This window comes from Barbus barbus (assembly GCF_936440315.1).
Source record: "Barbus barbus genome assembly, chromosome: 48".
NCBI lineage: Eukaryota > Metazoa > Chordata > Actinopteri > Cypriniformes > Cyprinidae > Barbus > Barbus barbus.
The window spans coordinates 19,216,818-19,505,175 of NC_136726.1; the positions used below are offsets into that span (position 1 = coordinate 19,216,818).

The following is a 288,358-nucleotide window of genomic DNA, read 5'->3' on the forward strand; positions in this document are numbered from 1 at the left end:
CCCTCTGGTGACGTTTATTTTAGCATATTAAGCCATGAGAAACCAGGAGCAGTCATTTTTCAGATGCAGTCTGAGAAGCTTCGAGAGCCTGTACTGACGCCGCACGCTGAGCTTTTCTTCTTGAAGATGGACACAAATAAACTCCACAACCTCTTAAATGCTAACTGGTTTCCAAAAGGCACATTAAAGGGTTTCTTAGTACAATACATCTTGAGACAAACAACTTCATCTCGTTTCATTCTGAGAAACCGAACGAGGGAAAAGGAAGAGGTGTTTTGCTGAGAAAATGGACTGGTCTGCATGAGCACAGAAACATGATAAAATTAAGCACTAATTACAGCTAAACCCTGATGGTGAATTTAGTTGAGTGTCTTTACTGAGTTAAAGGTCAAGATGAGTCAAAAGCAATTAAAAGCGGAGAGAAAAAAAGGAAAATGCACACAGACCCACATTAAACCCTCCATGCAAATGGAAAACAGATGATTGAGTTTGAGGACTTAATGGTACTCTAAAGTAAAACAAGTCATTTTATTTTAACTAAAATATTTTGTGGTTGAGGTAATACAGGTGCATCTCAAAAAATTAGAATATAGTGAAAAAGTTCATTTTTTCTTGTAACTTATTTCAAAAAGTGAAACTTTCAGATATTTTAGATTCATTGCATGTAAAACATTTCAAAAGTTTTTTTGTTTTAATTTTGATGATTAGAGCTTACAGCTCATGAAAGTCAAAAATCAGTATCTTAAAATATTAGAATAGTTACATTTGAGTTTCATTAAATGACCATCCCTACAGCATAAATTCAGGGTATCTCTTGTTCTTTGAAACCACAATAATGGGGAAGACTGCTGACTTGGCAATGATCCAGAAGATGAACATTGATGCCCTCCACAAAGAGGGTAAGTCACAGAGGGTCATTACTGAAAGGTGTGGCTGTTTACAGAGTGCTGTATCAAAGCATATTAAATGCAAAGTTGACTGGAAGGAAGAATTTGGGTAGGAAACGGTGCACAAACAACAGGGATGACGCAAGCTTGAGAATACTGTCAAGCAAAGCTGATTCAAACACTTGGGAGAGCTTCACAAGGAGTGGACTGAAGCTGGAGTCAGTGCATCAAGAGTCACCACGCTCAGATGTCTTCAGGAAAAGGGCTACCAAGCCACTTCTGAACCAGAGACAATGTCAGAAGCGTCTTACCTGGACTAAAGAGAAAAAGATCTGGACTGTTGTTCAGTGGTCCAAAGTCCTCTTTTCAGATAAAAGTCAATTTTTCTTTTCATTGGAAATCAAGGTCTGAAGTAAGACTGGAGAGGCACAGAATCCAAGCTGCTTTAAGTCCAGTGTGAAGTTTCCGAAGTCAGTGATGATTTGGGCTGCCGTGACGTCTGCTGGTGTTGGTCCATTGTGTTTTATCAAGTCCAAAGTCAATGCAGCCGTCTACCAAGAATTTTGGAGCACTTTATGCTTCCATCTGCTGACAAGCTTTATGGAGATGCTGATTTGCTTTTCCAGTAGGACTTTAGCACCTGCCCACAGTGCCAAAACCACTTCCAAGTGGTTTGCTGACCATGATATTACTGTGCTTGATTGGCCAGCCAACATGCCTGACCCGAACCCCATATGGAATTTATGGGATATTTTCAAGAGAAAGATGAGAAACCGTCAATCCACCAATACAGACGAACTGAAGTCTCAATAGTGCCTCAGCAGAGCCACAGGCTGATCGCTTCCATGCCATTCCTCACTGATGCTGGAGTTTGTGCTGAAGCAGCCCCGACCAAGTATTGAGTGCATAAATGAACATACTTTAAAGAACTTGAACTTTTCTGTTTTGCAAATCCTGTTTTTGATTGATCTTAGGAAATATTCTAATATTTTAAGATTGTTGACTTTCATGAGCTGTAAGCTCTAATCATCAAAATTAAAACAAAACAACTTTTGAAGTGTTTTACTTTACATGTAAAGAATCTAAAATATATGAAAGTTTCACTTTTTGAAATAAGTTACAAGAAAAAAATGAACTTTTTCAGGATATTCTAATTTTTTGAGATGCACCTGTATATGCCTAACATTTGAGAAATTCTTCTGCGTTTTGGTGCCCTCAAAATCAACTACATGTGACTCAAATGTCAGTCGATATGTAAGATGTTTCATTTTGCTGTACATCAACTGTACATTTTACACACACATTAATACTCCCATATTAATTTTACATTTACATTTATTCATTTAGCTGACGCTTTTATCCAAAGCGACTTACAATTGCTATATATGTCAGAGGTCGCACGCCTCTGGAGCAACTAGGGGTTAAGTGTCTTGCTCAGGGACACATTGGTGTCTCACAGTGGATTCGAACCCGGGTCTCTCACACCAAAGGCATGTGTCGTATCCACTGCGCCATCACCACCCCCTTAATAATACTCACCATATAAAAAAAAAAACAACAACAAAAAACATGGATATAAAATATAATTTTGTAGCCAGTAATCTTAAAGCCTCCACTAAGAAAAATAGTCCATTAAGATCTTCCGAACAACAAGACATGAACACTACAACAATATTAACACTGAAGTCCTCTAGGGTTGTTTTCACTACAAATCGTAACTGTGAGACTAAATGGCAGCAGTTGCATTTTTGTGAAACAAGACACATGCCGGTTTCTGTAAGGATGAGCGGATTGATACAGAAACCCAAATTCATGAGAAAACGCAACTAGTTTTCAAGGTCGCAATTGTGTATGAATTTGCAGTGTTGGGGAAAGACACTTTTAAAAGTAGTGCATTACAGTATTGTGTTACTCCGTAAAAAAGTAACTAATTGTGTACTTTTGCGTTACTTTTTGTTACCTGGGCTGGGCTTGCTTATAACCCAAAGTTATATTTTTGGCAACTGTAAAGGCTTTTTCACACCAAAAGTGACGTGAATAAGCCTCAGGCTGAAGGAAGTGCCTCTGTACCTACTGGACTCCCAGTTTCTCTCAACATGGGGACAGGAGAGGTGTAGTGAATAAATTGGAAAACAAAGTAACTTGCGTTAATTATTTGAAAAAGTAACTCCGATATTTTCTTGTAAATTTAAAAGTAATGCATTACTTTACAAGTTACTTGGAAAAGTAAACTGAAATATGCAACTTGCATTATTTGTAATGCGTTACCCCCAACACTGGTGATTTGTATGAAAACATACGATACAAATCCATGCAAATTAACCATCATTTCACCAAAACATAAAATAGGCTACTTATGAATTGCCATGAGAGTGTTGCATATACAGCTTAATGGATGGCATGAGTATCTGAATGCCACAATTGACCAATCAGAATCTAGAATGATTTTATGGTATACTTAAGGTATATTGAACTACTATATATCATAGTATGTGAATATGGTAATCCAGTAACACTGTAATCACTGTACCGTATACAGTACTCTTTTGTAAGGGGGTCGGGTAGTTTTAATAATATTTTTAAACATCATGGGTTAAAGTCATTCTTGACAAGTGCTGCTGTCTTGTTAAGAGCCATAAAATAGACCATATGTCATTCATCTAAACCATAAAGCAGCACATTCTCTCTCGCTCTCTCTCTCTGGCGTTGTCAGATCTAGGTCAGTCGATGCTGAATTCCCTCTGAGAGGCACATTGCACCTCAAAGGGCATCAGCTTTGAAACTGCTCAAGACATAAAAGGAATAAAATCCCACATAGCATATGGACTTCCTCCTGTACGACTCTCAAACACAGGGGAGAGGTCTTTGATTGGACTTTTCTGTAATCTTAATGTTGCAGTATGGAGAGAAATCTCATCTGACAGAGATTTAGTCTGTTTAACTGTCTTCTGCTTTTCTGTTCTGACTCACTTCAAGTGCCTCAACACTGTAGCTGCAGAAAGGAATTATTTTTAAATTGGCATAAAAATAGAACAAATATCCATTTTAAAATATCTTATTTTAGAAACTCTGACAATAACCACCAAATACAAAGCAATAAAAGAGGTCACTCCAATTAAACAAGCCATGCCAATAACACAAACTAAATAATTGTAATATTTAAATGCATTATAGTTAGCATTTAATTAATCTGTCTAATAAAAATGTATTATTATTATATTTCATGTATTATTATATATTTATTTTAAATTTATTATGCATATATTTTTTATTATATACATCATTTATTATTATATTATAATTTATGTGTTTTATTGGTACTGTTATTACATTACTATCACTAGTACCAGTTATTTGTATGGATGCTTTGATAATATTGTTTTGTTTTGTTTTGATTTAAAAAATTATAAATACATTTATTATATTATTATCACTCATTTTGCTTTGTTTTTTATATTTTATTTTAAATACTGGTACTATCACTGTACTGATTATTTATAATATTGTGTAGATTTATCATACTTAGCATTTATTTCTTATATTTGTTTATATTTAAATTATTTTTTTAATTGATTATACCAACCATTTTTCATTTATTTATAATTTAATTTATTATTATTATTATTACTACTACTACTTTTTGATTACTATCAGTGGCATCTATCATGTATCAATGCTTTGGTACTTTTTGAAAGCCAGTGCAGGGAGGGCGGAGTCAGGCGATTGTTCCCATGGTACTTTGCGCGCAGGTGTCATGGCGGCTCTCTAGGCAGCATCAGTGCGGGTGTTTATTATTGTTCAGAAAGCGCTTTGATTCTTTATCGCATGTATGTAACAAATCTTAAGGATTATCTGACTTTACCGTGAACGCGCTAGAACCTCTTCAGGACGCGTCGAAGCCTTACAGAGGCAGTATATTTAGTCATAAGCTAAGCTACGCTAGCTGTTTTGTTTATAAACTCATAATCCAGCTCACACACGCGCTTAGAAACTCAAAACTGATTTTGATACGGAGACTATGAGCACACAGGTAAGTTCAGCTCAAATATGAACAAACCCTTGCATGTTTTCTGTCTTACTGTATAAATGGTGGTCAGAATTATGACTTGAGTGTGATATAAATATGTTCATTGTTCTGTTTTTAGTACAGTATACTATTCAAGCAGGAGCATGGTGAGTCCACAAACACACACTTAGTCATCTGTTCTGATTTAGATCCCAAAATGTAGTGAGCTGTCTATCTAGGCAGCATATTTGGGCACAGCCAATAGATCTCTGTGTTTCCGCAGCTCATGAAGATGCTATCTGGACGGCAGCATGGGGTCGCAGCGAGAAGGACGGGTCCGAAACCATTGTGACCGGCTCTTTGGACGACCTGGTGAAAGTGTGGAAATGGTAAATCAATGAATGAAGTGCAAGTGCATTGATTACAAAAGTGAATGTGTCTGAACGTACGCCACTTGTTCTGATGGCTCGCAGGTCGGATGAGAAGCTGGAGCTGCAGTGGACGCTGGAGGGTCACCAGCTGGGTGTGGTGTCGGTGGACATCAGTCAAAACGGAGCGATCGCCGCCTCCAGCTCTCTAGACGCTCACATCCGGCTCTGGGATCTGGAGACTGGCAAACAGATCAAGTCCATGGACGCAGGCCCTGGTGAGCTGCTTATTTATTTTTTAAAGATAGCTTTAAATGTGTGAGAGTGATGCAAGGTTATTGTCATTAACTAAAACCATATCAGACCATTTTTGATATTTGAAGTAAAATAAACATTAACAGAAATATTAAGACAAACAGAAACAAATTGCTAAAACTTAAAAATATATATTTTTTATTTGAAGTAAACTCTAGTATCTAAATATACTAAAATAACACTGATAAACTCTTTTTATACCATCCACAGTTGACGCCTGGGCGGTCGCCTTTTCTCCTGACTCCAAATACATCGCCACCGGCAGCCATCTAGGGAAGGTCAACATCTTCGGCGTGGAAAGTGGGAAAAAGGAGCACTCGCTGGACACCAGAGGGAAATTCATTCTGAGTATCGCCTATGTAAGAGTCTCTGAGTGTCTGGAATAATGCTGCATGGGCAACATTAATCTCATCTAAAGCCAGTATCACTGATGTTTTATTTTTGTCAAACCAAAAACAGAATATTCAGTGTACTGGGCTGGAATCATTTCATGCTCTTTTACTGAATTGTATCAAAAATATTTTTCTATTTTTAATTCCATATAAACAAAGTTTGGAGTTGGTAAGGTTTTACAGTAATATTATTACAATTTGAAATAACTGTTCTATTTAAAAATGTAATTTATTAAGTCTTCAGTGTCACACGATCTTTCAGAAATCACTCTAATACGCTGATTTGCTGCTCAAGAAACATTTCTGATTATTATCATTGTTGAAAATAGTTGAGCTGCTTAATATTTTTGTGCAAACTGATTTTTTTGATTAATAGAAAGTTCAGAAGAACTTTTGTAACATTATAATTGTATTTACTGTCATTTTAGATCAATTTAATGTATCCTTGCAGAATAAAAAAAATCTTACAAACTCCAAATCTTTAAACTGTAGTGTTTCAGTTCTAAAATATTTTGTCAGCAAGAAATGGCTTTTTGAGTGTAATTGCTAATCCAGTAATCAAAGCACATATGAAGTATTGAAAAGAAAATCATAAATATGTATTGGTTAAAAATTGTGGGTAGCATGTAAATAAATAACAGTGTGAGCTTGTTTAAAAAGGAACTGATTTCACAAATGACTTTCACATTAGAATGAATATTTGAGAAAACGCTGATTTTCCATACAATATAAAGTTTTCCAGACCCTAATAATTGTCTCTCTCTCTCTCTCTCTCTCTAGAGTCCAGATGGAAAGTACTTAGCCAGTGGTGCTATAGACGGAATCATTAATATCTTTGATATCGCGACTGGGAAACTCCTGCACACGCTGGAAGGTGAAAATCATCTCCCACATGATTCAAGCCGTCTTTAGAGGCGTTTCCTTTATTAAAAAGCTCTGTAAACGTTCTGTCCATTAGTCTGCTAGATGCATTTAGGGTGATTATGGGTTATGTGAATGCGGTGGAAAAACCTGTTTGCGTCTCAGGCCATCCCTCAAGGGTCATAAACCTCGGCTCCTGTCACCGAGCGACTCTATTTGTCTTCCTGCGTCCCTCCATCGCTCACTCATCCCTTTCATTTGCTCCAGCAAGTACAGCTGGAAATAATGTTGAATGAAGTTTGGAATAATTGATTTTTAAAAAATATTATTACACTTTAAAAGAACTGTTTTCGATTTCAATATATTTTAAAATGTAATTTATTCCCGTGATGGCAAAAAAAATAATTTTTCAGGATTCTTTGATGAATAGAAAGTTCAAAATAATTGCATTTATTCGAAATCTAAATCTTTTGTAACATCTAGTAAGTCTTTACTGTCACTTTTGATCAATTTAATTTATCCTGGCTAAATAAAATTGTTTTTTTTTTAAATCTTACTCACCCCAAAAATTTGAGTGGTATGTGTATCACAGCTTTCACAAAAAAATTAATAATAATAATCAATGTTTCTTGAGCAGCAAATCAGCATATTAGAATGATTTCTGAAGGATCATGTGACACTGAAGACTGGAGTAAAGATGCTGAAAACTCAGCTTTGCCATCACAGGAATAAATAACATTTTAAAGAGAAAACAGCTATTTTAAATTGTAGTATTTTTCAGTTTTACTGTATCTTTGATCAAACAAATGCAGCCTTGATGAGCACAAGAGACTTCTTTCAAAAGCATAATTATTCCAAACTTTTGATCAGTAATGTACATTGTACTGCTTTGTTACGGCTTATGCTACACTATTTACATACAGACATCTTAAAGGTACAGTCGCCAAATTGTGGGATTAATGTAAGACATGCTCTTTTTTTTTTTCCCAGGTCATGCAATGCCTATCCGGTCTTTGACTTTCTCTCCAGACTCTCAGCTGCTGGTAACCGCATCAGACGATGGCTACATCAAGATTTATGACGTGTAAGTTGCAAATTTGTGTGCATCTTTGGCCTCCTAACACATTTGAATCTCACGGTCTGGTTGTTTGTGTGTCTCACAGGCAGCACGCTAACCTGGCCGGCACTCTCAGCGGTCACGGATCCTGGGTGCTGAACGTGGCCTTTTCACCCGACAACACACACTTTGTGTCCAGGCAAGAGTTTATACACTTCAGATGAACGGGAATTTAAAATGTAGTTTGTGTTCTTAACTGTTGTTTGTTTCTTTTTTAGTTCGTCTGATAAGAGTGTAAAAGTGTGGGACACGAGCAGCAGATCGTGTGTGAACACATTCTTTGATCATCAGGACCAGGTGAGAGACGTATCATGGTTTCCACGAAAATATATTAAAGGGATAGTTCACCCAAAAATTAGTGTCATTAATTACTCATGCGTAAACAGTATATCCATGTATGGTGCTGCTGACACAGAACAGCATATGTTGTTTACGCTTTGATATGAACGTAAACAACGTATCCTCATACATACGTTACATATGTCGTTTACGTATGTGATACGCTCCAAAATGGCCCTATAAGGTGACGAATTGTTGAATAAAGTCGTTATTTTTGTTTTCTGTGCACACAAAAAGTATTCTCGTAGCTTCGTAAAAGTACGGTTGAACCACTGATGTCACATGGATTATTTTAACGATCTCCTTGCTGTGTTTCGATCCTTGCTGTATATGGGAGGGTCAGAGAGCTCTCGGAATTCATCAAAAATATCTTAATTTGTGTTCCGAAGATGAACGAAGGTCTTACAGGTTTGGAACAACATGAGCGGGAGTAATTAATGACAGAATTTTCCTTTTTGGGTGAACTATCCCTTTAAGCAGCACAACCGTTTTCAACATTGATGGTAAGAAATGTTATTTGAGCAGCAAATATTAGAAAGACTGGAGTACTGATGCTGAAAATTCAGTTTTGCATCACAGGAATAAATTACATTTTAAAATTTAGTTATAAGTTTTAAATCGTAATATTTCACACTATTGCTGTTTTCACTGTATTTTTTAGGGCATGCTTATGTTCAAATGTGTGTGCATTTGCAGGTTTGGAGTGTGAAGTACAACCCTACAGGCTCTAAAATCGTGTCTGCGGGTGATGACAGAGCCATCCATATTTACGACTGTCCCATGTGAATCGCCACAAAACTACAGCCTCCTGATGAAGCTCTGTAAGAGTCACAGCCTCTCAAGACCACAGCATGCATGCAAATGATTTTTTTTTATTATTTCATTGCCAACTTCAACATCTGTATATGGTTATACAAATAAATGTCTTTTTTTCTAGTTTTCTTTTTTAGTGTTGCTGTTTGTCTTGTTCAGGATTCACACATTCATTTTGATCAATGTTACATGACATTTTTAGTAGGATACGTATTTTATAAAATGTTTTATTCATTATAGAGTTTATTACTTAAAATCAAAATGTTAAATTCCCTGATCTTTCCCAGTGTTGCCAATTTAGCGACTTCCCCACCCATTTTGAGACTTTTTTTCAAAAGTTTAGGCACAAATATAGCAACTTCTTGGACAAACCTTATCTAAGTTCTCATCTTGCCCACTGATCTATATTCATCTTTATATAGATCAGTGAATTTGCCATTATGATGTCATCTAGTGACATTTAGCCACCAGTTTTAGCTAGTTTTAACAGAGCAGTTGGCAACACTGATCTTTCCAGCTTTTTCACAAAACTGATGGCTGTGTGCCCTCTACAGGACACTAAATGTTATGAATTATGATGCATAAAAGATCCAAATCAGAATTTGTTTGAATGTTGAACCCTTACATGTGAGCAGCACTAGCAAAAAAAATCAAAGTGTTTCATTCTCCATTGTGACAGTTGGAAACATCCTTATAGACAAAAACGACTACGGCAGTTATGTTTAAAATATTAATCACATTTATAAAACATTTAAACTGTAAAAGCTTTGGCCCCAAAACACTGTTTGCTGACGGTTAAAGACAAGGCATAATACAATCAGACTGAAATATCATTCAAGAGAACATGATTCTTTCTAATTTTTCTCACAAGGCTTTTCACATAACGTTTAACCCTGGGTAAAGGCCTCTTTTAAAATTAATTTACATGTTTTTACAGTTGTTTTCGATCAATGGATAAAGATTTTAACAGTAATTTTAATAATAACTACACTTGAAGAGCATTTTAGGCCTATTTAAATACTTAAGACATGAGCTTAGTATAGAATTAGTACATTTGTATTTACCATAAACCTTTTTAAACGTTTTCCAATCTGAATTTCAAAATTAATTGCCTTATTACTTTTAATACGCACTGATATTTCCAGATTTTCATGACCATGTAAATGCTAGTTACATGTTTAGTCAATTATTGCCTAATTAAATATTCATGAGCACAGTGACATGAGGTTTAATATTCATGTGAACAGTTACAAAACTCTTACACATTATTCAAGCGTTTGAGATCAACACTTAAAAATATTAAACTAGACAATATTTAGAAGACTGAGAGCACTTATCCAAACAATATTAATAACCTTGTAAATAAGACAAAACTGACTATTTGCTAGATTTAAAAACGACCCAGGGTTTCAAGTGTGAAAAGCCATACATGTTCTCATTCTTCCTACCATATAACAGATGTGATGGTCTCACTTCCTGTCAGATGAAGTGAAGAGCACTGCACGAGATTCACAAGAAAGTGTCAAAGTCACCATTTCAAAATGATTTTCACTTCAAAACCTCTGATAAACAAACATATTCCAGGCAAAAACCACAAATAAGGAGTTCCAAGACGTCTCATTACAAAACACTAGTTTGGGCCGGATGCGCTCAACTGAGTTCACAGGTTACAAAATATACAAAAAAGGGAGAGAGGAAATATAACTTCACATTTGAGTGCCAATTATTGCCTGGTCCTCATAAAACGTGAAAATAATAAAAAGGCAACTGTTTAAAAGGCTGAGGTATGTGCGTTTTCACCAGTGTCTGCTGTCCACCAGTTCAGGCCGCAGACTGAGTCTCTTTAGCGTCTCGTACCCGATGACGATCATGACCGATGTGGGCATGGAGGAAATGATGCGTGCAGACAGACCCTTGGTGAGACCCCACATGCCCTCTTCAGCCAGGAGCTGCTTAAAAGTCTCCATCACAGACGAACGACCTTCGACCTGCAAACACACACACACACACACACACACACACAGTGCATTAACTCACAAAGCTTAAATCTATAGTAATGACAAATCATTTTAATGAGCCATATCAACACAAGAACCGTTTTGCTCTTTTGAAATATAAGTGTGATGTATTGCAAGTATAGCAAAAATGTCTCATTCAGAAATTATGAGCACATTAACATGCAATTACTATTAAACAGCGTCTTATCTACTATATAAGTTAAACTCATCAGTACATGGAGGTTGGGCATGAGGTTATTTACATATAGAAGCTATTTAAAGTAGTCTGTTAAAATGAATAAAAATAATGCATATATATTAATATATCTATTAAAACAAATCTGTTATTTTGCATTAATGATATAGTGAAATTTTTTTTTTATTAAAAAAAATTGATTTTTTTCTGTTTTCTCTTAATTAACGTTTTAGTCATTTAATGTTTTTGTCATTTTCACTAGTTTTTCTTTTAATATGTCAATAATAGTTACATTTTTATTTAATAGCTTTAGTTTATATTGTTTTAGTTATTTTAGTACTTTCAAGTTAAACTAAATATAACTTAGAAGAAAATAGTAGAAGAAATAGAAAATACTAAATGAAAAATGTTGCAATTTTTATACATTTAATTTCAAATAATATTTAAAGTATAGTATAACTAATAACAATAAATATATTTTAAACATTTTAAAATGATGTAAAATAAATGAAAATAAAGAATATGACCTTTTTATATACTATTATTCAGAGGTTTAGTGTGAGTAAGACTTTTTGGGAAAGAAATAAGTACTTTTATTTAGTAAGGATTGTACATTATAATTTTACAAAATATTCCTGTTTCTCTTTTGAACTTTCTATTCATCAAAAAAAAAAAATCCTGAAATAATAAATGTTTCTTGAGCAGCAAATCAGCATTAGAATGATTTCTAAATGATCATGTGACACTGAAGAAGAAAAAGATCATTCAGCTTTGCCATCACAGGAATAACTTTATTATATTTAAAAACTACATTTTAAATCGTGATAACATTTCACAACATTAGTGTTTTTACTGTACATTTGATCAAATAAAGCAGTATTGGACAGCATAAGTAACTTCTTTCAAAACCATTAAAAAAAAAAACATCTTACTGCCTTAAACTTTTAAAAGATATACTTAAATAATAACAAAATGAATTCCAGCAGGATATGGGTGAGTTCGTACCTGTACTCGGGCTCGGACCACATCCATGGGGTTGGTGAGGGTGGAGGCTGTAGCTGCAGCCATCGGTCCCGCCACGGCCTGCAGGAGGAGGTGCGGACAGTCCGCTGGAGCCAGTCTGGAAAGCTGCTCTGGAAAGAGAGAGAGCGGGAGAGGACTTTATTGTTACTGTACATGTATAAGGAAACTCTGGTGGAGGCGCCTTCTTGATACATACAAATAGTGGTGTACCATGTACAAATCTGCACACACACACATATTACACACTAAACACTCCACTATTATGCAATATAATATACATAATACACTATACACACTGCAATATACATACTGTACACAATATGCTATACAACAGTACACGGAGGACACATAACACAAGACAACAGATGTGCATAAATGTAAACATTACGTGTGCGAAAAATAAACATTGTGTAATTAAAGGGATAGTTCACCCAAAAATGAAAATTTGATGTTCATCTGCTTACCCCAAGGGCATCCAAGATGTAGATGACTTTGTTTCTTCAGTAGAACACAAACGAAGATTTTTAACTCAAACCGTTGCAGTCTGTCAGTCATATAATGGCAGTCAATGAAAAAAAAAAAAAAAAACATACACAGACAAAACCAAATTAAACCCTGCGGCTCGTGACGATACATTGTGGTCTAAAGACACGAAACGATTGGTCTGTGCAAGAAACTGAACAGCATTTATATCGTTTTTTACCTCCACCGCACTGTCCAACCATAAATACTGTTCAGTTTCTTGCACTGACCAATCGTTTCGTGTCTTTAGACCACAATGTATCGTCACGAGCCGCAGGGTTTAATTTGGTTTTGTCTGTGTATGTTTTTTTTTCTCTCAAAGCCGTGAGTCCCATTGACTGCCATTATATGACTGACAGACTGCAATGTTTTGAGTTAAAAATCTTTGTTTGTGTTCTACTGAAGAAACAAAGTCACCTACATCTTGTATGCCCTGGGGGTTAGCAGATAACATCAAATTTTTTATTTTTGGGTGAACTATCCCTTTAAGCAGGAAGTGACAAGTGCTGAGGTAGTGTAGTTGACATCTTGACCATGATAAATAAGACTTTACACAATGAAATACTGCACAGTACGGTGACTAAAGGCAGTATGTGGGGAAGTGATTGAGGTCTCCAGGTCCATGTGGAAGGTGGGGTGTTCAATAGAGCAATCGCTCTGTGGTAAAACTGTGGAAACACCCCCCAATTAATGTTACACAGTAAGAGCATTTATCAAGTAAAATTTCTGTTCACCGAAAATATATTGGAGAACCGAAATCACTGGTCGAAACTGTGACGTTTAATTAGCACTTCTCCACAGGTGTGCTTTGACTGTTGTGCTTTGTTACTGTTAATATGAAACAATGTCTGAGTTTTCAAATTCTGTCAGTTTTATCACAAAATTCAAACAATAAATGCTGTTTAGGTGCACTTTAATATGGCGTCACAGACCCGCGGAACGTTTTCCTCTTTTTGATAGTTAAAGGGGTCATATGACATTGCTAAAAATAACATTATTTGGTGTAATACAATGCGTTTATGCGGTTTAAGGTTCAAAAAACACATTTTCCACATACTGTACATTATAGTTGTTCCTCTATGCCCCGCCTTTCTGAAACGCGTTGATTTTTACAAAGCTCATCGTACTGAGAAGCGAGGCGTGCTCTGATTGGCCAGCTATCCAGTGCGTTGTGATTGGTCGAGTACCTCAAGCGTGAGACGGAAATGTTAGCCCCTTACCGTTTTTTAATATACGTTTTACTTATCTTAAAGTCGTCGTTATTTAATGTATGTTTGAATAAGAAATGTCACAATAGATTTTTTCAAAGATACTGATTTTCAATATTAAACATTAAACAAATATGAATATTACATATTCAGGATATATTTTACATAACCTGTTGTCAGAGTTTGAATAAATCTGTTATGAAAACACGTTATGACGGCCATTTAAATGTTTATATTTCAACAATGAACTGGACGATTTTATCATTAAAAAGTTCATATAAAAACTTAATGTCAAAAAGCAACATTTCTTTTAAGTATAATATTCGTTTTAGTAGTAAAACTGTGTTGTTATTTTTTAAATGGTTGGTTATTTTTTAAATGTTTATATGCAACTCTTATTTGAGTGTTGATTATTAAATGAATTGTATTAATTAATTGATTATTAATTACACTTTCTTTCAATTAGGTTTTCAGCTTTAATATCAGTTATGGTGTTGGTATCCAATTTTTTCTGCATCACTAAATATTTTCTTTACCTCCATAAAAGTGATAAAACGGCCACCAGACAGCGCTGTTGGGTATGTAGGTGAGGAGCGACGCCACATATCCACGATAAAAGCCCCGGAATCCATCCGCGTGAAAAATCTGCACCGCAATGTCTCTGGTCTGGCCAAACGTTACTTTGTGTTTGGACGTGGCCATCGCCATCTTGGGCTTGAGTTTGAAGCGTGTGAGCTGACACCCCTGACCCTGCACCATCAGCTGCTGGGACACCACGTCTATGGGCACCGTGATGCTTTGGGCCACGAGCGAGGCTGCACCGCCCGCCACCAAAGACTTGACCGTGTTATTGGACGAGTAACCGGACACGTATTTCCTCACTAGCTCGTAGGTAGTGATGTAGGCCTGACCTGAGATCAGCGTGAACGAGTTGACCATGAACCCTCGGTAAAGGCCACGTGCCCCCTCGGCCTTCAGAATCTTCCAGAAGGCGTCGAAAGTGCCGTTATAGAGCGACTTCCCCTTCTGGACCTGCAGTCTGGTGCGGATCAGGGTGAACGGGTAGACGGTGGCCCGTGTGGTCATGGTCATGAAGACGCCCAGAGAGTAGAACTTCCTCTTGTCCAGATCCTCCCATTCGATAATCTGAATGGTGCGCTTCTGTTGCATCATTGCGGCCGATGACCTCACACACAAAGTCGCGCACACATACACTTGCTCTGCTCCCGCTCGACCTGAAGAAATGACAAAATCACAACATTTCAAATAAGACTGCAGCTCTGAAGGTACAGAGTTCAAAGGTCATGTGACTGCAGGGTTATGCCATAATCATATGCTCTGCAGAGATAACTTCTTGACACGTGTAAACAAAAAAAGCATATATTGAACATCTGATATCTATGAAATATGCACATTTTTACATCCCAGCAGTTTTTTATTAAAATCTTTATTTGATTTATTTTTGTTATATGAAGGTTTGTTACATGAATGAACCCTTCAAATGCATTTTTTGTACAGATGTATTGTTTTACACTTATCAATGAACAAGATTTTCAATTTTAAACATTAAACTTTAATGGGATTAAAATATTTTTATTTTATATTTATATTTTATTAATATTAATATTTTATTAATATTTATATTTATTTTTAAATTATACCTCGGTTGTGCCAAAGTAAACATTAAAGAGGAGACAATTATTATTTTATTAATATTATATTATACAATTATTACAAGCATTAGAGTAGAAATCCAATAGGAAAAAAACTACTTTTTTATTCCTAAAAATAATAATTTAATCTTTATGTTATTGAATTTTGAGGGACCACGCTACCTTGATGCAGCTCTTTTCATATGACATGCATGACTATAAATAGCCAATGACAGATCTAACAGACACTATATCTTCTGTCCTCCATCAGTTATTTATCAGAGTCAACGTGACCTTTTCATGGTGAAGCATGGTATCTACTGCACATGCGCATTACACAAAACAATATAACACCAGACACCCGTCAGAAGTACAGGACGCTTCATTTGACCTCTCAGACACACGCTAATAATAACTCACCCGGTTAGCTCGCCATATTTGCTATTTCTCCATCCAGCGGCCTCAAGCCGAGCTGCGCGGTCTTGTCATGAGATAAATCCGCTATTATGCCTCTAAAAACCGCATTTTACCTGATGGATTCGCGGCCTGCAGCTCCTGACAGAAAGTCATGCCGAGCCTGAGCGCTCCGCTACACTTCCGGCGCATGCTCAAACGTCACAGACCGCTGCTGCCTGGTGATTGGTCAGTGACACAGGAGGAGCTGTTTGATGATTGGTCAGTGATGTGTGCCATTCAAGTTATGTATGTTTTATATCAAGATTATCATAAACAAAATCAAGAGAAATGTTGCATTTTTTTTATTATTACAATGAACAACATACACAAGTTTACATGATTTAATTATGATCCAGAACATTTATTTTATTTATTATCATTTTTTTAACATTTGTTTATTGTATGTTGTATAATATACATATTATGTAATAAATACAATATAGATAAATGTTACACATAAACTTTAACAATATTATCTAATATTACTTTAAATGTAATATTTAAAGTAACGTAATAAACATATAATGTTATGTAAAATATTATATTATATAATACCATATTATATTACATAACTAATAATGTGTGTGTGACCCTGGACCACAAAACCAGTCATAAGTAGCACAGGTATATTTGTAGCAATTGCCAACAATACATTGTATGGGTCAAAATTCATTCATTTTGTGAATAATGTTTTTTTTTTAAAAGGTTGATGTTATTTAATTTGTAATCTTATGCAATTTTGCCAAGCCCTATTATTCTGGTTACTTAATTCCAAAAGTGATGCTATAAATGTGACCCTGGAGCACAAAACCAGTCTTAAGTCGCTGGGGTATATTTGTAGCAATAGCCAAAAATATGGGTCAAAATTATCGATTTTTCTTTTATGCCAAAAATCATTAGGATATTAAGTAAAGATCATGTTCCATGAAGATATTTTGTAAATTTCCTACTGTAAATATATTAAAACTTAATTTTTGATTTGTAATATGCATTGCTAAGAACTTCATTTAGTCAACTTTAAAGGAGACTTTCTCAATATTTTGATATTTTTGCACCCTCAGATTCTAGATTTTCAAATAGTTGTATCTTGACCAGATTTAAAAAAACATTGACTCTTGTGACTGGTTTTGTGGTCCAAGGTCACACACACACACACACACACACAACACACACACGTTGGTTTTTGTGGTTTATGGGGACTCTCCATAGGCGTAATGGTTTTTATACTGAACAAACTGTGTGTGTTATTGCCCTACACCAACCCTACACCTAAACTTGGCCCTCACAGGAGACTTTGTGCATTTTTAGATTTTCAAAAAAACACCATTTAGTATGTTTTTCAAGCCTTTTGAATTACGGGGACATAGGCAGTGTCCTCATAAACCACCTTCATATTGTAATACCTCTGTCATACCCATGTCATTATACAAATTTGTGTTCTCATAAACCACATAAACATGCACACACACAGACACACACACATACTTGGCCAAACACCACTTCCCTTTCCCCTTTCCTTTTTTAAAATATTGCTCAAAACAATTTATGAAATGTACAAAAATGTAGACAGGCATTTCTGTGAACTTCTTTTTTTATTTTTTTTAATGCGTACATGAACAACAAGCGAAATGGTGCATTTTTGTTGCATTTAACAATATGAAGAAGTTTACATTGTTTTAACAGTAAAATAAGATCAATTAAAAACAAAACGGTTCAACAAAAAAGTAAGATAAATTTAAAAATTAAAAATATTAATAAAACAACACAAAAGAAGAAAAATCGCTACTTTCCTGTTTAAATAATTTCTGAAATTAAATAGACTAAATGGTTTGCATTTATAGTAATGCATGAATATTAATGTTTACACACACAGAGACACTTATATATGATAAATAAAAATAAATTTGATGTCTACTCTTGTAAATATTGTCGATATAAAGTATTTAACATTATTAATATACATAGGATAATTTAAAAAAATAGGTAATCTCTATATCCGCTTTCATATCCATTATATTAAGATTTGTTGATAAACCAAAGTGATGAAGAGTAGTCCCATAAAGAGACTTTGGTAGTGTTGGAGATACTGTTTGTTGATTGGCGGCGCCGTGCGAGATCCTGTACTCTGATTGGACAGTCCTCCAGGGACGAACTGTTTGCTGATTGGCTAGCTGTTGTGGCTCGAGCGAGTGGAGTCGTGTTAATATTAGGAGTCATCATGGCGCTCGGTTCACCTCAGCACGGTAAGGGCTGAATTTACTGACAAAAATAACAATATTGATCTCATTTTGCTCTGACAGAGATATATATAACAGGTTATACGCGAAGTCACAATTGTGTGTTAAAACAGCCCTTAAATATTCACTTTAAGAAGGATGAAGAAGGCGGTTTTGTCGTTAGCAGTGCGGCTAGCGGCGAGAGATGCTAACCTGCAGCTCACGCGATCACAAACAAACTGATGTGTATCGAAACCTAGTGAAATGCCCACCTTGACAGCATCTGTTTTATGCGTATAGGATGCCATTAAGCATTGAAACACCGCCTATTATGTACAATGCTCGATTATTATGCATTGTTAGCAATAACACATATGTACCATGGTACTGCCATGCTTTCTGAACACGTACCGTGAGTTTCCGTAGTGGTCTTACTTTGCTGTACTATATAAATACTATAGTATGTGAGTATGGTAATCAGTATGGTAATCAGCATTCTTTTATGTGCATATTTGATTTGTAGTATTACTGTCGTTTATTGTCACTATACTATGGTAAGAGCAAAGCATAGTCTTTCTCTGTATTTATTAATTAATTATTTCTTCATTATACAAATAACAATTGTTATACATTATACAACAAAACCTCTTTATCTTAATATGAGTTTGTTCTAACTGCTGTAAAACGTTCATAAATGGCCCAAATAGGCTTAGAATGAACTTGAAAATTGCATGCATTGTGTGAACCAAATGTCCCCAAAACTGTAAAACCTACATTGTGGGAAACTTTGGGAGATAATTGTCCTCAAAAATGTTCTATATATTATCCTAATTAAGGTCTACAATGTCTAAAGCTTTCTTTTAGAAGTAAAAAGTGTGTAATTATAATGAACTGTGTGTATGTCAGTGGACTGATCCTTCTGTAAGCTGATTGTCTGTTAGCGAGAGTGTTTTTTACTTTTCCCACCCAGTGTCTTTATCTTCCGTGTCATTAATATAGATCAAGTATTTGTGTGTTCGGAGGTGGTGATGCAAGTTTGTGTTCTTTGCTGCAGTTTCTGTTTAATCTGAACTCACAGCCTAATCTAACGCAGGCAGCAGACGCAGTCTGTGAGTGATAAGCGTGTGTCTGTGCATTTTCATCCAGCACACATGCAGTCACATTGTGTCTTAATATACTGCAGTACACTGCTGTTCAGCAGCACTGGTGTGTTTATATCATGCACAGTAATGAGGATTTTGTTTTGTTGATCTCTTTTTTTTAGCAAACTGTCAAACCTTCTGCATGGATAGTTTAAATTATCATCTCTTTTTTTGTCAGAATTTGTGACAGCATGCAGATCTGACTGCAGCAGTGCTAGTGTTACTTTAACACCGCCTGTTTCTCTTGTGTGGGTGTGTGTGTGTGTGTGTATTAGGGTTTTTAGTCTGTGAAAGACTATTTGATCAAACTGATTCGATCTCCTTTGAATGCAATGTCTTGAGAGCCAACCAAATTAATGAGTAATTGTTACATGTATGTTGACATTACTTAATTTATTTCCAACAACTACTTGTATATAAAGTTTGTTCAAAAGGTAGTTTTTTCTGTTTTTGAAAGAAGTCTCATATGCTCGCGTGAGCCTACAATTATTTGATTTGTTTGAAATCTAAATTGAAACATAATAAATGGCTTTACTGTCACTTTTGCTCATTTGAATGTGTCCTTCGCTGATTAAAAGTGTTTATTTTAATAAAAGTGCATATAGATAGTGTGAGAGAGAGAGAAGTAGATAGCAGTACTATTATGGATCTGTTTTTCAATGTATTGTTGACTCTAAACAACGTCTACTCCCAAAAACATGATAAATGTTGTTTTTTGACACAATTAAGATAAAAATAGTAACTGTGATCTTAAAACTCTGAATTTAAATAATAATAGTTAGTGTATTTTAACAATAGACTGCTTGGTGTAACACACAACAGTGGGCAAAATGCCTATTTTTTTTAGTTTTGTATAGAAAATAGACAGGTTCTTTAGTAACAGAAGCTTCTCTACCTTCTCCCATGAGAAAACGTGAATATAGTTTATTATTGTCCTCATTGTCCAAAAGGAGTTTTGCTTCTAGGCACAGCTAGGAAATGCAAATGCTTAATTTGCAATTGTGTTTGAATTTTGGTCATATGTTTCTATAAATGACAATATCTGGCTTTGTACCTGGATTATATCACTTTTTTGTTGCTAAATTGAATGTTCACATGTTTTTTAATGCTTGTGTATCTGCTCTAAACGGCTGTGAACTGGGCTTGTAAGCTCTCAGTACTCACTGCCAACACAAGTCCCACAGCTGTACACTTAATGTGCCTTCTAAAGGGGACTTTAGGAGGGAAGAGGTGAAGGCCTGCGACAGAGGCGGTTTAAGAGAAGATACTCTCTCTTTGAGTTATATGAGCCTTGCAGGTGTTGGTCTACTGTAATCTGGGCCAGTTTTTGATTCTGTTTGGCCGTTGCAGGTGCACATTACACAGTCACAGCCAAACCCAAATCCAGATCAGATTAATGACTTTGAAACACACAAGCCATTCTTTGCCTGTCACAGTTATACAAATTATATTCATTTGTCAGCTCAAAAATTCTCAATGAAGTCTTTTATTCTGTACAGAACATCCATTCAGCCATTTGATCGACACACTGCGGAGCGAACAATATGAAGAGCGGCAATATTTCAACCCACAGAAGCTGAGTGATGTCAGATACGGTAAGTTGCTCAATGCTTTAATGGAATGAAATCATGCACAGATGCAAGTGACATCAAAAAATGTGTAATTAAACTCAATAGATTTCAGATGTAAAAATAAAGTCTTGCAAAAATACTAACAGGCTCTTTCTCTTGTAGAGAAACTGCCGTTCTGTATGCGGGTTCTCCTGGAGTCTGCCATCCGGAAGTGTGACGGGTTCTACATAAAGACGGACGATGTCTCCAGTATTTTGGATTGGCAGATGCAGCAGAACCAGGCCGAGGTTGCTTTCTCACCCGCCAGGGTTCTGCTACAGGATTTTACGTGAGTAGTCGACTCGGGCTGCATGATTTGGGGATTTTTTTTTTTTTTTGCCCTGATAAAAACTGATTGCTATTTAAAATTCCAAGTTTGCTGTGCTTGTTTTTAGGGCTGCCCTCGACTAAAGATTTCTCTGGTTGACTAGTAGTCTGTTCATTTGAAGAATTAATTGATCTAATCGCACATTTATTAATAAATAATTGAAATCATTAAAATGAGTCGGCAGAATTAATGATTATGAATGTGTCTGGGAAAAACAGGAAGGAGGCTGCATTAACATTTTAATAATTTATTGATAAACTAGTGCTTTCTTTGTTTTCGGCTGAAGAGATGAACTTGGCGACACTGACCCTGTAGTGGACGCGCCTGTATGCACTTTACATTAGTGCATAATCTGAGAATATTTGTTTTCCATTTGAAAGTAGACATTTTGCTGTCTATAGAATATTTTTCATATCTGTAAGGCAATTATACACAGAGTTTCGCATTCAAGATCACAAAGAATGAGACCGCAGGAACCGCATCCTATTTGCTTTCATTATTTTACAAATTGATGTTGAGTCTTTACAGATTTGAAGGATGTATCACTCTTATCTGTATGACCAAAAATGAGGGAGTATTTTAAGAGCAAGTGAGTGCACCGGTGCCTCCATCTGTCCTGCAGTGAGCGCTACTGTTAGCTCCACACTCCGCACAGACACTTTAGTAGCGCACATTTAGATTGAGTGGCCATGTAAAGTTGCCAATACTTACATATTTCAGATGATAAGCCATATTTGAGGTCGATGAATGATAGGTTGAGCGTTTAGATGTCCTGCCGATGTACTTTATTACCACATAGACCAGCAGCTAACGATCTGTCCGTCACGGACTGCATGACTTCGTCTGTGGATTTTTTATTAAAACAATTCTGCAACTAATACAATTTTGGTCGACTATTAGGGGGCAGCCCTACTTGTTTGTTATTATATATCAAATATGGTTAGTTATTAATATTACTAAATACAAATTTCTAAATAAAAACATGAAAAATATTACTATTGTAATATTAATATTTGTAAATAAAAATATAGTATTTAAGAGAAATCATATAATAATAATAATAATAATTTTATTTGTATTTAATTTAAAATGGCAATACTATTAAGGTTGTCTTAATTTTTTCATTTTCAAACAAACAAACTTCTATTTTGACAGAGGGAGCCTTTAAAGCTTCTATTGTGTTGATAAGCGTTTCTTGTCAAGTATGGGAAGATTGCTTAGATCGCAATAAATCATACCACAGTGTTTTATTTGGATGAACAGCCCTATCTTCAGTCGCACACTAACTGGGCCTGTTCATAAGGTTGGAAAAATCCTGATAGCTCCATTGTGTTCACAGGGGAATTCCTGCTATGGTGGATCTGGCAGCCATGAGAGATGCTTTAGCTAAACAGGGGGTCGATCCGAACCTGATGAACCCCAGATGCCCCACAGACCTCATCGTAGATCATTCTCTGCAGATCGACTACAGCAAATGGTGAGAGTGAACGCAAAGGCTAAAGGATGGATTAAGGCAGTGTTTATGTTTTAAAACCCAATAATTACAACATTAACATAAACAATGATTATGGCTAGAACTCCTAACACAGTACACAGTAATTAGGGCAATAATGTATTGTGCTACTGTTTTTGTGAAAACAGTCCCTTTTTATGAGCTTAACCAGGCACGATGCAACACGTTGTTACCATCAAGCTACAAAATCGCTCAAGCATTTACCTCATTTCTCAGTGCTATCCAGAGCCCTCCAACCCCCACGGACGAGAGTCACGGTGCTGCTGTTAGATCTCCTGCCGGCCGACCATCTCCACGAGGGAGCAGCAGCGGTCACTGTGCAGGTCAACGACCAGGTCATCGGGGTGGCTGCAGTAAAGCCTCCTGCTCCGACGCTCCCAGTGGCAGAAGCGCAGCAGTGCAGATAGAGAACACACCCCTCCTGTGCCCCTTCCACCTGCAGCCCGTGTCAGAGTACGTCTCACCTCACACACACTAACACACGCTCTCACATGAATCTGTCTGCATTCTCTGATGCCCTGATGTCTGTCTGACCCACACAGGCCTGAAACGATGATCAGAAACCAAGAGATGGAGCTACTCCGAAACAAAGAGAGGCTGGAGTTCTTTAAGGTGAGCTTTCAGAGCTTTCTGTGATATATATTTACACATGCAATTTATATCACATTGAAGTTATGAAAAGTGAGAAAATCGAAGATTTCTCAGGAAGTAAATTTAACTGGATCTTGAAAATTATTTATTATTTCCTGCCTACTTGTTATTTTTTTAAGTAACATTAACAGTCATGCGCAATAAAACTTTGAGTATTTATTACGTAAGTGAAAATCCCATAATAAACAGTCCAGTAAAGCTGAGGGTAAGAAAAAGAAATAATACTTTTATTCTTATACAGTTACATCTCAAAAAATTAGAATATCTTGAAAAAGGTCAATATTTTTTGTTAGATTATATAGATTTATTACACAGAGAAAAATATTTCAAGCCTTTATTTCTTGACATTTTGATGATTATGGCTTACAGATAATGAAAACCCAAAATTCAGTGTCTCAGAAAATTTGAATATTACATAAGATCAATAAAAAAGGATACTTTAAACAGAAATGTCAGGCTTCTGAAAATTATGTTCATTTCTATGCACTCAATACTTGGTTGGGTCTCCTTTTGCATGAATTACTGCATCAATGCGGCGTGGCATGGAGCCAATCAGCCTGTGGCACTGCTCAGGTGTAATGGAAACCCAGATTGCTTTGATAGCGGCCTTCAGGTTATCTGCATTGTTGGTTCTGGTGTCTCTCATCTTCCTCTTCACAATACCCCATAGATTCTCTATGGGGTTCAGGTCAGGCGAGTTTGCTGGCCAATCAAGCACAGTAACACCATGGTCATTGAACCAGCTTTTGGTACCTTTGGCAGTGTGGGCAGGTGCCAAGTCCTGCTGGAAAATGAAATCAGCATCTCCATAAAGCTTGTCAGCAGAAGGAAGCATGAAGTGCTCTAAAATTTCCTGCTAGATGGCTGCGTTGACTGTGGACTTCAGAAAACACAGTGGACCAACACCAGCAGATGACATGGCAGCCCAAATCATCACTGACTGTGGAAACTTCACACTGGACTTCAAGTAACATGGATTCTGTGCCTCTCCAGTCTGCCTCCAGACTCTGGGACCTTGATTTCCAAATGAAATGCAAAATTTACTTTCATCTGAAAAGAGGACTTTGCACCACTGAGCAACAGTTCAGTTGTTTTTCTCCACAGCCCAGGTAAGATGCTTCTGATGTTGTCTCTGATTCAGAAGTGGCTTGGTAGCCCTTTTCCTGAAGACGTCTGAGCGTGGTGACTCTTGATGCACTGACTCCAGCTTCAGTCCACTCCTTGTGAAGCTCTCCCAAGTGTTTGAATCAGCTTTGCTTGACAGTATTCTCAAGCTTGCGGTCATCCCTGTTGCTTGTGCACCTTTTCCTACCCAAATTCTTCCTTCCAGTCAACTTTGCATTTAATATGCTTTGATACAGCACTCTGTAAACAGCCACACCTTTCAGTAATGACCCTCTGTGACTTACCCTCTTTGTGGAGGGTGTCAATGTTCGTCTTCTGGATCATTGCCAAGTCAGCAGTCTTCCCCATTATTGTGGTTTCAAAGAACAATAGATACCCAGAATTTATACTGTAGAGATGGTTAATTAATGAAACTCAAATGTAAATATTCTAATATTTTGAGATACTGATTTTTGACTTTCATGAGCTATAAGCTCTAATCATCAAAATTAAAACTTTTGAAATGTTTTACTTTACATGTAAAAAATCTAAAATATATGAAAGTTTCACTTTTTGAAATAAGTTAGAAGAAAAAATTTACTTTTTCACGATATTCAAATTTTTTTAGATGTACCTGTACATATTGTTACCAAAATATTTCATTCAAATAAATACTGTTTTTTTTTTTTTTCTTTCTATTCATCAAAGAAAAGAAATGTAACAGTTTCCACAAAAATATTAAGCACCACAACTATTTTCCACAGCTTTTATAAATGGATAATAATATTTTACAATTGAAGAAAAATCTTACAGACAACAAACTTTTAAACAGTACTTTAATGCTTGTTTTTCACTATTTTTTCTCTAGTGGTGTTCAAAAGCCTTTAAAAACATCAATGTAGTTCCACCAGACATCAACACAGTGCATCAGTTGAATCTAGAGTACCTGTGTCAGGTGGTACAGGAAGGGGAGGGCTTTATTTATCCTGACAGTGTGGTGGGAACGGACTCCCACACCACCATGATCAACGGCCTTGGGATCCTAGGCTGGGGTAAGCATCATGTTAGTTATTGTGTTATATTTGTGCACTATTCTGTCTCGTTTATCTCACATTGTCCTCTCATGCTCTCTTTCAGGAGTTGGAGGCATTGAATCAGAGGCGGTCATGTTAGGTCAGCCAGTGTCTTTGACTCTGCCACAGGTCGTCGGCTGTAAACTCGTGGGGACCATCAATCCTCTTGCCACATCCATTGATATCGTACTGGGCATTACTAAGGTACAGCGAGGTCCTTGTTTCCTTAATGTATAACATCATCAGTGAATATGCAAATCTCGAGAAATGACGTATTATGCACTGATCTCATCTTTGTGTCTCAGCATCTGCGTCAGGCCGGAATTGGCGGGAAGTTTGTGGAGTTCTTTGGGCCTGGTGTACAGCAGCTCTCGGCTCCCGATCGGACCACCATCGCTAACATGTGCCCTGAGTACAACGCCACTGTGAGCTTCTTTCCTGTGGATGACATCACCCTTCAGCACTTTAAACACACCAGTACGGACCATCCTATGTACTTTAGATTATAAAGCTATAAAGTGTTTGTAAGGTGTTTCTAAAGTGTTTGTAAGGATGTAACTTGATGCAAAAATGTTTTTCTTATCAGTTTGCAGTGAGGAGAAACTTGTGGTTTTAGAAGACTATCTGAAGGCTATCAAAATCTTCAGAAGCTACGGCGACCAATCAGAAGAGCCACAGTATTCAGAGGTTGGCTAACTTAGTATTTAATGAACGTTTTGAGAATTAAACAGACTGTTTTTGTTACTGTACCCCCTATAAAATTTCCAAGTTGAGTGAAATCATGTGATGCGGTTGGTGTTGTAGGTCATCGAGATGAACCTGAGCTTAATTGTGCCTCATGTCAGTGGACCCAAACGTCCGCAGGACAGAGTCGCTGTGACATGCATGAAGGGAGACTTTATGAACTGCCTGAATGAGAAGGTGAAGGCACATATTAACATATTAAAATTGAAAATAATATTGGTAGCAAAGTACCTTTGACATCACTAATACCAGTGTATGTTTTTTGTGCCATCCATTTCTGTGTAGGTGGGTTTTAAGGGCTTCCACATATCCAAAGAGAAGCAGGCAACTCAGGTCCCCTTCCAGCACGAGGGGGCCGAGTACAACCTTGCGCACGGATCTGTCGTCATCGCTGCTGTCATCAGCTGCACCAACAACTGCAACCCGTCCGTCATGCTGGCCGCAGGTCAGACGTCAACACGCCTCTAGATCTGATATGAGCTGTTTGCACAGTGTTTAATGCATCTCACATGTATGTCTGTGTTTTGTTCAGGTCTGCTAGCGAAGAAAGCCGTTGAGGCTGGTCTGACAGTAAAACCGTACATCAGGACCAGTCTGGTGCCCGGCAGTGGAACCGTCACACATTACCTGAACACCAGTGGAGTCCTGCCCTATCTCGGGAAACTCGGGTACACGCACCATGTATACACACTCACTCACTCACTCACTCACTCACACACAGCAAGGTTATTGTTAGCGAAAGCTATCATTAAAACCAAAACTCTACTAAAGTGATATAACATTTATAAATTTATAAGATGTATGTAATGGTAAAATGTATGTTTTGAACATCACCAGTAATTAATTGTTGTTATTTTGTATTTTTAAATATATTTTATTTCTAAGCAATATACAGACTACATTTTATTATTTAATCTGCTTTTTTAATAGTTTTTTTATTTGTAATTTGGTGTTCAATTTCTCTAATAAATATAACACTTTGTTATTATTATATACCATTATAGTATCTCTCTCTCTCTCTCTCTCTCTCTCTATATATATATATATATATATATATATATATATATATATATATATATATATATATATATAATATATGGAACAGAAAAATACAAATTTATATATAAAATGATATAAAGCAAATTAAATAATAAATCATATTCAATATATATAAATATATAAATTAAAAATGCCAATTAAAAACAATAGCTCCAAATGCCATATATATATGCACCCACATAGGTTATTATAATTAATGACAGCTATCACTAAATATATGTAAACACACATATTCAAATAATAAATATTTTATGTAATCAAAAAACTCATCAGTCCAAGGCACTCCAAAATATTGTGAAAAATTAAAAAGCCTTTATTCACATGGCTGTGATGTGAATAAAGGCTTTTTTACTTCTTCACAATATATGTTTTGAGTAATTTGGATTGATGAGTTTTTTTTGATGACATAAAAGAATCCCGCATCCAAAGAGCACCGATTCATAGAGTTCACCCCCCTGCAGCATTTTGTGCATATTTTTGGATGAATACAATTTTTATATTTATTACAAATAAAATAAGAAAACTAAGTGGATGTAACAATAAATATAAATGTGTAAATAGTAGATTATTTAGTTTTGTTGCACATAAACACATTCATAGTTGTCTGAATAAGCCTTCATTTTGATGATGTGTTTCAGCTTCGAGGTGGTGGGTTATGGATGTGCCACTTGTGTGGGCAATACTGCACCTTTACCTGAGAGTGTGGTGGACGCCATTAAACAGGTGAGACAGTTTAATCTTATTTCTGTCTCACTTCCTCTCTCCGATCTGCTGTGTATTAAACTGTCTGCTTGTGGGCAGGGTGATTTGGTTGCTTGTGGCGTGCTGTCTGGAAACAGGCATTTAGAAGGACGCCTGTGTGACTGCGTTCGGGCGAATTATTTGGCTTCACCTCCACTCGTGGTGGCGTATGCGATCGCAGGCACAGTCAGCATCAACCTGGAGACAGAACCGCTGGGGGTGAACTCAGAGGGGAAGGACGTGTATCTGCGGGATATCTGGCCATCCAAAGAGGAGGTGAACCACACGGAGGAGAACATCGTCATTGCCTCCATGTTCAAAGAGCTGAGGAGCCGGATAGAGGTGAGAGATTATAATAGCACATGTTCCTCAGAAAATATAACAATATTGGCTATTTGACTTGATTGATTCAATGAATCAGTTGACTCAGTAGAGTTGTCTGTTAATAATGACTGCAGAAAGGAAGTACGTTCTGGAACAGATTAGAGTCTGCCGAATCTGCCCTCTTCCCGTGGGATCCCAAATCCACCTACATTCGATGTCCGTCCTTCTTCAGCAAACTGGTGAGTGTCATGCAGTATTATTTATATATTATTATAGTATTTGTTAATGTTTTGAATTAGCTTCTGTTTTTATATTTTCAGTGTTCATTTTAATAGTTTAGTCATTTAATCTCATTTTGTAATTGTTATTAGTTTTTACTTTTAAATATTTCTGTTTAGCTTTATATTTATTTCAGTTTAAGTTTTAGTAATTTTGTCATGTACTTTTTAAAAAATATATATATAATTTAATTGTTTTCATTTATTTTTATCTCTTAATATTTCTGTTTAGCTTTAATTTTTTTTTTTCAATTTCAGTTTTAGTAGTTGAATTTTATTTCAGTTAATTGCTAAATGCAAGATTTTTCATTTCATATTTTATTTCAACTTGATTTCAGTTAATGAAAAGAATTTGTAATAGTTTTAGTTAACAGTAACAGCACTGGTGTTATGTAGATGCGGATCTCCCCGTGCATCACGGTCACAGTATTTTGACATTAGCACAGCCCCGTTTCTGTCTCTGTCTTTTTTTTAATGGTTTATCTGAGTTCTTATTATAATTTTCATTATAATAAAGTATATCTATAATGCAATGCTAATCGACATAGCCTTTATCACTGCTTTTTTGTCTGTCTCAGTCTAAAGAGGTGTGCACTCCTCAGTCCATTGAGGGTGCGTACCCGCTCCTCTTTCTGGGTGATAAAGTAACAACCGATCACATTTCTCCAGCGGGAAGCATCGCGAGGGTCAGTGCTGCCGCCAAATACCTTCAGAGCAAACGGTGAGATGATTTGGAAGGGTTTTTGTACTGTTTCTTATCAGTATGTTCATATATTTGTCCTTAAAATCATTCATTATAATTTTCATTGCATTTAGCAGTAAAAATAATTTTTCATTCATATGTTTATAAAGATTATTAGAAACTAAGTTCAGTTCCTTTATACATTTGATTCAGTTTGACCCCTCGTGAGTTCAATTCCTATGGTGCACGGAGAGGAAACGATGCTGTAATGACTCGAGGAACATTTGCCAGCATAAAGCTTCAAAACCGCCTCATTGGGAAGACCGGACCCAAAACACTGCACATTCCATCAGGACAGATGGTCAGTGACTAGACTGAACCGGATTGAATTTGATTCCTTCTGAGTCTGTACTTATGGTTTGATGTATGTTTTTGTTTTCTCATCACAGCTGGATGTGTTTGAAGCTGCTGAACGCTATCAGAGGGATGGAGTTCCTCTCATCATCCTGGCAGGAAAAGAGTATGGCTCCGGCAGCTCACGCGACTGGGCCGCCAAAGGACCTTATTTAATGGTACTGGTCCCATAATCCTTTTTCTGAGGAACTACTTTTTGTTCTACTACACAGTTTCCTGTGATTAATTCTGAGCAAACACTTAACATACGGACTTGTCTTGACTGGGTTATTTAGGGTGTCCGTGCAGTGATAGCGGAGAGCTTTGAGAAGATTCATAGGAATCATTTGGTGGGGATGGGAATCGCTCCGCTGCAGTTCCTGCCAGGACAGAATGCCGACTCGCTGGAGCTGTGTGGAAAAGAGCGATTCACCATCAGCATCCCACAGGAGCTCACGCCCAGACAACAGCTAACAGTACAGGTAGAGAGACTCACAGTGGATAAAACATTAGTGAGATGTGCTCATAAGTGGCACACAGTAACAGCACAACCAGTGTTGTCTGATTGACAAACAAACAACTCTTAAGAACTGTGTTTTTGTCCATGCAACATCTAATGTTCATGTATGCTTTTGTTTCCAGACGAGCACAGGGAAGAGTTTCAGTGTAACGGCTCTTTTCGAGAACGACATGGATTTGGCATTTTTCAGACACGGAGGCATCCTGAAGTACGTAGCTCGTTCTCTGCTGCCGTAGAACAATCATATTCATAGCCACAGAGACGCCCATGGACCTCTGATCAGTACAGCGCCACCCAGAGGCCTTATGAACTCTGAACGCTGTGCCTCTTGTCTGCCGAATCCTCCCGCCACAGAGGACGTCATTGTTTTGTACTTAAAAACAACAAATGTCCAAGGTTTCTTTCCAAATTATTCTCTCAACACCCAGATGCGCCACAGTGTGTATTTCCACGGTCTGGATGTGGAGCGTGAACTTTGGTAGGTTTGATTTGGGCATTTCGTATTGCAGTGCCTGCAACGCGTGTCAAGAATCTGTTCTTCTGAACTGAGCTCTTTGGTGCTGGACGCGAAGACTGCACGACGACCTTACAGCCAATGGAGGCTTTGTTCTTCTTTCATGGTGCTGATTTTAACACGGCCAACTTGATGGAGCGAAAATTTCCACACATTCAAAGCTTTTTAGCTCACCGTTGTTTCTTTATTTCCTAGCTCTCGTTTCTGTATGAACGTCCACATATTGCCGTCACGACATAAAAAGCACTCTTCGATTTCATCCGATCCAGTAGAATATCGATTTATTTATTATGATTGTCCATTTAGTGTTTTCTGTTACTGGGGAGTGACAGTAATGACTAAGTATGTATGTTCAACCGTAAACATAATATATTACTCTGAGCTCACATTAGAGAGTGAACGATGGCTGGTTTTGGTACTATCAGTGCTGTTTGCCTTGTTGCGATGTTTGGCTTCAGTCCTTGTGTTTTGTATCAGTATGCAACTCCTCAGCACAGGAGTGAACAATGCAGTAGGGAAAAAAAAAATCATCATTCTTTTTTTTTTTTTTTTTGATTATTGTAAATAATTTTTTAATAAATAATGAGATCAGCATGCTGAGCTTGTCCTTTCTGTATTTATAATGCCACAGGCTGTCAATACAGCAAAATCAGTGTAGTCCAAATCACAAACAGATGACTCTCATGAACCAGTTCTTTGTAGTGAATCAAAACCATGCAGCACGATCAATGTAATCCAAATTACAAATGACTCTTGTGAACCAATTCTTTTATTTCATTTCATTCATCTTTGTATTTTTGGTATTTAATATTCAATTGTAAAATTTGATTTAATTATCTGAAATGATTTGAAGTATTTTAATATTGATTTTTGGTTTAAAATATGCTCTGAAACATTCATAGTTGGTACTTTATGATAAAATGTATGGCATTGTAGCTTCCCTTACACTGGGGGCGCTGTGGAACTGAACGAGTCATTTCTTTAGGATGTACAATCTAGCTCACCCACTCTCATCAGCACAAAGAACCTGTAAGCAGACAGCAGTCTGATTAAGAAACTAAATATTCTTCTGAACCAGTTCGTTCTAGTGAACCAACAAACTTACCGTTCAATCACTGTAGTCTGATTTCCCAAGTACACTACTCTTATGAACCAGTTCTTTTTTTAGCGTATCTAAAACACAGCACACATCAGTGCATCTGGTAAAGTCCTCAGAAAAACTGATGTAGGCCTACATAATTTGTGAACACATGCTGAAATTGATTGGTTTTCTCTACACTTAGATTATCTTAGTTTTTTCAAATATTGCTTAATTGACGAATTTTCCTGTTAAACAATAATTCTATGCATAAAAGGCATTTTTAAAATTGTGGGACAGTATTTAAAAGTAGTGCAATTAGTACATTTGGCAAGTTACAGTTTTTAGTTGTATAACAAAATTAAAAATATAAAATAACATAAAAAGCTAAATTGCGAGCGCTACCGCTAACTTTAGAGAGGAAACCAATCACAGAGCTTCACGTAACACACGTGACCGCCCATGGAAGTGAATGCAGAGTGGACGCGCTTCTCGCTGCAGAGAGATTCTTTAGCAGAGCCGCAACAGTGAACAGGCAGAGCGAACTCAGGCTTTAGGTATGAAAATAATAATACTTTGCTTTATTTTAAACACTATATATGATGCCCATTACAAAGTAAAGCCTTCTGTGCGTGTGTGAAGAGCTAAACTGATGTAGAATTAATTGAGCGTAGGATACATTTAAATGAAATGAAAAGTTGCTGCTTCATGCTGTTATGCAGATGCTAATGCTAAAGCTAAACACATTCATACAGCAGCTTTAAAATTCACATTTATGCTTCAGTCTCTCATTTATATTAATTTAAGACTGTAAAATAAATGTATTTAGTTGGCTGGATGTGTGTTTGAGTTGTTTTCTGCTACTTTCTGTTTCATTTTGTTGCTCTATGAGTGTGTAAGTTCGTTAGATTCTGACAGCAGCACAAATCAACAAATTATTAAATATAATAATTATAAATAATAATGTATGTGCAATTTGTTACTGGTAAATTAAGCATATTTTCTCCTGTTTGCAGGATTCATTTTATTTAAGGGCATAATGGTAAGTGTTCCTGCATTTGTGGATTTTATAAAATCTATTTTTAATGCAGTTTAATATTGATTTGCTATATGTTTTTATCACAATTTGTTTCTGTTTTGTTTAACAGTCTCGGAGATATGACTCAAGGACGACTATCTTCTCTCCAGAGGGTGAGAGACCCTATATCCACTATTTTATTGTGTGTTCTTATTGTAAATGTTGATTTCTTGTCATTTGGAGGAGGTCTCAGTTTGTGAGTGTTGTGTTGTTGGCAGGTCGCCTGTATCAGGTAGAATATGCCATGGAGGCCATCGGTCACGCTGGCACCTGTCTGGGCGTCCTGGCCAATGACGGCGTGCTGCTGGCGGCGGAGAGGAGGAACATCCACAAACTTCTGGACGAGGTGTTCTTCTCTGAGAAGATTTACAAACTCAATGAGTGAGTCCAATAATTCAGATTCAAATCATTTCCGTGGCCTTAAAATCATTCTCAAGATTACTTGAACACATTTGAGGTTTCCCAAGAGAAGTTGAAGTTCTAATATGGAAGGAATTAATATTTAGAATGCTAAAAATTAAATTATAGTGTCTGTTCATATTTTGATTTTCTATTTTATTTCTGTAGATAATGCTTAGCTCTGATATAGGAGAAAATGCATACATTTTTAATATTTCATATAAATATTAATACATTTTTTAATATTAGAATTAATATTTAACTACATTTCCATCCTTGGCAAATCTTGGTATGGCAGTGTTATTGTAGTATTATTTTATGGTTATTTAATATTTTGAATTAGCTTTAATTTTTCTGTTTCCAGTTTATTTTATTTTTAGTTTAAGTTTTTATAATTTTGGTACATGTTTTTTTAATAACAGTTTTATTTAGTTTAATATTTAGAATTAATTTACGAGTACATTTAACTGCATACACACTTTTTGTAAGTGTGTGTATGGCTGTAATATTTTGAATAAGCTGTTATTTTATATTTCCAGTTTATTTTAACTTTTAGTTTAATATTTAAGTGTGTGTTATGTGCTTTTTGTCTTTTTTTTAAAGGAAGCGTTGTTTAGCTCTGATATGGGAGGAATTGCATTAATATTTAACTAATTTTTTATCAAAATAAATGATAACAGCATTGATGTATGGTGATTCTGTAATGCAGAGACATGGCATGCAGTGTAGCGGGAATTACATCAGATGCCAACGTCCTCACAAACGAGCTGAGACTCATCGCACAGAGGTGAGTGAAGCATCACTTTGACTCCTGCTGAAGACTGCATTGTGTTATTGTAAGACCAAATTGGTTTCTGATGCATATGAAAGTCTCAGGATTGATGTAGTATGTGATGGTGTGTGTGCAGGTACCTGCTGCAGTATCAGGAGCCCATTCCCTGCGAGCAGCTGGTTACTGCGCTGTGTGACATCAAACAGGCTTACACACAGTTTGGAGGTACATTTTAATCTATTTCTAACATGAGCCTGGGGAAGTTTTGGGCTGTGGAATATAAACCGTACGTGTGTTTTGTCAGGTAAAAGGCCCTTTGGTGTGTCTCTGCTGTATATGGGATGGGACAAACACTACGGCTTCCAGCTCTATCAGAGTGACCCCAGCGGAAACTATGGAGGCTGGAAAGCCACGTGCATCGGCAACAACAGCGCAGTGAGTGAAGCGCACACATTCAGATTATGCTGGAAACAGAGTAAACGAACTCTTCATCGTCCTGTTTGAACTTATGATGCACTGAATCTGTCCTAGTGCTAGAAAGTCAAATATATTTTGGACTGTTCATTTGAACCAAATCATTTCGTATGAATCATTTGTTTAATGAATCGGTTCAAAAATAGAAAAGTCATTACAAGGCTTTGTTTTTTTTTTTTTTGTAGAAGAATAAGAAATTTATACTTTCATTCAGCAAGGCTGAATTAAGTTAATCGACAGTGACAGTAAAGACATTTATAATGTTACAAAAGATTTCCATTTCAAATAAATGCTGTTCTTTTGAACTTTCTATTGATAAAGCTGTTCTGGGGAAAAGTATCTCCGTTTTCACAAAAATATTAAACCGCACAACTGTTTTCAATGTTAATAATAATAGTAAATGCAAATCAGCATAATAGAATGTTATCTGAAGGGTCATGTGACACTGAAGACCGGAGTAATGATGCTGCAAATTCAGCTTTGCATCACAGAAATAAATTACATTTTAAAATATAATAAAATAAAAAGCAGTTATTTTAAATTGAAAAAAAAAAACATTTTACAATACTGTTTTGCTTTGGTCAAATTAATGCAACCCTGGTATTTAAAAAAAACCTTGGTGTATAATACAGGTACATCTCAAAAAATTAGAATATCATGAAAAAGTTTTTCTTGTAACTTATTTAAAAAAGTGAAACTTTCATATATTCTAGATTCATTGCATGTAAAGTAAACATTTCAAAAGTTTTTTGTTTGAATTTTTATGATTAGAGCTTACAGCTCATGAAAGTCAAAAATCAGTATCTCAAAATATTAGAATATTTACATTTGAGTTTCAATTAATGACCATCTCTACAGTATAAATTCAGGGTATCTCTTGTTCTTTGAAACCACAATAATGGGGAAGACTGCTGACTTGGCAATGATCCAGAAGACTAACCCTAACATTGACGCCCTCCACAAAGAGGGTAAGTCACAGAGGGTCATTACTGAAAGGTGTGGCTGTTTACAGAGTGCTGTATCAAAGCATATTAAATGCAAAGTTAACTGGAAGGAAGAATTTGGGTAGGAAAAGGTGCACAAGCAACAGGGATGACGCAAGCTTGAGAATACTGTCAAGCAAAGCTGATTCAAACACTTGGGAGAGCTTCACAAGGAGTGGACTGAAGCTGGAGTCAGTGCATCAAGAGTCACCACGCTCAGACGTCTTCAGGAAAAGGGCTACCAAGCCACTTCTGAACCAGAAACAACGACAGAAGCGTCTTACCTGGGCTGTGGAGAAAAAGAACTGGACTGTTGCTGAGTGGTCCAAAGTCCTCTTTTCAGATAAGAGTAAATTTTACATTTTATTTGGAAATCAAGGTCCCAGAGTCTGGAGGAAGACTGGAGAGGCACAGAATCCAAGCTGATTGAAGTACAGTGTGAAGTTTCCACAGTCAGTGATGATTTGGGCTGCCATGTCATCTGCTGGTGTTGGTCCACTGTGTTTTCTGAAGTCCACAGTCAACGCAGCCATCTACCAGGAGATTTTAGAGCACTTCATGCTTCCTTCTGCTGACAAGCTTTATGGAGATGCTGATTTCATTTTCCAGCAGGACTTGGCACCTGCCCACACTGCCAAAGGTACCAAAAGCTGGTTCAGTGACCATGGTGTTACTGTGCTTGATTGGCCAGCAAACTCGCCTGACCTGAACCCCATAGAGAATCTATGAGGTATTGTCAAGAGGAAGATGAGACACACCAGACCCAACAATGCAGATGACCTGAAGGCCGCTATCAAAGCAACCTGGGCTTCCATTACACCTGAGCAGTGCCACAGGCTGATTGCCTCCATGCCACGCCGCATTGATGCAGTAATTCATGCAAAAGGAGCCCCTACCAAGTATTGAGTGCATAGAAATGAACATACTTTTCAGAAGCCTGACATTTCTGTTTAAAATATCTTTTTATTGATCTTATGTAATATTCTAATTTTCTGAGACACTGAATTTAGGGTTTTCATTATCTGTAAGCCATAATCATCAAAATTTCAAGAAATAAAGGCTTGAAATATTTCACTCTGTGTAATGAATCTATATAATATATGGGTTTCACTTTCTGAAATGAGTGACAAAAAATATTGACCTTTTTCATGGTATTCTAATTTTTTGAGATGTACCTGTATTTTGAGTTTATTTATTGAAAGTTTTGGCTAATTTGATTCTTTCAGAAACCAATAAAAGTGTAGTATTCTCTGCTCTATTTAACATTTGTCTATATTAAAATGTATCAGATTTCCCCCTCAAAATCAACACAGATTTTGCCAGAAAAAAATACTAGTTATATCCTCAAAAAGCATTTGACATGTTATACCGCCTTTTGTCTCTGATTAATCATGTAGATTGAGTCGAATATTACTTTCTTTGTAAAACTGTGGGGTTGCATGTTGGAATCGATGTTTCTTCTTAAAGTTGAGTGTTTTGTTCATGCTGCTTAAAAAAGAAACTGAAAAAAAATCACAATGTCCATCTGCTAGTGCACTGTAATGTCATGATTTGGCCAGTAGATGGCGACAAGGCACCTGCCCTTAATTCATGACTTCTGTTCTGAACTCTGACAAAAAAAAAAAAAAAAAGAGATCAAAACACCTCAGTTCAGAAACGTAAAGTGTGTGTCTGTGTGTTTCAGGCTGCTGTGTCAATGCTGAAGCAGGACTATAAAGAGGGGGAGATGACTCTGTCGTCTGCCCTTGCTCTCGCCGTCAAAGTGCTGAACAAGACCATGGACGTCAGCAAGCTCTCAGCAGAGAAAGGTGTGTGTTTGGAAAGACGGAGATGGAATAAATGTTTTAGCATGCAGACGAGGCTGGTAGATTGAGGCAGTCTTGCGGAGAGCAGACTTCTGTATTATGAATGATCATGACACCATGTACAGACCCACAATCCATCTGAGCTCTCAGCTTAATGCAGCTGATCACGTGCTGAATTGAGGTAACAAACACACTGCAGTCAAAATGGTCATGCAGCAACAAACCCTTTTAAAGACATTCTGTAAAATGTATGCTGTATTGTCTTGGTCGCAACATTGGTTTGGCAATTGCAACAAAATAAGACAGTTCTTACATGAAATCACAACAATCTATTAACAATTTTTGGTGCATTAGTGACTCTGTTATATATTTGTGTGGGTGTATATATTTATTTAAAATCAGCTTTTTTATTTTCTTTACCAGGAAACTTCTAAATGCAGAAAGATGTTGCATGTCGCAGATGATGTTGTTTCAGTAGATTCAATATGAAGTGTTTAAAATGTTCAATTTTATGGGCAGATATCTAATTGTTCCCTTTTTCTGTCCATCTTCAAAGTGGAGATCGCCACACTGACACGAGAGAACGGCAAGACCAGAATCAAAGTCCTCAAGCAGAAGGAAGTAGAAGAACTCATCAAGAAACATGATGCAGAAGAGGCCAAAGCAGAGAAAGACAAGAAAGAGAAAGAACAGAAGGAGAAAGACAAATAAAACACATGCACTTGTTTTCTATTAAAATGCAAACCGCCGCTGGGATTCCCAGAGAAATTCATATTGCTGTCTGTCAATCTGTCGTTTCTTTATTAAACACAAATCGAAAAGATAAACATGTCTAGTAGTTTTGTTTCTTCAAATCCAGTGCATATTCTGAGAAAATTTGAGAAGGTTCCTCAGTGTCCACAGCTGGTGGTATTATGTTGAATAATAGATCAAATGTAAAAGCGTTCATCTGGAAATCTCTGCCCCTAAGAATTTACAGGTTGGTGTGGAGACTGGATTTCTGTGGCCAGAAAGCCTTTACAAAAAAAACTACTATAGGAACCATGAAATGCCATTGATACTGGTCGATTGTACTACATACTATATATATATATAATTTATAGACATTAATCAAGTTAGACACCATATTGAATTTAACACATAGTGAAATTTCCAAATAGAAAAACATGCGAGTGGAGTAAGAGTTAAGACTCTCATATCAAAGGGTGAGTCTTTTATGGGGGATTAATCAAATCTCTGACTGACTCAATGTATTTTGCAGGCTTTCTAAGAAGCGCGGGAAAATTCGGCACGTGTTGCATAAGCGCGGGAATGGATTACGGTCTCAGAGGTCAGACCTGAACACAAGGATGATCTCGCACAGTAACCCGGCAGCAGTGTTCCAGTCATTTTAATGGACGGGATTACTGTGATGTAACCCAGCACGGATCTTTAAGTGCATATGGCCTTCAGGTCTGCTTACAGCGACAGACGCTTTCCTGTTAACGGGAGTCAGTCAGTTTCTGAATGAAGGTACCTCAAAAATAAACTGGTTTCAGTTTTTTTTTTTTTTTTTTTTTTAAGACGCCATTAAGTCATGTCTACATAAATTTAAGTGAGCTTTAGAAATAAGCACACAATGTCTTTTTGTGTTAGCTTTGAGATCAACATAGCTAGTGTATTTCGAAATGCTAACTCAATTTAAAGCTTAGATTTGATATTTACAGACTTCATCTTCTGGTAAAAAGCAATAAATTGTAAATATGCCAACACAGGAAAAAACTGCAGTCGTTAAGCAATTGATTACGATTGTTTCTTGTAGAATACAGTTACTTGATAAACATGGACATTTTACAAATGAGTGTAATTTATGTTATTCATGCTCTATGTATTGTATTATTGTGCTGCCACAGAGACTGATAGGAAATGTAGTTTGGTTGTAGCTGTCAGCTTATAAACACTAAATGAGGAATTTTTATTCTTATTAACATTACACAAAATGTGTACAAATTGAATTGTATTATCCTTATTAGCAACTAAATCTTAATTATGATAGCTATGTTTAATAGATTCCTTGTCATTGATTGGCTTTAAACAAGACCATTTTCTGTTTTAATGTGAATGACATTTGAGAGCTAAATAGCGATCATTTTATAAGGACCATTTTTCCATAGAAGACCCCCCAAAAAAGGTAAGTATAAAAAAATAACTTTAGTTGCAATAGTTTAGTCTTAAAGTTAACTTTTTTCCCCTTTTGCAATTGTGATTGCACATTATTCAACTTCCATAACATTTTATTTCTCTTTTCAGCTCATTTCTGACAAAGAATTCATCTGGAATAATTCAATTGATTTAATTTGTGAAAGAAAAACAGGTAAGTTGTGGAGTTTTGTTTTTTCATGTGTTTTATTTGGACATAAGGAAAAAGTTCAAGGTATACAAGTGTAGATTGTCATTAAATGATATCTGATTTACTCTAAATTTTACACTACAAAAAAATCAATCGGTATAGACAAAATAAATCATAGATAAAAATAAAATTTAAGTGGATGAACAAAAAAACATTCTCTAAAAGCTTATTGTCACAGCCCATGAGGAAAGGTAAGATCTATATTTACACATGCAAAACCTAAAGGCCACCCTGCTGAGAAGTATACAGAACTGGATTCATTGCACCTAATTTCCACAGAGATGACCAAGAATCAAAGAAACAGAAGCCTCCGTTTCAGGGAATGTTTTTTGCATGTTATACCTGACTGTGCTGGGACCAAGCCTGCTATCTGAAGGTGCTGCTACGGTATGTTCACCAGTCTTATCTGAATGAAACTTCAGGCATTCTCTTTGAATGGAGACCATTATCTTTGGCAAGTATGTCAAGTTCACTAAACACTGCAAGACATCTTAACGGCTCAGTGCACATCTCGCTGTAACGGATGTACAATGCACCGTGGGCTGAATTGCTTGTTTTCCTAAAGTGCTTGTGTTAAAGCCCCTGAGGGGCAAAGGGTGGGGTTGGTTTGCTCTCATGTTTCCTTTTGGTTTGGGATGACGAAGACAAAAAGTGTGATGGACTACAGTAAGACTCACGCAGAGGACCTCTGCATCTGCCTAAATAAAAATAAGGACCTTCAGGATTTTTAAAACCAGAATGATTTCATCACAAACATGCTCATGCATCTAGAAGTTTTCAGGTCTGGCTTTCTTTTAAAGAGTAAAAGCAACAGGCCTGATTGAACAACTTTTACTCAAAGAATTCTTGAAAAGCAAACCTCACGACCAGACTCAGAAAAAATCCAACTAAACTCAATCTAAACTTACTCCGGTGCCTTGTTGGGGTCTGGAATGATGCACTGTTTTGATGAACGTATGCTAGAGTGCTGCGTTCCATCCAGTATTGAATTTTTTATACTTAAACATTTATTGCATGATGTTTGGGTGATGTATATAAAATGATAATGTGCAGATGGGTGATCGTCAACAGTGAGCTGTGCACATCTCCCCAGTTCCTGTGACTGAAATAGCAGTTTTCATAAAAGTCTGAAGTCCAACTTCAAGTGCATTCTATTGCACTTTTCTATATAGGAGGTTAGAAATTCGAACATTCTCAGTTGAATGGAACACAGCATGAATCCTAATGAGTGTTCGAAGGGCAAACTATGCTGTTGAAGTGAGTCGAGTCTTGGTTACCAAGAGCTATTCAGCTTGTTTCCTCTGAGAACATTGAATGATTAACAAGTGAAAGTTTTAGCTGAAACGTCTACAGAAGAGAGAAGACTGTCAATCTGGAATAAACAAACAAAAAAATTCTGTTTCACCATTATCAGCCACTGGAAAAAGTCTACAACTGGTTACAAATGCCTTCCCTTCTGTAAAAGCTATCACTACTATGTCTGCGATCTGTATCCTGTTCTGAATGTTCTATAGATAGTGTACACAACAGTATAGACAGTTTGATATTTGGTGTGAATTAACAGAGGATATGCTAGATTTCTGCTTTAGCACCAACCCACCACCCGCTGATGGAACGACCAATCAGAAGCGATCGGTGGGATAATAATGGAAACTGAGCCAAACAGAGTGTTAGTTGGCCCAGCTTCGCCCCTCCCCTGTCTTAAAAGTCACTGATGCAGAGGTATAGAGGGGGAGGAAGAGGGGGCATTTTAAGAGTGAGTGCGAGTGTGATGGTCAATCTTCATCAGAACTGCTGCTGTCTATGGAATAGACCATAAAGAGAAGATCAGGCCGGGGCGGCACCAGTGGATGACCTGGTTTTACCACTTCAAACCCCATGTAGTGGAAGGTCTTCATGATGGACACTGCACAAGTAGAGACAAAGACAGTTCCTTGTTTAGTGAATTATGGTATCAGACTCATTATTCAATTTAAAAGATTAGATAACCCAAATGAAATTTCTATTATCATTTACTCACTCTCATACTGAAAATGTATGTTTTTAGAAGGAATATCAATTCAGGTTCAGGTTCCTTGCCACTGTCAGAATTGAACTTGTTTTATAAATGATTAACATTGAACTGAACTGAATGAATACTAAACTGACTTGAGCTGAATGATGTCGCTATTGTTTTTTTATAGAGCTGCATTACAGCAGAATTTAAATTCATATTTGAATAAGTTTGCATTGTTGATTGTTATTTTCCTGTTTATTCCTGTGAAGCTGATTTGAAACAATCTCTTTTATTGCAGTCATAAGGCTGTCAAGCTCCAAAAATTACAAAAAGCATCATAAATTCATAAAGTCAAATGAATGAGCCATATTTTTGGAATCCAACTACCTATAATGGATGAAAGAAATTGCAAAATATCTCTGGTTTTGTTGCACAGAAGAAAATAAAGTCCAGTTCACACCAAGATGATAACATTAACAGTAACTATAAAAAATTAATAACTGCTCTAGTTGTATGAGCATAGTAAGTCCACACCACAAATATATCGATAATGACAGAAAAACAATTTAGTTAGAATCAGGTTCAGAATGATTCATTCCAGCTGATGAGCAATTAAAGACATTTACAGCCAATCAGAATCCATCCTTCTTTAACGTGCACAAGCATTTAAAGTGACAAGATGACAAATCTACAGGGCATGTTTATAAAAAACAGAATCTTATCAAACATTGGGGCAGATGCTATTATAGTTAAATTCATTGTTATAGTTTTTGGTGCAAACCGGGCTTTAAATCGTATTGGTTTGGTACAACATGAGTCAATGATGACAGGATTAGTTATTTTTTTGGTAGAATACTTCTTTAACGTGTTTAAATGTATCTTACATTGATCGTCTCTGTTTTTCTGGAGACACAGGAACACGTAGCTGACTTTCAACTGCTCCTCTGCAAACTCCAGCAGCCTGGTGAAACTGCAGCATAATGAGAGAGACAGAGATGGTGACGCACTGCTGCTTTTACATAATGTCTATCTTATGTAATAATGCAGATGTACTAGCCACAGAACAACACACACACATATTTAATGCTTTCTGACAGCCCACCACCTGCTTGTTGAAGGTAAAACACTCTGTTCTGATGCCTGCAGTGACCTCACAGACAGCACATGCCTGGACGTGACGGATTAAATGAGAAATGACTGGAAGAACTTTCATCAAAATCGGCTGCATATTTTACAGCTTCATACCAGTGATGAAACGTCACATGGAAAACCAACTCGAGCTGCTTTTGACTAAAATTAAACCACCCGTTCGTTCTACTGTAACCTAAAACTGTCTGTTAAAGAGAGACAGATGGATATGGTTCTAATGTCATCTTCAATATAGAGCTGCATGATGACAGACTATTAACCCGACATACCCTTCTCTGCTGCCACTGTGAAGAGCTCCAGCGGGGATTTCCAGGTAGAGTGCGTTGTCCGACAGAACCGTGTCCCAGCAGGAGAACCGTCGCTCGCTTAACTGGTACTGGAAGTGCAGGACAGGGGGCGCGCCGCTTACCGACCCAACCTGGGTCACTGTCAACTTTTCGTCCTGGAGGAGACATACACGCATGGTGTTTACACTCAAGCTTGTTTTCAAAATGTCCCTAGAAATATGTAAATAGCAATAGTTTTTTTTTATGATACACATATAATTTCCAACAGGTAACGGACAGTTCACCCAAAAATTCAAATTCTGTCATTAATTATTCACCCTCATGTCATTTCAAACCCATAACACCTTTGTTCATCTTCGGAACACAATATATTTTTGATGAAGCCCGAGAGCTTTCTGACCCTGCATAGACAGCAATGCAACTACCACATTTAAGGCCCAGAAAGGTAGTGTATGTGGTGTTGCATTGCTGTCTATGCAGGGTCAGAAAGCTCTCGATTTCATCAAAAATATCTTAATTTGTGTTCCAAAGGTGAACGAAAATCTTAAAATGTAGACTTTACAAAGCGGCCTTGAACCCAGTTCTCAGATGTGAGAGCTACTGAATTGTAACATCTGTATTGCAACATGCATCACATTGTGAGTTGGAAATACCCTCGGCAATGTGGGAGTAGTTTTGGTAATGAACCCAGTGTTATCTTATACCTTTTCAATTGATTTTGTCTAGATATTACCAGAGTGGCATATTTAAACTAAATCAATTGATATAAAAAAATAAGCTCAAGAGCAGCCAAAAGTCACTTCCACAATAGACCGTTTCACAGGAGTTAGTGATCCAAAACCTCAACCTTTTTGAGACGGTCACATGTTTGCACACAGACAGTGCTGACATCTATAGTCTCACTCACATGGTCAGCTGTATTCAGAGCTCGAGTACCAAGTGCCAACACCGTGCGTATGTAGGCCAGATGGAAACTCTAGCTGTAAATATGGCACAGAGCTACGTGACAAATAACAAGCTCTAGAGATCTCTTCACACCCGTCTCCTCCCTTGGGCTGGTTGTCTGTGTGTGTTTTTTGGAAATGGCAAGGTTTGCCGCCCCAGTGTCTTATTGACTAAAGTATTCATTTACTGTTTAGGGTTTTTAATTTAGGATCATGCTGTGGTAGTAAAGTAGTAAAATGAGATGGACTGCATCCCATTTTGTCTACTGTAAAGTATTGATTGACTAATAAATCTACTGATATTCCAAAATGTTGAGATAGTGTTGTCAAGGTTTAAGTAAATATTGTGTTAAAAACAGTGTATTTCATTACTAGGTCTATATTTTAATTGCATGACTTCACATCACATGCACACTTCACCAGTGGATCTGCAGTGAATGGGTGCTGTCAAAATGAGAATCTAAACAGCTGATAAAAACACCACAATAATCCACAAGTAAACCACACCACTCAAGTCCATCAGTTAATGCCTTGTGAAGTATAAAGTTTGTAATAAACAAATCCATCAAGATGTTTTTAACTTTGAGCCATAATTTAGCTTTCTTCAATGAAAAACTCAACATGTTAGAAATATGCACAGATCAAGCACCATTTACAAGCAGCCCAAAACAGCTCTAAACGAGTATGTCATGGGAGGAAGCATTATTATGAATTAGGGACTAATATGTTGGCCAGAAGCTACGATTTAAAATTAAAGTGTCTTAATGATGGATTTGTTTATTACACAGCATTTCACTTAACAAGACTTTAACTGATGGATTGGAGTTGTGTGGATTACTTGTGGATATTTCTGGTGTTTTTATCAGCTGTTTGGTCTCTCATTCTGACGGCACCCATTCACTGCAGAGCATCCGTTGGTGAGCAAGTGATGTAATGCTAAATTTCTCCAAATCTCCAAAACAAACTCATCTACATCTTGGATAGCCTGAGGGGGTGAGTACATTTTCAGTAATTTTTTCATTTTTGGGTGAACTAAGCTTAATGTTAAAATGTGAAAATTGTACAAATCTGTGTTCTTACCTTGTGCAGTATGCTGTGAGGGAGATCCCTGCCTGTCCCTCGCCCACCCGGGATCTTCGTTAGTGGGAGAGGGGCATCAGGAGCACCACAGAGGCCCTGGAGCCTGCTGCCTCGAGCCCAGAACGGCAAAACTACAAGACAGAGAGAGACGGATCATTTTAAAGCTGTGTAAGATTATCCTCAAGTGCATTAACAAAAATTGGCATGTGCTTCTAAAAGCTTCCTTCACTCTGTTTGTCTACAGAATCATGAGTCAAGTGCATGACGCAGCTTGGCACAAGCCTCAGGGTGCCAACAGCATAACAACAGTCTTGACTGTCTGCTTCACAAAAATGTTGGCACTTTTAAAGACTCACGCTCTCTATATTTCTTTTTATGCCTTATCAGATACTGTCACCTTGTAATATTTTTTGCAACACTGTTTTCACATTAACACTCAGTGTTTACTGGAGTAAAACAAATAGTGTACTAATATCACGCCCCTTCAAACTAATTCCAGAAAGGTATGCAGCTTTTTGTTAGCCCAACACTAACGTTCTAACATCAAACTGTTGAATTATATCAGTATTCCGAACTAGATCAAATTTGTCAAGACAAACTTTGATGTTGGCTTGAAAAAGCCTTGCATTTTTGGAGTTTCAGGAGGCCAACATCTAAGACTTTATGGAAAACAAGTAGCCTATTTGCACATCAGGTCTACAGTGGACAAGCGTAAACTGACCCGATGTCACATTTACATTAAAGGTAAGCAGCGACATTTATGTTTCACTCTCCACTCGACAGAAGGGAGGCAGTTCGCGCAGATCACAAACAAGCACATGATGTGAAAACAAGTCTGTAATTAGCAGCTTGGCTGAGAACATTTCACATCCCAGAGGGCTTGAGTTACAGCACTGGCTTTTAGAGATGGTAATAACAGACATTTACATCCCCATGACACGCTGGGAGATCTCTGGATCTGACATCTCATCTGAAGCCAGGCTGCACACTGTCAGCATAAATCTCTCATTATGATTGAAAGCATTCCCACTTTTCAAAACAGCCCTGTTTACAGAGATCTCATGATCACTTATTGCCAGCATGCTGATCGGGAAACAGAACATTGATGTTTTATGCCATTATCAGCTGACAGCCATCAATGACACGGTTACAGCACGCTGGCACAAATGAAATGGCTGTTCAAAGCAAGGGTGCTTTTCCGCGTCTCATGAGCCAGATTACCCAGCAGGCAAAATGAAAGGAGGGAGGCGTAGTGTTTTCTATGCCCTGGTAACTGAACGTAACCCAGGTGACAAAATCTGCATGGTGACCACATGAAAACAGGTGAAGCTGTTACCGAGGATGTTTACTTTCTGTATTTGGTTACTCTACAGATATTGTTCCTTAAGCACAAAGAATTAGTATGACTGATTTTTCAATATACTTTTGAGATGTTCTTTATTTATTCCTTCTCCTCCCCTGGTCTCTATATAGAAGCGGAGCGTATCTGCGAGTGAAATGTCAGCTTGTTTTGAAAGCCGACACTTTCACCCTTTGACATTCAAGCACCTTCCCCCCCTTCACCGTCTCTGATTATACGCTCTGGATCAAAAGAGATTCAGGACAACTTTAAAGAAAAAAAGAAAAGAAAACTGACTTTCTTGGATTCATTTAACATTCAAAGAACTCGATTGTTGCACTTTCTTTGCATGCCTTTGCGTGTCCTCCATGTTTGCATGAGATGAGGATATTTTGAGAGGTTGATTTTTTTTAATTGTTTGGTCATTTGGCATTGATCATTTGAAAAATTATTAGCAAACTTTCCTCAAAAAGCCATAGCAATCAAGTCTGTTGCACAGGGCATGATGATTGGCATCATGATGATTGGTTCCACCTTTAACATTCATGAAACCAATAAAATGTTCTTCACACTAAGAAAAAAAAATGGTTCTTTTAAAAACTGATTTGGGAACCCAAAGTTATTTATTTTCAAGAGTGTAAATTGGCCTTTTCAAATCCCAATAATGAACAACAGTAATATAAGATAGGAATAATGTTTGATTCCTAAAATACAAAAGCAGAATCCATCTCCAAAACGATCCGATATCATTGAACTCCTTTTCTGACTCCAGCTGACCTCAGGACCCGCACAGGGTGATAGTCCGGATCTGTTCAAAGACTGAGATTCAGGTTCATCTTTAGAGCAGTAATTACTGGCTCTGGTGAGTGTTTGGACAAAGACCAGGAAACAGTCAAAACCAAAACAGGATACTGCGAGTCTTCCAGGAAAACTGGAATCATTTGGTTACAGAGGGACTCGAAGGGTGACGTCCGGCCTTCAACTCGCAGTGAATGTGTTTTGGACCAATCGCTGACCAGGAGAAATAGCAGGTTTGTGTTTTTCACGTTTCAGATTACAAAGCCACAAGCAAACGGCCTTCTTTGACAACAAGTCTGACATGTTTCTATTTTGTCAGAGACTTAAAGCTGCTGCAATCTTCAGTAAAGTGTTTTTCTTTTGAGTGTTGCAGGTCTGGATGGAGTCCAAGTAAAACAACAAAAACAAACAGAACATGAGGTTAAGAAACAGGACTTTGCATGAAATGTAAGTGGATGGATTTGGGGGAAATATGAATGTATATGCAATGAATTCACAGTGATGTTTTGAATTGTGAATGGTTCTATAAACAGGGCCACTGCAGTGATGTTGCAGCTGAACAACAGAACTTTCTAGGAACTATAGCTTATGTAATGTTTATCTAATGTTCTGTCCCAGTATTCCTCGCTCAGAATACCTTAAATCTCAGGTTAAATGTGGTTTATCAGCTTCTCACATGCACTTGTGCTAATCTTGTTACAGAAACGAACACAACTGCTGATGGTGTCCAGAGTTTCACAACAGGATGCTTGCAGGTGATCTGTGCTGGGTTTTCCATCCTCAATCCAGATTAAGAAATTGCAAAGGAGGAAATTAGATTGTTTAGGAAAACTAATGAACTTTGGGGCAAGGCGAGTGATTTGGTCCTGTTACGAGCTCATGAATCCTAATTGAGTTGATGGGGTTATGGATGAAATATTTATAGCATCAGTTCTCTCTCTCACGCACACTCATCTGTCTGCTTGACATTAAATCCGCTTTGACAACTGTCTGTGAGTCTGATCCTTCAGAACATCACAATAAATCCTGCCCATCCATGATTTACATGCATGACATTTCTATGTCCAAACAAAGCATAAAATAGATTTCAATGTGAAATATTACTGAAAATATAATTATACAATTATGTAAGGGAAAATTATATTGCAGAACGTTTAAATATATTTAAATATTTTATATTATATAATAAATAATAATATATTTATATGTGTGTGTTCTGAATTATTTAATAAATCAAGTTTAAGTGCATTTATTTAAATACATTTATGATATTAATGGCATATCAAAAGACTGAACAGATATGTCAAATAATCATAATCATCAGAGGCAAAAACTTGCACGAAATTAAAATGACTGTGAAAAATAAAACATAATAGTGTATTTTCTCACCTCTCCTCTGTGTTGCACATGTTTTCCTCGTAGACCGCTTTACTTTGATAACCCAAAGAGTGACTGTTGTGCAGAAAGTCCACGGAGATATGCACCATCTATGTAATAATTCTCACCGACGCGTTCTGCAATAAGCGCTTCGTGCTTTGACACTGAACACTGGCTGCGCGCTGACGTTGAGGAACTGCTGCTGAATATTAATGAGCCTACGTAACGTCTGCCAATCGAACGTCGCGTGAGGTTGTCGACCGACGCGCAGCTTTATTAATATTCATCGACGTGCAACGTAGAGAATCATGGGAGACAGAGGCAGAACAGGGAAGTGACAGTGTATCTATTTGTATTATTGCATTTTTAAATATCAGTGTGGTCAGCATAGCGAATTTGCAATGTGTGATTCCAAAATATATAGTATTTCAATGGTATTTACGAGAGATTACGGGAGAGGTGAGAAAATACACTATTATATTTTATTTTTCACAGTAGTGCAACATTTTAATTTCGTGCAAGTTTTTGCCTCTGATGATTATGATTATTTGACATAACTGTTCCGTCTTTTGATATGCCATTAATATCATAAATGTATTTAAGTAAATGCACTTAAACTTGATTTATTAAAAAGCAAGAGCTGATAAAATGTAAAAAAAAAAACATTTTTTTTTACATTTTGTAAAAATTTTGTAATTTAATTTTGTAATTTAGGTAGGTTATTTTCTACCTAAAATTTTTTTAATTTTGTAATTTAGGTAGGTTATTTTCACCTGTGAGGCCCCCCCCCCCCCCCCCCCCCCCCCATTTGGGGCCTCACAGGTGAAAATAACCTACCTAAATTACAAAATTAAATTAGAGGGTTTCTGGGAAATGAAGTTTTCAGCTTTGAACATGCCAGTAGAGTTTCAGAATAACCTAATTCATGTGTAATGTACCTGTAATGTAAACTGAACAATACAAATGCTGAAAAATCAACAGAAAAATCATGTTGTTCTCAATTATCATATGAAATCGTATGAAAATATGCTTAGAAATGAAACTGATGAATCATCCGAAAATACTCTTATGCTTCCTTTATTATTTATCTTTTAAGACCTCTACAGGACTTTTGGAGCAGGACTTATGTAAGAGCTGATAATGGAAACAACCCTGGGCCAAGAGATTAAAGGATCAGGAACCAGACACCAGGCGATGTGATCGTTACACGGCGGTGGGTGAAGATCAGTCTCAGTGAGTGAAGTGTATGACCTCCAGAGAGAACCCACAACACAACGCAATCGATATCTTATAGGGTTTAACTCTACAGGGCACTAGGTTTGAATTTTCAGTAGTAGTGGAAACCCAACAGGGTCCTAAATCAAACTAAATCCAATGATAGCGTGCATCTCGGGGTCCTGGTGCTGTAGGGTCAAGGTGTTCTCTGGTCTAGGGTTTATCACAGTCCAAATGTTTACATCCAAAAAGTCAAAAAAATTCTTCAGGCATGTGCCGAAACACGTTGGAGAGTTTTTAGACTTTTTGGATGTAGCCATTTGATAATAAAGGCTTTTTAATTCACAAGAGTGCCATGGTCATTCTTTAGTATCCTTTGAGGGTCCTAAATCATTCTAGATAGCATAGGGCAGGGGTTTTCAGCTGGTTTTGCTCCAAGATCCAGCTCATTCTATCCTAAATATGCATTATAATTTATTATTTGCATTTGCTGAGGTTGAGAACTACTACGGTATGGGAACTTAATCAAGCTGGGCTGTGGACTTCTTTAAAATTGAATCTCATTATGAGAACAGAAACCACAAAAATGAGAGGCAACACTTGCAGTTTGGTTCAGTATTAGATTTCATTGCTCATTTGTTCTTGTTGACGTGATTACATTCACTGTGTGTTTGATTATATTTGCTTATGGGCTACAGTAGGTGTGGCGTTAGCAACCATCTGATTTGGTGGTATCTGAAACTAGTTGGATGACCTAAACTAGTTATATCATCTGAGATCTCGCCGCAGTTTCTGTCACACATCCCTCTGTGTTTTCTCTCAAACCGAGGCATTGTGAACCCTCCAGGGTTAAACAAACAACAAAAATATAGACCTCAGACCTGCTACAAATACATGTAGGACAGGCAGTTCTGATGGTCCAGTAGGAACAGAGTGTGTTTTATTCCATGGACAGCATCGGCCTGCAGATCTATTAAAAGCTCCATTGTATCTTTTCCTCTCTGGCGCTCTTGTACATCCAGGAAATGCTTGTTTATTGTGTCAGGTAATCGGCTGAATGGAGAGAATCTCTCCATCACAGCAGGCAACGCCTGTAAACTGCTTCTGATTTCTGCTTCATTCAAACCCTGTTTAGTGATACTTTATTAAAAAGAGTGTGATTTGTTGAGAAGACCCAAAATACCCCTAGCGATGTCCTAACACCCTAGCTATCACCCACAACTTCCTAGTAACATCCTGGAATTCCCTAACAACCACCCAGAAAACCCAAGCAAGCCAGAAAACCTTAGCAATCAAAGACACAGAAGAGAAGAAACTGTTAAATAAAGTCATTATTTTTGTTTTCTTTGCGCGCAAAAAGTATTCTTGTAGCTTCATAAAATTAAGGTTGAACCACTGATGTCACATGGACTATTTTAATGATGTCCTTGCTACCTTTCTGGGCCTTGAACACGTCAGTTGCGTTGCTGTCTATGCAGGGTCAGAAAGCTCTTGGATTTGATCAAAAATATCTTAATTAGAGTTCCGAAGATCTTACGGGTTTGGAAGAACATGAGTGTGAGTAATTAATGACAGAATTTTCATTTTTGGTTGAACTATCCCTTTAAGAATGTGTTTGTGATGTGAAAGTGCCCCATCTCAATCCTGACCTGAGCTGTGATGCTCTCTCACAGTGAGCTCTGTCCTAGTCTCTGTGAGACGGGCTGCTAAGCAACAGTGAAATGTCCCAATCCAGCCCAATGAACTTTCAGTTGAGTTCAGACTGTTCCTCATGCACATTCACCTGAGTATATTCTGTCCTTGCTGACGTAGATAGAGGCGTATCAGTTGCTACACACTTCAATAAAAGACATTCTGTTCCCTTTTGACCCCTGACCCCTGATGGATGGTTAGGGAGGCTGGCGTGTGTCTGGCACCGAGCAGAGGTTCTGTGTACACGCGTCAGAGTTTTTTTTGGTGTAAGGCATTAAGCTGATTGGCACTAATACTTTGTGTTCTGGCTTTGAGTTTCCATCGCAGTGTTCCCCACAGGACAGCTGATTACTCACGCTTGTGTGGCATCTGATTAACCTCCAAGAGCACAGCACGCCACTTCATCTTACTGTCAGTTCATCCATACTGTCATACCTTACAGAACTTGCATTTAAAGAGAAAGTTCACCCAAAAATGAAAATTCTGTCATTAATTACTCATCCTCATGTTGTTCCAAACCCGTAAGGCCTCAGTTCATCTTTGGAACACAAATTAAGATATTTTTGATGATTTCCGAGAGCTTTCTGACCCTGCATAGACAGCAACGCAACTGATATGTCATTAAAATAATCAATGTGACATCAGTGCTTCAACTGTAATTTTACAAAGCTACGAGAAAACTTTTTGTGTGCATGAGAGTAAGTAATTAATGACAGGATTTTCATTTTTGGGTGAACTATCCCTTTAAATTTAGACAGGATAAGATGTCATCTAGACTTTTTAGACACTAGATTTTAAATTCCATTCATAGCAGATGTTATAAAAAAAAAAAAAGAAAGCTTAAAGATACAGCAGCACAAACCTAAGGGTTTGAGAGGGAGGAAAATGTTCAAAAAGACGCCTTAAAAGCTGCAAAAAATAAATCCAAGATGGCGGATGTAGAAAAATTATTATTGATATTAATTCAATATTTAATAGTGTCTGCACACACACAGAGAGAAAACAATGTATATATGTTATGCATATATATATATATATATATATATATATATTAGGGCCGGGACTCGATTAAAAAAATTAATCTAATTAATTAGAGGCTTTGTAATTAATTAATCGAAATTAATCGCATTTTAATCGCATATAAATATTTGACCTGAGAACAGTGAGAAGTAAGTTTTTTTTAATATGGATTTTTAAATTTCCCATCCACAGGGCCAACCAAAGCAGTCTCATCAGCTTCTTTGTCCATGTTCACTATGGTTTGTTTTTGGCTGTTTCTCAATATGCGTTCTTCAGCGATCTTGCGTCCTTGTGTTCTCGTTCTACGTCATCATTAACCGTCGAAGTTCAGTTCCAATTCTCAAGAACGCAAGTACAGAGGATGCATGAAAGTGCCCGGATATGTTCTTGAAACTGAGGATGCATCGAGTGCAGACTTGAGAGAATCAAGCCGTTAGAAATCCCAGAAAACGCTGTGGGTGGCCGGTGTACGGAAGCCTGTAAGCTTTAAAGTCGCTCTCACAAATACTTAACGGCTCTTCAAGTTGAAAGTAAACATTTATCGTTTTGTTTTGGTTAATTTTAATAAAGTTAAAAGACCCGGAGAAAGTCTGCATTTTTATTGGCATATTAAAATGAATCTTAACAGTAAAACATATAACGCTGTAAAATAAAACAATACAATTATATGAAAGTAATATCTATAATAGTATGAAATGTTTTAATAAGTTATGACATTTTGTAATATTTATTGTTCATTGGCCGTTTCTTATGCTGAGACTATGCGGTCAGTTAAGCAAGAACGCAGTAAGTTACATCTCAATTCTCATAAGTGTGCGTTCTGTGTTCTCGCGTCCTTCCGAGTTCGTTCTTCCAAGGAAGCTTGGCAAGACCGGTCTCCACGAGAACGCAAGTCCGTTCTTTGCGTTCTTGGAATTCTGAACGCTAGTTGGTGCTCCAGTATAATCGGTCCGCCGAAACTCATCCAGTGAGAAACGTTCCGTGGTGCAAAAATAAGTGCGATTAAAATGCGTTAAAAAAATTTAACGCGTTATTTTTGTGTAATTAATTAATCTAAATTAACGCGTTAAAGTCCCGGCCCTAATATATATATTTACACACAAAAGATTAGTCATGTATATTGTTGTATAATATGTGAGATGTATATAATATATTTATAATCTAAATATATTATTGTTCTATATTATTTATAGAATATATTTATGCTTATTAGAGTATTGCACCCTTCATTTCTGTCCTGAGATCCCTGACTTTTCACAGTTCCCATCTGAGTCTATTTTTGCACACCATGCTTTGAGAAAAAAATGGGACAATCTTTAAGTGAACTGTGTGAGTGTGCGAGTAGGAAGGGCAGCAGGTCGTGGGAATGGGTTCAGCCACCAGCCTGGGCCGTCAGCAGAGACTCACTTCCACCAAAAGCATCAGAAGTGCAGTAAAAGAACAACCGAGGAAGTGGAGAAACAATGTACGAGTCTGAACAAGCACACACACAAAGCGCTGGATCAGGGTGTGGGACTGCAGCACAGCGACAGCCGTTTCTCTGGATCCAGAAACCCATAGAGAAAAGAAAATGATGTTTCCCATAATTCTGTTTACTTTTCTGCTGATCACGTTCCCACGGTGACTGCTCTTCTTGTTTATTCTGTTTCCTCCTAAACTAATTTTAAAACTGGTTATGGGATAGTGCGTATACATTTCTGAGTGTGTGTGTGTGTGTGTGTGTGTAACTTCAAAGGTCTCCAGGCTGGAAATGAACCATGCTGACCGGTAATGTCTGTTTTAGGGTGTTGTTTATTGAAATGACTCCTGGTAGGAAGCTAGAACGTGACCAATACAGCAGCTTGAGAAATGAAAACGTGAATAATTATGAATACATGCTGTTCCTGTCTTACATAATGTCCGGTAACATTATATTCAGTCTTTTATCAAATAGACAGCGATCAAGCACTTCTGGTAACTGAGGCCCACTTCTCTCACATTATTATTGTTCTGGTTTAGGCTAGTTTATGCCGGTCTGGCGGGTGGATTAGTGTAACTATAATTTCATTTGAGGCCTTATTATGTCTGTAGAACCTTATTCTTGATGACTATCTTAGCAAGCATCATCATTCTTATGCCATCTCTCCTGGTTTTGGGTGAGTTGTGTAGTACGTTCTCTGAAATAGAACCAAAACATAAATGTAACCTCTAGGACTCAGGGTTCCTCAAATCTTTCCCTGGAGGGCCAATCTGCTGCAGAGTTTAGCTCCAACCCTGATCAATCTCTCCTATACCTGTGATTTTCTAATGATCTTGAAGACTCTGATGAGCAGCTCAGGTGTGTTTGATTAGGGTTAGAGCTAAACTCTGCAGGAGTGGGCCAGATTTGAAGATGCCTGCTAGGTCATTCTCAAATATAGTGAGAAACCAACCTAATATTACAGGAAAACTATTTTACAAGATTCAACGTTATAACATTTGAAAAAAAAACAACAACTCCTAATTCTATATGTAGACTCTACAAGAACGAGGTTGTAAGATTTCATATTCATAAGCCACAAATTCACCAAAATGTAAAATAGTTACAAATTGCCATGAGATTTTGTTTTTAATTTTTAGTAATGATAATGATTTCACTTAATCAAGAAACTCATTAAAAAGGCATCATTTTGTAACTTAACAATTTTTTTTTAATTAAATGGTTATGCTATTTTGTTCTACACATTTTTTATTTGAATTTGTCTCATGCCTGAAAAACAAACATGGTCCCCGTCAATGACATTTATTAAATAATTAATTCATTTATTTATTTTATTAAAAGTACTTCCAAGGTCAAAATTTAAAGAAAAGTCTGTTCAGTTCTACACATTTCCCAGAATATAGAAGTTATTGATTTTCACTTAAATTGATTTATTATTGATTATTGTTATTTTGTTCATTTAAATGTGTCAATGTTGAATTATTTAATGTTCATGTGAATGATTTTTATAAAAAAAAAAAAAAGAATCTGAGATCTGAGGTTGTCTGTTTTTTTATTTACTGATTCCATAAATTTTCCATGAAAATGAATTTTTGTGTGAATTTGTCATCAATGTTTTAAATAAATAATATAAAGTTGTCTTTTAACAACGTCAACATTAATCCTGAATAATGTAAGCCTGAAAAATACATTTTTGGAGAATGACCCTTCTAAAACCATAGGGAAAACATAATCTTAACTGTAGGAATACCATGATACTGAAAGGGCTCTTGTTTTGTGGTATTAGATATACGAACAAACTGAGCTGCTGAGTAGAACTTGTAGTAAACACGGACCGATGCATGACGTTCTGACACTAAAACATCGTTGAGCACTTAATCGGCGTGTTGTTACTGCCCTGCTTTCCTTAATCTCTGTGTTTAAACACAGAGCGCTTGGAGAGGACAGATATTCCGGGTATGTCCGGGCCTCTGTGCTCTTCCCAGCAAGCCTGTAAACATGTGTAGAATAACACGGGTTTCAGCATTCTGGCCCTGCTCTGTCCACACGGCCTGAAGTAGGCCAAACTGCACAGCAGGGCTTTAGAGGGGCAGATTTGTGCCGAGTCGAGGGAATTCCTCCCATACTTCCCCTCGCTGAGTCTATTTCTGCATGACTGAATCGCTGCAAAACAAGAAACGGGAAGAGTCTGACTCATACTTGGGGTCAAGTATATGAACAAAAAATCACAAAAACCACAGAGCACATGCTTTTCTCTTTCAACTGACACAACAACAGCAAAGGAATAGTTCATCCAAAAAATAAAAATGGAAATTTACTCTCCCTCAGGCCATCCAAGATGTAGATAAGTTTGTTTTGGAGATTTGGAGACATGTAGCATTACATCACTCGCTCACCAATGAATCCTCTGCAGTGAATGGGTGCCGTCAGAATGAGAGTCAAACAGCTGATAAAAACATCACAAAAATCCACAAGTTACCCACACCACTCCAGTCCATCAGTTAACATCTTTTGAAGGGAAAAGATGTGTGTTTGTAAGAAACAAATCAATGACTGAGATGTTTTGAACTTCAAACCATTGCTTCTGGCTAAAATATGAGTTCTCCTTCCATAATATAGCTTTCTCTAGTGGCAAAGCCATTTTGTCTGCAAAAGGAGAGAAATAAGCACAGATCAAGCACTGTTTACAAGCGAAAACAGTCTAAAACAGTTTTATATATGTGGGTGGGTTTTAATGTGAGAGGACAACATTTTTATCGCATTATTATTGATTATAGACTCATATTTTGGCCAGAAACAACAGTTTAGAGTTAGATGCCTTAATGATGGATTTGTTTCTTACAAATATGCAGCTTTTTGTTTCACACGATGGAAGTGGTGTGGAATTTTGTTAAGTGTTTATCTGTTTGGACTCTCATTCTGACGGCACCCATTCACTGCAGAGGATCCATTTGTGAGCAAGTGATGTAAATTCATCTACATCTTGGATGGTCTGAGGGCAAGTACATTTTCAGCAAGTTTTCATTTTTGGGTGAACTAAACATTTAATGTAGAAGTTTGCTGTTGTTGTGTTAATTGTACAGCACTGCAGAGAGAGAGACAGGAAAAGCATGTGCTCTGTGGTTTATAATGTGATTTTTATCACTCAGTGTTTGGTCAGAGTGTCTTTGACCTCAAAGCGCAGCAGCACTGTGTGCTGGGAAACATGTATTCTGGAAACTTCTTGCATGAAGAGGAAACCTTAGATCAGTGCCATGAACATAAAGACAGAGAGAGAAAGTTGAACATGATCTAAACTTGTCTTTGTTCCTGCTGAGCTTAAAAAAGACACACTGAAATCTGAAATATCTGTATTAAATCTGAAGTAGTGAAAAATGGGCACTTTTGACTTTAGCCAGTAAGCAATCACACAGCAATGCCTTGAACTGACCATAACACTCTAGTTTTGTGGGTGCCAACTTTTGCATGAGCAAACAGCATTTGTATTTTCCTCAGAACTCACTTTGTATGTTTTTCAGTGGGTTTGTTTGCAATGTTGTGGAGAACTTGGCCTATATTCATCACATGACTCGAAGTGCCTACAAATAAAGCCTTCAAAATACAGCAGCTGATGTGAGACTGTCCTTGAATTATCAAACATCTCTTTGTAATAAAAAAGGGATATTTGTTAAAATGTCTGTTTGTGATGAAGTTTTGTATTTTTTGCATAAACCTATTTCGAACTATTCATGCCCAAGACAATAAACTATGAAGTTAATTCAAGATCTATTATCCAAAAATACATATCTTTCACAATTTTGCTTCTCATGTAAATGGATCTTATTTTAACAATGTTTAGACATTTTGTTCTGGGAAAAACGTCAAAAAAACTTGTGATTTTGGGTGGATTTTGCACATTTGTTTTCTTTTGTATTGCACAAAAAATGAAATCATGAGGTCAACAATTCTTTAGAGAAAATATCTGATGATTACTCTCACATAAAACTTTTAACACTTTAATAAAGATCTTCAGCAGCACACATGTGGGGTAAAGGGGAAACAGAACTGCAGTCAGTGTGTCGGGATGAACTGACTCACATAAAAACCTGCAGCTGAACTCTAGACAAGCACATCTTTTGCTAGATATCGGTATGCACTAGACTCATACTGACATAATGCTGTTATGAGGATCATCTCACACTCTTAAATAAGCACACACACACACACACACGTCTCAGCAGCATGTGTTAGTGATTTAGAGAAAATCTCTAAAAATTCAAAACTTCTGAAAAAGGTGTGTGTGTGCAAAATCATTTCTCTGTGCTGAAAACAGCAGAAAGCCACTGCTTGGGTTTATATTCCCAAAAACCAAACCTTGACCTAAATACATATAAACACACATGGTTCAAACTCACAACTGACCAGTGATGAGATATTGATTTTGCCAGACAGACGTACACACACTGAGAAACTGTGTTACTGAACATAATGCTGTCACTGAATTTGACTGACATAAATTGATTTAAATGTAACTGAGTCTAAATTCAATCCGCTACATAAGAGGTCAGGGGTCAGGGACAGTAGGGTAGAGTGGGGGAAAACGCCCCCCTTAAGGATTGTGTTTTTTTTTTTTCAGTGAAACAAAGTGTTCGGAAAAGTTATAGTTTTAGTGACAATGACATACATTATAAACCAAATATGAAAAATGTCCATTAGATTTTTTACAAAAATTAAATATGTGCCAAGGGGGGCATTTTACAATTTACATTTTAAAATGCCCCCCCCAGTCTGACAAAGCAATTTGCTTTAAACATTTACAGCAAATTCTGAGTACAGGCAGTTTTAGCTTAAAGTTAAAAAAAAGAATATAATCAATAATTATGAATTACAAACTTATAATAGCCTATTTGAAAAAAAAAAGTTAGCTGATGATAACTGATGCTAACTTGAGGTAATTTTTAAATATAAATATTTTTTATTCAACCAACTAGTTAGAATACATTTGATGGAAAAACAAAGGATTTGATGTTCAGAACAGAATAACTACAGTAATTGCCCATAGCCCCTGGGGGCATTTTACCCCACAGACTATGTTTGAGAAACAAATGATGTCATTCTGAAAATATAATAATATTTTTATTAAATAACACGTCTCCCTATCTACAGGCCCAACTGGTCTCATATCATATATAACTGTGATGTTCTACAAAACAACAAGATTTAAACTAGTTACTGTTTTTCTTACGGCTGAAAATGAGATCATTTACTGTTTTCTCTCCGGTATAAAGTGTAAACTTCATGGTTAAACTTCTACATCACTCTTGTCAACGTAGTCCATAATTACAAAAAAAAAAATTATCTTGACTTTATCTTGTGGTTATTTTGGGAAAAACAGTAAGGGCGGCTCTACCCTCACTGTCTGGAAAACAAGAGCTGATGTGCCACTGTTTAGTTGTTCTAGCAGACAGCGCCATCTGTTGTTTGTGGTTGAAAATGAGCTTTTATCCAGTATTTTTCAAGGCAGCAGGACTCCAGAAATCAGAATTCTTGCACATTTATAAAAATAGGTTACTCCTGCAGTATTTTGTCTCCTGCATACATCAATTCTGATTCATTATAGTGGCTTTAGGTGAAGAAAGTGTAGTAAACAGTAAAACTATTTGCGCAACAAACAGTGTGTTTAGAATTATGATAATACATTAATAAACTGATAAGAAATACCACTTTGCAATATAGCTTGCACAGCTTAAAATAACTGGAAGCGGATGACACCGGAAGCCTCGCACATACACGAACAATAAAAGACAAAAATGGTCCAAATATATAATAAGTACTGCTGTCAAACGATTATTTGCATACAAAATAAAAGTTTGGTTTATATTTATTATGTATACATAAATACACACACATACAGTATATATTATTTTGAAAATATTTATGTCTATATTTATATTCATATAATTTATATGATAAATAAATATAAACATAACCTATTTTTCTGAAATACATGTATGTGTGTGTATTTATTTACACATAATAAATAGCCATACACAGCACACATACATGTATTATCTAAACAAAAACTTTTATTTTGGATGCGATTAATCGTAAAAAAAATCATCATAATAAACATTTCCCCACATACAGGAAGTAAAAACGGAGTAAATGAGTCAAGTGTGCGAATTTCACTTTTTATGTATTTTTTATTTTCATATTTTTTTGTTCAATTTTATTTATTTATTTTTTTCCTCATTGATTTTCGGGACACTGTCAGTTGAAGGTCATTATATTTAGTTAGATAACCGCGGCAACTAACTTTTTAAAAACACCAATGATTTGTATGATATTTCTGATACAAGTGAAGCTATAATAACGTGAAAAATAATGACAGTTTCATGTTTGTAGATTTAGGGATTGAGGGGAAGTTGCTAATATGGTTAGCAACTGTCCTCACGCGATTTCTATTCGCGAACATACACACAGCTGAAGCGTATATTACATTTAAAGGGCATAAATAATTTAGGACCTTTTCTGGAGCTACTTTTGCGCGAAATAATATTAAAAGAACCATATTTCTTGATGATAACTCAACGCCACTTGCTAACTGCATCGTTATAAGGTCACGAATAACAAGGTAAAGTGAAGTGAAGTGACATATGGCCAAGTTTGGTGACCCATACTCGGAATTCGTGCATTTAACGTGCATTTAATCTGCATTTAACCCATCCAAGGTGCACACACACAGCATGAACACACACCCGGAGCAGTGGGCAGTCATTTATGCTGCGGCGCCCGGGGAACAGTTGGGGGTTCGGTGTCTTGCTCAAGGGCACCTCAGTCGTGGTATTGAGGGTGGAGAGAGCGCTGGACATTCACTCCCCCCACCTACAATCCCAATCCGAGACCTTTGGATTATGAGTCCGACTCTCTAACCATTAGGTCACGACTTCACGAGGTAGTGTACTGTAGGCCAACTGTTTGAAATGTTTATCTTTTTATTGTATACTAAAACTATGTCCTCAAGGGGACGCTATTGTTTAACAAGTACTACAGTAATCAACAATAAATTCTTATCTTTCACCAGGTTCCTTGCCAGTTTGATGAAAAGTCTGTTGTGGTGCCATATTACTCCTTCCTAATATGAGCTGCAGAGGTCAGTACCAGTAAACTACAGCTGAGATGTGTATTGTATGCTATGTGCAAATAATATAAGAGGAAATACTGTATTTATGGCTGTATATGCTGTAAAAGTTGTCAAAATGATCATAATGAAAAATCATCTTTTGCCTCACACATACACACGCCTCCAGAGCTAACAGCTGGACACAAAAAAAAGCGAAATCTCCTTCTGTCCTTCTTTCGACTGTTTTTCCACAGTATTGTGTTTCACCAAGCTCGCCGATCATGTGAAACCTATTTGGATGTATTAGCAGATCTGCAAAACAGAAAACCAGGAATATTAGGGCTTCGTGACAGAACTTCACCTGCGCCAGAAATACGCAAAATCCTCTGAATTCTTCCATTACGTGAGAGAGAGTTTCAAATCTGCACTGATTCAGAGAGAAAGACCAAACACACACACATTTCCATTACATATTCATGAATCTGACAAAACAAAGGAAGCTCTAATGATTACTCAACCATTCTGCATGACCTCATGGCAAAGTATCATATTTGAGAGAATGACCCATATTTTAGTAGGCTAGCTATTTTTGCCATTATCGTTGACAATGACGTTTGTTGTATTAGTATGTTCATTTTCTGACTGCTGTGATGTTTTTATAGTTTGAATGCCAGTTCAGATGGCACAAACCTGTGCATTGCATAATATTAGAGGTTTTGCATGTAATCTCATGCATGCATTCCTCCTTCTCCTTTCTCTCTCTCTATGGACATACCTGCACTGATCAGAGGAAAGGATAGATTATGCCACAGGGATCTGATTTATAGAGGAGAGTCTTTCATTGTAATGTCACTGCACTGGAATGTGGCGTGGTTGATGAATAACGAGTGGAATTCCAACCAGGAAAGCGCTCGTCATCCCAGTGTGGAGGAGTTTTCTTTTCTTTAAGGATTGCATCATGGTATAAGCACGAAATCTGTCCAGCATCCTCCAACTGAAGGCCACAGCAAAACCGAAAGAACTCATTTACTCAAATTTATGATCCGCTGTGCGTCGAAAATGAATCACATTTACTTTTCTTATTTTTGCACAATTCAATAACAAGAACAAGCACTGATTTAAGAGAACAATATGTACAAAGTCCGTCAAACCTTGTGTTGTTTCTGGCTGTGTGTAGAACCTGCCACTCTGCAGATTTAACAAATTTCCTTTAATGCAATATTAATAGTTTCAGTGCAAATTGTTTTATGATTGTCACAATATGATGCAGCTTTGCAAAGAGGCTGTTATTAAAGAACGAGGCAGTTAAAAACTATATAAACACAACTGCAAATAACTATGAAAACTCTTTTCCGCCACAGGATATAAGAATAAAACGGTAATTGCAACTTTTTATCTCATACAATTCTGAGAAAAAAAAACAAACTCAAAATGACTACATATAAACTAGTTCGATCTTCTCAGAACTGAGCTTTTATCTTGCAATTCTACTTTTTTTGTTGTTTCTACCACTAAATAAAAAAAATGACTTTTTCTGAAAATGTCAGAACTGTGAGATGGAAAGTTGCCACTACCAGATACCAGATTTTTTTTTATCCTGTGGCAGAAACAAGCTTCCATAAATAACAGGTTGTTTAGTTGTAAGGGTCAAAAGGTTTGGTAAAAAGTAGTTGTGAAAAACTAAATTATGATCAAACCAGCAACCTTCCACTTCTGAGCTTTTTATTTTTTTTTTAAAAAGAGGGAAATAGAGTTGTTGAATGATGCAGGCTCTGTGGAGTATAGGGAGCTGCAATTGACTGGCGCTCATCTGTTTTTCTGAACTCAAAGTGGCAGTTCGGTGCAAGCATGAAATATTTAACCTGTTAAGTGGAGCTCAACGGGATGGCTGTGATGCGAAAGGAAGTCTGGGGAGACCTGCGGGATTACCGCACACACACGGCTCCATCTCTGTGATCTGCATAGAGACACAATAGGGATATAAAATGAATTGTGATGGAAGAGTTTTCACAGTTTAAGCCAAGGTTACTGCTGTTTCAAAAAGTACTGCAAAGTTACCATGTTGTTTTGGACTCTTTGGGATTTTTTTTGAAGGACACTGAAGTATCAAATTGTATTGCTATCCTACAGTGGCGGTCAAAAATTGGGAATAATTAAGATTTTAAAATATTTTTTTAATTAAATTTACATTTGGAAGTATATTGAAATAGAAAAAATATATAATAAAAAACAATGTATCTATTTGTACTGTATTTTTTAATCAAATAAATGCAGTCTATAACATAGTATTTCCACTTGATGCATGGCCAGCAACTCACAAACTGTTTCATTTCTGTTTGTTCTTGTGCTGTAATTTAACTGTAAACAGTGAGTCAAACATCAGCACAAGGAGCTCCAGAGATCAAACAAATCTGCTTGTAAAGGTGAAAAGTCAGATTTTGGAGTTCTGAATGTTTCAGAGTAATCGACAGACTGATGGTAAACTAAACACTACAGTCACTAGCCTCTCTCTCTCTCTCTGCATTCCTCTGGTGTTAGGTAAGAACCTCTCTTGCCAACCCAAGTAAAATGATGTATTCAAATTTCCATGATTCAACTTCCTCATCCTGGTCATCGAGTCCATATACGGCTAATTTCCATTTCCCTGATGTAATCTGCCTCTGCTTGTTGTAATTGGTTCACAGTGCTTTCAGATTCATATCACGCGAATAAATAACTGCACTTCTGTAATAATTGTGGAATTTGTGGTGTTCTGATGTGTTTGTTTGAGTGATACGAGATTATGTTGGTTGATTTGGTCAGAATACACTATAGCAATGTTGTGTTTTTTTAATTTAAGTGGATTAAGATGTTCTTTAACTTGATTGATTGTTGTTTTGTGTGTGGATGGAGACATATTCTACACTTCCTGGAAGTCCTCTCATAATCTTAGTCATTGTTTTGTTCAACCAAAACAGCATGATTTACTTTTACAATTATATATATATATTTTTTTTTTTTTTTTATTAATCTTTTGGGTTGGTAAGAATTTTTTATATTTTTTGGGGGAAAAAAACAAAAAACTTTTGCTTACCAATGCTGCATTTATTTCACTAAAACAGTACAATTAGGAGAAATTATTACAATATAAATAAATGGTTTTGTATTATAATCGGTTTTAAAATTTTATGTATTCCTGTGATGCAAGGCTGAATTTTCAGCATCATTACTCCAGTCTTAAGTTTCACATGACCCTTCAGAAATCATTAGGATATGCTGATTTGTGATTTATCTGATAATAAATGTTCCCAAGAAGAAAAGCTGCTCAGGAAATGTTTCTTGAGAAGCGTCTTCTTGGGAACGTTTATTATCAATCTTGATCAACAGTTGTGCGGCTTAATTATTATAATTGTTTTTGAAAAAGACATGTTTTGCAACATTACAAATGCCTTTAATGTCACTTTTCATCCATTTAATGCATCCTTGAATAAAATGAATGAATGAATGAATAAAATAATTGATTTCTTAAAAAATTAAAAAATCTAACTGACCCCAAACTTTAGAACGATAGTGTACTTGTTCCTGCTCTAAATGTGCAAGAATCAAAGAGCACACTGAGAGCATTTTGGAAATATAAAGTTATTAGAAATCATCCATTTTCAATGAAAGTTAGCAATTTGAAATGCCATGAGCCACCATTTGGCGCAAAGTTGACTTTTTAATCAAAGTTAGCAGCAACATCTACTAACACAAAACAGTCCAGCAGTTTGATGACATCCAGCAGTTTATTTAGTGTCAGTTTGAGTAGATATACATGGTACATTTCAAATGTTTTTCATGATATGACCCCAAGTTCACCTGATTATGTCTTTAGATTTATTTTCTCTGAGCTTTAAATCACAGACCCTAGATGTTCTTTTCATGGTAGACTGCTGAGACTCTCCATCAACACACCAGACAGAATCAGCAGGTTTTTGCTGTTCATTGGAAAGATCGATCCGATCTCAAGTTGCTATTTGTCCAGTGGAATGTCTGTCATTTGAGTCCCGCCTCCTCTGTCTATCCAAACAGGAAACACAGTGCGACACGATTACATCAAACTTACTCAAAGTTCTCGCAACTCTCTGGGGAAACTTGTTGAGATTTATGAGCTGCATAACCATTTGCACACACACACACACACACACACCGACCTTCAGTAACCTCTCCTCTCCTCTTTTTCTCACTCCCTCTTTCTTTTCTCAATTCATTGGAGGTTCTTTCATATTTAATGAGATTAGTTCCACCCACTGCCTGTGCTGCAGCGTTCCTGTAGCTGAGAGAAACACAAAGAGATGGACAGAAAAACACAGACCACATGATGAAAGAGAGAGAGAGAGAGAATGTTTCATTCTCATGAGTCAGTCATTAGTGTATGACGGGCAAACTTGACCCCAGATCAGATCTCCTGCCCCGTCTGCTGCTTTAGTCCCATAGATGGTGCTATTTCAGAGCTGAGGTCGTGTGTGTGTGGACTTTTTATGAACCCAGCAAGAAATTTGATGAAAAAAATAATTTTATTAGTGGTGCTTCCTAAGGTAAACATTACTAGTATTATTTCACAATATCTTAGTTATTTGAACAAACTTCTACAACAAAATATCAAAATTTGGTATGTAACTCACTCATCATCCTTTGTGTTATGAACATGAATGAAACATTTAATTGTGTAGCTTGTAGAGGAGTATGCTATAAATTTTATGGGCTTTTTACCCAATAAGCAGCCACTTAGCAGTTACCCCAAATACCCTAGCAACTGCACATCAACTTGCTAAAGCCGCTTAGAGCAACTTAGCAACTGCATTGCAACGCCGTGGCAACTACCAACCACTTAGCGTTGTGGCAGTAGATACATTCCAATTTGCGTCTTTATGCTCTATTCTATGTTGTTTAGTAGTGTACCGTTCTGACATAGAACCCAGATGCACTGCGACTTGTTTACAAGCAGAGGAATGCAGACACATGTGTTTTGGTACTCTCGTCAGCATGCGTCGAAGTCTGACACAAAGGTATTCTCGTAGCGTCATAATATTACAGTTGAACCACTGATGTCACATGGATTATTTAAACGAAGTCCGTACTACCTTTCTGGGCCTTGAACATGGTAGTTGCCTTGCTGTCTGTGCAGGGTCAGAAAGCCCTTGGATTTCATCAAAAAATCTTAATTTGTGTTTTGAAGATGAACGAATGTCTTATACGTTTGGAACGACATGAGGGTGAGTAATTGATGACAGAATTTTCATTTTTGGGTGAACTATCTCAAAGTGGAATCCTGGACACTTCATGCACTCAACTGTCGCAGCTTTAATAACGTAGTGGAGGAGGCGGGGCTTTCAGATTCCAATTATGAATGACAAAATAACCTTATAAAATTCATACACTACACAGTACAAAATTGCATAGTGTATAGTGCATCATTTGGGACACAAGTAGTGAGTTTTGCACAAACAAGCACTGCTAACATTTTTTATTTTTTTTTACCAGTATTTTTGATTGGTTTATAATTAAAGGTCCGTCATTCTTGCTGGCACATGAACAGCTTGAAAACCTGATTCTAATGCTTGCCACATTGGAGATCATTTGATCAAAACCTTCTGCATGAGTTTGTTTTTGAGTTGCATCAGATATTGTAGCAATTATATAGTTTCATTGTGTTTTTGTTGCAATTTTACACACACTGAATAGTTTGGAAACTTAGACCGGAGGTTATCTAAACATGCCGAGAGCAGAGGAGAGATTTTCAGGTGGGCCTGTGGTTTATCACTGACAGCTCATAGACGTAATCCAGATGACAGCAGAAAGAGCGCAAGAGAGACGGTGAGATATAAACAGAGATGGCATGTGTTATGGTTTCACATCTCTGATTGATGATCTTTAGCGCAAGGATGGTGCTTGCAAATGACCTCTTGCGTCGATCTGGAGAGCAGGAAGTTTTAACGTCTCCTGATGTCCAATCCAACTGTACCTGATGAAAGAGTCAGGTAATATTACCTCACATGAGCACGTTAATGAGGAGAGAGAGCAAGTATGTCCATTTTTCTGCCCTGTTAAGAGTTTATAAATACTTAACGGCAGCTCATGATTGGGAGAGGACGCCCTACACTGAGATATCTTATCTTAAAGAGACTCTTCAAAGCTCCAAAAGGAAACACACAGCCTGAGAAACAGAGACTGTAATCTGAGGATGTTAGTGGTGCTGTACGTTTGTATTAATAAAAGGGGAAGATGAAACAGTTTTTCCCGAAATCAAGCTCAAACTAACTTGATCAACAAACCCGCCCCTCCTATGCCACTTTCATAGATTCAGCAGTATAAACCTTGCAAGCTTTGACAAATCCACTCACTTTTGTTCTTCAGAAATGCTTGTTATTGCAGCCCTGCAACTATACTAAAGACCCTAGCAAATGCAGAACAATGGCATTAAACCATTCAGAGCACTTTAGCAAAAATGAAGCAAAACCATTTAGAAACCCTTAGCAACCACCTAGCAACACCCCAGAAAGCACCAAAGATACACTAGCAACTGTATAGCAATACACTAAAAGCCATTTGGAAAACACTAGCAACAACCCCAAACACCCGCATAGCAAGGGCCTAAATCCACTCAGAACACTTTAGCAAACACAAAGCAATGTCTTGGCAACTGCATAACACTAAACCCCACTTAGAATACCTTAACAACCACCTAGCAACAACCAAAACAACCTTGCAACTGCATAGTAAAAGACCTAAATCCACTCAGAACACTTTAGCAAACACAAAGCAATGTCTTGGCAACTGCATAACACTAAACCCCACTTAGAATACCTTAACAACCATCTAGCAACAACCAAAAAACACACTAGCAACTGCACAGCAAATACCTAAATCTTTAGCACGCACAAAGCAACGCCCTGGCAACTGCATAGCACTAAACCCCATTTGGAACACCTTAGCAGAAACCCAAAACACCCTAGCAACTGCATAGCAAAGGCCTAAATCTACTCAGAATACTTTAGAAAACACAAAGCAATGCCCTGGCAACTGCATAGCACTAAACCCAATTTAGAACACCTTAGCAACAACCTAGCAACGCCTAAGCAACAGCAACTCCATAGCAAAAACCTAAATCCACTCAGAACACTTTAGCAAACAGAAAGCATTGCCATGGCAACTGCATAGCACACAATCACCTAGCAACAACCCAAAACACCCTAGTAACTGCATAGCAAATTAACAAAATTAGTACTCGGAATGTCTTTCCAACCACATAGCAACACCTTGGAAACCACCCTAGCCACTGCAAACTTTGTCAAATCCAGTGCATTTTCTTCTTCAGAAGTGCTTGTTGTAGCAGTCCTGGGAACTTTCAAAGATAACTTTGCTTCTTGTGATTGATTCAGTGATGTTGTGTAGAAGCCAGCTAATCTGATCGGAGCTAGTGCTTTGAGACCGCTTTAAGCTGTTTTGAGAAAGCTCTTAATGTTTTTTTATGCTTGTAGATGGTCAGTGAATGGTCTGAGACACATGGAATCGTGTGACTTTTCGACCCCTAGGAGGAGGTGATGTGATCATGTCCCATAAAGGTTAAAGGCCATTAGTTCTGCTCTCCATTTCACTTCTACATCAACAAGGTTTAAATCTGGATTTATGACTAAACTTTTAGAGGCAGGTAAATCAGAATATAACCTTGAGAACAAAGCGGAACACAGAAGTGTGGTCAAGGATATCTTGGTTACTTCCTACTGATTTGAGACCAAACACATCTAGAAGATTCAAAATTAATGGACATGAATCCAGCAACTAGTTCTTCATTGAACGCATGTAATCCACACTGTCTGGAACATTTGAACTGGTGGAAAGCATGCTTTAGGAGTGTTTTAGATTAATGTCTGAACCTAAATATATCCTGAGATGTTGTATGAGGGTCCTGGGATTCCCACGCTGTGTGTGTGAATCAGTTGACTGTAAACGGGGATAATGGGTCACAGAGGAAGGCAGAATATTTGTGGGTAGAACCCCAGCAGCGCCTCCTGTCCCGGCTCTGTGGGCTCAACCTCACTGGGGATTTGTGGAGGTCGGGGAGCTGTCAGTCATGTGGTCATGTGTTCATGGGAAAGCTGGAGCAGGAACAGAGATGAATCTGACATCTGTTACAGCAGAAAACTGGCCTCAGAACAGGGCTCTTGCACAAAACCCATGGAGAGAAAACTCTTCACTGTTCTTGAATTTGGTTACGTTTACTTTAATTTTGTTGAGCACTGCTTTGGCAATGCAAAGTCATATTTTATTATGCACTTTTGTTTAGTTTAGTTTAGTTTAGCACTGTTTTGGCAATACAGGTTGATATTTTATACCACACTGTTGTTAAGTTAAGTTAATTTAAGTTAAATTAAGTTGCATCACATTAAAGGGGACCTATTATGCAAAAATCACTTTTATAAGGTATTTTAACACAGTTGTGTGGCCGCAATGTGTGAAAACAACCAGCCTATAATGTTAAAAATCCACCAACTAAATTTTTATAAAACCAATAAATCATGAAGAGACTCTCCAAACGAGCTGTTTCAGATTCTCCCTCTGTTCACGTCACCGAGGGGAAAAAGTTCAGCCCATTTGTGACGCTCTCTGCTCTATTAGCATAAACACAGCCCTGAGTGAGAAGCTGCGGTCTGCCATTAGTGGAGATATATACAATGTCAGCGCCAAAGAGGCTTTAAAAGTGTTGTGTTTTGGGATTCACTAACGAACATAAGAGTCACCATAATCTCCCCACCTATCTGAGCTGAGGACACTGTGGTTAAATGTCATTTTGGAAGGAAATATCCCGGAAAAAATCGGTAACATCCCCTATAGGTTTAGGAATTAATACCAACGCTTCGTGCGCGAACGTCAGCTCCAGACAAAGTAAGTATCATGCATTTGTTTTCCAAATTGCTTTTCTGAAAGAAAGAGGTTCTTGGCATTCTGTAAGGCTTATTGCTAAAGCTATCATTGTCTCTGTGTTTCCACTGATGCTGCCTTCATGTGCTGCCAGAATGATTGTGAATAGGAATGTGGTAGTTAAAAGTTGCATATGAAAGCAATGTGAGTCAATCGCTTGAAGTTGGGGGCAGTCGTGGCCTAATGGATAGAGAGTTAGACTTGTAACCTGAAGGTCGTAGGTTCGAGTCTCAGGTCCGGCAGGGATTGTAGGTGGGGGGAGTGAATAACCAACACTCTCTCCATCCTCAATACCACAACTGAGGTGAGACCCTCGAGCAAGGCATCAAAACCCCCAACTGCTCCCCGGGCGCCGCAGCATTGGCTGCCCACTGTTCTGGGTGTATGTGTACACCTGGATGTGTTAAATGCAGAGCACAAATTCCGAGTATGGGTCCCCATACACCACTTCCCTTTCCCTTGTCGAGTTCATAATCCGAAGTGGGACTTATAAAGTTTGTGATAGCATGGGACCAGCTATGTTGTTATTTTTTTCCCGCAGACTTTGAAACCTAGTAGTTTCTGTAAAGATAACGGACTTGTATTAATAGTGGAATGTTGATTTGCAAAGGCTAGCACTGCTAATGCGGAGCTGGAGCTCTTGAAGCTCCGCCCTCTTCTCCGGGAGCAACAGCTCACTCGCATTTAAAGCAGCGCGTTTTGGCTCATACCCTAAAAGTGGCAATTTTAACAAGCTGTAAAAATTTATCTGTGGGATATATTGAGCTAAAACTTCAAATATAAGCTCCGGGGACATCAGAGACTTATTTTGCATCTTGTAAAAAGGGGCATAATAGGTCCCCTTTAAGTTTAGCACTGCTTTTTTTTTTTTTTGTATAGCGCTTTTTACAATACAAATCGTTGCAAAGCAGCTCTACAGGAAATTAAGTTTCCACAATATATTTATATATTGCAGAACCTTAATATATTTAACTTATGGCAAAATTTGGTAATTCTGTATGTTGTCTGAGGGTTTGGCATCCTCTGAGGTCCTCTGAGGGGTTGGCATTATCTTTTCTCAGGTGTTCGGTCATCTCAGATCATTTAAGGGTTGGATCCAGACTGAAGCTTCTGTAATTCCTAGTTACCACGGGATGTTAATCCCGTGACAGAAACAGAGAAACAAATAGAGACATAATTAGTGTAGCTGCTTTTCCATCTAAGCAAAAATTATTTGTTCAACCCAAGCTAAAGAATAATAATAATGTACATTTGATCAGATATAACGGCAGTACAAGATTATAAGATGCATTATGTGAATGCTTGGCTAAAGAGATGTGTCTTTAATCTAGATTTAAACAGAGAGAGTGTGTCTGAACCCCGAACGTTATCAGGAAGGCTATTCCAGAGTTTGGGAGCCAAATGTGAAAAAGCTCTACCTCCTTTAGTGGACTTTGCCATCCTAGGTACTACCAAAAGTCCAGAGTTTTGCGACCTTAGGGAGCGGGTTGGATTGTAGCGTGGTAGAAGACAAGTTAGGTACGCAGGAGCTAAACCATTTAGGGCCTTATAGGCAAGTAATAATAATTTGTAAATGATACGGAACTTAATTGGTAGCCAGTGCAGAGACTGTAAAATTGGGGTAATATGATCATATTTTCTTGACCTGGTAAGAACTCTAGCTGCTGCATTTTGGACTATCTGTAGCTTGTTTATTGAAGATGCAGGACAACCAGCTAGCAGTGCATTACAATTGTCCAGTCTAGAGGTCATGAATGCATGAACTAGCTTTTCTGCATCAGAAACAGGTAGCATGTTTCGAAGCTTGGCAATGTTTCTAAGATGGAAAAATGCTGTTTTTGTAACATGGGAAATATGATTTTCAAAGGACAAGTTGCTGTTTAATATAACACCCAGATTTTTGACTTTAGAGGATGTAACAGTACATCCGTTTAGTTGCAAATTGTAATCCAAGAGATTCTGTGTACGGTTTCTTGGTCCAATAAGTAATATCTCTGTCTTATCTGAAATAGGAAGGAATAGGAGGAAATGATTGGTCATCCAATCTTTAAAATTTTTTACACAATCTATTATCTTAGATAGTTGAGAAGTTTCATCTGGTCTTGTTGAGATATATAGTTGAGTATCATCAGCATAACAATTAAAACTAATCCCGTATTTTCTAATAATATTACCAAGGGGCAACATGTATATTGAAAATAGCAGAGGACCTAGGACAGATCCTTGTGGTACTCCATACTTTATTGGTGATATTTGAGATGACTCCCCATTTAAATGAACAAAGTGGTAGCGATCGCACAGGTAGGATCTAAACCATCTTAAAGCCTGCCCTTGAATACCAGTATAGTTTTGTAATCAATCTATGAGCGTGTCATGATCTATAGTGTCGAACGCAGCACTAAGATCAAGTAATACTAGCAATGAGATGCAGCCTTGGTCTGAAGCAAGTCATTTGTAATTTTAACAAGTGCAGTTTCTGTGCTATGGTGAGGCCTGAAACCTGACTGACATTCTTTGGCTATAATAATTAATATTTTTATACCACACTTGTATAGTTTAGTTTAGTTAAATTTAGTTTAGCACTACTTTGTTTGAAACTGAATTGAGAGAGACAGAGAGAAAGGGGAAAGAATGGAATTTCCCATGTTTTTCTTTTCTCTCTCAAAAACTTCTCAGAGAACTAAATTTAGGAGCATTGGAGATGCTCTCAGTGACACTGTGAAGAAGAAGGTCATTTTCCTGCTATTTTTGTTCTCTAGAGACCCCCTCAGCTCCCTCCATATTTCTCCCCTGCTGTGAAAGTCCTGTTAATCGTTTTCTTTCTATGTTTGTTGGGAACATATTGTCCTTGACCCCCTGTTTGCAGAGAGAGAGACCTTCACTCTTGTGCGTCTGACGTCATGTGAGAGCCACCGCTCAAACAAACTCCCTCTGTCTCCACCAGGTGTGTTCATGATAAGTTGCTGCCTTATTTATCCGTCAGTTTTTTTCATTCTGCTGTTCATGTGACCTCTTTTGTTCTACACATGCAGGCAGTCAGACTTCATGCTACAGTATTTCTCTCTTTCTGCTCTGGTTTGCGGCCAAGTCCCTTGTTCCTTCCAGTGGATTGTCCTCCTCCACAGAGCGAGGGAGGGTCGGCTGGGGGAGGTGGAGAGAGGGAGGCAGGAAAAAGAAAGAGAGAGGAGAACCCAATATAATGTAAACACCTCGTGTCGAGGACAGGCTGTTCTTTTGTTTGGCATCTCGAAAGAAGTGATTTATAAAGCTTAAGATGTAGAAAGACTTTTTTTCTGAGCAGCAGCAGATCTCTCTGAGCTCATGTGATCGATCAAAAAACCACATCTCTGTGTCATTCTTTCATCACAGACTCTAGCTGTAATGAACACAAGCAGCATTTCCTGTATCATTAACTGACAGGAACATTGTGTTGAGCTACCTTAAAACTTAGTAATATTTTTATATTACTAATGCATTTTGTTAGAACATGGATAAAAAAAAAGAATAGAATGTAAAAAATAAAAGTATTTATTTATTTGTTTATTTCTGAATGTTAACTTGCATACTTTATATTGTTGATACCTTAAGCACTATTAGATACACTATATTGCCAAAAGTATTGGGTCACCAATACACCAATACACCAGCGTGTAGTCTTGTGACCGTGACGTGGCTATTGGAGATGATCTCTGCTGATTATTCAAACGCTGATAAGACTTAAAGACCAGAACATGACCATAATGTCCAACAGATCCACAAGCTAATTACAGAATCACTGGAGTAATTTTCTGTCATTATTGGCATTATGTTGTCTTGAGCGTTATCAAACACAAACCCAGCGCAGGAAGTGAGGCCCGTGGTCTTTCCTTGTCTGAGAGATTTTCAAAGTGTTTCTGTTTGGTGGAAATGAGGGCGGCAACAGCGCAGAGGACAGGGGGGCACAGAGAGAGCGTTTTAGCACTGCGATGAGGCTAACGCGATCGGACGGCTTCAGTGAGGCGAGAGAGAAAGGAGGAGGGAAGAGAAAAGAGACATGCGGGGGATGTTGAGGGACCTCTGGGACGCTCTTTCTGCTTTTAGGTGAAACCGCTTGTACCTGTAGCACCTCCTCTCTGAGGTAAACAAAACGGCAAAATGCTGAAAATAAAAATGCAAAGACAAAAATGTATGTTCAAATGGTTATAAAACCCTGCTGAGTTATAAAATAAAGTTTTAATTTTAACTATTTATTTTATATGATTATATTTAATTTGATTAAATATGTATATAAATATTATAAATGGAAGTTTATAATATTTGGGGGAAGTCGTGGCCTAATGGTTAGAGAGTCTGACTCGTAATCCAAAGGTTGCGGGTTCGAGTCTCGGGCCGGCAGGGATTGTAGGTGGGGGGAGTGAATGTCCAGCGCTCTCTCCACCCTCAATACCACGACTGAGGTGCCCTTGAGCAAGACACCGAAGCCCCAACTGCTCCCCGGGCGCTGCAGCATAAATGGCTGCCCATTGCTCCGGGTGTGTGTTCACGGTGTGTGTGTGTGTTCACTGCTGTGTGTGTGCACTTTGGTTAAATGCAGAGCACAAATTCCGAGTATGGGTCACCATACTTGGCCACATATCACGTCACTTTCACTTTTAAATATAAAATATACAAATATTATAAATATAATAGAAGTGCAGGCAGCTAGCAATAGATTTAGGACCAAAATACTGGAAATTAAATAAAAAAATCTGTAAATTAATTAAGGCCATAAAAAAATTATGATTATGAATAAAAATGACTTTGGGAAATAATATAAAATAATGTATTTTATCATAGGAAGAATTAACGATTTATTATAAAAACTGCAGCTTTTGGAAATATCAAAAAGAAATAATGCTTTGAATTACTTTTTAAAAATAGTATGTTTAATATGGGAAAAAATAACTATAATACTAATTACTAAACTAATAATTTAATTGCAGTAGTACTAGTTTTGTAAAAGAGAATATTATGAAATATTATTGAACAAATTCTGTGTTTTCATGTAATATTGAAAAAGGTAGGTACATTTATTTATTGGTTTATTTATTGACAATTATTTTGGTACATTATTACTAATTATTAATAGATTTAATTATTTCATTCAGTGTATTAAAAAAATATAATTATTTCATTTAAATAGTTTAATTATTTATTGACATAAATATTTTGCCTGATGAAGGTCTTTGACCAAAACGTTGCCACTTTTCACTTTTGCTAAATAAAGGGAGAATAACAGTGTGCAGATCTTTTTCGTATCCTAATTATTTTGGTACATTTAATTGTTATGAATTTTTAATAGATTTAATTATTTAATTTAGAGTATTTTTGTCCATACCTATAAACATGTTTGTTTAACATGCAGTAGAACCCACTTGAAACGCAAAGAATATAATGTGTTCATTTCAGAAAGCAATGTGAAATCAAATTTGCACAGAACATTAAAGTACATTCATAGAATATATTCAGGCCTAAGAAGCTTTCATCCCACAACAGAAGTGTCTCCTGAGCAGCGAAACTAGAACTTTTGGTGACACATACAGTACTGAGTGCAGAGAAACACAACCGATCGCATCCACACAGGCTTTCTCTTCAGCCAAGAGCTGTCACTTTCAGGTAGCAGAGGCTAGATGATGTTAGAGGTGTGACATCATGTCCAGACACCCGCGGCCTCCTGGGAGTCTGACTGCGGTGAATCGTCTGGAAGAGAGAAAGAGAGGTGTGATACACAGCCTGATCAAACAAAACAAGACTAAAAAATACCTAGATATAGGATATTCAGTTGATATTGGATGTGTAACTGTACAAGATCATTGCACATTTTTTTAGCATCATCTAAATGTTTACTTAAGGTTAATTAATAGAAACAATAATTTAATAACACTGTTAAATGTAATATTTTGCAAATCTCAAAATACATATCCATTTTTCATACTGTATTTTACATTGTGATGCCTAAATTCATTTGTAGCAGGGTTATAGTCAACTAAAACAAACTGAAACCAAAATTAAAGGATTAAAAAACATTTTTTATTACCGTTTTAATTTTAATTTTGTTTAACTTGATGTAATGAAATAACTAAAACTGAAATAAAAGTATACATAAATATACACAACATAAATACTAAAACTTTCAAATTAAAAAATAATTTTAGTTTTTAGTATTTCATTTTATTTTTAATTTACGAAAATAGTACAGAATTTTAACATTTATTATATTTACATTTATGTATTTAGGAGACGCCTTTATCCAAAGCGACTTATAGTTAAAAAAATATATTCTTACATTTAATATTTACAACATGAAAATACGTTTTGGGTTTTAAGTATTGGCTGGAATTTAGAAAATCATCTGAAAAAATACTAACATTATCTGACACAATATTGTAGAATTGGTTGAGACATTTAGTGTTGTCCGTCAGTAGGAAAATCCATAAAGTGTTTTTCCTTCTTCTCCAAACAATAGAGTTGTTCTGTCTTTATGCTCAGGTGTATAATTCCTCGGTCTTCTCTTAGTACGATGACCTCACTTCCTGTGTTTCTTCTCTTCATGCTTCCTGTTTGACAATAGGTTTGTTTTTTTCCCCACTTAAATCTAAAGTTAGGTCCGTTTCCATTGGGAATGTCATGAATTCAAGCAGCGGCCTTGAGTTAAGACCAGCTACGACTAATCTAGCCATGCCAACTTCATCTTTTACTTCACCGTAGACCGCAAGCGAGCAGAAACTTTTCTTTCCAAAGCCACAGCGCTGTGAATGATTTAGCGTCCCTGCGGCGGTGCAACTCCGACTTTAGCGCTCATCATTTATGGAAGTTCAGGGGAGAGAGGGGCTTGTTTTAACCCAGCTAGAGCGTCTCGGAGCTGGAGAGCATGAATAAGGCATGCTCAGTCTCCGCTCTGTCTGTATGGTAGGCCTCGGTCAATGTGATGGAGTCCAGGGGGGAACAGGAAAACACACACGAGGCCAGACAGGAGGCATGTTGTGACTGGGAACAATGAGGTTTATTTAGCATGACAGCAGCAGCAGGAGACGCAATGAACACGAGAGCTTCAAGCAGGTGTGTGTCCGGCTGCCCTCAGATCAGCACATAGCAACATGTTTAGACTGCTGATTCTCTTTTTATGATGTATTTTGAAATTTTACTTCATAAGGAAAGTGATCTTAAATGGACAGTTCACTTAAAAACTCATGTCATTCCAAACCTGTTTTAAATGGTTCTTTTTGGAACTCTTTTGCATCCAGTTACAACGATCGTGGACTCAAACTTCAAAATAGGACTCAAAAACAGCATAAAAATAGTCTATATTTCGAGTCATATGATAGCTTTGTGAGAGAAACAGACTGAATTTAAGCTGTTCGATTACCTTTGCCATCATCTACTCACTTAACGTTCATCTATAAAAACACTGATAATTGAATAAATGTGATCTTTAGCCAATCTCAAAATGATTATCATTTTTCCTACAGTACACTTAAGGTATTAGGTTTAGGTTTAGCATTTAAAACAATTGATTTTAGTTTTTAGTGTCATATTATTAATGTATTTAGACAAGCTTCAAAAAGGACTGATTTCAATAATTATTCATTGAAAATCTTGACATCTGCCCCTATTACACTCTTAAAAATAAAGGTGCTTCACGATGCCATAGAAGAACCTTTTTTTGTCTAAATGGTTCTATAAAGAACCTTTAACATCTGAAGAACCTTTCTGTTTCACAAAAGTGGTGAAAGAAGATTCTTCAGATTATAAAAATGTAAGAAAGAGATGGTTCTTTAAAGAACCTTTGACTGAATGGTTCTTTGTAGAACCAAAACTGGTTCTTCTGTGGCATCGCTGTGAAGAACCTTTTAAGCACCTTTATTTTTAATAGTGTTGGGTTAATGAGAAAATAGTGATGCCCAATTTGCCAATGAATCTTTCTTTTGAATCAAATCTTTGAAAAGAATCGGTTCATCTGTGAGCAGTTCATACTTCCGTTTGAGCACCACCAGTGTACATAATTTGTTCATGAATCAAACTGATTCAGTTCACTGATTCAATGATTCAGTCACAGCAGTTGAACATTATTCATTCTGAAAAAAGACTTTTCAATCTATGACTTCGGAAGACTTGAAATACAGTACACAAGTCATATGGATTTAGTTTTTTTTTTTTTTTTGTAATTGAATTTCATGGAAGAAAGTAAATCATTCCTGTTTGGAACAACATGAAGGTGAATAAATGATGACATAGTTTTCATTTTTGAGTTTCACTTTTGAACTGTTCCTTTAAGGGAGCCTGATGGGCATCTCTGGTGGTCTCTGCAAAGGAGGAAACCATATTTCCAAGATTCAAATGCAAAATGTTAGGAATCAGTCTTTGAAAAACCCATATTGATTCATCACTAATCTGATTATAGGGTGGGACGTGTACAGTACCCTTCAGTGTCTATGTCAATTACGGCCCTGCTCTCTGCCTTCACATTTGTGTGCTGTGATTTGCAAGATGAACATTTGATTACACGTGATGAATTAAAAATTGAAAGGGGCGGCTTTCCTCTCCTTCTCCGTTCTCATGTATCTTTGATGTGCATTTCATTTATTTTCTTTGGTTCGCTCTCAGACCTGGCGTAACACACGCACAGGACGTTTTTAGCTCGGGTTGGGTAATGAACTGTAAGATTTGACTGTGTGGAAGAAAAGGCAGTGAGACGGAAGACGGTCCCTCTTGAGGGCTGCTAAAAGCCTGCTGTCGTATAGCCTTTCTACCGCCACACCCCACCAGGACAAAGATCTCTGAATCCCACGCAAATGCAGTACAACCAACCCACATTGACAGGATTTGTTGTTATCAATGCAGTTTAGATTTTGTTTATATGTCCTCTTTTTCCCAGACAAGTCCTGGCCAAGATTTCTAAATTACCTGAAATGTCTGGGTTTTGGTTTTGTTTTTCTGTTGACATGATTTCCTCAAACATATGTATGATTTTGCATTGCTTTGGCCGTACTCTGTAGATCCCACCTTCTCACATGATTGGTTGATTATGTACAATGCCTGCATGCTATTGGTCAAACTACTTTTTTGTCATTACCTTCATCAAGTATAAAAACAATACGAAAACAAAGCCAAAGCCTAAACATTTTATGCAATTTAGAAATCCCAGCCAGGATATGTCTGGAAAAAAAAGAGGACTTATGGTCAACTTATTTTATGAAGACCAGCACAACCAATACGAGTATGTACTTCTATGCTGGCTTTGTGCTGGTCTATCTGGTTAACTATTTGGTGAAGCCGAGTGTGTCTCACTCGTCCTTGAAAGTGAAGCTGCAGGCTCTTTGATCGCCCCCCTGGTGGCTGGCTGCAGTACAGGTCATAAACCCTGCCCTCTCCATAGCCCCTTTCGCACCGCTTTAGTTCCAGAACTAAAAGTACAGTACTAAAGCACTGGGACGATTTTGCGCGAACTATATCCCAGTACCATTTAAAGGGTTGCGTTCGCACCGACAATGGGTACTAGGAAGTGACGTAAACAATGCCGTTAACAATAGGAGGATGGAGGACGCTATGATCAGAGCTGTGTTTTTGTTGCGTCTCGCGGGTTTCACAATAATGGACATGGAATGTTTACACAGTATGTGTTTACATGGCGTTTTAAATCATGGCGGGTGAGGGCGTTTTCGTACGCATTTAGCCAATCAGCGTATACTTACGTCACGGATAGTTCCTAGTTCCTGTTTTAGACCCTACTCTGAAGTAGGAGCTAATTTAGTTCCTCCAAACGGAGTTCCGGGAACTAAAACAGTTCCTAGTTCCCGCGGTGCAAACACGCCAAAAAGTGGGTAGTCCCACAATTAGTTCAGGTACTATGAAAAGGTTCCTGCGGTGCGAAAGGGCCTCATGTAAACGAATGGGACTTCAGTAAAAATAAAAAAATAAATTACACTTCCAATACAAGTTTTCGAAATATGGTTTTGGTCATTTAAGGTCGTTGTTATCACGCTGATATAGGTTCAATTGTTCGTTTTTGTGATAAGTTTGATTTTAGATAGTAATTTGATGCTATAAAAATGGGGCGTGTTGTTATGGTTGATTGGGTCTGCGGGAGTTTGGGCGGGAGTTTGATTCCGTGGCTCCACCTCACGACTCTACCGCACAGACTCTGGCTCCAAACGAATCTCTACCGCGCAGACTCGGGCTCCAAATGACGTCATTTACTCAAGATGGCAGCGGCCATACTGAGATGTATTTGCTTCACTTTTCTATAGTGGAAGGAACCGGAGACGCGTCGTCCATCTTTTTTTAAAGTCTATGGTTGAAGCTTGTTGACCAAGTAACTAGCTTAAAGGGATAGTTCACCCAAAAATGAAACTTACCCCATGATTTACTCACCCTCAAGCCATCCTGGGTATATATGACTTTCTTCTTTCAGACGAATACAATCAGAATTATATTAAAAAAAATGTCCTGGCTCTTCCAAGCTTTATAATGGCAGTGGATAGTGGTCCAGATTTTGAAGCAAAATAAAGTGCATCCATCCATCATAAAAAGCTCTCCATGTGGCTCCGGGGGGTGAATAAAGGCCTTCTGAAGTGAATCAATGGGTTTTGTGTAAGAAAAATATCCATATTTACAACTTTATAAACTGCCATATGAGAGAGTGGCGTTCCAGCAGAAAACGTAGGATGTAGGCATGGTGTAAGCTCCGGTAAGAATATATTAGTCTCGCGAGAACCAAGTTTTGTTTACAGCAAAGGAAAACCAGTCTCCTCTTGGCTTATATCGAAATCCTCATACATTTTTCTTTACAAATCCTTGTTTTTTACTTATAATTCATGACTGGTGATTTGTTTTGCTCTCTCCTCCGTGTTTCTACGTTCCTACGTCCCAGATCATCCGCTGGAATGAAGTGAAGTGAAGTGAAGTGACATTCAGCCAAGTATGGTGACCCATACTCGGAATTCGTGCTCTGCATTTAACCCATCCAACGTGCACACACACACACAGCAGTGAACACAAACACACCGTGAACACACACCCGGAGCAGTGGGCAGCCATTTATGCTGCGGCGCCCGGGGAGCAGTTGGGGGTTCGGTGCCTTGCTCAAGGGCACCTCAGTCGTGGTATTCAGGGTGGAGAGAGCGCTGTACATTCACTCCCCCCACCTACAATCCCTGCCGGCCCGAGACTCGAACCCGCAACCTTTGGATTACGAGTCCAACTCTCTAACCATTAGGCCACGACTTCCCCTATGATGCTGCTCTCTTGTGAACGTCCGTACGACATTTAGCAGAAGCTAGAGATTACAGTTTATAAAGTTGTAAATATGGATATATATATTTTTTTACATACCAATGCATCGATTCACTTCAGAAGGCCTTCATTAACCCCCTGGAACTGAGTGGAGCACTTTTTATGATGGATGGATGCACTTCATTGGACTTCAAAATCTGGACCCCCATTCACTGCCATTATAAAGCTTGGAAGAGCCAGGACATGTTTTAATATAAATCCAATTGTACTTGTCTGAAAGAAGAAAGTCATATACACCTAGGATGGCTTGAGGGTGAGTAAATCATGGGGTAATTTTCATTTTTGGGTGAACTATCCCTTTAAACATTTCTTTGGTCAACCATCTTTACCATGCAGAGCATACTGATCCACCAGCTAGACCAGCACCATTTTAGACTAGCATAGAAATTCATGCTGATTATATAGTTAAAGATAAACTGGTAGAACATGGCACTAGAAATGCAATATGCTTAATTTATGGCTTGACAGGGTTTCTACATTTATGAAACATATGGAAAAATCTGGGAAATTTGACTGTGGTTTTGCAAAAATTAATCAAAATGATTAAAATCTTCAATGGTGTTTATACAAAATGTAATGTTTTCTTATGTTCAGCTAAAATATTTCATTAGATATTTAAATTATTTTCATTGTCACATGATTTTTCAACTATCCTTATACTGAAATCAATAACTAGACATTGAAAAGTTGTGCAAAATTCAGAATTGTCGCCATTGTGATTCATGAGATGGGATTTGAATTGCAATGGCCAAACTCCACAGAAAATGGAATTGGTTTGACAGGAAGAGGAAGTGAAATTCAAAAACATTCAACACAGGTGATCCATTCTGGGAAATGAAGTCCAATTCAATTTTGAATTGGGCAACTTAAAAGGCAGTTCTTCGGAATACCACAAAACCCTGCTGGGAACTTTATTTGAACTTACTGTTGGTTTGGAAATTATACATGCTGGTCTTTTCAGCAGGAACATCCATCAAAATCTGCTTAGTACAGTTATCTTAAGTTTGGACCAGGCGGAAAGTCCATGTCTGTGATCTTTTGCTGCTATATCAGGTGGACACTTCAGGGGGCCAGTGTCACTCCGGCCCCTAGTCAACAATACGACTGACAGCCAGCCTTTTTAAGGCAGAAAAAAAGACAAAGCACCAGTAACACACACAAATGAACTCACCACTGTACGGACACACAGTCCTCGATGCGTAACAATAGCTGGGACTGATATTGCTCTTCATGCTTTGATGTACATGAGCGCTTCTCCTCCCTAAAAGGACAGAGAGGATCTATTAGCTCAGAAATAGACCTTTAAAATCCTCAAGCTAATAAAAGACTCAAGCTTCTTGACCACACGGGTTTACGAGACCCAGATCTTCCACTTCGATAACGCAGGATTATGTAGTAAACTTCTGCTTCCATCTTTTTTCAGTTTATCCTTTTAAGTCAGGGTTTTCTCGTCTTTATATTAGTTCAATTTTGTCTCTTGCCCTCCGTCAGTGTGTTTTATCAGCTGACGAAGGGCTGGAGTGCTGATTTGTTGGAAAATAAACACTGACAGTTTAATTTATCTCAGCTGCTTCGGACTCCATAAAAGGCCTCGGTCTTCTGAAAGTCATTTGTTTACATTTGAGCTCTTGGACGTTAGATATAAAACAAAATACTCTTAAACAATGGGAATAGAAAGCCAATGGGTGTCGTAAAGAATGTTTAAGCTTTGCTAATCAGCAAATCTGTGCTGTTCTATCTGGGTGAGGAATCGCTCAGCGGGCTGGTTTATTTAGTTGATGTGTGTCCACAGCTATGAACTTCTGTGTCCAGTCGTGCTGAAAAGCAGAGGAAAGAGATATTTATGAATGTTTTGGGAGGAAATGAGGAGAGAGCACTTAGTTTTGTTCCAGTTCAGCATCAACTTTGTCTCTGATGGTGCCAAAATCATACAAATAAAAACAAATCAGCCAGTAGATACAGTAAGTTATGAAATTCATTCTTGCATTGTAGATTTCTTAAGCATCTCAACTGTTTTTCCTATACAGCAATGAAATCAAATGGAGAGCAAAAGGAGATTTGCTTCTGGTTCTCAGATTCTCAGATCTCACATGTGTCTCCTTTACAGTTTCAAAAGAAATCTTAAGATTTGCTCAGATTTGCCAAAATACCAAAGTCTGCGATCAAAAGTCAGATATCTCAATATGAGCTTAAAATATTCCTCATCAAATTCTTAGACATAGCTATTTTATTTTATCTCTCTGTACTATACAGTGCCCTCCATAAGTATTGGAACAGTAAAGACAAAATTGCTCTGTTGGCTGTGGAGTCAAGACATTTGCAAATATGATTAAAAGTTGATCATATTTGCGTCTTCATCCTGGTTTGTGTGTCATCATCGAATGCAAGATTCATAATGCAGAAGTAATGGATATAACTGATACGACACATTCCCTGCTTTTAATATCTGAAGAATTAATGCAACAGGACACAGCTGATCACTTAGAAAGAGCTGTGAGGCAACTGCTCCAATACTTATGCTCACATCAGATAGAGGGATGAAACTCTAAAAGTACTGAACTTCTTAGCTGGTAAAACATGTATGTGTTGAAACAGCTAATAATAAAATGTGACATTCTGTAGTTTTGTGTCATATTCATCTTTTAATCATATTTGTAAATGTCTTGACTCCACAGCCAACAGAGCAATTTTGTCTTTACTGCTCCAATACTTATGGAGGCACTGTATATCATTAATGATATATTGTATATCATATAATACTAAATATGTTTTATATAATACTATATATTAATATATATATTTTTATATAATACTATATATTAAATACTAATATAACATTTGTATATTATAATATCAATAATATATCATTAAATTGTGTGTGTGTGTGTATAATTTATTAATATATTATTTTAAAAATATAATACAATACATATACAATAATTATTGTTATAATAATTTATAAAAATAATATGTAAATAAATACTCATATGTGACTATGGACCACAAAAAACAAAAAAAATAAGGGTCAATTTTCCAGATTTGAGATTTATACCTCATCTGAAAGCTGAATAAATGAGCTTTCCATTGATGTATGGTTTGTTAGGATAGGACAATATTTGGCCGAAATACAACTATTTGAAAATCTGGAATCTGAGGGTGCAAAAAAATCTAAATATTGAGAAAATCGCCTTTAAATTTGTTCATATGAAGTTCTTAGCAATGCATATTACTAATCAAAAAATAAGTTTTAATATATTTACGGTAGGAAATTTACAAAATATCTTCATGGAACATGATCGTTACTTAACATCCTAATGATTTTTGGCATAAAAGAAAAATCAATAATTTTGACATATGCAATGTATTTTTGGCTATTGCTACAAATATACCCCAGCGACTTAAGACTGGTTTTGTGGTCCAGGGTCACATTTGAGATTGACTTGATTGGTTCTACAGTTCTCACAAACTCCTGAGAGTTTTATACTTAAATGACATATTGACTTGCATTTAGTAAATTCCTCTGATTTATCTCAGTTTAATCTCATTGATGTCTATAGATGAAACATATATTTATGATTTTACTGAATTTCCTGTTGCCCATAAGGGCTTGTGTCTCTCTTTCACTGGAACGGTCTCCCAACAGCGCTTGGCAGCAGAAGTTCAATGCAGAGAGCAAACAGGGAATTCACCTTAAAAGGAGCCAATCTTGAGTCTCTATAAACCCAAGAGAGCCAAGAGTGTATATACAACTGCATGAAACAGTTTACAATCACTCCAGCACTTCTTAAAAAGATACTTGACGTCTGTTTTTCTTGAGTGTGTGTGAGAGAGAGACTGTATTTGCATGGCTTCACTTTCTTAGAGACCTCTGTGTGTTTTTATTGTCCTGTTTTACAGTCATATATAATAATTATGTCTTTTTTACTGTCTGATGCACTGCTTACACAACAAAACACTCACTGCTGGGCCACCAGACACGCATGTGATGAATAAAACTTTGAACTCTATGTGAAAGATGCAGAAAATGACTTTGGATTTGTTGGTTGAAGATATTCTCTGGGGATCATGGGAGACCAAAGCATCTCAGATGTGATGTTATGTGATTATTACACCTAAATTTGACGTTTGACAGCACTAATTTAAACACAAATTTAGCACCACAAAGGACACACGTTGAAATAAGCTTGAGTTAAAGCACTATGTTTGATACAAATATGCCACAGCAGTTTTTACAGCTAAGTATGCACTTTACTGGTAACCATTGAAGGTAACATTGACCATTCTCCATGAATTTGAATATTTAGTGTTGACATGAACCACGATGACAACAAAAACACAATGACGTTATACTCTTGATTTAACTTCCAGACTAGGTGCATCATCCTGATAAAAATGGAAATGTGGTTTAAAACAGGAACAAATTTAGGCTTTATGAATCTCGAAAACACCTTCAGACAGACATGAAACTGCAATAAGAGGTTCTGAATATTTTACACGCAGCTCTGCGGTGCGTCGAACACAGCTGACAGCACTGAGAGATACAGCGCACATTAAAGTTGGTGTTTTCAGTGACCCCCTGCTGATCTGAGATCAGCCGTCTGTAGTCCGATATGACAGTTTCTGCTGAACTGAGTTAATATTTACTTTGATACATGTAAAATTTTCATATTCCAAGTTAAAGTTCCAAAGAAAGTTTTGCAAGGTGTATTCCCTACATTCACCCAATAAACTCAACACAAACTAAAATTTGAAATGATTCCGTTTTAACCCAGAATATTTCTCTGATGTTGTTGCAAAAGATCCATTTTTTTTTGTATTTTTATTGTGTTTTGTAATGCATCTTCACAATCTGTTTTAAGCACTGATAAACCTCTGCACTATGGAAGCCTGTGTTCGCCACGGAATACAAAAAAAGTGTAATTGCGACTTTTTATTTCACAATTCAGACTTTTTTTCTTGCAATTCCACGTGAGACATAAACTCTCAGTTCTGAGAAAGAATGAATTGCGAGACAAAATCTCTGACTTTTTCTCTAAATTCTAAGTTTTTTGTTTATTTATTTTTTTAATGCTTTTTTTCTGCCACAGAATAAAAAATAAAGAGTTAATTGACACGTTTTCTCACAATTCAGACTTTTTGTCTGTGAGTTTACAGACAAAAAATAATTATAGAGAGTTTATCTCATAATTCTGAAAAAAAAAAATCAAGAATCACAAGATCCTAACTCGCAATTGTCAGTTTATATCTCACAACTATGACTTTATTCAGAATTGTCGGATAAAAAGTTACAATTATAAGAAGAAAAGTCTGAACTGTGAGACAAACTTGCAATTGTGAAGGGAAAAAAGTGGAGATTACCTTTTTTTTTATACCACAGAGGAAACAAGCTTCCATACTCATACACTGAAAAAAAAAATTGTGCAGGAATTTTTACTTAAATTAATTTTTACATAAAAATAGCTGGTAAATTCTAAAAATAACTACAAAGAAGCAGCAAGTAACACTTTGAACATTAAAGATGAAATTTTGAAATAGTTTTGTGTGAAACATACTTTGGAAAATCTTTTTTTTCAGTGTATAACATCAATGTTCTGCCTGTTTATAAGCATTAATGCTGTAATCCTGAGGCCGTGTGAGAGCGAGAACATCTCGCCTGTCTCTGTCAAACAAACGTGTCTGATTTGCTGCTCCTCTCGTGCAGCAGAGAGCTGTACACTGTCATTTTAAGCATAACAGAAGAACAGAGCTATACACAAACACGATTTATAGTGGAGAACACGAGCGCACGGGCCCGGAGTTGACACTCAATTCCTTTCGCCTATTCTCTACTCCTTAAGAAAACCAGAATCCCTGCATTTGTTTATGAACTTTTACATCCTTGGAATTTTATTACTGACCCCCTGAGTGACCCCTGCAGTTCCTCTAAACACTAACGGGGTGGGAGTGCTCTCATTTAGGTCCTCTTGCTGTTATCTTTGTGGTGAGGAAGAATGTTAGAGGTTGTTATTTATTCCTCTGGCGTCTGATAGCGAGGTGACGGTAGCAGACGTGTTTATCTCTGCCAGCGTTTTGTTGATTACGAAGGGGGCAGGGTGGTCTGTAAAAGAGATGCAGACCCCCGCTGGGACACTACAGGGTAAAAGCAACGCCCAAATCACGCCCTCTGCTAATTATTATGTTTATCTGATATCTCAGTTAACCGAGAAAAACATTTGCAGACTGATCTAAAGAGAGATTCGACTTAGACACGAACCAAACTGCTACTCTGAAAAACATTTGAAAAACACTCAGAAATTGCTAATATTTCACAATTACAAAGAAACATCAAGTTACTATGGAAACCCATTACTGCCACAGAATTAAAAAAAATTAAAAAGCAGTTGTGGCTATATATAAACTCTATAAAATCTATATATAAATTCTAAGAAAGTCAAAATGATCAGATCACAAAATCATCTTTTACAATGCACGCTTTTAAGAATTTGTGGCTGAAACATATTCAAATCCATTTAATTTTTGCAAAGCAGCACTGAAATGGCAATAAATGAAGGAGCATTAATAAAATATATAAACAAAAGATTGCTACTATTTTTATAGCATTTTTATTTTATAGCATTCTTTAAGATGTATGAGGTCTTAAATAGACCTTTTCTACATAAACTCTCAATGAAATCCTAAAACATGAGTGTGCATTTGTGAGTCATGGGTTAATAAGTGACTCAAATGCTTTTAGCAATGCTCATGAATATTTAGCACTTGCAAAACTTAAGAATGGAAAAATTAAGCAATAAATAAATACTTTTACAGCTCAAACATTCTGATCTGTGCAATGGTACATGCAAATATTCTGTACAGGGATGGACTGTAAATAAACACACTACAGCTGTTATACCACAACAATTGTCAATATTGTCTACGAACAGTAAAGGAATATGAGAATATCAGTGACTGGAGGTGTAAACCGCAGATATTGTGGCATCTTTTCCTCTTCACATATGAACTAGGAAGGTCAGAGATTGTTTTAGTTAAGCAGTAAGGTAAATGATTGTTAAGGCCTCAGAATCCCGGCAGCAGGTTTCTGCTCTCTGAGTAATTGTGTTCCAGTACAAAGTCAGGAAACCAGTCATTCTTGCACACACAGGCTGAGCATGCATTAACACACACTCCGGCACACTCACAAGCACCGTTACACACACACACTTCAGATGGAAACTGACTTCAGCCTTGCCTGTGTTCATATTAGACCAGCTGAATCACACATTTAAACACTCAAACTGGCATGTGAGCCCTGGATCTCTATAATTATACATCTACTTGAGCAGATATTACAGATCAGAATGTAAAAATGCCTCTGTCATTAATAAAAACACAAATAAAACGATGCTTGAAAACAACCAGCTGACCTTAAAATAGTCTATGGCCAGAAATGATAAAATAACAATGAATATTGTTAAATAATAAAAGTTAAAAATATAATATGATATAATATAATGTAAATATTTGTTATAATTACAATTAAATATATTAATTTTAAATAATATTTAAAAATTAATAAAATAAAAAATAAAATATCACATTATTTAAAATACTAAATTATTTTAAATATATGTAATATATAGTATATGTATAATTATAACAAATATTAACATTATATTATTTTTTATAACATTTATTTGAATGTATAGTTTAAATAATATAATAATGTAAATATTTGTTATAATTACAATTAAATATTTTGAATAAGGATACTTACAATTAATAAAATAATATAAAATAAAATATTATAGATCAGATCATTCGAAAATTCCTCTTTCATTCAGAGAAACACACTGTATAATACTCAAAAACAATAAAAAAGATGGCCAAAAATTATAAAAGAACAATCAAATATCTAAATATAATATAATAGAATTAAAATGAAATTAAATAAAAACTAACATTTACATTAAGAGTCAGATTAAAATTATTATATATTAGCATATACCATATAATTGTTGCTGTCATCTTTATATAACTTAAAACATAATCTATTATTCTTTATTATATTTACAGATGTAAATACAACAATATTTACAGAAGGTTAATACTATATTATTTACAGACAAAATGCATTGTTAAAACTTGAAGTACAAGTTGTAAATGTAAATGAAGGAGCAATAATTAAATATAGAAAATTAAAAAAGTGTAAAAGATGTTTAACCTGATTGTTCCTCTGTTTTTGTTTATCTGCTTTAACACAAGTCAAGAAACTGTCTGGTAAATGCTTTAACAGGATTGTAAATGTTTCACACTCAAGCGCATTTACCATAAAACATGCACGGGAAATCAAGAGTCTGTCACGAGACCGAGCTGAGCACGTCACGCGGGACAGCCGCGAGATCTCACAGATATTTAGATAACAAGCAATGTGGAATATTTAATCAGAAACTACATTTGTGTAACCCATAACCAGTATTTACATCACATGTGGAAAGAACAAATTCAGTTAATTTTGGTAATGTGGGGCCAAAACCCCAGAGCAATAGTTCAGCCAGTTAAAATGCGTGTAAAGTTGATTCTGTCTCACATTACAGACAAGGAAACTGTGGTCTTCCACACATAGGCATACACACAGCTATGAACATTCAAAATAAAACCTACAAAAACTCCCATGAGCCCTGGAGTTAAAGGCATGGAAATAAATCAAATGTACAAGTACAGAATATTAGAAAGGAAAAAGGGCTACGTACAGGGCTGCTGTCGATGTTTTCTCGACCCCAGTATCATCTACCCATTAGGCCCGAGGGAGAGGGGATCCACCCATAAAATACTGGGCCTTATGGGTTTTAGCAATGGCCCTGGTTAGAGTAAAAGACAGAGTTAAATGATCATTAGGCAGGTTTAGATATGTTGTGTTTATGTAAAGATATAAAATCAGAGAAAAAGGCAGCCCTAGTAAAAAAAAAAACACAAAAAAACCTATGCTATAATTTATAAAATACTTTTGTTGTATACTTCAAACCATTAACATATAGACATATCAGTTAAGACTTACTAATATAAAATTATAATTACTGTATATATTTGTAGTATTTCTTTATTGCACAATGCTTAATATTATGGCTAAAATGTGCCACTATTGATGAGGATTGTATGATCTTTGAATAATATCGGTCTTTAAATGCACGATATTTCAAGTGTACCTGAAGTATACTTGCAATAGTTCCACTTCAGCGTACTCGAATGTACTTCAGTGTGTCTTTAGCTGGACTTCAGCACTACTTCCGCACAATTAAAGTGCATTAAAATTAGTGCAATTTAGCAGACTTTAAGTATTCCAGTTTAGTAAACTAAAGGTATTTTTATTACGCACATAAATATGTAAATGAATTTGTAGTATACTTAGGATGAAATAAATGCATTTCAAATGCATTTTAGTATTTATCAGATATAGTGGCATGGGCTGGTGGATAGAAGCAGTATTTAACAGGATCATCATTAATTAAGCTAAAACTGGAAAAAGGCCCCTTGAAATAAAATATTTTAAACTTTCTTTATTTTAGAAAAAGTTCTCATTTAGTTTCATTTGGTCAAAAACTAATAAATAAAAAAATTGTCAAATTGACTAACTAATGACATACTAAAAATTAAACAAATACACAACTAAACTAACAACAACTAGATCTTTCAAGTAAAAGCAGAAAATAGTCAAATATGAACAAAACCTATGACAGATATCAGTAATAGAGGGAATTAATCCATAAAACTTTAATAATTTGAAGAATAAGTGATTATGTAATTTATTATGTAATCACATTTATTTATACTAAATATATTATTTATATACAAACTTAAAAATAAAGGTACTTAAAAGGTTCTTCACAGCAATGCCACAGAAGAACCATTCAGTCAAAGGTTCTTTAAAGAACCATCTCTTTCTTACCTTTTTATAATCTGAAGAACATTCTTTCACCACTTTTGTGAAACAGAAAGGTTCTTCAGATGTTAAAGGTTCTTTATAGAACCATTTAGACAGAAAGGTTCTTCTATGGCATCGTGAAGCACCTTTATTTTTAAGAGAGTGTACCACACTTGATTTTGTTTTACATCATTAGACATGATGTCTTGGAAGCTTAAGGTTTCCTTAGAAGATGCTGTCATACAAAAATGTGAAAAACATCAGTCTCCACTGACAGCATTTTAAAAGCAGCCATATTCAGACTGAAGCAAGAACTGGCAAGAAGAATTGTTTAAATATTTCAGTAACATGTATTTTGATATCGGAAGTTCTGAAACACATGAAATTGTCCGTTCATGATAGGGTTTGGGTCTGTTTTTGTGCCATCAGTCAATCAACTCAAGTCATTTTCCTGCGGCTCCAGTGTGTAATCACATGACATATACGCCTCAAGTGATTGGCTCAAAACAGCCCGGCTTCAGAACTCAACGCCGATGAGCAAAGATGGCAGTTTGGTGTACTTGGGATGAATAATAAGCATTCTCTAGTTAGTACAGACCTCCTAGGTTTCAGACACAGCCATTATGTAGGGGTTAAGGCTAGAAGGGAGACAGCTGTGTCTACTGGGCATGCACACATCAATCACACTGTACAACGATAATTACTATTTTTGCATTATCATCAGGGGTAGGTGTAGACATTAAAGGGTTAGTTCACCCAAAAATGAAAATTCTGCCATTAATTAGGCTACTCACCTTCATATCATTCCAAAAAAAAATATCTTAATTCGTGTTCTGAAGATGAATGAAGGTCTTACAGGTACCTGAGGGTGAGTAATTAATGACACAATTGTCATTTTTGGGTAAGCTAACCCTTTAATAAAAAATTCTAATAGGTAGAAAATGAAATTTCATTGTTAGTTTCCGCTCTGAGCTTTATCCCTTCTACCCACAACCATTATGCAGGCAGGGTTGGATATAGAGGCAGGCATGGATGTTAAGGAGGGGTTAGATATGGTGATGATGGTGGTAAAGTGGGCCGGGCCTCGCGCAGCTGAGTCCCATCTGAAGCTCGGGTGCGCGCATTTAACATGATTGATCCGCTAATAGGACAGAAGAGCAGACGCACAACTTCAGCTTTAAATCTACCCACGGTTCCTCTTTCCTTCTTTCTTTTCACTTCAACTCAAACGAGATTGATGTGAGCGAGGGGGGAAAAACTCCAAAAATCACCTCCTTTCCCTTCTGTCACCCTCACAGAGCACCTCTCACCTTTACTTTCGGATTGTGGCTTTAACTCACGGCTTCACTGGGCACAAACGACACCAGATTCTCTTCTGCAACTTTAACGCACACCAGGGACAAAATCACCGACAGGGAAACTTGAGTTTTTATTTTTCTGGCACAAAGAAGCGTTAAAGTTACACAATGAGTCTGAAGTCAGATTCAGAGACGAACACCAGTGTTTCATTAGAGGAGGAGGTAAGAGAAATCAACTCTTTTGGTAAACAAACTTCATTTAGTGAAGTTCAAGTCTCCGTCGGCGGATGACTGTGGAAAACTGTTTTGGCGTTTGACATGCCGATTAAAACTCCTGTGAAGCGTTTCGGAGGCGTTTGGAGGTTTGAGGAAAAGCTTTGAGAGGAATGTGGATCTGTTGATGATTAATCTTAAAGTTGGCATTGAAATATGAGACTCACCTGATGAGAGACACTCTCGTGTGACTCTGTGGATAAAGTTTAAAGCCAAATTTAACAAGCAAATGTTTCAGTGGGTGTTCTTCTAAAAGTTTTTCTGTTTCTGTCAAGTTCTTATGCGTTAAAGACGCGCGAACAGTGACGCACTGAACGAGACTTAATTTTTTTTTTTTTAGTGCTTTTTTTATTTTCAATGTGGGTCAAAAGTATTGGTGGTTTTTTGTTTTTAACCATATAGGCCCATGCATTAAAAAATATTCCTAAACGTATTAATTTACATAGATGCATAAGTATTTTGTCTAAACCGTAATTTCTGTCCTTTTTCGGTCTGTTTAGAGCGTAGATGTCATTTCTGACTTCAAACTCTAGATTAAAATAATGCCTCCATTAGATTTCATTTTAACTTCAGACGCAAAAAGACAGCAATTTTAATTGTTAATAGAATTCTATTTAAATTGAGTCATTATTATAACTATGCACTTATTTTTTTTGTGCAGCTTTTCTTTAATTTAGCCTTTTAACTTAAAATGTGTCTTTCAGCAGTTGCCGCAAACTGAGTGAAATAAGTGAATCTATATAGAAGCCTGTCTTATTCTATATAGGCCTAAAGCCTTATTTTTGACGATATTCTACACTAGTTTCTATGTTCTTGAGTGTAGAGGTCACCTCTGACCTCTTATAGAGGCATTTCCTGCAGTTCAGTGTATTATTTTACTGGCTTAAGACCTTACAAGGCAGTTTGCAAACACATCAGACTTGTGCAGGTTTTTTACATTAAAGTGAGAAGTTGGTGAGGATCTGTGTGTAAATGGTGCAGTTTGAGTTGGACTCTGGTTGAGGGTTTGGGGTGGGAGTTGTGTCCTGTCATTGTTACCGGGCAGCACTGGGTCAGAGTGTTTGGTGTGGCCTGTTCAGATTGTTCATTGTTCAACCTGCAATAATTAGGACAGGGGTTTCCTCCCTCTGTTCCTCGAACCGGTCGCTTGCATCCCCATACGTGCCCTTTGTTTCTGTCCCGTTTTTCTGACCGCCAACAGAATCGACTGTTTATTTGGGTTATTAAGTGGCACATTGTGCGTAATTTGTTTGTGGAGTGTATTCCTTTTTGATTAAATTCCTGTTGTTTGTTTACTCCCTCAGCTGCTGACAGCGCTTGAGTACTGCACTTGTTTCGTGTTTCAGGAACATTGAGGATAACCAGAGTTTCTGCTGAGGGGTTTTAAACTGACATGAGTCTGAACTCTGTGACTGCTCTCCCCTGCAGCTGTTGTTCCACCACTCGCTCCTCAGAGCCACTCAGGAAATGACTGGTTTCCAGTGGCTGATGCATTGGTGGAAATGTGTAGAAATCTAAGTGATGGACATTTGTCCAGTTATACACTCTGATGACTGGCTGTTTTAGCACTTTAATGACCTGACATTGTTTTTAGTGGTTACCACACATTTTGTGCACAGTGGTGTTCAATCGCTACCATATTCTTGTACCATGGCATTTGGTACTTCAAAGAATACCATGAGACGCAAGCATGTCTGGGTTATATTAAAAAAGTGAAATTTTATAATTGGAAAAAAGTCCATTTAAATTTGTTTGCATTGACATTTTCATAGTTTCATTTATTGCTTTTCTTATGAACTCCAGGAAAAAAGTGCTTTTTTTTTTTTTTTCTTTTTTAAACTTTCATTAACTGTACAAACTTCTATACTTTGAGAATCTGCATTAAAAATATGAATATGAACTTCATAAAGAATGCAGGATAAAACTGTCCAAACAGTGTCTGAGAACATTAATATCGCAATGCAAAAAAAGACTTAATTTAAACCACTTTAAAATCTAGTTTCTTTTAGTTCTGTGGTAATGTGAGCTGGACATGTTGTTTTGTGAGGTTCACCCAAAACCCAGAGTCTTTCAGATTACGGTTGTTCACCTCTGAAGCGTTTGGAGAATGTGATGGGTCAGGCTGAACCGAAGTTCGCTCTCTCTCCCCTCTTTTCCGTAAAAGGTCATTGCACACTGTGTCCTTACTTCCAATCTTTCTCTTCTCCCCGCTAGATCCATATAGAGTTGCTACATCTGTTTTTAAATGCTCGCTGCTTTTTGAGTAACTCTAGAATCTGTTATACTTGGTCTTAATTTGTTGGATAAAACATTTTCTAGGAATTTCAAGGTTGTTCATACTTCAATGATTATTTTTCTTTATTTGATTGGCCTTTGCTCTTTCTGTTCACTGTAATATCATTTGATCCATCCTGTTAATTTGTAAGTTAAATTAGATTTTCTACCTTCCACTCACATTTGGAGCAATAATGCTGTTCCGCGCCCTGCAGAAGTTCCTGCATCCATGCTTAGGGTCACACACACCTGATCACCACGCACACACTTCTGCTCACTAAACTAACACGATCTCATGATTTTGATCTGAACACATTCAGTCTCTGATAGCAAATTCTGCAGACAAATGGGGAGACTCTGACACAATAGGAAGGGACCGAGACAATCCAAGGTAGTCCTAAACGGTTCCTGTTTTTCTCCTTTTCAGGTGCACGTTTATAAGACCATACATGGCACCCATAGGTCAGAGGTCACTGCATTTTGTCACTTGTTTGCTGATGTCATTTAGGCATTTCCCTGTTCTAGGTACGAACACTATTTGTCAGTGGGCTGCCTGTCGACATCAAACCACGTGAGCTTTACCTGCTGTTCAGACCCTTCAAGGTAAGAGACATTGGCCGAAATGGGGGGGGGGGGCTGGGAGTTGTTAGTCCACCTTTTTCTGGATGTGGTGATATAAGAAAATTGATTGGATTCAATTTCTCCAGATTAGTTTAATTTGTCCTTTTTTATTAAACAGGGATATGAAGGATCCCTCATAAAACTGACCTCAAAACAGGTAAAGTGGAATTATTTCTTTTTTAGTGTGATGATGATTACTCCCAATTTAAAGACCACACAGATGGATTAATCTAACAAACGTCCAGTTCATATTGAACCACCTCAAAAATGGACTTAAATGTAAACACCCAAATTACTACTTTATTATAAATTTATATAAAGTATATTAGTGTAATATGAAACCATTTTAATGTATATGCAAAAAAGACTAACTTTCATATGAATAAATAAAATGAGACCGTTAAAAGCTATTTTTACTACACGTAATGTGACAGAAATTTGAACCTATATATAAAGAGATCAACTAATAATAAACTAATTTCCTTATCTATAGGTTCAAGGTTCTTTATTTGTCATATTACATGATATATTTAGCATATGTATGTAATATGTACTTATAAATTATCTTATGAAATTGGTCTAAATTAGTTAATTTTAATATTGAAGCTAATATTTATTATAATTACAAAGTTTTGATTTTGGGGTGCAATGGTACGTTCTAGTGTTGTCAAAAATATCGATATTTCGATAAATATCGATACTGAAATATCTGAACGGTACCAATATTAATTTCCCGAAGTATCGATACACAGATACTAGCCGAGCTGTCACTTTCACTTCTCTCCAAAGGCGCGTGGACAAGCACCACACGTGACCGCACTCGTCTCCTTCGCTCTGGTTAAATGGCAAAAGTGAAGTGAATAGAAAGATGACTGTTCTGGTTGTTAAAGAACACAGCAGGAGCGCTATCTGTAGGGATCTATGATCTCCGCGATGCAGAGAACGCCACGGAATCCAGTCATAAACACTGAATTTACAGTTTAACGCGGAATGTCACGGAATTTGTCAAAGTTTGGATGACTTAATCAAAAGTAGGTCGTTACACTTAAATCAAATCGCGATATGGACTAGGATCTGTAAATATTAAGCTGCAAAAGTGGATTTAAATATGAATCCTGCATGTTCTGCGCGTCTCTGTGTGAATGTGCTGCACGTGCGGTTGTTTACTAACGTGGCGCTCGCGGTGATTTCAGCGTCTGCCGTGTCAATGAGGACATAAATACATCAACAATATCTCCAGAACTGATCTGAAAGGCACTTTACGAGCATTTTACCATTTAATTTGAGTAAAACTAGCATCATATCATACACACACAGAACTTTAGAAGTATTCACGGCAACCCGTCAAAATAAAAGTTCGGTTTAACCTATTAAAGACCGTGTGCCAGAAATAGGCTATATTACTATTATTTAGTAGAATGTACATAATACTGCTACTTACTACTACTACTACTGTTAATTTTTTAAAAAGAAATAATCACAAAATATTTTAATTTTAATAGTAAATCCCCTTCATTTGCCAAAAATGTAAATGTTTAATTTTCATTAATTCAAATATAAATGAATTCAAATAGTTTTATGCCTTCATCTGATATCCAGTAAAATTTAAATACACAACACAGAATTTGAGGGGGAAAACACATTTCATAAGGCTACTGTAAGAATAAATAAAAATTGTATGCATTCAAATAGCCTAATAGACATGCTAAAACACAGAATTTGGTAACAATAAAACGGGTGAGGAAAAAAATAAGACATTTGATACGGCCCTAAACGTGTCCTTTTTGTTACATTTTTTATAAATTAAATGTTAAATTGTATAATTTTCATGATTTTAATGAATTATACATGCTTTTAGATTAATAGCATTTAATTTGACCATTAAAAAAAAAAAGAGTCCAGAAAAATTCAAACGGAAAAAAACGGAATCCAGAAAAATAAAAAATTGAATGTAGAAAAAAATAAAATGGAATTTGGGGAAAAATAAAACTGATTTCATAGGGCCCTATATCTGGAAATATTTTGGTTATGAAGCAAATGAGAATATCAACAAATAGAACTTTTGGATTTTAATTAGTACATGTATTAGTAAACGTTAGTTTCAATTAACATTTAACTAAGATTAATAAATAAATCAACAAATGCAATACCTCAAGACATTTTTTTGTTCATGTAAAATATACCGCATGTTCTCGACTTGTTACATTTATCTTTAAATTAAAAAAATGCCCCCTTAATATTGTGGCAGTTTTTTTCACCGTGATATCGATATTTTTCAAGGTATCGTATCGAAGTTAGAAGTTCCAGTATCGTGACAACACTAGTACGTTCTTAACAGATTTTATTTTTAGGGATTTTTCTGCTTTTTAGTTGCTCTTCTGTCTGTGTATTTGTCCATCTGATGTGTTTCTTTCCATTCTCTCTAGCCTGTGGGGTTTGTCACGTTTGACAGCCGGTCTGGGGCTGAAGCAGCCAAGAATGCGCTGAACGTAAGTAACCACTGGTCCGTCAGTAAGCTGAAGTGATGGCAACTTTTAATTATTAATAAGACTCTGTATTTATGTCCTCCAAACTTCGCTCTTAAAAGTCTGACTCCGATGCTGCTCTCCTCTCTACGGGGGGGGAAGTTTCACTTTGTTCCTAAGAAAAGTTCCATGATGTCATGCGTTTCGTGCGCATATTTTGGGAATCCGTGCACTTATGCTGCTGTTCTGTTTATGGAGCTGTTGATTGATTTGTGCATTGTATGAAGAATTAGACTCAATTCAGTTGAAAGTCATCCCCATCTCATTTTTCTCAGGGTATCCGCTTTGACCCAGAGAGCCCTCAAACGCTGCGTCTGGAGTTTGCTAAAGCCAACACGAAGATGGCGAAGAGTAAACTGATGGCCACGCCAAACCCTTCCAACCTGCACCCAGCTCTAGGTGCGCACTTCATCGCTAGAGACCCATGTGAGTAAAACGGTGGGCTTAAGCTCCACCCACAACGCAGAACATGATGCTGGTTCCGGCCATCTGAGTTAATTTGCAAAAAGCCACTAGAAAACTACCAAATGCAATTTAGGGTACATTTACACAACATTGTTTTCAACTAAAAACAAACTATGCGTTTTGGTCTAGGGGTATGCGAAATACCTGTAGACATGATTAACTGGCAGAAATTTGTCAACCGGTAGAGATTTTCGACTATTGTTTCTATTGCCGTTACACGCTCGCATGACGTTGTGCTACATGGTCACAAGTGTTTAGTTTTCATGTGTTTTTTAGCATTGCGGTTTAATAACGAGTGACTTTAAGCCATTAAAAGACAGTTCTCAGATTGTGGGAGTATTGAACGGAGTTATTTTTGCCACTTTATAGGCCTTGAACAGTTAAATACACACATGTATGTGTCAAAATGCCCATCTTTGCAAGTATCCTCTCCAACATGGTAACTTTAAGTGAAAGCAAACAACCAAGAAAGAACGCGTGCAACGTTATATATTGGATCCGGGCAGCTCTTAAAGTGGCAGCAGTCTAGTGTTCCTGCTATCTGTCATTTGGTAAACAACAGAGAATCTCTCATCTGATCTTGAGTAAATGCATTTCTTCTTAATGTTTCAAAACTGATTTAATTTACACCGTGAAGAATATGCAGTTTTATTTACATTTTTACACGTACTTTTATACAACGTAGCATTTCTTGTTATACTGTTTATTTTTTGTTCTATTTGTAATTTGGTTTCATATTCCTTTTGTAATTGCTGACTGTTCTTGTTTGACTTGTTTGTTTGCTAGTTTTATTTATTTATCTAGGCTAGTATTAGTTTATTGACGTGAATTATGCAATTTCTGTGGAATCAAATTTTGATGTCAAAGACCTTAAAGCAAAAATAACTAAATTGTGATATACAACATTACTGTGGAATAAAATTACTCCTCGTTTAACTGGCACTTTTAATGCATCCTTACTAGTGTTGTCAAAAATATCGATATTTCGATAAATATCGATACTGAAATATCTGAACGGTACCAATATTAATTTCCCGAAGTATCGATACACAGATACTAGCCGAGCTGTCACTTTCACTTCTCTCCAAAGGCGCGTGGACAAGCACCACACGTGACCGCACTCGTCTCCTTCGCTCTGGTTAAATAGCAGAAGTGAATAGAAAGATGACTGCTCTGGTTGTTAAAGAACACAGCAGGAGCGCTATCTGTAGGGATCTATGATCTCCGCGATGCAGAGAACGCGCACGGAATCCAGTCATAAACACTGAATTTACAGTTTAACGCGGAATGTCACGGAATTTGTCAAAGTTTGGATGAATTAATCAAAAGTAGGTCATTACACTTAAATCAAATCGCGATATGGACTAGTATCTGTAAATATTAAGCTGCAAAAGTGGATTTAAATATAAATCCTGCATGTTCTGCGCGTCTCTGTGTGAATGTGCTGCACGTGCGGTTGTGTTTACTAATGTGGCGCTCGCGGTGATTTCAGCGTCTGCCGTCTCGATGAGGACATAAATACATCAACAATATCTCCAGAACTGATCAGAAAGGCACTTTACGAGCATTTTACCATTTAATTTGAGTAAAACTAGCATCATATCATACACACACAGAACTGTAGAAGTACTCACGGCAACCCGTCAAAATAAAAGTTCAGTTTAACAGCCTATTAAAGACCGTGTGCCAGAAATAGGCTATATTACTATTATTTAGTAGAATGTACATAATACTGCTACTTACTACTACTGTTAATTTTTTTTTAAATAAATAATCACAAAATATTTTAATTTTAATAGTAAATCCCCTTCATTTGCCAAAAATGTAAATGTTTAATTTGCATTAATTCAAATATAAATGAATTAAAATTGTTTTATGCCTTCATCTGATATCCAGTAAAATTTAAATACACAACACAGAATTTCTGAGGGGGAAAACACATTTCATAAGGCTACTGTAAGAATAAATAAAAATTGTTTGTATGCATTCAAATAGCCTAATAGACATGCTAAAACACAGAATTTGGTAACAATAAAACATAAGGTTCAAACATTTGATACGGCCCTAAACGTGTCATTTTTGTTACACTTTTAATAAATTAAATGTTAAATTGTATAATTTTCATGATTTTAATGTATTAGACATGCTCTTAGATTAATAGCATTTAATTTGACCATTTAAAAAAAAGAATCCAGAAAAATTCAAATGGGAAAAAACGGAATCCAGAAAAATTCAAATGGTTTGAATGTAGAAAAAAATAAAACGGAATTTGGGGAAAAATAAAACGGATTTCATAGGGCCCTATATCTGGAAATATTTTGGTTATGAAGCAAATGAGAATATCAACAAATAGAACTTTGGATTTTAATTAGTACATGTATTAGTAAACGTTAGTTTCAATTAACATTTAACTAAGATTAACAAAAGATTAATAAATAAATCAACAAATGCAGTACCTCAAGACATTTTTTTTTTGTTAGTGTAAAATATACCGCATGTTCTCGACTTGTTACATTTATCTTTAAATTAAAAAAATTACCCCCTTAATATTGTGGCAGTTTTTTTTCACCGTGGTATCGAAAATGGTATCGAAGTTAGAAATTCCAGTATCGTGACAACACTAATCCTTACTGATTTTTAATTTTTTTTTATTTTCAAAAAACAATCTTAACCCCAATGACGCTGAACTGTAACTGAACTGTTACAGTATTTTGGATGCGGTTTCCTTTTGGCTTGCTCCTTTTAGTTGGGGGGTTAAAATACACTAAATATTCAGGAATATCAATTTGATGACCCCCTCAGGTGAGAACAAAACGTACACTAGTATCATTAATCAGCTCACTTCAGTTTATTTTGTAGCTGCTTTAGAGCTGAATCAAATTTGTTCCCATTTGATGAATTTGTGACTATTTTTATTGAACAGAATTGAATCAACATTGAACTGAATAAGTGTTTCCATCTTTATAGCTGCTTGTTAAGTTTATCTTATTTCACAATTGATAAACTGCAGTTCTTCATCTGATCCAATATTGACCTCACTTGAGCTGAATTGACGTTCGTCTTAGAGCTGCTTTATAGCAGATTTTGGGTTTGTCTCTCATTTGAATGTTTGCATTGATTGTTACTTTCCTGTTTATTACTGAGGAAGCTGCTTTGAAACTATCTCTGTTGTATAAAGCGCTATATAAAAATAAAGTTGACTTGCTGGAAGTAGTGATTCTGCTTCCTAGCGTTTGGTTCCCTATGTGACGCTCAGATGTGTGTGACTCTGTAGATGATCTAACGGGAGCAGCACTGATCCCTGCGTCTCCTGAGGCATGGGCTCCGTATCCTCTCTACACCACTGAACTGACCCCAGGCCTGCCTCACGCCGCCTTCACCTACCCTGCTGCTGCTGCCGCCGCAGCTGCCCTGCATGCCCAGGTGAGGGACCAACCGGTGTGTGCCTTCTCTTCCTTCACTCTCACTGTCTCTGCTTTTTCTGTCCAGTGTGACGTCGCCACAGCTTGTTGATCCTTACTTCCATTAGTTTGTACAGGAAGTACATTCGGTGGTTGCGAATTTGTAACATCCATAATTCTAACTGAGTCACTAAGTCCATATCAATGTAAATGGTGAAAGACAAGGATTGTGGGTGAAGCCCAAGTTAAGGACTTACGATTTTTTTATTTATTTGGATTTTGATCTAAAAAAAAAAAAAAAAAACTTTAGAATTTAATTTGGCTTTGTAGATTAAGTCTTATTTCGAATCTATTGAATTGTATATTTTAAACTTGTGTATATTGTTTGTTTTTTTTGAATCTCTTTTGTTGGATTTTTTTTTTTTAAATCATCATTGTTTAAGATTCAAAACAATCTAAATGCAAAGTAAAAAATTGAGAGATTCAAAGTAAAAATGTATCAATACAAAAAATACACTTAAATGTTTTTGTGCATATTTATACATTATTATACATACAAAATTATTTGGAGTCTTATGAATTTGATCTTGTATTTTAGATTAATGCAATCTCTTGAATCTTTAACTCATTTGGAAAATATTAACTTAAAATATTTATTTGCATTGTTCAACATGCAATGCAAGTTGATTACTGCACTATTTGACAAAAATAACAAGTCGTCTTTTCAGTGGCTTGTAGTTCAGTATGCTAACTTTCCCCATACTGCCACTGACTCGCGCTCTGGTTAAAACTGACCCTGGGTCAACATGATGCAGCTAAACCAGAGGAGGTGTCAGGGGTCAACTCTGAATATGACAGGTCTGATTACCCAGAATCCCTCAGAACAGCATTCCTTGGCCTGCTAGCGTTGCTACGAGATCACATCAGAGAAAAGCTGTTTTTAATTGCATCTCCGGTTGGATTATGACTGAGTCGTTGAGTGAATCTGTGCCCAGGGAGGTGCCGGTTAAAGTTTAGCCAAAAAACCGTGTGCGTTTTCATGATCCATTAAAAGCAGCACGTGTTAAAATTCTCCCCCACAAATGCTTTGCCTTGTAGGTTTAAATGAGTTTTAAAGTGTTTTAAGCTCCTCCGATGACAATGTCATGGTTTGTCAATCTTGCATTGTTCGCTTGAGTTTAATGAAATGTGATTTGGTTTTGAAGACTGTGCTGACAGATCAAGTTTATTGATTGGATGGCTAGACTTTGTAGTTGTCATAGCAACACAGTGACAGCTAAAGGTCATGGATGAAGAGGTTTTACTTTGGTCTCTTGAGCCGTACTGTATGTTCACAGGTTCATCAAGTCTTAAATCCAGCTTGTTTGCTATTAGTGTAAGAATAAGACGTTATCCAAACAAATGAGAGCGAGAGAGAACTGATCCAAACAAATGTTTTCCAATGCTGTTTGGAATGACTGGTTAAGGTTGTGGTGTTTTGTCAGCTTCTCAAGAAGCTGTAAAAGGTTTCATCCTCTGGGTGAGAGAGCGAGTGCTAATGGATCCACACGCTAACACATTCTCTGCCCAGTGTCACTCTGAGGGGCTTCATGATCATTTTGAATTTTCCAAAGAATAAATTGATTTTTCATTTTTAGTATTTATTTTTTGATAATATATTGTAGTAAAAGTAGTTGTTGCTATTTTTTATTATTATTATTATTATTAGAGCATATTAAGTTTAGAGCATAAGAAAAACAAAGCAAATAATTTAAATGTTAAACTGTGACATGTAAGGTCACAGAGAAATTTGTTAATGTAATGTCCTCTACAGAGGACAAAACGCCATAGCTGGGAGTCGGGAGAATAATAAAATGTTCTGTATAAAGCTTTTAAACAAACATGAAGAACTTTTAGCCATCCTGCATGATTTGGCTCAAGGAAATAGAAGTGGAATTCCTCTGGCATGTTTGCATGTAGCTGGGATGATGCAACGAAGTCTGCAGTCAAACTGCTGGAAGAACAGAGCTCTTGGCTTTCTCTTACCACCTTATCCAGAGCTTTCCAACACACACCTGCAGAGTGAGATTACACGGCCTGCGCTCTGCTGGTCAGACCACTCGGCACTGCGTGAACAACGTGGGAAGCTCGGAGTGAAGGGCTGAAACGGACGTGCCAGGCTGATTGTTGTCGTTCTCTTGCCCTTGGCTGGGGAAGTGGTTGTTTTGCCGTGGTTTGGGAAGGCAGGACGGGAAAGGAGTTAATGTCATCTTGCTGAAAGATGTTTATAGATTCGCTGATAAGAGTTTCCTGCTCAGTCGGGGAGTTCATGCTTGCGTCAGGTCAATAGCACCGCTCAAACCAGAGCCTGTTGTAGAAATTGCTCAAATGTTTTGTCTGTTGCCCCCTACAGTTAAGACATTACACGGACTTAAAGGTTTTGTGAGTGGTTCTTAAATGCCTCTTGGCAGCAACTTTGGTTTAGAAAAGAAGTTTTTTGGCTATATGGTTCTTTTGGGATATTTAATTTGTTCTGAATGTTAAGCTCGTTTGTTTGCTTTTTCTTTATACAGAATACAAGTGTTAACTTATTGCTATTTATAAATATAATGTACTTTACTGTCAAACATTTGAGAAACTGTAAATGTAAGGCATAAATTAGTTTTTTTGTATTAATATAGAATAAAACGTGTATATATTGTCTTTTTTTTTTTTTTATATAAATGTTGCAATGCACTAGTGTTAGATTATGTACGTCAATTTCATTTTATTAATACAATTGAAGTGTTTCTTTATATAAATCATGCAAGTGATACTTTTAACGAGACTTTTAGAAATGTAAATTATTTATTATTAATTAAAAAATTCACTTTAAAACTATGCAAATAAAATGTGGTGCAGTATTAATGTTAGATAAAAATATGAACTAGTTTAATATTATAGAATATATTACTTTTTATTATTATTTGTGGTCCATTTACATGTCATTTTGGTGCAGGAGAAGCCTTTGAAAGATCAAAGATATGACTTTCTCTTGTTCATGTTGTCTGCAGATGCGCTGGTACCCGTCTCCCTCTGAAAGTTCTCAACCAGGGTGGAAATCACGCCAGTTCTGTTGAATAATCAGTGAGTATTGCTTGCTTCAGCTCCTGCATATGCTCATTAATCTTGATTGTACTCTGATTGTAGATGACCGTAAGCTGATGCGCTGTTCTCGTCTCCACAGATGCCATTCCTTACCAGACGTTTTGTTTTAGTTTCTCCCTTCTGTTTAAATGAAGGACAACTGGGCTCAGCATTTAATTTAATCCGGTTTATTTAATGGAAAATCTAAGCATGAAGGATTGTTTTCCTGGAGGAAGTCTTCTACAAAGCACTCTGAGATGCTGAGGACTCTGACAAACCTCACGGTACTGTCTCTGTTTCCAGAGCTGCGCTTGATGAGCCAATCAGGCGCAGGCGTTCAACGTGTCTAGCTGCTCTGATAGATGTTTGTTGAGGTCGTCATTCTGCATGCGATTTAATGCGAGTTTTAGAATTCAAACCTTTTCTTTTCCATCCCATCCTAAATGTTTTCAGCCTCTTGGTTTGCTTTTTTTTTTTTTTTTTTTTTTTTTTTTTTTTTTTTTTTTTTTTTTTTTTTTTTTTGCAATCCAGTCTGTGTACTTTGTTTTCTATTTTTAAGAACTGATGACATATGCACTGGGTATTTGTTTGTGATCCTGACGTGAACCGAGCAGATTCGAGTTCTTGTCTCCTCCAGACCTTTTGAGGCATCTTCCTCTTGCCCTGAAATCACCAAACCCCTGCTATCTGTGTCTGCTTGGAGAATATTTGAACAAAAAGAAATGTACAAGTATTTTTGTACATGTGTAATGAATATTTATGCATTTGTTTTGTGCAATTAAATAAGTATATATGTTTGAGCAGTTTAGTGTTCCTGTGTTATTTTTGATGTTTTAGTTGGTTGTTAATTCAGTCTATAACCTGTTTGAAGTAAATGAGTGCAATTCTTGAGTCGTTTTTTTTTTTTTGTTTGTTTTTTTTGCTTTGTTACATAATGAAGTTTCTAGACTGTGGCAGTACTGCGAGTTTAAACTGACTGCTAACATGAGATTGCTGTATTATAATATATTAAAAAAAAAAAGTGAAAATGCTGGTTTTTCTTTCAGAATGTGAAACTGGAGAATAAAAGGGAATCTGAGGATCTTGAGTGTTCTGAGTGTCTTTTTCTAATCCGTCTTTGAATCTTCAGTTAAAGGAACAGATTGACTTTTTTTTTTTTTTTTTTTTTTCCTGAAAATGTGCTCCCAATCAGGCCATTCAAGATGTAAGTGTCTGTTTCTTCATCAGATTTGGAGAAATGTAGCATTACGTCACTTGCTCACCAATGGATCCTCTGCAGTGAATGGGTGCCGTCAGAATGGGAGTCCAAACGGCTGATTAAAAATATCACAATCCAGTCCATCAATTAACGTCCTGTGAAAAAGTTCTATGAAAAAATTACTTCAGTAAAAAGAAAAAGTTGCCTGAAATATGCACCGATCAAGCAAAAAGTCCAGAACTGTTATAAACCAATATGTAGAGGAAACGTTTTAAAGTTAAAACGTCTCGATGGATTTGTTTTATCAAAACAGCTTTTTGCTCCACAAGATGTAAATTGGTGGACTGGAGCAGTGTGGATTATTGTTTTTATCAGCCGTTGGACTCTCATTCTGACGGCACCCATTCACTGCAGATCCACTGGTGAACAAGTGATGTAATGTGAGTTTATATTAGCAAATTTTCATTTTTGGGGGGTGAACTATTCCTTAAATGGAATTTTCTTGTATGGATTTTACACCGTTCTACACCCCTCATATTACGGCTGCAGATATAGGTTTATGGGTTATTTTAGTGCGTTTATCTGCTTTCTCGTTCCACGTTTTCCTTTTAAGGCATCAGTTCCTAAGCAGCTGTTACAAGCTGAAGAACAGAACTTCATCCAATCACAACACCACTGCAGATCTGGCCTGTGAAAAGCTGGTGTTTATTTGAACGGCGCTATTGTTTTCAAACTATGTCTGAAAGAATATTGGTGGGTAATTCAATTTCACAATACATTGTTCCAAGTCAACTTTACCAAAAATAGTATCATAACTCCCAAGTGAGCAAGCAGAGGCGAACGGCAAAGGAAAACCCCCTCAGATGTATAAGGAAGGGAACCAATACCCCACAAGGGAAGTCCTCCTCATCTGGCACACATTTAAAGTCCATTTTCAAAAGTTTGAATAAGATTTTAAAATATTCTTATTCGGCAAGGATTTTTTTTTTTTAATCTGGGAAAATGCATTCGTTTCCACAAAATTAAGAAGCAGCTGTTGATAAATGTTTCTTGAGCAGTACATCAGATTGATCTGCGTTGCAAAATAAGGCAGATAAACACGTGTTCCTGACATGAAAGCACAGTCGTATGTTGACACAGAGCAGAAAGAATGTTTCTCCGCCTCCCACTTAAGAGGGATTTCCTGCATCCAAGAAAAGATCTCAAATGCTCCTTCAGGGAACTGAAAGAAAGAGACAAGTATCTGTTTGTCTATCGTGGGCTCTTTCAAACCTATAATGGCATGTTGCTATTTACATTAAAGTAATGGCATAAATGTCTTTAAAGTATTTTAGTGGATGAATGAAGTTTTATGTTTACTTAGGCAGGCTTATGTCATCTTTTGGCCTGAGAACTGAAAACCAGAACACCCCTTTCAAGGTTATTTGCTATGACTTTCTTTTTGGAATGATGTCATTGCTATTTTTAGTCTTTGGCTCTTCATTTCACATTAGTTAAATAAATAGACATGAAATGTATTTTATAAATATAATCTAGACAATAAATACATGCACTGTGAGTCATTCAATGTAGATCAGGTGTGACTGCCAACAGGAGCATCTGCGTGATGGAGCACTGCCGCCATCTGCTGGTTAGAAACTAAACCTGACAAATTAAAACCTTAATAAACTTGTATTGTATAAAATGAAACATGAAATCCTTCTCAAAAAGGGAATTATTCTGTATTGTGTGTATGTGAGTTTAGGTATGGAGGGCCAAATTAGTCAAAATTAAATAAATGTTGAAATAAATAAATCATTAAATACATTATTTATTCATTTTATTTATTACATACTCTGATGCGATGCGACGTGTGCCCCTCCATACCTGCCATTTTCCCCGGACGTGTCCTGGCCAGGATTTCTATATTGTTTGTTTGCTTTGTTTGCGTGTGCAGACCGATCGGTGTTTGACATCAAAGGAATATGGTTCCTTATGCTTTCGAAACGCTCTCGAGGTACTTTGATGTCAAACATCGATCGGTCTGAGCCGCGCCGCTTTAAGTCAAACACACTTTAATATGAACGCGTATTTGCCGTAGATGCACCTTCTCACTCACACCATGGTTGGTCCATTATGTACAATGCTTGCATGCTATTGGTCAAAATACTTTTCTATCATTACCTTCAGCAAGCATGAAAACAGGCGTCTAAAGTAGAAAGACCAAAGAAATCGAGTTTGAAAGGTGACACCGCCGACAACCATAACCCTGAAAATGAAATGAGGGAGGAAATAAATAAATGAATTAATAAATAAACGAACAAATAAATAAAATGAATAAATTAATTAATATTTATATATTTATTTCTGTATTTATTAATGTATTTCGTTATTTCATTATGTATTTAACGGTTTATTGATATATTTCAACATTTATTTAATTTTGATTAATTTGGCCCTCCATACAAGAAAACAAAAATAGATGCTAAAATAAATTATTTTCCATTATAATTTCATTTGTTTTGGATACCTGATCAAATAAAATAAAACTATAAAATTGAAATAAAACATTAAAATTAAAAATTAAAAAGTCTGTTTATTTCCCGTTTTTGCATACCTCATCCGAAATTGAGCATATAAATTAAATGCAACTAAAAATACATTATATGCTAAGAATTAGATGCTAAATTATTATTATTATTTGTTTATATATATAAATATCTCACTTCAGTAGTAGCCTACTGATTAAATAAAATATAAAATAAAAACTTATGTTTATATCATGCGTTTGTATACTTCACGGAAATGAGGACATAAAATTAAATACAATTAATTTTGTATTTTAATTAAAATTATATTTTAATTATTTAAAATTTCGTTATTATTTCTGTTGTTTCGCATACCTCACTACAGTATGGAGGAATTAAATGAAATTAAATATAATTATATTAAATTAAATTAAATTAAATTTTAAATTCAATTATTAAATTAAAGTAAATTAAAGTAAATGTTTTCACCGCAACTTGAACAGATGTGAACAGGGATGACGCATGCGCGCGCCTTCGGCCCTGTCCGCTTCAGCACCGCGTAACGGCTCACGTGACTCAGTCTCAGGCGCTCTCCGCCGCTCCGCATCATCATCATCAGCAGCAGCAGCAGCAGAGATGTCCGCGAGCTCCGCGTTCAGCGACGAGAAAGGCGGCTCCGCCAGCGAGCCCGAGTACGGCCACGACCCGGCCAGCGGCGGCATCTTCTCCTCAGACTACAAGAGGTGAGACACCGCGTCTGTGCCACCGGAGCGATTACCGTATAGAAAATCTCAGACAGGGCGAGGTGCGCATGCGCGGATGAACGAATGAATCCTGTGGAAAAACAAAGAGATGATAAACAGTGAGATGAACTGGCGTGAATGGAGTGTGTGTGTGTGTGTGTGTGTGTGTGTGTGTGTATGCTTCAGCACCGGTCGGTGGACAGCGCTCAGGTCCCATATGATGACTTCTGTGCTGTTTCACACCTCAGTTTGGCTGTTTTAGTCGTTTATTTGGTTAAATTGTTGGTTTAAGTACTTAGTATTTGTATGGCAGTGATTTCTCGTAGTTTTTACAGTGCAAATATAGCCCTGCTATCCTATAGACTTAGCGTCGCTAGCATCATGCTGACTAGCACAGCGTCCTCTTCATCTACATCCGCCTCTTTTGATTATAGCCCGAGGTTAGCATCTCAACAAACACAGAACGGTGGTTATTTTTGGGGAACGATAAACAACTTATTTAAGTTAATCAAAAAGTAACATTCCCAGACTCTCTCAGATGTTTTTGTTGTTGTGGTAATAATCTAAAAAGAACTTATACAGAACGTTCTCGTACGATATTTTTACGTTTTATTTTTATTACCATTAGTTAACCTTCCCTGAACATTATGAGAAACAAAAAAAGCTGGGAGTCCATGTTTCACACAATTATGCTTTATTTTGTTTTATTCACACTATTTATCTTTAGCAGCACAATTGAAAAAAAAAATTCTATTTAGCAATAAATTAAAGCGAAATATATAACTAAAAAGTATTTAAAAATATAAACCTAAAACTAACAAATGACAATGGCACACAAAATGATTTAAACATACAAAATTAAATACAAAAATATACAAGCATATTCGGCATATTAATAAAACATATATATGTGTGTATGTATGTGTATGTATATATATATATATATATATACAGTATCTCACAGAAGTGAGTACACCCCTCACATTTTTGTAAATATTTTATTATATCTTTTCATGTGACAACACTGAAGAAATTACACTTTGCTTCAATGTAAAATAGTGAGTGTACAGCTTGTATAACAGTGTAAATTTGCTGTCCCCTCAAAATAACTCAACACACAGCCATTAATGTCTAAACCGCTGGCCACAAAAGTGAGTACACACCTAAGTGAAAATGTCCAAATTGGGCCCAAAGTGTCAATATTTTGTGTGGCCACCATTATTTCCCAGCACTTGCCTTAACCCTCTTGGGTATGGAGTTCACCAGAGATTCACAGGATGCCCCACAGATGCTCAATAGGGTTTAGGTCTGGAGACATGCTTGGCCAGTCCATCACCTTTACCCTCAGCGTCTTTAGCAAGGCAGTGGTCGTCTTGGAGGTGTTTGGGGTCGTTATCATGTTGGAATACTGCCCTGCGGCCCAGTCTCTGCTTCAGTATGTCACAGTACATGTTGGCATTCATGCTTCCCTCAATGAGCTGTAGCTCCCCAGTGCCGGCAGCACTCATGCAGCCCCAGACCATGACACTCCCACCACCATGCTTGACTGTAGGCAAGACACACTTGTCTTTGTACTCCTCACTTGGTTGCCGCCACACACGCTTGACACCATCTGAACCAAATAAGTTTATCTTGGTCTCATCAGACCACAGGACATGGTTCCAGTAATCCATGTCCTTAGTCTGCTTGTCTTCAGCAAACTGCTTGCGGGCTTTCTTGTGCATCATCTTTAGAAGAGGCTTCCTTCTGGGACGACAGCCATGCAGACCAATTTGATGCAGTGTGCGGCGATATATATATATATATATATGTATACACACACACACATAAACTAACCTTCTTAGAACGTCTGGGAACCAAAATCGGATAATCTTGGTATTGTCCATGTTTCACACTTTACTCTAGGTTTTTAACTCACACTCTTAACCTTTGCCACCACAATTGGAAGCAAAAAATTACAAATGTGAAAATATGTCAGTTTAGCAAAGAAGCTAAATTAAACTATTTATAATAATAATAATAATAATAATAATGGCGACAAAAGCACATTGCAAAATTAAAAAAAAGAAAAAATTAACATGAAAACCATATAATAAAAGCTAATTTAAAATATTATTAAATACTATAGTATAAAAAATAATACTAAAATAAGTAAAGTAATATTAGTAAGTTTTTTCTTTTCTTTTTCTAGGTAACAAAAAGTATAAATGTGAAAATGTTGCTTAACACAGGATTTAATGTGACCTTAAGCCAGTATTATGTTTTCATTGAAGCTGGCATCTACATCTTCCTCTTCCTCCACCTCTATTCTGCTTCTGTGTCTTGTAAAGATGTGAAGATTATGAAGATGAGATCTTTAACTGAGATTGATAATCAATGTTGGCAGACTCTCTTTCTCTGTCTGTGGCTATATTTGGAGGCAGGTTCTTCAGATCAGTGTGATGTGTGGAGAACGTCAAGGCTCTGGTCTGCTTCTGCTGAGGTCATCCTGTAGCTGATGGCTTCAGTGTTTATTTACTAATATTATTCTCTGGAAATGTCTGTTTTTATCATTTACCTGTTGTGTTTTTGATGCTTGTTGAATCCAGTGTTATTATAATTAACTAAGACTAAGATTAAAATGATAAAAACTTGTTTTTGGTAATTGAAATAAAGCTGAAATTATTAGATAAAAAAAGTAAACACATTAGAAATTAACTGAAATAAACTAAAGTACTTAAATTATTAAAACTGTAACAGAAACACAGAAATAAAAAACGAATGATAAATTAAATACATTAAAAATTCAATATATTTAAATCGAAGTGTTTAAAGAAAACTAATGTAAATGACAAAAGCACTTCTCAAAATGACTAAAACTTAACTGAAATTGAAATGAAAACTGATATCGAAATATAAAAGCTAATAAGATATATAAGATTGAAATTACACTGCTTGGATAAATCTGGCCTTTCACTGGGCATCTTGTCATTTCTCTCTCAGACAGTAGAAGGAGCCAGACGCACACTCTTAAATATAAAGGCGCTTCAAGATGCCATAGAACCTTTTTTTCGGTTCTTCAGATTATAAAAAGGTAAGAAAGAGATGGTTCTTTATAGAACCTTTGACTGAATGGTTGTTTGTGGAACCAAAAATGGTTCTTCTATGGCATTGTTAAGCACCTTTATTTTTAAGAATGCACACATTTTCACATCATTGCTTTTGTCCGACTGTTAGTTATATTCATTTAAATATAAAGACGATTCACAAACCTGATTTTACCACACCCTTACTTCTCGATGCAGCTTAAAATAGTGTTTTGGAATTGACTGAAGTTTGAAGTATATGTTCATTTATTATCTAATGTTGAGGGGAATGCTGTGATATAGATACTGTAATGTGGTCTGAAATACAGGGAGCTTCTGTGGTGGTGGGTTATCTGTGTACAGTAACTACGCTTCCATTCAGAAGTTTGGGGTTTCATTTGCTCACCAAGGCTGTATTTATTTAAAACAAAAATATATTAATATTGTGAAATGTTATTGCAATTTAAAATAGCTGTTTTATATTTTAATATATTTTAAAATGTAGTTTATTCCTGTGATGTAAAGTTGAATTTTCAGCATCATTACTCTAGTCTTCAGTGTCACACGATCCTTCAGAAATCACGCTAAGATGCGGATTTGCTGCTGTTGTGTTGCTTCATATTTTTGTGGAAACATTGATGCTTTTTCAGGATTCTGAGAGAATAGAAAATTCAAAATAACAGCATTTATGTGAAATAGAGATATTTTGTAACATTGTAAATGCCTTTACTGTCACTTCTGATCAATTTAATGCATCCCTTTTGAATAAAAGTTAACAAAAAACGACCCCAAGCTTTATTTAGATGGATTCCAGCAGAGGACGCTGTAATACTAGGATTCATGCAAGAACACAAACCAGTCACTGGAAGTTGGGGATTTTAGTTTGAGATGATTGTTCATCTGTCCACGTTATTATAAAGAAAAATCTTTAATCAGAATAACTTCTGTTCTAATAAAATAATAACCAATTATATAATAGTCTAACATATTTTACACTCCCTGTCCTCAGTTATTTCCCACTTAATATTCTGTTTCTCTCAGAAATATGTCTCTGTTTGAACATGAGATGAACTGTGAATGCGTTTAATGCTGTTGTTGTGTTGTTAATGAGGCATAAATGTGACATAAATATGTTTTCTCTCTGCATAATCATCACTTTTGGATTTCTGCTCTGCCATCACAGAGCTCTGACACTGTTGCGCTGCAGGATGCCTGTGTGTGTGTGTGTGTGTGTGTGTGTGTGTAAAGGCAGTTCGACTGGTTCCACAGTAAACATGAAGACGAGTGATCCTCACATGCTGTTGCCTTGGCAACACCCCCCTCTGATCTGCTACTGTACAGCTCTCCATCTCTGCTCCGTTAACAGCTAAATAAACAGAGAAGCAGGGACGCTAATCTATAGAGAATTCATGAGGTTGCTGGAGATCTGACAGAGAGACAGACTCTGTATGTGAGTGTAGAGAGATTTGGGTCTTTCTGACGCTGGAGAATGTCTCTTTAGAGGTCAGTGGCTTTGAGCACTGCAGTGTGAATTCTGCTTCTGTCTGTGAATTCGGCTGTTCCCAATCCCTTCTCCATGTTATTCTGGGCTCAGAAACGCCACGTCACTGACAATAAGAATCGGACTCATTCAAAAGAATCAAACTGTTTTGAACGAAATGACAGTGAATCGTTTTGATCAAACTGTGTCAAACATAAAGTATCAGACAGACTGACTGAAATGTAACCAAAGTGTATCTGACAAAATAGCAGTAAACTGAGTCATAATGATTCAAATGAAACAAACTGTATCAGACAGAATAAAACTAAATGTGACTGAAATGTAACTGAATCTGAAGGATTCAAATGAAACCGTACTGGAAAGAATTAACATGAATCAAATTGAATTATACTGATTCAATTTGAATAAAAAATGTTATACAGAATGAAACCGAAGCATTTTATTCAAACTGAATTGAACAGGATGAAATTGAATCAAACTAAATCAGATGAATTCAAATGATTCAGACTGTACTAAATAGAAAGAAAGTGAATCAAAATAAATTAAAATTGAATCAAACTGTGTTGGACAGAATGACAGTGAATCAAACTAAATGGTACTTATTCAAATAAATGAAACTGTATTTGAATTAAACCTTTTTTAAGTGAATTGGAAAGAAAAAAACTGAATTGAGCTAAATCAGATTGAACTGGACAGAATGGAACTTGATTGATTCTTATCTAACTTTTTGGGACAGAAAGAAAGTGAATCGAATCGAAGCAGAATGATTCAAATTTATTCAAACTGGATCAGACAGAATGACAGTAAATGGAACTGAATCATACTGATTTAAATGAATCAAACTGCATGGACAGAATAAAAAACAAATCATTTTAATCGAACTGAATTGAACTGTATCAGTCAGAATGAAAGTGAATCAAATCAGTGAATCAGTCTGATTTAGTTTATAATTTAGATTCAGTTGCTTTCACTCAGATTCAGTTTGACTCAGTTTTAAAACCAATTTTAGCTGTAAAAAATTTTATATTATCTAATAAACCACAGTTATGGCCAAAAATATCGGCACCCTTGGTAAATATTATAAATAAATCTGCATTGTTAATCCTTTTGATCTTTTATTAAAAAAAAATCACAAAAATCTTACATGTCATTGGATAATAAGAATTTAAAATGGGGGGAAATATCATTATGAAATAAATGTTTTTCTCAAATACACATTGGCCACAATTATTGGCCCCCTTAGAAATTCTTATGAGTAAAATATCTCTGAAGTATATTCCTATTCATATTCACAATTTTGAGCACTCCAGGGTGATTATGAACATGAAATTATTCAGCCATGGCTTCCTGTTTCACAGAAATAGAAATAGGAGGGAAAACAAAGCCCAAATTCCCTTAATCATCCATCACAATGAGAAAAACCAAAGAATATATTTCTGATGTGCAGCAAAAGATAATTGAGCTTCACAAATTAGTGAAGTGGCTTTAAGAAAAGAGCTAGAGCAGTGAAAATCCCCATTTCCACCATCAGGGCAATAATTAAGAATTTCCAATCAACATAAAATGTTATGAAACTGCCTGGAAGAAGACGTGTGTCTATATCGTCCTAATGCACGGTGAGAAGGAGAGTTTGAGTGGCTAAAGACTCTCCAAGGACCACAGCTGGAGAATTACAGAAAATAGTTGAGTCTCGGGGTCCGAAAACCTTAAAAAACCTACATCACCACATGTTGTTTGTAGCTCATCCAAAAACAATCTCCAGCATATTCAGTTATCAGACACGACTGGAACTTCAAATGGGACTGGCTTCTATGGTCAAATGAAACTAAAAAATTAGCTTTTTAGCAGCAAACACTCAAGATGGGTTTGGTGAACACAGGGATAAAAAGTACCCCATGTGTACAATGAAATATACTGCTGTATTTTTGATGTTGTGGGCCTATATTTCTGTTGGAGGTCCTGGACATCTTGTTTAGACACATGGCATCATGGATTCCAGGGCTTGACACTTACCTTTTCCCCAAGGAGCACATGTGCTCCTAAGTCAAAAAATTTAGGAGCGCATTAAAAAAATTTAGGGGCGCAATGCAAATTTTTCAAATGAGGTGTTTTAGCTTAATAAGGGGATACAAAGAGACATTTACAAGCACAATTATTTAATTTATCAGAATACAGAAAGTACACAAGGTTTTTAAATAATTTTACTTCAGACACTATTTAATAGGCTAATTATGTAATTAGTTATAATCCTATTAAACTGTGTCGGTATAAATTTTTTACAATAATCATTGAAGCTTTTGTCACGGTATATGTTTTTAAATCACAATATATCATTTCTAAGTGAAAAAAGTGTTGTCCTCCTAACAGGTTAAATAACTTTATTAAAGATAATTTACTAAAAGACTTTTATAAAAAATACATAAAAATATAAAGTAAATAAACAAGTGTTTCAAGATTAGAGTGCAAAAGATTGTTCAAATGAACGAAAGCACAATAGGTAAGTAAGGTCCCATTTGTTAACATTAGTTAAAGCAGGTTAACATTAACTAAAAATGTGCAATAGCTAATTGTTGCAGTAGTTAATATTCTTTGTTAATGTTGATTAATAAAAAATACAACTATGTTAGTTAATGTTAGCTCCACTGAATTATATTAAGACAACTTTTGATTTTATAATGTATTATTAAAAGTTGAAATTAAGATAGCATTATTAATAAATGCAGTCATTGTTTTTTTTCATGTTAACTAATTTACACAATCATGTAAACTATTTACACAGTTTTAGGAAAGTAGCGCAGCTGATTTGTTTACTGGGTTACCGGGGTAACGGCAGCGCCCTCTAGTGGCGAATGTGCGTCATTCAGCGCGTCTTCACTTTAAGTCGCTCCGCTTTTCTTCTCATCTGTGCTCATTTAAATTAAACCGTTGCCTTTTTAAAGTTCTAAAGTAATCATATGAGGCTGCATCGCAATTTTTCCATAAATAAACAGAATAAATTAATACGTTTGTTATAGGCTACTGTATAAGTTAGGCTGTTTTGTATTTTGTTTTGTATTCGCACTTGTGCTCCTAAATACATTTTCCAGTTCGCACACATCTATTTTTAGTCGCAAATGCGAGTGAAATGCTCGCACTGTCGAGCCCTGGATTCTATCAAATGCCAACAGATAAAAAATCAATAAGTGACTGACTCTGTTGGAAATCTTATAAAGCGCCAAGTTTGGATCTTCCAACCGTACAATAATCCAAACACAAACCTCAAAAACAAGACAAAAATGGGTCACTGAGCACAAAACCAAGCTTCTGCTGGCCATTCCAGTCCTCTGACCTGAACCCTGTAGAAAATGAGTGAGGTGAACTGAAGAAAAGAAGCACCGTCATGGAGCTGTGAATCTGAAGGATCTGGAGTGATTCTGGATGAAGGAATGGTCTCTGATCTCTTGTCAGGTGTTCTCTAACCTCATCAGGCATTATAGGAGAAAATTTAGAGCTGTTAAACTGGCAAATGGAGGTTTCAAAAAGTATTGAATAAAAGGGTGCCGTTAATTGTGTCCAATGTGTATTAGAGAAAAACATTTATTTCATAATGATATTTCCTCCCATTTTAAATTCTTACTATCCAATGAAAGCTTAGATTTTTGTGATTTAAAAAAATAAAAAGGATTAACAATGCAGATTAATTTTCACAGCCTTCTTTGATCATATTTACCAAGGGTGCCGATATTTTTGTCCATGACTGTATTTCCACAGACTTTTTTGCATTCACTCAATTTCTCTCTTCAGAGTGTTAACTGAATTGTTATTTTTTAGTTGGCTCAACCTTTACTGAACTAGTTTTATAGTCTATTCAACTAAATTGTTATAGTTGGTCCAACATTTACAAAACTACAGCAAATTATGTCAATTAAAATTTAACCATTTACTCCATGTGTTTATTTGTTACCTAAATTAAGATTTATTATTTGGGCATCATAAGAAATTGCTGTGGAACTAGTTATTGCATTTTATACTGATCTTAACAAAATTATGAACTGGTGTCTAACAATCACTAAAAACACGTAGACAAATGCTATGTTTTCCATGCAATTATAGTGTACTGCTTCCTGACTCTTTATACACTACACAATTAACAATAGTATGCAACACTGATGTCACATGATCACATTTTATGCATGTTTTACATTAAGCAAGTAACATCCAGTAAAAAAAAACAAAAAAAAAACATCCAGTTTTAATCTTTGATGCAAAAAACTGTTATTTCACATTTTAAAGCCAATAAATATTTGAACCTTTTTCGAATTAATCAAATAATGAGTCAAAAAACAGAAACCGAACATGAATGGTGCAGAATGTGGACACACACTCAAAATAACATGAATATCTGGACTGTGGTTTTTCATCTTTATTTAGCATTCAAAGCGAATAATAATACAGTGCTTGTGCGTGTCGACATCCCAACAAAGGGGTTTTCCTGTGAAAAGCCTTTTTTCAGAGCAGCGTTTCTAGCTGAGTCATATCAGAGAGAGGGAGAGGCAATCTACCGTTGCAGAAAATACGATGGAAAAGAGGATGAGGGACAGAAAAATGTACTAGAGAGCATGGGAAAGAGCGATGGTGTGAATGAAAGGAGAGGGAGAGACAGAGCGTGTGTTTCATGAGGGGCGGGCTTTGCTGCTGGTGGGCGGGGTTTAGCTCTGCTCAGCGATCAGAGCAGTGTGTTCACCATCAGTCGGCTCTGAGCAGGATGAGAACAGCTTTTGCCGTCACCTCCCTTCTCGTCTCCTCACCTCTCAGGGCCGCTTCACGAGAAAGACGCTTTGAAGCCTCCGTATCTGCATCGAGTTGAAGACCAGACCTGAGAATTGCGCTTGTGCTTTGGAGTTTACGGTCTACTGTTGCTTTTGAGCCGGATTCTACAGGTGTGTGAGTGTTTGACTCTTCAAGGATCATCTACAGGTGTGTTTACCTGCCTCAGGGGATCTAAACAGTTACGAAAGTTTTGGGACTAGCTTGACGATGACCACCATGCAGAAGTTGCTCCAGCTGCCGGTAAACGCTGTGAACATGGTGAAGAGTGTGCAGGGAGTCGCTCAGGGCCAGGAGGAGGCTCTCAGCCCGGTGCTGACGCCCGACAGCAGCCCGCAGAACTGGTACAGCGCCGTCCAGCCAGAAGAACTCCGACACCTGAGATCTGGGGGGACAGGTGGAGGGGGTGGGAGCGGAGGGGGCGAGTGGTCAGAGGATCGACCTGGGCTGGAGGAGGGGCTTACCAGCATTCAGTCGCAACCTTTACGGTACGCTAACACTCATGTAAAGTCATGAATGGCTGTGTGAGTGATCTCTTTCAAAGCGTAATTTAAGCCGCAATTCTGTTGTTTCTCTGAAAAAAAATTGTCACAAATGAGAAAATTTACGTAATCATCATTCGAAAAATAAAATGTTTAATTAAAAAGAATAAAAATGAGTACACATTAATCAGAACTATCTATAAATGTATAATGTTATAAATAAAAAATAAATAAATTTCTAAACAATATAAACAATTTTTATTTTTATACTAATAAAATTTATAATTTATCTATAAAGCTGTAATGTTATAAATTAAAAAATATACATTTCTAAACTATATAAAATTATTTTATTTTTATACTAATATAATTTTATAAATGATCATTTAAAAAAATGTAAATTTCTAAACTATATAAACAAATTTGATCTTATAGTGATTATATATATATATATATATATATATATATATATAATCTATACGTAATGTATACTCTTTCTCTCTCTCTCTCTAGATTTATACATATAATTTATACTGTATATAATAAGTAAAAATTGTAAAGTAAATAGGATGTGCTTATGTGTGTGTGTATTTTATGTCATTTGGTCTTGAAAGAATTTGATTGTAAAACTAGTGTAAAATTAAATAGTTCATTTTGCTGATAATTTTTTTTTTAAATTACAATCATTAAAAAAATGATCTCATTGCTTGTCTTATATAATAATAATAATAATTATTATTATTATTATTATTAAGTCATTTAGCAGACGTTTACAAATGATGACAACAGAAGCAATCAATTGTAGTATTAAAACAACTAAAAACAGATCCAAAACTAAAAGCTAAAACGTTATAAATACTATATATACACATTTAAATTTTTTTTAAATAATAATAATTAAATAAAAATGACAAATGCATTCAACAAAATATCAAAACTTAACATTTAAATGAAAACAAAAAATAAAGCTAAAAACAATTCAAAATATTAAAGAACAAAAGGTATACGAGTATAATAATGATTCTAACATAACACTAAGCCAAACACCAAAAAAATAACTATGTGTATGTACAATCACACACATATATACACATTTATAAATTCAATATTCTTTCATTTCCATGTAGTTTGTTGAAGTACTAAAATAACTCAAATTAAATAAAAACTAAAATGTAATAAAAAACCTATACATACATAATAAAAAATAAAAAACTAATAAAATGACAAACATTACTCCAACTTTAACTAAAATTAAAATAGATAACACATAAAAATAAAACTAACTAAACATGCTAAAAGAACAACTTACACATAGTTATAAAAAAAACTGAAACAGAAGTGAAACAAGTAATTGTATGTAAAAACCATACACATATATAATGTAATATATATAATTTGCATATAAAATAGATATGTTTTACACATATACATTACAATCAATGTACACACACACACACACATATATATATATATAATATATATGTGTGTGTGTGTGCGCGCGTTTTTATGACAAATGAGGACACAAATTTGTATAATGACATGGGTATGACATAGGTATTACAAGGAGAAGGTGACTTATGAGGACATTGCCCCATGTCCCCACTTTTCAAAACGCTTATAAATCAAACAGAGTGAGGTTTTTGGGGGAAAGTAGAAATACACAGTCTCCTGTGAGGGCTAAGTTTAGGTGTAGGGTAGGTGTAGGGCAATAGCACATACAGTTTGTACAGTATAAAAACCATTACTATGGGATGGCCCCACTCTCACATTCTCAAAAACAAATGTGTGTGTGTGTGTGACCCTGCAAGAGTCAATTTATACATAATCTGAAAGCTGAATAAATAAACTTTCCATATGGTTTGTTAGGATAGGACAATATTTGGCTGAGATATTTGAAAATCTGGAATCTGAGGGTGCAAAAAAAAAAATCTAAATATTGAGAAAATCACCTTTAAAGTTCTCCAAATGAAGTTCTTAGCAATGCATATTACTATGGTTTTGTGGTCCAGGGTCACATATATATAATGGTACACTCTAAAAAATGCTGGGTAAAATACAACCCAGTGCTGGGTAAATATTGGACAGAACACATGCTGGGTTGTTTTCAACCAACAGTTGGGTTAAATATTTAACCCAACCGCTGGGTCTAAACGACCCAATCGCTGGATTTGTCCATATTTTACCCAGCGCTGGGTTGTATTTAACCCAGCATTTTTTAGAGTGTATAACTCTTATAATCTGGTCTCTTCTGAAACTCTTTAAGACACATTGCTGTCTTGGACAAACTCTCTCATTAGTGCTTTTTCTTTCCTACTGGATCTTCTCTTCTTGTTGTTAAACCTCTTGAGCAGAGGGTTTATTAATTGTCAGCTCTGGTTAGTGTAATAGTCACCTGCTCATACAGTGACACCTGAGTCATGCAGCTCTTCCTCTACACATAGTCCAGAACTGTTGGCAGAGACTCGAGGAGTATCATTGTCACAGAGTTTGTGTCCAGAGAGGATAGCTGTGCTCCTTAACAGGCTGCAAGAGAGAGAGAAACCCTGTGGAGCCTTGAATTATGAATAACTTTAATAATATAGAACTCAAAGTGTCTCATGCATGATGAAGAAGACGATAGGAGATATATTGCAAATCAGATTCTCTGCAGGGAGCTTATATTTCATTACATATGGTCATTACAATATGCTATGAAATGGCTTTACTTGTACATTAGTTAAATGTTCCTCTCATGCAAAGGCAGATGTGAATTCTGGGTCAATGCATTGCTAATGCTTTGTGCTGTTGAACATGTTCTTGTGTTTTAACTGTGACTGTAACAAGCGCTCTAGTCTAGAGGACAGTAGAGTTTCCTTCAAATGTCTGCACATTAAACTAGATGTTTTACAACTATAAACATCAACAACAGTAATAATTTTATTATCAGCTTTATGAACAACTATTTTGAACTTAAAATTTTTATTTTTTTTACTTCAAACTTACATTATTTTAAATAAGTTTAAAGTTTTTGAAATTAAGCTATTAATATATATATATATATATATATATATATATATGCAAGCTTGATGCTTATATATATTTCATTAATTTATATATATATATATAGAGACTATATATATATTTCATTAATTCATAAATATATACAGTATCTATCTATCTATCTATCTATATATATATACACAGTGGGCCAATATTAGTGTGTGTGTGTGTATATATATATATATATATATATACTGTATATATATACATACACTAATATTGGCACCCTTGATAAATATGAGCAAAGGCGGCTGTGAAAATAAATTTGCATTGTTTATCCTTTTTTATCTTTTATTTAAAAAATTCACAAAATTCCAACCTATCATTGAAGTAAAACAATTGAAAGTGGGGGGAAAATCTCATTGTGAAATAAAAGCTTTCTTTAGTTCATGTTGGCCACAATTATTGGCACCCAATTACTGCAACGTCCTTTTCCCAGGGTAACAGCTCTGAGTTGTCTCCTATAATGCCTGAAGAGTTTGGAGAACACCTGATAAGAGATCAGAGACCATTCCTTCATCCAGAATCTCTCCAGATCTTTCAGATTCACAGCTCCATGTTAGTACTTCTTCTCTTCAGTTCACCTCACTCATTTTCTACAGGGTTCAGGTCAGAGGACAGGGACATCCAAGGTAAAAGATTAATTTTGTGCTCAGTGACCCATTTTTGTGTTTATTTTGATATTTGTTGTGGATTGTTGTCCTGGTGGAAGATCCAAACATGGCCCATTATAAGATTTCTAACAGAGGCAGTCAGGTTTTGATTTTTTATCAGGCCCACAACATTAAAGATCCAGTAGTGTATTTAACCGTGGACATGGGGTACTTTTTTATCCCTGTTTGTACTAAACTCATCTGGTGGGTTTGCTGCCAAAAAGCTCTTTTTTCAGTTTCATCTAACCATAGAAGCCAGTGACATTTGAAGTTCCAGTCGTGTCTGACAACTGAATTTGCTGGAGTATGCTTTTGGATGAGAATTCTCCTTGAAACCCTCCCGAACAACATGTGGTGATGTAGGGGATGCTTGATATATAATCATTACGGCCAACATTCATTGGAGAAAAACATTTATTTCATCATGAGATTTTCTCTCCACTTTCAATTGTTTTACTTCAATGAAAGGTTAGATTTTTGTGAATTTTTTGAGTGAAAGATCAAAAGGATAAACAATGCAGATTTATTTTCACAGCCGCCTTTGCTCATATTTATCAAGGGTGCCAATATTAGTGGAGGGCACTGTATATATATACACATACATAAAATGCAAGCCTGATTGTAATGAAATATCTATTTTATATGTAAATTATATATATATATTACATTGTATATGTGAATGGTTTTTACATATAAAACGAGCAATACGATTATTTTTTTAATTATTGTAATTTAAAATTAAAATTTAATTTATCAGCTAAATTAACTATTTAATTTTACACTAGTTTTACAGTCAAATTCTTCCAAAACCAAATGACATAATTTAGCTTCAAGCTTGCAATTTCTTTTTAAAGAAAGTTCTTTTCTAAATGCATATTTGTGACCCTGGACCACAAAACCAGTCTTAAGTCACTGGGGTATATTTGTAGCAATAGCCAAAAATCGACCTGGTCTCATGGCATTTATGTACCTGGGTGCACTTTTTAGCGAGACGCAAAATACGTACCAATAAGTACATATCACTGCAGTTTCCAAAATAAATGAACACAGGTAGTAAATCTCCGACACCTTTTATTCCTTTTCACGCAAAGGTTTGATAAAAAAAAAGCTTAATTTTCGCTCAATTACTTGAAGAATATCATGCTATGACTTCAAAACAATATTAATATGCTGGGAGATTTGAAAAATGATGCTTTTGAATGTTAGAATCGCATATATCCAGCTTCATATCTATGGGTTTTCAGACACAGTAGGTTTGTTCGGTAGCTCATGGAGTACGGAGACGAACTTGAGAGGCGAGGAGCTCCGGTTCGAATCACGTGTATCCACGGGTTGACAAAGCAGTTCAAATCTGTATAATAAGGAAGTTCAATTGGCACGGTTGCATCGACAAATATGTTTTTATATCAGTTTTGCATTTGTTAACACTATCGGGTAGATTTAGGGTTGGGTTTGGTGTAGGGCATATTTCCAACACGATAGAGCATTAATTTTTAGCGCGGTCCCCAGATATTTGAATTCTGAAACGCCGTAATATGTTCCTCAAGCAACATAATAAAAACACAGCAATAAGTACCTATATCAACATAATAAAAACGTGCCAGGGTTTACGTATTGAACCCGTGTTTTAGCGCCACTCAGTGGACATTTCTCTTTGAAATGGCAGTGAGACGTGCAGTAAGGTACGTAAAAATGGTGTCGCACAAAAAGTGCACAGAGGTACATATTTTTATGAGACCAGGTTACCAAAAATACATTGTATGGGTCAAAATTTTCCATTTTTCTTTTATACCAAAAATTATTAGGATATTAAGTAAAGATATTTTGTAAAATTCCCTTTAAATATATTAAAAATAAATTTTTGATTAGTAATATGCATTGCTAAAAACTTAATTTGGACAGCTTTAAAGGCAATTTTCTCAGCATTTTGATTTATTTGTGCCCTCAAATTTTCAGATAGTTGTATCTCTGCAAAATATTGTCCTATCCTAACAAACCATACATCAATTGACTCTTATGACTGGTTTTGTGGTCCAATGCCACATTTATGTAACAGCTTAGACTGCACCTAAGAGTTTTCCATTAGTGTAAATATATTTGTTGTAAACATTGTTGTAAATTTCCCAGCATCTGATCTATCGTCAGACTAATTAATTTGCTAAAAGCTCCCGTATGTAAATCAAAACACTGGTGCTCAGTCACTGCAGGTCAGGAGGGAAAGTGATTACAGGTTTGTATTCCCTCTGCATGCAGCAGTTCATACTGTGATACAGAGACTTCCCGCAGCAACACTGTTTAGCCACTACATTTATTATCCATAACAACTTACTCTAGAATATGACATATGATAATCTGCTGTAATGTGGAGGTGATGTATTTGACTGTAACACATCTGCTGAATCACCGAGTTTGTGTTCATCCTCTTACGTCGCTCTGATCACGACCCACCGTTTGTGTGTGTGAGGTAACTGGAGCTGACGGAGCGCATCCACACACACAACTAGCACAGCCATCACGACAGGACACACACACTGATGCGTGAAAGGAAACACCGCCCACACCTTCTCACACACACTAATATTTGACAGTGTTTATACGGCATGAATCTCCGCAGACCCTTCCAGCTAATGAAAGCTACCGAGGGAGTCTTTTCTTTAGAGCGATAGATAGTTGTGCTGGGTGGGAGACTCTGGCAGCAAATCTGTTCACTGGAGTTTATTGCTCTCTTTGTTGCTGTGGAAACCAGAGAGCGGGACCTGGGTGTGTTGCGAGATATCATAGCCATGGGAAATGTTTTTAATTAGTGAATTGTGCTATCTCGGCCAGTTCGTAATATTTTCATGCAAAAGCTTTGGTTTGGTCTCTGATTGGCTCACTCTGAGCTCGCTGGGACATGATTAGGCCTGTAGTGACGTCCGTGGAAATCCAATGCTGCATCACTGTAGATATTAAACATCATGTTTTAGTTATTTTGCATATTATCATACTACATTTGCCCATAACCAGTCTGCAATTTGCATAAATTTGAATATATTCAATGATTTGCTTTTGACTACATTACAGCACCTTTTTACACTAACATTCTGCGTTTAAATAAATCTGTTTATTTAATCAAAAATACAGTAAAATTGTGAAATATTATTACAATTTAATATAACTGGGTTCTGTTTGTATATTTTTTAAAACATAATTAATTTCTGTGATCCAAAGGTGAATTTTCAGCATCATTACTCATTCGTTAATCATTGTAATCTGCTGATTTGCTGCTCAAGAAACACTTTTCTTATTATTATTATCAATGTTGAAAACAGTGGTGCTGCTTAATATTTTTCTGAAAACTGTCATACATATATTTTTAGGATTTGTTGTTTTAATTTTGATGAATAGAAAGTTCAAAAGAACAGCATTTTTATATGTAATAAAAATGTATTGTAACATAAATATTTTTACTGCCACTTTGGATCAGTTTCTTGCATTGTTGCTCAATAAAAAAATATGTTCTTTAAAATAATAATAATTATTAATAATAATTCTAATATTAAAATCTTGCTAACCCCAAACTCGTAAAGCAACAAAACCTTCATTTTGATGTTATGGGTCATTTACGTCCAGGAGTGAGAAGGTTTAATACACAAATTATCTGGTTTTAGATTCTGTGAACTCAATTACTATTTCTTGTTGTGTATGAATCATCATCATCATCTATAACTTAATTATTAAACTTAACTATTATTTAAAAAACGTAATTATTATTTAAAAAACACATTAAGTTCTCTTTGAATCTGAGCATAGTTGAGCCAATTTTAATATTTGATATTTGATATTAGGTGTGTTCATTCAATTAGTTTGTGTGTGAATGTGTCTGTATGTGTGAACAGATGTCAGTTTGTTGATTTAAACCCAAGCAGTGTGATTAATGGTGTGAGAGAGATAAAACGAGAGACTCTATATATCTCTCCTTCTCAACTTCTTTCTAAAAGGAGATTGCTAACATTAGGATGTGGTTGCTATAGTAATGTGTATCTATGGACAGAAGGGTTATGGGCTTTCTTGCACGCAGGATGCCAGACGGTCTCGCCACTATCGGATTGACGAGTCGACTGACCCAGGATCAGATGTGGGTCTTAGTGTCTCAGCCAATCAGAATTAGTTTGGCTTGTCATTTGACTGATTTGCAGATCCTCAAATAAACCCCTCCTGACTCATTGTGGTTCAAATTGAGGATCTCTTACATTTAGATACATGCAGAAAGTGTTTAATATTTATATCTTTTCTCATCTGAGCTAATATTAAAAGGATTTCCCAGACGTCTGAAGGATCATTGGTTTTATTAATTATCGTGCTTCTGGGTTCGTTTGGAGTCACAGACATCAGCTCGAGGACATGAAGTCAGTTTAGATCAACAAGTACCTAAATCCATATTCAGTCTTTAAAAGCCAGTTTTCTATAATGTGTTGACATATTGTGTGAAACCGAGACATATTTTCTGCATTTTGAAGGCCTGATTCCTTTTTTAAAATAGCTAATAGCTTGTTTAAGTCAAAGGATGTGCAAAATCACACTTGACTGCTTGTGCTATGGATAAAAAGACACTTTAAAGTGAATAAATCTACACCACTTCCTTTGCAACCAATATGTCAAAGGAAAACCTGAATTTACTAATTGCTAATGCTTGCAGGCATACTTCTAAAATACAGCAAAAGGATATTCTTATCTTTTTTACTTATATGACTTATACAGCTGAAAAACTGTGTTTTTTAATCTAAATTCATCTAAAAAAGCTAATTTTATTATGAATACTGTACTGCAATAATCTACTGAGAGATGAGGAGCTTTCATTTTTCAATTTTCACAAGACTTTTCTTTATTACAGTAGCTATTGCAGGAATATATATACATGTAAACATACATACATAATATATGTGGGTGTACCGTTTATTTTTATTATGTATACATAAATACACACACATACACCTATATATTTTGAAAAAAATTACAGATTTTAATATATTTATATTCATAGAATTCATATTATATATAAATATATTTCATTTATAAACATAACATATTTTTCTTAAATATACAGTGCCCTCCAGAAGTATTGGCCATTTCCTTTATTCTTGCTGTAGACTGTAAACATTTGGGTTTGACATTCTGCCGTTGATGACAGAAACATTGTGACAGCTGTAAAGAAAGACCCTAAAACAACTGTTAGTGACATCAGCAACAACCTCCAGAGGGCAGGAGGTATGTATATATAGCAATTTATAACATTTATTACATTAATTGCTCTACATTTCTGCAAGAAGGTTAGAACAAAACATCATATATAATGCTTTGGTTCATGGACAGCCAATAAAAACTATTTGCACAGCAATGCTGGGATGCTACAATACCAGTTTGTAAGACTTTATTTAATTATAGGACTATATATTATTAAGCATAAACTTGGCAAACTGTTTTTCTCAATTAATAAGAAACTATTGCATAAGTAGAAAATGGCTGCCAAGATGGCCACCAAGTGAACTGACTTGCTTGAAGGGGATTTTTCCAGGGGAAAAATATTCTTCGCCAAAAAACGGAAGAAGAAGAAAAAACAAATGTTCAGAAGTTGCTCTTTCAGAGGAGACTTAATGGAGATCTTGTTTATGTCTGAGTATCAACTTTTCCCAGAAATTTCTTCTATAATTCATCATAAAGCAGTTTTTGGCATCTATAGAGATGAATGTGGATGGTATGGCTCAAGTAATTTGAGTTTGGAAAATCTTCTAGTATCACAGTTTGAGACTTTGTTGTAAAAGATAAGCATTTGAGAGTTTCTGCATGCCAGAACAACAATTTACTGCCGTTGATTTCTCGGAGAAACAATTGTCAGCAAAACCAAATCATGCTGTTGATGGTATTTCTGGGTGTGTTTGTCTGTTTTGATTCTCTGTGGGTCAAATTTGTGTGAATCCTTTGAAGGAAGGCTTGATTTAATTTTCTCTGGTTGGTTCTTCTGAACTCGTGAATGTCCGCAGGGCTCTTAAAGAGCTGAGATGAGTCTGGATGATATATCTTATAATGGACACCTTTCTGAGATATTTAAAAGAGAGAAAACCAGAACAGTTGATCAAAATTATTTATTTGTTTTACATCTTCAGACACGATGACCTGAAGGAGATGCTGGACAGTAATAAAGACTCCTTGAAGCTGGAGGCCATGAAGCGCATCGTAGCGGTGAGTAAACCACGCACATTCAGTATGTTTGTCTTGTTTTCCAGTCTTAAATCATCATGCATATACTTTTGATGCATAATGACATAATATTAAGTCTTTTTTCTGAAACAATAACCAAAACGAAGCAAGCTTTTGCTTAAAACAAGAAAATGTCTGCCAATGAGGTAAGAAAGAAAAATTTGTATTCCCTTTGAATTAAGTTGAACATTTTCTCATCCCATTGGCAGATATTTTTTCTTGTTTTAAGCAAATACTCACTTCATTTTGATAATATTTTGAGAAAACAAGACTTATCAAGTACGTGGTTCTTAAAGGGATAGTTTTGGGAACTGATCTGTTTCCCACATTCTTCAGAATATCTAAAGGATGAGTAAATGATGACACAATTTTCATTTTTGGGTGAACTATCCCTTTAATTGCTCACCGTCATGTCGTTCCAAACCCATAAGACCTTATCTTCGGAACACAAATTAAGATATTTTTGATGAATTCCGAGAGCTTTCTGACCCTCCCAAAAGACAGCAAGGATCCTTACACAACCGACGCGGAGAAACGCAGCAAGGACATTGTTAAAATAATCCATGTGACATCAGTGGTTCAACCATAATTTTATGACGCTATGAGAATACTTTTTGCGCGCAAAGAAAACAAAAATAACGACTTTATTCAACAATTCGTCTTCTCCGTGTCACCCTATAGCGCCATTTTGGAGAGTATCACATACGTAAACCACGTATGCAACATATGTACGCGGATACGTTGTTTATGTTAAGATCAAAGCGTAAACAACGTAAACAGCGTCTCCTCATACATACATTGTTTACGTATGTGCAGAGCCTAAAATTAACACTCGCCAAGCGCCAAATGCGAGTAAAAATCTGCGTTGGCGAGTAAATGTAACAGTGTCAGTCGCTAGTTGGCGGGTAAACTTTTACGAAATATAACAATGCAATGTAGTGAAAACAACAGCCAGTTTTTATAGAGATTCGCTGTTTCTGACGTAAGCGAATAAAATAATATTTTCCGAAGACCAGATCATCGTGATTAGCTGTTCTGTCATAAGCGACAAGAGTGAATCAAATCATAGGATACAAATGGGCTGATAAAGTCAGAGCAGTGTGATGGCTTGTCCCAAGACACGGTTCTAATAACTTTTGCCTGAGAAGATATTACTGCTTCATTTCGGAAGATTAACTTTTCTCTTCTTTATTCTTCATAACCCGAGAATGTGGCGACACATACCTGGGGTACGCCGCCTAAACGGTGCAGTGAAGTAGGCTTTAGTTTGAAAGGTTGCGCTTTCGGCTGAACACATACACCAAGCCGCTTTAGACAGCGCACCAGTAGCGCTTCAACCGACGAAAACACACACAATTATTTCAAAATGCATGGTTTTAGCGAGTTGCCTCATAAACGTAGTCTTAAATGAGTTATAAAGTCTTTAATGACTGTAAAGAGTTTGCAGAAAATAGGACGTGTGTCAGATGCGCATCACGTGTATCGGGTTTTAAAGAGACAGCACTGCTTTTATAGTGAAACCTGCTGAAGTCTGTCATTGATGTAAATCAAAGAACAAAAGAAAAAGAGAAATCACTCGACTGCTCTAGTCGCTGATCAACTTTTGTAGCTGAATAAAGATGAGATGAATCTGTATAGTTTATCCATATACAATTTATAGTTTATGTGAAGATTGTTTTAAAATCACTTAATATTTCAGAGCCTATTAAATGTTAAAAATAATGGCTTTCAATTATACTGTAATGTTGAATAGCTATAATTAATAGGGAAAATTGAGGGAAAAACTGAGTATGTGTGAAACGGGAGTAACACAATGGACTGCTCCGTTTGCCGAAAAACATGCAAAGGACAAGAATCTCAATGTTTTTAGGACAAAAAAAAAAGATAAATCAATAAATCTGTTTGTTGTTTTGTTCTTGTAAGTAAAGTAAAGGACAAATTAAAACATTGTAAATATGTTTAGTCATTGTCGTAGTAATAACTGCCTGTTTTTGGCGGGTACATTTTTTATCAGGTGACCGGCCTTTGGCAGGTGTGGCAAAAAGTTAGTTTTAGGCCCTGCGTATGTGATAATCTCCAAAATGGCGCTATAGGGTGACGTGGAGGAAACGAATTGTAGAATAAAGTCATTATTTTAGTTTTTTTGCGCACAAAAAATATTCTCGTAGCTTCGTAAAATTACGGTTGAACCACTGATGTCACATGGATTATATTAATGATCTCCTTGCTGCGTTTCTGAGCCTTGATCATGGTTAGTAATTAATGATAGAATTTTCATTTTTGGCTGAACGATCCCTTTAAATAAATGTATGCTGATTTATGAATGTTTAGATATTTGTACTAGAAAAACAAGACAAAAATACCAAGTAAGAAAATACATATATATTTTTTGCATACTATTTCACTTGCATTTTCTATACGCATTAAATGACATGGTAATGTACATTATAAAACAGAACACTGGGTAATGTGTCCCACAATGCAGTTCTCTCAAGCGTCAATTGTATTGTCTCATTGTGTGATGCACAGCTGGGCTGTGAAATTTGAGTTTTCATGGATCATTGGTAATAAAGTTTATAGCTGTATTGATGAACAGAACCAGATATATACACGTAAATCTAAGTCAGATACCTGATTGTTTAGTGTTTCAGGAAGAGATATTTTGGATTCATGTTGGTAATTATGCGACTGTGTAAATAGACAGAAGGCTGTAATTGAGGGCAGTAAATGCCGCTGTCACTGTGTGTTTTGTGAAGTCTTGGCTCTCGCCGGTTTGTAACTGTTGCATCAGATCTGATTCTATAGCGCGACGAGCGATTTCAGCGAGCGCTTTGGAAATGGGACAGATATGCAAAATGCGTTTAATATTCATGAGCGGTTTTAGTGTCTCTGTATTGTGAAAGATCAGATCAGGACTGAAATATTTATCACTCGGAGCTCAGAAGCCACAAACAGCCACCTGATACTGTTTCCATTCACGGAGCACAGGTGGCACCGGCAGCAGGTACACGAATCCTTCAGGACCGAGCCAAAATTCACCCTATTTGTTGTTTATAATTTCCTGTGAATGATTCATCAGTGCATGTAATAAAAAAAATATGTTCTTCTAGTAGCAAGCAAATATTTCTAGTGATAATATAGTGCAACAAATTTATTTTGGTGGTTGTAATGTTATTGCAAACTGATGCAATAATTAAACACTCTTAATATGTCCTTTTTTAAATGAAATGTAATGCTATCCTTAGTGTTTCTGTGCTAGATAACACTGAACTGGTTGCATGTTATGTAAGCTAGACTGCGTGATAGTAAAATGTTTGGATTCAATATTTACACTTAAACTAAATTTAGGCTGTTCAGTGTAGTTAGCAACCTTTTCAAATAGGAAACTTTAACCATTCAACCAAGTAGCTTTTCAAGCTAGTTACTAGTTACTGTTAAAATAGGTCCCCAACACTTAATTTAGTTTATAATAAATATAAAAATATATTAAATAATATATTATATTATATAATCACAATATATATATATATATATATATATATAATTTTTTCATATCAATGCTGAAGATTTATATTTTTGTGGAAACCATAATGCATTTTTCCAGGATTAATTTATGAATAGAATTTATGCAACAGAACAGCATTTATTTGAAATATAAATTTTTGTAACATTATAAATGGCTTTACTGTATTTTTTTATTAATTTAATGCATCTTTCTTGAATCAAAGTATTAATAAAAAAAAGAAAATCAAATCAACCTTTGACTAGCTTAAAATGTCTGAATACTTGTATGAATGTCGTAGCTTTGAACCTCTTTATCATCTAAACACACTTCTTTTTGTTGTTTTGCTTTAAGAAAAAATAAGTGTAAAAAACTAAGTAATAAAAATATATTTTTAAAATGTATATAAAAAGTTCGTAACAAGCATGATTCAACCAAAAAAAATAAATAAAATGAATTTGTTATATAGGTTTTTTCAGTTAAACCATACTGTACTTCAGTATCTAAATGTTACCCTGTTTGTGTGTGTTTTCCCTCAGATGATCGCCCGGGGGAAGAACGCCTCAGATCTCTTCCCTGCCGTGGTGAAGAACGTGGCCTGTAAGAACATCGAGGTGAGTGATACACAGAGGAGCAGCAGGAGACAGGAAGTGGTTCAGAGCTTACAGGATGTCAGCTTTTCTGGCTGTTATTAAACTTTAATCTTGTGTTAATATGCAATGGCAATGTGGTTCTGCTCATGAGTCACCATACTCTCAAGTGCTGAGTCACAAAAATGCATTAAACACCAGCTCAGAGCTCTATTCACCCCTCTGTGAGTGTGTGTGTGTGTGTGTGTGTGTGTGTGTGTGTGGTTTGTGAGTTCACAGTGACGTGTGTTTTCTCTCTCAGGTGAAGAAGCTGGTGTACGTGTATCTTGTCCGCTACGCTGAAGAACAGCAGGATCTCGCTCTGTTGTCCATTTCCACCTTCCAGAGAGGATTGAAGGTCCTAAAACACACACAAACACATTATTCAGGGTCTAAACATGCTGCTTCATCCTGACAAAATCTCTTCATCTTCTCTAATCTCTTTCACAACATCCAAAACATAAGAAAAGGCTACACTCCTGTTTGCATACTTTGTATTAAAAGTGCATAATGTACTTTTGAGTATGTAGTAAGACTACGGCTTATTTAGTTAAAGCTGCTGTTTATCATATAATATAATATGTATATATAAAATAAAATATATAAATAATAGAAAAATAATATTTTATACCATATAATATATAATTGTATATATTATATTAGTTATTATAAAATTATTTTAATATTTAAATACCTATATATTATATTTATGCTTGTTGAATGCTGTTATGTAAAAGATAATATATTGTCAGTTTTTAGGCCAGTTTTATTTTAAATTTTTTTAAATAAACCCTAAGATCAAGTTTGTACTTTCTATGTGTTATTTTAGTATTTATTTACTAATATAATTTGTATTTATCATTTGAATTAAATTACATTTTTTATTATTTTAGTAAGTTTGCTTTGTGTTTAAATAGGTTTAGTTTTAGTAATAATTTCAATAATACTGTACTTTGTACTTTGATGGTGATGTAAAGTGCTACTGTATTTTTGAGTATGTAGTAAGATTATTATATCATAAAGTTGTATTTTGAGACCACAGACCTTGCATACGGTTTGCTTTTTTCCCTCACCTTACCATTCATGATTACTTTTAGATTCATATATTTAAAGCTTCTGTGGTTTTCAAATCATTTTTGTTCTCAAAAGGGCAATGTAGAACTGTTACAGACCTCTTCCACATTGCAAGAGGATTTGGGAAAAACTAGACCATAAATGAAATGCATATCGCCTGGAAATGGTATTCCATTCATGTTCCCAGTGTACTTTGACTGGAGAGGCACTCTCAAATATAAACTTACACCACATAGTATGGAGAATATGCTAATAGTGATGCAGCTAAATACTCGGTAAACACCCAAAATGGTGCAAAAGTGTCATATGGGACCAAAAATGCCCTCTAGTGTTCATATAAAGGAAATACCTCTCACACCCTTTAATTCTGCTGTGTGAAGTCACATTATTGAAGCATCGGTTTCTAAATAAATAATTATCTGTAAATCATTGTAACCCCTGATTCAGGACCCCAACCAGCTGATCCGTGCGAGCGCCCTGCGAGTGCTGTCCAGCATCAGAGTGACCATCATCGTGCCCATCATGATGTTAGCCATCAAAGAGGCGGCATCTGACATGTCTCCATACGTCCGCAAGACCGCAGCTCATGCCATACCCAAACTACACAGGTCTGGTCTGAACACAAATCCACTATTGGGAGTAATTAACTCATTTAGATAATACTGCTGTTTATTACCACGATTTTAATTTAAAGGCAGGGTAGGTGTTTTTTTATTATGCTGGTTGAAAGTCTCTTCACATCCCGACAGCAATCACTAAGTTTTTGTGGAGGTGTGGCTTTGGAGAGTGATTATGCAGCGAGGGTGGGAATCTTGCTTTTAAAGCTAACTTGTTATTGCTAGCCTTTCCGAAATCGCCTGAATTTTCAGCAGCCATTACTCCAGTCTTCAGTGTCAAATGATCCTTTTGAAAACAGTTGTTTTGTCAGGATTGGCTGATGAAAAAAGGATTATTTAAAAAAATTAAATCTAAAAATATTATTATTAAAAATATCATTAAAAAACAAATGTTTATTATATAAATAATATAAAAAAATAAATTTTGTGTAATATAAGATAATATATAAATCTGTATTTTATATAAATATACATTTTTACAATTTTAGTTTAAAGCTTTATTATTTTATATATATATTTTGAAAAAAAATGTTAATCTTAAATATATAGTTAAGAATGTAAAAATGTCTAGCACTCAGTCTCAAGAGGATGATAAAGAACTTTGTGTATCCTTAAATATTCCACTAGCAAAACAATAAATAAATAAATAGACATTTAATATTAATTTGGAATGAAATATTTTATGTATGAAAAAAGCATGGAGTTTTGTGAGTGATATGAATCTAGGAAATATGGTGACTAAGTGCTCATTATGTAACAATGTTTGACCACAAAAATGCAATTGACCAATTACAATGAAGTATGTCAGACATCTGTATGGTAAGTTTTCTTAGCATTGTAGCTTTTAGTTTGACTACTTAAATATTCAATAAAAGTAAAACGAATTCACAGGTTGCAGGGGCTGATGGTCATCTCTCTCTCTCTCTTTTATTCAGTCTGGATCCAGAACAGAAAGATCAGTTGATTGAAGTCATCGAGAAGTTGCTGGCTGATAAAACCACAGTGAGTGACAGAATCATTTCAGGTCAGTCCTGAGATATGATCATCATTCCTGACGTGTGTGTGTGTGTGTGTGTGTGTGTGTAGCTGGTAGCAGGCAGTGTGGTGATGGCGTTTGAGGAAGTGTGTCCGGACCGCATCGATCTGATCCATAAGAACTACCGTAAGCTGTGTAACCTGTTGATTGACGTGGAGGAGTGGGGTCAGGTGGTCATCATCAATATGCTCACGCGCTACGCTAGGACGCAGTTCCTCAACCCCAACATCAACGTGAGTATCACACGTGTGTGTGTGTGTGTGTATCCCAGGAGGACATTTCCACTCTTAACGTGTGTGTTTGTGCAGGAATCTCTGTTGGAGGAGAGCAGCGAGAAGGCCTTCTACGCCTCTGATGATGAGGAAGATGAAGATAAGAAAGCCGAGGCGGCCGCTCCAGCGAAGAGGAGGCCGTATGTGATGGACCCCGATCACAGACTCCTACTGAGGAACACCAAACCTCTGCTACAGAGCCGCAACGCTGCTGTGAGTTTCACACACACACACACACACACACACAAACACTCAATTCTGCTTTTGCTTGACTACAAATTAATTAGCATTTAGAAACAGAATTATTTATTTTGTATATTTTAAATAATCCAATCTAGAATATTTCAATAATTATATTTTGGAAAAATTATGAATGTAAGAATGAACTGAATTTGAATTGAATTGACATTAGTCCAGTCATTCATTTTGACTTATTACATCTTAATTTATTCCCTGATATGTAGAATTTATTATTATTATTATTATTATTATTATTAAGTATTGCTAATGCTTTTTTCAATTCAATTACAATTACAATTCTGCATTCTGTTTGCCTCCTCAATTTAAATTGAATTCAAATTCAAGAGGCATTGTCAATTCAGTTGTAAATTATGCACAACCCTGTTTAAAACAGCTGTTATTCTTTATTTAATATCCACTTGTGTACATAATGTGAATGAACAAAAAATTAATGTGCATCAAAAACTGAAACTTCAGATTTTAAAAGCAATTTTCCAATGTACATAAAATTGCTTTGGATAAAGGTGTATTCCAGATGCATAAATGTTAAAGGGGTCATCGGATGCCCATTTTCCACAAGTTGATATGATTCTTTAGGGTCTTAGGGTCAATAACATACTTTTGTTAAAATTTCTCAATGGTAGTGTAAAACAACACCCTTTTTACCCTGTCAAAATCATCTCTGTTATCAAGTCGTTTTTTTAGTCCATGTTGCTTTAAATGCTCGTGAGCTCTGCTGACCCCGCCCCTCTCTTCCGTGGAGTGACGAGCAGACTGTAAACTTCGGCTGCGAAACTGGCTAACTAACACATATTAGGAAAGGCGATTTGCAAAGATTCATAAAAAAACCTTATACTCACTTCTTCTGTAGACGAAGCTGGATCACGAATGATTCGCGTGAACATAGACGCATTTAGGAAGATTGGGATCGCCGCATTCACTTCAAAGCGAAAGTAACGTTAATCCTCTGCGTCTTCAGCGGCTCAGATGTCGGGAGTAAATGACGACTGCTGTATTCATTATTACATCCAACAACAAAACACCTCAATCACTCAATCACTTAATCGGAGACATCTTGTCTTCCCCTGCACCGGTGCTGACACAATGGTGGACAGCTCTCAGCTCACTCAGGGCGGGTCTAAGGTAAAAGAGTCTTGTCAATCAACTATCGTGGGAGGGGTCTGTACAGAACTACGTCATTCTGACAGGAACCTCAGAACAGCCTGATTTGAGGAAGGGGATTTTAAAACAGGGATTTTAAAAAAACCACTGGATGGATTTTTATCATTATAGGATGGATGTGTACACACACTTCCAACACACATTCATGTTCAACAACTTGTAAAGTGAATTTTGCATCCAATGAACCCTTTAAGATTTGAATTAGTTTTAGAGTCTGAAAATGTATTTTTGTTCAGGTTTTTTCCAATTATTTAATTAGTGTTTTTATTATTGTTGTTTTTATGTTTGTTATCATTCAATTCATGGGTTATTTATTTTAATTTGTTTTGGAATTATTAATGTATTTTAGTTTAGTGTTAGTTTTTTCCCATTATTTGGTTGTTTAAAAAAAAAAAAAAATTATAAATTCATTTATTGTTATAATTTTTATTAAATGCATGGTTGTTTTGATTTTATTTATTTTTTGACTTATTAAAATATATTTTAGTTTAATGTCCTTTTTCCGGTTATTTTGAGAGCTTTTGCTATTACTATTTAACATTTTTTCATTATTTTTTTTTTTTATTTTAGTTTAGTTCTTATCATTATTAGGTTAGTTTTTAATTTTTTTAAACCCTTGTTCACACATACCATCAGTATTTACGTTGACAAAGTGCTGAAGCTGATTTGCCAGCATTATGACAATGGGACCTGTTCACACTTGAACAGAAAAATGGTGTTCATTTAGCCATAACCATCTCCTAATGAAGCTCTCTCTCTCTGTCTCTGTAGGTGGTGATGGCAGTAGCTCAGCTGTACTTCCATTTGGCTCCTAAAGCAGAGGTGGGCATCATTGCTAAGGCTTTGGTCAGGTTAATGCGCAGCCACAGGTGAGCAATCAGTCACTTACTAATGAAACATAAACGCACTCATACACACTCACAGACAAACACGCTTCCTGAGGTTTTCCTTCAAGCATTCCCGAAAGTGTGACACAGCGTGAAGTCTCTGTTTAATGATGCAAGGCTGGTCATTGGCTGAGGACATCATTAGTCAATACTGGCGAAACAGCGCTGGGTGATAACACTGCAATTCTCACACAGAATTTGGCATTAGCTGCAGATAGAGAGATACACAGACAATAAACATCATCCATTATTCACATGCATTTCTCCATTTAGCCTCTAAATGAAAATTTTAGTTTTGAATGATAAACATTTTCATGATGTTGTGTCACTGTTGTTGTGTGTTTTGTGTCTCTGTAGTGAAGTGCAGTATGTCGTGCTTCAAAACGTGGCCACGATGACCATCAAGAGACGAGTGAGTGATTCACATAAAAGTGTAAAAGCACATGCGTCACTTTGACTTCCACTTGAAAAACGCTGCTGATCGCAGTCATCGAAGGGCAATTGTACCATTTAATCACATAATGTGATGATTATGTATTATGTACATACTTCTGACATTGTGTTAGACAAATTTGATGTTTTACTCCATATCGTTCAGTGCATTGAGCAGCTTTGCTCCTTTTAATATTTTATGATGCAGTATTTAAACTGAAATCTTTCTTGTGGTTTTGCCTTTTATACATTTAATGGTTTGTCCTTGAGAGATTTCTGTTTTTATAGAACAGAAAAATTCAATCAGTGTTAAAAATGTTTTTATGCAGAAGGTATTCTGTTTAGATGAACGCTCTTGTGTTTTAATGTGTTTTTGTCTTTTAGGGGATGTTTGAGCCGTATCTGAAGAGTTTTTATATTCGATCCACGGACCCAACGCAGATCAAAATCCTCAAGGTGAACAAACATGCTTAACTGTTATTAAATGTTTTCACCAAAGAATGCTGATTCAGTTAGTTTTGAGTGTTTTAAAGTTGGACTGATGATTTTATCCTCTCTTATTAACACAGCTGGAGGTTTTGACTAATTTGGCTAATGAGGCGAACATCTCCACCATCCTGAGAGAATTTCAGGTACTATTTTACATAGGCTGTTCTTACACTGTTAATAGAATAGAATGGAATACATTTTAATATAATATAATATAATGTAGTTTACTGTAATATATCATTCAGAAGTTTGGGGTCAGTAAGATTTTTTTTAATGTTTTTGAAAGAAGTCTCTTATACTCTTAGGTTGCATTTATTTGACCAAAAATTTCCTTTAAAACAATTTCCTTTAAAGGTGCCATAGAATGAAAAACTGTCTTTACCCTGGCATATTTAAATAATAACAGTTCTGTACATGGAAATGACATACAGTGAGCCTCAAACACCATAGTTTTCTCCTTCATATGTAAATCTCGTGATTAAAAAAGACCACTGAAAAACAGGCGAATCAGAACATAACACCGACTGTGACGCAACAGTCGGGATCACTACGCCCCCAACAACCGCCCATATTAAGAGTATAAGTAACAGTATAATTCTCTGCTTGTGTTATAGTATTTTCCAGTGCATTTTGAATAGCGATATTGATACATTTTCTGTATTTGTGTTCTAGACATATATTAAGAGCATGGATAAGGATTTTGTGGCGGCCAGCATTCAGGCCATTGGTCGCTGTGCTACAAACATCGGTGAGGTCAGAGACACCTGTCTGAATGGACTCGTACAGCTGCTGTCCAATAGAGATGGTGAGACTGTGTGGATTGCTAGATGGAACCAAGGAAATGCAACAGAGCTATTTTAAATGCCCACACTGACATTAATTATCCATAAAGTGAGAACCACGTAGGCAGACATCAAAAGTAGTTTGCTCCGATGTCAGATGAGGTTCTTATCATGCAAAAGAAGAAAAATATGAGCCTCTGACTTTGTAACATGCCAATGTTACTGTAAATACTTTTGAAATGCACTTGAAATTGGTCTATCGCATGCTGTAAAAAACAGCAAGGTGCAATGCAATGGCCAAAGACATCTGTCAGATAATGTCGAGTAATATTCGGTGTGTATTGGTTTGTTTGTTTGTGTGTGTTTTCAGAGTTGGTTGTGGCTGAATCAGTGGTTGTGATCAAAAAGCTTCTGCAGATGCAGCCTGAACAGCACAGCGACATCATCAAACATATGGCCAAACTTATCGACAACATCCAGGTAGAGTTGTGATCTAAACCACCCATTTTCATGTTTCAAACAGACTCTGTAGTCCTGATTATGTGTGTGTGCATCAGGTGCCCATGGCCCGAGCGAGCATCCTGTGGCTGATCGGAGAATACTGTGAACACGTCCCCAAAATCGCCCCCGACGTCCTGAGAAAGATGGCCAAAACCTTCAATAACGAGGAAGACATTGTCAAGCTGCAGATTATCAATCTGGCTGCCAAACTGTACCTTACTAACTCAAAACAGGTGAGGGGACAAACGTGGTTATGGCCAGTTTTACAAAAAAGCAGTGTTACTTAATATTATTTATTATTCAAATAATATATTTTTTATTAATGTTTTGAATTAGCTTTTATTTTTATATTTTCTGTTTTAATTTTAGTAATTTTTCTTTTGTCATATTTATAATTTTAGTGCTTTAATCTTATTTCAGTTACTCCCCAAGGCAAGTTTCACTTAGTTTTTCCGTCTAATATTTGTATTTGATTTTAGCTTTATTTCAATTAACGGAAATGTTTTTAATAGTTTTAGTTATTGATAATCCTGTGTTGAAGTGACTGTATTCATCACATTAGCTTGTTTGTATGCTGTTAACTGGTGTTCAACATATTAGGATAAATGATGCAAAGCACATTAGCAGTAAGCAAGCTGCTTTGCATTATGCAACATGACGAAACTCATAAATGAAAGCAAGCAAGAAACTAAATGGGTAGAACACCCTGAAATCTGAGGTTTTCGCATTAAAATGCATGAAAAGCTAGTTTTAAGATGTTTAACGTAATCTGATTTTATGCAGTACTTTCCTTAAGAAGCTTTATGAAAACCTCTGAAATCAGGTTAAAACAGCTGAAAGACATTGTTGTGGTGGACAGGACAATATAGAATAAACTTGGGGACGCAACTGAAATGTATAATAAATGTGAGTTCATTTTCATGCATACTTATGCATATAATTTCTTTTCATTTTTATCATAATTTTTTTATATTTTAGTTGTAATTATTTTAGTACATCAAGTTAAACTAAATGGAAATGAGAAATGTTGCTTTGGCAAGTAAATAAAATAAAATAAGTTTATCTTTTTTCAGTTAAATTTTTCTTTCATGTAACAAGTTTTTTATTAACTATTATGGATGAAAGCCGGAGAAACCCAACATGAGTCATTGTTAATCAATCAATAATTGTTAATCAATCAATAATCAAGCGAGACAATCTCTGTATGCATGACATATTATTTAGATGCATACAAGTATATTGCCTATCAGGCATGAAACTCTTCAGACTCCTAAGAATTAAATTCCTTTGTGTTTTTCTTTTCTTTTCTTTTCTGTCTTTTAGACTAAACTGTTGACGCAGTATGTACTGAACCTGGCGAAATATGATCAAAACTATGACATTAGAGATCGTGCCCGCTTTATCCGCCAACTCATTGTGCCCACTGATAAGAGCGGTGCTCTTAACAAATACGCCAAGAAGCTTTTCCTTGCTCTCAAGCCTGCCCCCATCCTGGAGTCTCCATTTAAAGGTAAAGGTTTTCATTTTAGTTTGTTTTAATTTTAGCTAACTATAAAAATCCTGATTTGCATGCAAATCTGACCACATTTGTACTCTTTAGATTACTGGGACCTTCAGGAAAAAATCTGAGGAGCAGGAGACATTTAGAGATCTCATTTGTGATTTTCTTAATTTCTTTGCAGACAGAGATCACTTCCAGCTGGGGTCACTGTCTCATCTGCTGAACGCTAAAGCCGGCGGATACCAGGAGCTGCCTGACTGGCCCGAATCGGTGCCCGACCCGTCCGTGCGCAACGTGGAGGTGAAGGATTCTGTGTGTGCAGGGCGAACAGTTCTGACAGGGCCAGAGGGCGCAGGGGTGCTTCTCCTACAGACCACCAGAGGGAGCTCCAACATGCAAGACCTCCCAAAGAAACGCCCCAAAGCACTGACAAAAAAAAAAACATGCTACTCTCAATCACTTTTATATCGCTCACTTTACTCGTTCATTAGCATAACTCCACCCTCATAACGCATAAATCACACAGTCTGCATTTCAACGGGGTGGTAGCTACTCATCCCGCAGCCCGATTGGTTGAGGTGTCAGAATTATTTCCTTTGGTAATAGAGTGCAACAGTCCAGGTTCCAGAAGTAAAAACTGTATATGCTGGTATATGCTTTTGTTAAAGTAACTTTAAAATAATCATGTTTAACTGTGAAATTCTGATGAAAAACTACATTTCCCATAATTCAGCAAATAATTTCCACCAATCAGAGAATCACAATAAGGAAATCTCACCAAAAGAAGTATTGTGCACCCACACTCATGAAACACTGCGAGTAACGTAGAATAAATATTTTTATGCACAATACGCATAGTTTGCAATAAATGTGTAAAATATATTTAGTTTATATATGAAAAAATTCATCCAGAACCAACACAGATGAAAATTGCACTGTTGCACTCTATTAACAGCATGTCAAAAACAGTCGTTATAGGGTTTAACTTGAACACTGAACATTCCTTCAAACTGAAATTTATTAAAAAACGAATTCTATAATTCTTTGTCGGAATGCAAGAGCTGAATGCTTTATTTGTGGTTCTAGAATTATTTTGAAATCACTGAGAGTTCTAGAACTGACTAGACAGACACGCCCACGCACATTTACATATGCCACTCCTTCCTGATTAATATTCCATTATCAAATCTGCCTATGCATGAGGTCTGTACCACACACTGATCGGTCAGGGTCTTGATTCCAGCTTCAGGTTTTTGTCTGCATAATCATGTTTGTTATTTCATAAAGCACTCATCAATCACAGCAGATTTCTTGTCTCTTAGACGGGTGTGTTATCAGTTTTATCCCCTCCAATGTTCATCCACATCCCCTTTCTGACAGCCTGTCTGTCTCTTTATGTTCCCACCCACTATATTATGCAGCAAGAGGAGGTCATAGACACCAGTGAGGGCCGAATGGGTCTCTTGGGAGACTGGAGAGAGGTGCCGGCAAGAGTGCAGTGGCTTCTCTCTCTGTCCTCTATCTGTGTAGTCGGATCATCTGGCTCGACCTTTCTGCACTAAAGTGTGTGTTTTTGTGTCTCCGTCTGAAATCTGCTGACCTCATTTCCTGCCAAGCAAACCATCACATCGCTACACCTTCATATTAATGTTGCACTTCCATTATTGTGACACCAAATGCTCAGCAAAGCATTAAAACATCATCCTAATACAGATTTGTTATTGACATATTGAGCATATGATTAGAGACCTTCTGAAAGCTCTAAACTAAGGGGTGAATTCACTAACCAGACGGTTTTGCATACGATATTTCAACGCAAACTAAACACATGCTAATTTAATTAGCCGCAGTCTCTAATGTATTTCCAAGACAGCTGGTGGTAAACAGAATTAGAGAGATGTTGGTGTGAATTTTAATCAAAGGAAAAGAGGAATATAACCGACCCTAATAACAGCTTTAGCAATTTTGTACCGTCCCAGTAAAGTATGTCAAATTATGCGGTTGGCGGTTGCATTTATACCCAGCTAACAAATGTATGTAATGTAAAACAATTTACTTATGAAAACGCTATTTCTGATGTTCTGTGAACATTCAAAACATCCACTTTTTCAAATATAATTTTTTTTTTTGGATTATACGAACGTTGTCAAATGTAGCCAATTTTAAAACGTAATTTAAAAAAAACGTTAGACGAACATCTAACTGAAACATTGTTCCATGAATGATGCATAAATAACATTTTTGTGCTAACGTTTTGAGAACATTAATGAAGACCAGATAACTTTAAACGAACGTTCTATTAATGTTACTGGAAAAGTACTTATTTGTTTTAACTTCAATAGAACCTTGTAGAATGTCAGCTAAAAGTTACCTGTTAGCTGGGTAACCACATAGTACTTAATAATGACCCAAAAGATCGTGAGTAGTGCTGTGCAGATTGATTTCAGCATTAAATTTGTGGGCGTGTTTATGCAGTTACCTAATTTGCATAATTCACATTGAAAATAATGACAGCTAAATTGAACGAATTTAGTAAATTGAACACTAAAATAACACTGACAGATGTGAATAATACTATTCATTCTGAGTGAATTCCCCCTTAATGGCCCATTCACACCAAGAACGATAACTATATTAGCGCCCACACCAACGCTTTATTAAAAGTGTGCACTGCAGTTTTGTTGTCTGCCACTTTAAATGCTCACGTTCTTTAAATTCAGATGCATTCTGATTGGCTGTCAATGTTTTTATTGTTCAGCAGCTCCAAAAAAAATTGTCCAATGATATTGTTCTTTTATGTCAGGGGTGTCAAACTCCTGGAAGGCCACAGTCCTGCACAGTTTAAATTTAACCCTAATTAAACACACCTGATCCAGCTAATCAAGGCCCGGTTTCACAGACAGAGCTTAGACTAAACCAGGGTTAGGCCATTGTTCAATTGGGAAATTTAAGTAATTTTTATTAACATGCCTTAGAAAAAAACATTACCGGTGTGCATCTTCAGACAAAACAAAGGCACTGATATATTTTAAGATCAGTCAGTGCAAGCTTCTTTCGTTTAAAACAGCTCAAACTTACACTTTAGTCTGGGACTAGGTTTAAGCCTTGTCTGTGAAACCGGGGGCAAGTAATTTAGGCTTATTTGAAAACTACATGGTATATGTGTTGGAGCAGGATTGTAACTAAACTCTGCAGAACTGCGGCCCTCCAGGAATTGAGTTGAACACCTGTATTCTATGTAGTTATCGTTATACCTGTGGTGTGGAAGTCACTACTGTCATATAGTTAAATTTATCTCTCATGTAGTAACAATTTATTCTCTTTATAAAGTTTTCGTTCTTGGTATGAACATAACACTTTCAGTTGCTTTGACTGAAGCTGTTAGCGAATTATGGACGTAAAACGCATCCAAATACGTGGTAATCTGTTGACAAGTGCAACCTGAATCCTTGTGTGTACTTTTAAAATCTTTTTCTTTCTTTTCTGTTCTGTTCTTTTCTTTCCTCTTCTTCTGGCCATCTCACAGCATCATTCTTGCGTTTCTTTTTATTCTTTCCTGTTTGCCAGGTTATTAGGCTGCTCGAAAGAGTCACCACTTTAACCAGCGTGAGTCTGTCAGTCACCCTTAGCGTCAGATCCAAAGAGCTTTTGCCACCAGCCTAGCGTAGCGTCTGTACTGTGCTAGATCAGCCTTTCCCTTTCCTCAGCCCTTGCTCTAGGATTAAAAACCAGAATCCTCAAAAACACCCCAGAAATGGCCTACAGTACTGGTGCTAGTTGCTAATCGCTAATTTACATTCTAAACACCATGCTGATTCTAGCTTAAAGTCAAATGAATCTTGGGTAATTCAGTGCTGGTGGTCTTTGGGGTCTTTTTTAGGATGTGATTTCTTTAATTAAATGTTTAAGCGTACAAAACAAGAATGAAAGTGGCCATGAATGCACAACCTTCCCTGCTGTAGACATCAAACGCTGAACAAAGCGAGACGCAGATCTCTAGGACTGTAATTTATATACAGTGCCCTCCATAAGTATTGGAAGAGTAAAGACAAAATTGCTCTGTTGGATGTGGAATCAAGACATTTGCAAATATGATTAAAAGATGAATATGAGACAAAACTACAGAATGTCACATTTTATTATTAGCTGTTTCAACACATATATGTTTTACCAAATAAAAAGAACAGCTCTTTTAGAGTTCATCCCACTCATTGATGTGAGCATAAGTATTGGGACAGTTGAACATAAGGCAGATATAAAAGATTAAAAGCTATTATTTAGTTGCAGATCCCTTGCACACAATCACAGCAGTGAGTCTGTGACCCATAGACATCACCAGACTCTTGCTCTCATCTTTGAAATACTTTCCCAGCCTTTAATGCAGCCAATTCCAATTGTTGCTTGTTTTGGGGAGTTTCTGCCTTTATTCTCCTCTTCAGCTGGTGAAATTCATGTTCAATCGGATTTAAATCTGGAGATTGACTTGGGCAATCGAAGTCTTTCCATTTCTTTGCCCTTATAAACTCCTTGACTGGACTGGCAGGATGTTTTGGGTCATTGTTCTGATGCAATATGAAGCACTTCACAATGAATCTGGTGGCATTTTCTTGAATATTGGTAGGGAAGATGGTTTTGTACCCTTCCAAATTCATTCTGCTACTGTCATCATATATTAAGTCATCAGTAAAGTTGAGAGGGCCTGTTCCAGAGGCAGCCATGCATGCCCATGCCATGACACCACCTCCACCATGCTTTACAGATGAGGCTGTATGCTTGGGATCTTTGCAGTTCCCTTTTTTTCTCCACATTTTTGTTTTCCCATCATTTAGATAAAGGTTCATCTTTGTCTCATCGGCCCATAAACACAGTTCCAAAACTCTTCTGGCTCACCTTTGTGCTTTTTTTGCAAACACTAATCTTGTCTTTCTATTTTTGGTGCTGGTCAGAGGTTTGCATCTTGCTGTGTAGCATCTGTAATTCTGTGTCAAAGTCTCCTGAGGACAGTAAATTGTCAGAGCATCACCCCAGCTTTCTGGAAGTTGTTGGTGATTTTACAGACATGTCTTTTAGGATTCATTTTCACAGCTTTTATGATTTGTCTGTCATCAACTACTGTTGTTTTCTCAGCCGATCAGGTCGTTGTTGGTTGCTGGTGTCGCTGGTGGTTTCCAAACTCTTGATTTCTCCATGCCCTTTGTTTTTGCTAGAGCTCAAACTGGCTTCCTCTTTTCTTTTAGCATCCAAATTGTTTGCTTTTCTCTCAAAGTCAGCTCCCTCGTCTTCATCCTGGTTTGTGTGTGTCATAATTGAATGCAGGATTCAGAATGCAGAAGTAATGGATATAACTGATACGACACATTCCCTGCTTTTAATATCTGAAGAATTAATGCAACAGGACACAGCTGATCACTTAGAAAGTCCTGAGAGGCAACTGCTCCAATACTTATGCTCACATCAGATAGAGGGATGAAACTCTAAAAGTGCTGAACTTCTTAGCTGGTAAAACATCTATATGTTGAATCACCCAATAATAAAATGTGACATTCTGTAGTTTTGTCTCATATTCATCTTTTAATCATATTTGTAAATGTCTTGACTCCACAGCCAACAGAGCAATTTTGTCTTTACTGTTCCAATACTTTTGGAGGGCACTGCATGAGTGTAAACAAAGATGTTTGCTGCTTGTAAAGAGGCATTCATGGCCGTTATATGAACCTCTTTCTCTGATTAGGTCCTCCAGATGTACTTGAGCCTGTTTTGATGGTGTTTTTGCGATCCTTTGCAGATTCCAGATTGGAGTAAATGCACAAGCCGGAAGGATCGTAAGGAGAAGAAAGTAGAGAAACCGTTCTACTCAGACTCCGATGGAGAATCTGGTCCAACCGAATCAGCAGATAGCGGTAATTTAGCGAACACTACATCTTGTCTATGGGAAAATGTAGTTATTAGCCATATAAGAAGCTATCATATTAGACAGCATGCCATGGTTATTATCGTAACCTAAAACAATTAAAAACATTTTTGTTAATTTAAACAAAAGTAAATTAATATGTATGTATGTATGTATGTATATATATATATATATATATATATATATATATATATATATACTCACCGGCCACTTTATTTGTTACACCTATTCAATTGCTTGGTAGCACAAATTGCTAATCAGCCAATCACATGGCAGCAGCTCAATGCATTTAGGCATCTAGATGTGATTGAAGACGACTTGTTGAAGTTCAAACCGAGCATCAGAATGGGGAAGAAAGGGGATTTAAGTGACTTTGAACGTGGAATGGTTGTTGGTGCTAGACGGGCTGGTCTGAGTATTTCAAAAACTGCTGATCTACTGGGATTTTCACGCACAACCATCTCTAGGGTTTACAGAGAATGGTCTGAAAAAGAGAAAATATCCAGTGAGCGGCAGTTGTGTGGACGAAAATGCCTTGTTGATGTCAGAGGTCAGAGGAGAATGGGCAGACTGGTTAGAGATGAAGGCAACAGTAACTCAAATAACCACTCGTTACAAACAAGGTATGCAGAATACCATCTCTGAACGCACAACACGTCAAACCCTGAAGCAGATGGGCTACAGCAGCAGAAGACCACACCGGGTGCCGCTCCTGTCAGCTAAGAACAGGAAACGGAGGCTACAATTCACACAGGCTCACCAAAATTGGACAATAGAAGATTGGAAAAACGTTGCCTGGTCTGATGAGTCTTGACTTCTGCAGCAACATTCATATGGTAGGGTCAGAATTTGGCGTAAAGAACATGAAAGCATGGATCCATCCTGCCTTGTCTCAACGGTTCAGGCTGGTGGTGGTGGTGGTGGTGTAATGGTGTGGGGAAACTTTCTTGGCACACTTTGGGCTCCTTAGTACCAATTGAGCATCGTTTAAACGCCACAGCTTACCTGAGTATTTTTGCTGACCATGTCCATCGCTTTATGACTACAGTGTACCCATCTTCTGATGGCTACTTCCAGCAGGATAATGCACCATGTCACAAAGCTCAAATCATCTCAGACCGGTTTCTTGAACATGACAAGGAGTTCACTTTACTCAAATGGCCTCCACAGTCACCAGATCTCAATCCAATAGAGCACCTTTGGGATGTGTTGGAACGGGAGATTCGCATCATGGATGTGTAGCCGACAAATCTGCAGCAACTGCGTGATGCTGTCAAGTCAATATGGACCAGAATCTCTGATTCAACACCTTGTTGAATCTATGCCACAAAGAATTAAGGCCGTTCTGAAGGCAAAAGGGGGTCCAACCCGGTACTAGCAAGGTGTACCTAATAAAGTACATATAGTGTATATATATATATATATATATATATATAATACACACACACACACACACACACACACACACATATTAGCATGTTTCTAAGCTAACGTCTTTAAACGTTTATTACAAAAATATGTAGTACATGCATTTATTGAAAAAAATGTTTTATTTACATGAGATTCAACATTGATTCCTGTTTGACATTAGCATGTTGCTAAGCTAATGACTCTATATGCTAAGAAGCATAAGAAATGCAAATAGAGAATACTATTTATTTAATTGGATTCCCTATCTGTTCTCTTCATTCGTGAATAAAAAATTGTTTAAAATTATTTATAAGTATTCATCACCATTTTGAAAGAACATTTTCTCTGAGCTCATTACAATGCTAAGCTTCAGGGTTAGTTAATATAAGTCTGATGTTAGCATGTTGCTAATGTCTTTAAATGTTTATTACAAAAATTTACAGTAAATGCAAATACTAGGAAAATAGTTCATTAACATTATATTCAACAGTGATTCCTGTTTGTCTGATGGTAGCATGTTGCTAAGCTAATGTCTTTAAATGTTTAATACAAAAATACATAGTATGTGCAAATATTGGGGGGGAAAAAGTAATTTACATGAGCTTCAACACTGATTCCTGTTTGACAGTAACATGTTGCTAAGTTAACGACTCTATATGCTAAGAATCACAAGAAATACAAATAAATAGCTCATTACAATGCTAATCTTAGTCAGTGGTAGTGAATACGATTTTGCTTGCTTACCTAACAGAATCAGATTCAGGCAGCGTTTCAGAAAGCGCTAGCGCCAGTGATGAAAGCGGTTCCGGTTCAGAGAGTCAAGAGAGCGGAGAAGAGACTGAGTCTGAGGAGGAAGATGAGGAGAAGGAAAAGAAAAGAAAGAAGCGTCTGAACAAGACCAAAGCAAAGAAACCAGCAGAGGAGAGCGCAGAGAGGTGCACCATCCACACATCACACCAAATCAATGCCAATTATAAGTTCTGATCAGCTTGTTTCGCCAAACGTCTCATGTTCTGCTCCATCATTCCCACAGCGAGCAGAGCAGCGGCACCGAGGACAGAAAACGAGGCAGGAAGGCAGTGAAGAATCAGAAAAGTGCCTCAGAATCAGAGAGCGAATCAGAAAGCAGCGAATCAGAGGACGAGTCAGAGGAGGAGTCAGAGGAGGAGTCTGAGTCCGACATCAGGAAAAAGAAGGTTGGGCTAGATTGAAACAGAATACTAGCTTACTACTTAGTTAATACTGTGAATTATATACAGTATACTGCCTGCTGTTTTTTTACATGAGTTGCATAGGAGATAAAACAATGCAGACAGTGTGTTAATAAACAGTGCTATTATGCTATTTTAATGTTAATCACATGGATAAGAGTTAACGCAATACAGTTTTTCTCATTTCGCTCAGACACCCATATCAAAACAACCTCCCAAACAATCCAAAAAAGAGAGCAAGAAGGAGACGCAGGAAATGTCTTTGCTGGATCTGGATGACTGTGAGTAAAACCTCTAACTCATAAGATAAGATGAAAGACAAATGCTTGAATGTAAAAGCACAATTTGTCTTTCTCTCTCCCAGTTGAACTGGCTCCAGCATCGGCTCCAGTGACTCCGGTAAACTTCCTGTCCAGTAGTTTGGTGTCTGATCTGGAGGGTTTGTCACTGACCGACTCTATTCTGGCACCTACAGTGAGTTTTGGGCCAAAGTACAATTGTAAATTACAATTAATACAGCAGGTATTGTCACGGTGTACACACGAGGAGGACACAGGAACACGCAGACGAGGATATAACTTCAAATAATAGTCTTTACTGATGACATCAAGGTAGGGCAAGACAAGGCAGGGCAAGACACAGACAGGAACACCGGGGAGTAACGAGTAGACCAGACGAAATCTAACTGAACAGACAGGACTAATATACAAGGGATAATCATAGACAATTAGACAAACACGGCTGGACAAGAATTAAACTAATGATTACATTTAACAAGGACAGAAAACAAACCAAATATAGACACAAGAGGCGGGAACACATGACACATACGACAGAGGACTGACAGGTATTTTGTCACAATCTAGGGTTTTCATTTTAGATCTGAGTCTGCAGAAAAAAGTAGTTTTCACTTTAAAATTATTCTTTTTTGTTTATTTTTTAAGCACATCTTTTTATTGTTTTCAGAATCAGAATCAGAATGAGCTTTATTGGCCAAGTATGTTTACACATACAAGGAATTTGTTTTAGTGACAGAAGCTCCACAGTGCAACAGAGAGACAGCAACAGGACAGGACACAGATAATAAAGAATAATACAAATATCCAAATAGGCAATGTACAAAACAGCAAAAACACAATATGTAATAATATAGACAGTTATGTGTGTACAGGTCTGATATGTGCAAATTTGAAATGAAAAAATTAGATAAATAAAAAAGTAAGCAAGTGTGGTGAATAAATAAATAATAGAGTTGTGTGTTCCACGTTTTATTGTCAAGTGTTCATGAGATGGATTGCCTGAGGGAAGAAACTGTTCCTGTGTCTGGTCGTTCTGGTTCTGAGCTCTGTAGCGTCGACCAGACGGTAACAGTTCAAAGAGGGAGTGTGCTGGATGTGAGGGGTCCAGAGTGATTTTACCAGCCCCTTTGCTCACTCTGGATAAGTACAGTTCTTGGAGAGTGGGGAGGGTTGTACCAATGATTCGCTCAGCAGTCCGGACTATCCTCCGTAGTCTTCTGAGGTCAGATTTGGTAGCTGAGCTGAACCAGACAGTTATTGAAGTGCAGAGGATGGATGGCGGAGTAGAACTGTTTCAGCAGCTCCTGTGGCAGGTTGAACTTCCTCTGCTGGCGAAGGAAGTACAACCTCTGCTGGGCCTTTTTGACAATAGAGTCAATGTGATTGTCCCACTTCAGGTCCTGAGAGATGGTGGTGCCCAGGAATCTGAATGACTCCACTGTTGTTACAGTGCTGTTCATGATGGTGAGTGGGGGGAGTGCAGGGGGGTTTCTCCTGAAGTCCACTATCATCTTCACTGTTTTGAGCGTGTTGAGCTCCAGGTTGTTAAGACTGCACCATACAGCCAGCTCCTTAACCTCCTGTCTGTAAGCAGACTCGTCACCATCCTGAATGAGGCCGATCAGTGTGGTGTAATCTGCAAACTTCAGGAGCTTGACAGAGGGGTCTTTAGATGTGCAGTCGTTGGTGTAGAGGGAGAAGAGCAGTGGGGAGAGAACGCAGCCCTGAGGAGCTCCAGTGCTGATGGGTCGAGTGCTGGATGTGAATTTACCAAGCTTTACTAACTGCTGTCTGCCTCTCAGGAAGCTGTTGATCCACTGACAGACAGAGGTGGGGACGGAGAGCTGTGTCAGTTTATTCTGAAGGGTGTCAGTTTATTCTCCGCTGTGTTAAAAGTGGAGCTAAAGTCCACAAACAGGATCCTCACATAAGTCCCTGGTCTGTCCAGATGCTGCAGGATGAAGTGCAGTCCCATATCGACAGCATCATCCACAGACCTGTTTGCTCTGTAGGCAAACTGCAGGGGGTCCAGTAAGGGTCCAGTGATGTCCTTCAGATAAGCCAAAACCAGTCTTTCAAATGATTTCATGGCCACAGACATTAGAGCCACGGGTCTGTAGTCATTAAGTCCAGTAATTTTGGGTTTCTTTGGGACGGGGATGATGGTGGAGCGTTTGAAGCACGAGGGGACTTCACACAGATCTTCAACTGGTGGGACATGTAACATGCTGTCTGTATTTTGGCAGTTCGCGGGAGAGATTTGCTTTATTAAAGTCCCCGAGAATGATTAAAACAGAGTCCGGGTGTTTCTGTTTCGTTTTGTTGGGTAGAGAGCGGAGATTTGCCAGGTGGATGCTAGACAACGGCATTCGAAATTCAAAATACACAAAAGAAAATCATATGCAATGCCAGATTTAAAAACAAAAAAGTTTTTTCCTTACTGGCAATTTTAAGCATAAACATTTTGTTAGATTTCTCTGAAATTTAATATTTTATTTATTTTTTTCATTTTAAATATTGTATTTCAGAACTTTTTCCTCAGAATAGCAAAATAAAGACTCATAATTGCAAGGAAAAAAAGACAGAAATGTGAGGAAAATTCACAGTTAAATTTTTTACATTTGGAATAGAAACAAATGTCAAAACAACAGTAGTTACTTTAAGTACAAATTTTTTGTAACATTATAAATGTCTTTACTGCCACTTTTGATCAATTGAATTTATCCTTGCTGAATTAAAGGTTTTATTTCTTTCCAAGAAAAAAAAAATTACTGACCCCAAACTTTTGAACGGTACTGTATAATATGATTGATTTGATATAAATAAAATCTCTTCTGTTTTCTCACAGACAATTGCTCCTTCTGGTTTGATAAAGATGTATGAGCTCCTACATCGTATAACAGGTGAGGGTCTTGCGGTTGAGTATTGCTTCAGCCGGCAGCCCTTCAGTCCAGACCCTAACATGGTGGCCGTCCAGATCCAATTCACCAACAACACCAACTCCGAGACCAAAAACCTGCACATAGAGGAGCCCAAGATGCAGTCAGGGATGAGGATCCGAGAGTTCGCTGAGATAGGTCTGCAACCCAACGCAGTATCAGATTTCCTACAGAAGCTTTTTATACGACTACTTCAGGTTTATTTTTGTTCTTTTTGCATTGTTCTTTCAGATGTGTTAACAGCAGGTGAATCGGTTACTGTGGTGATGGGCATAGATTTCTGTGATTCTACACAAGCAGCAAACTTCCAGCTGTGGTGAGTGTTTAAAAAGAGCTAAATTATAAACTTCTATTTCCTAATGTCCACTTGTTACCCATTTCAATTAACACCAGTAAAATATGGAGTGCCACAAGGATATGTTTTAGGCCCTTTGCTATTTTCAATATACAGAACTTTCACAGAAGATTCCAAAGTAACAATCCCATAATGTTTGCAAAATGATAAAATATTGGTTCTTTAATGTTCTTTACATTTGCGTAACAAGAAAGTTCTAAAATCATTTAAAAAAACTGGACATTTGGAAGGATCTGAGAAAATTCAGAAATAACAGTTTCATAATGTAATGGTTAACATTCTTAGAACATATTTTTCTTAGCTGGTTAGTCACCTTGACATTAAATAAAACTACAATGGTCCATTTATGGTCGTAATTTAGATTTTCATGACCATTCTACGCCTTTAGAATTAAACGGGCTGCATATTTCTTCATGTATATCACTTCCATTCATATAAATCATATAACAGTTTCTTGATCCAATTCCAATTATCCTTGTTAACTTTTTTCAGTTCTCACACCCGCAAGTTCTTCGTTTCCATCCAGCCGCCCGTCGGGGAGCTAATGACACCTGCGTTTCTGACAGAAAACGACTTCAAGAAGGAGCAAGGTAAGAGAACGTCAGCCCATCCTCTTTTTAGCACTCCCAGTTGCTCCATTGACTGCTCCTTTTCCTCAAAACGCCTGTAATTTTTCTCTTCCTGTGCAGCAGTGTCTCTCTGAAATTCATTTTCAACAGTTGATATGTGAGAGAGAGAGAAGTTATGTCTCTCTTTCATTATTCATGAAATATGAATTTCATGTTTCATGGCTTTTTCTAATCTGAATTCTTCTATTGTGCACTAAAACTACATATTTTCGTAACCAGAATTTTGGCTCTTGATACCACAGACGCCTTTCTCGTGTACTGTTATCATTTGCATGCAAGCATTAGCTTCTAGCTAAACTCGTTAGCTTACAATTCAATATTCACCACAGCACAAAGTGTTGTGTAATATTTGCTTCAAAAGCATGTATACTTAGAAAATCCACAGGAAGTGGAAGTAGTACCATAGTAGTACCATTTTTAACATATCTGACAAATCTGAATCTAGCATACATTATAGACTGTAGTTAGCATGCTGCTAACAGCTCGGCATAAACGTCTGTCAGCATTTTAGTGTGTTTTAACATATTAGTTTAACAAACTCATGTTTTCCTCTTCCGTGGGCTCGTTTTGCCGCTGTTCGTTAGAGAATCTTTTGAATGGTAAGTTTATCTGATGTAGCCGATTAGCATAGCTCCTCCTCTTCCCCTATTGTTCCTGATTTGTTTACACAGACAAACACAACCAGCTAATAGAGAACTTTGGCTAATGTTCTGGCAAAATGTTCTTGTAATAACGTTAATAGAAAATTTGTTAAAAGTTATCTTTAATAATGTTCTCAAAAAGTTAGCACAAAAACGTTATTTATATATTGTTCATAGAATACTTTTTTTGTGAAACAGTATGTCTAACATTTGTTACTACCTGTTTGAGAACATTCAGAGAACATTCATAAGTAACATTATCATAATGCTAAAATGGAACGTTCGCATAACAAAGAATTTTTTTTATTTCAAAACATTTGAAAAACTGGATATTTTCAAAATTCAGAGAACATTGAAATTTTTTGGAACATTGAGATGTTTTCGCAAGTTAATGGGAATGTTAGCCAAATGTTCTTGGAACATATTTTTGTTAGCTGCACACCCCTTCCTGTTATTCTAGAAATGCTTTTGCTTCCAGCTGCTCCTCCCTCTTACCGCAGTCTCCATCCTTGGCGACTGTTACCATGACTATGCATTTCCTCACGGCATGTCAAGGTAACATTATGCTGCATCTAGGAATGTGCCTTAGAAACACTGAATCTGTCCGATTGACCCTGAACCATCACGACACTCGTGAGGCCAGCACGCTCAGCACAGCTCACAAAACCTGTTGTTAACACTGTTGTTGTCCTGTTCAGCACATAATAAATATATTTCGAATTTTTCCTACACTATTCATAATGGTTGACAAATCTCAAGATGCTGGTTTGTTGCAATGCTTTCTGGGTAGGGTTTTTATTGTTATCTAAAACTACAAAAAAAAAAATTTGGTACGTGAAATAAAGCGTAAATAACATATAAATGTTAGATGGGAAAAAAAAAAATATATATATATATATATATATATATATATATATATATATATATATATATATATATATATAATACAGATATTTATAATTATCTGCTTAACTGGTTATAAATTCTTTAAATAGACATGAAAGAATCATAGAAACGTAAACAAAATATAATCCATATAAAAGCAATATCGGTAGGTTGGAATGAATAAAATTTGTAAAACTGAAATGAAAATGAATTAAAGCTAAATAGAAATAAAAGCAAAAGCTCATAAAAATGACAAACAAATTTACTAAAACTAAAATTGAAAACATAAAAGCTAATTCAAAATATTAATAAATACCTTACACAAATATGTGTTTTACATAATATGTGACCCTGGAGCACAAAACCAGTCTTAAGTCGCTGGGGTATATTTGTAGCAATAGCCAAAAATACATTGTATGGGTCAAAATTATACATTTTTGTTTTATGCCAAAAATCATTAGGATATTAAGTAAAAATCATGTTCCATGAAGATATTGTGTAAATTTCTTACCGTAAATATATTAAAACTTAATTTTTGATTAGTAATATGCATTGCTAAGAACTCTATTTGGACAACTTTAAAGGCGATTTTCTCAATATTTTAATTTTTTTGCACCCTCAGATTCCAGATTTTCAAATAGTTGTATTTCAGCCAAATATTGTCCTATCCTAACAAACCATACATCAATGGAAAGATTATTTATTCAGCTTTCAGACGATGTATAAATCTCAATTTCGAAAAATTGACACTTAAGACTGGTTTTGTGGTCCTGGTCACATATGTATCATATTAACAGATATTTATTAATATATTGGTTATAGACTCTTTAATTTAGTGTGTCTGTTTTTTGGTTCTGGATATTGGTTGTTTAAACAATAATAATCTGTATAAAAGATTTTACAGCACTGTTCTGACCAAGACATGCTTTCTGTCTCTTTTCACAGGTAAACTGATGGGAATGAATGAAATCTCAGAGAAGTTGACGCTGGGAGAGAAATGTGTGAACGAACACGTCATCGTTGAGAGAGTCACGGCCACCGCCAACTTAAGCAGAGTACCATGCGGTTCAGATAAAGAGTGCAGGTAACACACGCACACGTGAAGACAGTGGCCCTGTCCCAAATGAAGACTTTTGGAGTCCACAAAATCTTGCATAAACGGCTTGATATGAGAAAGGGGTTTGGATTTATCGAGATTTAAAAAAAAAAACAAGCATACACACACTGCCAACACACATTTCAGCTCAAACAACATGTTAAAGTGAATTTTGCATCCGACGACCCCTTTAAAGTTATAGTTCACCCAAAACTGAAAATTCTCTATTGAATTACTCACCCTCATGTCGTTCCAAACCCGTAAGACCTTCATTCATCTTTGGAACACAAATTAAGATATTTTGATGAAATCCGGGAGCTTTCTGACCCTGCACAGACAGCAACACAACTACCACGATCAAGGCCCAGAAAGGTAGTAAGGACATCGTTAAAATAATCCATGTGACATCAGTGCTTCAACCATAATTTTATGAAGCTATGAGAATATTTTCTGTGCGCAAAGAAAACAAAAATAACAGCGTTATTCAACAATTTATTCTCTTCCATGTCAGTTTTTAACGCTCGTTCATGACAGTACCGATGTCACATGGACTATTTTATCAGTGTCCATACTACCTTTCTGGGCCTTGAACGTGGTAGTTCCCTTGCTCTCTATGCAGGGTCAGAAAGCTCTCGGATTTCATCAAAAATATCTTAATTTGTGTTCCGAATATGAACGATGGACTTACTGGTTTGGAACGACATGAGGGTGGTCATTCCTTCTCAACAGGGTAAATAATGACAGAATTTTTATTTTTTGGTGAACTATCCCTTTAAGTAGTTCCAGTAAGAGTATTAGTTGTATTTTAGAGGAATTAGTATGTTAATGTATGTAGGTTTGAGTAAAGGGTCCATTATTTGAGTATATGTTAAACTCTTTCAACTTTCTTTGTTTTGCTGTCTGTTTTTCTGGCCTGTGATCTTTTGAAATGTCAGTACACCTCCTCCTCCTCCTCCTGCTCCTGTTTACAGATTCGCAGGGAAAACGGTCAGCAGCGGTTGTCTCGTGCTGGTCACCGTCGCTACGAAGGAAGGTGGCGGAGCTCAGCTGACGGTGAACTGTGAGAAGATGTTGATCGGCACGATGCTGGTTAAAGACATCATGCAGGCCCTGTCGCAGTGATGGCGCCCCCTACAGTCAACACCCTCCTACTGCTGCTTACCGCATTGATTTGCATCTCTGTGTAGATATTACCCCAATGTGGACTCGCTTGTAGCATCAAAAATACACTTAGAACTGATGTCAGAACAGCAACAGTAACATTCACGGCCCCGTAATCAGGATGTTCCTTCCTTTGATGTTCCTCTGTTGAATGTTGCATGACATCAAAGACAGTTAGTAAAGACAGTCTTTAAACTCGCCACAATTAATTCACAACTCTGTACGGTTTATTTTTAAGTGTTTATCTTTCACACTTTCTGAATGTAATGTCTTACTTCTGATGCCAGACCGCATCCCAATGACGACAGCAGATTTGTTTCCAGAAACCACCTCAATCTGGTTTTGAAAACATGAACTTTGTTGAACTCTCTGAAACATGTTCATATTGGTTTCATGTTAGTTTAGCAAAATCAAAAGCTCCAAAACACATCAGTATGAATTTACTGTCTTCATGTTGTAGCAACATCTCTTTCGACAGGAAATGTATGTCTTATCTGTATTTGCGAATGTTTAACTGCTGAATTTAGGACTATGGACTGGTGTATCACTCGACATTCATCAGCTTCTTGTTCTCGTGAAGCTCTCAGAAGAATACAGTATCTCACAATCTGGTTATTTTAGATAATTTAATGCAATCTGGAGCTGTTTATCCTGGTGAAGACACTGTTAGTAATTAGTTTTGAGATGTGCTTGTTGGCATAAACCAGATCTTCCTTCTCCCCTAGGTTGAAAATGAAATCCAGCTTTACTGACTCATCTCAGTGTGACTGTGGGAAATCATGTGTTGTTTGAATATTATATCTCTATTTATTATAAAGAGTTTTAAATGTCAATAAAAGAGAACGCACACTCAAATTTAAATGTCTTCTATTTTTTTTTATTAACTTTGTGTTTATGGTTTGATATTTATGCAGTATTGTCACACTTTATTCCAGTTGGTTTATTTATAAATTGCATAACTTAAAGGAGCCTAGGTCTAATTGAACGTGTTCGTCGTTACTAACAAAGAATACAATTCACGTTGTTTTAGTATCAAAATATTTTTTCCTCATTTTCTAATCAAAAAATGATATACAGACATTATTGTAATTAATACATTGTTCATTTAATTTTTTTTTCTTATAGGCTATTTAACTTCCCGTGTGACAACTAGCCCCGGTCTGCACTGTATTGTATTTGGTCAGTGCGCGTGATTTGCTCGTGCTGGAGTCATGCACCTGTTTAATCCGATAATGACAACCGTGTTCTGGTGTGAGTCCTGATGTGTGGTGGAGCAGCAGCGTTACACTTGTTTTGAGTTTAGCGGCCCGAACTGTTTTATAAAGTCAAAGTTAGCGTCTTTTTTGAGCCGCTCTAATGGATTTCTACAGGGTAAGAGACCGTCTATGTGTGTAAAAGAGGGTCTTACACACACTTTCAGTTTCAGCTTAGCTGTGTGTGATGAACATAATGCAAACACAATGTACACAATTTGAGACAAACCACAAAAGGCAATTTACTAAAGAATAAACAAGATAAAGAGCATTAAGGCATACAAATTTAAATATTTAGCTGTCTAAATAGGGAGCTCACTAGGTTTAAGACACACCATAATGTTCCCTTAACAATGAGTTTCATAGTTTGTCTCAAATTTGTTTATTTGTAATAATGTGGTGGAGACAGACATCCTAGCAAGCTAGGCCTTCTCAAAAAGTCAAGTACTAGTCATATTGCTCTTTAGTTTACTAGTTGCAAGTCGACTTAAAGGAAATGTTCAGCTAATATGACAACTCTGGCACCTATTTGTGCATGTACTATATCTTACTTTTAAAAGAGAGAGAAAACACACAGCGATGCTGCATATGAAGATCCTGGAGCTCACAGGGCCTTTGGGCTGTTCACAGGGGCCAGTCTGCAAAACGTTTGGAAACACATCACAGGTGAGATCCATAAACACACAAACAAACACACACAGGTTGTGAATCTGACATTGAAATAGACCGTAATTACCTGCTTAATACATGTTTCTGGCCTTATTGTGAACAGTTCATCACTGCCTGTTTTTCCTTCATCATCTTTCATCAAAATGTTAGGTCATATTAAGGTCAAAATAAACTAACAATGAGCAAAACATTTGGTACTATCTATCTATCTATCTATCTATCTATCTATCTATCTATCTATCTATCTATCTATCTATCTATCTATCTATCTATCTATCTATCTATCTATCTATCTATCTATCTATCTATTCCTTTAAATTAATAAATTATTAGTATATATTATAATGAATCAATTATTAATGTATTACAATAATCTGACTTTAATATAAGCTAAAATGCTAAATAAATAAAAAATACCTTTTTTTAAATGAAGAACATAAATGTCTGGAATCACAACATAAATCATAGTTATTTAATAAAGTATATAAATATATCAACACCCAAAAAGTTTGAAAACAAGCAGTTTTGTCATAATTACTGAAAATATTGTACTCTATATGGAAGGGGGCACATTACCTTTCCTTGGAGAATATATGTTTTTAATATGTGGAATATGTTTTGTCAGAGAAATGTTGACTATCTTTTACTGGATATTTAGATGTGGGCTTGTCCAAAGTACGAGTAAAACAAATTTCACTCAGAATTTGCTAGTAAATTTTACAAATCATTACAAAGAAACAGCAAGTAACACATGAAATTTTGAAGTGGAAAGACTAAAACCGTATTTTCAAAATTACTTAAAGCTTTGGATTTTTTTTTTTTTTTTTACCACAATAATAGTTTAACATGAAAAAAGTCTGAAATTCGGCTGTTTGTTTTCTGATTTTCTGTCACATGGTATGTCAGGTGATCAGTTTAAAATAAATCCGGCTGCAAAATGCCAATGAACAAACACGGCAGATTTGACAATGCATACATCTGGACATCATGTTTCATCATGTTTCATACTTTTTGACACACCTATCGTGGTGCCAGTGTTGGGGAAAGTGACTTTTGAAAGTAATGCATTACAATATTGCGTTTCTCCCTAAAAAAAAGCAACTCATTGAGTTAGTTACTTTTTATGGAAAGTAATGCATTACATTACTTCTGCATTACATTTTCTGCTCTGACCTGGCCTGTTTATTTTTAATATAAAAATGGTACTTTTGGACACACCCCCATAGCATCCCATATTTTTGTACACGTCCCAATAATGTTGCATACTTATGGACACACCCCATCACCTCACTGTGAATATGAACGCCCCTTTAGTCGGACATTAGGGTGCGTCTGGTACAGCCTGGGTTCAGCAGAGAGAGACGAGTGTGTGTGAAATCAAATGAGCTGAATCATAGTGATCACTGGAGCCCTGCCCCCTTCCGTCTGTCTCTCTGCTGAGTCAGGCCATGAACAGGAGACGGGCCAGAGAGACAGACAGTACACGTGATTCACACACACACACACACACAGGGACGGGAGGTGGTGAGGCTGTTCTGGCAGACCGAGTGTGTGTGTGATGGAGTGAGCATGGCTTTAGCACTAGCAGCAGTGTGTGAGGTTTGAGCGGGCCGGTCACATGTTTAACAGGTCAGTGATGAACACACAGCGGTATGATGACCTCCACTGGACCCACAGCAGGTTGGTATGGGAAACCAGGTTCGGTTGTGTGTCTTTGTGCCTCTGAAACTCTCTCTCTCTCTCTCTCTCTCAGATGGTTCAGGCACAGACTGCTCTCCGCTGGTTAGCAGCATGCTGTTCGCTCCAGAGCAGCAGGATCCTCTGGCTGCCGTGCCCAGTGTTGATGAGCTCAGCCTGGGCCTGCTGTCTCTGAGCTTCCCCTGCTGGAACCAGCAGCCCTGGAGCCGCCCCGAATCCCAGCGGCCGACCCAACCCTGCTCCCAAATGCCCGGTGAGTGAACCTGTATGTCGGGCGTAATGCTTAAATGACGAATGGCCGCTCCTAGCTGTCTGTTCAAGCTAGTTTCAGACTGTTTCTCAGTGCTCAGTGTTATCTGGGAATATACAGTAATATATTAATAAAATATATAAGTAATTTGAATATAAAAACATAAATAATAAAACATTTTATAATACAAATAAGATAAACTATATAGACACCCCTTTAAATAAGATACATTTACTTGAGTAGCAAAATTTTGAAAAGAATATAAATAAGAATTGACTTCAGAGACTGTCTTGAATGTTGTTTATGTTGTTAATTTATATGCACTGCACAATCAATGAGTTTTTTATATAATTTATAAATTTATAAAAAATATATATATAATATACATACTTTTATATTGTTTATGATAACTATATTTACTGTAAAGTGCATCATTAATTGAATTTTTATTGAATGTATATGATTTTTTGTTTATTTAAATATATAAACATATAGGTAAAATATAGAGATTTTATACTTAAATATAGGTTTCATATATTGAAATATAGTAAAATTGTATATTGTTTTACAGAATATGTATATTAACTGTATATTTTTATACTGTATATTTTACTTTATATATATATATATATATATATATAATCTTTTATTTATTATTATTTTGTTCTTGTATATAAACACACACAAACACACACATATATATATATATATATATATATATATATATATATATATATATATATATATATATATAAAATGTTTTTTTTATATAAAAATCTAACAACACTGATTGAGGTTAATTTTATATTTATTATATATACATACATATGTATATGTATGTAATTGAAGGTCTTGTATTTAAAACGTCAATTTATATTGTTTTAAGGATTTTTATATGGAAAGACAGGATAAAAATATCGATAAAGAAAATGTTTTTGTTTTTTGTTCAGACCTTCCAGAACAATGTTGATGGATTATTCTGTAAGGCCTGAACTGTAGCGATGTCTCATATCTTGATTTCTCACTCATGACTAATCATTTTCACAGAGGACAGAATGCTGTATTCATCAGCGTTGGCTTGCATTTCATTTTGACTTTCCCTTTAGCTTCACTATCTCAGATTACAAGCGTAAATGCATGTGTCCATCCGTGTTTTAAATGAAAGCCATGATGTGCCTAAGGTTTGTTCTGACCCAAATCCAGTAATAGAGGAACACACACACACACACACACACACACACACACACACAGACCGAGCTGGTTTCTGCTGTCTCATCCAGCACATTCATTCATTCAGTCTTTATTACAGGAATAGAGATAAAGTATTATTTTCGGACAGATAGGTATAAATAATAAACATGTCACCAAACTCAAATCACTGGTTGAGCCAGACGTTGGCCAGTTTGTAAAAAGTAGCTAATGCTCATATTTTATGTTTATATTTTATAAATATTTTTTGTATTTTGGCTCGGTAAAGTTTAAAAAAAAATTATTTTTGGAAGAAGTCTCTTATGCTCATCATGGCTGCATTTATTTGAACAGAAATACAGTAAAAAAACTGTAATATTGTGAAATATTTTTACAATTTAAAATAACTGTTTTCTATTTTAATATATTTTAAAAAGTCATTTATTTCTGTGATGCAGCACTGAATTTTCAGCATCATTACTCCAGTCTTCAGTGTCACATGATCCTTCTGAAATGATTCTAATATGATGATTTCTGATTACTATCAATGTTCAAAACAGTTGTGTTGCCTAATATTTTTATGGAAACTGTTGTACATTTATTTTCAGGATTCTTTGATGAACGTATGTATGTTATATTTTGAAACACATTTTTGACATTTTGCTATTTTGTTTTCACTAAAACATACCATTTAAGAAATAAAATTTAAACAATATAATTGTCAAAAGACTAAAACTGTAAAAAGTTGCTCAGTCAGTAAATAGCACATCCCATAAAAATCACACTGATTCTCTCCTGCAGCGCTGGATCTCTTGGGTGCTACAGAAGGTGGTGATTCGGGTCAGCGGCACTCTTTCCAGGCCCATGAGTCTGTGTCTGGAGATCCTCTGGAGAGCTTGTCCAGAATGATGGCGGCCCTCGAACCTCACTCTCTGCTGCCCTCAGGATCCAGCAGCCCCGTCAACTCCGAGAACAGTGCAATCTCGTCAGGATCCGACCACCTGGTGAGCGACAACAACATTCCGCTCTGATACAGAACCCGAAGTGGAAGTGCAGTGGAAGCCTTCAAAGATTCTGACAGTGTTACAGTAAAGTTCTGTCTCTACTAGGTCTCTCACAGAGTTTCTCCTCCGTTGCCCCTGTTGCTGCCTGGACTGCAGGCGGAGGGTGTGAAACTGGACACGGATGCCCGTTTAGAGCAGAATCCCCTCAACACCTTCACAAACTCTCCCAGTGCTCGGGCCAAGGGGTCAGTGGTTGGGTGCTGGTCCACAGGTCCCGTCTGGCCCGGCTGGGACACATTGGGCTTGAACAAACCCACGTTCTGCATCGAGAGAGAGGCGAAACTGCATAAACAAGCTGCAGGTACAGTGACATTAGCCACCCTGCTAAACAAATTAGGAAGTACCATTACTGTTCTATTCACTAAAAATGTTACTTATTTAAAATAAAAAAAACAGTTAATCGGACCTCTGAGAAACTAAAAGCAGGTGTTTTGCGATGCGCTTGTGGAAATTGAACTATTTTTAACTTGACATGAAAATGTGATGCTCACAGTGTGAATGCAGAAGGCTAGCTGCTTGTTTTCAGTATTTCACAGTGTGACTGTCAGATTTATAATAAGCAATGTCAAATTAATCATGTAAGACTACTTTATCATCATGATCAAAACTTTGCTATGCCTTTTGACATCTGACTGATATTTTATACCTTTTCATCAAGTAAAAAGGCCTTTTAGCATTAGCTAAACAGAGGTGGACAGTAGTAAAGTATTTTTAATTTCAAAAGTATCTGTACTTTATCAGTGTTTTTCTTTGGAAAACTTTTACTTTACTACATTACAAAATCCAAAGCATAAAGTTGTACGTTTCATAAATAAAATATGTTTTTTTTTTACCTTTAATACTTAAAAACATAAAAAATGTAGTACTTTCTTGTACTCAAGTAAATCTTTGAATTACTTTTACTTGAGTAAAAGAAAGAAAGTACTAGATTTCTAATTTAATTAAGTATTAAATGATATTTAATATGAAATGTAGTGCAGTAAAAAGTACAATATAGTTTTCTAAAGAAAAACGTTCTGATAATTACTTTTAAATAAGTAAAAATACTTCACTACTGTCCGTCTCTGAAAATGAATTATATTAGGTTGTGGTTCACCTGGCTTTTTGATGTGAAATCTTCAGATTTTTATGTAGTAAACATAAGAATAAGTTTTGTATTGTAGTAATATTTCAAGATGAACACATGCTGGACTGAAACAACTTAGGTTTACTTGATTCTCCATACATAATTGTGACGAGTGGCGCAGGTGTCGCTCATTATCATTAACTTCACCGGCCTCGCTCCGTTCCCACGGCTCTCGGCCCTGCCCCACTCGTCACAATCATTTTTAAAATGAAATGAAAATGAAATCATGTTAAAATGTATCAGACATGATTCATCAGATCCAACGTCTATTTATTCATCTCTTAATCATCATTGTATTGTATTGCATTTTATGTTTTGCCCCTATACTAAAAACAACAGAGCACTAAAACATATTATTGGGAGATACAGAGTGAAAACTGATATTTATTTTAGCCATATAAAAGTCAACAAACGGCATGTTTTACTCATTTATTTTTACATATATATATATTTCTGACTGTCAGGCTTTAAAAATGGTTAAACATTTAAAAAAACACATCTTAAAAGCCTTGTGTTTACGCTGCACACTGTCTATAGCTGTCATTAATATATTTGTGATTTTATGACTGACTGTTTCTCACAGCCATAAATGAAGCCACTTACACCTGGGAAGGACAACTTCCTCCACGCCACTACAGAAACCCTGTTTACTCCTGTAAGGTGTTTCTGGGAGGAGTGCCGTGGGACATCACGGAGGGTGAGATGACTGACACTCATTTGAGATTTCCGGGTTTCTCAGCAGCGGAAGTCGTCGTAGTTGGGTAAATTTCGAGGGCAGTGAATGGGAGAATACCGCAAATATTTTTTTTGCATTCCCATTTGCTCAAATAGCAAAAGAAAAAATTGACAGAGACTGATAACGGCAGTCAGAAGAGAGAACGATGTCAAATTTACTGTCCCTCCCATAGGCGCTGCTTTAGAAACACCCTTGCGTTAACTAGCTTTTTTTGTCATTTGATGGAAAGGTGATATAATACAAAGTATAGTGTTGTACATAATGTACATACGTTTTAAAAAAGGATTTACTGCTGAAGTTTTGCTGAAGTGAGCATCATCACAGTCTTGTGAAAAGGGTGCATTGTTATTCTGTATTATGTTTTTGAACACAAATAACTTTTCTGTCTCTCTGTAGCGAGTCTTTTGAACACATTTAGTGTATTTGGTCCATTGAAAGTCGAGTGGCCTGGGAAAGATGGTAAACATCCACGCTGTCCTCCGCAAGGTAACGGTAAAATTCATTTTATAGCATATATCATTTACAGTTCAGCAGCATCTCATACTGAGTCAGTGCAAAAAGGACCAACATGGAAACATATTTGATGTTTAACCATAAAAAGCTGTATGTATCAGATCTGAAGCATGGCTTTCTAGGCTCTCCACATTTTTTACATGATCAACACTTTTCTGAAATTTTGTAGACACTGAAATTTCCAGATTATCAGCATCTGTGTCACATACCTTTTTGCTGGGAAATTAATAATAGTTTAATAATAATATAACTGCAAGAATAACTTTTATAATGTTATTGATATTTCAGTGAATATTTAGCACCTTTAAATCAGTGTTATTTTGTTATTCTTTATATACTATTATAGTTTTATTCATATTTGGATAAATTTAATAAAATGTTATTATTTAAGCCTTTGTTATGTGCTTTTGTAATTTTATTATTATTATCATTGTTGTTTTTATTTATTTTTTTAATTACGTTTTTGGTTTAATTTGTTTTTATTTCAGCTGCAGTATTAATTAAGTTTTACTTTGTATTTATTTCCAGTAAGTAATTTAATTTCAAAGATTATTAATTTAATTTATTTAAATTTAAATTACTTTAAAATGTCTTCAATAGAAATAGTTTTAGATAACAATAATAACCCTACTTAAAATGCCTTTCATGATGACAATAAAATGATCTTCAAACCATTTAATCATTAAATTATAAAAAGTCACTTAAAAAATTTGATTATACTAAGATATATTAGTTTATTATTTAAACTAATATTTTATATATGCAGACTGCTTTATAATTATTAAAATTAAATTTGACTAATTGATGCATTTATTGATATATTTGTACATTTATATTTATAATAATCTTATTTTACCTGGTTAACCGTTGACTTTGTGGTATTTATACTGGTTTTGATTTCCACAAATCTAAATGAGAAGTCCTTTTTATAAACAAAAAATGATTAAATTAATAGAAATGCTTCAGAGATTGTAAATGCAATGCAATGAAAAATGCAACAATAAGCGTGTGCATATACTTTGTTTTCATATCCAGTATGCTTTGGTGTAGGTTATGTGTATCTGCTGTTTGACTGGGAGAAGTCAGTGAAGACGCTCCTGCAGGCCTGTACTCAACTCCGCCTGCAGTCTGACGATTATCTCGAGTTCTACTACAAACTGTCCAGTAGGCGGATCCACAGCAAGGATGTGAGAATAACATGCACCTAAACATACACCGTTACTGACCCCTGACCTCTGACCCCGCTCTCTCACTCGCTGTACTGCAGGTGCAGGTCATCCCGTGGGTGATCTCAGACAGCAATTTCATCCGCTGTCCCTCACAGCGTCTCTGCCGCAGTAAGACGGTGTTCGTGGGCGCTCTGCATGGGATGTTAAATGCAGAGGGTCTGGCCCACATCATGGATGAGCTCTTCGGAGGGGTCATGTATGCAGGCATCGACACAGACAAGCACAAATATCCCATAGGTTTGCGTATTCTCCTCTCATCTACACTGAACAAATAGGTGTAGAATTTATACTGGCAACCAAATGTTTGGAATCATTGGAATAAATTGGAGTAATAAAGTTAAGAGTAGTCTTTTGTGCATTTATTTGATTTATGTGACTGCTAAATGACTAAATAAATAAATATTTGACTATATTGTATTTTAAAATGTAATTTATTTATGTAATGCAAAGCTGAATTTTCAGTCTTCAGTGTCTCATGATCCTTCAGAAATCATTCTAATATGCTGACCAAGAAACGTTTCTTATTATTATGATCAATGTTGAAAACAGTTTGATATTATAATATTCTTATGGAAACTGTGATGCACTATACAAATATATCTATTCATCTAAGAAGCCTGAATTATTTAATTTTTTTTGCTGTTTCCACAAAAATATTAAGCTGCAAAAACAATGTTTTCAGCATTAATAATAATAATAATAATAACCATCATTAATAGTAATGATGCTGAAAATTCAGCTTTACATCACAGGAATAAATTACATTTTAAAATATATTCAACCAGTTGTTTTAATTGTTATAATATTTCACAGTATTACTGTTTTTACTGTATTTTTGATTAAATAAATGCAGTCTTGGTACATGGTGCATGCCATTGGTAAATGCGGAAAATACTTTCAAAACCATTTTAAAATCTTAATTTACAATTTAAAAAAATCGTTTTTTTACAGTATATATATGTATATATAGTCTTACTATTTTTTAGCCATAGAGTGAATGTCTTGTGTTTGTTCATCAAGGCTCTGGCAGAGTGACGTTCAGAAGTCAGAGGAGCTACTTGAAAGCAGTGACTGCAGCGTTTGTGCAGATAAAAACCTGCAAGTTTACCAAGAAGGTACAGAAGAGCAGAACTCAAATATGTCATATGCTGTGGGATCAGCAGCCCTGTGTATCTCCCTCCCTCTCTTTCTGTTCCCTCTGTAGGTCCAGATTGACCCGTATCTGGATGACTCCATGTGCCAAATTTGTAACAGTCAGCCCGGGCCGTTCTTCTGCAGGGCTCAGGTAGGACTCACACACTGCACAGCCTCATATCAAGCGTTACAGCTTCAGTTTGATTCTTATGTCTCTTCACATGGTGTAATTTGGCTTTATTTGCATCATTAATGTGGTGGTGTATATGGATGTATATATATAAAAGTTGTTTTAAGTGTCACATGTCAAAAGCCTTTTCCAGTACTGTTAAAAGTGATCATTGTGTACAGATTATTCATACCAATTATACACCAACTATACGTGATTCATAGCAATTTATTGTTAAAAACTTCAAATAAATCGGTTCCACACAGTACACCGCACCAACCAACCAAACCAAACTCTTGTCGTATTGCTCTGACATGTGTGTTTTTTTCAACTCTTCAGGCCTGTTTTAAATACTACTGTCGGTCATGCTGGCATTGGCGGCACTCTCTGGACGTGTTGAGCAGCCATCAGCCTCTCATGCGCAACCAGAAGAGCCTGAACCACAAATAACCCCCCTCCCCCCCGGCCGGCATGGGGAAGAGACTGAGTTCACTGTTTTGAGAAAGGATGTCACTGCGTTGTATTGCACTGCTCTCGTTCTTGTTCATTAAGGCTCTATGCACACTAAAGGGTTCGTTGATGGTGACCCGTTTGCACAGTTAACCAGACAGCCATCGCCATGGAGATCTGATTTTAAGAGTTGTGTTTTAGATTTCGCATGCACAGATTATTAGTTTATCTTGCAGGTTTGACCCTCTGATGCAGGCAAATGCCAGTCGGTGCCTTCGGCTTCTCTTTTGTTACCAGTGTTTTAAGACCATTATTTTGATTCCTTTTATTAATTTTTAAGGTGGTTTTACCTGCATTTCTACTGCTGGTTTAGGTCATAGCATTTGAACCTGATTTTTAAGTTTGCTTGCCTCAAGCGTCTTTGCCAGTGAGGCCTTTTTCTTTGACCTTTTTAACACTCTATTAAATGGTTGATGAGCATCTTGGCTTGTGAAATGCTCCAGGAAGTGACAAGCTTAGCAACCACCCCGCCGTCAATCATCCATCAGATCGGACACACGTTAGCAACTCTGGATGGTTCTCTGACCTCTGTGCTGTATATAGTTTTTATCAAATCGTAGCACTTTTTTTAATTAACTTAGCACTACGTTTGCCAGTGGTTTTAAAATCGTTTGTTTCAGTAGATAGAGGTGGAATCCTTGCATTAAGTTTGGTGTTTTGTGTTCAACCCTCCTAACCTTAGTTAGCCGCTCTGGTTTCTCGCTGAAGCTGTGCCAAAGAGTATAATCTCTTCCTTGTTGCCTTTTGCAGCCGCTTTTTAGAATTTCAAAGTCTCTACCTCATTGCTTTTCAAGTATTGCCATGGTTATTTACAAATGTTCTGATTGGACTAAATAAAGTTGTTGAAGCACTGAAACATTGCATGTTCTGTTTATTTCCAGGTTCAATAATGTAAATATGCAAATATAAACAAAGTTAATGGAATATCCTCTGATTTCATTTATAAAACTATTACAATTCTTCAATATCAGCAAAATAAAATCCAAAATCATATACTACCCAACATTGGTATAAACAATAACAGTGTAATTTATTTTATGTATAATATATAGTCATATAATACATCATTATTTATTTAGGATATTATAAATTTAACTGATAATATAAAATTAACTCATGTAAAATGGAACACAACTTGTATAAAATTAACTGATAATACCGCACAAAATGTTTTTGTTGTTAAAAACAAGAAATTATATAGTTTATGACTTTTTGTTATACAAATACTTCAAATTACAGATTATTCAGTTTATTAAATATTTGAGATTTAATTTTAGGCTACCATTAAGAATTATTCTCAGCATTTTACCATATTACAATCCACTTCACAAAATATTTACCCCACAATCAGAACAGAAAACATGGCAAAAAAGTGTATAGAGTCTGTGGGCCCACTTCTCAAAGTGAACTTGTGCAACATTGAGGCAAAACTGCAAAGTGTCAAAGCTCTTTGGTTTAGTGTTTGGTCCCAGAATCACAGAATTGGCAGATGATGTCAATTAGTGTGTGTTTGTATCATGTTAGTTCAGTCTGTTTGGTTTGAGGTAGTCGTAGAGCCGCCAGTCCTCCTGCCAGCAGGAGCGCAGACACCATCAGCAGAGGTACGGCACAGTTAGAGTCCACCAGCTGCCCAAACACAACATTTCCCATGATGGCCGCTACACGACCCACTCCAGTGAAAACCCCTAGAGCTGACGAGCTACAGAAGAGAAACTGCAATCAATACATTCATTCTATAAATCCTCCGAATTCCTCTGCTCACCAAAGCTGCATTTATTTGACCAAAAATACTATAAAATTGTGAAAAATTATTAGAATTGAAAATAACTGTTTTCTATGTGAATATATTTTAAAATGTAATTTATTCCTGTGATCCAAAGCTGAATTTTCAGCATTAGCACTCCAGTCTTCAGTGTCACATGATCCTTCAGAAATCATTCTATTCATCAAAGAATCCTGACAAAAAATGTATCATGACTTCGAAAAGTATTAAGCAGCAAAAACTGATTTCAACACCATTATTAATAATTGCGTACTAATAATAAATGATAATAATTGAGCAGCAAATCAGCATATTAGAATGCTTTCTGAAGGATCATGTGACACTGAAGACTGGAGAAATAATGCTGAAAATTCAGCTTTACATCACAGGAATATACTACATTTTAAAATATATTCACATACAAAATGGTTATTTTAAATTGTAATAATATTTAACAATACTGTTGTTTCTACTGTATTTTTTATCAAATAAATGCAGCTTTGGTGAGCAGAAGAGACTTCTTTGTGAAACATTACAAATCTTAAATATTCTAAACCACTCTTATGATTGGCTGACCTCTTTACATGTGAAATCAGTAGCAATATTACATTACCAGTGAATGTAAGCGTTTACCGTAGTTGTGTGGGATAAAGTTCAGTTCCCACCACGTCCAGAGCGTTCCAGGAGATGACAGAAACGCCGCTGAACACGCAGGACACGATCAGACTCTGAGCTTTAGTCTTCACCACGTAGATGAAAAACACACTCAGGCTGGACACCAGCAAACTGACGGCTACCAGACAGAGAAAAAAACAAATGCATTATTATAATAGTGCATCATTAAAGCGCTTTATTATTAGTTCTTTAATATGTTGCTTTTAAAGGCATAGTTCACCCAAAAATGAAAATTAATTACTCACCCTCATGTCGTTCCAAACCCGTAAGACCTTCGTTCATCTTCGGAACACAAATTAAGATATTTTTGATGAAATCCGAGAGCTCTCTGACCCTCCATAGACAGCAAGGGTCCTAACATGATCAAAGCTCAAAAACGTAGCAAGGAGATCGTTAAAATAATCCATGTGACATCAGTGGTTCAACCGTGACTTTACGAAGCTACGAGAATACTTTTTGTGCGCAAAGAAAACAAAAATAACGAATTTATTCAACAATTCATCTCTGCCGCGTCACCTTAAAGTGCCATTTTGGAGAGTATGGTTGAACCACTGATGTCACATGGATTATTTTAACAATGTACTTGCTGTCTATGGGAGGGTCAGAGAGCTCTCGGATTTCATCAAAAATATCTTAATTAGAGTTCCGAAGATGAACTCTAATTAATGAAGGTCTTACAGGTTTGGAACGACATGAGGGTGAGTAATTAATGACAGAATTTTCATTTTTGGGTGAATTACCCCATTAATATTTTAATATAGTAATAAAGTATTTTGAGCTGCCATTCAAACATGGGAAACTACTAACAAAGCAGGATTTTCCCGCCAACTCTGTCCATGAGAGCGATCGTGAAGATGTTTCCCGGTAAGTTTGAAGCCGCTGTTACAAAACCCTCCATGTACACTAGAGAACACACATGAACACATTAAATCGAGACATTATAAATACTGCTTAAATATCATGACAACAAACTAAAATACACTTCCTGATAGTATAACAAACATATTTCATATTTTTTGTGCTTTTGCTGATGAGAAAAATAATGATTAGACTCATTTGGCCTGGTTTTGTAACATTAACCTGCAGTTTGGACTGGATAGCAGCTTTGATTTTCTGAGCTTTGGACTCGAGACATGTTGGCACATGGAGACCCTCCATCCTCAGCTCTCTTAAAAAGCTCCGGAAACCACATCCATAACCCATAATACCTGCACAGAGACGATAAAAACAATGAATCATACTTACTCATAATCTGCAGCATTTTAAATGAAGTTAACTAGTTATAACAGATTAAAATCTTAAAGGTACAGTAGCAAAAACAGCTTCTGTGGTGTTTAGCCAATCAGAACATAGCTCATTTACATATTAAATTCATGATGTAGTAGCAAAAAAAAAAACAGTGTGTAAAACTAATTTACAACTGACTTGGGTGTAAAAACCTTGACATTATTAGTGGACTTCTCGAGTAAATAATACACCTTAAATTAGCAGAATATTTTGCCTTTATCATTTGTATAATTTAAGTACCCAAATGAAATGCAGAAAAATATAATCAGCAGAACGACACTTCTGGAAGCCAGCGGTCCATCAAACAGCTGATTCATGGGGTCGAGAACCTGTAGAAGAACGCTTCATGTTAGCATTAATAGAAAGCAGATATCAAAATCTCAATAATGTGTCAAGAGTGCCGTGAACCTGTTTGAGTTGGTGGCTGAGCCGCTGACATCTTGAGCCGCTAGTGGGTCTGTTTTTTACCTCATCGTCTTTGGATCTAATCATAAGACCTGCAGCCTGTTGAGAGAAACTAGGTTTTATCAACTGACGTCATAATAATAGTTTCCTTTATGAATAAGTGGAAAGGTTGGCCTAGAATTAAAAGCAAACATCAGTGAGGAGGTACATACAGGAAATGGTTTTGTGGTGCATCTGTTGTTCAGTTTGAACATCTTCTGGAACACAGACAAAGCCTCTGTCTCACGTCCCGCCTGTGGAAGAGAAATACATAGTGAAATAATATGCCACCATTCCTAACAAACACGTGGCCTGTAACAGACCTCAATTCTACTAAATTCTAGAACTGTTGTTCAGATTCATATGAAGTTCTAGAATTCACAACCTCTTCGTTTAACTTTTATATCAGTCTAAAGTAAAAAGTCAAGTATCAGTCGGTACGCACCTCCATGAGGAACTTGGGGCTCTCGGGCATGAACAGTCTGAAAATAAGTGCTGATGACAGACTGGGGACAGAGCAGAGGACCACAAAAAGACGCCAACTCTGAAAATCCAACCAACCCCAATGAGCAATCAAATATGTTCTGGGAATCACTAACCACGCCACACCTGGACAAAACACAAAATATGTATTCAAATGACAATGCACGAGTACAGTCTATTTATTAGCTTATTATTTAGACCCTTTTTTCTAAAGAGTGGCATATAATTTATACATTTTTATATTTATTTTTGTTTTTAATGTATTAATACGAATTTTGCTTAAGCACTTAATTTACATTGTACATTTATGGTTATTATTTTGTCTTATGCATTATTTTTTTTTTCTCATACATACATTATTCTTGTCTTTAAGCATTTTTATTTTATGTTCATTTATACATCTTTTTGTTTTTATTAATGTATGCATATGTGGTTATTTACTTTTATCTTATGCATTTTTTATTTTATGTTTATATATCTTTTATATTTTTTATTCATACTGTATATGCATTATTGGCTATGTATTGTTGTTGTTTTTTTTATTTAATTATTATTTATATATGAGTAAAGCTCTAGGTGTTTTGATTGTGTTATTTACTGCTCATGTTTCAATAGTAAAACAAAACTCAAAAAAAAAAAGGAAGAAATGAATAGTACAGCCTTCTAGACAGTATTTTAGAGACACTTCTCTCTCAGCTCAGATGATGATGGTTTCACCTGCTGCTAAAATATTTCCAGCCATCCAGAAGGTGGCTAGAGCACTGATCATAGCCCCCCTCCTCAAACGTGGCTGAAACTCAGAAAAATATGAGAAGATGACAGGAATGGAGCCGCCGACCCTGAGAGTGAGACACAGATGCATTCATGTGATTCTAGTAAAATGAGTTGTGATTCTGTCTGTATAATTTTTTATCTAAACCTTCAGAATGTCTCAGTGTATGTAAAAACTCTTTTGGCATGACGTTACCCGACTCCACTGAAGAACCGCAGGAGCAAAAAGAGCCAGAAACTCGGGGCCAAACTGGCCACCGCCCCAAATATGCCATTCACTGCCAGAGAGATGACCAGAACACTCCGCCTTCCTCTGCGATCAGCCAGATACCCCCAAACATAACCGCCCACCATCATCCCTGTCAAAAGAAACAGCCGTTTGACACAGTATATCTTACTGAGCAGCATGAGAGTCAAATCACATGGTTATGTCAGCAGTTTTAATCACTGGGTCGGTTATGTATTTCTTGTAAAAAGCATGACTCTGCAATTTTCAGACACGTGATAAGGCAACCAAATAGGGAACAAACTGCATTTTTGACCTGATTTAACTATATATTTGATTAAAAATGAGAAGTTGATATTTGATGGTCATTGTTTGACAGGCAGTTTAAGATTGCAAAATCTTGCCTTTTACCATTTTCTCAACATGAATGAATCACAATGGCTAATTTTCTGTTTTTAAAATGCAACACAATCATATATTCGGTTAGAAAATCAAATAAAAAAGAAAGCAGCATAGATAATAACCAAGGAATATGCTGGAGGTGAGGAGCCCCATGTCGGCCGAGGTCAGCAGGAGGTCACAGCGTGCCGTGGGCAGGAGGAACGACACACACAGGATCTCCACAGCATCGCTGGCGTTCGCCCAGCCGCAGGCGACCAACAGCAGCCAATGGAAGAGCCCAAACCCTGCAGACAGACAGAAACATGAGGATCGCTGACCACTGCATCTGGACACACATAAACTAAATGCTGGACAGATTATTTAGTACATTATATACATAAAGGTAAAATAAATATGATTTAACCTGCTTTCTCAACAGCCTCCTCATATGAAAGTTTCTTTCTGCTGGACTCCTGGTCATCTAATGGAAACATTATATATCATTAAAATGATTATAAACATTACTTCTTGAAGCATCTTGGAGAAGTTGTTCTGGATTTAGTCTGTCTCAGTTTGTTCTGTTTCTTCATGTTATTCCAGAGAGATTGGATGATGATCAGATCAGATCTCTGTGGAGCACTGAATGTTGTCAGACAAAAATCTCACTGGATTATTACAATTAATGGCAAAATGAATGTTTGGAAATGTAAACTGAGATTTCCTACTGACACACTACAGCAAAAGGTAGAAATAACTGACTTAAAACCATTTTTAGCTGCTGAAAATACTAGTTTTCTAATTATTTTGGCCACCACTACATATAAATATATACCATATTATGTATACCACGGTACTACGACAAAATTTAATTTTTTTTATGTGTGTGTACAAATTTCTTGCATAACATGTTCTGAGTACAATGTAATATTGACACTTTTTCACCAAATATATAGACCATTAAATCAGATTTGTCTTGTACTAATCTACAACACTCTATCAGAATATCAATAATATTATAAACATTTCAAACCGAAAGAGATCGAGTAACACGTTTTACATTATTATGATGAATAATAATGCATTTACCGTCTTCGTCGATATAAGTGGACGAAAGCAGGGGTTCTGTGTCTTCACGAGTCCGTCGAGGCATAATAATATTTCAAATGAAACTATGAGTATAAACTACAGTATGATTCATTTCACTCCCGTACTTCCGTAAACAAACGCTTCGGTGGGCGTGATTAGTGTTAACGTCACACCAGGGCCCGCCCCTCTCACGTGCACTTCCTCAACTGCCTATTTTTTTTTTACATATTTTCTTCGTGTAAAAATATAGATCTCCATAACGACTGAACTCAAGCGTGTTTTATTAAAAACAATTATCAAAGTGTATAAATAAAATATTATTTTGCAATACTTTGGGAGTGGTCTTGTAGGCGTAGGAGCAAACCCCGCCCCTCTTGACCACCAGGCGTCGCTGCTTCTCTCTCTCTCTCTCTCTCTCTCTCTCTCTCTCTCGCTCTCTCTCTCCGCTTGTAAAATAAAGTTTTTCCGTGTGTGAGTGTGTGTGGAGCTGAAGATGGCGGCCAGCTCGGAGCGCAGTCCTCCGCCTTTCCCGGACTCAGAGGAGCCCGAGCTGCTGGAGGACAGCGACGAGGGCGCGGATGCGTTCACAGGAACGGTGAGTAACGGAATTAAACGCGTTTATAAAGCTAAAGCTGTTTACGTCACACACACCGACAGAGAGAGAAGAAGACCGATCACATTCACTTCTCTGACACCCTCAGATCTGCCTGTTCTTCTTCTTCAGCTCTGCTGCTTTACACGGAGTTTAATGCAATCATATTTGCGTAATGATTTAATAAAGACCCCTTTTTCATCATCTCCTCAGATTTGGTCCTTCCGCAGGGTTAAATAGATCTGAGTTTAGGCCTGCATGTGACATGCTTAACTTCTTGAAGGACTCTTGTTGTTCAGTAAATAATATCAGAAGGAGTGTGACCCAGTTTTCCAAACTATTAGAGAGTGTGTGTAAAATCAACATGTTATGTCTAATAAAGGAAGTGTGGCGGTACATTAACTTGTTTAAGCAAAACCACCCAACAGACTGTAGTTAAGAGATTTTTATACGTGTAAAATATGCATATGTGCATGCATGCAGAGCAAAACTAAAATAACTAAAATATGAGTACTGGGAAGGCAGATCTGTCTCTAATGAATGAGTCAATATTTACCTAGTGTAATAATTCCAGTCTTCTCAGGTCAAAGTACTGATGGTGTGATCATGTGAGTGAACATCTCAATGCCTTTTTTCCCATAGCAAGCTTTGGAAGATTTTGCTGTGTGGGAAGGAATGTACAGTTGATGTTTGTGAGGGTGGATTGGTGGTTAAAGATCTGGTAACTGGAAGGTTGAAGGTTTGAACCCAGCGTGGGTTGATTCATGAGCTGAAGCACTTAACCCTGGCGGATTGCCCTTTAAGGATTTTTAGAAGACGCTTTGGATGATTTTCATAAATCACTTCTATTGATATATTTTAAACCACCAATTGTACAAATGCATAAAATAATAAACACTAAAATGCTAAATATTTGACAAATTATATAATGTATAATTACTGTTACAGTAATAAACATTTGGGTGGAAAATGTTCTTAATGCAAGCATAGTGCTAAAATAGGTTTATTTATTAATTCATTCATTCAGCCAATTGTACAAATTCAGAAATGCATAACAAATACTAACATGATAAATATTTTACAATTTAAATCATGTAATTCTGTTACAGTAATGAGATTTTGGTTGGGATAATGTGCCTAATTTTCAATACAAAAAATAAACTTTATTTAATTTTTAAATCACCAATTGTACAAATACATAAAAATAACAAATACTAATATTCTAAATATTTACAAATTAAATACTGTGTGTAGTTACTGTTATAATAATGAGAATTTGGTTTGGGAAAATGTGCCTAATTTTCAATGCAAACCAACATGAAATAACAAATATCTGTAATAACCTGATAAATTACTGTCACAATAGTGAAAGCATTAAATAGCATTAAAAATAAACATTTAATTTAGTTGTTTATTTTAAATCATCAGTTGTAGAGACACACAAATACATAAAATACCAAATACTAACTTGATAAATATATAATTACTGTTACAATAATAAGAATTTGGGTGGAACATATGCTTGCTTTTCAATGCCAAATAAAATAATAAAAATTAAAATAGATTCCTTTATCTATTTAGTGGTGAACTTTAACCAGGCATATTTTTTGAGATTCAGCCTAAAAATGTTTAATGTATTTAATTAAATTCCATGCCAGATGGAAAAGTATTGCACAGGCTGTTGAATACAATCTAATCTTGTTTCAGCTCATAATAAATATATTTATAGTAATTTTACAACATTAGCTCTATAATCATTTCTGTGCTGTTCCTAGTCAATCTCAGAGATGGATTCTCCGTCACCGGACTCAACCAGATCTCCTAAAGACATCTTCAACGAGCTACCAGAAGACATCTTCAGCGATCCTCTTAGCAACATTAACTCTGAACCCCAGAAGAAAGTAGACACCAAGATCCCTTCACCTAGTAGCGATGAGGCCGTCGACCTGCTCAGCGATCCGCTGGACGATGATAGCGAAGTAATTAGTTCACCCGAGGGCCAAAATCCCATGCCAGATCTCTTAAACGAGCCTGTTGAAGCACCAAAGTCCGATGTCCTTGGTGAACCGGCTGTGCACAAAAACGCAGCCCGACAGCAGGATATTTTCGAAGACCCTCCAAAGGGCAGCAGCAAAAGCTCTTCCGTCAAGAAAGCAGCAAGCGCGGAGCTGTTCGATGAGGAGGATCTGTTTGAGGAGCCACCAAAAGTTGTGATGAAGAAGCCTCAGCCTTCAGGACCACCTGTCGATGTTTTCACAGAGGTGAAATCACACGTGAAGGTCAAGCCCCTGGTTAAAGACGACCCCACGGATCTGTTCACAGAGGAAGCCTTGACGGCACCTGCCCTGAAACCCTCCGCCAGCAGCAGCTCCAGGGCCAACGGGGTTCACTCTGAGGAGCAGGATCTCTTCTCAGGTACGACACATTTCACCTGTGACACCAGATCATAACTGTGGCACTTCTGAAACCTAATAAACTGCCTACATATAGTCAGCAGTTTTTGGGCATTGTAGGTATGTGAGACTGTTCGAATTGGTGTTAATTTTGCTATTTTCAATTTTAGTCTTAAGGTCATTGCACACTGAGTACGAAATTTTCCTGTCAAAATGCATGCTATGGATGCATTTTTTTATGATGGACGAAAGTTTCGGAGGCATTGTGTAAACGTGATTGATATAACGTGAGGTTGTATTTATTGTGTGAAAATTTCGGACTCTGTGTGCAATGACCTTTAGTCCCGTGTTAAATCTCCTAGTTTTTATCATATTTAGTCAACCTTATCCTATTTAGTTTTGGTCAAATTTTAGTTTCAAATTTTGGTTTAATTTTAAAAATTAATAATAAAATTATTATTAATTAACCGTACAGCAGTATTAATTTTGGCAGCCGTTTTTAGTTTAGTCTTGGTCTTACTCAAAAATACATTTTAGTTATCATATTTTATCAACCTTGTCCTGTTTCTGTTTAGTCAAGTTTAAGCCACGAAATGTAGGCTGTGAGCATTTTAGTCAGATTATAGTCAATGAAATCTTTTCGTCATACTGTATAATGGTTAAACTGATGAAAAATATTATTATTTTTTTAGATTTTTATTATTTGCAAAACACTGGGCAGAAAATGTATCCTTGTAACAGCGATGCTCTGATTTGGGGATTTGAACTCGTGATATCTGGCAGCGGCACTCATGAAAGCGCTTGTAGTAGAGGCGTGTAGAGCAGTCCGCAATAACATTTTGTCTTTTTTTTGATGAAAATAAAAAGAGGTTTTTGGAAAAGTTTTTATTTAACTAAAAAAAAAAAATTATTTTAGTCATCCCCTTCTTCGTCTCATCTTAGTCATGGGGAAAAAAGCTCATCAACAAACATTTTTCATCTTCCAATTTCACTAAAAATGAATGTTACCCCATGATTTACTCACCTTCAAGCCATCCTAGGTGTATATGACTTTCTTCTTTCAGACGAATAGCTAGATTGCTAGCGTAAGCTAGAGGTTTTGGTCTATAAAGTTGCAAATATGGGTATTTTCTTACACAAATGCAGTGATTCGCTTCAGAAGGCCTTTATTAACCCCCTGGAGCCATGTGGAGCACTTTTTATGATGGATGGATGTGCTTTTTTGGTCTCGACCCCCATTCACTGCCTTTAAAAAGCTTGGAAGAGCCAGGACATTTTTTAAAATAACTGTGATTGTATTCATCTGAAAGAAGAAAGTCATAGACACCTAGGTTGGCTTGAAGGGGAGTAAATCATGAGGGGGTTAATTTTCATCTCTTGAACCGTCCTGGACATAAACAGCATTTTTGAGCATCATATGTACTGTTACTGTCCATCGACTGTCCACCCAAAAATGAAAATTGTCATTTACTCACCTTCATGACATTCCAAACCTGTAATAATTTAGTTCAACACAAATGAAGATATTTTTAATGGAGCTTCTGTTTGAGATAACTGATGTGTGCTCAATTCATATGGATTAGTTTTTATGATCTTTTAATTACCTTTTTGAAGTTTCAAAGTGGTAGTTGTGTAGACTGTGAATGGAGGGACAGAAATCGCTCAGATTTCATTAACACTATCTTTAATTTGTGTTCTGGGTTTGAAATTACATGTGGGTCAGGAAATGATGACAATTCTCATTTTTGGGTGAACTATTCCTTTAATTTGAGTCTCGAAACTAGGGCTGAATGATTTTGGAAAATAATAATTTGTTTTGTTTTTTATACCAATATTGCGATTTTAATATGCAATTATTTTGAAAGCTCTTTATGTTCTGTATTATTCAACAAAGACAAGCAATAAATCATTGTATAGTATGACCAACACAATGTTAGATAGATTAGACATTAGATAGACATAAATATTCTTTTCTGTAGCCAGGCCTATATGTTACGATGAAATTAGGTGATGCATGAATTGATATGAATGACATTTGTATTTAACAACTAGAAGCATAGTAGTATATTGACTGATTTGTTGAACTTCCAGCCTTGTAAGCATGTAGGCTAATAATTATGACAACATAAAGCACTGAAAAATAAGCCTGGTGTAAACATTAATATGAAAGTCAGTAAAAAATCACACAAACTAAAGTAGATATAAAAACAGATCTACCACGCTATTTAGGTAATTCAAAGTCACTAATAAACATATGTAAACGTGGATTGCACTTTTTAAACACTCTCTTAACTTTGGACAGACTTTAAATAAGAATATATATATAACCTTATTATATATATATATATATATATATATATATATATATATATATATATATATATATAGGCCTATTATCGTAAGGTCAAAGTCTTCAGTAATGAAATGTTACTCCGCGTGCTAGGGTTGCCAGGTTTTCACAACAAAACCCACCCAATTGCTGCTCAAAACTAGCCCGATCGTGTTTCGAGGGAGTCCGCCGGTAAAAATTGCATTCTGAGGGGTAAAATACACATTTTTTTGGAGGGGTTCCCCTGGTTAGATTCGCACTCCAGGGGCTAAATATCACGTTTTTAGTGGAAAACCACGGACCTGGCAACACTGTAGCGTGCCATCTTGATGCTTCCTCTGAAGACTGCTTAGATGTGTTCGAATTGAAGCGATCGGTGTGTGTGAAAGTACCTCGAGAGCTATAAGAGAGCGGACGTCTCTTTATGCTTTCTCTCGCCGGTACTTTGATGTCATACACCGATCGATCTTCAAGTCGCGTGTCACGTGACAGTGTAATCGCAGCCTCTGCGGTTGAAAAATCATGTTTTTTCATATCGCAATATTATCGCAAATGCAATTAATCGTTCAGCCCTACTAGAAACCCTGAGTTGCTAACCTAGACAGCATTTTTGTGCATCAGTTCAGTTTGTTTAAAAACATAGCTACCTTCCTAGACAACATTTTTAGGTATTGTATGTGCGCTTGAACATTTTGTTTCCAAACCTAGTGTGCTGCCTACCTAGACAACTTTTTTGAGCATCATAGACAATATTCAGATGTTCAATTTGAGTCTCAAAACCTTAAGAGACCAAAACCATTTTAGACGTTTTTAGATTTGTTTTTCAAAACTTGGCTACCTTCCCATATGCATTTTTGGGCATCACATGCAATTTGTTTTTCGAAACCTTGCGAGCTGCCTACCTAAACAGCATTTTTGGCCATCATTGGCATAAACCTATTTATGCTCCTTTCCAAGACATTTGAATGTCATATATACATTTAAATGTTTGATTTAAGCTCCCAGACAACATTTAGTCCTTCACAGGGATATCAGTCCTTGATTCATGTTTTAGGACTCGGTGAGGCACAATTAAAGGTTCAAAACAAACATTTGAACCAGTGTTTTTATTGTTAACTAATAGTTTTTGTTGATTTAAATAAAGCTGAAAAAAATTAAAAACTAGAAATGAGGAATCTTGCTTTGGTAGCTAACTGACTTAAGTTTAATTTGAAGTACTAAAATTAAAACAGGCTAACGATGATGACAAAAGCACATTACACAAAATTACTAAAACTTACCCTAAAATTAAAATTATTCAAGTTAATAAGTGCTATCATAGTATACAAGTAATAATAAAATAGCACTGAATTTCTGTAGGGTTTTCAGGCTTAGTGTTTTTTCTGCAACAAAACCTTTTCCTGCTGACTCTTTTTACTGGCGCACATATTGTATGAACAGGAATGCATGCACATCACTTTTGAGTGATGGATGATGAATTTGCTTTCTCAGCGTTGACTCAGGATGGGGAAAAGGAATTCCTCCGTGACCTTTACCCTTTCACCCTGCGTTATGTTGCTGATGGAATGTATTTTGTGTGTGTGTGTGTGTGTGTGTGTGTGTTTGTTCTCTATGCTGTGTGTGTTGCACCATCTTTTTAGTTTTATTGAATACATAAAATACACTTTCTCCCACTGTTTTTCTCAGAAGCTACAGTGGAGTTGTCTCTGGACAGTCCTTTAAATGACCGCAAGAAGAAAGACGCTGTGAAACCGTCAGTATCGGCTCCTGCCGCACCTGTAGCCAGCAGCTCCAGCAAAGCTCCGGCCAAAACCCTGGAGGAGGTGACTCCCTGAACTTATAAAGAGCTTGGGAATTGGCTGTTTAAAAAAATAATGCTGAAACAGAATGATGTTTGATTTCTTTAATGATCAAGTTCACATGCATTGACTCTCTTACTCTGATTATTTTTAATGAATCAGTCGAAAAGACTCATGAATCAGTCTTAAACTCATGCGTTATTTATTGTTTGATCTAAAATTCACTTGCGCACCAGATTGATTGAAATATACTTAAAGAATCAAATGCAGTCTGAATCAACCATATTTGTTAAATTTCCCATTTCTTTTTTCTGTTTCCTTTTTTCACATAAAGCTGGAGGAAGAGGAAAGTGAGGACAAGTTTGATCTGAACATTTCTGTCACAAATCCAGAGAAAGTCGGTAAGATCGTCCTCTGCTGTGACAGCAGGGTTTAACTTTCTAATGTCTTTTTTTTTTTTTTTAGGCTTTTGAGGATTAATACCGTGCTCATAAAACATTTGTTTAAAATAGTTTTTAAAGCCAGTAGTTGGCTGCGTTTGCAGAAAACTGGAAACTGTTATCTTATGAGGTGAAATTGTTCTAATTAAGGATCTGAGTCACTGATACGGCTGTCTGGAGCTTCCTCTTTTTGCCCTGTGCCAGCTAGTTTTCTTTTCCTGTTCTTCTCCTTTTTTTTAAAGGCATGGTGTTACTGCAATGTCTAAAATCAGCACTAAATGTTAAAGGGAGGATGTGTAGTATTTCAGTTTGCTCAACTACTGACTGTTTGGCTATGACATTATGGTTTTATAGAAAGCTATAGAGAAGATGCGAAGAGTTTTGGTTGTTTGTTATTCAGCAGACGCTGATTATTATCTAGTTACAATTGCAGAAATACATTTGCTTTGGAGAATCTGTTTAGCGTAGATCCTATAGTAAAACCAGAAATCTTGTTCTTTTGAAGTTAAGTTACATTTAAATATGTAAATCTTGAGTGGTTCAATGGTAAAATCTTTTTTTTTTTTTTTTTTCATTTTGTTTATGCAGGACCCTATGAAACGTGTTTTATTATATAAACAGTATCTCACAGAAGTGAGTACACCCCTCACATTTTTGTAAATATTTTATTACATCTTTTCATGTGACAACACTGAAGAAATGACACTTTGCTACAATGTAAAGTAGTGTGTATAGCTTGTATAACAGTGTAAATTTGCTGTCCCCTCAAAATAACTCAACACACAGCCATTAATGTCTAAACCGCTGGCCATAAAAGTGAAATCGGGGCCAATTAGCCATTTTCTCTCCCTGGTGTCATGTGTTACAAGGTCTCAGGTGTGAATGGGGAGCAGGTGTGTTAAATTTGGTGTTATCGCTCTCACTCTCTCATACTGGTCACTGGAAGTTCAACATGGCACCTCATGGCAAAGAAATCTCTGAGGATCTGAAAAAAGAATTGTTGCTCTACATAAAGATGGCATAGACTATAAGAAGATTGCCAAGACCCTGAAAATGAGCTGCAGCACAGTGGCCAAGACCATACAGCGGTTTAACAGGACAGGTTCCACTCAGAACAGGCCTCGCCATGGTCGACCAAAGAAGTTGAGTGCACGTGCTCAGCGTCATATCCAGAGGTTGTGTTTAGGAAATAGACGTATCAGTGCTGCCACCATTGCTGCAGAGGTTGAAGGGGTGGGGGGTCAGCCTGTCAGTGCTCAGACCATACGCCGCGCACTGCATCAAATTGGTCTGCATGGCTGTCGTCCCAGAAGGAAGCCTCTTCTAAAGATGATACACAAGAAAGCCCGCAAGCAGTTTGCTGAAGACAAGCAGACTAAGGACATGGATTACTGGAACCATGTCCTGTGGTCTGATGAGACTAAGATAGACTTATTTGGTTCAGATGGTGTCAAGCGTGTGTGGCGGCAACCAAGTGAGGAGTACAAAGACAAGTGTGTCCTGCCTACAGTCAAGCATGGTGGTGGGAGTGTCATGGTCTGGGCCTGCATGAGTGCTGCCGGCACTGGGGAGCTACAGTTCATTGAGGGAACCATGAATGCCAACATGTACTGTGACATACTGAAGCAGAGACTGGGCCGCAGGGCAGTATTCCAACATGATAACGACCCCAAACACCTCCAAGACGACCACTGCCTTGCTAAAGACGCTGAGGGTGAAGGTGATGGACTGGCCAAGCATCTCTCCAGACCTAAACCCTATTGAGCATCTGTGGGGCATCCTCAAACAGAATGTAGAGGAGCGCAAGGTCTCTAACATCCACCAGCTCCGTGATGTCGTCATGGAGGAGTGGAAGAGGACTCCAGTGGCAACCTGTGAAGCTCTGGTGAACTACATGCCCAAGAGGGTTAAAGCAAGTGCTGGAAAATAATGGTGGCCACACAAAATATTGACACTTTGGGCACAATTTGGACATTTTCACTTAGGGGTGTACTCACTTTTGTGGCCAGCGGTTTAAATGGCTGTGTGTTGAGTTATTTTGAGGGGACAGCAAATTTAAACTGTTATACAAGCTGTACACTCACTACTTTACATTGTAGCAAAGTGTCATTTCTTCAGTGTTGTCACATGAAAAGATATAATAAAATATTTACAAAAATGTGAGGGGTGTACTCACTTCTGTGAGATATTGTGTGTGTGTGCATATATATATTTATTTATTTTTATTTTTTTCAACAATTCTTCTGGATTCTTTTTTTTTTTTCAGTTTAAATTTTTCTAGATTCCATTTTTAATGGTTAAATTCAGTTTTGGTAATCAGAAAGCATGTCTACTTAATTGAAATCATGAAATTTACACAGTTTAATGGCAGTTTATTGACAGTATAACAGAAATTAAATTTTTAGGGCCCTTTCGAAATCTGTTTACTTTTTCAAAATTCTGTTTTCTTTTTTTTTTTTTTTATTTAAATGTTTTGATTTCATTTTAATGACCAAAATCATGTTTAATCAACCGAATTCATAAAACTTGAACAATTTTAATAATTTATAATTGTTTTGCATTTATAGGGCTCTATCAAATGATTTATTTTGAATATTTATGTGTTGTTTATATAAATATTTCTCGATTCCATCTGCATTTTCTCTCTTGCTGAGATCAAAGGGCCTTATTTACACTAGTTTGCTGGTTTAACCTGGTCTTGTGGCCTGGAGAAACAGGTGTTTAGCTGGTTTAGTCTGAAAAGCTGACAGCTCTTCTAAAACTAGCGAACCAGAAAAATCTTGGAGACCAGCTTTGGCCGGTTAAGACTTTTGACGACAAAAGAGCAGGATCATAAAGCATCTCAGCTACTTGAGACTAGACCTGTGACTTTTGTATAACCAGCCCTAATATTTAAACATTTACATTAGCAGCACATGTGTTTTACGATATGGTTTTATTTTGGTTCATTGGATTAGTTTTGTTCATGTGAGCTGATTTTCTCTCTTCTCCTCACAGGTGATGGTATGAATGCTTATATGGCCTACAAAGTTTCAACACAGGTGATTTTCAGTCTCTTTAATCATCCTGTTCACACTAACACACAATATGACACAGTCTAAATCTCACCATTTTCTCATTGTTTCCCAGACGTCGTTAACCATGTTCCGTAGCAAGACGTTTACCGTCCGCAGACGTTTCAGTGATTTCCTGGGATTGTATGAAAAGCTATCGGAGAAACACTCACAGAATGGATACATCGTACCTCCACCACCAGAGAAGAGCATTCTGGGTAAGAACTTGCTCTGCTAATGCATCAGATCTGATCTGATTGTGAATACGTGGCTGATTCTGAATAAATGTGCGTGGATTTGACAGGTATGACGAAAGTAAAAGTTGGGAAGGAGGACCCATCGTCAGCAGAGTTTGTGGAGCGGAGGAGAGCTGCTCTAGAGAGGTTCGTCACTCAAGATGACATTGGTTCTTATCTAGGTGCTCTGAAGTAAATTGCTGAATCCTAATTCTTCTCTGACTTTTTGTCTTGATCAGCCAGAGTTGTCAACAGTGTGGCATGTCAGAACTTTTTGTCACTCATTCGGTTTCTCTTTTCATTACATTGCGCTAAGTTGCCCTGCCTCCAATGAAATCTTATAAAACTATTAAATCAAAATGCTGCTAAACAGGATTTTAATTTTAATTGGGACTGAAAAATGACTTAGGCTGGATAATATAATATAATATAATATAAAAATACTATTGTAGAAGTAATTAATATTAATGCATATATTTTAATTAATGTAGACAGAGAAAAATAAGTAGATTGGATAATACAATATTAACATTAATTACTACTAACATTGTATGTTTTTCACAATAACGAGGACAGAAAAATTACTTAGATTGAATAATATAATGCTAATAGTAATTAATATTAATAAATAAAAAGTAAAGTATTATATACATATTGATATTAATTACTACAAACATTGAATGTATTTTTTTGTCCTCATTAAAATTAAATTATATAATATTTAATCAAGTTACCTTTTTTATAGTGCTTTATACAATAAAATATTAATTACAATTAACATTAGATTATTTGATAATATTTTGTTATTATCTAATCTAATGTTATTGATTATTTAGATTGGATTATATAATGTAATACTATTTTAGTTGTAATATATATTTAATTTGTAATGAAGACAGAAAAATTACTTTGAATTATATAATTGTAGTAATTAATATGTATTTTAATTTTAAACAGAAAAAAATATTTTTTTTCTGTAATCTAAATGTCAGTTGTAGTATTTATTATTGTATTTATGTCACTACTTTAAAATGCGAGGCTTGTTTGTGTTGTTGCAGATATCTTCAGAGGGTTGTGAGTCACCCGTCTCTACTGCAGGATCCTGAAGTGAGAGAGTTTTTGGAGAAAGAGGAGGTGAGACAGCTTCTGTTTAGTGACCTAAAAAATAAAATGTTTAATTATTCAGCACATTCAACTGCAAAATTCAACATTAGCATAAACCTTTCCTAAGAGAAGTGCCTTGCAAATGTTTATCTGTCTATTCCTTACATGCAGAAACATCAGCTTTGCTGTTTGTAATGAAAATTCAATGGTGTGTGTTGTGTGTGTGTGTGTGTGTGTGTGTTAGTTACCCAGAGCAGTCAGCACACAGGCGCTGAGTGGAGCCGGCTTTCTTAAAATGCTCAACAAAGCCACAGATGCTGTGAGCAAGATGACCATCAAGATGAACGAACAGGATGTGGTGAGTGGAATAGCATGAAAGTCTAACCCACACTGATCTCCTCTTTACAGAGGTTGAGGCTTAAAGAGAGAGTTCACCCAAAAATAAAAATTGTGTCATTAATTACTCACCCTCATGTCGTTCCAAACCCGTAAGACCTTCGTTCATCTTCGGAACACAAATTAAGATATATTTGATGAAATCCGAGAGCTCTCTGACCCTCCATAGGCCACAATGTAATTACCACGATCAAGGCTCAGAAACGTAGTAAGGACATCATTAAAATATTCCATGTGACATCAGTGGTTCAACCTTAATTTTACGAAGCTACAAGAATACCTTTTGTGCGCAAAGAAAAAAAAAAGACGAATTTATTCAACAATTTGTTTCCTCCATGTCACCCTGGCGCTATTTTGGAGAGTATCACATACGTAAACAATGTATGCTGTTCTGTGTCAGCTGTGCCACGAAATTAATTGTTGAATAAAGTCATTTTTTCTCTTTGCGCACAAAAAGTATTCTCGTAGCTTCGTAAAATCACGGTTGAACCCCTGATGTCACATGGATTATTTTACCGATGTCCTTACTACGTTTCTGGACCTTGATCGTGTAAGGATCCTTGCTGTTTATGGGAGGGTCAGAGAGCTCTCAGAATGCATCAAAATATCTTAATTTGTGTTCCGAAGATGAACGATGGTCTTACAAGTTTAGAACAACATGAGGGTGAGTAATTAATGACAGAATATTCATTTTTGGGTGAATTATCCCTTTAAAAACAACCTAAAAATGAAACCGAATATAAATCTCTGTGTGTGTGTTGGTTTCAGTGGTTTGACGAGAAAATCCAGGATGTAGAAAATGAAGAACAGCATATGCGGAAACTTCACATCATGGTGGAATCGCTTGTCAATCACAGAAAAGGTCAGAAGTGCAAACAGTCAGTTTCAGATTTTAAAAATTAGCTGAAATTTTCATCTAAATGTGGATTTTTTTTTTTTTTTTTTTTTTTAAATGTAGTGCAACCCATTTTATTTCTGTAATGTGACCTCTGTAATGAGTGAAACACAATATTTATTGATAAAAACTAGGACAAGGCTTTATTTTACCCACCATAACTTGATTGGATGATGAAAATGTGATTCAGAGTTGTCTGGGAACACGGCTGTGTTTGCGAAGAGCGTGGCGATGTTGGGCAGCTCGGAGGACAACACGGCTCTGTCGCGAGCTCTGTCTCAGCTGGCCGAGGTGGAAGATCGAATCGAGCAGCTCCATCAGGAACAGGCCGCCAACGACTTCTTCACCTTCTCAGAGCTGCTGGCCGATTATATACGGCTGTTGGGAGCCGTCAAGGTACAGACACACACAGAAGAAAACTGCTTCAGAGCATAGTTATTGTGTTGTTTGTTTGAGTCTTTTAAGATTTAGCTGGATTGTCCAAATATGTGTGTGTGTTTTATATGTATATATGTATGTGTATGTATGTATAAAATGTTGTTGTTGAAGATTCTAATTTTAACAATTTTTAAAATATTTTTAGCAATGCAATATAAATCAGTTTATATGTATTTATTTATTATTACATTTTATTTGACAAATAATTATTAATAATATAAACCAATATGTAAATCCATAACATGTATCATGATGCTAAAATGTTTAGTCTTGGAGAAATATATCTACAATTATAATAAAATAAATGATTAAAAAATAAAGTATTATTATATTTATTATTATGATGATTATTTCTCGCATATAAATCTGTATGTATCTTAATTATGAATCTTGTTCCTGTTGTAACACCATAAGATTTCAGTCATACCTTCCAATCCTTAATACATCCTATTAATAATAATAATATTGTGTTTGTCAGGGTTGTTTTGATCAGAGAATGAAAGCGTGGCAGCGCTGGCAGGACGCAGAGAACATGCTGCAGAAGAAGAGAGAGTCTGAGGCCAAACTCCTGTGGGCCAACAAACCTGAAAAACTCCAGCAGGCCAAGGATGAGATTGCTGAGGTAACTGCGCAAACATGCTTCTGTTTGTTTGGTGGAGGTTTTATAGACTCACTGCTGTTCTACAGATAAACGATAACATCTGTAACCTTAACAACTCCACTTTATAATGAGCCATCTCTTATTCTCGTCCTCCAGTGGGAAGCAAAAGTCACGCAGTACGAGAGAGAATTTGAGAGAATCTCAGCCACCGTACGGAAAGAAGTCATCCGCTTTGATGTGAGACCTGATTTCTACATTGATTTAAATATCAGCATTAAAGTAACCGTTCACCCAAAAATGAAAATTTGCTGACCGTTTACTCACCCTCAGGCCATCCAAGATGTAGATGAGTTTGTTTCTTCATCAGAATTAGCATTACATCACTTGCTCACCAGGGGATCCTCTGCAGTGAATGGGTGCCGTCAGAATGAGAGTCCAAACAGCTGATAAAAACATCACAATAATCCACTCCAGTCCATCAGTTAATGTCTCGTGAAGTGAAAAACTGCATGTTTGTAAGAAACAAATCCTTCATTGAGATGGTTTTAACTTCAAACTCTTGCTTCCAGCTAAAATATGAATCCTTAACATTGGTTCCTCCAGTGAAAAAATCTCTTCTTAATCAGGAGAGAAGTATACACCGATCAAGCACCATTTAAAAAAAGAAAATAGTTCAAAACAGTTCTTAACAAATATGTTGGTGGATTTTGATCTGAGAGGACAACAGGAGATCGACTTTTTCACTGGAGGAAGCGTTATTATGGATTATGGACAAGTATTTTAGCCAGAAGCAACAGTTTGAAGTTGAAAACATCTCACTGATGGATTTGTTTCTTACAGACATGCAGTTTTTCGCTTTACAAGATGTTAAATGATGGACTAGAGTCGTGTTGGTTACTTGTGGATTATTGTGATGTTTTTATCAGCTGTTTGGACTCTCATTCTGACGGCACCCATTCACTGCAGAGGCGAGTGATGCTACATTTCTCCAAATCTGATGAAGGATCAAACTCATCTACATCTTTGGATGGCCTGAGGGTGAATGCATTTTCAGCAAATTCAATTTTCCTACAAAACATTCTTCTCTTCAAAAAGACTTAACTATTCATTTTAATTTCTTTGCTAACAGAAAGAGAAAGCTAGAGATTTTAAGAGAAAAATCATCAAATATCTGGAGTCACTGCTGAACTCGCAACAACAGGTACAGAAACCTTGTTAATCATTTTATCTACCAAAATTGTGTTTAAAACACACACAATTCATATTTTGCTCTCTCTCTCTCTCCTCTAGCTGATAAAATACTGGGAGGCGTTTTTGCCAGAGGCGAAAGCAATCGCGTGAGGCGGCGTCCACGCGCAAACACACTCAACCGAGGCCTTTCTACACTCTTTACCTCTCGCCTATAAACCAAGAGAAATCACGCTGCAAAGGGAAATCATCTATCCGGCTGCTCGTTACTCTGATTGAGTTAGTAACCTGTATATTTTCTGTGTAATCTTCACCTTTATTTTCTTACTTTGTATCTTTATCGTTTGGGGGGGATGTGAACACATGTGGTGGCTGGGTGTCTTCCTCGTCTGTATGCAACCAAACCTTGTTACTCGTCAGCAGTGATGTCCGTGGTTTACACTAGAGGGTGCTCGTTGCTCGTTCATATACTTGCACAGTAAGAAAATTCCCATCAGGCTACTTTTTGTGACCAGTCAAGAAGTTTGTGCTAATTAGACAGGGTTTTCAGAGAGAAATAGTGACCTAGTTTGTCCATAATATTGGTATATACACTTAAACTCTATGAAGACATTGTATTTTGCAAGTAAAAGTTATTAGGGACTGTTGAAATAAAATGACTGAAACTGGCTGGATGTTGTAAACTGGCCAGTGGAAATGACAGGAACTGTATACATCAACACTTACACTCAGCCTGTTAGAAATTGATCAGTGATTTATTTTTTTTCTTCTTTTACGGGCTTATTGTTTTTACTCAAAGGATCATTTTAAATCTTCCATAGATTTCGGATCATGTTTCTACGTTCCGCATATAAATGCGCACTCCTAATGCGTTTTATATCAATATCAGTCTCTTTCACCTGGTCAAGCAGGAAGCCCAAAGCACTTCAGTCTTAAAGATGGTTTTTGTCCTTCAGAATTCCATTCCTTTTCGCTTAATTTACTTTGCATTTTCATTTGTAGACATTTATGCCAACATGTTATTATATTGTGTCAAACCATATTTGTGTTATCCACTTGATTCTGGCATGTTATAATAATTAATAAACTTTTGCTACGCTACTAATAATAATGATTAAATTGTTTCTACATCAGATTTAGTTTTTATACAGATTTTGCTGCTGTCAGAATTTGTAAGGCTGTTAGATTCATCGTCATTTATAACAGTTTGTTGTTTGTTTTTTTTAATTTGCTTTAGAAATTATATTTTGGGCCCTACTGTAATGACACTTTGAGCAGATGTTGACAGGTTTGACTTCACCATTAGGTGCCATAATAATCAAAAGTTTGTTTATTAGAAAAATGGGGGCAGATATTTTTTTTCACTATGGACACTTCTTTTGAGAAAAACAATAAAGATTTAATTACAAATATCAAGATTTTGATTTAATAGTCTTTTGTTGTGTGTGTGTCTGTGTGTGTGTGTCTGTGTCTGTCTGTGTGTGTGTGTGTGCCTGTGTGTGCCTGTGTGTGTGTGTGTGTGTGTGTCTGTGTCTGTCTGTCTGTCTCTGTGTGTGTGTCTGTCTCTGTGTGTGTGCCTGTGTGTGTGTGTCTGTGTCTGTGTGTCTGTCTCTCTGTGTCTCTGTCTGTGTCTGTGTGTGTCTCTGTCTGTGTGCGTGTCTGTCTGTGTGTGTCTGTGTCTGTCTGTGTGTCTGTGTCTGTCTGTCTGTCTCTGTGTGTGTGTCTGTCTGTGTGCGTGTGTGTCTGTCTCTGTGTGTGTGTGCCTGTGTGTGTCTGTGTCTCTCTGTGTGTCTGTCTGTCTGTCTCTGTGTCTGTCTCTGTCTGTCTGTGTGTCAACATTTGAAGTGGATCAAAACATTTAATCAAAGTTGTCCTAAAACCAAAATGTGTTCTTGTCTTAGGACACATTTTTTTGATCCACTTCAAATGACTACTTTATTTGTATTTATCATCACCAGTGTTATTTTACTGTTATGTAATATTATTTATGAATATTTAAATTGGGTTTTACTTTTTCAGTTTATATTTAAATTTTACTTGGAAGTTTTAGTAATTTTTAGATAGATCTATTTATCATTACCAGTGTATTTTTAATTTTTTTATATAATACAATTTATTAATATTTAAATTAGCTTTTATTTTCAGTTTATATTTAAGTTTTAGAAATCGTGCATTTTTCTTTATTATTTTTAGTAATTTTTTTCTTTTTTAATGATTTTAGTATTTTAAACATTTAATTTGATTTCTAATTTGTATTTTCATCTCTTATTTATATTTTATTTCAGCTTTATTTGAATAAAAAACCTTATAGATTTAGTTAATAACAACACTGATCATAACTGTTTGCATAAAATACTTTGGCTTTAATAAAACCTTGAGCCAAAAGATCCACAGTGGACTAAAAAAGGAAGTGATCCTGAAGTTCTTCCCTCTTTTAGTATTTGTTCTGTGATGAAAGCACCAGCTCCCATTTAATACTCTTATCGTAAATGATTGTTTCTGAGCTTTGATGAGACATTTTCATGTGACCTCATTGAAGGTGTACGGCAGTAAAATTATTACAGCTGCAGCGGAATTAATCTTTCACCAAAAGCCTTTGAACTATAAACTCATTAATCATTAAACTTTTCAGCTTGTTTATTTTCCAGCAATTTGTAGGTCCAAAAACTGTCCAGAGTTCATGATCAGTTGCTCTTTATGGATGAGAATAAACTCAGAGCACTGAATGAAACCGTAGGGATGAAGTGGGAATGCTGGGATAACACTTGAGCATCAGGAATGTGGGTAATCTTCAGACTGGAGTGTGTTTAGTCAGCAGTAAATGCATGAATGGTTGTGTGTCACGGGAAATCATGTGATTCTCATTTATTCTCCATTCAGACAGAAGAAATGAAGACATCAGGTTTAGTGCTGACCATCTGACCTTACTAAAATAGTCATTCTATTTGAAATACTTAGCAGTGTTAATATCGACCTTACAGTCAATATCATTCGTAGAAACTAAGAATAGACTATTTTAATGCACAAATGAATGTGCATAGAGAAATTACACAAATATCCTTTTACATAACTTCTCCGAAGTCTATAGAGTTTATTAAGGATGGGGAGTGTTTATAAATCTCTTTATATTTAACCCTCAAATAAAAAGGTTTTATTCTCTAGATGTTCAGAAAACACTGGTCTGAAGAATTAGTGTAATCTCCAGAGAAACACGCAGTTTTTACTCAAAAAGAAAAAGAACATTTGTGAGACGTCGAATTGCTTTTAGTTTACAATACAGCGGTGAATCGTGATTCGCTGGCGGGAGCAGGGGGCGGGACATTCTCATTCCAGAGAACATTTGATTGGACAAAAAAAATATAATTTTATTTAATTATTTTTTATTTTTTTTAACTCTCTGGTAGCTGCTTTACCTGTATTAGGGGTGTTTTTACTATTGTATTTTTTATTCAATACTATTTAATTAATAAATTAATAAACGCTTTACCAGGTGTTCAACAGTGTTATGTATGAACGGCTTTATTTCTCTCAGCTGTCTGTGTGTCTGTCTGTGCGTCTGTGTGTGTTTGTTTGGAGGAGGAGGAGCTCCAGCGGCAGATTGTTCCTCAGCGGATCATTCAGAGCACACGGATCTTCTTCAGTCCAGTCAGTGATCTTGGAGATGTTGGATCATCAGTGTGTGTCTCCAGTCATCGAGGTCTTTATTCCGTCTCTCATGAGGGAAGTGGACGAGACGGGAAAGTTGCGCAAAGTAAGTCAAACAGAAACTCAGGTTCCTCAGGGCTGTTATACTATATGCGTTTGCACGTGCTTTTGGCGTTGCAATTAATTTTGAAAGCTGATAATTATTATTAGTCATTCCGTGAGGCTTCCCAACTTATTATGGTAACCACAGGTGCACCCAAAATACCATACAGTTATTGCTGTTATTACTGTAAACGTATAGTGAATTAATCAGATATCAGTCTATCATTATATTGCAAAGATTGTATTGAAGATTCTGTAATCAGGTTATTCTTCATGCCATAATCTCTTAAATATAGGCTACTGTATGAGATGCACTGTCAACATTCTGTGACGCAAAAGGAAAATTATTGCTTAACTGTATTTGCCATTATAATATGTATTCTGTTTTAAATACATGCATCATAAAAGTTGGAAGCATTTATTCATTTAGCAGATAACACAACGCACTTTTATATTGTGGCAATGCTATTTATTTTTGTATTTTTTGTTCTAGGCTATTGCAACGTTGGTAGTAACAATGTAGAAATGTAATATGCAAGAGAGCTGTAGCAACATTGTTGCTCTACATTTAGATGACCTTCCGACTAGGGATGGATCATTTATTGTGCACTTATATTTTCAGCATGTTGGCATAACGTTAATAGAAGTTTTGTTTGCATTGTGACAATGCTCCAATTAGGAAACAACAAACTTTTTAAATGCAACAAAATAACAAGTGAAGTGCTTTCCTTAAAGATGTGTCTCCAGCGTATTCTAACGCCTAAGGAAAAATGACAACATATGTAATTCTGTAGAAGAGATGCACTCCAGCAGCTCTGTCATCACTTACAGGAATGAATGGAGCAGGAATATGACAGGACATGCTTGACACAGAACGTTTTGAAACATCTCGACTCATTTAAACGAGATCTGAATGTTTTTACTCTTGATTCTGGATGATTTGAGTGTTTTGCACCACTGCAAAATAAAACTATTAAAAAAGTAATTGCAATTTTTTGATTTCAGTTTTTTTCTTAGAATTGTGCTACAATTTTTAGCAGTTTATATCTCGCAATTGCAAGTTTACATTCCGAAATTCAGACTTTTATCTCCAAAATGTGTTAATAGCTCATAATTGTGAGTTAGCTTCTTCTATTTCTGAGAATTATGAGTTTATATCTCTCAATTGCTAGCTTCTAATTCAGACTTTTTTCACAGAATTTTGAGTTTATATATTTGATCAGTTGCGCATTTATCTTGCAGTTCTGACTTTTTTGCAATTCGGACTTTTTCACAGTATTTTGAATATACATCTCGCAGTTCAGACTTTTTTTTTATAGAGTTCAGAGTTTACATTTTACGATTATAACTTTTTTTCTCAGAATTTTGAGTTTACATCTTGCAGTTCTCAAAATTGCGAAGTTTATATCTCACAATTCTGACTTTATTTCATAGAATTCTGAGTTTACATCTTGCAATTGTCTTTTTTCCAGAATTTTGAGTTTACGTCTCACAATTCTGACTTTTTTCCTCACAATTTTGTGTGTGTATGTAGTCAGGTTAGGTGTCAAAAGGTTTGGGGGGAAAAATTAAAAATAAAACTGAATTGCGAGATGTAAAAAAAAAAAATGGAGAATTCTGAAATGTCACTGAAAATTGACTGAAATTGTGAGTAATAAAAGTCGCACTTGTGAGAAAATTAGTCAGAATTGTGAGATAAAAAGTCGCAATGACCTTTTTAATATTTTTAATTCCGTGGCGGAAATAAGCTTCCATAGATAAATAGTAGAACCAGTGTGTTGCGTGGAGACTGAGCCAGTTCTGTAGGACTGTCCAGCTGCAACCAAAACCGACCCAGCCAAGACTGAAGGAAAGAGAGTCACTGTGCTTTCAAAACACTTAAAAGATGTTTTGTGTGTGGTCTAGATAACACGATGCAGTCTTAGTTCATTTATCAGATCAGATGGAGCCAAATCAACTGACCAAACTAGAATGTGTGCAATTTACTCATTTTACTTCCATCATTCCCATCAGTGGATTTGTCCGGTTATTATCAGAAATGGATAACGTGGTCTGAACGTGGTCTGAATGAGAGGGTTTAACGGGAGCAGTTGTTTGTGCGTGATGCTAAAAGTAGAACAGCTAAATCACAGCTGAATCACAACCACACGGCAACATGCTGATGTCAGTCAAAGCTGTAATGCCAAACACACACTCACACCTGTCAGACTGAGCAGGCCATGAAAACATCTCTGAACACCAAGAGCGCTGTAGAACTTCAGAAAAATGGAGGTCGGAGGTCACAGTCGACAGAGATCAGTATTACTGTACTGGAGATGAATAGAGAAAGAGCGCTCTTTATCTTAGCGGAAATATCCAGCCCTGAATATCAGCAACAATGAGAGCTCTATAAGATCGAGAGAGGGAGAAACTGGGTTTAAAGCAAGTCCTTGTGACCCCGATAAACACAACACAATCTGGTGCCCAAAAGAGACATGTGTCTTCATTGTTAACCAGGAATGCTCTCCACCCGCCTGCACTAACTCACTTAAAGTCACTTCAATAAAGCTGGAATAGCATTCAATCAATTTAAAGGGATAGTTCCAACTAAAAATGACAATTCTGTCATTTACTCACCCTCATATTGTTCCAAACCCTCATATTATGTGAATCCGTCACTTATAATGATAAAAAAGTATTATAAAAGTACTATATATGGACTCTATGTCTTAAGTAGTAATAGCTTAACTAAAAATGGCTTACATAGCCTATATATCTTACATTTTATCATTTTTAATATTATAATAAATGTAGTAGGGAAAAGTCCATTAATATATAATATATTTAATTTTTTATTAAAATGTATTTAAGTGTATAAATATTACTTATACATTTATAACACATTTATTTACAAAACATTTATAGATCATATATATGTAGTATATAATACACATATTTTATACTGTAAAATAGTATTTTAGTATTATATGATTATTATTATTATTATTATATTAATAGTATTTTTTAAAGTTTATTTACATATTTATATTATAATATAAATAAATGTATATTTATATGAATTATATAGTATATATTTATAAACTTATATACATATTTGTGATCGACATTTGTATGGAAAAGTGCATTAGTATTGTAATATGTTGTATTTATATTTTTAATAAGTGTATTAATTTATATAAATGCACACGTATGGTGGTCAGTATTTTCTCTTTCATGTTATGGTAAAGAGCAGTGTGAACATTGTCTAACATCATCTTTTGTGATTAATGGGAAAAAGAACATCATACAGGTTTGGAATGATGGTAAAGGATTTATGATTATCATTTTTTTGGGTGAACTGTCCCTTTAAATTCTTGAATTACTCTTGATTCCGTCAGTTTTTTCAGTTCATATCGTTGCATAGATAGTTGCTATCACTGTTGAGCATGCTTGAGCACCGACTTGTTAAAACATGCTTGAGACACAAACATTTTTATTTCCCTCTCCCTCTCCCTCAGCCTCTATTTAGTGAAAAAAATATTACTGAGAGGCACTGAGAAGCGAAAGATTGAGCTCACAGTGAGAAATGTTTGGTGGAACTGAATGTTCTGTGTTCCTTTGTTATGGGTGGAAAACGGGAAACTGCTAATTCTCAGATCTGCTCACAATGTGGCCTAACCCCCCCCATGCACACAGACACCAAGGTTACACAGGCAAAAGAGTACTAACTCAAAGCATACTGTGTAGTATACACTCAATTCTGCATATTATGTTTTAAAAATAGTATTTAAAGTAGTGCCTGGGCAACGATTAATCGCGATTAATCGCATCCAAAATAAAAGTTTTGTTTATATAATATATGTGTGTGTACTGTGTATATTTATTAGGTATATATATAAACACACACACACAGTGTATATATATAGAAAATATTTACATGTATATATTTATACTCATATAATTTATATATAAATATATTTAATATATAAACATAACATATATTTCTTAAATATATACATGCATACACAGTATATATATATATATTATGTACACAAAAACTTTTATTTTGGATGCGATTAATCGCCCAGCACTAATTTAAAGTCATGTGACCTCATTTCAAAAATAGTTATTTTGTAATAGTTATTTCACATTTTTCATTTCTCTCCTCTCAGAGTGATAAAGTCAATAAATAAATGAAGTCAACAGCATGTTTTTTGATTCCCAATTTTTTTCTATGAACGGTCACTCACATGGAGCTCAGATTTATGACACTGCTAAACACTGTTGTTCTGTCAGGATCTCCAGAGAGGGAGGTTTTTTAGCATCACGTTGACATTTCTTTGTGTTGTGGACAATAACAACCCATGAGTCTTTATAAAGAGACACTCAATGCTTCAGGGTGTGATCTTACCTGAAGAACCGCCACACCTGTGCTGATTTAACCTGTGTAAACTCATGTGACCTATATTAAGACTAAACTGTTGCACAGTCATATGTGTCATTCACTGGGAATAGTCTTTGGTATTTCTGAATGATTTTTGATGGAAAGAAAAATTGAAGTTTGATTAATATTAAAGGGATAGTTCACCCAAAAATGAAAATTCTGTCATCATTTACTCACCCTCAATTAGTTCCAAACCTGTATGAATGTCTTTGTTCTGCTGAACACAAAGGAAGATATTCTGAAGAATGTGGGAAACAGAGCAGTTCTGGGGCACCATTGACTTCCATAGGATTTTTTTGTTTCCTACTATGGAAGTCAATGGTGCCCCAAAACAGCTTGGTTACAAACTTTCTTCAAAATATCTTCCTTTGTGTTCAGAACAAAGACATTCATACAGGTTTGGAACTACTTGGGGGTGAGTAAATGATGAGACAATTTTAATTTTTGGGTGAACTATCCCTTTAATACCTGCTGTTTTAACATGTCATGACCACGTTAGATGCTTTGGCTCCTCCTGCAGGCGTATAACTGTTCAAAGTCTGTTCTTCACAGGATTTATGACACAAGGTTTTATGTTTTTCAGCTCTTTAGGTTGGAGATTCTGTTCAATGGAAGGAAACACTTTGTTTTGCGGCGACACAGTGAATTTCAGACGCTTCACCGCAAGCTGAAGAAGATTCTGCGAGCTCCTGATTTCCCCAGTAAGAGAAACCAGCACCTGCGAACCAAACCGCTGGAGCAAAGACGACAGGAGCTGGAGGACTACATCCAGGTAGAGATATTTAGGGTTTATTTTATGTTGTTATCATTTTAGTGCTTTTATATCTTATAAAGTATTTATTATGCTATTACATAATTTTTGTATTTATTCATATTTTAGCTTTGTATTTTCAGAATACATTTTAATTTTAGTTTAGGTTTTAATAATTTTATTGTGTGATATGTTTTGATTTAGCTTTAATGTATTTTCTATTTCCATTTTAGTACTTAAACTTGTTTCAGTTAGTTGCAACATTTCTAATTTTTGTTTCATTTTTATGTGTACTTTTTTATTTTATTTATACCGAAATCAATTTTTAATAGTTTAAATAGTTCACAATAATATATTTTAAATAGTACTGATGGGGGGGTCATATTATGGGATACTGTCTTGTTGTTTTTACAACCAGAATGTGTGCACATTGTTAGTTTTGAACCTTTATGAAGACCTGTGTTCTTGGAAATCAGAGTATTCAATATATACAGAAAAATCACATATCAAGCACAGTATATGTGCAACATATCGCAAAAATATGAGTATTATGCTATTCCAAATATATAACCCTCATCGCCTTTTTTAGAAAGTAGATTAGAATGTAAATATGTGAAATAAAGATTAAGAAATTAATACTTTTATTCAACAAGAATGCATTAAGTTGATCAAAAGTGACAGTAAAGTAATTTTCAATTTCAAATAAATGCTGTTCTTTTGAACTTTCTATCCATCAAAGAATCCTGAAAAAACAGATATCATGGTTTTCACAAAAATATGAAGCAGCACAACCGTTTTCAACATTGATGAGAATAATCAGAAATGTTTCTTGCTGCAAATATTCAAATGATTTCTGAAGGATCATGTGACACTGAAGACAGGAGTAATGATGCTGAAAATTCAACATTACATCACAGCAAAAAATTACATTGACCATATTTTTCATTTTTCATCCTTATCTTATTGAACTTGTGACAGTGTATGAAAGTGTATTCTAATGTATTAAAATGTTGCAATATATCAATCATCATTTTAATATAATGTCTTACTGAGGTTGTAACTTGTTTTATTGCCTGCCATTTGCAGGAGATTCTGTATCGAACTGACATTGTTCCTCAAGAGCTCCTGGATTTCCTGCAGGTCAAACATTTTCATTCTGCGAGCAAGAACTGCAGCTCTGAGTATGTATTAAGACCAGATCTCCTCACTGGAGCACCATAATTGTAATTCAGCAATGAATCTAAATATTTACTAAGGAAATTAAGCTAATGAATTAACAATAACAATGAGTAAAACTAGTAATAATATTAAAAGTGCTTTCAGGCTTGTTTTTAATGCCCTAATTGTCATATTTCAGTGAAAACCAGTCAGATGACTGTCAAGAGCAGGGATACAGGTATGTTCATCCTCATCTCTTTTCACCTGTTCATAAAGTTAAACTGATTCTGAACAGACATTGTACCTTGTCTTCCTGTAGTTTTAAGTTATTCAATCAGCAAGTTGTTGGTTTCTCGGCTGACCCTTACCAGCTTGAATCCAGATCAGGTAAACCTTACAGATTACTGTGATTGTCATTACAGAAATGTTTTTTTTACATCCAAATGAAATGTTCTATCGTGGTAATTTCCCCCAGATCTCCCTGATATTGTGGTGGCTGGCGTCCTGCAGGGTTTGTACCCCAGAGACGTCAAAGTGAGTTTCAAAAAGAGCTGCGGTAAACCCAGGGGCCTCACCTGTGCACCAGAGCTGCCCGTGCATCCCAAAATCCCCATTATTACCATAAACAGAAGCAATATCAGCTCACTGCCGGAGTCACATAGAATATGAGTGCAATCGCTGCAGTGTTGCCTAGCAACTCCATCTGCTTTAAATGTGCCTTAGCATGTTTACATCGACTGAATTTTTCATCTTTAGATTTGTCATATTTTATCATGTGAATCTCACAAAAAGTCATTGTCATCTCAAAAGCTTAGTTAAAAAAATAAGACTATTTTTAGGAGCCCTGCCAACTGTACTATGCACAAAAACTAGATTTAAATGTAAATATTTAAAGCACAACTGAAATTTTGTCATTGCAATACAGTACTGAATTTAATTTATGCTAATTTTAAAGTTTTTTTATCACATTAAAATCAAGTTTTTGTGCTTAATTGTAATAGTCATAAAAATCTTTATGGACCTAAAAATAAGGGATTTAAACTTTTTTTCTCATTTATTTGGTGTTCATTTTAATTTATTTCAGAATTTTTTTAGGAGCCCTGCCAACCATATAAGGCACAAAAATATAGATCTAAATGTAAATAAAATCCAAATGCAGTTACACATCATTGCAATATGTTGTTCTGATTTTGAATTATACATTTTTAAAGTCTTTTGTTACCTTACTAAAATCTAGTTTGTGCTTAATTTCTATTGTCATAAAAATATTACATTTAAACTTTTTTTTTGCCTTAATTTCTTATGCATTCATTTGATATATTTCTGAAATATATATATTTTCTTTTAAATTTCAGTATAAATCTAAACTGGCCATTTTTTCATGAAATTTACATTGCAAACCCATGTTGTCACTGATTTTGTTTACTGTGCCATGATATGTACCTGTACTGTAAAACAACTTAAGCATTTTTATTAAAGTATTTCTGTTGAATAAAGAGAGTGTCTGATTTGTTCATGGTCAAAAAGACAAGGCATTTATCCAGCAACACAACAGCATTAAGAAAACCTGGATCCTTTATTGAAGATTTGTTTACAAAAGCAGGTTGAAGTGGGTCAGGAATTCCTGACCGTATGGAATGCCGGTTTGAACTGGACCCAGGATGTGCCGCTCTGCGGATCAAGACTGGTGTGTGACGGTCCCGCGAGGGGGCGGAGCTCCAATGAGCACATACACACACTCCCTTCCCACTAGAACTCTAGTGGCACCCAATTCAATCCCCTTAAACCCAGAGTCCTGTTGTTCCCCCAAACTTAAATTACTCTTTAGGTACTGCGAAAGGCTTTTCCACCTCGATCTTGCCACAGTCGTGGATCATGACATCCTTGAGAGGTTTATCTCGCCCATCTGTCTTTGTGCTCTCAATCTTTCTCACCACATCCTGGAAGACAGCAGGACAATTAGCAGAGTCATTGGAGTAAATGCACTTCTATGAGTATGGAGCAACAGATAACTTCTCCACAGATGAATAAAGTTGAGATACTCACCATGCCCTCCAAGATTTTGCCAAACACAACGTGTTTGCCATCAAGCCATGGCGTCTGGACCGTAGTGATGAAGAACTGGGAGCCGTTGGTGTCTTTGCCGGCATTGGCCATGCTGAGCCAACCAGGACCATAATGCTTCAGCTTAAAGTTCTCATCAGGGAAACGGTCTCCATAGATGCTCTTACCTACATAAAGAGGTGTTAGAAATCTTGTAATAATCCTTGAGATAATAAACTGAGGTTTATCGCTCACGGCTGGCATCTGAGAGACCTCAAAGCCTCAAAAAACATACTTAAGAACAGCAAGATAAAACGTGGTTTTCATCTTAAACAAAAGAGTTTAGTATATCGATACCTCCAGTTCCATCTCCGCTAGTGAAATCTCCTCCCTGGATCATGAAGTCTTTGATCACGCGGTGGAACTTGCTGCCCTTGTAACCAAATCCTTTCTGGAAATCAGAATTACTTTCATTTAGACTCATTTTACTGTGAATCATGAATAATGACCAGCAGAGGAAGAAGAAGAAAAATCTTCACCTCTCCAGTGGCCAGCTGGAGGAAATTTTCTGTCGTTTTAGGGACAGTCTTTCCAAAGAGTCCAATGACAATCCGCCCTACATCCTCATCCCCGATCCTCAGGTCAAAGTACACCTGGGAAAAAGACCAAATCCAGAGTCACACCAGAACATCAAACATAAATTCTGCATATGCATTATGGTGAATCCACTTCATAAGACACCATAAAACCAAGATTTATCATTAAATAGTGATGCAATATTTTTTTATTAAATTATGAAACATTTGTGTAGTGTTACCAGCCTTATTATAATACTATATTTTGCACAATACTAATGAACTTCGGCAAATGCACAAAGAAAAAAAAAAAACATTCAGATGGTTTTCAAGCAAAAAGCATTAGGCTACGCGAATCTAGCACGCGGAGTTTAAGTGTAAACGCAACATTAGATTCGAACTGGAATTCGAATTATGTTATTTGTGTGCAATAGGCCAGACAGTGTTGCAGTGAATTGTAGAGCATAGCAGCGTTTTTGTACCTTGGCCGTGACTTTCGGTCCTTTTTTCTTCTCATCCGCCTCTGACCCGCTCGGGAAAAGCAGGAAAATCACCGAGCCGACGATCAATGTTACTGCCACCAAAAACTTCATCCTCCTCTCACAGATCCGCACCATGAACAAACCCGAAAAACTGAACGTGTGGCGATGACTGTGTTTTAGGGTTTCTGGGGCATCCGGGGAGGAGATTTGAGCTACGCCCAGAATTCCGCATCAACCCCGGCGAGATTTGAGCGCTTGAGCTGATCCAGGAACAGTTCCATAAATCTACTTACTCTAGGAACCTTTGACGCTGTGCGCGCGATGAACTGATCTAAGAACAGGCACTCCGCTCTAAGTGACGTATCCCAGCACATCGGACGCTGATTGGACGAGCATTTGTCTGTCAAGGAATGAAGAGCCAATCAGAGTTTGAAACGCGTAAGGAATGGACGGAGCCACAGAGGCTTGTGGAGACGCATCAGAGTTAAAGGCACACGACGCCACGAAAGCACAAAGGTGATGATTTTAATGGCTTCCAGACATTTAGCAAATGTAATAAAGATAAAAATGCTTAAAACATAAATATAAGTACCTCAGTACAAAACAAATACATCACAAATAATATATATAGGCTGCTACAAAACTTTGAAAAAAAAAAAGTCTAGTAGCGATAAAATAGTTGTGTTAATATCTGACAGGGTATAATAATAATAATAATAAATTGTATTTGTAACGCACTTTATATTCACGCAGAATCCCAAAGTGCTACAGATTAAAGCAAGAAGAAACATTAAAATAAAAAATGTTAAAAAAAAAATTCATTTAAAAGCTTTGAGACCACTTTTAAAAACATCGACAGGTTGTGGAGTCCGCAAATGATCAGGGAGGGCATTCCACAAATTCGGAGCAGCTGAGCAGAAAGCCCGATCTCCCATAGTGCAAACAAAGCTTAGTCCTGGGAGTTTTTAATAGATAAGCTGAAGCAGAGCGGAGAGTACGTTTGGAAGGTTGTGGAGTAAGGAGTTCCTTAAGATAAGATGGGGCATCGCCATGGATGCACTGATGAGTAAGGAGAGAGACCTTATAAACAATCCTGAATGAAACTGGAAGCCAGTGTAGTGATTTGAGAATTGGTGTGATATGATCGTATTTCCGTACCCTCATCAGGATCCTAGCAGCACTATTTTGGATGTACTGCAATTTCTGTAGGCTTTTGCCAGGGATCCCGATGAGGAGCGCATTACAGTAGTCCAGCCTGGAGGAAACAAAAGCATGGACAAGCTTTTCCGCATCTGCTAGAGTGAGCATAGGACGAAGTCTAGCAATATTCCTAAGATAGAAAAAGGAAGTCTTGCACAGTTGTTTAACATGAGACTCAAAAGTAAGATGAGAGTCCCATTTTAACACCCAAATTAATAACTGATGTTGAGAGTGAAATATTTTGGCCAGAAAAAGTAATACTTGAAATTACAGATGTCTGGATCTGGTGAGGGGTACCTACTAGAATGGCTTCAGTTTTTCAACTGCAGGAAATTTTGACTCATCCAGGCCTCAACCTCCTCCAAGCAAATAGCCATGATGGAAGATGACAGGGCAGCAGAAGAGGATGAGTTGATCTTAAGATAAAGTTGAGTGTCATCAGCATAACAATGAAATGATATTCCATGCCGGCTGATGACATAACCGAGAGGGAGCATATATAATATAAACAAAATCGGGCCAAGTTCTGAGCCTTGAGGGACCCCACAGGAGACATTATATGTCTCGGATTTAGCCTCTCCCAAGGCAACATATTCCATTCTCCCAGTAAGGTAAGATGAAAACCAGCTATAGACCGAGTCAGAGAGACTGATGGTGTGACGTAAACGGTACAAAAGAATGTTGTGGTCCACAGTGTCGAAAGCTGCAGTCAAATCCAAAAGGATGAGAAGAGATGGAGAACCAACGTCTGCTGCCATCAGCAGATCGTTTGTGACCCTCACCAGAGCTGTTTCGCACTGTGGCCAGAGCGGAAACCAGACTGGAATTTCTCAAACAAATGATTTTGTTTTAAATGGGTCTGAAGTTGTGCAGCAACTATTTTTTCCAACACTTTAGAAAGGAATGGAAGGTTAGAGATGGGCCTGTAGTTGGCAAAAACTTCTGGATCTAAAGTTGGTTTTTTGAGACATGGACTGATAACAGCAGATTTTAAGATAACCAGTCTGGAGGGAGTTATTTATGATCTTAATCAGAGGACTTATGGCACAAAAGTTAGATTTCACCAAGGCTGTAGGAAAAGGGTCCAGGCCACAGGTTGATGGTTTCATTTTTCTGATTTTGTCCTCAACCTCTCGCTGTGAGATGTCAGAAAAACAGCAGAGAGGCTGGGGAGTATCATGCTGCAAATCGGCAGTCAAAACAGGCAAATCCGAGGAACTAGACAGAGAAGAGCGAATGGTATCTACTTTTTTTCTAAAAAAAATGATAAAGCTATCACATCTCTCTTTTGTAGCTTCTAAATAAGGGTGAACTTGCGGTTTAAGTATGTGATTTATAGTAGAAAACAGCTGCTTTGAGTTTCTAGGGCTATTGTTAATGATTCCAGAATAGAATCGTGTTTTAGCATCTCTCAAGGATTTTGCATATGCCTTCTGATGCTCTCTGTAGGCCTGTCTATGAACAGTGAGTCCTGTGACTTTAAGACGCCGCTCAAGCACACGTCCGGCTTCCTTCATCTTTCGCAGCTCACAGGTAAACCACGGGGCTGAACGGGAGAAGGTGACAGTTCTAGTTCTGACTGGAGCATGGAGATCTAAGAGACTACTCAAAGATCTATTGTAAAAGTCAACTAACTCAGTAACTGAAGAGGAATCAGCAAAGGAGAGATGCTGAAGATCTATAGCCAAGGAGTCTAGATTTATATTCTTAAAATTCCTGAAACACATTTGACGCTTCTCTTTGATTAGGGAACAAGGGAGTGGCAACTCCATTGAAATGACCATATGGTCAGACACACCCAAGTCATACACCAGAAGATTACTAATGGGGGCAAAGTTTGAGATAACTAAATCCAATGTGTGTCCCCTAGAATGTGTGGGGACATCAACATGTTGTTGGAGATCAAGACAGTCCAATAATTGCAAAAACTCAACCGCAAAATTGCAGGAGGGAGTATCTATATGAATATTAAAATCTCCAAGTATTAAAATATTACCAGTGGTAGATGCAGGGTGCTGCATTTTGTATTTTAACACGTTTTTTGGTGTATAATATGAATACATAACTCGTGTCAGTGTCATATTCCCACTTCTGTGAGTATTTTCAGTATTATTTATAAATCTTAATATAGCTATAGGTCTATCCAGAACAATTTTCCCATTAAGAAGTTGAAATATCATATTCAGACGATTTAAAGACTCTATTCTTATTTGACACTTAAACAGGTTTATTTAGATTTATTTGGATACAAACATTAAAAAAAAAAAAAAAGGCATGTACAGGACAAAGTGAACTTAAACTTCAAGTAGGTTTAATGTGCTTAGTCTAGACCCAAAATACTGCATGAAGATGTCTGGATGGCCCTTATAAAACTGCACCAGGAGCCGTTTCTTCTCTTTCAGGGAATATTTGGTGTTTTCGTCAATGTTTTTCAAGAGAGAGTACAGCTCATTTTTAGTCTTGTCCTTTATGGTCTCGGTGTACATGTCTCTTGGCACTCGCTGACAAAACGGGGTATCTAACGTATTCAGAGAACACAAATACTTCAAAACACTTGTTAAATTAAAATGATTAAAGTTAAATGGTCACACAATAATACAAAAATATACATGGCTAAAATTACTAACTGTATTTTTTTTAAAACAAAGATAAAAAAAAATTAAGTATTTTAGTATAGCATTTAAAAAAAAAAAAAAAAAATTACTAAAATTGAAAACTGAAACCATAAAAGCTAATTTAAAATATGAATAAAAATTATAATAGTATATAAATGCTAAAAATAACACTGTAAATATCATACCAGTTGTGGAAGAATCTCTGCGTTTCACAATATCATCCAGTTTCTCACTGACCAGTTTGTGAAGAGAACCTGGAATCTAATAAAACAAAGTAGGATGATGCAAAACAGCCACAATTAATTAGTTATATATATATATATATATATATATATATATAAATAAATGCTGTCTTAATTAATTAAATAAAAGAAACCTTGAAGATCTCCTGGTGGTTGTCGAGCATGAAGAGCATCAGCAGGTCGGTCTTTGCTTTCGTCAGACTCTTGCTCTGGATGATTGCTCTGGTGAACGTCTTCTTCACAACCATTCGATTTTCAATCTGAGAATCCAAAACAAGTGTAAATAGTTGACAAATGTATGAATAACACAATCACAAGCATTATGACTACTTACTTCTTTGTGCAGCCGGACGCTTGCAGCATCTGCAGCTGCGGCCATAAATTCCAGCAGCCTGCGCAGTTCCTCACGTGCAGACGCAGACAGCAGCTTCAGCGTCAGCTGCAGGACTTCCAACGCTCGTTCAAACTTCCCATTCACTAGATATACAGGTAAACAGAGAAAAATTGCCACAAAGAATAGTTGTTTTGGAAAGAATGAATCATTTGAGGAGCGTTAGTCACTCAGGAGTTCCATGATCTCAGTGTAGACGTCTGCCATGCTGTCACAGAGGAGAGGCTTGTGCTCCATGTGTCCGTAGTGTTTGTCCAGCACATGAAACAGCAGTAGTTTGCATTCATCCATCTCCTGGCCATCCTCTTCCTCACAGGAGAACTTGGGTAGCTCTCTGCTCACCTCCACCACAAGATGATCCGGAAAGAAATCCAGCAGGTCTATGGCTGCTGACAGCCAAACATCAGCTCTGGGTGGAGGAAAGCGAATTAGGCCTATCTGAGCCTCATTGTTTGATTTCTTGAGTTTAAATGTCAAGATGTCTTACTGTGATTCTTTGAAGGCCTTGAGAACCTCACGGTCGAGGTAGTTGCTGGTGTAGAGAAGGTCAGGCGCATTATTACTGCCACGAGATGGGGGAGAAACAATCTTTGCGCAGTTCAGCACTCCCTCCAGCAGGGGCAGATCTATCAGCTGAGACAGCTTCCTTACTGTCTGCTCGTGCCACACCTCTCTGACCACTAAAGGAGAGGTCATATCAATATTGGTAAAGTTGCACCTAAAGGCTTTTTTGAATGGTCTACTGATGTGCACAGTATACTTTGTGTATTCACTGCATTTTCCCAAATATTATAGCTTAACACTATTATGCTTGACACATTTACATGTTGCATAAAAAAAAAAAGCAGCATTCTCTTGCTTTAGTAAAATAGTAATAAATCTAATAAAATATAGTTACACAGATACATATAAGGACAATATTTGGTCGAGATACAACTATTTGAAAATCTGGAATTTGAGGATGCAAAAAAAAAAAAAAAAAAAAAAAAAAAAAGATAAAAATCGCCTTTAAAGTTGCTCAAATTAGGTTCTTAGCAATGCATATTACTAATAAAAAGTTAAGTTTAGATATTTTTATGGTAAGAAATGTACCAAATATATTCATGGAACATGATCTTTACTTGATATCCTGATGATTTTTGGCATAAAAATCAATAATTATGACCCCATACAATGTATTTTTGGCTATTGCTACAAATATACCTGTGCTAATTATGACTGGTTTTGTGGTCAAGGGTCACATATCCATACAGTGGGGAAAAAAATTATTTGATCCCCTGCTGATTTTGTACGTTTGCCCACTGACAAAGAAATGATCAGTCTATAATTTTAATGGTAGGTTTATTTTAACAGTGAGAGACAGAACAACAAAAAATCCAGAAAAACATTTAAAAAAAGTTATAAATTGATTTGCATTTTAATGAGTGAAATAAGTATTTGAACCCTTCGCAAAACATGACTTAGTACTTGGTGGCAAAACCCTTGTTGGCAAACACAGAAGTCAGACGTTTCTTGTAGTTGGCCACCAGGTTTGCACACATCACAGGAGGGATTTTGTCCCACTCCTCTTTGCAGATCATCTCCAAGTCATTAAGGTTTCGAGGCTGACGTTTGGCAACTCAAACCTTCAGCTCCCTCCACAGATTTTCTATGGGATTAAGGTCTGGAGACTGGCTAGGCCACTCCAGGACCTTAATGTGCTTCTTCCTGAGCCACTCCTTTGTTGCCTTGGCCGTGTGTTTTGGGTCATTGTCATGCTGGAATACCCATCAACGACGCATTTTCAATGCCCTGGCTCTGACGGTACATGGCCCTGTCCATCGTCCCTTTGATGCGGTGCAGTTGTCCTGTCCCCTTACCAGAAAAACACCCCCAAAACATAATGTTTCCACCTCCATATTTGACGATGAGGATGGTGTTCTTGGGGTCATAGGCAGCATTCCTCCTCCTCAAAACACGGGGAGTTGAGTTAATGCCAAAGAGCTGGATTTTGGTCTCATCTGACCACAACACTTTCACCCAGTTCTCCTCTGAATCATTGGCAAACTTCAGACGGGCCTGTACATGTGCTTTCTTGAGCAGCGGGACATTGCGGGCGCTGCAGGATTTCAGTCCAATGGTGTAGTGTGTTACCAATTGTTTTCTTGGTGACTATGGTCCCAGCTGCCTTGAGATCATTGACAAGATCCTCCTGTGTAGTTCTGGGCTGATTCCTCACCGTTCTCATGATCATTGAAACTCCACGAGGTGAGATCTTGCATGGAGCCCCAGACCGAGGGAGATTGACAGTAATTTTGTGTTTCTTCCATTTGCGAATAATCGCACCAACTGTTTTCATCTCCTCACCAATCTGCTTGGTGATGGTCTTGTAGCCCATTCTAGCCTTGTGTAGGTCTACAATCTTGTCCCTGACATCCTTGGACAGCTCTTTGGTCTTGGCCATGGTGGAGAGTTCGGAATCTGATTGATTGATTGCTTCTGTGGACAGGTTGTCTTTTACACAGGTAAGGAGCTGAGATTAGGATTACTCCCTTTAACAGAGTGCTCCTAATCTCAGCTCCTTACCTGTAGAAAAGTCACCTGGGAGCCAGAAATCTTGCTGATTGATAGGGGATCAAATACTTATTTCACTCATTAAATTGCAAATCAATTTATAACTTTTTTGAAATGTGTTTTTCTGGATTGTTTTGTTGTTATTCTGTCTCTCACTGTTCAGATAAACCTACCTTTAAAATTATAGACTGATCATTTCTTTGTCAGTGGGCAAACGTACAAAATCAGCAGGGGATCAAATAATGTTTTCCCCCACTGTATGGATATGTGACCCTGGACCACAAAACTAGTCATAATTAGCACAGGTATATTTGTAGCAATAGGCAAAACTACGTCAAATGTACATATACATATATATATATATATATATATATAAAAAAAAAAAACAAAAAAAAAAAAACATTTTCTTTTTATTCTCTTTAAGAAAAAAAGGCAAGGTTGCAACATGATTAATTGAGACATAAATAAGAAATAAAAGTTAAAATATGAAGTGTATTTATTTACTTACATCATTCATTGAATTAAATATGCAACATGAAAAATAGTTGGTAGAATAGAGTCCATTACAAACACAGCCTTTGTACCTCAAACAGAAGCAGAATCTGAACAGAGCTCCTACCAGATGGAGGAAGACATTCAGCGGGAGGAGAACCGACAAGTCCGGTCAAGTCCAGCTTCTCCATGAGACGATCCAACACGTGGTCCGGTTTCACAGGTGTACTATGGGAGAATAACAGGATGTCCTGCCTAAAAAGGTAAAAAAATTCCAATCATTTGAATTCAAATTTACAATAAAATCATTCAGCGCTCTATCAGAAAACATCTACAGTGATCTGAAACACCTGCATGGTGTGACGTTCATCAAACTCTCTTCATTGAGAGGGAAAAGCGCCATTTCTAACACGTCTAGGGACGGATCCTCCATGTTCAGGAATCTGTAGAGACTGCTGCTGCTGTCCTGGAAGCCTCCTGGTTTATTGGTCTTCCCCAAAACTTTGGTTCCCACCACCTCAAACACCTTACAGTCCAACAGCACCTGGCACAGGCGTGCAACCATGGCTCTGGAAACCTGGGCATCTCCAAGAATCTTATTCTGGGTCAGATAATCCTGGATAGCATCCACTGCATCAGAGCCCAGAAAGCAGTTATCGTGAGATTTCAGATGCTGCCTGCGTTTCTTGACCTTCACTTGGGCTTGTAGAGCAGCGATGATGTGGCTCCAGATTTCTTTCTTTTCAACCTTGTTGGTTTGTACATCTTGAGTTCTGTTGATCAATCTGTGATCTGAACAAACACACAAAAGTATTTTACTGTGCTCTTAAGTGCTTCAAATGAAAACACATGACCTTAAACAATAAAACAGATGTTACCAAGAGGTGGGTTGAGGGGACTGTAGAATTTCCCCACAATATTTAATGCTGCAACTTTATCCTGAACTGAAGCCATGTATTCGTTTCCTCGCTGCAGATGTGACTCACACTCATCGAGCGTTCTCATTAATCAACAGCAGCTCATTAGCGACCTCTGCATGATTGGCTAACAGTAAACCAGTGAAAATTAGCTATCCGGCAATACCCAAAGGCAACACTAGATGGCAGCAAAGCATCGTTACATAATTGAGGCTGCTTTGGAACAGCACACTACTATGCTGTCTACTATATCAGCAGTGAACAGTTTAAATATTGTGTACATTATTAACATTTTTAATTATTAGTATTTTTAACACATCTTTTCTCTCTGGCTTTTAACATGTAGCAATGTGTGCTTTTGAATGGTTTTAATCTGCTTTTGTTGTTGTATTGGTCCCTGAATGGTTTTAATTTGTTTACTAATTTTCTCCTCATTATATATTATTGTTTGTTGTGCAGCACTTTGGTCGTCCTTGTCTCGTGTTTAAATGTGCTCTAGAAATAAAACTGAACTTGAACTTGAACTTGTCTGTCTGTCTACCTGCCTGTCTATCTATCTGTTTTTCTATCTATCTATCTATCTATCTATCTATCTATCTATCTATCTATCTATCTATCTATCTATCTATCTATCTATCTATCTGTCTGTCTGTCTGTCTGTCTGTCTGTCTGTCTGTCTGTCTATCTATCTATCTATCTATCTATCTATCTATCTATCTATCTATCTATCTATCTATCTATCTATCTATCTATCTATCTATCTATCTATCTATCTATCTATCTATCTATCTATCTGTCTATCTGTCTGTCTGTCTGTCTGTCTGTCTGTCTGTCTGTCTGTCTGTCTGTCTGTCTATCTGTCTATCTATCTATCTATCTATCTATCGGTCTATCGGTCTGTCTGTCTGTCTGTAGGTTTATTGCTGTCTCTCTTTGATTACAGCTGTTTCTGTTTTCCGTGTCAGATTGATCTCTCCTGTCATCGTTTGAAATGAAGGATGTGTTTGTCGTATCACTTTCAGGCTTACACACAAACACGCTCTCTCTGGAGAACGCAGACATGTGACCCACGATCAAACGCTGGTAATATACCATTCTGTTATCTGTGTTTCTCTGTGGTCACCTCAATCACTTTCTCTCTCACACACACCCCACGTCTTTCTTTGTCCTTTGTGGTTCCTGCTGTTTTTAATTTGTTGAGTGTAGGGAATGTTTCTGTGCAGGTTTCTGTGCTGAACTTGAGATAGTTGTGGCGAAAAATCTGCCAGATGCCTGAGGGGCTGCAAATACCTTTAACATCTTAAAACAAATCTTTGTTTGATGTCCAAGAGAAAAATTAAGCCATAACATGTCTAAGGATCAAGGAAATGCTAGCATATAAATAATTCAGCAGTCCTTTTGTTTGAAATCTTTGTTACATAATTTTTTTTTCAGTACTGTCAATCACACAATTCAGGTTATCAAGGGAATCAAGTAGAATTTTAATAAAATATTAAAATCTTCCATACATTATGAGAATATTATTTTGCTTTTAAATGGACAGACATGTGAAAACAAAGGCTTGAATTAAAAACATTTAAAAAAAAATCAAAGAAACAAATCCTAATTCAAATCTTGTTGATTCAAATATATGTTGATGCAATATATTAAGACCCATGATGCTTTGGCACTGCTCAGCTGAATAACTGTGACCTACACATGCATTTCCACCTCTAGGGGGCAGTTTGTCTCCCATGATACCTGATTCCAGGGTGCATCTGAGGCCAAATTTCATCTGAGATGCAAATCTTGAAGCAACACACATGTACACAGTTACTGCTCAAGTCTGAAGTCTGTTGCCCGACCACTCACCACAACACAGGACCATCCAGATTCCCAGAGCTCTCCAGATCAAACATAGACAAACGGCTTAGTCTGGAGTCTGTTTGACTCAAACTTCCCCTCCACCAATCAGTGGCTAAATTACACCGTGCAGGATCCAAACAGAAGCAAACAAAAAAAAAACAAAGCTGATTGGCTGAGGCAGAATGTGCAGGGTCAGGTTTCAGGCATGTCTGACTGCGTCTGAGCTACAGGTGATGCATTCTGCAGTCAGGAGAACAACTCAACTGCATCAGGAATATTTAATCTGTAGATCTCGGTTTGGTTATTTCAGGTCAGCTAAATTTGGTTACTGGATTATTTATGAGGGCCATAACCCAAGACATGCAACATTTGGCTCATGAACAAAACTGCAGGCATCTTTGCCGCTTGAAATCATGAAATACAATAGACCTTTGCTTTTAGACCTTTAAACGTTTATTGAATCTGACTCTATGCTGAACAAATGAGCAAAACAGTTCAGAGCTCAAGTACTCCATGCATGTTGATCCAGTTTTATATAAAAAGGCAAGACCCCCCCCCCCCCCCCAAAACAAATTACATTAATAAAATAATTTTAAAAAATGCTGAGAAATAGTAGTTTCTGTTTATCAACATAAATGTTTATTTTAAAATAAATACAGGCTTTTCTTGACTTAATAAAAGTGATTAGAAAACAATTTATTAGAAATAATAAAATTAGAAAGAATATCTTTATAAATTTAATAATTTAAATAAATCTTTATTTTAAAATTAATTACTGGCTTAATATATTATAAACATGGCATTAGCTGGGCATGAATTATTATAAAAAAATAAAGAATATGTAAAATAAAGTTAACATATGTATGGAATTTATCTTTTTAACTTTTTATTATTTTGTTTTTCATTAAAAAGAAGGAAAAAATTATATGTATAGTATTTTATGTTTCTATCAGAATTAATGCCCCAGTAATAATTATACAGTATTAACTTGTATTACGGTGATATATAAAAATTATTTATAAATGTAACATAATAAATATGACAGTGTTACTAGCTATCTAAAGTACATTTTAATTAAAATACATTTCAACTTTTAAAATATTTGTATTTAATATATATATATGTAGTTTATCTATTCTATATGCAGTGTGTATTATATTCTCTGCATAAAGTCTCAGTATGGTGGGTATTAATATAAAAATTACACCTTACCTTTCTGTTTTCCCTCTAGTAAAGCACAATCAGAAAATCAGCAAAAATCAGAGTCAGAGAGAGAGACTGAGACACACACACACACACACACACACACACACACACACATCCTGACTCCGCCCCCTTCGTCTATATTCAGTGCTTCTCAGCCTGAAGGACAGAGAGAAAGAATCACAGATCAGGACACCAGGAGGAGAGACGGGCCGAACACACCGAATCATGGCCACAGCAGACACGAGACCGCAGCACATCCTTCCGTCCGATCCCCGCGCACCGAGCCTCATATCACGGATCACCGGCACCAGAACCGAGCTGACTGACACCACGGCGGATCCGCGGCCAGAATGAGGGTGATTTACGTCCAGAACGCCGGCGTGGTCGCTGCTTTCTCGCCTGAGATTTTCTGCGGTAGATTGAAACAAAGGAATAACGGAGAAATCATGATCGAACGCGCCACGGGAAAGAGAACACGTCATAACGGAGTAGGATACGTCATAATGGTATAGAACGCGTCATAATAGAATAGTGCACAATAGATACATTGTCGCTCTAATTGTGAATGATACATTGTAGCAGTTTATAAGTGCCATAAAACCACATGGCACGTGTTTATTAGTTTCTTTTTAATATAATGCCTTTTTAGTCCGTTCATAGCCTTGTTTTATCGTTCATAATTAGACTGGGATTATTATTTTCCTTTAGATAGCCTACCATAGCCGGCTATAGGTAGAATAGATAGACACCTCATTAAAAGATGAGTCATTATTGACAATCATAAATTAGTTTATATGCTAACATAATAAACCTTTGCATTGTAATTTATTTATTTATTTATATGCTAATTAGCTATATCAATTAGGTCTTATATTATCAATATTTCAACGCATTTAGTCAAGATATTTAAACATAGAGGGAGGTGTAAAATATCGTCCTCCCACGTGATGGAGACACAAAGGCCAGGTGACCCGCAGGGCCCCTCAGTGGTGGCTGAGGGCCCCGGTGAGGTCAAACGCAGCAGTTCTGGTGTGAAGAAACATCACCACAAACACAACCTAAAGCATCGCTATGAGCTGCTGGAGACCCTGGGGAGAGGAACGTACGGCAAAGTCAAGAAGGCCATTGAGCGCCATTCTGGAAGAGAGGTGAGAGCTTCAAGCATCTGATCAATCAATCAATCTAATGTAGTTGTTAACCATCTGAACTGCTATCCAGAAGGTTGTAGGTTCAATTCCTGCAAGTCCTCCTCTTGTTGAAACATACTGTGGTGGTACCATAGTGATATCAGATGGAAATGCCACTATACATTGATATATACCAGTGATTGAACTTTTGAATTAAATAATCATTTGATAAATGAACATAGAACTGGCCTGGATCTTGGGCCGGCTGTAGTTTGTCCTTTAGGGTGTCAGCTCTGCTATAAAATCTGTTGTTGTGTTTGGCTCATTTCGGTCCATCTCATGGGAATTCCACCCCACGCATGTGCGCCGCACGCGTTCGCTTGTGCAAGAGCAGATGTTTTAAATCTCCTGTAAAGTTGCTCTAATAGCCCTCAATGAAATGCATCACTCTTCAACCAATTGACCGTTTCTGTTGCAGTTGGGTTTAAAGGTCACTGCTGACCACTCGCCGTAAATAATAATGCGACCAGCGCCAAATGTGTTAGAGACCTTGAGTTCTGACCCTCGGGTTGCTAATGAACTCTGACCTAAATGCTAAGTTCTGCTGTGGGCATCTAGGTCAGGTAGGGCTTTAGTGTTTGTTTGTTCATTAACCAAACATACCGGATTCGTTCGGCACGCTTTGGCACGTGGCTATGGTTGTTGTTTAACATTGTCCTCTAAATGGCTCAGTCACCACAGAACCTGGAACAGCGACTAGGAACGAAATCTTTCCATTCTGCTGAAGTTCCACCAAAAATGAAAATTTGGTAATTTACTCACCCTCATGTCAGACTTAAAAATGTCTGAAAGTCAGTGGGGTCCAATTTTGTTCAAAACAGTTAGTTGCACATAAACATTTGCATTTGGCTGATTTGACTAGCTTCTACCAAGTAACTGATGAACTTGCATTAAAATACATTAGAATTTGATTGAATGTACAGCTTTTGATGACAAAAGACATGGGAATACCTATGAATGACTGTATAGTTAGTTAGGTTTTGTTATTAGCATTTAACTTAGTTTTTTGTTTTACCTCAAGAATAGATCTGAAACCCATTCTAGCAGTTGAAATGCCCTCTAGTCATGTATATTTCCATGGAAACACTGTTGTTGGTGGCTGTTGTTATTAGTTGTTAGCAGATATATAGCCATCTTTTAGTTGAATAATTTACAATCCAGGCTATTTCACAACACCTACAGCCATATACACACACACACACACACACACACAGAGAGGTGGGCAGAGTGCCATTAGAGTGTTGGCAGGCTGTTGAAGAAAGTATGAGTGCACACTAACTGACCTAAAAATAAAACGGCGCACACACTACACATACATGTTTTTTTCATTTACCTCAAACTCAGATGCATGGTAAAACATAATTTGTCATGCGTGTTTGTGGGCCCATAAACATAAAGTCACTCAGGGAGACATACTGTGTTGTTTTCTGGCACAAATTTAGTGTGCTTAGCAGGAATTAGTCAGAAAAACTGTTAACCGGCCGGACACGCTGTCTGTAAAGAGTTACAGCACAGACGTATAGATAACAGACGTAGAAACCACTGATACCTGCCATAGAGACTAAACATTAGTCATCACAAAGTCTTAAAACACGCCTACACATGTACAGCACTGCAGTATTTTGATTCTTTCTCCTATATGTGATAGTTTACTCAATGTCTGTAAACATTTAATCATGCTCATGTTGTTCCAAACCTGTATGACATGCTTTCTTCTGTGAAACACAGAAGAAGCATTAGTGGCCCTTTGTGTGCTTGCGTTGTGTTAATAGTGTTCTGATACATTGTAGAATGCTACAATGTGAAATCACACTTGCATACTTGAATTGAATGAATTGCTTTGAATAATGCAGTACACACTAAATTGACCCTGCATAACTGCAAACATTTGTGCTTTATTGTGTTAATAATTGCTAATAGTTAATAGTTCTGACACGTTTTGGAAATTGCACTTGTGTACTTAGAAGTGTTTGTGTTCGCATACTTGCATTCCTTTTTTTTTTGCGCAATTATCTTTGAAATAAAGCTTGCATACATAGAAGCGTTTATGTTTGCTTACTTAGATTGTGTTATGAATCGCTCTGAATAATGCAATAACGCACTTAATTGACCTTGCACACCTGCAAACATTTACGTTTTTCTGCTTTGATTTGTTAATAGTGTTACGACACATTTAAAATATTGCACTTACATACTCAAGAGGCATTTGCGTTTGCATTGTTATAAATTGCATTGACACATTTCACAACAAAACATACACAAAAACAAGCTTTCACACCTGAAAACGTTCAGGTATTTGCATAAATTGCATTTCAGGCAGTATGTCATCTATCGTCTAATTTGGGTCTCTTTTTAGATCTCCAAATTAATTTTAAAATGACAAGGTTGATCCCTAAAACAAATATAACTGTGATCTCCATTAAATCTCCAGAGATACGAAAGATCAACCTCAGAAAAATCAAATATTCCTTTGGGTCATTATGTTCAACTCGTATCATATTTAGCGTAGTTCCTTTAGGTGATGTCCCTTGCTAAACAAACAAACTGAACATAATGTGATAAAGCTTTAGTGTTTGTTATCACGTACACAGACAAACAGAAGGTTCTGACTGTTGATATAAGCAACAATCCAGAACAGCATATTCCTGACCTCTACCCCTAAGGCACAGATAACCAAAGACATTGCGTAACATATTCTTCTTTATGGCTTTACCAGCCTCAGATTCACCATAATGACCTGAGCAGACAGACAGATAGCATGAGAGTGTGAGCTCTCGCACGTATGAGCTCGTGTTTGCATTGCATTTGTGTGTATCTGAATGTACAAACAAGATCGGATGTCCACATAACGGTCAGCATTCCTTCCACAGTGTGTGATGGATGGGTCACATGTCCGTCTACTCGTCCGTCTGTGTGTGAAAAGGTCACTGTGACAGTGCGAAGCAGACGGACACTTGAAAGGCCATCTTGAGCAGGAAGTGAAAATGTTGTGTAGAATTAATATCCTGTATGGGGGCCAAAACAGTCTGATAGAGTGAAGTGGGTTTTAAATTCTGATCCAGGGTCAGTTAGACGCTCATATTGGAGTCTTGGTCATGAAAGGTAAACAAAACTGATCTCTTGTTCATAATTAGTTTGTGTTTTGAGTTTTCAGATGTTTTCTGAAGGACATGGAGACATCTAGTGGCTTCAGCTGTCAGAACAGTTTATATCATGAGAAGAATTAGCAAATATACTCTCAGACGCGTTGTTGGTGGTTGCTGGAATGTTATTCAGTGTTGTTGTGTGATGTTAGCATGTTGGATGATTGGTTGATGGATGTTTGGAATGGTTGCTAGTGCTTTTGGGATAATTGCTAGTTGGGTTTCAAAGGGGTGGACAACTTCTGATAAATTTAGGGAAACTTTCCAAAAGTTCCTGGAAAGTTTCCAAAAATTCTGGAAAGTTTCTAGAAATTTTCCACCCCTTTGCAACCTAAATTGCTGGGTGGTTCTTAGGGTTTTGGGTGGTTGATAAGCATTCAGCATAATTGCAAAGGTGTTTGAGGTGGTTGCTTGGGTGTCTGGGGTGATTGTTAGATGGTAGCTAGGGTATTTGAGGTGGTTGTTAGGGTTTTGGGTGGTTGATAAGTGGTTGCTAGGGTATTCACATTGATTGCTAAGTGGTTGCTAGGGTTGCTTGGTGGTTACTAGGGTGATTGCTAGGGTTTTGGGTGGATGATAGCATGTTTGTAGGTAAATGGTTTCTGAGTTGTTAAGTTGTTGCAAGGCTGTTTATGTTGATTGCTATGTGGATTTCAGGATATTCATGGAAGATTGCAAGTTTTGTGGTACAGCAGTTTGGGGTGGTTGCTAGGGCATTCAGGGTGATTGCTTGGGCATTTGAGGTTCTTGCTAGGAGGTTGCTAGGTGGTTACTAGGGTGGTAGTCAGGGTTTTGGGAGGTTGCTAGGGAATTCAGCATAATTACAAAGGTGTTTGAGGTGGTTGCTAGGGTGTCCGGGGTGATTGCTAGATTGTAGCTAGGGTATTTGGTGTGGTTGCTAGGTATTTACCTGGGTGGTTTTTAGAGTTTTTGGTGGTTAAGTGGTTGCTAGGGTATTCATGCTGATTGCTATGTGGTTACTAGGGTGTTTGGCTGGTTGCTAGATTGTTACTAAATAGGTTGTTAGGGTTTTGGGCTGGTTGCTAGGGTATTTGAGGTCATTGCTAGATGGTTGCTAGGGTGTCCGGGGTGATTGTTAGATTGTAGCTAGGGTATTTGGGGTGGTTGCTAGGTATTTACCTGGGTGGTTTTTAGAGTTTTTGGTGGTTAAGTGGTTGCTAGGGTATTCATGCTGGTTGCTATGTGGTTACTAGGGTGTTTGGCTGGTTGCTAGATTGTTACTAAATAGGTTGTTAGGGTTTTGGGCTGGTTGCTAGGGTATTTGAGGTCGTTGCTAGATGGTTGCTAGGGTGTTTGGGATGGTTGCTAGAGTGATTACTAGGGTAATTGGTAGGATTTAAATGGTTGATAAAGTATTCACACTGATTGATATATATATAGTTGTTAGAGTGCTTGGGTGGTTACTAGGCAGTTACTAAGATGGTTGTTGGGGTTTTGGGGTAGTTGCTAGAGCATTCAGGGTGGCTGTTAGGAGGTTACTATGACGTTTGGGATGGTTACTTGGGTTGCTGAGTAGTTGTTAGGGTTTTGGGTAGTTTTTATGGCATTCGTGATGATTTATAGGCCATTTGAGGTGGCTGCCAGGAGGTTGCAAGGGTGTTTGGGTGGTTCTTAGGTGGTTACTAGGGTGGTAGTCGGGGTTTTGAGGTAGCTGCTAGGGCATTCAGCATAATTGCAAACGTTTTTGAGGTGGTTGCTAGGGTGTCCGGGGTGATTGCTAGATGGTAGCTAGGGTATTTGGAGTGGTTGCTAGGCATTTACTTGGGTGGTTGTTAGGATTACGGGGTGGTTGCTAGGGCATTCAGTGATTGTTAGAGCATATTGAGTTGGCTGCTATGAAGTTGCTAAGGTATTTGAGTGGTTGCTAGGGTGTCCGGAGTGGTTGCTATGTTGCCTGGGGAGATTGCTACATTGCTACAATTTTTAAAATTTGTATTTAATAAAAAAGTAGCATACCTCTACACTACAAGTTTTGAGGTTTCAATCATGTTACAGTTCAAATACCTCTCTTTGCAAACACAATTAATGAAATACAAAAACACGCGTTTTTATTGATGCTGTATTCTGTTCATTTGGCTCGCACACAGATAAACAAATAAAAAGCTCCGCGTGTCAGAATCCTCTTACTACCTCTGTGGGAACGCTGTGATATTTTTTTTTCTTCCTCGAGATTATTTTAAACTCTCGCTCCTGCTGTGTTTGAACAAACTGCAGCATTAGTATTCCTGCCGTCTCCAGCGGACCTAGCGGGAGGTGAATACCTTCAGCTGCACATAACTTCATGAGCTCATGGAAAACACTCGTTGATGGCTTTCCAATAAAGTGCAGGGTTTGCCCATTCTTCTTTTAGAGAACTGGTCCTGGTTTCTGGATTTGTTTATGTCTTTTTATTCCACATAATCAGTTTTGAAGCATTCCGCAAGGGCTTTCCTTTTATGGATATAGTCGGTGATTTACCTTCAGCTCCTCGGAAACATGTGGTTTTGGTTTCTCCAAGAAACACGGCGGTCCGCCTGCTCGCTCATCATTAATGAGAAGACACAGGCTGTTCTGAGAAAGAGGGGACCAGATAGACATGTTATAGGGACCGTCATTGTGGGTATGACATCACAAAACTTTTCCAGCTAAGCTTTGTCATCAGCTCACTCCTTGCTCCAGTTGTTCTTTAAATGGACGTGTAGCACACGCCTGGGAGGGTGCGATAGGACAGAAATAGACAGGAAATCACTACCCAGATATAATTTCCTCTTTCCTCCCCATGACATCATCCATCAGTCAGTCAACAGGGCATCTCCTCTTTGCCCATATCACATCTTCGGTTCTAGAATGTTCGTTTCTGGAGTTCTAAAATTCCAGAGGAACTGAGTGTGGAACATCATGGCCTTTTTTTTTTTTTACATTTTATTTTATTTATATTTAAACAATACAAAAAGTTTTTTTTTTTTTTATTTCCATGAATTGTATTAATGTGAGTGATAACTTTCTCTCATAATTTATCTCTTTTCTCATAATTGCGAGTGTAAATCTCATAATTCTGATTTCAGAATTGCATAATATATACGCACAATTACGAATGTAATTTTTACAATTTAAAGTTAAAAATGTGTGATATAAAGTCAATGTTGTGCTATATATTCAGAATTGCGAGATATAAACTTGCAATTCTGAAAAATTAAGTTAAAAATGAAAAGGTAATTTCTCACAATTCTGACATTTTTTTCTTGCAATTACGAGTTTATATTTCGCAATTCTGAATTCTTTTTTGCAATTCTGATGTTTTTTCTTGCAATTGCGAGTTTATATACAGGCAATTTGTAGCTCATAATTGCGAGTATATATCTCACAATTCTGGGAAAAAAGAATTACGATGTCAGAATTACATCTTGTAAACTCGCAATTGCGAAAAAAGTCAGAATTGCAACTTATAAATTTGCAACTGCAAGAAAAGTCAGAATTGCAACATAAACTCATAGTTGCAAGGAAAAAAGTCAAAATTGTGCAATAAAAAGTCGTAATTACTATTTTTTTTTATTCAGTGGCGGAAATGGGGTTCCATGAATATTGGAGCCTGTTCAGATCATGTGATCATATAGACATCGGTACAGTGTCCTCAGGGCCCACAAGAGCCGAATAAACACATGAGAGAGCTTTCATTCCGGTTCCAAACACTGCACCCTCATTTTCCCAAAAAAACATCAGGAAAATTACACAGCACACGGCTGAAAATATGCTCAGCCGTGATGTGTGTTTATGGGATAATTCTATGTGTGCGTGTGTGTAATGGGATGATTACACCTCTCTGTCTGAAGAATCTACTCAGGTGCTTTTCTTACATTCAGAAATAGAATGTTTTTGTCAGAGCCATGGCTAAGTTGTTAGCTGTGGTGCTAATCCTGGCAATGCGAGTTTTAAGCTAACTTGAGTCATTTCCTGTCAAAAAAAGTGGCATGAACATAATACTTTTATTATCTTTTGACAAAGGAAAGATTGAAACTTAATCTCTTTCTTCTCTTCAGGTTGCCATCAAGTCTATCAGGAAGGAGAAGATTAAAGATGAACAGGACATGGTTCATATTCGACGAGAAATCGAGATCATGTCGTCCCTTCGCCACCCACATATCATCTCTATATATGAAGGTATCTATCTATCTATCTATCTATCTATCTATCTATCTATCTATCTATCTATCTATCTATCTATCTATCTAACTCAACAATAAATAAAACATACAGTTCTAGTGAATAATTAATAATCTTTCATTAACTATTGATAGAGTTGTGTTGTGAAGAACAGTAAAAGCTTTGTTTTATTCATGAAATAATATTCAAATTAAACTAGATCAGCCACAATGTGAATGTGACTTTCCCTACTCCTGACCAGCATGTGTTTCAATGGTTAAGATCTCCAGTGAAACTCTTTTGTTGATGATTTCTAAAGACATTTTTGCTGCCGTCTGGTTTCTTCTGCTGATTCTGTGCCACGGTGGGCCTGGCGAGCTCTCGGCACGCTGACTCGACTTTTTTCCGCTCAAAGTCCGTCTGGGTTTATAGGGCAGTTTATTTTTGAAGAGTTGCCGTATTCATCTTTGTTCTGTGTCATGACTCCGCCTGTGTTGTGGTTGGCCCGACTCAAAGAGGGGAGAACACCTCTTTAAACGAGCCTCTGGACTTACCAGCTCTACATGAGTCTCCGGAGACTTTTTTTTTTTCTTCTTGTGTTTTTTAATTTTGTGTGGTTTTTAAATTATGTTTATTGGTTTGGGCTGGTCGTGGAAATTTTCAGATAGCGGAATGTATGTGAATTGCTTGCGTATCAGTTTAGCTGCGTGAACTTTCCCAGAGGAGCATTTTTTATTACTCAAAGGTTGCTCTCTGATTGCTCACGATTATCAAAAGTTTACCAATTGTTTCTCCTAAAATTGCACACAAATGAGACAATTGTTGACATATGATCAGAAAATAAATCTATAAAATTAGATGGGGAAATGTTCAAGCTCATATTGGACTTTTGATTGCCAACTTTTTTGGCAAATCTGAGCACAATTTAGTCTTTTTTTTCAGGAGAAACATCTGAGAAGCAGCAGACTTGAGCAAAGACTCTTTTAGTTGCATTTAAGCTCATTGTGATCTGTGAGAAACAATTGAGACGATCTCATTTGGGATTTTCCTTACCTACTGGCTGCACATCACTGTTGAATTTATCGCAGAACTCCGATATTTAGCATCACTGTGAGAAGACTGTGATTTACTCTCTTTGACACAGTAAATCTGTGTTATGTTAACTCCGTTACCCCTCTTTCTCTAAACTGTATTTGCACAATCCCAGAAGGCCTTGCACTTGCATTCCCTGCTGTTCTGTGGAAAGCGATGGCGGACAGGAGAGATTCTGTAAAAAGATGAGAACCGATTCTGGACGTGTGACAGGAGCCGGCAGCAGCGCCAAATGCTTGGGTGGGGTGATGCTTATGAGGATTTTTGGGGTTTTGCAGAAACAGCCACTTTCTGCTATGTCGGACTGTAATTTGCTGTGTTTGTTCCTCTGGATTTTTCGGCTTCTCCCGGTCGTTAACGGATTCCGCTGTGACCCGCTGAACTTTCTGGACTGGCCACTACAAAACAAAGTCTTTTCATTTTTATGCATCCAGTAGTTTTGTACTTGCACGTTTTCATTGTGGGTTGCATTCTGAAGAAACAAGACGCCACCGTACATGTTTATTTTTGACTGGACGCCTTTTGAAGCCTTGGCCTATGTAAACTAGACATGGGTCACGTTATCCAATTGGTCAATTACTGAGGTCTACAACTTTATCTAGATTTTTTTCTTAACTTCTGTATAGATACTTATTGTACTTCCACTGACTTGTGGAATTGCTTAATGGGAAGTAGAGGATAAAAATACTGGACAATATATCAGCTTTATTGTGAATTCTATTGCCAACTCAAAACTGAAATAAAATTAGCATTTTTATACTGTATCCAATCTTGTATACAAATCATTAAATAAAGATTTTGAACATACATATATGTACAAAATATCATGAATAAACATACAAGGTATAAATAAACTGATTAGATTTTCATGACTTTTTATTTTTATTTTGTAGTGTTTGAAAATAAGGACAAGATAGTGATCGTCATGGAATACGCCAGTAAAGGTGAACTCTATGACTACATCAGCGAACGCAGACGCCTGACTGAGAGAGAAACCCGACACTTCTTCAGGCAGATTGTCTCTGCTGTGCACTACTGCCACAAGGTATGCACCATTCTTATCTCTCTCCTTTCTCTTTCTCAATCCCATTCTCTTCTCAGAGAGAGCCTCATGTTTCATCAGGGTTTCCCGCAGAGCTGCACGTGCAGTTATTCAATGAAATCGGGCCGTGCAGTGCGAGTCCATTATCTTTGGCTCTTGTCAGATTGGGAGGACTCTTGGAACAGACAACTGATGTGAAACAGCTTTGCATCATGGGTCACACATTTCAACGTTTAGTAGAGCTGTCGATGGCGTAATAAACCACCCATCTGTACATTTCCTTGAAGTTTTGTGCCTGTGTAAAAGGGCTTTGTACTGTTTTTAAGTCTTTTCAAGAGTTTCAAACCCTAATTCAGGATACCTGGGACATTTTTCCCAGTCATCTCAATGGCAAAAACTGTCCCAATTTACCTGAATTCACTCTATATTTATAATTGACATGTCTTGGCTTGGCATTGGCTTGTTGCAATGCATTATGGGTTTGCATTCCCATACCTACGTACCTTATTGAACGTCATCAAAATGCTGTCTAATTAGGCAGATGACTAGGTTTTGAAACAAAGCCAGAGTTTCAGATAAGACCGTTCCATTTTCCCATGATGCACTGCTCGGAGTCAATCAAGGTCCCTGTGGGCCTGCACTGGGTGGGCTGGTTTGCAGCTGAAGATGACGTGATGTCATATCTCAGGGCAGAGGAGCTTCCAGACACTAGAAGGGAGTGTGATGAGTCATCATCGCCATGGGCAACCACAATGGGGGGGATTTTCGGGTGGGGTCGGCCAGACGACATAAGAAAGCAGCCTGTTAAACTGTCGATTTATAGTCCCATCTGCTAAACGCTGTGCATGCTGAACACATGCATCTTTCATGGTCATCAGACATCTGTAATGAACCCCTTGTGGCTGGGTTTCCAGGCGTGCTGTAACCCGAATGCTGTTTGTTACTTTAAAGGAAAGAACTGCACAATCATGTTCCAATCAAAAACTGGTGTCTGAACAGAACTGGATTTACAGAGAGTGTTTGTGGAACAGATGTCAGTGGTTAATAATGATTCTGTTGGCTATGACAGTAATACCTCAGATCTCTGAAGTGCAATCTGACGCTTTCTTTACAGAATGGTGTTGTTCACCGGGACCTGAAACTGGAAAATGTGCTACTGGATGAAAACTGTAACATAAAGGTTAGAATGCTTTTGAAACAGTGGCTACATCCTAGTTCACTTCCTGTATTGTGTACAACATTAGGATTAGTGTGTCCCACAAAATAGTGCATGGAAAAGATGCTGTACTGATTCCAATAGATTTTCTTGTTCTTAGAAATTAGAGGCAATTTTTTGGGCGGACATTTCGGCCACCTGAGCAAAAACATTCTTTATACCATACCTTTACAGTGATTTGATCCTTGACTAAATGATGTACATTTTACCTGAGAAAACTTTTTATTTTTTATTTTTTATACAGTATAATACACTGTCGTTCAAAAGTTTATTAAAGAAGTTTCTTGTGCTCATAAAGGCCGTATCTGTTTTATAAAAAATACTGAATATTATTTCACAAAATAATATTGGGAAATATTATTGCAATTTAAAATAAAAGTTTTCTATTTTAATATACTTTTTAAAATATATTTATTCCTATGAAGCAAAGCAATTTTCAGCATTATTACTCCTGTCTTCAGTGTCACATGATCCTTCAGAAATCATTTTAATATGCTGATTTATGATCGATGTTGGAAACAGTTGTGCTGCTTAATTTGTTTGGGACGTGTGAAAAGTTTTTTTTTTTTTTACCATTCTGTGTCCATCATCCGCTGTTTCCAGCACTTTATCAAGCCACTCTTCTTTAATACATGATGATGTTTTATTTCACATGTCATTGGGTTTGCATTGGCTCTCGATTTGAGCTATTTCGATGCAAACATTAAAATATTTGGTTTCTACAGCGACTCATTTGGCGCACATCATTCTCTTTCTATGACACCACGCTTTCACTGGGTCTAACTCTATAGCAATATCAACTCTATAGCGGTTTACCCGAACATTGCAATTAATTTGCTTTTACTAGAATTTAATCAAATGGCTAATTTTTCTCAACTCATTTTTGCGTGTGCAAGAAGAAGTGCGCGGCCGCGCTCGCGCAGCTTAGAGGGAACATTGCTTAAAGGGTTACTCCACCCCAAAATGAACATTTTGTCATTAATTACTTACTCCCATGTCGTTCCAAACCCTTAAAAGCTTCGTTAGTCTTCGGAACACAATTTAAGATATTTTGGATGAAAACCAGGAGGCTTGTGACTGTTCCATTGACTGCCAAGTAAATAACACTGTCAAGGCCCAGAAAAGTATGAAAGGCATCGTCAAAGCAGTCCATCTGCCATCAGTGGTTCAATCTGAACTTTATTAAGTGATGAGAATACTTTTTGTACACAAAGAAAACAAAAATAATGACTTTATTCAACAATTCGTCACCATAGCGCCATTTTGGAGAGTATCCGCTGGACGCAAACAGTGTACGCTGTAGTGTTGCTTTCGTCAACGAAAATTATGACTAAATATCATCGTCAACGAACCTTTATCACGTGACGAAAACGAGACGAGATGCAGTGTAAATGCTGGTCATGTGACGATGACTATAATTAAATGTATAATGCAATATTGTTGACGAATAAAAACGAGACTAAATGTGGTTTACAAAATAAATATTATGCTAAAATGTCTCTTCATTTTCGTTGACCAAAACGAGGCGAAACTAAATGTTATAACGTTATTTCATCTCATTTAGTCGCGTTATTATTATTATTTTGCAGTATTTCTGTTTCCTGTGTCACACTTTAGGTCGCACTGCGCAGACGCAGGCGACGTCACTTCCTCAAGCCCCACTCGCGGCATTATTTAGAAGACGACGACAACAAACAAAGTTAAGTCTGACACAGAGAAAGGGACCGATGGTCGGCCAGTCGGGGCTCGTCTTTGAGAGATGTGTGTGTAGGCTTCTTCTAACATGTTTGGTTGGTAAAATAAATGTTGTAAATTCAAATCAGAGCGTCTTCCGTGTCTGGAATGGATGTATTCTTGAGTTTATAAGGTAACAATACGAGAGTTTAACAGAATTACCAGCCCGAGTCCGTCCCGAGCCCGTCTTTTTCCCCTTCTCCCAAATCAAATTATACTCTTTCAGCTATTAAAATAGTTTTGTATGTAATGGCAAAGTGATTATATTTAGTTTCTTTTTTTTTTATTAAGTTAATTTAGAGAAACGTTTGGAGCATTTTTTTGTTCGTTAAGTAAGTTTGCATCATTCGTAACTGTAAAGGGTCTACTTTTATTTGTGTGCACTCACAATATCAACAAAACTTTTTATAAAATATATAACATTTATAAAATAAAGAACAAAAAAATTATGTGCCGTCTCGTCTTGAACAGGAGAACTTCACAAAAATGAAACGAAAGTCAGCAAATACATGCCTCACAGACATGATAAATATATCTATAGAAAGCTTTAAATTACTACTTAACAAAATAAATCAAATCGAAAACAAAAACTCTTTCATTATAATCCGTGAAGATGCACTTCTCTCTAAAGGCGCATCTAATGAGGGGATGGCGAATCAGGATGATCATCTTCATCTTTGCGACACTGACACAGAAAACACTAGTTTATTAGTAAATAATTCAAATATATCCTTACTATTCCCCCCCCACACATTCATGTTAATTACTTTTGCTGGGGCTTTGCAGCAAGCTTCAGCCTATTGCGTGTATTTGAACGCAGAACTCTTCATCTGCGCTGATGGCACTCGCTGCTGCTGTTGGACAATAAACACCGTTGAGTCGGTCTTCACAGTCGCGGCACGGTCTCGTGTTGTTTCCACCAGCGCTGCAATTTTTTTATCACTAATTGATGGATGTCTAAAATATAAAAATAAGGAGAAGCCTAAAACAGGCCCGAGGCCCTGCCCTAGAGGTGGAAAAAAGTCGGGGCCGGGCCGGGCCGAAATGCAGGGCTCTAGCGTTCCCCTCGGTAGAAATCACCCCCCCCCATAAGGCACCCCTATAATAAGTGCTACTAGGTACTTATACTATATTGACTGGGTTAAATAGAATTGCATTACTAAAAAGAGACTAAAATACAATTTTCATTGACTGAAACTAGACTAAATGTCATCAGTTTTCGTCGACTAAAACTAGACTAAAATAGTCATGGATAATTCTGACTAAAATAAGACTAAAATGCTCAGACTTTTAGTTGACTGAAACTTGACTAGACTAAAAAGAGTATGAACGTGACTAAAACTAATAAAAACAAAAATGACAGCTTCACACAAAGACTAGACTAAAACTAAAATTAAAACGGGCTGCCAAAAACAACACTAGTACGCTGTCATTATTTTTGTTTTCTTTGCGTACAAAAAGTATTCTTGTAGCTTCATAACATTACAGTTGAACCACTGATGGCAGATGGACTATTTTGACGATGTCTTTCATAATTTTCTGGGCCTTGACCGTGTTATTTACTTCAGTCAATGGGACAGTCACAAGCCTTCCGGTTTTCATCCAAAATATCTTAAATTGTGTTCCGAAGACGAACTAAGCTTTTACAGATTTGGAACGACATGGGGGTAAGTGATTAATGACAACATTTTCATTTTGGGGTGGAGTAACCCTTTAATTCATTAAATATGAGCAGAACGAGCAGGACATTGAAAAATCACTCCTTGTATAAACAAACACTTACTCAGTAAAAGTTAACCAGAAAAATAAACATTTTGTTTTGCATTATTTCTCTAAAACCAAACACTGACATATCTGTAATTCATTCAGATTGCTGATTTTGGCCTGTCCAACCTGTATCATAAAGACAAGCTCCTCCAGACCTTCTGTGGTAGTCCACTGTATGCATCCCCGGAGATCGTCAATGGCAGACCGTACCATGGTCCAGAGGTAAGGCATGCTCATATAAAGAAGGCTCTACAAGCTGCTCTTTATGTTGAACTTCTTTCCAGGGTCATAAAAACATGTTGGAATGGTTTACTACAGGCCTACATGACGTGATGCACAGACATAAACCCTTGAGGTTTGCATCATTGTAAATGAAACACCCCACAGTTTCATTATGCTGGCGTGTGAAATCCACTGTGAGCGGCTGTGATCAATCAGAGACAGCCTGTGTGGTTAGTGAAGCCTTATTCTGCTCTTTGATGGGATTATCCTTCCACAGACCCCTAGGAACAGGCAAACACACGCCTTGTGCTTCCCTAACTGAACATGGAGAGCAGCTGGAGTTTCTTTCTCTGATTATACATGTCAAACCTCGGTCAGAGTTGAAAGGTTCTTTAGAGCTTTACATGTGCCTCTCTTGTGGTATATAGCTCAGGGCTTATCAAAATAGAATTGGTTTAGTGTGCCTTATTGACTTTAGTGTGCAATAATTTGCTGCAGTTTACCTCAAGGGTTCAGAAAACACTACAATGTAGAGCAGGGCTCACAAAACTTTTTCCTGGAGGACCGGTGTCCTGCAGAGTTTAGCTCCAACCCTAATCAAACACACCTGAACCAGCTAATCAAGGTCTTGCTTGGTATACTTGAAACTTCAAGGCAGGTGTGTTGAGGCAAGTTGGAGCTAAACTCTACAGGACACCGGCCCTCCAGGACCGGGTGTGGTGACCCATGATGTAGAGGAGGATGTAATCAAAATGGTCAAACCCTTTTGAGAAAAAGCCAAACCTTGCAATCAATGAAAGCAATGAAAGTCTCCATTTCTTCTCACCCTGGCGGCCGCCTTGAGCAAAACAATTACTTTCGTCTATAAGTGATTTCCTGTGAACTGACAACTCAAGAACCTGAAAAACCATCCAGCCTGAGATCATGAGATTTTTGGCCTACATACCTTGCCCTTTCAACCCACCCTTCACAGGACTTACATAACTGACTGCTGAAGGTGGTATGTTGTGTAATAGAAAGTCTCAGAACAGACTGATTGCATATAGAGTTGAAGCTGAAAACAGCCTGAAACCAACAAGAGAGGGAGACTGGTACTGTCTGATGCCGTTTCTGCATGCTGGAGACTTCAAAAAGTCATGCCATCAATATTTTGTTGCATAAAAGCACAGCCAGCACTAAACATCCCAGTCTTGTCATGTGATTTCTATCCTCCCTCCATATGACATGATATCTTAAGTGTCATTGATTTAACAGTTAGCAGTAACTCAATGTTCATTCAGAGTCAGCTGACATCAATGCCATCCATTATTTGCAGGTGGACAGCTGGGCTCTGGGGGTGTTGCTGTATACCCTGGTCTATGGCAGCATGCCATTTGATGGAGGAGACCACAAAAATCTCATTCGACAAATCAGCAATGGAGAGTATCGAGAACCATCCCAGTCATCAGGTACTGGTCTTGCATGAACTCTTCAGAATGCCTTATATAAAAATGTGTACCGATATATGCAGGCAAATTTGTCTCTTGATCATGATAAACAAGAAGCTTGTTTGGTCTTCTGTTTAGATGCTCGTGGTCTTATTCGCTGGATGCTGATGGTCAACCCTGAGCGGCGAGCCACGGTGGAAGACATCGCCAATCACTGGTGGGTAAACTGGGGATGGAAGACCAGTGTGTGTGACTGTGAATCACAAAGGGATGCTGGCTCGCCCATGCTGGCTCGTCTCATTGACTGGCAGAACCGGACCGAACCTCGACCCACTAAAGCCATCCGGTCTGAGCCATTCCTGCTTGTCCGTCAGCGGCCCAAAAAGTGCAAGAAAGAGAATGATGTCGGTGTGTCCCACTGTAATGGAGAGGACAGCCTGGGCCTCAAGAGACCAAAGGGCATCCTGAAGACAAGAACCTCTGAAGAGCAACGCTCTCCAAGTCTGGAAGAAATAGAATCCAGTGTGGGAACCCCGGAGAAAGAATCTGGGCCTGAAGGTGAAGAGGGTGAGGAGGAGCAGGGGCTAACAGGCAACTCTCCTACCAAGGCGGTCTCTATCCTTCCAAAGAAGGGAATCCTAAAAAACAACCAACAACGGGAATCAGGGTACTATTCTTCCCCAGAGCGCAGCGAGTCCTCTGACCTTCTAGGTGGCAATATTACACCTCTTGCCGCCAGCTCACCACCAAAGCGAGCGGTTGGTAGAAAGGGGATCTTGAAGCGCAACGGGAAGTATTCTACATATAGCGGTGCTCCTCCTTTGAGTGTGCTTGGGGAACCAGCACCTGGCGATTCTGGTTTATCCCGCAGTCAGAGTCGCCCATCTAGTATTGTAAGGGAGGATAGTGACACCATCACCAACAGTTCCTTCAGCGGCACTGACTGGCCCCCACCCAGAGCCCGCCCCAACATCAGAGGCTGCGTGTCTGCAGAAAACCTTCTACAGCTGGCCAACTTTAAAGGTCTCCAGGCAGCTCCTCCCCTACATAGTGGGAAATTCAGCCGAGGAACGCAGGGCTCTCCGGGAGATAACAGCAGCTTCTCTCTACTAGGAGATCTTGATGACATGACTCAGGTGTACCAACAAGCCCTGGACATCAGCAACAACCTGTCATAGGGATGGGTCCAGTTGAGATGGGCCTAGAAAGAAAGAAGGTGGAGCAAGTGTCATGTTGTTGACGACCAGTGCAAAACTGGGATTCTATGAATGTGAGTCCTTTTTCAATGGGATGATATTGGAGGTTGTACACAACCAAACCTTAACCTTAACTCCTAACCCTTAACCCTAATCCTACCCTATCCTATTTTACCTTTACCCAACCCAAACTTATACACAGTTAAAATTTTTATCAAATACAACTTGGGGAACTACAGCCTAGGGGGATTTAAGGGTTAGAATTAAGTAACATTTAAAGTTGGTACTCTGGGACTTTTCTCCCCCTACAGGCAAGAAATAAAATTAAATGTTTACATATTAAGTATAAAGTGAGTTAGTATCACAGTAAGGCATCATGTAACGGCAGCCTTGATGAAACAAAAGTAAGAGCCAACCTGAGTTTATCAAGCACCTTAAAACTCTCACAGAGCACGTCTCACAGGTCGTTTGTGATCTTAACTTCCAAAAAAGAAACCAGGGTCTTGCTCCAAATGAACTGTTGTTGTGTATTATTTATTAATATTTTTTGTAGATTTAGTGATACAAAACTGGTGTGATCTGGCAGTACAGGAAGAATAGGAAACTGAAATCTCTCGTTGTCCTTGATTGGAACTGACATATATAATTGTTATTTTACTTTCTTGGTTATTGTGATATGTCATTTAAACTGCATATGTAACGATCAAACTTGTATTGATCCTATGAGTCGAATCATATCTATGGAATTATAGAAGTGCCTTTTTGTTTGTTTGTTTTAAATATTTTAATTCATATTAAATTATGTATGTCATTCCCTTAAGGTGGAGAGAGATGCCAGAGGAAGCTGTCATCAGATGAACAGCGTGTTATTATTTTTATTTTATTTTATTATTTTATTTTATTGTAGAGTTTGTATTGAATGCTTAGAAGAGCCCCAGGACCTCTGAGCCCAAGGCCTACCCTACAGAGATTTCAAGGTTAAGTTTTCTCCGCTACTGACGAGAGGCCAGTGCTTTACACTGCATTATTCAAGAAGAATAAGTCAGTCCATGATCACCTTGAAAGGAAGTTTATTTTCAGAAACCGCTGGGTAATTCAAGGTTCCAGCATGCTGGATTGGTTGTTTTTGATTGAGTCCTGACAGGAACATGTGTGTGTGTGCCATGTGTTTCTCAGGAATGGTACTCTTGTGGTTTCTTGATTGGGTTAGGTGACTGTTTAGAGTTCTGGACACCTTCACCTTAACAAGGTTTAACTCGAGGTAGAAATGTCAGACACAATCTCAGCTCCAAAGAATGTTCAAGCGGAGACAAGCTTGTTTGACTATTTCCAAAGGTTCTGGACTGTACGAACATTGTCTCTCCTGGTGTTTATCTGTTGATGCTTAGGGATTATAATTCCTCAGCTCTAAGAATATTATTGGTTCTCTGCTGAATTTTGATGTCCAAAACACTCCCGTTACTTTAGAGCTAAAAAAAAAACAAGTAGACCTATTAGTTTCAAAGCAGTGATGAGGCAGCAAATTCCAAAGGCTCTTTAGAGGCATGTTTGCACTAGATCTTAACACCATGACCCAGGGAGCTTCCTTGTGTTGTAGGTTTAATGGGACAGAACCTTTATTGTTTCAGAATCTTTAGTCCTTTGTTTGTTGTCTACCTGAAGAATATCAAGTGCAATTTAATTTTAAGGCTGATGTCTAAATGTTTTTAGAAGGTAAGTGTGAAGTAGCTGTAGTAGAAGGAGAGGTTTTAACAAGGTGTTTATGTTCACAAAAGTATTTATGGATGGAGGACACTTTTCCAGTAAGAGGGACACATTGAATTATTCACTGGAAAGGATGACGTAGCTTTATATTTTGCTGCATGTGAAGAAAGACTTGTGTAAGTGTAGAAATAGTGAGATGAAGAAAGTAGATGAAAGGATAAGGGAAGTATTTTGTTCCAAAGAAGGCGCTTATGGAAGAAATGTCAGAGTAAAGAGATATTAAGTTAGCTAATTGACTAGTAGCATTAATAGAAAACATTTTTGCACCAAAAATTTCAACAGAAACCGATCATGGGAGGCATTTTGCTCAAAGGAGGTCCTGGGTAGATATTATAGACACACCTAATGTGTATCGTATCGTACTGCATTTCTGTATTGCATTGTATTGTCAACTGGATTCAGTGATCAAATTATACTATGTTAGTATTTTTGTTATTGCGCTTCTGTTTTTGATTCTCCAAAATATTATTATTGATTTACCTTACAGAAGAACGTTGTGTGTATAATCAACGATCTCTCCTGGTCTCTACAGGTTTTCAAGTGCAGACATGCAGTGCTAATGCTAATGTCTAGCATAAACAGTCGATCAATCACAACTACTGCAGTTTCATCAGGGTCATTTGATGTGTGTCAGAAATGTCAAAAGCCGCCTCACAGATCTGACCCAATATTTGGTGTCACGATATTCACTATCAACCTTATTTGTCTTAATACTTTAGGACGAAGTTGAGCATCCACCCAAATGTGCCATTGCTAACCATAGTGCCATCGCAAGTGAGATTAACAGAGGCGGCCATTGCGAATCAAATTCAAACATGCTTTCAGCCTAACTGGAAATACCTGGTGCATATTAGTCAGAATCAGCATAGAGGAAAACTTGACTGGATATTGTTTATTGACAGTACTGAAATGGTAGTATTATTATGTTATTTATGCATTATTTTATTCTAATTAATTACTTTTGTTGGTCAATGCCATAATCTTTTTTGGGGGTTTGGTATCAGTTTGAGAAACAAGGACTGCCAAGGTATTTTTCATTCAGTGACTTTGCTATCTTTTATGAATTTTGTTTAATTTTTTGATAATAAAATTATTACAATTGCATTTTTATACTCTATTTATTGGTGGTGAAGCCATTTCATTTAACAGCAGTCATACAAAGTTTGCATGTGTGAGTGTGTGTCTAGACACAAACAAACACTAAAAGACAACTGGAAGAGCAAAATAACAGAGAGATGGTGCATTGCGGTCATGTGGTTGTGTTGTAAAGCTTTGGATGTGTATTCCGCTGCTTTGATTGTTGTTAAGTGGAGATATCTTGCTAACCAGCAGTGTTTTGTACCACAAAACCAAATCTGTGTAAAAACAACTCAATAAACGAGTCATTTCAAAGGAGGTAATATCTGTGTCTATTTCATTTGACTGCACTAAAGGTTTATTCTTGCAGGATATTCCTTGACTTATGCCTGCATCCAATATTTCTCAGTTAGTAGACCTCCAATCTTTCAATGAACCATTTGGATCATTGATTTGGATCCCCTTTTGTGTTAAACAGGTTTATTACGACATGAGGGTGAGTAAATGATGACAGAATACTAATTCTTGGGTGAACTATCCTTTTAAGCAGGCCAAAGATTTTACACAAGCCCAGAGTACGGAAAAGTGTGCATGAATGAGAGACAAGATCTGAAGAGAGAAATATATAAAGAAGAGGCTGCTGTCTTTGCCAGCTTTAATTTGATCCAGAGCTGCTCTCCAGGGCCCACGGAAACAGAACAAGAGAGCGTTTCAGCCGCGTGCCAGAGAGAAAGAGAAATTTAGCAGACCTGCTGCACAAACCAGACCGACCCAAATACAGTTGTGCTACAACTACAGTCCTTAGGTGTCTCAATCTGCTGTCTAGTTCAGTAGAACAATTCCAAGGGAGCCCTATTGCCAAAAAAACTTCCCAGAATGCACTTTAAAAACCATTGGGCATCAGCTGCTCACTACATTTACTTGCTGGATATGTCTTCTTAAATCTGCCCTGCTAAAAACAACAACAATAGAAATTCCAATGGTTTCCATTAAAATACCATTATGAAGCATTAGCTTTTTTCAGTAAAACCATTACAAAATGTATTTTTGTAGTGTGTTTTGGGCATTTTTTCAATAGGATTTAACATCCCACCAATAGAATCCATCACATACCAGTAGACACCATTATAGTTTCCATTAAGACCAATACAATTCCCATTATAACCATTAAATCCATTAGATTTTCTATTGTGTTTTGGGCAGGGTTCTATTGTTTTTTTTTTACAGCAGGGTGCTTTGATATTAAAAATATAGCTACACAAAAGCAGTATTCAAATGAGAATTGTTTTATAAACTACAATTAGCCAACTTGCAGTTATATCCATGTAGTCTCCAGATCGGTGCTCTTGTGATCAGCAGGTGGCCTGGATGGCCTGGCTTTCGCTCTGAACTTGTACTTTGAAGCTGTAATACCGATCCAGGAACTATGAGAGATTATGACTGATTATTATTGCTAAATGGACCACACACAGAAAGACGAGTCATCTCATGCGTGCTAATCAATTCAAGATACTTATAAGAAGTCCTGATCGCACTCGCACATATTCAGACTTACTGTAGTCCACAACAGAAGAACAGACACATCTGGTTTCTACTTTCCTCTCCCCCTCCCCACGGATCAACCTCTCACTCGCTTTCTCTCTCTGTAGTGGTTTGAGAAAGTTCCAGACATTCCTGAAAGGATTCCGCTCGGCAGCATCCAGGCAGCAATGAATTCCAGAATAGCAGGACAACAGCTAAAAATAGAGATGGGGAGGATTTGATGAAAGTAAGAAAGAAAAAAAAGTACTGGCGGTACCATGGTACGAAATGGTTTAATGATGATGATAATTCATATAAAGAGAAAGTACCAAATAAAAAAAGCATGGTAGTACATGTATGGATATATGGTATTGAAAATAATACCGCATAGGCTATTTACACGTATGGTAGGCTACTTTAAAGAATACCATGTCCAAAAACCATATTATACTTTTACGTAAGTATAATACTAAGTGATTAGCATTCACATGATCCTCTATGGTACTTCTGAATACCACGGTATGGTGTATGTCCCAAAAAAAAAGGTAGCACTGTAGTACTTTTTGTCAGTGTAATACCGAATTATTATCAAATTTATACCAAGGTATTTACATGTTACTCCAAGGTAATTATAAGTGAGTGAAGTGACATTCAGCCAAGTATGGTGACCCATACTCGGAATTCGTGCTCTGCATTTAACCCATCCAACGTGCACACACACAGCAGTGAACATTGCCGCCTACAATTCCTGCCGGCCGGAGACTCGAACCCGCAACCTTTGGATTACAAGTCCAGCTCTCTAACCATTAGGCCACGACTTCCCTAATTGAACGGATACCATGGTATTTCTATAGTACCAACATGGCATTACCATGGTACCATGTCTTAGTCAAGTCACCTTTATTTATATAGCGCTTTTAAAAATGCAAATTGTGTCAAAGCAACTGCACAATATCAAAATAGGAAAATAGTGTGTCAAAAATGTAAAATGACAAGATTAAACACTCAATTTTCAGTTAAAGGCATTTCATTATTGAATTCAGTGATGTCATCATCCAGCTCAGCTCAGTTTAAATAGTGTCTTTGCAATCAGGTTGACGATATCACTGGAAATCAAGTGTCCCCAACTAAGCAAGCCAGAGGCGACAGCGGCAAGGAACCAAAACTCCATCGGTGACAGAATGGAGAAAAAAACCTTGGGAGAAACCAGGCTCAGTCGGGGGGCCAGTTCTCCTCTGGCCAAAAGAATCAGCAGTTCAATTCCAACTGCAGCAAAGTCAGATTGTAAGGGCTCAACTGGTTCCAGTGGTCTTTTCCTGATGGCTGTTTAGATGACAGGGTCCTCACTGGGGATCTGTCTTTGGGGCTCATCTAGGTGTCCTGGTCTCCGCTGACGTTCAGGGCTGTAGAGGTCATCTCTGGGTGCTGACCTACCATCTGATCTGGATATGAACTGGATCTGGTGACTGCAGTGACCATCTGGGCTGGATACGGACCGGATCGTGTGGCTGCGGTGACCTCGGAATAAGAGAGAAACAGACTAATATTAGCGTAGATGTCAATCTTCTTACGATGTAACAAGTGTGTTATGGGAAGTGTTCCCGGTTCCAGTTGACCTAGTTAATGCAGCCTAACAATCCTTTAACGGATTTGAATATTACAAGCGTATTAAGCCAAGTTCACACTACAGGACTTTACACGTCGGCAGATCGTTGTGCCGTTCAGACTACATGACTTGATTGTCTGTCTTTTAGTCATTGTGGTGTTCACACTATGTGACTCTATGTAAATTATCCGCAACCAGGGGTTACACACTACACAAGCTGACAACAACTCTCACCCAACTACTCGATTCGGTCCCTAAACCACGTTTTGTCATAAAAACACGCGATAATTGACCGTTCGCAAAGAGCTTGATTGAAAGGTGATCTGACCAATCAGAACATGCCTGACAGCTGGACAGTCTTCACAGAAATACGTTAAAACGGGGTGAAAAGATAGACTGAATTTAAAGTTTTTCAATATAACTAAATATAAATATGTGCTGAGGGTTAAGCTGTACTGTTGTTGGCTGCCATGGTAAAGACAATAAGTTGAGGTATTTAAAAGTGCTTGTTTTGTTTACCAGAAAATCTGGTCATGCACTGTATGCATAGCTTGCAGCGCTAAAGTTAAATGCTGAGTGTTAAATAATAAAATAATATGTTAAAAAGTGTGCTCTTATCATTCTCTGGACAAAATGAACTTCGCCCCGTTCGGGAGCTGTATATGCGCACGCTCATCTGTTTACAATGCAGGTAAGCTTCATGTCATCTTCCACAACCTGTTAACCTTCGCCCCCATTGTGGGCCTCGCAGGTGAAAATAACCTACCTAAATTAAAATAGTAACAGTTTGTGACAAAGTGTGCTTACACAAACAAATTAGGTATCTTTGGAAAGAAGACACTCTCGGCTTTACTATCCATCATCCAGAGTTGATAATAAAAAGTTGATATAAAGTTATACACACTGACGTGCCTTGAAAAATATTTTTCCACACTGAATGTTTTTTTATTTCATATACAAATACATTAAATAAGTCCTGGAGCAATCCAGAAAAGTAATGGGTTGAAAGCCATGTGTATCATGAGTTTATATTTCAAATTTGAAGAAGATACCATGAAAAATGAGATTCCTGCAATATTTTTTCTGAAACTATTTATATTCCCCCCACCCCCCTGTTTGAGGAAAAATAACCACCAAATGGATTTCAGAATTATACAAGCTATTTTAGTCATTATACATGTTCCTGCATAGTTTTTCAACTATAAAATAATAGACAGATTTATTTGAGCACTAAAAAATACAAAAATAATTATTTGAGTAATAAAAAAGGGAAAAAAAATAGAAAAAGAATGCTTTGTATATAGTATGTATACTGAAGTATTCTGATTGCCAGACATGAAGTGATATTGCCAGACATGGTCATAGAGTCAGTAATCACACGCTGATGTGCTTCCATTCAGATGATAATCATACAGATGGGCCATATAATCAATAATAGCTGATCAATGAATCACAATGATAGCCGTCATAGAGTCGGTAATAAACACGCGGATGTCCGTCCATACATATTATAATCATGCAGATACGGCCACATTCCCCACACAATACACACACACACATATAAAAAATGTAGAAGAAAAAAAATTTTTTTTTATGGATAAAGCAGATCGCTAAGTTACGCCCCGCTCAGATGACAGCGTGCGTGTCATAGCCCGCGTCAGAGCTGGCAGGAGGGAGCGCCAAATTCAAATAATCTATATTCCGCTTTTCTGAGACTTTTTTTTTTCCGTGGATGGTCTCATTCTGTTTGTAAAACTGTATGCTACAACACCATGTTGTTTTTTTACTACCAAGACGCTGTTTTTGAGCGTAATTTATTCCATAACGGACGCGAACAATAACTCTCCCAAAGAAATGAAACGTAAACAAAGGAATATTCATCCTTATTACAACGTTATTGTTTCGCTGGACTAAAAGTGCTCGCTGGGATGTTGTTCTGTGGACCCTTACCTCTCTAACTAAACTGGGATTTCAGCAGTGGACGCGTTTGTGGCTCGTTATTACAATGATAAAGGTACGTACTGCTTTTTTACTCTGCGTGTTTGGATGTGTACTGCTTACACAAATGTAGCAAATACATTCCTTATAAGCTTTCCATCGAAAAACAGCGATCTGTCGTCGATGCTTGAGGCTTAGACCTTCAAAATGATATATAGTTTGTCAAGATTAACTTTGTCCCGTTTAATTTATTCTATTAGAAAACAACGACACATGCAAACAAAGAGCGTTCAGTGCGACGTCGCTCTGGTAAAGGTTAACAGGTTCTATGACAGGTCCTTTACTGCAAAAAGACGGTCACTGCGACATTCGCAAAGGGATGAAACTATGGCGCTATGTGCTTTTTAAAACCATTTTCATAGGTTTCACGTTATATTGTGGGCTCGGAAAATATGTAAATGCGCATGCCCAGTAGCCGCAGCTGTATCCCTTCTAGCCCCCAAATCAGACAGAAGTAGATTAACTTCGGTGGATTTAAAATGGTGTGTTCCGCGGTTGAAATTAAACACCTTCTGATGTTTATTCATGTTCATTTCGTGCATTAAGTAAATATGAAAAGACGATCGGTTCACGTGTTTGAACTGAGGCAATACAGTGATCTGTCACGACACATTGAAGAGCCACAAAAAGGTATTTATTGTTTGAATTTCTTTTAAAATGACTCGATTTAAAAGCTGAGACCTGAGAGTCCTGAGACCTTGTTTCATATCAGCAGTAATCTGCTCGGTCTTCTCTGTCGGTGTGTCAGTTTCCGCTCTGCGATGTGTTTTTTACTGCGTGAGATAGAGTGCTGTGTGAGTGTTTGTCAGTCATGGCAACAGTAACTATTGGTGGTTAATAAAAAACATAGCAGCCAAAAGCCTGTGAAAGATGCTTATGTGCAAAAATATAAGCATTTTCTTTCAGCGAAGTTGCTGTTGTTTTTCTTCCGGTGACCTCAACCCATGCCTTGCTCTTTCATTGGCTGTAGCTCATCACCACACCTGACACCACGTGATGTCGAGTCGGCCGACCGGTCCAGATATTTGGCATGCTAGATATTTGTTTGGCGTCGGCGAGCGTCTTTGATGCATCGTTGTGTAGGTCACACATAAAGAACGCGAAGCGCCGATCACCCGCAGATTTTCCCCCGATTACAGCTCGACCTGTCGGCGAGCTCGTTAACTTGCAAATCGGGCTTAAAATCCTGTAGTGTGAACTAGCCTTTAGTGTGTTATGTGTACGCCAGGTTAAAGAGATGGGTCTTTAATCTAGATTTAAACTGACAGAGTGTGTCTGCCTCCCGAACAGTGTTAAGTAGATTGTTCCAGAGTTTGGGCGCTAAATAGAAAAAGGATCTGCCCGCCGCAATTGATTTTGATATTGTAGGTATTATCAAATGGCCAGAGTTTTGAGAACGTAATGGACGTGAAGGACTATAATGCGATAAGAGCTTGCTCAAGTACTGAGGAGCTAAACCATTCAGGGCTTTATAAGTAATTAACAAGATTTTAAAATCTATGCAATGTTTAATGGGGAGCCAGTGCAGTGTTGACAGAACCCGGCTAATGTGGTCATACTTCCTGGTTTTAGTAAGAACTCTAGCTGCTGCATTTTTAACCATCTGTAGTTTGTTTATTAAGCGTGCAGAACTATAATCTAACCTTGAGGTCATAAACGCATGAATTAACATTTCAGCATTTGACATTGAGAGCATAGGTCTCAGTTTAGATATATTTTTAAGATGAAAAAAAGCAGTTTTACAAATGCTAGAAGCATGGCTGTCAAAGGAGAGATTGTTATCAAATAGCACACCTAGGTTCCTAACTGATGACGAAGAATTTACAGAGCAGTCATCAAGTGTTAGACAGTGTTCTAGGTTATTACTTTTGGGGGTTTTAGGTCCGATAATTAACACCTCTGTTTTTCCAGAATTTAGCAGTAAGACATTTACTTTTAGGCAGCGGCTATTTGCACTAAGTGCAAATAGCGATGGATTCTATTTACACTAAGTGAAAATAGCAGTATTTTTTAACGATATGCTATTTACACTAAGTGCAAATAGCTATAGATTCTATTTACACTGTTAAAATAGCAAGATTTTCTGCTATTTATACTACTTATTGCAAATAGTGGCAATTATCTGCACCTCAGTATTGTAGTACATTATAAAACAGTACGCAATAATAATGTATTGAGTGTAAATTATAATTTTAATTCAAATTATTAAATGGATGCCAGCTTATTGGGACAATAAAGCCCTCCCTACACCTACCCTAACCCTACCCGATACTTTATTTTCAACTTTTTGATTATTTCCTTCATTTTTATTGAAAATAAATGCCTTTCTGATGCGATATGAGATTTGAAAAGGGAGAAAAAAATGTTTGGCAAAAGGTGGGCTCGAACTCGGGTCGATCGCATCAAAAAGCATGCACCTTACCATCTACGCCACTGAAACTAATGTCGAACTAACTTCTTTTTTTATTGTTGACTAACCCAATCACACATTAGTGGGCGGAGTTAGTGTAAATAGCCTTTGCCAACAAGATGGGCTATTTGCACTTAGTGTAAATAGACACTCCGTTACATTTATATCGACTATGCATTCCATAAGTTTCTCAAATTGGTGTGTTTCACCGGGCCGCAAAGAAATATAGAGCTGAGTATCATCAGCATAACAGTGAAAGCTAACCCCGTGTTTCCTGATGATATTTCCCAAGGGTAACATGTAAAGCGTAAAAAGTAACGGCCCTAGTACTGAGCCTTGAGGTACTCCATACTGAACTTGGGATCGATATGATACCTCTTCATTCACTGCTACAAATTGATGGCGGTCAGATAAGTATGATTTGAACCATGCTAATGCACTTCCACTAATGCCAACAAAGTTTTCTAGTCTATTCAAAAGAATGTTGTGATTAATGGTGTTGAACGTAGCGCTAAGATCCAGTAGCACTAATAGAGAGATACAACCACGATCAGATGATAAAAGCAGGTCGTTTGTAACTCTAATGAGAGCAGTCTCAGTACTACGATACGGTCTAAATCCTGACTGGAAATCCTCACCGATATAATTTTTCTCTAAGAAGGAATATAATTGTGAGGATACTACCTTTTCTAGTATCTTTGATTAAAAAGGGAGATTCGAGATCAGTCTGTAATTAACTAGATCTTTGGGGTCAAGTTGTATTTTTTTAATGAGAGGCTTAATAACAGCCAATTTAAAGGTTTTGGGGACATATCCTAATGACAATGACGAATTAATAATAGACAAAAGAGGATCTATGACTTCTGGAAGCACCTTTTTTAGTAGTTTAGCTGGAATAGGGTCTAGCATACATGTTGTTGGTTTAGCTGATTTAACAAGTTTATTCAATTCTTCCTCTCCTATAGTAGAGAATGAGTGGAACTGTTCCTCAAGGGATCTATAGTCCACTATCTGATGCGATACTGTAGCTGACGGCTGCATGGCTACAATTTGATCTCTAATAGTATCGATTTTGGAAGTAAAATAGTTCATAAAGTCATTACTGCTGTGCTGTTGGGAAATGTTGATGTTGATGCTTGGGGTTATGCTTGTTTTCTTCTAAAAGATAAGAAAAGTAATCAGATCTAGCAGTTTTTAATGCTTTTCTGTAGGATAGGGTACTTTCCCACCAAGCAATACGAAAAACCTCTAGTTTAGTTTTCCTCCAGCTGCGCTCCATTTTCCTGGCTGCTCTCTTTAGGGCGCAAGCGTGCTCATTATACCACGGTGTTGAACTCTTTTCCTTAATCTTCCTTAAGCGTAAAGGAGCAACCGTATCTTATAAAAAATACTGTGATGGTATCAGGCAGTAATTCCGTGGCACTTTAAAATATACAGTGGTACTGAAAGTGGATTGCACTTCTACGAATAATATGGTAATACCATGGTAAATGTCCAAAAAATATGGCAATAAAATGGGGCCATTTGTTAGCTTCTTATAACTGCAATACTAAATGTTTGCCATGTTTAAATATTTCTGTGTTTCTTACAAGAACACCAACATATGGTGGTATCATGGCACTTCTTTTAAGTGTCTTAAACAATAATGATATTACCATCTGATAGTTTCAACAAACCACAGTAATACAGTATCTTTATTGTATGTTCCAGCATGTGGCTAACTGGCTGTGATTCAGTTTCTGAGCTCCTGCTGTGTTTTAACCAGTGCTGTAAATGCTCAGTGAGAAGTATCACACCACCAAAATATTTACAGGAAGACATCTTTATCCCAGGATAAACTCCCATCCATCAACTCAAAAGCTCTTTCCTCTGAAGCTCTGCATCTCCTAGGGCTGTTTTAGCACTTATTGAGTGTTGTGTTAAGAACTTCTATGGAAGTTAGGGCAGATCTTCTGTGGATGTTGGTTAGTTTCTGTGCAAGCCTTAATTTCCTCCTGTCGACCGTTTGCGCTACATCTTATGATATCCTACTTAAAGCTGCAGGAAACACTCACTGATGCATAAAGAGCTTCATGTGTCTCAGTGGCGGAGGAAGAAAGAGTTTTTGGAACATCTGCCCTCTTTTTAAGAAGTAATGGAAACAGTTTTAAAGCAAACACTTGGAGTTGCAGCTGTGAGTCAGTAATTCTGTACGAAGACAGATAGGTCTTAAAAACGGCTGTGCAGATCCAACAAACTGATTCACAGATTTCTTCACTAATTTGTGAATCAGTTTGACCAAATGAACAATAAACAAAGAGCAATGTTTTGTTTTAAAGAATAGCTGAGTCTACAACCATGATGAGATCAAAAGACATCTCCAAAACCCTATTGGCACTTGTTTAGTGCTGTTTACTTGTGATAAGATCACTTGAGACAAAAATTAATACCATGTGGTCATAAATATACGTTCTGTAAATAAATACATCTACAAGTAGATGAACTTCTCTTTTCTTCTCTTAGGTTCTCAGATTTTTCCAGGGCAGTTTTCTGTGATTAAAGCTTCTTTTATTCCTCTTTCCATTCCTCTCGCTTTCTCTCATTCAGCCTCCTTCAAATAAACTTTAACATCTGAATCTGAGAGGGGAAAAGCGTTTATGCCGAGAGCAGTTTGGAAAAGGCTGTGAGTGGAATCTTTGAGATTTTATTTGTGGGAAAGTGCTAAAGAAACTGCTGATGGATTCTACATGCCGTAGATTTAAAGCCGAAGCCGAGAGCGTTTGGCATGTGAAGACTCTAGTTAACCTTCATTCAGGCTGGATTACAAGCGTGGCCTGATTTCAGCCCAGCCCATGATAAACAGGGAAATAGAGGGAGTTAGCCATAGGAAAATAAGATGTGTGACTTTCGTCCTGTAAATTGTGTTGGATTCGGTTCTTTAAGAACTCACTAAAGTCTCAGAACACTAAGAACCAGACTGAAGCAGTTTTTCATCTCTTGTCATCCCTAGTTCATCATCCCAGTTTAAATATTTAAGAATATTTTGCTAACATTTAATTTAGGCTTATGCCCCAACAGAAGCAGAAGAGGAGACAATAGAAAAAGGAATGGGAATGGGATTCAAGGACACTCAGCTCAAAGCCAGTAGGTCTTTGTGTTCGTGGTGGTCTCTACCTGTCACAGTTGAAGGTTTATGATGCCAGATATGGCCCTTGTGGTTCACAGTTCTCGTAAAAAAAATCTGAGGTCACCTCTCAAACACACACACACACACACACACACACACACACACACACACACACACACACACACACACACACTTTATCTCTTTTCCATGAGGATACTCATAATGCATAATCTTCTAATCTTAAACATAATTCTGACAGTCAGGATTGTTTGCATCTAACATAGTTTAATAAATAGTTATTGTTTAAACTCTGAGCTTAGGTCAGTAATTTTTATTTTAATAGACAAAATGAGAGAATGGAAGCAAATTTAGACTCTTTCTGCAGGTTAGATGGTTACGTCAGTAGGAGGCGGCAAGTGACTTTGTCTTTATAAGTGAACCATATTGAATCATTCTTTCAAATGATTCGTCCAGAGACAGATTCATTCAGAAATCAAACAAATGAATGACCATCGTTATGAGAAAATCATTGACTTGTTCATTCAACTGATTCATTCAACAATAACAAATCATTGCAGGAATGAAACAATTGACCATCTTTATAAGTGAATCATTCAATCATTCATTCAACAGACTGGTTAATGACGAGTTTACACTGTACGATTTTCAAAGTCATCAGATCACCACTGTTTTCGCCCTGCTCGACTATCTGGGGTAGCATTCAGTTGCTGCTGTGTTCACATTTCACGATGGATAGGTTACACGCTTTACAATAGGAAGAATCGCCGACAACTCTGTCTGGTCCGCAAACTATGTTTCACAATCAAACGCACATGATAAGTGAGAAGGAAATAACGTAAGATCACGCCGATGTTGTGGTCTATAAGTCCTCCTCAAACTTCCCACTGCCCTGTATCTAGCTCTCATTGGTTGTAGGTCATCGCCAATGTACTTTTCAGTCCGAACTCATTTCACACAGCAGGATTTTGAATCGCCGACAGGTCCAGATATTTTTAATGCCAAGTTCGCACTGCTCGATTTTAGCCCCGATTTTCTCATCTGACCACAGCACTTTCACCCAGTTCTCCTCTGAATCATTGGCAAACTTCAGACGGGCCTGTACATGTGCTTTGTTGAGCATGGCAACCTTGCGGGCGCTGCAGGATTTCAGTCCAATGGTGTAGTGTGTTACCAATTGTTTTTTTGGTGACTATGGTCCCAGATGCCTTAAGATCATTGACAAGATCCTCCTGTGTAGTTCTGGGCTGATTCCTCACCGTTCTCATGATCATTGAAACTCCACGAGGTGAGATCTTGCATGGAGCCCCAGACCGAGGGAGATTGACAGTAATTTTGTGTTTCTTCCATTTGCAAATAATCACACCAACTGTTGTCACCTTCTCACCAAGCTGCTTGGTGATGGTCTTGTAGCCCATTCCAGCCTTGTGTAGGTCTACAATCTTGTCCCTGACATCCTTGGACAGCTCTTTGGTCTTGGCCATGGTGGAGAGTTTGGAATCTGATTGATTGATTGCTTCTGTGGACAGGTTGTCTTTTACACAGGTAACAAACTGAGATTAGGTGTACTCCCTTTAACAGAGTGCTCCTAATCTCAGCTCCTTACCTGTAGAAAAAGGGACCTGGGAGCCAGAAATCTTGCTGATTGATAGGGGATCAAATACTTATTTCACTCATTAAAATACAAATCAATTTATAACTTTTTTGAAATGCGTTTTTCTAAATTGTTTTGTTGTTATTCTGTCTCTCACTGTTCAAATAAACCTACCATTAAAATTATAGACTGATCATTTCTTTGCCAGTGGGCAAGCGTTCAAAATCAGCAGGGGATCAAATAATTTTTGCCCCCACTGTATGTCAACTCGGCATTATTATCATCAGAATTTTCAATTGCGACAGCTATTTATCATGTTAAATATTTTGTGGGCGAAAATGCAGATACTTGATTCTGGTTTGATTTTCATTTTGAACAGTTGCAGAGTACAAAAAGAACAAAACAACCAGCAAAATTGTGTCTAAAATGTAAGTTACCCATTGTTAACATGTTTGTTTATAGAACCGTTATTAACAAGGAATATCTCTCACGATCATTTCTGAATATCATAGACTTAGTGGGATCGTTTGACTTGGGGAACCTAGCAAACTATTTTCCTCCAGCCTGAGCGTGTGAGAACAGCTATTTTGTGAGGGAAAGTTTAAGATACCATCTTCCTTAGCTATCACGAAGGGAGGAAAACTCCTGATATCAAAGCTAAATAGTTTTTTCTGAAATATCCCTTTATGACGGATGGCCGTCTGGCCCCTTTTCCTCTTAAAAGGGAGGGATTTTACTCTTTACTCTCCTGTAGAACAGCAAGTTAAATGTTGCCAGGAAAATAAATGAAGAGATGGTCCTTTGAAAAGCAATCCATCTCTCAGCGGTCTGACCCCCTGTCGCTCATGCAGCTGATGAAGGATTCCCTCCTCCTTTCCCTGCTTCCATCGCACGCAACTCGCGGGAAAACCTGAGGGGTGGAGAACAGGGTCGGGACTCGGGAAGACAGACAGAAATGGGGAGTGAGACAAAAGAGGACAGGAGACAGCAGTACGGCAATAAAATAAAACCTGATTTCAAACGGCCACCTATTAAATTAGATTGTTATTTTCAAATAATGATAAGAAGATTCAGAAATATTAAGAAGATTCAGAAATATTGTTAAATTAACCAGTCATTTTAACAATGTTTATATATATATATATATATATATATATATGTATATACATTAGCTCACAGAAGTGAGTACACCCTTCACATTTTTGTAAATATTTTATTATATCTTTTCATGGGACAACTGAAGAAATGACACTTTGCTACAATGTAAAATAGTGCGTGTACAGCTTGTATAACTGTAAATTTGCTATTTCATTTATTTTGCTATTTCATTCATCCAAATTGGGCCCAAAGTGTAAATATTTTGTGTGGCCACCATTATTTTCCAGCACTTGCCTTAACCCTCTTGGGCATCCTCTTCCACTCCTCCATGACGACATCACGGAGCTGGTGGATGTTAGAGACCTTGCGCTCCTCCACCTTCCGTTTGAGGATGCCCCACAGATGCGCAATAGGGTTTAGATCACGCATACTGTCAGCCCTGTTACTTTTCAGGGTAACAGGTTTTGACGTGGGTAACAGGGATGACATAGATTAGTTGTCACCGTTTTTAAAGGTTGTCTGTGTAAAACTCAAACATTTTAAAGGTCACCCTACGTGTATTATTGAGCTAATGCCTATATCATTCAGTGGCATTTGAGCATCAGTTACATTTTTAGTTATGGTTGGTATTATTCCTATTATTGTTGTTAATGACAGAGATAGGATGATTAGTTTCAATAAAAATATTTTTCCATAACTCCTGTGACTATGACATCAATCCTGCTGCTGTCATTAATTTCATAAAAATGGTAAAAAATTATATTTGATACAGCCTTACAAGTTTTTCCATTGTAAATTTAACTCAAACAAAGCACTTTTTTAACATCTCTCTTGTAAAAATATATTTCTGAATTGACATGTGGTCACCCTCCAAAATTAGGATGTTCTTGGTCATCTAAATGACAAATATAAAAATATATATTTTTTAAAAATCCATATTTTGAAACAATCCCAGTGAAAAGAGGGACTAAAATGCTGTGTTCATATATGTGAAAACTATCACATAGTTCTAATTAAACTATAGTATCTAGAAATACTTCTGTCAGTAACAGGGTTGACAAAAATACCAAAACATGAAGTAGAAAAATAGTCATAAAATAATAAATGACATAGACTGCAGGCACAATACAATTTCTTGTCATTTTAAGGTGTGTTCATTTAATGGATATTTAAAAAAAAATTTTTTATTGTTTCCAAGAGGAAAAGGCACCAATTTTGTGGAATGACCCATACATATAGTAATATTGTATATTATGTATATTATTTAATTAAAAAATTAATAACACATCATAGGCCTGTAGGACATTTTCTCAATTGATTGAAAAGTTATTTCTGAACTCTGTATTTGTATCCAGCTGAAGGTTCAAACGCTGTCTCTCCACAGACGGACTGAATGAAGGCGTGGATCTCCGCCAGCTCTGCTTCTCAGTTGATTTATGCTGGTCTCTATCAAAACATGAGTGCTGAGAGCTTTTGGGCTTGTCTTCGCGAGCACCTGCAGGCTGCTTTCTGCCTCTTTAAGTCTTTGAGCAGTTAAATGTTTAAGCATTTTAGTCATGAAAACATCAAAGCTGGTAATGAAGGGCTTCTCGCTCTCCAAACAGCCATCAGTTGCATGGTAATCACAATCCAAGCGTGCTGAGCGGCAGAGATTAACACACTGCCTCACATTCCTTACAGCTGACTTCACCTCAGACTTTACCTTACAAAACACAAGCTGCACAGCTCTGTGGCTCTCTTTCAGTGTTCTTGTTCGAAACCCTAGTAAGTCAGTGGCCTATGTGGACAGCATTTTTAGGCATCATAGGTGCACACCTGATGTGAAATGTATTCTAAAGAGTAGTCTGCCTTATACTTTGTCTTGACTAAAATCTAAAGAAGGCTTACATGTATCCTTCCTTCGTGAATAAGACAAGAACAGAATGCGTTGAATTGGATGTTGGCATCCAAGATGTCAGTATTCATGTAGAGTATATGCAATATTTGCAGTTTTAGAGTATTGAGGTGTTAGCTTAGCAACGTGTTAATGGCCAACCCTTCAAGTTATTCAGAACCAATATTTTGATGTCTATTATAATGTCAGTACGATACCAACACTATGCAACTACGCAAGGTATGTTTTATTTTAATCTTAAGTTTAATTTGCCACTTGTGCACTTAAATGTTGTTTTATTGTTTTTGTGTCCTTTAATAACCTTTAGTCATTTGCAAATCTGGGCCAATTTTTTTGTTAATTGTCAAAATAGTAGTAAAATAGTAAAATAGCCTACTGGAAGTTTAGCTGTATATTATAGCTACTGAAATATGAAAAGTACAACACACACAAAATATTTTAAGTTATTTCCGCTTCTGAACAAAGAAAGTCGTAATTGATGTCATAAATACACTAGCCTAATTTTTGTTTTAATTGTCACATTCCGTACATAAGATAAAAAAAAAAGAAAACATTGGCAAATAAATATAATATAATTGCACTACATAATATAATAATATAGGCATAACTATAAACAAGCCAAAACAAATTAATTTAAAGTGAAACTGAAAGTAAAGTTGGCTTCACCTGTACCTCTCTCATTCGGCACAAATCCAAATGTTTCACTATTTGCAATGAATTTGATGCTAAACTATTATTTTTTAGGTAAACTAGGCTTTGTGCTTCACGCACGAATGCCACAGATTGTAATACAAACTTTTTAAATTGACTGGTGTAACTTTTTATATGTTTGGGTGACTGGATTTTACTTTGATATATATATATAGCTTTCGCATGGGGCAACGGCGCAATCAAACAGCTAAACATAGGCCTATACTCTGTCATTTTTGGTCAAACAATAAAGGCATAATTCGAATTTAAAAGTGTTAGCAGTTTTAAGATGTAATTTTATTTAATTTAATTTAATAATGTAATTTAAGAATATTAGCAATAGCTCTATTTCTCAGTTTATCTGGAATGGGAAAACTCCCAGAATACGAAAAGGTATCTTACAAAAGACCAAGGAGTTGGGTGGTTTAGCACTATACCCAACTTCTTGTTTTATTATTGGGCTGCAAATGTCAGAAATGTTATTCTGGTGTAGCTCTGATGATCAGCCCCCACCCTGGTTAAGGATTGAGGAGGCTGCATGTGGTAAATCTTCACTTATGTCTCTTCTCTATCTTCCTCTCTCATTATCACCTTTAACATTTTCCAATAATGTTATAGTTAAGAACTGTTTAAAGATCTGGTGTCAATTTAGGCGTCATTTTACTTTACAGTCAACACCTCTTTCATGCCCAGTGCACAGTAACCCCCTCTTTCCTCCCTCTCTCACTGAAAAGGCTTTTTCGGCCTGGCTGAACCGTGGGATCATTTCTATTAAGCATCTCTACTTTGACGGAACGTTTGCTTCATTTGAACATTTGACTCAAGTTTTTAACTTGCCAAGGTCCCATTTTTTCAGATATTTGCAAATCCGGGACTTTGTCTGTAAGCATTTTCCTGGGTTCCCCATGAGCCCACCCGCCACCCTTGTCGATAGTATTTTCAATACTAATCCATACCAAAGAGGAGCTATCTCTACAATATACAATACTTTATTTGCATGTCACCCCCTGGATTCTGATTGTCTTCGGATTACCTGGGCTGGGGACCTTAACATTGCGATAGATGCAGAGACATGGCAGTTGGTTTTAAAACGTGTTCATAATTCATCTGTTTGCGCTCGCCATGGGGTTTTACAGTGTAAAGTTGTTTACAGGGTACACTGGTCCAAAAGTAAATTAGCCCGTATGTTTCCCAATATTGATCCATGTTGTGACAAGTGTCATCTAGAACCAGCTAATTTAGCCCACATGTTCTGGACTTGTCTCTTTTTTGGGAGTCTGTTTTTGACTCACTTTCTGCTACCACATCTGTTAAACTTTCTCCCTCTCCTCTAATTGGCTTGTTTGGAGTCTTGCCTTCTGATTACTCATTGCCATCTCATTTCGTTGAGCTGGTAGCTTTTCTCACTTTACTAGCAAGACATTGTATTCTGATGCATTGGAAAGGTCCTCACACCCCTTCTCACACTCGGTGGATAAAAGATTCTTTATTTTTTATTAAATTAGAAAAAAATAAACACAGTCTTCGTGGCTCCATAGTCAAATTCTCAAAAATTTGGTTACCCTTCCTTGAGCATGTTAGAACTCTGCAGTTGGATGCAGTCTCTCTTGATTAATTATCCATCTACACTGTTTTATTATTACTCCATTTATCCCGATTGTGCATTTGTATTGCCATGTTAGTAGCACACATTTGTAACTAAGCTATTTATTTATTGTGTGTGTATTTTTTTTATATATATACCTTTTTTCTTTTTCTTTTCATGTTTGTATGTTTATTACTTTGTCTTGTCATTTTTAAAATTCAATAAATAAATCTATATATATATATATATATAAAAAAAGAATATTAGCAAAGATTATTAGAATTTCGATCTGGAACATGAACAAAAAAATATTTTTGCCAATAACGAACAGAAATTAAAACATTTGTGACCCTGGAGCACAAAACCAGTCTTAAGGCGCTGGGGTATATTTGTAGCAATAGTCAAAAATGCATTGTATGGGTCAAAATTATCAGTTTTTCTTTTATGCCAAAAATCATTAGGATGTTAAATAAAGATCATGTTCCTTGAAGATATTTTGTAAATTTCCTACCGTAAATATATTAAAACTTATTTTTTTGTTTAGTAATATGCATTGGTAAGAACTTAATTTGGACAACTTTAAAGACAATTTTCTCAGTATTTACATTTTGTTGCACCCTCAGATTCCAGATTTTCAATGAGTTGAATCTCGACCAAATATTGTCCGATCCTAACAAACCATACATCAATGGAAAGATTATTTATTCAGCTTTCAGATGATGTATAAATCTCAATTTTGAAAAATTGACCCTTGTGACTGATTTTGTGGACCTGGAATCAAGTGGTCCACATTTCACTTTTAATCCATGTATTTGACAGCCCACACCCACCCACTCCCCAGCTTGTAATTCTGAGTGGGCGATCTTCCTAGGGCAGTAGACTGCCTTACAGACTAATATCAGTGCGCCTATACAGAGATGACACGAGGTGAGGGGGCACAGTGGCCGGGCCGTACCGGGCCCCCTGAGGCCCCCCGTGTCGCCGACGCTGGGCATGACTCACACTCTCTAGAAGATAAATGGAGAGATTATCAGAAATACCTGATTAAAATCAAATTTCACTTTTAATATATAATATTAATTACTTTAAACTATGAAATAGTTTAGTTTATTATATTGTCATATTATGTTGGCATTTGTGGTCGTCTCACCACAAAAGTGTGATTTTAAACTTACACGAGACAGGTTTTTATGAAGTTTCTGTCTTTTTTTTTTTTTGCCTGCACTCCATAGTTATAGCTCATTGCCTCCAGTGTTTTTCAGTGGGTGTTGGTAGTTTCGTTTTTTTTTTTGTGGAACTGAACAAAAAAGAAACCTGACCTTTTGTTTTTTAACTTCTTACACTTTTCTATGTAATAATAATAATAATAATAATAATAATAATAATAAATCATTTTTTATATTTTTTGTTTTAAATTTGACTCTTGGTACAGTATTTTGAAATCAGAAATTACATAATCATTTTCCCCAAAGTGTCAGAAGTGTCTGTTCTGCTACTCAGTAAATTGCAGTTATTATCCATTAACTTTATAATAGATAAATCATTAATGTAGTGAACTTACACATTTAAATTTGACATCAGTGATATTAGTCTCGCATTCTGAATAATTATTTAGATTAGATTAGATTAGATTAGATTCAACTTTATTGTCATTGCACATGTAAGGTACAGGGCAACGAAATGCAGTTAGCATCTAACCAGAAGTGCAATATGCAGAGGTACAGGATATACAGTGCCTACAATATGTTACATATGTACAGAAATATACAGATAAGGCAGTAGTACTATGGACATAATTTACAAGTTTTTAAATACTATCAGTATGATATACAGATGGGTGATATGAACATACTATACAGATGGGTTGTGCAGTAAATGTATGTACACTATGAGCAAAAACTATGAATATAATTACAAATGGATATGAATAAGCTATAAATTAAGATATATAAACACTAGTGCAATGAACATTGAAAGTGCATAGAAATAAAAATTTACAGTACATAGTACTCAGTGTAGATTGGTTGGTTGTTTTTTTGTTTTGTTTTTTTAATCGATTTAATGATGGGGAGGGGTGAAGAGTTTGTAGTGGTGTGTGAGGGGGGTATCATTGGGCAGAGTTTAGTAGGGAAACAGCTGTAGGGAAAAAGCTGTTCCTGAGTCTGCTTGTCCTTGTTCGGAGGCTCCTGAAGCGCCTCCCAGAGGGCAGTAAGTTAAACAGTCTATGGTCAGGGTGAGAGGAGTCCTTAAGAATGCCGCGAGCTCGACGTAAACAGCGTTTTCTCTGGACGTCCTCAATGGCAGGGAGTGGTGTCCCTGTGATGCGTTGGGCGGTTTTCACCACCCTCTGTAGTGCCTTGCGGTCAGCAGCTGAGCAGTTCCCATACCAGACTGTGATGCAGTTGGTCAGGATGCTTTCAATTGCACACCGGTAGAAGTTCCGCTGGATGATTGGAGACAGGTGGTTCTTCTTCAGTGTCCTAAGGAAGAAGAGGCGTTGGTGAGCCTTCTTGACTAGGCTGGATGTGTTGGTGGTCCAGGTCAGGTCCTCCGAGATGTGGGTTCCCAGGAACTTGAAGCTGGAGACACGTTCAACAACCATCCCGTTAATGTGGATGGGGTCATGCGTTCCACTTTTCTTCTTCCTGAAGTCCACAATGAGTTCCTTTGTCTTGCTGGTGTTGAGGAGCAGGCTATTGTCAGCACACCATGCAGCCAGGTGCTGTACCTCCTCCCTGTAGGCAGTCTCATCGTTGTCTCTGATGAGGCCAATCACTGTGGTGTCGTCAGCAAACTTGATGATGGAGTTGGATCCATGCACCGGCCTGCAGTCATGGGTGTAGAGGGAGTAGAGAAATGGGCTCAGCACACAGCCCTGTGGTACGCCGGTGTTGAGTGTGATGGTGGTGGAGCAGGTGAGGCCTGACCTAACATGCTGAGGTCTGTTGGTCAGAAAGTCCATAATCCAGCTGCAAAGGGAGGTGTTAACACCCAAGTCTCCAAGTTTAGTGGTCAGCTTGGAGGGAATGACGGTGTTGAATGCTGAGCTGAAATCAACAAATGATATCCGTGCATATGTGGTGTTGTTTTCCAGGTGTGTGAGTACCGAGTGCAGTACTGTGCCTACTGCATCCTCAGTGCTTCTATTGCTTCTATAGGCAAATTGGTGTGGGTCCAGTGTGGGTGGGAGGCAGTTCTTGAGGTGTGCCAGGACCAGTCGCTCAAAGCACTTCATAACAATGGGTGTGAGTGCTACGGGGCGGTAGTCATTCAGGCACGTTGGGGAGGAGTGTTTCGGCACTGGCACAATGGATGTCGACTTAAAGCATGTTGGCACCATTGCTTGGGTGAGTGACAGGTTGAAAATGTCTGTGAAGACCCCTGCGAGCTGCTCTGCACATGTCCTGAGCACACGTCCAGGAATGCCGTCGGGGCCAGCAGCCTTGTATGCGTTGATCCGGCTCAATGCTGTGCAGACATCTGTGGAGGTGAGTTTGAGGGTCTGATGGTCTCCTGAGAGTGTGATCTTGGTGGCTGTCTCCTTGTTGTTGTTGTCAAAGCGAGCATAAAAGTCATTTAGCTCGTTAAGGAAGGAGACGTCTGTGACCGTTGGAGTGGAGTTGCATGGCTTGTAGTCACTGATGACCTGGATGCCCTGCCACATGCGCCGGGGGTCAGAGTTGGAAAGATGCTCCTCCACCTTTAGCTTGTAGCAGTGCTTGGCCTTCTTGATGCCCCTCTTCAGGTTAGCCCTGGATATGCTGTAGGCCTGAGCGTCATCTGATCTGAAAGCAGTGTTGCGGGCTTTCAGCAAGAGCCGCACTTCCTTGTTCATCCATGGCTTCTGATTAGGGTACGTTGTGATCTGTTTCTCTGTTGTAACACTGTCAATGGAGGTATTGATGTAATCCAGTACAGAGGTGGTATAGATATCAATGTCCGTGTGAGAGCCACTGGCAGCCTGAGAAGCAAACATACTCCAGTCCGTGTGTTGAAACTTGTCCTGAAGTACAGACTCTGCTCCCATTGGCCACACTTTGATGGTCTTCACTGATGGCTTCACACGGTTGATGAGGGGTGAATACTTGGGGGTGAGAAACAAAGAAAGGTGATCAGACTGTCCGAGGTGGGGGAGGGGAGTCGCGATGTAAGCTCCAGCGATGTTTGTGTAAACATGATCCAAGGTTTTTTCTCCTCTAGTGTGGCAGGAGACATGCTGATGGAATTTGGGGAGCACTGTCTTTAAGTTGGAGTGATTAAAATCACCCGCAACAATAAATGCAGCTTCCGGGTGTACAGTCTGTTGTTTACTAATGGCCGCATGCAGTTCGTTCATAGCAAGCTTGGCATTAGCATCCGGGGGAATATAGGCTGCAGTTATGATGGTGGAAGTGAACTCCCGCGGCAGATAGAAAGGTCTACACTTAACCATGAGAAACTCTAGGTTGGGTGAGCAGTGTTTTCCAACAATGTCAGAGTTCGTACACCAAGCTTTGTTTACATAAATGCACAATCCTCCGCCTCTGGTCTTGCCGGAGTCATCTGCCGTTCTATCTGCTCGGAGCGTGTAGCGTCCGGTTAGATCAATAGCATTATTGGGTATGTCGCTATGTAGCCATGTTTCAGTGAAAACCATGACATTGCAGTCCAAAAGTTTCTTACTATGGGTGATGCGAAGTCGTATCTCATCCATTTTGTTCACCAATGACCGCACATTAGCGAGGAAAATGCTGGGTAAAGAGAGCCGGTGCGGTGTTAGCTTTAGCTTAGCTCTTAGTCCTCCACGCTTCCCCCGCCTTTGTTTACGATCTCGGCGCCGCCTGTGAGCACTTCCGCCCGGCCGAGCAGAGTGCGTTGCCTCGGGTGTTCTGGAGATCTCCGGGATGAGTCGATGATTGGTTATAAGATTGTTGGAAAAGAGCAGACCGATATCCAAAAGCTCCTGTCGGGTGTATGATGTTAAGGCAAAGCTGTTCAGTGAGAACAGACCCGAGATGAGCAGGAAAAATACTGCAAAATTGCAAAAACTGGTGAGACGCTGAGCCTTGCGATGTGTTCGCGCCGCCATCTTGGTCACCAAAAACATTTAAACATGGAAGCTGATTTATTTTCCTCAATTTGATGGGACAAAAAAGAGAAATGTTGAAGTCTCCATTAATAAAATTATAATTTGAATGTTCATTAAGAGGCATGCATATCTATTCATACTGATCAGTTTATTTGAGTGTGATTACACAAGATTCAGCCTTTATGTACGTAATATATGGATTCAAATGTCAGTCTGAATTTTGATTTATATTCAGGTCATAAAAAGCACACAGTTCTTGTAAATAAGAGTAATTCTTACAAAAAGGGTGAGATAAGAAAGTGAAAGTCATGTAAAATGAATGTGAAAAATATCTCCGCCTCCTATAGAAACTATAAAGTAAATTCCATAGCATGTCGAAGCAACACCTACTAAAACTAATACTGCATTTTCTGTATGTCTGACTCATTAACGACTCTCCTCTCGTCTGTGATGGACTCTTCATCTAGATTCCAAGTAAAATTTTTTTTTAGCTAACTCAGGTGTTCAACTGCAAGAACTAAAATCATTCGTGAGTGCCTCTATAGCACATGTGGATGGTACAGTGTGTAAAATAAAAAATAAAATAAAATCCATTCCGTGTTCTCCGTTCGAAATATGGCGTCAGTGAAGAAGACTTTGATAAAAGAGTTATGACGGCGATGAACTCTGCTCCAAAGTACAATCCTTTGACAAATAACTGTATGCATTTTGCAATAGGACTGCTTAAGGTAAGTCAATAACATGTTTTAATGTCTTACTTCACTGACAATGTTCAATAATAAAAATATTAACTGAAACTTTTGTTCTCTCTACAGAAATAAACAACATCTCTTCAGGGCTATTCTGCAACCTTGATCCCTTAGAAAATGTAACCCACTTATGCTCTGTATTCAGCTTTGCAAAACAACTAGTTTTAGTCTCAGTTGATTGTTTTAGTGCTGGACTGTTGCTCATACTTGGGATGATGGGTCTTTATGAATAAAAAACCTTTTTGAACATATTGTACTGTTAGTGTATTAGTGCTATTGCTTTTGTAGGTGATCATAATAAACAGCAAAAATAGTAACACAATATGTATATGTGGTAAGAAATTGTATCAATACAACTATTACTACTGCTCATAGTGTGTTGTTATGGTCTTTTCAAATAAAGAAACCTTTCTGCACCTTTTGTCCTACTTGCGTTATTGTTAAGTAGAGGTGTGTTAATACTTTTCTAAGCAGTTAGACAGTATTTCATCTGGTGAATGATAAAACATTAAATAAACAAACAAACCCCACAGATTTATTGTGAGCAGGGCTTGCCATATCTAAGGACCAGAATATAATTTTCTTTAGGGTGGATTCTTTTGATTAGGACCAGTGATCCACCAATAGCAACCACCTACACACAGACCCTCATTTGGTTTCACTTTTTTGTTTGCAACCAGGAATGAGTGTCACATCCACAGACACACCTGACGAGGCTCTTGCAGGTCCTTTTGTCTCAAGTGTGTGTTTTTTATCTCCTCTTCACCTCATCAGCGATATTGATTGCAGCTAGACGTGGTCAAATTGGATCCTACCAAATCCAAAGCCCCAGGCTGCAACAGAAAGACCAAGTACCAGCAGATTCCTGGAGCGCACTTTGGCACATCATTGTCAGGAGATACTTTAACCCCTCATAGAGATCTGACCAGAGTTTTGCTTTGTAGTGAGGCCTCTTTGCTTTCAGGTTCATGTACAGTATGTAGGCCCCAAAGGGAAAGTGTTTCATTTCCAGGTTTGCTTTATTCCCGAATGTTTCCAGGGGGCAGAATCAAAGAAAACGGAAGCAGAATTCCACACTTGTGCCGGATGAACTGTCCACACCGGGAGTTTTTAACCCCTTCGGGCAGTGTAGTTAAGAAAAGCACGGATTTCCATATTCTGTGAGACCGCCTGGTTATTTCCGCAGTTCTCCTCATGGGAATTGTGCAGAGAATTTTTATTCTTTTGTTTTGGCTGCAATTTCAAAGCACAAACATGTGGTAGTCATTCCAGCACGGGCTCAGAAGTTCACTGTCCTAATAACGGGCAGTTAAGACAAACAAACCCCTAGAGTAATGAAAGAAACCAGCCGTCCACTTAAACTGGGGCCAAAATTAATTTCCCAGTCAGGACGGAGAATTAGTGGAGTTGACAGCCATCAGTGGTGAGTCTGAACAGGAATATAAAAGATAGATATATGATTATAAAAATCAATATGTTTATAAAAAATATATTCCCTTTGAAAAAGAAAAACATGGCAACATGGCCCCAAATAAAAGTATGAAGCATTGTTTACATTGTCACTTAACTTAAATACATACATGTTTTATTCTGTGAGTGGCATACTATTATCACAAACATAGTAACAGCTAAAGGTGCAGTAGGAGATCTTGGAAAATGATCACTTTAGCCTGATAGCACTGAAAGTGTACGTCTCACCCTGCCTGAAAATTGCGGTCCAAAGCCACGCCCCCTGAACGTATGAACGCACACACACAACATACTATATCTAGGGACAGCGTTAATACAAAACATCATATGTCATTAACCACCAGTATAACAAAAATATTGTATATCTCTTCATTGTGTTTGGGCCCCCCTGGATGAGAGAGCATTGGCACATGCCTAGAATGCCTATGCGTAAATCCGGCCCTGGCTGGCTGTACCTTTAGACTACTCCTGATAAAATGTTCTGGTACAGAGTCAAACACCCTGACTGTACATTCTCCCCTGTCAAGCACTGAAAAGTGATGAGAAGCCAATAGGGGAAAATGGTATATAAAATATCTCTATTTTACACAATTCCTTATCTTTTGACCAGGCAAACTGGTTTTAGCTTAAAGTGAATAGTGCTTTCATTTAAAGGAGACCTATTATGGCCCATTTTACAAATGTAATATAAGTGTCCCCAGAATGTGTCTGTGAAGTTTCACCTCAAAATACCTCACAAATAATTTATTATATCATATTGAAAATGCCTATTTTGAAACACGCAAGCAGAAACACACTGTTTTCGTGCATGTCTTTTTAAATGCAAATGAGCTGCTGCTTCCCGCCCCCTTTTCCAGAATAGTGCTGTGCCTTTACAGCTTGTAACTCTGCCAAAAACATCTGTTTGGTTTGGATATCATGTCTATTGTGCTGAAATCATGCGTTTTAAGCCATGTCCTCTTTCATGTCTTATTGCACTTAAACTGTCAAATACACACAAGCTTATGTTAAAAACACAGATGAGTTACAAAACAGACAGTTATGTCAATGAATGTAAACAGCTGGGAAAGAAATCGGATGTTTATATTAGATCTGTGTGGTAGAAGCGTAATATACAGTAAATAAATCAATAAATCCACTGCTCTGGTCTCGGCTGAAGCTGGGACTCTAAATAGTGTTCTGTGCCTGTCTGTACAGCCAATGACAGAACAGTTAGCATGCTTTGCTCGAACTTTCGTACCATGGCGTTAGAACTAGTACACCGCTGTCGCTTGTGAAAACTAAGTGATGGCGTGGGTGGAAACGTGCAGATTAAGGGGCAATAATTTTATAATAAGATTCCCTTCCTACGTCACCTTAAATCTGACGCACTGGTTTTTTCACATGCTTGCAGAAAAAGGCTTACCAAAAAGTTACTGGGTTGTCCTTTTTCACGTTTTCTGGGTTGGTAGATGCACCGGGGACCCGATTATAGCACTTAAACAAGGAAAAAATCTGATTTGAATAAAATGTCACCTTTCAGGTCACTCATAATGATAGTATGATACCAACACTATACTACTATCATTAACCATTTTATAAATAAAAGGTAAGATTTAATGTAACTTTACAACCATAGATAAATTTGGTTCTTTAGTACTTGTGCACTTAAACTTTGTTTTATTATTTCTGTTGCCTTTAACCACATTTAGGCTACGTTCACACTGCAGCAGGCAAATGTGGCCCAAATGTTTTTGCTCACATGTGACTCAGATCTGTTTTTCTCATGACAGTGTGAACAGCACAAACCACGTGGAATCTGATCTTTTCAATTGCGCCTTTTAATTTCATTTCCATATGTGATACTAAATCTGATACAGGTCAGATGTTTTGCAATGTGACCACAGTCTGAACAGTCTTATCGGAATTCATGCAACTTTTATGCCGCTCTAGATCAACATTTGTCACGGTTCTGCACTCATGGGAGTCGCTTCAAAGATTTTACATACCCAAAGTTATCAAGACATTTCCGAAAGGTAGTCAGTGGTGTGTCAGAACTCGTAAGTATTACAGTGACAACTCTATATACAAGCAAAATGAGGGCTCGTATCATAAAAATGTAAAAACTCTGCTCTCTTCTATCACATCCTTGCCTTTTTTCATATTATCTACGTATAATTTCGCTGGCTTCTGTGACAGATCACACGATAAATAAATGCATAATCGCTTACTTTATGTCCTCTGTGTTTACTTCCATATGACAGCGTGCTGCTAGTGCTGCCAAATCCACAGTTTTCCTGCGGAATTGGGCAACTTTTTCACTGTTGCTTGTTGGTTGTTTTTCAACTCCATGGGTTGAAGTGACCCCTCTAACGTTATATTTACCCACTGGAACGCGATTGTGCTAGTTTTGGACTAGCCGTGAGAAACAACTGGGCAGATTTTGTTGTGAAAAGCTGGCAACCCTGTTCGTATTGTTCATTTGCACACGTGCATCAGTTCAGATCTGTTCACACTGGAAATCTGATATTGGCCACATTTAAAACAAAAATGTGAACGGCTATACAGAAAAAAATCAGATCACTATAGGTCACTAAGGCTTGCAGTGTGAACGTAGCCTTTGTCCCTTGCAAATCTGGACCGCAAACCTCCTGTGCCCTCCCTGTGACCAGCAGATCTTGAGTGTGCTGTTAAAAGTGTTTAGCGAGACGCTAATGTTTGAGGACTGGCAAAGGAGTCACTTCCTGTCAGGTATGGATCCCTTAATGGGTTAGTTCACCCAAAAATGAAAATTAGCCTGTGTTTTACTCACCCTCAAGGCATCCTAGGTGTATATGACTCTCTTTCAGACGAATCCAATCGGAGTTATATTACAAATTGTCCTGGCACTTCCAAGCTTTATCATTGCAGTGGGTGGGTGTTTCTGTACAACAGTCCAAGAGACATTAAATAAAGTGTGCACATCCATACTAAAACGTGCCTCACAAGGCTCCGCAGTGTGAATAAAGGATTCCTGTAGTGAATCCATGCATTTTGTAAGATAAATATCCCTATTCCAAACATTATAAACAATTTTCTCTCACTTTCCTGTTGAAAAAAACAGCATATGCTGGTTAGGTAGGTTTTGAAGCTTGGATGCTGGTTTGAGCTGGTCCTTAGCTGGTCCTGAGAAGGAGGAACCAGCTTAGGACCAGCACATGACCAGCTAAGTACCATCTTAAACCAGCTCAAACCAGCATCCATGCTTCAAAACCTACCTAACCAGCATATGCTGTTTTTTTCAACAGGGTTGTGTGTTGAAAGTTCTGTTATAATGCTACTCTGTGCATTCGTCACCTGTCTAATGAAATGCAAGACAGAACGGCAAGAACGTCACATGTATTTCTTAATTTGCACTTGCATTTTTGAATATTATATTTACTGTTGTACTTTTGTAAAAATGCTCGTTATATTTGATCATATATATATATATATATATATATATATATATATATATATATATATATATATATATATATATATATATATATATATATATATATATATATAATATTATTATTATTATTATATATATTTTTTTTTTTGCTAACTCAGTTGTTCAACAACAAAGACAAACAGGATTTATGAGTGCCTCTGTGGCACATGTAGATGGAACAGTGTGTAGGTGTGGAGAATTTCGTCAAAGACAATTCATTCCGTGTTCTCCGTTCGAAATATGGCACCAGTGAAGACTTCTCCGATAAGAGTTGTGACAGCAATGAACTCTGCTCCAAAGTACAATCCTTTGACAAATAACTGTATGCATTTTGCAATAGGACTGCTTAAGGTAAGTCAATAACATGTTTTAATGTCTTACTTCACTGACAATGTTCAATAATAAAAATATTAACTGAAACATTTGTTCTCTCTACAGAAATAAACAACATCTCTTCAGGGCTATTCTGCAGCCTTGATCCCTTAGAAAATGTACCCCACTTATGCTCTGTATTCAGCTTTGCAAAACAACTAGTTTTAGTCTCAGTTTTTGGGTTGAATTAGTGCTAGAATGTTGCTCATACGTGGGTCTTTTTAAAAAAAAATATATATTTTTTAAATGTATTGTATTAGTATAGTGCTGTTACTTTTGTAAGTGATCATAATCAACAGCAAACATAGTAACATAACATGTATATGTGGCAAGAAATTATATCAATACAACTATTACTACTGCTCATAATTTGTTATGGGTCTTTCCAAATAAACCTTTCTGCTTCTTTTGTCCTACATGAGTTATTGAGTAGAGGTGTGTTACAGTAATACTCTTCTAAGCAGTTTGACTGCATTTCATCCGAATCATAAAACATACATACATACATTTCCACAGATTTATTGCAAGCAGGGCTTGCCATAAGGACCAGAATATCAAAGCTTTGAGGGTAGACCATTGAGCCACCAATAGAAACCAACATTGGAACCTACAGCTTTTAAAATGTCTCAGAACGCTTTAGTATAGTATAATGACATAAATAGGGTCCCAACATTTTCAGAGACAAGCACCTATTGGGAGAAAATGGAAAAAAATATATCATTGACCATATTTACATGAGTTGTGCCTTTAGGGTAATTCTGATAGAATGTTACTGTACCTGTAACTGAAGTTTGAGTCAAATTTAAGCGTCAATCACCCTGACAGGAAACAGAAATGGGAAACTTCTGAATAAGTGTTTAATTTGGTCTGATTGGATGAGCCATGTATTGATTGAATAGTTAGAGTGTGAATTTGAACTGGCCATACCCAACAGGTCTACAATGTGACAGGATTTTATATATGCTGCTATTTTTCTGCTGTACATTAAATGTCTCTGATGGGAGGGGCACCAAAATCTTCTGAAAGAATGAAACTGATCTTTGTTTCTCTGAGTCACTCCTGTTAACAGAACAGATGTCAGTTTCTCCTCCTGTCCAATTCATCATACATCACTCATCAGCAGCAGACCTTATCATAAAACACATACATTCACTCACAAGTCCACCCACACACAGACCCTCATTTGGTTTCACTTTCTGCAACCAGGAATGAGTGTCACATCCACAGACACACCTGGCGAGGCTCTTTAAGCCGCAGCTTGCAGGTCCTTTTATCTCAAGTGTGTTTTTTTATCCTCTTCACCGCATCAGCAGTATTCATTGCAGCCAGACGTGGTCAAATTGGATCCTACCAAATCCAAAGCCCCAGGCTGCCAAAGAAAGACCAAAGTACCAGCAGATTCCCGGAGCGCACTTTGGCACATCATTGTCAGGAGATACTTTAACCCCTCATAGAGATCTGACTAGAGTTTTGCTTTGTAGTGAGGCCTCTTTGCTTTCAGGTTCATGTACAGTATGTAGGCCCCAAAGGGAAAGTGTTTCATTTCCAGGTTTGCTTTATTCCCGAATGTTTCCAGGGGGCAGAATCAAAGGAAACGGGTGCAGAATTCCACAAATGTTCTGGATGGGCCGTCTACATAGGAATTTTTAACCCCTCGGGCAGTGCAGTTAAGAAAAGCATGGATTTCCATACTCTGTGAGACCGCCTGGTTATTTCCATAGTTCCCCTCAAGGGAATTGTGTAGAAAAGTTCTATTCTTTTGTTTTGGCTGGAATTTCAAAGCACAAACATGTGTTTTATTCTGTGAGTGACATCCTATCATCTCGGAAATAGTTGCAGTTAAAGGTGCAGTGGGAGATCTCGGAAAATGCTAACAGCCTGATAGCACTGAAACCGAACGTCCCACCCTCCCTGCAAGCGCTGTCCAAAGCCACGCCCCCTGAACGCACATACGCTCACAGAGCAGAATATCAGCGGTTCCCAATTACAGTCCTCGCGCCCTCCCCGCTCTGCACATTTCATATGCATATCTTATCACATCCGACGGTTGTTCTAATGAACCATAAGTCATAAGTGCCTTGGGAAGTGGACATCACCAGATATTCCGCCATGATTCCAGTTCGAAACGAGCATATACAGTATGTTCCATACAAAGGGCATTAAAGTGTGCGAGACTTGAATTTAAATTGTATTTATTTACAGAGGTATATTGTCACACTTCACACTTCTCTAGTAAGTTTCGTCTGTGTGTGAAGACGCTGTGCAGCGCAAATCTGTGAATGAATGCTCTGACGTGAAGTTAAAAAATCGACGGATATTCGCTGCTCAGGGAGTAGGGAGTAATGAACGCTGTGTCAATTGGAACACAGTTCATGCACGTAGCTCTCTTCTAACAAGCTGGTTATCTGAATCAGGTTAACTGTGTTAACTAAGCGAGACATACAAAATTTGCAAAGCAGGGAGGGGGACAGGAATTAGGAATCGCTGGGCTACATCATGTGCCATTCACCGGTGAGAAAACTTTATAGTACAGTTAGTAAAAGTATTATTATTATTTTTTTTTTTAGATGATACTTCAGGTGGGAGACAAGAGAAGATTCTCGGCTTGTGGCGGTCAGCATTCATGACAGCATTGCTTTTTGGACCTTTAAAGTTCATGTTTTACATATCTATCTATCTATCTATCTATCTATCTATCTATCTATCTATCTATCTATCTATCTATCTATCTATCTATCTATCTATCTATCTATGATTGTGACGCACAAGCCACAAAACATTCATGGAATAAAATTAGCTGCATTAAGACCATCATAAGCAGTGTTGGGCACGTTACTTTAAAAAAGTAATTAGTTATAGTTACTAGTTACTTCTCACAAATAGTAACTGAGTTACATCACTATAAAAGTAACTAATTACCAGGGGGATGAGCAGTGTGTGCAGTATGCTACTTTGAACATACCCCAATCATTATAAGGTGTATATGTGACTCAATAATATTTACACAGAACATATAGATTTTTCTTAACAAGAATGCTTTTGTGAGAGGATATAGAGACTTCAGTCCTAGTACAGGAGGCCAAAGACAGTGAATTGATATGCTTACATGCAAAAACTGAGATATTTTGAATGTCATTTAATGGCTGTATGCCATGATCATGCTAGATGGAGAGATTTAGCATGAGAGATAGATCAGCTCTAAAGAGAGAAAGACAGACAATCGCTCTCTGAAGATCCACACACTTACATACGAAAATCGCTTAGTTCTGACATGGCCATCCAAACCCTAAAATCTGTCTCTCTCTGCAGTGGTCTCCAACTCCACCATTAAAATTCCTCGAGCCGTTTCTCTTCCACAGTGACCACGAGTGGCCCCACTTTCTCCAGCTGTGGCGTCAAGGGAAGTGGGACAGAGGAATTCTGGGTAAAGGGAGAGGTGCCTGAACCACCATGGTATTTACACGCTCACATGTCCAGCTCTTGTCTCGCACACACACATAAGAAGATGTCCACAAAACACAGCCCTGTGTGTTTCAGTTGGAAGAGCGGAGTTTGGATTTTGAAGACGGAGTTCTGGTCCAACTGTGATCTGTTTTAGAGCGTCTAAACACAAAGTTTGACATGTTCTTGCAGTCTGATGTGCTCTTGGCAGACGCCGCAGGGACACACCACAGAGTTTCTGAATTACACTAGCCTTCTGTCTTTGTTTTGACACTAAGGAAATAGTTCAGCCAAAAAAATGAAAATCGTGAAATCATTTACTCACCCTCATGTTGTTCCAAAGTTGTATGTCTTTGTTTCATTCGTGGAGCACAAAAGGAGTTTTGAGGAATATTTACAGCTCTTTTCCATAAGACTGTCAACTTCAAAAAATACCATAAAAATATTCCATATACTGTATATTATGTACTCAAAAGTTTTTTGTGGATTATTTTATTCATCAAGAATGCATTAAATTCATCAGGAGTGACAGTAAAGACATTAATAAAGTTACAAAAGATTTCTATTTCTTTCAAATGCTCTTTTGAACTTTCTAATCATTAAATCCTGAAATGATAAATGCCACACTTCCCACAAGAAATATTAAACTAAACTAAACATTGATAATAAAGAAATATTTCTTGAGAATTAGCAACTCAGCATATTAGAATGATTTCTGAAGGATCATGTGGCACTGAAGACTGAAAATTCAGCTTTGCATCACAAGAATAAATTACATTTTAAAATATATTCAAATAGAAACCAGTTATTTACACTGTAATAATATTTCACAATATTACTGATTTTTAATCAAATAAATGAACATAACACCCTTTTTTTCAAAAACATAAAAAAATCTTACAGACCCAAAACTTTATGGTATGCATTACATAAACATGTATGAATTAAGTTATTATTTACTGAAAACCATGCCTGTATCTCTCAATCTCTCTTCCATATATTCAAATTTATGCATGAACATGAGTTGCAGATTTTTTGCAATGATGTCAAATACTATTGGTTCTCTTGGTCTCGATGCAAATGAGATTTGATTTATGGTGGATAATGACTTAAAGGTGGGGTAAGTGATTTCTGGTAGCCAATGTTGATATTTGAAATCACCAAAACAAACACGCCCCTATCCCAAAAAGGTCTCCGCCTCACACATACATAGCTCCGCCCTACACATACATACGCATCCCAGGCAACGATTTGTTCTGTGAAACAAAGCACCTCGGCGTCCGATCACAGGCCTTCCCGCTCCTTGAGTTCTCTCCAGCGCTGGAAAGCTGGTCCGATATTTACACAGGGTCCTACTTCTTGTAACACCGCTACCACGTCCCAATGTGCCTACTTATACTACGCCCTTGTGAAGAAAAAGTACACACTTTTGAGTGTGTAGTAGATACTGTGTTTGACCCCCTTTCGCCTTCAGAACTGCCTTAATTCTACGTGGCATTGATTCAACAAGGTGCTGAAAGCATTCTTTAGAAATGTTGGCCCATATTGATAGGATAGCATCTTGCAGTTGATGGAGATTTGTGGGATGCACATCCAGGGCACGAAGCTCCCGTTCCACCACATCCCAAAGATGCTCTATTGGGTTTAGATATGGTGACTGTGGGGGCCATTTTAGTACAGTGAACTCATTGTCATGTTCAAGAAACCAATTTGAAATGATTCGAGCTTTGTGACATGTTGCATTATCCTGCTGGAAGTAGCCATCAGAGGATGGGTACATGCTGGTCATAAAGGGATGGACATGGTCAGAAACAATGCTCAGGTAGGCCGTGGCATTTAAACGATGCCCAATTGGCACTAAGGGGCCTAAAGTGTGCCAAGAAAACATCCCCCACACCATTACACCACCACCACCAGCCTGCACAGTGGTAATAAGGCATGATGGATCCATGTTCTCATTCTGTTTACGCCAAATTCTGACTCTACCATCTGAATGTCTCAACAGAAATCGAGACTCATCAGACCAGGCAACATTTTTCCAGTCTTCAACCGTCCAATTTTGGTGAGCTCGTGCAAATTGTAGCCTCTTTTTCCTATTTGTAGTGGAGATGAGTGGTACCCGGTGGGGTCTTCTGCTGTTGTAGCCCATCCGCCTCAAGGTTGTGCGTGTTGTGGCTTCACAAATGCTTTGCTGCATACCTCGGTTGTAACGAGTGGTTATTTCAGTCAAAGTTGCTCTTCTATCAGCTTGAATCAGTCGGCCCATTCTCCTCTGACCTCTAGCATCAACAAGGCATTTTCGCCCACAGGACTGCCGCATACTGGATGTTTTTCCCTTTTCACACCATTCTTTGTAAACCCTAGAAATGGTTGTGCGTGAAAATCCCAGTAACTGAGCAGATTGTGAAATACTCAGACCGGCCCGTCTGGCACCACCAACCATGCCACGCTCAAAATTGCTTAAATCACCTTTCTTTCCCATTCTGACATTCAGTTTGGAGTTCAGGAGATTGTCTTGACCAGGACCACACCCCTAAATGCATTGAAGCAACTGCCATGTGATTGGTTGATTAGATAATTGCATTAATGAGAAATTGAACAGGTGTTCCTAATAATCCTTTAGGTGAGTGTATACTGTATATTTGTATATATATGCTATCCACAGAAGAATGAAAATCGAGTTTGGAAAGACATAATGGTGAGTAAATAAGAACAAAATTATATATATATATTTTTTGGGGGGGGGTGCATATTTGAATGGGGTTCTTATTTACACTTAATGTTTTCATGAAATCAGTTTATTTACTCTGCAAAATAGAATGAAAAATCGTCTTAATCATATTCTTGTAAAAATATCTAAATATCTAAACATGATATATTTATCTAAGAAGCGAAATTGAGAGAAGTGAGAGAAAACTTACTTTTTTTTTTACTTAACTTTAAATGAAGCATGAAAAAATGTCAAAGTCAAATCCTTTTTAACATGCTGCTGCTGTAAATTTCCTTTTAGTATGAAATAATGTAAACCTGATGCATGTATTTTTCCAAACAGGTTTGCTTCCTTTCACAGTGACGTGTGAAACAGCTTTTCCGCCTGTTAGTTTGATAGCATGTACAGTGATTAATGTTGCATGTTTTTGCGTGTGTAACAGTTAATTGACCTCCTGACTTCAACTATCCTTTCTAATGGACATGGTTGTCACATTGCCACAGTAACCGTAGACAGTCTGATTCCCACCCAAATGCATGACGAGAACAGCTGATAGAAGGTGGAACTCTTCAGCCGTGGAGGGAAATGGACCATAAAGCTGGGTGGCGGGTAAACCGCTCAACACCCGTTTACTCAGGTGGGTCCTTTATCACGAGAAGCGTCAAAACTCCCAACTTCACCACACAACACCATGGGAAAAAGACAGATATCCACCAGAAAACAACACAATGAGTGAACCAAGTCGGAGACAGGAAGGACACAATCCCCACTCCAGAACTCTAAAACACACCAGATATGGGGTGAGATAGATTTCAACACAAAGAGGTGGAAATGTTGGCAGTCCTGAGCAAACAGTTAAAGTCTCTTCTTATCTGTGCTTCACCGTCCAGACTGTGAATGCCAATCAGTGCCTGGAGCCAAGCTAGTGAACTACATCCTCAAACACACTCATGGACGCACGCTCGTTCATTTGTCTGCTGCCAAATCGTCATGTACATCCTTTGATACAGTCTGTCTCACATCGTTAATTTTGCTTTAACTTTTGAGTCTTGCCAAGAATGTGCCGTTCTAAAAGATAAATGTTTCTTACACTGTGGCTGCGTGCCAATTTGCATACTTCTACTATGGGCTACTTTGTGAGTGATATACTTTCTCCAGCTTTCTTGAGGATGTATTATTGTGTACTGTGAGTGTTTGCATGTTTTAGCAACTAAAAAAAAATAAAAAGGAAATATAAAAAAGTTAAAAAGGGAACTGACACAGTTATAAATACTTTGAAATAGTACAATATTTTATCACTTTAAGCATACTATTTTCAACATGATGCACTAAAACTGAACTTACATACTATTTTCCATTAGTAGATGTTTGCAAATTGTATGTCTGTGTGTATATATATATATGTGTGTGTGTGTTTTCCATCAGCTTTTTGACATTGCATATAGGATTTTTTTAGTTTGAAGCTTCATTGATTTTTGAGTTTTTCCTCACAAAATAAATAGTCCTCGTCCATATACATGCAGTTTTTACCCGTGTCAACTATGAATTCTCCTCATTCGATAGACTTGGGATTTATTTTTAAAATGCCTGTGGGGGAGGGTTTGCTGGTTTCCTGAATGTGAAACATTTGAAGTATCTGAGGTTCTTGGACTGAATCTGGTTTAAAGGAATCACTGGTTGGCTCAGGCCTTTCAGTGTCTAATGGCTCACAGATGGGCTCTGCTGGACCCCATTAGGCCAATCAAATGGGCTAACCCTACAACACATTAGCTTCTTGATCTCATTGTGTAATTTAATCAGACTGGTGAACAAAGACTATTATGTCCTCCAATACAGAAGGAATTCGTACAGAACATTGCATTGGATAGCTGTATTTTCAAGCTAATTTTGGTTATGTCTGGAATGTAATACCAGCCTATACTGCTTGCTGTTTGCATTTAAAATAATAGTATATGAGACAGTATGTATTGTAGTGATGAACATTTCAAAACAAGTTTCTCATATGGTCTCATTTTAATTCTGCAAGTTGCATCCAGCTTCAAATTTTTAATCCAATTGTAGAAATGTCTTAATCTGTCAAATCAAATATTTTTCTTTAAGATAAGAAGACTAAAACCCACAGCTGATATTATGGTTAATATACATTTCAGTTTTTATTGCCTGAATTAAATATAAAACAGTTCATCATACTGAAAATGGGCCAAGTCAAGTACATTGCATTGCAAAATATGTTTGTAATTACATACTACTACTAATTTTGCTTCTGCATATAATGATATGGAAGAAATAATAATAATAAAATATGTGTAGAATGTTGTATCTCACAATGCAATGCACTTGGCTTTACTTTTAGTTGTGTCATGGATGAACCAAAATGAACACTTGTGCTTTTTAATGTCTTATTATTTGATTAGACTGTAAAATGTTAATTTAAAATGAAAAATTGTCAGAAATGACTCAATAATAAGCATGTCTAATATGACCTCATATTAGTGGGATCATGTGATGTTGCCTATTACCATTTGAAACCATATCAATTCCTATTCGTTCACTTATTTTATAATATTGTTTTTATATATATAGTTGTATTCAGTATTCATTAAGCAGTTGGTTAGTATTCAATTCAAGCCAGTGCACTGTTTTCAGAGATTCAAGCTTTTTATGAGTCCGGTTAACCCCTGCTGGTAGATGCTAAAGCTACATTGTTTTTCTCTATTGACAGCCATTCAAAAATAGCTGTGACAAAATGAAATGGTTTGCAAGGGAGGTTGTGTATTTCATACACTCATCAGCCAGCATTTGGATGAATGAGACTGACAATGATTAGCTCACTCCAGGTATATTTTTAACTTCTGAATGCAATGTTTCCTAAACAATACTGGCAAGAGTATCAGGGTATTATAGGCCTACATTCAGAAAATTTGCATATTATCCCCAGTAAAAAATACTGCATGGGTAAATAGTAAGATCAGTATGCTATTCTAATCATTTCTTCTGATTTGACCCTGACTTTTCTTTAAAAAACTGCTGTCTGATTTAACCATTATCCTGAAATCTGCCAAAGCAAGACATATTATGTAATACTGTTTTATGATTACTCTGTGTAATATATTCTCTTCCTACTCTGACAGGGATTTTGGTTTGGCAATTTATGTCATTATGTTTCCAACTTGTTGTTTAACACTAAATGCTGCCACGATCTTGTTGGGAAATGTAAAAATGAAACAGTAAAACAACCTGTTATATTTCTTAAATTATATCTCAACATATATTAAAATGTGGTTTGATTTGGCACAATGCAGTTCATTTACACATTGTTGCTTACATTATTTATAGAAATTTTCTTTAATAATCATATTATCTAAAGGGAAAAGGCACACAGAATAAAATGTGAATAACCACGTGACATGTACTGTATCCTCTATTTCTTCACCCTGGACTATCTTTCACGAGTTCAGATTTTGGAGTAGGCTAATAACTTGGAGAAGCTAAAAGTTTTCGGCAACAACGCACAACAGAGTTCATCGTCTGGTTGCGACTGTAGTCGAGAGACATATTGGCTGTCAGGTGACACTGCATCATCGTGAAGTATGAGAAACAGCAGACATTATTCGTGGTGTGTAGCGGTTTAAATGGCAAAGATGTTTTAAAGCTACCATTAGCATCATTAATGGATGGTCATAAATAGTTTTTGTAATGTCACGCTAAGATCAAACAATCCCTCAGCGGGTATAAAACAAATTGGTGCTGTTGATTCGCAATAACAATCTGAAATCACTAGAGCTTTTATTGCTTGTAAATCTGTGATTGTGAAGTGAACTGACTGCGCTTACAGACGGCTCCTGTTTCACTAATGAGATGAGACTCCATCTCTGTTACGGACCAAAGTTTTTTATTGCTCATATGTTGCTATTTTGTAGCGCACAATACTTCAGTCATGATTTATGCTCAGTAAGTATCAATTTTGTTGATGTTTTTCCTTAAATTCCTTGAAAACTTTCAAATGAGACAATGTTAATAAAATGACAAAGCTATAAAATGAACGTGGATAGCAGCTGCTCAGATCATTTTGTCTTTGGAGAAGTGGATGAAAAGTGTTCGAGTTGATCTCTTGAACTTGACTTTTGATTGCAGACTTGCAATTTTGAGAACAGAAGTTCTGAACCTATTATTTGATTCATTTTTGGATAAAAATCTGAGAAGCAGAATGCTTACTGGAGCCAATTGAGTTAACAATTAAGATTCATTTCTGATTTTTTCTTTACCATGGGTGTCATGTAGTTTAAAAAAATAATGAACAAACAACTATTAACAATACTCAGTGATGGATATTTCAAACTGTAGCATGCTTTGTCACATGACATGATTATGTTAAGAATATTTGACCCATAAAATGTCATGTGCACTAATTTTATTGTGCTTATTTATAGTTTAACATTAAAATTCACTATTTTTGTTGTGTGGAAAAGAGCAGCTTGGACAGTCTGCCAAACATTGTTTAATTACAGGGAAAAAAAGTGGTTGTAAGGACATACCGGTATACAAAATTGTTATATTTGAGTGATCTGTTCTATTAATTCACTTTCATTTTGGAAGTGTATTTTTAATCTAGGTTTGTTTGATAATGTCAACATTTTCCTTTCTTTTCTGTGTTCAATTTTAGATTTACATCTCAGGTGGTCATGTTACTTTAATTTTATTTTACCACATTTTTTGTGAAACACCATAATGTTTTTGCAATGTTGGGTCATTGGTGGTTGTTTTTTGGAGTTGCTTTTGTGTTATTGTAAGTGTAGCTATTTCTTTTTTTATATATATATATAGCAAGTCGGCGCCAATAGCCTTGTGGTTAGCATGCGACGACATATGGCGCAGATGGCTTCCAGTGTCTTGAGATTGAGTCCTGCCTTGTGGACATTTCCTGATTCCCCCTCCCCCCACTTGCTTTCTGTCGTATCACCACTGTCCTGTCAATTGAAAATGCAAAAAAGAAAAAATTGTATAGAAGTTAATAAGAAGTAAAAAATAAACTAAATAAAATGCCTTTTGGGCAGTTCAGTCAAAACAATGGGTCTACAAGGAAGTCTTGATGTGTTGATTCAGCTGTACTATAAGTGATTTGCATTCCGTTTAAAAATGCTGTAATGCATCACATGTTCTGTTGAATCATCACCAGGTGTGTTTTACTCTCGTTTGCGTGTTTGTCTGCAGGTGTTGCGGTGGAATTCACGTCTCCATCTTCACTCTCATTTACGAGACCCACATAAATCCAAGCGTGCTTATCATTTCCATCCAATCAGGAGACACGTTTATGAACAGGTAAGAACAGGGCAGAAACTCCTCACAGGTGTACAGTCAGAAAGAGGGCATGGGGTCGAGGGAGGAAACGCAGAATCAGGACCACATGTAGACACAGTCATCACGGCGGATCAAAGCCCGCCAAACTCACAGTCGAGATCAAAAGGGGCCGGGTTACGCTCGCGTGAGCCCTACAGGGGCTGCGGTGGACTGGACCGCATTAGACATCTGAGCCGAGAGGCTCCAAAACTAACAAGAAAGCAAAATAGAGGAATGGGGTGATTCAGTGAGACAGTGGTACCACCAAAAGACTATACTCCATATTTAAAGAAATAGTTCACCCATAAATGGAACATTTTCATCATTTACACACCCCTATGTTGTTCTAACCCTGCATGCCCGAATTAAAAAACACAAGGAAATGTTCAGGCAGAATATTTGAGCTGTACTTTGCCATACAACTAAAATGTGCAGCATACTACTACTAGCTCCAAAAGGGAAAGTGCCACAATAGTAGTCATATGCTTCTCATATGCTATACTGAAAGTCATCTGAAGCCATTTGACGGATTTGCAGGAGGAACTGACAAATAATTAAGTTGTTGTTCATTGATAATCTTTTATTTTGCTGTAGCTCAGATGTCAGTTGCAATGACTTTAAACCTGGTGCAACATGTTGAAAGGCACCATTTTTATTTAAATGCAAATGTATATTAGTTTTTGGAGGAGGATTTTTAGTGAATAAAGCTAAAATGTTGGCCTGTTTCTGACGGTCATGTGAAGTACTTTTATGATACACAGGTCTCTTTTTGGAACTTGGAAATTTAAATAACCATCATAACGAGCACAGAGCAAGAAATCCTATTCTTAATTAATATATTTGTCTTAATTTCCAGTTAAAAAAAATTTAAATCAGTAAAACCAGATAAATTTACTTGAGATGTGACATTGCATAAAATATTATGACAAGATAAGACTTGTTCTCCAAAAGATATTTTTAATGCATGCATACTTATCTTACTTTACTGATAGATTAACTTTTTATGCTTAAAACAAGTGGAAAAATACACTTGCATTAAGAGGTACTACCTCTCTGAAAACAAGTCTTCATATCATACTTCTCAAGTACATTTATCTTGACTGAAAACAAGGCAAAAAGACTTAAAAAGTCATTTTTGGGGTGAATTATTCCTTTAATTTACTGCAAATAAAAAACAAGATGTGAATGATAATAATACAGTTCATTTAATTTGTCAGATGTCAGATTTTTTGTGCATTGAACATTTGTGTAAAGACATATTTTCAGTGTTTTAAGGTAACAAACAGTTTCCTCACAGCCTTTGCTTCAAATTAAATATGGCACCCTTTAACTAACATCTATTAAACTCCTGCAATATGTGCATGAATGATCAACAGGAGAAGTGTGTTTTTGTGATTTATTACGACTTCACACCTCGCAAACCACAGATTCACATGCAGGAATGTGCTCAGGTGTGCTGGAATTCAAGAATCAACACTTCACATTCTAGAAATAACATCCGTGAACAAAAGAAAACCAAACCATAGTAATCCAAGAGGTCTGTTATTGGAGACGCAAAACTTCAACAAGTCAAAGCCATCGAGTACAACAAAAACACCCTTTAAATATTTATTATCTTGAGCTCTCTTGTTTAAATGGAGGCCTAATCAAATTTAAAAGCCCTATTTTCCCAGCTCAAAATGAAGTAGACAGCCGTAATTACCACACCGTTTCTCTGTACACACCTCGTAAATGTTGCTTCGCACGGCTGATTTTCCTCAGTCTCTTTTTGTTTGTATTATTTGTGCTTGGTCTTTTATAAAGTGATGATTAGATTGTTTGGAATACTCAAGCATGATCTTAATGATATATGGATGACTTTTCATGCTGGATGTTTTAAATGAATTAAAACTTGCACGTTTTCCCTAAATAAGCTGAATACCAGGGGAAGGTTTAAACAGAACAGGCAGTCTAGGACAAAACGAGACTTTGTGTAGCTTTTTTTTTGTTTTTGAAAGAAAGTGCCAGAGCTGTAATGCAGTCCAGACGTTCTCTTTTTTTATTCTCCTCCCTCTGTCCTGCGTCGCTACTGACCAGCTTCAAACTTCTCCATTTCTAACAACAATAAATGGCTGCCACTCAGACGGTCCTGATATTCCATTCCAGCCCACCCAAAATCTCAGACCTGGCTGTGAACTTGACCCTGGCAGCGCAGCAGAGTCTTCCCCAGACCCACGCTGAGGTTGAGGTGCTGTTGTTTGACGTGGTTGTATAAGTGAAATATTTAGACCTTGATCTCTAGAGAGAATGAGGTACAGATGGGTGACAGAATCGAGGTGAAGTGTGTTTATTTGTACACGCATGTGTTAGGGGAAATGTTTTTGCCATTTTTTCACATGCACTGCAGGAAAATTCAACTAGAAGCTTCTTCATGTGGTTTATATGGTTTCTAGCTACTCATTTATAGCATCAGTTAGTACAAATTCATCTTGATGATTGATCAGCTTGACTACCAGCTGGTTGACCTGGTAGACCACCTTGGACCAGCAACTGACCAGATAAAAAACACATTTTCAAGGACTATAAACTATATTGACCATCGTAATGGGTCTCATTTCAGGCAAAGATGGTCTATGCCAGAGATATATCATCAGCAAGTCCAGATTGGTCAAGAAGGATATTCTTATCAGTAGGTCTACAACTGGTTTCCACCTAGTAGACCATCTTAGTCAATTTGGTTAGAACTTGTAGACCACCTTGGACTAGCAACAAACCAGTTTTACTACTGATTAGACTGTTTTAGTTTCGATTATAAGGCAAAGATCTAAGCTGGTCTAGATGTTTGATCAACTGGTCTAAAAGCTGATGGATTTGGTTTCCCCCTGCAGATTATTTTAGATAAGACTTGGTTGATCATCTTGGACTACTTACCAACCAGCTTGACCAGTTAAAACCGGTATAGCCTGGTTTTCTAAATCGAAGTAAAAGATCTGCTGGAAAACAGTGTGATGTTTGAAGGACAGCATGTTTAGCTGTTGTCTCCACTAAATGATGGAGAAAAAAGAATGTTCAAACAAAACAAACTGATGTGTCAGACAATTTTTTTTAAAAACATGTTTGAGAGACAAGTTTGTTCTTACACTTGTCAAACTCTACCTGTTCTCCAAAGAACTGTAGAAGAACTGTAATGCAGGGAAGCATTTCTCTCCCTCTTTCTTCCCTCCAGGACATAGTTTGATCTAAAATTAGGTTTATTTAAGGGTTTGAGATCTTGGCCAAATGTGCTCTGACATTAATTTGAAACAGCTCAGCCCAGGGAGGAGGAAAAGAGGGGCCCGCAGTCTGTAAATAAGAGCCAGTCCGTTTTTATCATCTTCTCGGTCTTTTGGAGAGCCTTGGATTGACATTCCTCCCTGCTTGAGCCTGATGCTCCTGCCTGACATCATTATGGAGGAATGCACGCCGTACGTTCTGTTTCAGTCCCTCCATTTCATGTTTTAATTCCCCTCTTTCCCAAATGCCAATCTAGCCGTGCTTTCATCATGTGAGAAAGGACGTTCGGACTTGAGACGAGTATGTACAACCCCTTCATTGGGACCAAAGCCTGGCAAACACTCAAGAAGCTCAGGCTGATTTTTGGCTCCGTGGTACCTGCAGACACTGTAGCTGTAAGGATTTTCACTGACCTACTTTCTGCCAGTGGTGAATATGAGTTATTAGAGGCGCCCGGGGGGCTGAATTTTTCTCTGGACGTATGCAGGGCTCGCCTTTCCCCTCTCGTGCTCAGCGCCGCCTTTGTCTCTGCAGAGAATGATATAAATCAGCCAACGGCTGTGAGGGAAGAATGAAGCTCTGTAGAGTCTCGGAGGGGGTGTGGAGCAGAGCTGCTGAATCCAGTGGTTTCACTGTCTGTGGATTAATATCTTCCTGCTGATAGGGAAGCCATGCTTTATCTGAACGTTCAGATCCTTCTCAAGACCACTACAAATAGATGAGTCCTTCAACAGCACATTTAGTGATGGTGCTGGACACAGATAAAGCATTGTGCTGGATGAACAAGGACTTTAAGGGGTAGTTCATCCTAAAACTAACATTCTGTCATTACTTATGTCAATCCAAACCCATTTGGCCTTCTTTCTTCCACAGAACACAAAAAGAGACATTAGGTAGAATGTTCACACAGCACTTTTCCATTTAATGAAAGTAAATGGGGACCCAGTTAACGTTTCGTTTGTGTTTAGTTTAATGACTTCAGTTTCTCTATCGCTAAATTTCTAGACATGCTTAGACCTGAACCTATATGGTGTATGGTGAGTCATTTACAGTACATGAAGTAAATATTGACCCACTAACTGGTTAACTACTTTCTGGGTGACTAGTAAACTTGAACTTGTACACAAAGTACCAGATAAGCACAGTAATCATGACTCTGTTCCTTGAACGGAACTTGTAGTATAAAAGTAGATGAGCCTTTCCGAGCTCCCGCAGTTCTTCCCAATAAAACACATCAGAATTGCATAGCCTGTTCACACTGGTGTTTACCTTCTCGCTTATTGTCATTCCAGTGCATGATACATCATGGGAACAGCCTCTAGAGATTGTAAGATCTGCATCCACATGTACGTGCAATGACATAAACTCGCCCAGCGCAGCATTTTGCAAAAGAGAACAGACATTCACATAAAGGTGTTTGTCCTCATGGCTTAGGGGTTAGGCATTGGGGATTAGAATGCTTTTATTAGATTTTACAAAGGAGGCTTGGAGAACAACAGGACATGCCCAGGCATGCAGTGAGTGTTCATTACATGTTTTCAGCATGTAAACCTTTATTACATAAGAGGGGTCTCAAACATTCTTACAGAGTGATTCACATGTTCTGGGACATTACAACCAAAGAGCGTTAGCAGCCTCTTAAAACATCTTAAGGTGCCCCACATGTAGATCTGCAGCTGTGGACGTTCGTTTGGAACAGGTGTGGATGCACTAGACACCGGAGGGCATGTTCCCATAGTGACCAGTCAATATAATGATAGGATATGAGATGTGTGTTCACTGGCAGAACAGAACGCCAAATCACGTAACCTTTACACATGCATGCACACTTGTTGATGATTTTTTTTTGCAAACGTTAACTGTCTGCTTTGTCTTACTCTCGGAAGTACATAGCTACTCAACCATTCAAAATGAAAATACAGCAAAACAGAAGTGTTAAGTAGTCATTATAGCATTATTCAACTCAGAAAGTCTGAGTTTCCAACTTCCTACTCAGAAAAGTACAACTATTGGAACCATTTGAAAATCGAATATTGATCTATGACATCACATGAACATGGCAGCCTCCATTAAAATGTGCACTGCTAGTGTTCTTACTTGCATGACATCTGTTCAAAAAATGTTTGCAGAGACTGGTGTTAAAAAATAGAGACAGAGCAACATGCATCATAATCTGAAAACCACGCCCATGTGGGACAATCTAACACTCTTCATTGACTTTGTATTGTGAGAAGCTGCTTCGTTATTTCTGACAAAAACAGAACAATGCCTAAAAGCTGCTATGTGATAAGGTGTACAGTAAACAAGCTAAAAACCCCAGAACTATGTTTTTATAAGCTTTTATAAAAAAAGCATTTAAGGACACAAAATTAGAGCGCTACATGTTATATTACTCTGAGATTTGCGCCCACTTGAGGGAAGCGTAATCGGTCACAGGAAACATTCATTATTTTTAACCATGTCAAAGGATTATTTCACCACCCAATGTGAACATAAGAGGAGGCGATATATTGACAGACTAAATTTTATTGGTCTGTGTCAGTGCCCCTTTTCCTTACCTTTCTTTTGTTTGAGAAATTATCCAAATGAATGGCCCAAATACCCTGACATCTACAACTATTTGTGTCCTTAAACGCTCGTTTTTTGTGGTCGACAGCCAGAGGCAGACCGTACCTAAGTACATTCAATTGAGTATTGTACTTAAGTACACTTTTTGAGTATCTGTACTTTACTTGAGTATTATTTTTTCTGGAAACTTATGACTTTAACTTCACTACATTTGAAAGGCAAATATTGTACTTTTCACTCCCCTACATTTCTATCAAGGTCCTCAAAGTAGAAAGTTGTTACTATGTAGCAGCTTTGAAAATCAGTGGGTGATTGACACTGACCAGTTGCAAATGTGATATTTATTTACAATTCAATAATAAAAAGTTAATAATGCGGTATGTATTAGACAAAATATTGTCTGATTTTGCTAAATTGTGTCCGTGAAAATATTACCTATAAAGTCACAGAAGAACTGTTGTGCGTCTCCTAATAAAACACAATATAGGTGTTGGACTGTGTGTGACATCAAAGTACTGCGAAAGCGATTAGAGAGCATTTTTGACATTTTTGTTTTGATGTCAAATAAGTCTTGCTGTTTTGCTTTTTTGTTAAAGCAGTGTTGCTGTTGTAAAATTATATAGCTACAGTTGTGTTGCTGGGTTTTAAAGCAGGTTCGATTTTTTTTCTTCCTTATCACTCTGTATTTAGAGGATTTCACTGTCCACTCTGTTCAAATGTGGATGAATGGCTACACATAGATGTGAGATCACTACCATCCTGCTTTTGTGGGGGTGGGTAGGGGTGTTAAATAATATATATATATATATTTCCCCACAGGTTTTTAACATTCTAAAAGTTCTTTATTCCAAAGATGTTACAAGCTAGTCTGTGTACTCAGTATGTATTGTAAGTTGCTTCAGAGGTATTGCAAGTATTATGTACAACAATAATAAAACATTATTGCATTGACATATAAAAGGAAATTTTGGTACTTAAGTACTTTTAAAAGATTGTACTTCTGTACTTTTACTTGTGAAAATTTGTCTTTACAACTTTTACTTGTAATGGATTAATATTTGATCAGCAGTATCTGTACTTTCACTCAAGTAATGGAGTTGTGTACTTTGTCTGCCTCTGTCAACTGCTTATAAAAATGTAGTTCTGGGATTTTTAGCTTGTTTACTTTACACCTTATCATATAGCAGCTTTTAGGCATTGTTCTGTTTTTTGTTGTAAGACAGAAATGACAAGGAGGCAGCTTCCCGCAATACAAAGTCAATAGAGAGGGTTGGATTGTGTGGGCGTGGTCTAAATGCGCACTGACTCTAGTGTAGTGGGCAAGCACACTGGCGTATAACGCTGTTGCGTTACGGGTGTCCTGAGTTCGAATCCCTGCTCAAGGAGCTTTTCCGACCCCTCCCCCCATCTCTCCCACTTAGATTCCTGCCTGCTCTCCATTGTTGTATCATAATAAGACAAAACACCAAAAAATAAACTAAAAAAAAAAAAAGAAAAGTTTCTAACATTGCTTTTCTTAATTCTCCACAAATTGAGGTGCATTCTTGACTGCAAAGCTAGCGGTAGCACTGCTATTTTTGTCTTCCAGCCACCAGACAAAGGAGCACCTTTATGGTCAGAGATATAAAGGAGGAATATCCTGTATCTGACATTAAATGTATTATTAGAGCAGCAGTTCCTCTGGAGTAGTCTGGGGTTAAGTGTCTTGCTCAAGGCACAACTGTGATCAAACCATAAACTTTGATATTTAGCTGCTAAATCACTCCATGGGTACAGCAGGAAATTATGGGTTAGATTTTCTCTTCGTTTTCAAAGAGATTTTCCTGTTTTGTAAGATTTGGAGTGACTGAATCAACCCTCAGACCCCAAATAACACTTTCCCCAAGGCGCATAAAATCATAAAACCTCCCGGACATCTGTGTCTGATGGCACGCAAAACCACCCGAAAATCACACCACTGTTATCCGGGAGCCAATCTCCTGAGGGCATTTGGGTTCATTTGCCCCGTTTCCAGTACAGCAGTGTCAGATGCATGTTGAAAGCAGTGGCATGCGGTTTCTGTGCTGTCCCAGCCGTAGCTTTGAAATACCAGCCCCACCGCAAGCTATTTTAGGACAGCCACAATCATGCTCGCTCGCTGCCCAGATACTGTCGTTCTCTTGGGGCCTGTGTCTCAGCGCTGGTCCTCTGTACATCCCTGAAATTGCAAAGTTGTGAGCCAATGGCATCATGAGTGTCCGTCAGCAGGCTTTGGCAAGGTACAGTCTCTAAAGAGTCCACATGTTGCAGGGTCTGGACGTCGAGGCATATCCTCATGACGGTTCTCCAGGTGAAGAAAGGACATATTCTTTTTATTCTGAAAGTCTTAATTACTACTTCAGACAGTTCTCTGCAATACCTACCCTCTCATTGAGCTTAACTAGTCATTTAGCAGATGCTTTATACCCAAAATGACTTGCAGTACACTTATTACAGGGACAACCTTGCTGGAATGACCTGGGGTCAAGTGTTTACCCAGGATGACTTATGGAGTATCCCTTGTGCAATCAAACCAACAACTAGATAGTTGTAGAACTTCATACTAAGTTTGTTTTGACTCACCCAGTTTATAGCAATGATCCAGTAATGTCAATCTTGTCGACTCTACTGTCTAATTCTTGGGTGTACCTTGTCTCCTGTCAAGGTAAGCTGTTGTTATGTGATCCATCTAAACTCTTCCTTCTCTTCCTCCCTCTTTCTGCCGGTCGCATTGGCCTGTCGAGAGGAGCGCCATTGTGGCACCTCTGATCTTACGCAAGCTTCCAATCTCTTCATGCATCAGCTCTGAACAAAAGGCAGATCCTCTCCATGTTTTGGATTTTACACCCTCATCCTTTGATTGGCTGCAAGTCAAGCTTGAGGAGAGCAGACAAGAAGGAAAAGTGTTTATGAGGGTCGAAAACAGAGATAATGGATTCTGGTAAATATGACATTTTACATACAAGTTCACAGGTGTCTTTAAAGCATCATTGCTTTGAGATTTCACTTGATATATCCAGAAAGTAGCCGATGTCAGTCGAGGAGATGGTGAACGGCACTGTGAGGGAGAGTTGGAAGGAGAGAGTGAGACAGTAATCATTACAGGGCTTAAAATAGAATAATTAGAGGAGC

General features: G+C 37.1%; 14 protein-coding genes and 1 long non-coding RNA gene across 22 annotated transcripts; 9 read left to right on the forward strand and 6 right to left on the reverse strand.

The window, feature by feature from the left end:
• The first annotated feature begins 4,584 nt into the window (after positions 1-4,584).
• On the forward strand, positions 4,585-9,221 carry skic8 (SKI8 subunit of superkiller complex). The gene is made up of 10 exons (XM_079412274.1): positions 4,585-4,917; positions 5,033-5,060; positions 5,177-5,282; positions 5,367-5,539; positions 5,787-5,935; positions 6,749-6,842; positions 7,820-7,913; positions 7,993-8,085; positions 8,165-8,243; positions 8,982-9,221. The coding sequence occupies exons 1-10, from the start codon at positions 4,906-4,908 to the stop codon at positions 9,069-9,071; spliced, it is 918 nt and encodes a 305-aa protein (XP_079268400.1). The 5' UTR covers positions 4,585-4,905; the 3' UTR covers positions 9,072-9,221.
• On the reverse strand, positions 9,139-16,302 carry slc25a44a (solute carrier family 25 member 44a). Of its 2 annotated transcripts, none has more exons than XM_079412272.1 (4): positions 16,117-16,302; positions 14,581-15,279; positions 12,297-12,424; positions 9,139-11,086 (listed from the first exon to the last, which is right to left on the reverse strand). In XM_079412272.1, exons 2-4 carry the CDS (start codon positions 15,215-15,217, stop codon positions 10,895-10,897), a joined length of 957 nt encoding a protein of 318 aa, XP_079268398.1. In that variant the 5' UTR covers positions 15,218-15,279; positions 16,117-16,302; the 3' UTR covers positions 9,139-10,894. The 2 variants fall into 2 exon arrangements, with proteins under 2 accessions (XP_079268398.1, XP_079268399.1); XM_079412273.1 differs by having other exon boundaries at positions 10,912-11,086; positions 12,297-12,419.
• A 1,863-nt stretch (positions 16,303-18,165) lies between these two features.
• On the forward strand, positions 18,166-31,801 carry ireb2 (iron-responsive element binding protein 2). Its single transcript, XM_079412275.1, has 21 exons — positions 18,166-18,395; positions 21,010-21,105; positions 21,244-21,409; positions 22,788-22,925; positions 23,178-23,414; positions 23,504-23,573; positions 25,585-25,768; positions 25,854-25,993; positions 26,095-26,266; positions 26,376-26,476; positions 26,594-26,710; positions 26,819-26,978; positions 27,066-27,201; positions 28,231-28,315; positions 28,394-28,675; positions 28,792-28,896; positions 29,514-29,656; positions 29,831-29,978; positions 30,067-30,189; positions 30,307-30,492; positions 30,653-31,801. The coding sequence occupies exons 1-21, from the start codon at positions 18,371-18,373 to the stop codon at positions 30,764-30,766; spliced, it is 2,928 nt and encodes a 975-aa protein (XP_079268401.1). The 5' UTR covers positions 18,166-18,370; the 3' UTR covers positions 30,767-31,801.
• Positions 31,802-32,568: 767 nt separating this feature from the next.
• psma4 (proteasome 20S subunit alpha 4) lies at positions 32,569-38,714 on the forward strand. The gene is made up of 9 exons (XM_079412387.1): positions 32,569-32,679; positions 33,139-33,164; positions 33,271-33,313; positions 33,419-33,581; positions 34,309-34,386; positions 34,508-34,596; positions 34,676-34,806; positions 37,513-37,636; positions 38,190-38,714. The coding sequence occupies exons 2-9, from the start codon at positions 33,162-33,164 to the stop codon at positions 38,342-38,344; spliced, it is 786 nt and encodes a 261-aa protein (XP_079268513.1). The 5' UTR covers positions 32,569-32,679; positions 33,139-33,161; the 3' UTR covers positions 38,345-38,714.
• A 485-nt stretch (positions 38,715-39,199) lies between these two features.
• Positions 39,200-49,279, reverse strand: oaz2a (ornithine decarboxylase antizyme 2a; the record flags this gene model as incomplete). The annotated part of the gene is made up of 6 exons (XM_079412494.1): positions 39,200-41,928; positions 42,903-42,988; positions 43,437-43,609; positions 45,479-45,609; positions 49,005-49,067; positions 49,258-49,279. The coding sequence occupies 6 exons, from the start codon at positions 49,277-49,279 to the stop codon at positions 41,798-41,800; spliced, it is 606 nt and encodes a 201-aa protein (XP_079268620.1). The 3' UTR covers positions 39,200-41,797.
• Positions 49,280-75,580: 26,301 nt separating this feature from the next.
• LOC306866959 lies at positions 75,581-92,628 on the reverse strand. Its single transcript, XR_013783981.1, has 5 exons — positions 92,423-92,628; positions 90,460-90,567; positions 83,451-83,547; positions 82,656-82,991; positions 75,581-76,138 (listed from the first exon to the last, which is right to left on the reverse strand). It is a non-coding gene; the product is annotated as an uncharacterized lncRNA (long non-coding RNA).
• A 120-nt stretch (positions 92,629-92,748) lies between these two features.
• On the forward strand, positions 92,749-106,671 carry rbpms2a (RNA binding protein, mRNA processing factor 2a). Of its 2 annotated transcripts, none has more exons than XM_079412083.1 (8): positions 92,749-93,148; positions 95,999-96,076; positions 96,213-96,251; positions 98,521-98,583; positions 98,895-99,045; positions 102,359-102,507; positions 105,518-105,590; positions 105,691-106,671. In XM_079412083.1, exons 1-7 carry the CDS (start codon positions 93,095-93,097, stop codon positions 105,581-105,583), a joined length of 600 nt encoding a protein of 199 aa, XP_079268209.1. In that variant the 5' UTR covers positions 92,749-93,094; the 3' UTR covers positions 105,584-105,590; positions 105,691-106,671. The 2 variants fall into 2 exon arrangements, with proteins under 2 accessions (XP_079268209.1, XP_079268208.1); XM_079412082.1 differs by having other exon boundaries at positions 92,764-93,148; positions 102,359-102,522.
• A 3,197-nt stretch (positions 106,672-109,868) lies between these two features.
• ap3b2 (adaptor related protein complex 3 subunit beta 2) lies at positions 109,869-160,360 on the forward strand. Of its 5 annotated transcripts, XM_079411709.1 has the most exons (29): positions 109,869-110,038; positions 129,728-129,803; positions 133,863-133,937; positions 134,215-134,310; positions 135,474-135,634; positions 136,579-136,645; positions 136,730-136,912; positions 136,988-137,164; positions 139,145-139,242; positions 139,618-139,672; positions 140,077-140,148; positions 140,262-140,324; positions 140,854-140,986; positions 141,334-141,443; positions 141,521-141,697; positions 142,788-142,974; positions 143,147-143,265; positions 146,533-146,571; positions 148,751-148,865; positions 151,038-151,221; positions 151,320-151,482; positions 151,691-151,778; positions 151,862-151,971; positions 154,645-154,873; positions 154,967-155,051; positions 155,583-155,680; positions 156,304-156,318; positions 158,191-158,329; positions 159,313-160,360. In XM_079411709.1, the coding sequence occupies exons 1-29, from the start codon at positions 109,932-109,934 to the stop codon at positions 159,461-159,463; spliced, it is 3,372 nt and encodes a 1,123-aa protein (XP_079267835.1). In that variant the 5' UTR covers positions 109,869-109,931; the 3' UTR covers positions 159,464-160,360. The 5 variants fall into 5 exon arrangements, with proteins under 5 accessions (XP_079267835.1, XP_079267838.1, XP_079267836.1 ...); XM_079411712.1 differs by lacking the exon at positions 146,533-146,571 and having other exon boundaries at positions 109,871-110,038; XM_079411710.1 differs by lacking the exon at positions 146,533-146,571 and having other exon boundaries at positions 109,871-110,038; positions 159,277-160,354.
• A 299-nt stretch (positions 160,361-160,659) lies between these two features.
• Positions 160,660-171,898, forward strand: cpeb1a (cytoplasmic polyadenylation element binding protein 1a). Of its 2 annotated transcripts, XM_079412600.1 has the most exons (12): positions 160,660-160,873; positions 161,316-161,421; positions 163,178-163,375; positions 165,362-165,564; positions 165,670-165,925; positions 167,334-167,447; positions 167,883-167,972; positions 169,050-169,186; positions 169,267-169,465; positions 170,249-170,343; positions 170,433-170,513; positions 170,871-171,898. In XM_079412600.1, the coding sequence occupies exons 1-12, from the start codon at positions 160,859-160,861 to the stop codon at positions 170,979-170,981; spliced, it is 1,605 nt and encodes a 534-aa protein (XP_079268726.1). In that variant the 5' UTR covers positions 160,660-160,858; the 3' UTR covers positions 170,982-171,898. The 2 variants fall into 2 exon arrangements, with proteins under 2 accessions (XP_079268726.1, XP_079268727.1); XM_079412601.1 differs by lacking the exons at positions 160,660-160,873; positions 161,316-161,421 and adding an exon at positions 162,873-163,104.
• sv2 (synaptic vesicle glycoprotein 2) lies at positions 171,891-178,349 on the reverse strand. Its single transcript, XM_079412602.1, has 13 exons — positions 178,157-178,349; positions 177,495-177,551; positions 177,214-177,375; positions 176,660-176,822; positions 176,410-176,531; positions 175,655-175,818; positions 175,383-175,463; positions 175,174-175,269; positions 175,006-175,094; positions 174,559-174,686; positions 174,286-174,381; positions 173,437-173,596; positions 171,891-172,740 (listed from the first exon to the last, which is right to left on the reverse strand). The coding sequence occupies exons 1-13, from the start codon at positions 178,218-178,220 to the stop codon at positions 172,557-172,559; spliced, it is 1,566 nt and encodes a 521-aa protein (XP_079268728.1). The 5' UTR covers positions 178,221-178,349; the 3' UTR covers positions 171,891-172,556.
• Positions 178,350-178,352: 3 nt separating this feature from the next.
• Positions 178,353-195,032, forward strand: snx1a (sorting nexin 1a). The gene is made up of 15 exons (XM_079412603.1): positions 178,353-178,751; positions 180,524-181,163; positions 185,157-185,293; positions 185,604-185,670; positions 188,707-188,750; positions 188,839-188,980; positions 189,067-189,145; positions 190,057-190,132; positions 190,347-190,460; positions 191,267-191,360; positions 191,584-191,789; positions 192,310-192,453; positions 192,589-192,669; positions 193,562-193,633; positions 193,723-195,032. Exons 1-15 carry the CDS (start codon positions 178,650-178,652, stop codon positions 193,771-193,773), a joined length of 2,049 nt encoding a protein of 682 aa, XP_079268729.1. The 5' UTR covers positions 178,353-178,649; the 3' UTR covers positions 193,774-195,032.
• A 2,099-nt stretch (positions 195,033-197,131) lies between these two features.
• On the forward strand, positions 197,132-205,189 carry snx22 (sorting nexin 22). Its single transcript, XM_079412427.1, has 6 exons — positions 197,132-197,371; positions 202,374-202,562; positions 203,628-203,722; positions 203,899-203,937; positions 204,019-204,086; positions 204,175-205,189. The coding sequence occupies exons 1-6, from the start codon at positions 197,282-197,284 to the stop codon at positions 204,366-204,368; spliced, it is 675 nt and encodes a 224-aa protein (XP_079268553.1). The 5' UTR covers positions 197,132-197,281; the 3' UTR covers positions 204,369-205,189.
• Positions 205,190-205,256: 67 nt separating this feature from the next.
• On the reverse strand, positions 205,257-207,266 carry ppib (peptidylprolyl isomerase B (cyclophilin B)). The gene is made up of 5 exons (XM_079412428.1): positions 206,800-207,266; positions 206,282-206,395; positions 206,100-206,193; positions 205,746-205,930; positions 205,257-205,639 (listed from the first exon to the last, which is right to left on the reverse strand). Exons 1-5 carry the CDS (start codon positions 206,932-206,934, stop codon positions 205,517-205,519), a joined length of 651 nt encoding a protein of 216 aa, XP_079268554.1. The 5' UTR covers positions 206,935-207,266; the 3' UTR covers positions 205,257-205,516.
• A 3,027-nt stretch (positions 207,267-210,293) lies between these two features.
• depdc7b (DEP domain containing 7, paralog b) lies at positions 210,294-215,311 on the reverse strand (the record flags this gene model as incomplete). Its single annotated transcript, XM_079412495.1, has 9 exons — positions 215,171-215,311; positions 214,643-215,084; positions 214,372-214,547; positions 211,735-211,927; positions 211,418-211,656; positions 211,191-211,333; positions 210,991-211,116; positions 210,800-210,875; positions 210,294-210,517 (listed from the first exon to the last, which is right to left on the reverse strand). The coding sequence occupies exons 1-9, from the start codon at positions 215,295-215,297 to the stop codon at positions 210,294-210,296; spliced, it is 1,746 nt and encodes a 581-aa protein (XP_079268621.1). The 5' UTR covers positions 215,298-215,311.
• Positions 215,312-218,406: 3,095 nt separating this feature from the next.
• nuak1b (NUAK family, SNF1-like kinase, 1b) lies at positions 218,407-239,585 on the forward strand. The gene is made up of 7 exons (XM_079412421.1): positions 218,407-219,408; positions 226,628-226,748; positions 228,716-228,867; positions 229,979-230,044; positions 233,684-233,803; positions 235,119-235,251; positions 235,369-239,585. Exons 1-7 carry the CDS (start codon positions 219,208-219,210, stop codon positions 236,406-236,408), a joined length of 1,833 nt encoding a protein of 610 aa, XP_079268547.1. The 5' UTR covers positions 218,407-219,207; the 3' UTR covers positions 236,409-239,585.
• Positions 239,586-288,358: the final 48,773 nt, after the last annotated feature.

Coding starts and splice junctions, on each gene's coding strand:
- snx22 (XM_079412427.1), top strand. CDS start 197,282: ATGTTGGATCATCAGTGTGTGTCTCCAGTCATCGAGGTCTTTATTCCG. Junction 197,372..202,373: donor AGACGGGAAAGTTGCGCAAA/GTAAGTCAAACA, acceptor TATGTTTTTCAG/CTCTTTAGGTTGGAGATTCT. Junction 203,723..203,898: donor AGCAAGAACTGCAGCTCTGA/GTATGTATTAAG, acceptor GTCATATTTCAG/TGAAAACCAGTCAGATGACT.
- sv2 (XM_079412602.1), bottom strand. CDS start 178,220: ATGCCTCGACGGACTCGTGAAGACACAGAACCCCTGCTTTCGTCCACT. Junction 175,095..175,173: donor TCAGCCACCAACTCAAACAG/GTTCACGGCACT, acceptor GTTCTTCTACAG/GTTCTCGACCCCATGAATCA. Junction 174,382..174,558: donor CTATCCAGTCCAAACTGCAG/GTTAATGTTACA, acceptor TGTGTTCTCTAG/TGTACATGGAGGGTTTTGTA.
- skic8 (XM_079412274.1), top strand. Junction 5,540..5,786: donor GTCCATGGACGCAGGCCCTG/GTGAGCTGCTTA, acceptor TACCATCCACAG/TTGACGCCTGGGCGGTCGCC. Junction 6,843..7,819: donor ACTCCTGCACACGCTGGAAG/GTGAAAATCATC, acceptor TTTTTTTCCCAG/GTCATGCAATGCCTATCCGG.
- cpeb1a (XM_079412600.1), top strand. Junction 167,448..167,882: donor GCCGTGGGACATCACGGAGG/GTGAGATGACTG, acceptor GTCTCTCTGTAG/CGAGTCTTTTGAACACATTT. Junction 169,187..169,266: donor GGCGGATCCACAGCAAGGAT/GTGAGAATAACA, acceptor GCTGTACTGCAG/GTGCAGGTCATCCCGTGGGT.
- ppib (XM_079412428.1), bottom strand. CDS start 206,934: ATGGTGCGGATCTGTGAGAGGAGGATGAAGTTTTTGGTGGCAGTAACA. Junction 206,194..206,281: donor TCCAGCTGGCCACTGGAGAG/GTGAAGATTTTT, acceptor TCTGATTTCCAG/AAAGGATTTGGTTACAAGGG. Junction 205,640..205,745: donor GCAAAATCTTGGAGGGCATG/GTGAGTATCTCA, acceptor GCTGTCTTCCAG/GATGTGGTGAGAAAGATTGA.
- slc25a44a (XM_079412272.1), bottom strand. CDS start 15,217: ATGATGCAACAGAAGCGCACCATTCAGATTATCGAATGGGAGGATCTG. Junction 12,425..14,580: donor GTTTTATCACTTTTATGGAG/GTAAAGAAAATA, acceptor CTCTCTTTCCAG/AGCAGCTTTCCAGACTGGCT. Junction 11,087..12,296: donor TGGTCCGAGCCCGAGTACAG/GTACGAACTCAC, acceptor GTGTGTTTGCAG/GTCGAAGGTCGTTCGTCTGT.
- ap3b2 (XM_079411709.1), top strand. CDS start 109,932: ATGTCCGCGAGCTCCGCGTTCAGCGACGAGAAAGGCGGCTCCGCCAGC. Junction 139,243..139,617: donor AGGTTAATGCGCAGCCACAG/GTGAGCAATCAG, acceptor GTGTCTCTGTAG/TGAAGTGCAGTATGTCGTGC. Junction 146,572..148,750: donor GAGTCACCACTTTAACCAGC/GTGAGTCTGTCA, acceptor GATCCTTTGCAG/ATTCCAGATTGGAGTAAATG.
- nuak1b (XM_079412421.1), top strand. CDS start 219,208: ATGGAGACACAAAGGCCAGGTGACCCGCAGGGCCCCTCAGTGGTGGCT. Junction 233,804..235,118: donor GACCGTACCATGGTCCAGAG/GTAAGGCATGCT, acceptor CATTATTTGCAG/GTGGACAGCTGGGCTCTGGG. Junction 235,252..235,368: donor AGAACCATCCCAGTCATCAG/GTACTGGTCTTG, acceptor TCTTCTGTTTAG/ATGCTCGTGGTCTTATTCGC.
- psma4 (XM_079412387.1), top strand. Junction 33,314..33,418: donor GACTATCTTCTCTCCAGAGG/GTGAGAGACCCT, acceptor TGTTGTTGGCAG/GTCGCCTGTATCAGGTAGAA. Junction 34,597..34,675: donor GGCTTACACACAGTTTGGAG/GTACATTTTAAT, acceptor GTGTTTTGTCAG/GTAAAAGGCCCTTTGGTGTG.
- snx1a (XM_079412603.1), top strand. CDS start 178,650: ATGGCGGCCAGCTCGGAGCGCAGTCCTCCGCCTTTCCCGGACTCAGAG. Junction 185,294..185,603: donor CGGCCAAAACCCTGGAGGAG/GTGACTCCCTGA, acceptor TTTCACATAAAG/CTGGAGGAAGAGGAAAGTGA. Junction 193,634..193,722: donor TGCTGAACTCGCAACAACAG/GTACAGAAACCT, acceptor TCTCTCCTCTAG/CTGATAAAATACTGGGAGGC.
- rbpms2a (XM_079412082.1), top strand. CDS start 93,095: ATGAGTCTGAAGTCAGATTCAGAGACGAACACCAGTGTTTCATTAGAG. Junction 93,149..95,998: donor GTGTTTCATTAGAGGAGGAG/GTAAGAGAAATC, acceptor TCCCTGTTCTAG/GTACGAACACTATTTGTCAG. Junction 98,584..98,894: donor CAGCCAAGAATGCGCTGAAC/GTAAGTAACCAC, acceptor CATTTTTCTCAG/GGTATCCGCTTTGACCCAGA.
- ireb2 (XM_079412275.1), top strand. CDS start 18,371: ATGGCGCTCGGTTCACCTCAGCACG. Junction 21,410..22,787: donor GTTCTGCTACAGGATTTTAC/GTGAGTAGTCGA, acceptor TTGTGTTCACAG/GGGAATTCCTGCTATGGTGG. Junction 29,657..29,830: donor AAATACCTTCAGAGCAAACG/GTGAGATGATTT, acceptor CATTTGATTCAG/TTTGACCCCTCGTGAGTTCA.